The sequence below is a fragment of the Carassius carassius genome, chromosome 15 (assembly GCF_963082965.1).
Source record: "Carassius carassius chromosome 15, fCarCar2.1, whole genome shotgun sequence".
In the NCBI taxonomy this organism is placed as follows: domain Eukaryota; kingdom Metazoa; phylum Chordata; class Actinopteri; order Cypriniformes; family Cyprinidae; genus Carassius; species Carassius carassius.
The window spans coordinates 16,710,622-16,941,881 of NC_081769.1; the positions used below are offsets into that span (position 1 = coordinate 16,710,622).

At 38.2% G+C, this 231,260-nt stretch overlaps 15 protein-coding genes, 1 long non-coding RNA gene, 5 other non-coding genes and 1 pseudogene across 34 annotated transcripts; 19 read left to right on the forward strand and 3 right to left on the reverse strand.

Moving 5' to 3' along the window:
• The first annotated feature begins 25,730 nt into the window (after nucleotides 1–25,730).
• leng8 (leukocyte receptor cluster (LRC) member 8) lies at nucleotides 25,731–43,687 on the forward strand. The gene is made up of 15 exons (XM_059567619.1): nucleotides 25,731–26,013; nucleotides 26,706–26,844; nucleotides 26,942–27,070; nucleotides 30,538–30,612; nucleotides 30,717–31,137; nucleotides 32,353–32,530; nucleotides 32,680–32,850; nucleotides 32,967–33,194; nucleotides 35,545–35,709; nucleotides 40,078–40,372; nucleotides 40,549–40,650; nucleotides 40,735–40,803; nucleotides 40,880–41,009; nucleotides 41,116–41,323; nucleotides 41,443–43,687. Exons 1-15 carry the CDS (start codon nucleotides 25,973–25,975, stop codon nucleotides 41,603–41,605), a joined length of 2,514 nt encoding a protein of 837 aa, XP_059423602.1. The 5' UTR covers nucleotides 25,731–25,972; the 3' UTR covers nucleotides 41,606–43,687.
• Nucleotides 43,688–48,912: 5,225 nt separating this feature from the next.
• On the forward strand, nucleotides 48,913–50,465 carry LOC132157732 (uncharacterized). Of its 4 annotated transcripts, none has more exons than XM_059567033.1 (5): nucleotides 48,913–49,154; nucleotides 49,245–49,416; nucleotides 49,830–49,887; nucleotides 49,945–49,978; nucleotides 50,150–50,465. In XM_059567033.1, the coding sequence occupies exons 1-5, from the start codon at nucleotides 48,938–48,940 to the stop codon at nucleotides 50,377–50,379; spliced, it is 711 nt and encodes a 236-aa protein (XP_059423016.1). In that variant the 5' UTR covers nucleotides 48,913–48,937; the 3' UTR covers nucleotides 50,380–50,465. The 4 variants fall into 4 exon arrangements, with proteins under 4 accessions (XP_059423016.1, XP_059423017.1, XP_059423014.1 ...); XM_059567034.1 differs by having other exon boundaries at nucleotides 50,189–50,465; XM_059567031.1 differs by having other exon boundaries at nucleotides 49,830–49,978.
• Nucleotides 50,466–61,028: 10,563 nt separating this feature from the next.
• Nucleotides 61,029–68,979, reverse strand: LOC132158310 (triosephosphate isomerase B-like). Its single transcript, XM_059567671.1, has 7 exons — nucleotides 68,802–68,979; nucleotides 67,480–67,603; nucleotides 67,235–67,319; nucleotides 65,814–65,946; nucleotides 65,639–65,724; nucleotides 65,459–65,546; nucleotides 61,029–61,638 (listed from the first exon to the last, which is right to left on the reverse strand). The coding sequence occupies exons 1-7, from the start codon at nucleotides 68,911–68,913 to the stop codon at nucleotides 61,520–61,522; spliced, it is 747 nt and encodes a 248-aa protein (XP_059423654.1). The 5' UTR covers nucleotides 68,914–68,979; the 3' UTR covers nucleotides 61,029–61,519.
• On the forward strand, nucleotides 61,923–61,978 carry LOC132159018 (U7 small nuclear RNA). The gene has a single exon (XR_009437733.1). It is a non-coding gene; the product is annotated as a U7 small nuclear RNA (small nuclear RNA).
• Nucleotides 63,477–63,530, forward strand: LOC132159019 (U7 small nuclear RNA). Its single transcript, XR_009437734.1, has one exon. It is a non-coding gene; the product is annotated as a U7 small nuclear RNA (small nuclear RNA).
• Nucleotides 64,568–64,622, forward strand: LOC132159017 (U7 small nuclear RNA). The gene has a single exon (XR_009437732.1). It is a non-coding gene; the product is annotated as a U7 small nuclear RNA (small nuclear RNA).
• Nucleotides 66,790–66,845, forward strand: LOC132159020 (U7 small nuclear RNA). The gene has a single exon (XR_009437735.1). It is a non-coding gene; the product is annotated as a U7 small nuclear RNA (small nuclear RNA).
• Nucleotides 68,980–69,857: 878 nt separating the features above from the next.
• On the forward strand, nucleotides 69,858–69,911 carry LOC132159016 (U7 small nuclear RNA). Its single transcript, XR_009437731.1, has one exon. It is a non-coding gene; the product is annotated as a U7 small nuclear RNA (small nuclear RNA).
• A 593-nt stretch (nucleotides 69,912–70,504) lies between these two features.
• On the forward strand, nucleotides 70,505–92,344 carry lpcat3 (lysophosphatidylcholine acyltransferase 3). 2 transcript variants are annotated; one of them, XM_059567621.1, is made up of 13 exons: nucleotides 70,505–70,711; nucleotides 72,402–72,509; nucleotides 74,656–74,765; nucleotides 79,527–79,620; nucleotides 80,631–80,668; nucleotides 82,001–82,179; nucleotides 82,939–83,047; nucleotides 85,721–85,807; nucleotides 87,230–87,396; nucleotides 87,756–87,903; nucleotides 89,591–89,746; nucleotides 89,873–90,000; nucleotides 91,083–92,344. In XM_059567621.1, exons 1-12 carry the CDS (start codon nucleotides 70,627–70,629, stop codon nucleotides 89,990–89,992), a joined length of 1,401 nt encoding a protein of 466 aa, XP_059423604.1. In that variant the 5' UTR covers nucleotides 70,505–70,626; the 3' UTR covers nucleotides 89,993–90,000; nucleotides 91,083–92,344. The 2 variants fall into 2 exon arrangements, with proteins under 2 accessions (XP_059423604.1, XP_059423605.1); XM_059567622.1 differs by having other exon boundaries at nucleotides 70,508–70,711; nucleotides 74,659–74,765.
• A 560-nt stretch (nucleotides 92,345–92,904) lies between these two features.
• Nucleotides 92,905–109,070, forward strand: clstn3 (calsyntenin 3). Its single transcript, XM_059567620.1, has 19 exons — nucleotides 92,905–93,194; nucleotides 94,000–94,066; nucleotides 96,648–96,770; nucleotides 97,891–98,101; nucleotides 98,206–98,414; nucleotides 100,026–100,175; nucleotides 100,428–100,613; nucleotides 100,946–101,233; nucleotides 101,866–101,978; nucleotides 102,146–102,305; nucleotides 103,121–103,180; nucleotides 103,346–103,494; nucleotides 103,673–103,821; nucleotides 104,998–105,224; nucleotides 105,715–105,876; nucleotides 106,604–106,749; nucleotides 106,872–107,007; nucleotides 107,214–107,398; nucleotides 107,509–109,070. The coding sequence occupies exons 2-19, from the start codon at nucleotides 94,000–94,002 to the stop codon at nucleotides 107,656–107,658; spliced, it is 2,871 nt and encodes a 956-aa protein (XP_059423603.1). The 5' UTR covers nucleotides 92,905–93,194; the 3' UTR covers nucleotides 107,659–109,070.
• Nucleotides 109,071–110,589: 1,519 nt separating this feature from the next.
• On the forward strand, nucleotides 110,590–123,868 carry pex5 (peroxisomal biogenesis factor 5). Of its 5 annotated transcripts, XM_059567625.1 has the most exons (18): nucleotides 111,117–111,134; nucleotides 111,367–111,496; nucleotides 111,922–112,079; nucleotides 112,437–112,475; nucleotides 112,590–112,707; nucleotides 112,785–112,928; nucleotides 113,131–113,221; nucleotides 113,540–113,630; nucleotides 115,214–115,336; nucleotides 116,692–116,802; nucleotides 117,335–117,418; nucleotides 117,513–117,632; nucleotides 118,649–118,792; nucleotides 118,919–118,989; nucleotides 119,105–119,326; nucleotides 121,975–122,140; nucleotides 122,657–122,814; nucleotides 122,904–123,868. In XM_059567625.1, exons 3-18 carry the CDS (start codon nucleotides 111,966–111,968, stop codon nucleotides 123,142–123,144), a joined length of 2,037 nt encoding a protein of 678 aa, XP_059423608.1. In that variant the 5' UTR covers nucleotides 111,117–111,134; nucleotides 111,367–111,496; nucleotides 111,922–111,965; the 3' UTR covers nucleotides 123,145–123,868. The 5 variants fall into 5 exon arrangements, with proteins under 5 accessions (XP_059423606.1, XP_059423609.1, XP_059423610.1 ...); XM_059567623.1 differs by lacking the exons at nucleotides 111,117–111,134; nucleotides 111,367–111,496 and adding an exon at nucleotides 110,590–110,870; XM_059567624.1 differs by lacking the exon at nucleotides 111,117–111,134 and having other exon boundaries at nucleotides 111,314–111,496.
• A 424-nt stretch (nucleotides 123,869–124,292) lies between these two features.
• On the forward strand, nucleotides 124,293–128,316 carry LOC132158280 (cell division cycle-associated protein 3-like). The gene is made up of 7 exons (XM_059567628.1): nucleotides 124,293–124,473; nucleotides 124,698–124,848; nucleotides 125,003–125,102; nucleotides 125,922–126,520; nucleotides 127,285–127,624; nucleotides 127,867–127,946; nucleotides 128,064–128,316. Exons 2-7 carry the CDS (start codon nucleotides 124,711–124,713, stop codon nucleotides 128,151–128,153), a joined length of 1,347 nt encoding a protein of 448 aa, XP_059423611.1. The 5' UTR covers nucleotides 124,293–124,473; nucleotides 124,698–124,710; the 3' UTR covers nucleotides 128,154–128,316.
• Nucleotides 128,317–129,047: 731 nt separating this feature from the next.
• On the reverse strand, nucleotides 129,048–136,428 carry gnb3a (guanine nucleotide binding protein (G protein), beta polypeptide 3a). Of its 2 annotated transcripts, none has more exons than XM_059567630.1 (9): nucleotides 136,165–136,428; nucleotides 134,304–134,446; nucleotides 134,033–134,175; nucleotides 133,120–133,183; nucleotides 132,040–132,202; nucleotides 131,887–131,953; nucleotides 131,594–131,795; nucleotides 129,965–130,181; nucleotides 129,048–129,842 (listed from the first exon to the last, which is right to left on the reverse strand). In XM_059567630.1, exons 2-9 carry the CDS (start codon nucleotides 134,358–134,360, stop codon nucleotides 129,736–129,738), a joined length of 1,020 nt encoding a protein of 339 aa, XP_059423613.1. In that variant the 5' UTR covers nucleotides 134,361–134,446; nucleotides 136,165–136,428; the 3' UTR covers nucleotides 129,048–129,735. The 2 variants fall into 2 exon arrangements, with proteins under 2 accessions (XP_059423613.1, XP_059423612.1); XM_059567629.1 differs by having other exon boundaries at nucleotides 136,161–136,428.
• Nucleotides 136,429–139,312: 2,884 nt separating this feature from the next.
• Nucleotides 139,313–148,980, reverse strand: p3h3 (prolyl 3-hydroxylase 3). Its single transcript, XM_059567633.1, has 16 exons — nucleotides 148,617–148,980; nucleotides 148,186–148,370; nucleotides 147,908–148,066; nucleotides 146,809–146,995; nucleotides 146,469–146,600; nucleotides 143,645–143,787; nucleotides 143,379–143,468; nucleotides 143,213–143,265; nucleotides 143,047–143,126; nucleotides 141,646–141,773; nucleotides 141,420–141,515; nucleotides 141,196–141,346; nucleotides 140,976–141,093; nucleotides 140,470–140,545; nucleotides 139,789–139,929; nucleotides 139,313–139,714 (listed from the first exon to the last, which is right to left on the reverse strand). Exons 1-16 carry the CDS (start codon nucleotides 148,903–148,905, stop codon nucleotides 139,547–139,549), a joined length of 2,196 nt encoding a protein of 731 aa, XP_059423616.1. The 5' UTR covers nucleotides 148,906–148,980; the 3' UTR covers nucleotides 139,313–139,546.
• Nucleotides 148,981–150,173: 1,193 nt separating this feature from the next.
• usp5 (ubiquitin specific peptidase 5 (isopeptidase T)) lies at nucleotides 150,174–165,111 on the forward strand. 2 transcript variants are annotated; one of them, XM_059567631.1, is made up of 20 exons: nucleotides 150,174–150,464; nucleotides 150,921–151,049; nucleotides 155,334–155,400; nucleotides 155,498–155,625; nucleotides 155,760–155,905; nucleotides 156,045–156,229; nucleotides 156,336–156,430; nucleotides 156,507–156,700; nucleotides 160,312–160,383; nucleotides 160,960–161,050; nucleotides 161,208–161,333; nucleotides 161,420–161,573; nucleotides 161,654–161,828; nucleotides 161,914–162,002; nucleotides 162,139–162,324; nucleotides 163,330–163,473; nucleotides 163,565–163,707; nucleotides 164,117–164,267; nucleotides 164,366–164,450; nucleotides 164,568–165,111. In XM_059567631.1, exons 1-20 carry the CDS (start codon nucleotides 150,357–150,359, stop codon nucleotides 164,659–164,661), a joined length of 2,562 nt encoding a protein of 853 aa, XP_059423614.1. In that variant the 5' UTR covers nucleotides 150,174–150,356; the 3' UTR covers nucleotides 164,662–165,111. The 2 variants fall into 2 exon arrangements, with proteins under 2 accessions (XP_059423614.1, XP_059423615.1); XM_059567632.1 differs by having other exon boundaries at nucleotides 150,175–150,464; nucleotides 162,139–162,267.
• Nucleotides 165,112–165,768: 657 nt separating this feature from the next.
• Nucleotides 165,769–168,343, forward strand: LOC132158288 (neuronal cell adhesion molecule-like). Its single transcript, XM_059567638.1, has 7 exons — nucleotides 165,769–165,911; nucleotides 166,757–166,803; nucleotides 166,949–167,107; nucleotides 167,196–167,327; nucleotides 167,429–167,659; nucleotides 167,767–168,011; nucleotides 168,119–168,343. The coding sequence occupies exons 2-7, from the start codon at nucleotides 166,770–166,772 to the stop codon at nucleotides 168,251–168,253; spliced, it is 936 nt and encodes a 311-aa protein (XP_059423621.1). The 5' UTR covers nucleotides 165,769–165,911; nucleotides 166,757–166,769; the 3' UTR covers nucleotides 168,254–168,343.
• Nucleotides 168,344–170,698: 2,355 nt separating this feature from the next.
• On the forward strand, nucleotides 170,699–175,078 carry LOC132157908 (ubiquitin carboxyl-terminal hydrolase 5-like; the record flags this gene model as incomplete). The annotated part of the gene is made up of 12 exons (XM_059567169.1): nucleotides 170,699–170,882; nucleotides 170,989–171,083; nucleotides 171,158–171,351; nucleotides 171,939–172,010; nucleotides 172,587–172,677; nucleotides 172,836–172,961; nucleotides 173,048–173,201; nucleotides 173,264–173,434; nucleotides 173,526–173,668; nucleotides 174,078–174,228; nucleotides 174,327–174,411; nucleotides 174,529–175,078. Coding segments are annotated over 12 exons (1,560 nt in total), but the record flags the coding sequence as incomplete, so codon positions are not given.
• Nucleotides 175,079–175,475: 397 nt separating this feature from the next.
• LOC132158287 (neuronal cell adhesion molecule-like) lies at nucleotides 175,476–178,312 on the forward strand. Of its 2 annotated transcripts, XM_059567637.1 has the most exons (8): nucleotides 175,476–175,491; nucleotides 175,769–175,880; nucleotides 176,726–176,772; nucleotides 176,918–177,076; nucleotides 177,165–177,296; nucleotides 177,398–177,628; nucleotides 177,736–177,980; nucleotides 178,088–178,312. In XM_059567637.1, the coding sequence occupies exons 3-8, from the start codon at nucleotides 176,739–176,741 to the stop codon at nucleotides 178,220–178,222; spliced, it is 936 nt and encodes a 311-aa protein (XP_059423620.1). In that variant the 5' UTR covers nucleotides 175,476–175,491; nucleotides 175,769–175,880; nucleotides 176,726–176,738; the 3' UTR covers nucleotides 178,223–178,312. The 2 variants fall into 2 exon arrangements, with proteins under 2 accessions (XP_059423620.1, XP_059423619.1); XM_059567636.1 differs by lacking the exon at nucleotides 175,476–175,491 and having other exon boundaries at nucleotides 175,731–175,880.
• Nucleotides 178,313–180,318: 2,006 nt separating this feature from the next.
• On the forward strand, nucleotides 180,319–189,465 carry LOC132158285 (ubiquitin carboxyl-terminal hydrolase 5-like; annotated as a pseudogene).
• A 35-nt stretch (nucleotides 189,466–189,500) lies between these two features.
• On the forward strand, nucleotides 189,501–190,214 carry LOC132158290 (uncharacterized). The gene is made up of 2 exons (XR_009437679.1): nucleotides 189,501–189,585; nucleotides 189,703–190,214. It is a non-coding gene; the product is annotated as an uncharacterized LOC132158290 (long non-coding RNA).
• A 3,038-nt stretch (nucleotides 190,215–193,252) lies between these two features.
• On the forward strand, nucleotides 193,253–199,924 carry LOC132158286 (titin-like). 2 transcript variants are annotated; one of them, XM_059567635.1, is made up of 11 exons: nucleotides 193,253–193,271; nucleotides 194,733–194,844; nucleotides 195,738–195,784; nucleotides 195,929–196,087; nucleotides 196,176–196,307; nucleotides 196,406–196,636; nucleotides 196,744–196,988; nucleotides 197,096–197,201; nucleotides 197,632–197,807; nucleotides 197,877–197,944; nucleotides 199,553–199,924. In XM_059567635.1, exons 3-11 carry the CDS (start codon nucleotides 195,751–195,753, stop codon nucleotides 199,656–199,658), a joined length of 1,257 nt encoding a protein of 418 aa, XP_059423618.1. In that variant the 5' UTR covers nucleotides 193,253–193,271; nucleotides 194,733–194,844; nucleotides 195,738–195,750; the 3' UTR covers nucleotides 199,659–199,924. The 2 variants fall into 2 exon arrangements, with proteins under 2 accessions (XP_059423618.1, XP_059423617.1); XM_059567634.1 differs by lacking the exon at nucleotides 193,253–193,271 and adding an exon at nucleotides 194,313–194,446.
• Nucleotides 199,925–204,149: 4,225 nt separating this feature from the next.
• cd4-1 (CD4-1 molecule) lies at nucleotides 204,150–230,738 on the forward strand. Of its 2 annotated transcripts, XR_009437600.1 has the most exons (12): nucleotides 204,150–204,221; nucleotides 211,536–211,651; nucleotides 214,582–214,675; nucleotides 214,777–214,932; nucleotides 215,031–215,174; nucleotides 215,952–216,200; nucleotides 216,973–217,356; nucleotides 218,072–218,326; nucleotides 218,415–218,521; nucleotides 218,640–218,686; nucleotides 219,157–219,288; nucleotides 230,709–230,738. XR_009437600.1 is itself a non-coding variant. In XM_059567035.1 (11 exons), the coding sequence occupies exons 3-11, from the start codon at nucleotides 214,621–214,623 to the stop codon at nucleotides 219,191–219,193; spliced, it is 1,434 nt and encodes a 477-aa protein (XP_059423018.1). In that variant the 5' UTR covers nucleotides 204,150–204,221; nucleotides 211,536–211,651; nucleotides 214,582–214,620; the 3' UTR covers nucleotides 219,194–219,298. The 2 variants fall into 2 exon arrangements, 1 of the variants encoding a protein (XP_059423018.1); XM_059567035.1 differs by lacking the exon at nucleotides 230,709–230,738 and having other exon boundaries at nucleotides 219,157–219,298.
• The last annotated feature ends 522 nt before the right edge of the window (nucleotides 230,739–231,260 follow it).

Here is a 231,260-nt window from a genome sequence, read left to right on the forward strand (position 1 = left end):
AATTGAACCTTGCGCACTCTCCCATCAACACTTGGAAAGACTTTGGACACAAGAGCCATAGGCCACTTATTACGAAGGCTCTGGTTGTCCTTAAGAAGTACGAGATCTCCTTCTTGGATGTCAGGTTGAGAACTATTCCACTTCCGACGATTTTGAAGTGTTGGGAGATATTCACGTCTCCAGTGGTACCAAAAATTGTCAGCAAGATTTTGCACCTGCTTCCACTGTTGTCTGAACATTCCATCACCTAAGAAGCTCCCCGGAGATGGAGGAACACCAACCTTTTGGGTCAAAAGCATGGCAGGGGTCAGCATAAGAGGGGAGTCAGGGTCTGAGGAGATTGGAACTAAGGGCCTTGCATTAATTATTGCAGAAATTTCTGTCATGAATGTGCTTAGTACCTCATGTGAGAGACGATGAGAACCATGCTGCATCAACATTGAATCCAGGATCCTCCTCACTACTCCTATCAAACGCTCCCAAGCTCCTCCCATGTGCGAAGCATGAGGTGGATTGAATTCCCATGAGCAAGAGCAGCTCGTGAGGTATTCTTGCATTTCTGGGTCTTTCCCCACTTTGGAGAACCCCAGTTCTTTGCTTGCCGCTACAAAGTTAGTTCCACAGTCCGATCGGAATTGTTTAACGAGCCCTCTAATGGCAAAAAATCTCCGAATTGCGTTTATACAGCTGGAAGTGTCGAGAGATTCAGTTAGCTCTATGTGAACAGCACATGTTGACATACAAGTGAAGAGAATTCCCCAACGTTTGCTCTCTGCATAACCTCCTCTTGTGTGTCGAGCTGAGACTGAAAAAGGACCAAACACATCCAGACCAACATAAGTGAAAGGTGGGGATGGACTGAGACGCTCCTCTGGAAGATCAGCCATTTTTTGATTTTCTGTATTTCCACGCAGCTTCCTACATACAACACACTTATGTATGACACTGCTTATGGATCTTTTTCTATTGATTAACCAGAATCCCCCAGTGCGTAGGGCCCCTTCTGTGAACAGACGGCCCTGATGCTTCACTTGTTCATGGAAGTAACGAATTAGTAAGGTGGAGATATGATGTCGTCCAGGTAAAACAATGGGATTCCTCTCATCACTAGTCACGGGTGCGTGTGTTAGATGGCCACCAACTCTGATTAGTCCATCTTCGCCCAGAACAGGATTCAACTTTATTAATGGACTGCTCTGAGAGATTTCGACATGTCTCTTGAGTTCAAGTTTTTTTCAATTCAAGTTTATTTGTATAGCGCTTTTTACAATACAAATCGTTACAAAGCAACTTTACAGAAAATTATGTTTCTACAATATTTAGTAGTAGCTAGTAGTTTGTGCACGTTTGACAGGATTTTAGAAAAATAAAAATAATAATAATAATACAAGACGTAGTCAGCTAGATGATGAACTATCAATATTATTAATTAATAGTAATTATATGATGCAGTCACACATGTAGCAATAATTGTTAGTTCTGTTTGTTGATTCAAGGTTAGGATCATCTGGGGTCCTCTGAGGGTCAGCATCATCTCTTCTCAGGTGTTCTGGATCCAGACTGGAGCTTGTGTAAATCCTAGTTACCACGGGATGTAAATCCCGTGGCAAAACATAGAAACAAGATAGAGACATCATTAGCATAGCTGCTGATCCAACAAAGTAAAATTAGTTTAACCCAAGCTAAAGAATAAAAATGCAGATGCAACTACACTCACAATTTAAGAGATACATTATTCGAATGCTTGGCGAAAGAGATGCGTTTTTAATCTAGATTTAAACAGAGAGAGTGTGTCTGAACCCCGAACATTATCAGGAAGGCTATTCCAGAGTTTGGGAGCCAAATGTGAGAAAGCTCTACCTCCTTTAGTGGACTTTGCTATCCTAGGAACTACCAAAAGTCCAGCGTTTTGTGACCTTAGGGTGCGTGATGGGTTGTAGCGTGGTAGAAGGCTAGTTAGGTACGCAGGAGCTAAACCATTTAGGGCCTTATAGGTAAGTAATGATAATTTGTAACAGATACGGAACTTAATAGGTAGCCAGTGCAGAGACTGTAAAATTGGGGTAATATGATCATATTTTCTTGACCTGGTAAGGACTCTAGCTGCTGCATTTTGGACTACCTGTAGCTTGTTTATTGACGAAGCAGGACAACCACCTAGAAGTGCATTACAATAGTCCAGTCTAGAGGTCATGAATGCATGAACTAGCTTTTCTGCATCAGAAACAGATAACATGTTTCGTAGCTTGGCAATGTTTCTAAGATGGAAGAATGCAGTTTTTGTAACATTGGAAATATGATTTTCAAAAGACAAATTGCTGTCTAATATAACACCCAGATTTCTGACTGTAGAGGAAGTAACAGTACATCCGTCTAGTTGCAGATTGTAATCTACAAGATTCTGTGTGGTGTTTTTTGGTCCAATAATTAATATCTCTGTCTTATCCGAATTTAATTGGAGAAAATTATTTGTCATCCAATCTTTTACATTTTTAACACACTCTGTTAGCTTAGATAATTGGGAAGTTTCATCTGGTCTCGTTGAAATATATAGCTGAGTATCATCAGCATAACAGTGGAAGCTTATTCCGTATTTTCTAATAATATTACCAAGGGGCAACATGTATATTGAAAATAGAAGGGGACCTAGGACGGATCCTTGTGGCACTCCATATTTTACTGATGATAAATGAGATGACACCCCATTTAAGTAAACAAAATGGTAGCGATCGGACAGGTAGGATCTAAACCATCTTAGAGCCTGCCCTTGAATACCTGTATAGTTTTGTAATCGATCTATGAGTATGTCATGATCTATGGTGTCGAACGCAGCACTAAGATCAAGTAAGACTAGAAATGAGATGCAGCCTTGATCTGACGCAAGAAGCAGGTCATTTGTAATTTTAACAAGTGCAGTTTCTGTGCTATGGTGGGGCCTAAAACCTGACTGAAATTCTTCATACAGATCATTTTTATGCAGGAAGGTGCTCAATTGAGCAGACACAACTTTTTCTAAAATTTTAGACATAAATGGAAGATTTGAAATAGGCCTATAATTTGCCAGTACACTAGGATCTAGTTTTGGTTTCTTAATAAGAGGCTTGAAAACCGCCAGCTTGAATGGTTTTGGGACGTGACCTAAAGATAACGACGAGTTAATGATATTGAGAAGCGGTTCTTCGGCTACAGGTAACAGCTCTTTTAGTAATTTAGTGGGTACAGGATCTAATAAACATGTTGTTGGTTTAGATACAGTGATAAGTTTATTTAGCTCTTCCTGTCCTATATTTGTAAAGCACTGCAGTTTATCTTTGGGTGCGATGGATGAAACTGAAGTGTTAGACGCTGTAGAATCTACATTCGCTATTGTATTTCTAATGTTATCTATTTTATCAGTGAAGAAATTCATAAAGTCATTACTATTTAACGTTGGTGGAATATTTGAATCAGGTGGCGTCTGGTAATTTGTTAATTTAGCCACTGTGCTAAATAAAAACCTTGGATTGTTTTGGTTATTTTCAATGAGTTTGTGGATATGCTCTGCCCTAGCAGTTTTTAGAGCCTGTCTATAGCTGGACATACTGTTTTTCCATGCAATTTTAAAAACTTCCAAGTTATTTTTTCTCCATTTGCGTTCAAGACTACGAGTTACTTTCTTGAGAGAGTGAGTATTACTGTTATACCATGGCACAGTACGTTTTTCTCTAACCTTTTTCAATTTGATGGGGGCAACAGCTTCTTATGTATTAGAGAAAATAGTGCCCATGTTGTCAGTAATTTCGTCTAATTCATGTGTATTTTTGGGTACAAATAGCAGTTGAGATAGATCAGGCAGGTTATTTGCGAATCTGTCTTTGGTGGCTGGAACAATAGTTCTGCCCAGACGGTAACGCTGAGACATATAGTTAATATCAGTTATACGCAGCATGCACGATACAAGGAAATGGTCTGTAATATCATCACATTGGGGTACAATATCTATAGCAGTAAGATCGATTCCATGTGATATAATTAGATCTAGTGTATGATTAAAACGATGAGTGGGCCCGGTGACATTTTGCTTGACTCCAAAGGAGTTTATTAGGTCAGTAAACGCAAGTCCTAATGTATCATTTGCATTATCAACGTGAATATTAAAATCTCCCATGATTAGCGCCTTATCAACTGTAACTAGAAGGTCTGAGAGGAAATCTGCAAATTCTTTTAGGAATTCTGTATACTTCTGTATAATTGTATAATTCTGAATTCTGTATTCTTGAGTGCACTATACTCCTCAGGAAAAACAGACTTTTGGACTGAAAGAAGGATGACCTTTTTGGCTTGGACCAACTCATTCAGGCGGTCGGATTGATTACATCTATGCCAGCCTATATGTTTACATGTCTGCCCTTTAGTCACAGAATGAAAGGAGCGTGCAATATGGATCAAGCACGTCACTGCTCTCAACAGAGATTTCCATGTAGAAAAACGTTCAAACCGTTTGGGGTTGAGTGGTTTCTCAGTTACACTTGTGGCAGCAGTGCTCACATGTGGTAAAGGACGAACCTCAGAATCTGTCTCTGGATTTACCAGCTCAAAGGTCTCTTGCAAAGTGAAAGTACTTGCTGAAGGTTTATAAAGAAATTCAGGTCCTGTCAGCCACATGGAGTTTGCAAGAAGAGAGGCTGGAACAGACCTTGAGGCACAGTCAGCTGGATTGTGCTCGGTAGGCACGTAATGCCATTGCTCAGCATTTGATGACTGCCTTATTCTCTGGACACCATTGTGAACATAAACATAGAACCTCCTACTTTCATTGTGTATTTAACCCAGTAGGACCTTGCTGTCGCAGAAAAACTTTACAGAGTCTGGTGTAAAATCAATCTCATCCAAGATTAAATCTGAGATCTCGACAGCCAATACAGCAGCGCAAAGCTCTAACCTAGGGATAGTAGGTTCATCTGGTGGAGTTAGTTTAGCTTTACCCAGAATGAAACCAACATTAATCTTTCCATCTTCATGGGTAGTCTTGAGGTATGCTACTGCTCCAATGGCCTTGAAAGAGGCATCTGAAAATATTGCCAGCTCTGTAGATTTTGCTTTTGAGAGTGACTTCAGGCTGTATGTCCTCTGAACATGAATTCTTTCCAAGTCTTGCAGTGAATTTCTCCACATTTCCCACTCTCTGCATTTCTCTTCAGGGAGGGGTTCATCCCAGTCATCTGTTCCTTTTGACAATTGTCTCAACAGGAATCTTCCATGGATCGTGACAGGGGCTGCAAAGCCTAAAGGGTCATATAAGCTGTTAACAGTGGAGAGAATGCCACGTCGAGTCAGAGGTTTGCTATTATCTGGTGAATGGAATGTAAAGGTGTCTGTTGATATTTCCCAGCTCAAGCCAAGACTGCGTTGAGCAGGGATGGTATCATCTTCGAAATCAAGATCTTTGACACCTTTTACACAGTCTTCAGATGGAAAGGCTGCCAACACCTCCGGGCTGTTTGACATTATCTTGTGAAGCCTTAAATTTGATTCTGCAAGAGACGCTTATGTTCGTTGAAGTAGATCAATAGCTTCAAAAGTCGTTGGAAATGATCTCAGACCATCGTCCACATAAAAATCTCTCCTCACAAAGTTGTAGGTTTCAGTTCCATGCACAAGCTCTCCTTCTTTGGCAGCCCGACGAAGTCCGTAAATCGCCACTGCTGGGGAAGGGCTATTTCCAAATACATGGACTTTCATCCTGCATTCAATTACATCCTTGTCGAGATCATTGTCACGGAACCATAAGAACCTCAAATAATCTCTGTGTTCTTCCTTCACTGTGAAACAGTGGATCATCTGCTGTATATCAACAGTCACAGCAACTGGCTCCTTTCTGAATCGAATCAGGACACCTAACAAGCTATTGTTTAAATCTGGTCCAGTCAAAAGGATGCTGTTTAGTGAGAGACCCTTATATTGTGCACTGGAGTCAAACACCACTCTAATTTGGTTGGGTTTTTTAGGATGATAAACCCCAAAGAATGGCAAATACCAACGTTCCTGGTCATCACTTAAGAGAGGAGCATACTCAGCATGATCATTTTCAAACAACTTTTGCATAAAGTCTGTGAATTGCTATTTCATCTCTGTTCTCTTGAGCAGAGTGCGACGGAGAGAGTAGAGCCAAGAGACAGCATGCCCTCTGTTATCGGGAAGTAGTGGCCTTGGGCATCTGAAAGGAAGAGGACCCACCCAGCTATTGTCACTATCTCTGAAAAAGTCGTTGTCCATGATCTCCAGGAAAAGATGATCCTCAACAGAAAGAGCAGACTTGTTGTCATCCTTTGTGCGCTTGAACACAAAACAGCCAAGGTGATTTCCTTTGTTTGTACATGCACCCTTGTAGATATGAGGGATTCCTTGTACTTCAGGCGTGAGACTGAAACTATCCTTCATGTTGATGTGACTTTGACATGGGGAAAAATATGAGGTTCTACCATTGTCCAGCACATGTGTCTTGTAACTCAACACAGTTGGTTTGTGAGAATCACCCAAACATACGTCTCCAACTATCAGCCAGCCTAGATCGGTTTTAATTGCAAAAGGGGCATTATGAGGCCCATTTATCTGGCGTCTCACTTTATGGACTCTCAGAGCATCACGACCCAACAGCATGAGGATCTGGGCATTGTCATCCATTTCTGGAATCTCAGAAGCTATTCTTTTAAGATGAAGATGATTTCGAGCAACCTCTGGAGTAGGTATTTCTACCCTGTTATCCGGAATATCATTGCACTCAATTAGAGTAGGTAGTGTCAAGCTAATATCACCGATAACAGGCTCTATCTTAAATCCATCAGCTCTCCTTCCAGAAGCTTCAATAGTTCCAGCACAGGTTTTCAAAAGATATGGAGAAGCCTGACTATTTATGCAAAAAAGCTCAAAAAACTCTGACCTCACTAGAGACCTGTTACTCTGGTCATCGAGCATTGCATACATCTTAACAGTGGCTTCTGGACTGCCCTTGGGATACACTCTAACTAGGCATATCTCAGAACAAGATTTGGCTGGTGAACCTTCACCACATATCTTGGTACATGCGCTGTTCACGGGAGGTGATGGACATTCTTCCTCCCCGCCATGCTCTGAAGAGGAAATGGAAGGCTTTGAGACCCATGGTGCTGGTCCTGGGTGGAGGGCAGCAGTGTGATCTTCACTGTCACATTCTGTACACTTGACTACAGTTTTGCAATTACGTGCAATGTGAGAAGAAGACCCACAACATCGAAAACCGATTCCATTCTCCTTTAGGTAGGCCTTACGTACCTCCAATGGCTTCATCCGGAAACTGCGACATTTTCTCAGTGGTTGAGGTTTCTTATGTACCGGGCAGTTCTTTGAGCTTTCATCACTGATGCCAAAGTCCTTACTAGGGTAGGACTTTTGCGAAACATCGGTTTTATGAACAGAAATGGGTGTTCGTTTGCTCAAGAATTTCTCTCCTTTAGGAAAACTAGCAATTGAGAAGCTTGGATCATTTCTGGCTTTTGCCTCGGAACAGACAAAGCTAAAAAAAATACCAGAATGGAGGAAAATAGGCATTGTACATTTCTTTGTATTTCATGCCGTGTAAAAGCCATTTCTCTTGAAGAAAGTGTGGTAGCTTTTCAACTATGGGATTTACTCCTCTAGCGGTGTCAAGATATGTTAGGCCAGGGAGATAGCCATCTTGTTTAGCCACCTGTAGTTCTGTCAAAAGATCGCCTAACTCTCTTAATTTGACATAATCCTTGCTAAGAATCTTAAGAAATTTTCTAGCCTTTGCAGGAGTGCATTTTCAATTAACTCAGGAGCACCATAACATTCTGTTAATCTCTCCCAGGCCACGTTTAGAGCTGCCTCAGGATCACTGACATGGGCTAATCGTAATCTTTTCACATGGTCAGATGATTCTTTGCAGAGCCACCTAATAAGCAGGTCCAACTTTTCACCAGCAGTCAGGCCTAGGTCCTCTGTGGCTCCAACAAAGACTGATTTCCATGCTCTAAAACTCTCAGGTCGGTCATCAAACTTGACTAGACTTGTATTTACAAGCTCACGACGTGCTAGAAATTTAGCAAAATCCAACATACCCGAGGCTGCATTCTGATAAATTGGTGTTGACTGTGGACATACCATGACAGGTTCCCTCTGAGAGAGACATGAAGTACATGGGTCATATATTTTCTGCTTAACCTCATTTTTGACTGACTGATCAGTACTGAAGTGGCTGAGATGGCAGTTCGGTGAACACATCCTGTACACAATTCATCGTAGAAAGATGGTGAGCAGAACTGATAATGTCCGAGTCTTCAGGATACAAATTGTTACTGAAATTTGAATTCTGCATGTCTTTTTCTTTTGGCTTATCTAAGTCCACTCGTGTTTGAGTCTCAACATAGTCTTTAGTGCGCTCCACTCTGGTATGTGAAGACACAGTGAAGCTAGCACTGGAAATACAATCATCAATCGCTTCCACAGCTGCTTCCAGCACTTCTGCCTGGGTCAGCGCAGCAGCTTGTTCCTTTTCATGTTGGAGCACTTCCAAATCTGCCTCCATTTTAGCTTTGTCCAGTTTATGGGTCATTTCTAATTTAATTTTGTCCAGTTTAATTGCATTCTCTTTCTTTACAAACTGTACACAAGTTCGTGCTGCTTCTGCTTGAGCCCTTGCAGTGGCCGCAGCAATGCTAGCCGAAATCCTTGATGACCGCGTTGATCTAGAGGACTGTGATGTTTGTGATGAACGGGAGCGTTTTGAGCCTGCTTCAGAAGCTCGGTCTACGATACTCATGGTTTCCTTTGCATTTCCCTCCGCAGAGGCTGTAAGCTTCTCATCGTGATTCATAGAGCAAATGTGACTGCAATCTTTTGCCATGTAACTTGATTTGCTTGTAGGATTCTCATCTTTTTACTGTACTGTTCTTCTCGCATGTGCGAATGCAATTTAACAGTCAGCCAAACTCCATCCATAAAGTACAGAAGAGTCAGGATTCATCTTAGTCTTTGTCATTTTAATAAGATGCCATTGAGGTGTACATTATGAATTAGGAGTAAAACTGTAAAAACAGTAAACAAACAATAATCAGAATTATTATACAACAACCAAAGAATATGCATACAAGCAGCTCTGACTTATATCTGAAAAAAGGCTCAATTGTTATCAATGTACTCATTTTACTTAATGAGATGACCAGATAACCAAAAATAGCAGCAAATACAAATACTAACTGGTATTGCGAACTTATTTTAGCAAAGTAGAATGAAATCAACACATTGAGTGGCATATCAAATAAAGGCTAGGCTAACAGCTAGAGGCTACCACTAAAATCACATCAAATCAAAGCTCCGAAAGCATTCCACCACAAACATGCGCAAATATATATAATCAAGCATTATATAAAGAATAATTAACTTACAGATGATGCTTTTTACAAACACAAATCAAAGGATGGCATCCAAAGATTGAGGAGAAACTGACTGTATGAGAAATGTGCTGTACTCTGAACTCACTTTGCATAGAACTACCACTAGGTGGCGTCAAACCTATTAAAGTGACAAACTTGGAGCAGAACAGTCTTGTTATAGCAAGAAAGCTTGTTAAGCTTGTTAAAACGCTTATATATGTGTGTGTGTGTGTGTGTGTGTGTGTGTGTGTGTGTGTGTGTGTGTGTGTGTGTGTGTGTGTGTGTAGTTGACAACTGGCAAAGAAAAAGTACTTTTTTTGGAAAACATAACTTTTAAAGAAAAAATACATATATTTGTGGAGTATGAAAACTGCCGTTTCAGAAAATAGTAGTGGTCACTCATTTTTTATCAATGACTTCACATATTTTGTTCACGTTTTCACTCAGCAGTACTGTAAATGTGTCCTATGGTGTGACATATAAAAAGTACTAAGAAATTATATTAAATAACATAAAAAAAATACTTGAGACAGAATTGGTCACATTATGAAAACATTATTTTCTTAAAATTATATTTATTTTACATGAAAGTACTAATTGGAATAATTTTCACTATGAATAGATGAAGTTGATAAACTTTTCCCTACGAATGGCAATAAAACGTTTTCACCAACCTTACATAACTGTTTGAAATTGTACCTATCTAAGAGGAGATATTATTGTAACTGCCCTAATGCCAAACTTGACTCTTTTTTTAAAAGATATTTTAAAATAAGTATATTTTCCTGTTGTTTTATGTTTGTCACACCATAGGACAAAACGTCACACCAAGGGACAAAGATAGTCATTGAAGTGAAGTGAAAGTGACATACAGCCAAGTATGGTGACCCATACTCAGAATTCGTGCTCTGCATTTAACCCATCCAAATTGCACACAAACAGCAGTGAACAGACAGACACCGTGAACACATACCCAGAGCAGTGGGCATCATTTATGCTGCGGCGCCCGGGGAGCAGTTTCGGGGTTCAGTGCCTTGCTCAAGGGCACCTAAGGGTGTACTCACACTAGCCAGTTTGAACCGTGCCCGAGTGCGTTTGACCAACAAAGCGCGGTTCGTTTGACTAGTGTGAGTGCTCTGAACCGTGCCCGGGCGCGGCTCGATTAGCCGGCCCTGGCCCGGTTGGAAGAGGTGGGCCAGAGCACGGTTCAGTTGGACTCGGGCGCGGTTCGCATGAAGTGTGAGCGCTAACCGTGCTGGAGCACGGAACAGGACGTGTGGCGTCACGGTTTTGCGACGCTCCAAAAGTGCAGCTGCAAAGTCCTTGCTGCACTTCAGCTGGTACCTTGCAAACCTCCTCATACGAGCAGCACGATTACGTGAAAATTTTCGCGCCACTAAGGCGACACATCTGTTTAACAACAGGCTGTGAGAGGGCTGTGGACCAAACGACACAAAATTATCCACAAAGAAAACAGAGCGATGGACTCCATTGTGTTCAGAGAGCGCCGCTCTTCCTGTTTATCCCGAAACCGTCGCACACCATAATGACGTAAGCGTGCTCCGGCACGAATGCTGAAACCCTCCTATGTGAGTGCAGGCCAGAGGGGGAGTGGGGAGGGGGGACAATCGTACTCGGGCCCGGTTCATGGCAACCGTGCCTAGTGTGAGTACATGACTTACATGGTATTGCCATGAAAATAAAATCCCTAAAAACATTGCATAACATTCATGAACACCATTCCATCTAAAACATATTCTTTTTGTTTTATTTAAGTTTATCTCTTCCTTCCTAGTGCTTTAATATTGAATGGAATGGATCCAATTCCCTGAGAACCTTCGTTTCATGATATCAGTATGAAATAATGATAGAATGTAGATGAATGGATCAACAGAGAAATTAATGTAATGTGTACTTAATTATGAACTCATGACCTACTGTGTCTTCCCTACAAATGTAACCCCTTATCAATTTCTTATAAAACACAATATAGATTATTATTCTGTAATAACAAGCTTATTATGTAACTATTGTTGAACCTGAACCTCACACAGGTCTATTCTGATACTAAATAATAAGCAGTAGATCACTGACAAGCTACGCAATATCGCTTTCATTATACCAGATGAATCGCCTTCGATAATGAACACGATATTGCATAGCTTGTCAGTGATCTACGGCTCCGTCTATTAAATGCCACTCCATTTGAAAGCAGGGGATGGCGATTTAGCGCTAAACACGGAACCTGATGAACTGACTAGATGAGCATGATCATATCGTTATATATCGCCCAGCCCTACACTCAGCAAGATCCCTGAATTATTTTTAGATGTATATGGCAACATTTCAGTTCGATTTACTTTCTCTGTCGTTCTCTTAGGATTGCCTCCTTTCTCTGTGGATCCTTTTTAATTTGCTCCCTATACTGTCTAGTCCTCTCTTTTGCACTCATCTCTCCCTCAGTTCTTTCTGTTCTAAAAAAAAAGTTGACCCTCTGGAGTCGATTAACGCGGATACGCGTTTTGAGTCATTTTCTCCTGATAACCCCGAAAAGAACTTAAATTACACTTTCAGTTTTAATCGTACAGATAAGAGCAATACATCAATCGAATCTGTAAAGGGTCTACTTTTTTTGGATACAGACATAATAACAACAAAACTTTGTGCACTTATAAAATAAAGATAACAAACAAGGTGTGCTGTCTGCAGCCTTTTGTGGCAGTTAATAACAATGCTAATACTAGCTGAATTGTCATTAGCAATTAGCAAGATACATTTGCATAATAGTACATAGTCATGCTGTTAAATATAAAAATTTGAATTAAAAACTGAAATTTAGGGGTGTCACACCAAAGGACTTAACAACTTCAGTGGTCTGAAAACATAGTTAAATATTTGAACAATTCTGAGATAAATACTTTCCATGTGCACTGCTCATGGCCTTCATAGGGGTCTTCAGTCACATGACCTTGAAAGGGGGCTTTCAACTAAATGTAGTTGTCCATGATATTGCCCAACTTAATATCAGGTTTTTGCATAACACCAAAGGACATTTTTTTCTGTGACAAACTTTATAAAATTCCTACACTACACAGAAATGTATGTATAGGAAAATTATAGATAGATAGATAGATAAATTATGTATAGGAAGATTTTTTTCAACACTATTTTATTTATTTATAAAAGTTAATATTTATGAAATAATGTTGTCTACCATCACACCATAGGACGATTTTGAGATTTGGCTCAAAGTTGTAAAATATTTTAAAATAACTCTGGTATTAAAACAACAAATTAATGTAAAACAAGAAAATGTTTAACCATTTACAGTATTCTAAATGAAATAATTTTTTATCTCCTGTGACGGTGAAAAAGCCACGTCACGTCAACTACCCATATATATATACTTATTAGATCTTTTTTTGTCTGTTCTTTCATTTACATCAAGCTTATGTTATGAGTACACTATATGTTAGACCAGGGGTTTTCAAACTGTGGGTCGCGACCCACTCGTGGGTCACGGAATGGAACAAGGTGGGTCGCACAAAGTCACTTGGCTGCAGCTAATTTTGCGTTTCAATGACACACAGACACTAACACAGTTCAGTCTAGGGCTGCACGAATGTGACGAGTGGGGCGGGGCCTAGTGCCATGGGAACAGAGCTAGGCCGGTGGAGTGATTGGGAAATGAGCAACACTCACCGGTCTCAAGAACCACGGAGGAGATCGGAAAGATACAAAAGAGGAGCGATGACAGTGAAGGACGAGAGAGGACCAGGCCTGGGTTTTATTTTGTGTTTGTTTTTTATTTGTGCACGGCAGTCATCCGAGAGGGGCTGTCGCGCTGTTTTGTGTTTATTTGGTTATTAAAACTTTGTTTGATTGTCCGCCGGTTCCCACCTCTTTCCACGAAGGAGTCATCGAGGCAGTGGGCTGGAGTGAGTTCGCCCCCCCCCCCCCCCCCCCCCCGGCAACTCACTCCAGCCCACCACATCGAGCACCCTCGGCGGCAGACTCCTTCGCCCTGCTCGATGGCACTGCGGATTCACCCCAGCGGCGAAGGATCTTCGGCAGCGCGCCCCTCCTTCCTCCCTGGCTTCGGCACCAGTGTAAAACATTAAAATCTTCACAATCACAGGAAGAAGGAGGCGGGAACTGGGAACCCACTCATCACAACGATATAGCCCACCAACATTAATAATGAACTGCAATATCCTTAGTGTGATTTTCAAATTGCAATTAAGTCCGTGTGCGTTGCGTGTTTTGAAGGTCTCAGAGCAATGTCATTAAAAGGTTCAATCGGTCTTTTTTTACCTATTTCACAATTATTTTAATCTCCAAACTGTTTTAGATAGTTCTGCTTTGCTTCTTATGCTTTTCTAAAAAAGTGTTGGATTGTGCTCCGTTCTCGCCGACACACACGGAAGGATCATGAATGCAACAAAACACAGCAGCGCAGATCACACTTCACTGGAGTGAGCCTGCTTCACGTTTTTATGGACACTACATATTTTAACGCCAGTAAACAAAAATTAAAACTTGTAAATTTGTAGTGAAATTTTCAGTTGTACTCTAAAATAAAATGGTTATTTTTCTTAAATACTTAATTTCTGTCATAAAAATTTTAAGTAAGATTAGGTTTAAAGTAATTTCACTCGTTGTTTTTTTTTTTTTTTTAATATTTTGGTGGGTCGTGAAATATATTACACTTGTCTAGGTGGGTCGTGGAATGGAAAAGTTTGGGAACCACTGTGTTAGACTATATTGTGTTCATATAATAATTGCCATGTAGCAACAATAACGGTCATTGTGTTCAAATTACAACCCCCTGACCAGCACAGGTTAACGAGGTCACAGACTCACCAAATTTATTTTTTCATCACATCATGTCATGGAGGATGTGTGCTCGAAAGCATTTGATTGTAGCTTCAACAGGACAGGTTTACATGGGGTGGGTATAATTTTCACAGCCTTGTGATACAGGAGTCGACCTTCTTGCGATTTTCATTTTGAAGTTGACCAACCCTTAAATATTATAAAACAAACAAACATTTTTTTAGATCAATGAAAATATGGGGAAAAAAAGTGTCTGTGGAGAAACTTACTTTACAATTGTTGCATTAGAGGGAAAGAGTGCTGACCTCCAGACCAAAATGGATATGTACAAAAGGTAAACACTGACCATTTGAGGCTCTTTTGTGAAGACAGCCCAAAGGTCTTGAGCTGTCTCCACCTTGCAGCCTCTTTCCGTGTTCAGTGGGCTCCCCAACACTGTCTCCACTTCGCAGCCTCTCTCCGTGGCCAGTGGGCTCCCCAGCACTGTCTCCACCTCACAGCCTCTCTCCGTGGCCAGTGGGCTCCCCAGCACTGTCTCCACCTCACAGCCTCTCTCCGTGTCCAGTGGGCTCCCTTGAGCTATCTCCACCTCGCAGCCTCTCTCCGTGGCCAGTGGGCCCCCAGCAATGTCTCCACTTCGCAGCCTCTTTCCGTGTCCAGTGGGCTCCCCAGCACTGTCTCCACTTCGCAGCCTCTTTCCGTGTCCAGTGGGCTCCCCAGCACTGTCTCCACTTCGCAGCCTCTCTCCATGTTCAGTGGGCTCCCTTGAGCTGTCTCCACCTCGCAGCCTCTCTCCGTGGCCAGTGGGCCTCCAGCAATGTCTCCACCTCACAGCCTCTCTCCGTGTCCAGTGGGCTCCCTTGAGCTGTCTCCACCTCGCAGCCTCTCTCCGTGTTCAGTTGGCTCCCTTGAGCTGTCTCCACCTCGCAGCCTCTCTCCGTGTTCAGTGGGCTCCCCAGCGCTGTCTCCACCTCGCAGCCTCTCTCCATGTTCAGTGGGCTCCCTTGGGCTGTCTCCACCTCGCAGCCTCTCTCCGTGTTCAGTGGGCTCCCCAGCACTTTCTCCACTTCGCAGCCTCTCTCCGTGGCCAGTGGGCTCCCCAGCACTGTCTCCACTTCGCAGCCTCTCTCCATGTTCAGTGGGCTCCCTTGAGCTGTCTCCACCTCGCAGCCTTTATCCGTGGCCAGTGGGCCCCCAGCAATGTCTCCACCCCGCAGCCTCTCTCCGTGTCCAGTGGGCTCCCTTGAGCTGTCTCCACCTCACAGCCTCTCTCTGTATCCAGTGGGCTCTGCGCCTCGAACAACTCAGCTCTGATACCTTACAAATTGCGGCGATACCCAAAATGCACTTTGATTCTCATGAGTGTGACATCACCTGACCGATATAATACACATCGGATATATTCTCAACTGTTTACTTTAACTTAAGACATAACCAACAGTTTTTTTTCAAACATACATTCCAAGACAGGTATTTTGACATATGTTGTACGTAGACTTGTGCCGGTATTCGGTAAAGCGATATATTGCGGTGATTAATATGCACAATATTGTTATCATGGGCACTTCAAAATACCTTGAGTCGAGTCAGGTTCCCGTTGACCCTCCAGAGTCGAGTCAGGTTCCCATTGACCCTCCAGAGTCAGGTCAGGTCACCTTTGACACTCCAGAGTCAGGTCAGGTCACCGTTGACACTCCAGAGTCAGGTCAGGTCACCGTTGACACTCCAGAGTCAGGGCAAGTCACCATTGACACTCCAGAGTCAGGGCAAGTCAACGTTTACACTCCAGAGTCAAGTCAAGTCACCGGTCATCTTCATGGGCAAAGTAAAGTCACCAGTGTTCTTCATGGGCAAAGTCAAGTCACCAGTGTTCTTCATGAGCAGAGTCAAGTCACCATTGATTTTCCTGAATCCAGTCTAAACACCACAGAATTACCAGAGTCTCTCCACGTCTCTGCGGAACTACCAGAGTCTCTCCACGTCTCTGCTGAACTACTAGAGACTCTCCACGTCTCGGCTGAACTACCAGAGCCTCTCCTCGTCTCTGCGGAACTTCCAGAGCCTTGTCACGTTTCAGCCGAACTCTCTGAGCACTCGACTGATCCTGTTGTGGCCACGGAGGCCACCCTTAACTTGTTCATGTTCTCTGTTTCAGACTTGCCTAACCAGACTTGCTCTACTGTGTCATCGATCCCACTATGGTGGTCTTCTGCGCTGCCCGGGAGGTGGGCTTCTGTCTCGACCGCACGGATGTGGTGGTCTTCTGCGCCACCCTGGTGGGCTTCTGTCTCAACCGCACGGATGTGGTGGTCTTCTGCGCCCTGGTGGGCTTCTGTCTCGACCGCATTGATGTGGTGGTCCTATGCACCGCCCTGGTGAGCTTCTGTCTCGACTGCACGGATGCGGTGGTCTTCTGCGCCGCCCTGGGGGGCTTCTGTCTCGACTGCATGGCTCCAATTACACCTTGCTCCTCTCTGGATTCCTGCCCTGTCGGTTCGGCCCTGGGCCATGGAACATTATGTTCCTTCCTGGACTTGTGTTTTGTTGTTGTTTTGTTTTAGTTTTTTGCTCTTCTTCTCTCTGTTTTCCTCTATGGACCTGGCCCTCCGTCCCTCCCCCTTGATCGTCTCCTGTGTTTCTCTGGGTTCCGATCGTAACAGAAATTCCCAAGGGGACCTTTTAACCTCTGGTCTCCACAGAACATCTTTGTCAGAGAATGCCACAAGAACTGTCTTTTATAGATTTAGATGCACCAAAATGAACTCAGAAGGACTTATAAATGAATATCAGTCCATTGCTTAACTCCATATTCATTTATATGTAACCCATAAATTTGACTATCATATTTATAATCACTTATTGTGTATGTCTTTTAATAACTATTGGATAGCTTAAGGATTCATATTCATGTTTAGTATGTGTGTGTTTGAATCTGGTTGTTTGAAACGTTTCTGACCATCAGTTATTTGTCAAATGTATCATATTCTTGTTATAAGAATCATGTCCAAATTATACCCTGCAAAAGCAGGAAAATTCAGACCACGTGCTTGATAAGATAACATATGATTTATGATACCCCGAGCAAAGGCAATATCTAATTGGTCAAAACAACATTTGAGATGTGGCCAAAAGGCCAGTTCAAATACTCAGGATACCATGAAATTTTGCTCTTAGCTTGCTTTTAGCTTTTAGCTGGCTTTTAGCGTTTGCTTTTCAGCTGCTGCTTTTAGTCGTGACTTTTAGCGTTCTTTGAGCGCAGTTCCAGCGTGCTTCGGCCTGCACGCCTGCTGCTACTTAGCCATGATGAGAAGAAACCAGTCTCGTCAAACTTTATTTCTGTTCTTTTACTTTAGTTTCTTTTCTTTTCCGTTGAGAGTTTCGTGTTCTGAGTTAAGTTTTGTAACGCCATGTCTCCGAGTCTGACCTCGAGTGCCTGTTCAACTTCTACCAGCCCACATGTCCGCATCGTCAGCCAACGCCCAACCATGGGCTTCTCAAGACGTCACTTTAAGACTACTGAACTTCCAGCCAATCAGCGCCCTCTCGTGGCAGGTCCTAGAACCTTGACTTTTAAAGGTCCCGTTCTTCGTGATCCCATGTTTTAAACTTTAGTTAGTGTGTAATGTTGTTGTTAGAGTATAAATAATATCTGTTAAATTCTAAAGTTCAATGCCAAGCAAGATATTTTATTTAACAGATTCACCTACAACGAACGACCCATTTGGACTACATCCCTCTAGTTCCTGCAGTAATGCATCACTAAAACAGTTTTTTGACTAACCTCCGCCCACAGGAATACACAAAAAGGTGGTCTTGTTGCGCTCACACGGAGAAGGAGGAAGAGTTGTGTTTGTGTTTGTTGCCATGTCGTCGAAACGCTGTTATTTTCATCTCAGAGTCCAATCACCTTTGTCTGGTCTTCCCAGGGACGCTGTACTTAGAGATCAATGGTTACAATTTATGTTTAACTCGGTTCCCGAAAATTATAATCCACATGTAAAACTATGTGCAGCACATTTTGCTGAGGACAGCTTCCTCAATCTCAATCAGTTTAATGCCGGATTCGCACAAAGATTATTCTTGAAAGATGGAGCAGTTCCCTCTTTGTCTGGATAAGGCGTTGTTTATGGACCACAACTGGTAAGTGTATTTTATTATTTAAGGTGGTGCATTTAACAGTTTCTGTAACTTATTACACAAAGGGCAACGCTGTTTAGCTTTGTTAACTAGATGGTAGGGCTGTGCAAAAAAATCGAATGCGATTTTCATGCGCATCTCGTCAGTAAAAACGCTCCTGTGATTATAAGTACATCTCCAGCACGTGCGTTCAGATCAGGATTGCCATGTTTTCAAAACAAATCCAGGCCACCTGCTTCTCAAAACTAGTCCAAAACTAGCCCAATCGCGTTTCCAGGACGACAGTGTGCTCTAAGCTGGTGTCGAATCACAACACAGGAACCGCTGACACAATCAGAACTAGTTACATATTTCTGAAGGAGGGACTTCATAGAACAAGGAAGTTATCAGCCCGTTTTTATGACAGTGAAAACAGCGGTATACAGATAGGTCAATTGTGTGAAAAATACTGTGTTTTTTTACACGCGAAACATGAACACTGTCACATACCTGGACTCATTTTGTGTGTTTTTGCCCCTGTGACCCAGTTTCTGTCTTCCGTGTGTGGTTTGATTAGTTCCCAGGTGTGTCTATTCATTTCTCCATGTGTTCTATTTCCCGGTTAATTTAGTGATTCCATCCACCTGTGTTTCCCCATTATCCCTTGTACAAAAGCCTTGTCCTTTCAGTTCTGTTTGGTCGGGTCTACTTGCCACTTGTTACTTGTTACTTGTTACTTGTTACTTGTTACTTGTTACTTGTTACTTGCCACCAGTTACCAGTTACTTGCTACTTACCTGTGTCTTCCTCTGTGATCCATGTTTGGATAATGCCTATGTTGGATATAATAAAGCCTTGTTTCGTTTATCCTTCGGTTCCGTGTTCCTTCCAGCAGCCTAAGCCGTGACAGAAGACCCGACCCAAAAAATTTAAAAACTGCGTGTTTTCCCTCCGTTTTGTTTTCCGTTTTTTCCCAGTCTTTTTCTTTCCGTAGTGTCATGGATCCCCTCTATCACCCCGAATTCCTCCTTCTCCTGCTGAAGCAGGAGGAACTTTCTCTCGAGGACCATACCAGACGGTTTTTACTGCTAGCTAATGCCACCAGCTACCCGGACAGCGCGCTCTGCTGCTTCTATCACGCCAGCCTGAACTCCAAGTGCAGAGCGTTGTCGAACGAAGATGGTCCTCGGGAGGACTTCGCCGCGTTTGTAGAGTGGAATCTGGTGAGAAATGGGTCACCTCTCACGGTCTGCCCAATGGAGGATCTCGCCAGGTCCACTCTGGACCCAGAGCCCAGCCTACAATCTCCCCACGGTACGGGGCATAAGCCCGAGCCCACCGATGACAGAGAGCCAGAGAGCAACCCGTCAGACCAGGTGCGAGAGCCGGCGACACTGCCCACCACGAGGGAGCAAAATGTGGAGCGCCAAATGGGTCAAAATGAGGGGGTTTTCAATTCACCGATGCCTGATCCTCCGTTAAGCCCAGGACGGGCTCCTGATCCTCCATTAAGCCCAGGACGGGCTCCTGATCCCCGTTAAGCCCAGGACGGGCTCCTGATCCTCCTTTAAGCCCAGGACGGGCTCCTGATCCTCCGTTAAGCCCAGGACGGGCTCCTGATCTTCCGTTAAGCCCAGGACGGGCTCCTGATCCTCCGTTAAGCCCAGGACGGGCTCCTGATCCTCCGTTGAGCGCAGGACGGGCTCCTGATCCTCCGTTGATCCCCCGTTAAGCCCAGGACGGGCTCCTGATCCCCCGTTAAGCCCAGGACGGGCTCCTGATCCCCCGTTAGGCCCAGGACGGGCTCCTGATCCCCCGTTAAGCCCAGGACGGGCTCCTGATCCCCCGTTAAGCCCAGGACGGGCTCCTGACCCCCCGTTAAGCCCAGGACGGGCTCCTGATCCTCCGTTAAGCCCAGGACGGGCTCCTGATCCCCCATTAAGCCCAGGACAGGCTCCTGATCCCCCGTTAAGCCCGGGTTGGGCTCCTGATCCCCCGTTAAGCCCAGGACAGGCTCCTGAACCCCAGTTAAGCCCAGGAAGGGCTCCAGCCCCAGAGCTCACTCCAGTGCCTGCTCCTCCGAAATTACCACCCTCCCACCCACTCCTGCCTCCTCCTCCACTGTCATCTGGCAGCCCCTCTGCTCGCCCTCAGCCTACCATCATTGTGGTGCGATCTCAGCGGGACCGCCATCCTCCAGCGACGCCTTGGTCGGCGTCTCCCTCACCTCCGCCTCCAGACTCTGAGGCCTGGACTCCGCCTCAGCCCGTTGACCCGTCGGCTCCACCATGGCTCCTAGCTCCTTCCTCTCAGCCGTGGCCCGGCAGTCCACATGCTCTGCCTGGCTCCCTCGTCCCTCCGGCTCCGCCTTGGTCTGGCGTCGTCCATCCTATGCTTCAGGACTCCACTCCTCCGGCTTCGCCTCATCCCTCCGTCCCTCCGGCTCCGTCAGGCTCCTTCATCCCCTCGGCTACACCTCAGTCCTCGGTCACTATGGCCTCACCGCGGCCTTCCGGATCCACATCGCCGCGTCAGTCACCAGAGCCATCAGTTCCGCCTAGGACCTCCGGCTCCTCCCCGTCACCCTGGCTCTTCGGCTCTCCGTCTCCGCCTCGGGCTCCTCCTCCACTTGCTCCGTTGCCGTGGGTCGAGTCCCTGGAGTCGGCGACCATTCCTCCTCCATGGCTCCTTCCACCGTCGGCCCCACCTTGGGCCGTTATGGCTGTGGCCTGGGCCCTGCTGGGTGCCTCCTGCTTCAGATCCCTCCTGTCTCCTCCCTGGCTCCTCCTTCCGTGGTCCCTGTCTGCTGGCGCCATCCTGGGAGGCTGTCCTCCACCGGAACCTCCTCCCAAGTTCCCACCCACGCCTCCCTTTGTTGTTTCTACGGTGCGAGGACGCACCTACCGGGAGGGGGGAGTACTGTCACATACCTGGACTCATTTTGTGTGTTTTTGCCCCTGTGACCCAGTTTCTGTCTTCCGTGTGTGGTTTGATTAGTTCCCAGGTGTGTCTATTCATTTCTCCATGTGTTCTATTTCCCGGTTAATTTAGTGATTCCATCCACCTGTGTTTCCCCATTATCCCTTGTACAAAAGCCTTGTCCTTTCAGTTCTGTTTGGTCGGGTCTACTTGCCACTTGTTACTTGTTACTTGTTACTTGTTACTTGCCAACTTCCCAACTCTCTTGAGGGAAGATAAAGCCACAAGAAGAACTGTCTTTAGAGTCAGGATTTTATCCGGTATAGTTTCCAAGGGCTCAAACGGATGCCCTGATAAACCTTGCAACACAATGGATAAATCCCATGAAGGAACTCGCACAGGGCGGAAAGGCCTCAGCCGTCGCACACCCTGTATAAAATGAGAAACCAGCGGATGAAGGCCCACTGAAGCACCATCTATATATACGTGGTTAGCTGAAATGGCTGCCATGTAAACTTTCAGAGTGGCTGGTGTTACTCCATCAGAGAAACGGTCCTGAAGGAACTCCAGTACTGAAGCCACTGGGCAGTAAACTGGATCCATATTACGAATTCCACACCAGGTCGTAAACAGTTTCCATTTGAAAGCATATAAGCGTCTCGTAGAAGCTGTTCTAGAATTCATTATAGTCTCGGTGGTTTCAACAGAAAGACCGGGACATACTTACTCACTCCACTCAGAGGCCACGCCCACAGCTTCCATAGATCTGGCCTTGGGTGCCAAATCATTCCCTGTGCTTGCGATAATAAATCCTGTCTGAGGGGAATCTCCCATGGAGAGCCCGCTAACAGACTGACCAGATCCGCAAACCACAGCTGTGTGGGCCACCACGGAGCCAGCAGCAGCTGCTCCACTCTGTCCAGCCGTATCCTGGATAACACCGCTGGAATTAGACGAATCGGGGGAAAAGCATACATGCTGGTTCTGGGCCAATTGTGAGCTAATGCATCCAAGCCCAGGGGCGATGGAGGGCATAAAGAGAACCACAGCGGGCAATGCATAGTCATGCTTGACGCGAATAAGTCCACTCTTGCTTCTCCAAAAATCTGCCATAAGAGGCTCACCGTTTGGGGGTGCAACTTCCATTCCCCCTGCTCCAGAGTCTGTCTGGATAGCAAATCCGCTCCGAAGTTCAAACATGCGGGGACATGAACCACTCGGATCAAAGGGAAGAACGGGGTATTGATACGCTTTTCCCTCTAAAGCGAATCTGAGGAACTTCCTGTGTCTCTTGATGATCTGAATATGAAAATATGCTTCCTTCAGATCGATCGTGACAAACCAGTTGTTTGGTTGATTCTGAGACAAAATAGACTTTACCGTTAACATCTTGAATTTGCTCGTCCTGAGTGCAAGATTCAAACAGCGTAAATCCAAAATGGGTCGCAACCTGCCGTATTTTTTTGGCACAACAAAATAGTGGCTGTAAAAACCTGACTCCATCTGAAACTCCATCCTGACTCCATCCTCTATAGCCCCTTTGCTCAGCAGAGCTGACATCTCCTGTCGCAGCACCGCTATTTCCTTTGGCTTCACAACCGTGGGAAGAATTCCGCGGAAAGGAGGCGGGCCTTTTCGAAACTGAATGGTGTATCCGTGACGAATTGTGCGTAACAGCCATTGTGAAATGCCGGGCAAGCGTTCCCACGCGGCCCGAAACAGCATTACCGGTTTCAAGATTTCCGCTTTCTGCGACGTTTTCATACGCGTTAAAATGTCCGTGCACAAAAAGCTTGCGGCGTTCATAAGCAGGGGAAGCGCATGCGTCAAAGTCGTTGCGTCTCGTTGTGTTTAATCCTGAAGCGTGTCCACGGCAGGAATTAATCCAACAAGATGAACAACGGGCTCTGCTGCTAGCGAAAAAGCAGCGGCTGTGTGAGCCGTCATAAACGGGCCGTCTTTGCCAGACCCTTGAATCGTCTGAACCCTTGAGTTTCTGAGGGAACGATTGGCATGATAACTCGATCCAATGCTGCTCGAAGCACCCTTTGCGGCGAGACAGTCAATGTTTGAGTGTGGGGACTACAGCGAGAGGATTGGATGCGCAAAAGCGGTCCAACAGCACTCTCTAGTGGAGGGCACAGTCCCTGGCAAGCAGCGAGAGTATCAGGAGCTGCTATTAGGGGCCCAAGAACGAGAGGCATTAGCCGTCGAGCTCAGGTCTAACCTATTTCATTGTCGCTGGCAAGCCGATGGAAAAACATTAGGACCCCAATCCTTACGAGGGGGCGCCATAGGTGAAGGCTCTTCTCGTGAGGCAACTCGTTGGCGGTGAGAGGAGGTTGAGCAAGAACGCGCGGGCGCCTGCCGGCATTCAATCTCCCTGGCCCTGCGAGGAATCAGCTGGCGGAAGGCGGCTGATTGCTGTTTTGCTGCCCTAAATTTATCCACCACCGAAGTGACCGCCTCTCCAAACAAACCATTCTTAGAAACAGGGGCGTCCATAAGAAAAGATTTGTCCTTTTCCTTGATATCGGTGAGATTAAGCCAGAGGTGGCGCTCGTGCGGTGCCTCGGAAGCCGCAGAAGTGACACGGCGGGGGTTAGACGCGACCTTAGAAAACACTTCTACCCTCGAGCGCAGTACTCTAAGCCGCAGGCCATCACAGTGAGGGCAAGAAGAAAGGCCGCTAAGTGCTGCCTGTGCGTGATGTAAACCAAGCACACTACGCACCTTTCATGAGAGTCTCCCTTCGTGATGAACCTGGTACACGGTTCCTTACACTTCCGAAAATTCATCGCGTCCGCGAAGTGGAGTTAACAAGATAATTCCTAGGGCACAGATGATTCGCTTTCCTGAAGGAAATGAAATCTGAGCGAAATAGCGCGCGGCACCCAGGTATACGATGCGTACGCATGCGTGGGGCAGTGCCAAGCGCTATTTGGCCAATAGGATTGGCGGGATGGTATAGGGCTTCAGACATTCGTCACACCGAGAGGTGTTCCCATACGGTGACGTCACAGCAGCATCGAAGTGACCTATGAAAGGGAAATAGTAGTACAGGCAGATGGTATCATAATTTTGAAAAATCAGTAAGGAAACAGTTTTATGGAAGACATAGGAAGAAGTTATGATATAAAGATTAAGGTTTGGACATACAGGATTAAATTCAACACTTGCAATAATGGGGAAGCATGAAAATGGTATGTATTAGAAACAATAGAGCATGTGTTTTTTAAGTGTAATAAATATCATGATGAGCGTAATAGTCTTTTCAGCAGCATAAATGTAGTAATGCTTTCATCCATCTCAGAGAGTGAGTAGCCTACTGTGGAAGCTGGAGGAGCTGAACACGCAACAAAATATGTTGACCTAGGAACACATCTAACTCAGAAAAATCAGGACGTGCATTATACAGATACATCACCCATGCAAGTAAATAAGTTATACAGTAGGTGGCGGTAATACTTCAAAGGAGTGAATGGCCATATAACAACTAGAAGAAGAAGAAGATGAAGATCAGCCATTTCGTTTGAGGTGTTGACTAGTGATGGGATTTATGGCTCTTTGAGGAGATCCGGATCTTCGCGATCCGTTCCTTTCAAAGAGCCGTTCAAAAGAACAATTTTTTTGTTCTTAAATATTTAGTCAGTTTTAAGAAGCCAGCTTGGGGGCATCTCAGTTTATCCTGGAAATAATCACTGGGAGGAATGATGAGGTGAGATTTGTAGTCAAATAATTAAAACTCAGATATCACACACCAATATCTGAGTTTGAATTATTCTAACATATTGATTATTACCTCATTTGTCATGTGTGGACTATATTCCATAGGGTTGCACAAATCCCTCTGCTTAGACAGTGACATCACTATTTTGGATTTACCTTTAGTACAAAGTGTGTGTGTGTGTGTAAAGCTACGTTGACTTATGTTATTCATACAATACCTACTCAAATAAACATCAAAAACAAAGCCGGCTGCAATGAATTTCTGTGCAAAACAGCTTTTACTACAAACACTTTCACACAAGAACATTGTTATCACACAAGAACATTTTGATAGAAAACAAAAAATATTTAAAGTAGATAAAATTAGAATAAATAAAATGGAAATGTCTACATACTATTACTACTGTAAACTTTGCAAATAGGACATCAGCCCCTTCAAGTCAATGAACAATAACAAAGTGGGCAGCAATGAACATGCACAACTAATAACTAATATCATCACGCTATAAAGGGTTGGCCTGTGCTGGGTGCGCCCCTCCCCCTATAACTGTTCTGTCTCGCGGAGGAGCTCATTTGTGTGCATCTGTGTGAAATACGCATAGGAAAAAAGAAAGACAGAAAGAACGGCTCCCCTCCAGCCGCGACTCGGCTCCCATCGTTCATGTTTATGAGCCGTTCAAAAGAATCGGTTCGTTCGCGAACGTCACAACTCTAGTGTTGACATTTAACCGCAGAGTTCGGCGAACTAACGTCGTTGATATGTGCTCCGTTATGTTTCTAATATCAACTGGAATTTGGTTTGTTTAAGATATTCGATATAAACCCCAGTTAATGAGATTTTGTACGTGATTTCCTACGAAACATTCTATATTAAACGCCAGAGCTGTTGTTTTACACATATTTGCGTAGAATTGTCGGACGAGCTAACAAGTAACATTAGCTAATACGTTAGCTCTGGCAAAATGGCGGCGAATGCGGCACAGCAAGCTCCGACACCAAAATGGTAAGATTTCTCAGTTTATAAATCCTTCTAATCGTAACTTATGTCTTTGGCTACATCTTTTTAATGTTGAACGACTGATGCCATTACCAAACATGTATGATGTAAAAGTTTAACGTTATGTCTATTGGTTTTTAGCGTTCGCTAACGTTCGTTTGAATATATGCAGAGCATGATTCTACAGCGCTTCAGTCGTTTTTATAACAACTTTGATAATTCGTTAAAAAAAAACAATTTAGATTGAAGGCGTCGCTGTTAACATGAACATTGTAGATCAAATGACCTTTGAAAAGTTATTCCGCTTTGGAATTTGCGTTTGGCCTGTTTATGAAAGGCCTGATTACTGGGTAGATTTATCTTTACGTTTACGTAAACGTTTGTTTACTTAATTTACGTTTGGCTATTAATTAATTTTTAACCGTTATGGCAGTTAATCAACGTTATTTTAGTCCATTAATTATCTAAGCAAGTCACGGTATGTCTAATAACTATGTGCGAAACTTAATATAAAACTAACTTGAGGATTTTAAAATGTACGAGTATTATTACGTTATTTACTGGCTTAAGTTGTAGTCAGTTTAACTTGAATGAGAGCTGTGTTTTATGTGGACCAGGAGCTTATGTAGGTGCCCTGTACAGAAAGGTTCTAGAAAATATGGCGTAATCTAAAATCACATTCCCCCTGTTATCCACAGGCCGTATGGGAATAATTCAAGTGCTGAAAGCCAAGTCCATGAGAACCCAGAATGGGAAAAGGCCCGACAGGCTCTAGCCTCCATTAGTAAAAGTCAGAACTCTACCAAGACTTCACCAACCAATCACACGACCCAACAGGTTAGTGTTTTTTATGAATAGAGGTGTTTTCTAATTGCATTGCTTGAATATGCACGTTTTGTATGGGTAAATGTTTTAATGTTTTGTTTTTTGTTAGACTGGACCTTATCAGGCAACAGACCCTTCTGCAATGCAGCAGCAATACTACCAGCAGTGGTATCAACAGAACCAACAACCGTATGCTGGTTACCCATATCCATATAACTACTACTACCCCATGCCTCCGGTAAAGAGCCAAATATGCTACTACATATTCTTATAGCATAAACCTACAGTTGAATCAAAATTAATTCAGACACCTTTAACATTTCACATTCTCTCATAGTTTGTTAGCTATATTTTAGAAAATGGTAATAAAATATGCAAAGAACTCCGTTATACTGTGTCAGAACAAATTCATCTTGTCAGATAACTTTGATAGAAAGGTATGTTATGGATTACAATCAGCTATAAATAATTCAGCTGTCAAATTGAAGTACACACTTGCCCAAGACCTCCATTCATCTTCAGAACACAAATTAAGATGTTTTTGATGAGAGCTCTCTGACCCTTCTATAGAAAGCAAGGATACTACCATGGTCAAGGCACAGAAACGTAGCAAGTACATCAGTGAAATAGTCCATATGACATCAGTATTTCAACCGTCATTTTACAAAGTTACGAGATACTTTTTGTGCTCAAAGAAAACAAAAATAACAACATTATTCAACAATTTGTCTCCTCTGGGTCACCCTGGCCCCATTTTGGAGCGTATCCACTCAATGTAAACAAAGTATGCTGTTCTGTGTCAGCTGCGGCACGCAGATTATTCAGATCAAAGTAGGACTATAGGGATGATTCAGGCTTGATTAGCCTGTGACACTACTTTTTGCTTACTTCAAAACTCAGTAGCATCTCTACAAAAATTAGTTTGATAGGGAGCTTTAATTGGACACTTTTAATTATAGCCTATAAATACAACAATCTTTGGCAGTATTCGGCACCATATGAATGCTCCGATACACAGGGTGCGTTTGCTGTAGCAGGGCAGACACACTGGAAGTGTTCACTCGGCTGGGAGCACAAAACAGTGCAAAAATGACTGAAACAGATCGCTGCTGCTTGAGACAGGTAGTAACCATTCAAAAACATGCCGCATTAAAAACGTGAAGCTGACAGTCGCAACGAAAATAGTGTGCGTGTTTATGATTATTAAGGTAATCTCAGGGCTTAAAGTATTCCGGCACCGTGCCGGATCTCCGGCGTGTGGCCATGAGGGAAAAAAAAATTATAATAATATTTGAGAGCCTGCGCATGCAGTTTAATATTTTCGATCCAATTTATTTCACCTACCAATCATATGAGAGGAACGCAGCTTTAACTAACGTTACAAGCCTAACAGAAGCAGAGAAGGGCGTGTCCTTGCAACACAGTATGATTGACGCCCATACGTCAATGTCACGTTAGCGTTGTCGGAGAAAAAAAAAATGGAGGGCAAGTTTATGCAGCCTGGGGATGATGTCCTAGACTCCTAGCAATAGATAAAGGACTCAAAAATAAATGGCGCTTTTTGGCAGTTGGTGCTAGAAACTGAGAGAGCCCGCTTGTTTCTGCCTGATTTGCTCGAGGAAGCTACTGTAACGTTATGCCAGCAGCGGTAAGAAAGTACTGGCTCGTTATGATTTATGTCGCGTTCCAGGCAACCCTTGTTTTTCCAACCTTAAACCCGTGAAAGTGCACTGGAACGGCAGTCAAACCCGTGACTTCCCACCCGTGAACTCCGAGGTCACACAGCACGCGAAACAACAGTGACAGCCCCTACGGATAACACTGCCTACGGATGCAGTGTTTATGCAAGTGGTACACGTTGAAAAATAGATTTTAGGTCAATGTAACGTTGCAATAAAATTAATAATCTAGCTACATTTCCTTGCGCTCAGAAAGTTTGGCATGACTTGCCTGGAACGGTACAAAGTTGTTAGTCGTGGTTTGAAATAGTGACTTACGAGCTCAAAAACCTGCCTGGAACGCAGCACCAGACTCTGGTCATAGAGCCGCTGCCCGTGCACTCAAACTTACCACGACGTTGCCTGGAGTAGAGAGGATTTTTCCTTCCTTCCCGCTCCCGCAAAAATGTTATTTTCTCCCGCTCCCGCCCGCAAACAATCAAGTTTCGTCCAGCCCGCAAAATCAGTATAGTTTTCTTTTTTTTAATACATTGCATATTCTGCCTGCTACTCTTTTATTTTTTTCACTTGCTCCCCTGTTGAATATAAATTTAAAAAAGAAACTGAAAATAAACAAATGTTTCGTTTTATTTGCGTTTAATTAAAAGTATGAAGATGAACAAGGATCTTAGAACATAGAAATACAGTAAAAAAGAAATGTAAATAAAAATATATACCTATAATAATTAGGCTATATAGCCTAATAAATTATATAATAATAATAATAAACCTGGATTTATTTCATGTTCAAAGGAAAAGTAGTTTATGGGGCCTGAGCAATTCATTCAAACATTTAACGAAAAATATCCTTATTCCTCAATAACAAAATAGACCAATTTTAAACATTTAGCTAAATAAATAAATAAAAAAAACTGAATTGACTAAAAAAAAAAAAAAACTGTATGACTACTTAATGTGCCAATGCAGGAATATCATGTCGTGTTGAGAGCTTCAGTTTAATCCGTCTCTGCTCCAGTATGCGACCGCAAATACTGAAAGCCCTCTCCGATGGTGCGCTAGCTGGAATGCAAAGTACATGGCGTGTTACTTTGCTTAATCTCGGAAATTCGTCTTTTCCACCTGTGGAGGACATCTTCCGGTCTGTGTGCTTCTAATCCATCCAACTTGGCATTTAAATATATCGCCATTTCGGAATCGAATTACACGTCGCTGTCTATGGTATCATCCGCATCCTCCCATTCCGCAAAGTCTATTTTATTTTATTATAAATAAAGGTCTATTTGTTTGTAGTTATTGTGTTTTGTTACATATTTCCACTTTGCAGGAGTCCCGCAAATAATTTTATTTTCCCACAACCCGTACACAGTAATATCTTGCCGCCCGCGTCCGCATTCACCCATCAAATATTGTCCCGCGCCGCACTCGGTGGGTGTGCAGGATTGCAGGTCTCTAGCCGGGAGCAACTATTAGCTGACACACCATTGTCACTCTGTTTACCATTTTTTTTAAGCACTTTAAGCTCTTGTTACTGTATTTTTGTTATTATCGTCAATATTTGAATTAAGTCTGCCTGTGGAGTTTCTCTCCAACACCCCCCCCCCCCAAAAAAAGTTCAGGCTCAGGATTTTTTTTTCCACTTTAACCCCTGTAATCTGCAGGAGGCACAAAAAGACAAAGTGTGAGTTAATCAGTGCGTCATGTATTAACTCCGATAAAGATGTTCTTAAGAATATGTTTGAGAACGTGAGAATTTTTCAAGAATTGCACTTAAGAACATTCTTAACCATAATGTAATGCCATTCTTAACGTCTATCGTACCATATGCAGTGAAAAAGCGCCATTAGTCCATGATGTCTAGTTTTTCTCTGTGATTTAAAAAATACTGTAATTAGTAGTAAACCATTTATGCTGCCTAGTTTTTTAAAATCTCTTTAATAAAAAGCTAGTACCACTTAACACAACCATTACAGCTGTCCTATTTTGTACGGTTTTAATATTGATTTTGTTTTTATATTTATTAATCCAGTATGGAGGACCATATCCTCCTGGACAGTATGGTGTTCCAGGGGGCTACCAGACACCCACTACACCCACTGGACAGGTATAGACCTCTTAATATCATTTTTAATTAGTGCTGGCCATGTGTGACACCTAGTTTTGTAAGTTTGAAGTATTTCATTGATTATCCCTACCTCTCTTTTTCAGGCCCCTGCTATGACCATGATGGAAGATCAGTCCTCCAGCTATTCCTCCCAGCCCCCTCCACCTGCAACCCCTCAGCCTCCCCCTCAGAGTCCTACATCCACTGACCAGCCCCCACCCCCTCCTCCACCCCCCATACCTCCCCCACCTAATGCCCAGTACCCCCCTCCACCATCCCAGAACACCTACAGCCCTAATGGTACCCTGCCATACAGCCCCACTGATTCAAACACTATGATGCAGGGCTACAATTCAGGACAGATTCGGCCAGGGTACCAGGGTTACCAAACTCCAGCATATCAGCCCCCTCAGCAGCAGGGTCCAGGTCAGGGCCTGTATGGAGGCCCAGGCAGGGTGGATGCAAAGAAACCTAACAATAGCAATATGAACAAAGGCGGCCAGCAGCTGTGGCAACGCATGAAACGTATGTGTCTCTATGCTTATGTACAACTTGTGCTTTTAATTATATCCTCCTAATTAGGGTTGTGCGATATGATGATTTTTGATCGTGGACTATAAAAATGTCTTCATGATCGGCTTTTGAAGAAATATCGTAGTGTCCTGATACAACGCACATTTTATCATCTGCAGTTCTGGCGCCTCCTCAATATAACGTTACTGTACAATGCCACATACCTTCACATCATTGTTAACTCAGCGGTAGAGTTACTCTCATGGGACACTGCACTTATTCGCAATCACAAAGGGACATTATTTGCATGTGCTTTAAAGCCTTGCCGGTTAAATGTTTTATTCACACGTTGGTCTGATGTGCGCTTTTATTTTTGTGAGCATACACCTGAAGTGCGCGCACTAAAAAGCCTTTCAAAATGCACCTGATTACTGAACTAAGTTATCTTTAGTGCTAATATTGTAATAATACCTGTATTAATTTCTTTCTAGTGCTCAGTACAAAAGATATTTTGGAGAATGCAGTTACCAAACAGTTGCTGGTCTACATTGAATTTGATGGTAGGAAAAAAAAATACTATAGAAGCCAATGGGGACTAGAAACTGTTTGGTTTTCCACGTTCTTCAAAATAGCATTTATGTTCAGCAGAAGAAAGAAACTCGTTCAGGTTTAAAATAACTTTTGATGGTAATGATGGTATAAAAATAAAAATGTAAAGTTTGGATAAAAAAAATAAAATAAAACAGAATGACAGAATTGACAGACCGATGACACAATTTTTAATTTTGTGTGAACTATTCCTTTAACACTAAAACTACAAAACACAGAGGATCAGTCAATGTGGTGTTGTATTTTTATGTTTGTTCTTTTAATTTCTTGAATGCTCCTGCTAAATACCTCCATTGTACCTGAAAATAAAGCTCTGTTTGTTTTATTTGTATATTATGTGGAGTTGTAATGTCTATCTTTGTAATGTCTTTAATAACCGTTAAAATAATGTCAAAACATGTTATCTTCGCCCACTTATCCTAAATATCTGCCTATTTAAATACCTTGAAAGGGTTTGTCTTTATAATAAGGCAAATTAGTTTGGCTGTACTACTCAGAGAAATAAGTGAAAAAATTAGTAAAACCAACATGACAAAGAAACATGAAAAAAATAAATATATATTTATTTTTTCCGTATCACCCACTACTACTCCTAATGTTCTTTTTCTTCCCTAACAGAGGCTCCTGGAACTGGTGCTGTCAAATTCAATCTACAAAAACGCCCATATGTCATGGCCAGTCAGAACTTTCCTTCAGGTGAGCAGGCCCCTGGATTGGCTTCCGCCACTGCGACAAACCCATCGCCTGGGTCTGTAGCTGCAACCTCTACTACTTCCACAGGAGCCGCCCAAACTCGGTAAGCGTCCTGGGAGATATTTTAAGTCGAGGTAATTCATTAGATCTGTGCTAATTTAAATGCAAGGTATCATCACCCATATTAACTAATTGTTTTTTTTTAATGTAATTTGAAAAATCTATGAAAACTATTTTTTGTTTTTTTTGTAGGCCTCAGGACTGGCCACAGGCTATGAAAGAGTATGTACAACGCTGCTTCACAGCCTGCGAATCTGAAGAGGATAAGGACCGAACAGAAAAAGTCCTGAAAGATCTTCTGCAGTCTAGACTACAGGATGGCTCTGCTTACACTATTGACTGGACCAGAGAACCTCTGCCAGAGTGAGTTCATTACTTTACACCCTTGGTTTAGTTCTGCATTGTTTCTTTATTCAGCTTGAGATCTGTTTTTTTCAAACGATTAACTACTGGCACTAAATGACCACTTGCTTTATCAGTTTGAAGCCAAAGCAGTCTCGCTGGGAGGCAGTTCCTCAGCGTTCTCAAGAAAATGCTATTGGGAGAGGTGGAGCCACCCGTGGCAGACTTGGGGCCAGGTTGGGTAACTACAGAAATGTCTTTTCTCAAAGAAGCCCCTCTTCAAGCTCCTCCCACTCATCCCGCTCCTCGTCACGATCCCCGTCACCTCACAGCCGACACAGGGATCGGAGTAGACAACATCGCAGGTAATGTGTAGGGCACTAATGTGCTTGATTTAATAATCTAATACAATCACTTTTTAATATAAATATGGAAGGAAATGGAGATCATTCGGGCTTGGTATCGAAGCCATATTGGCACCCAGGGGGGTGAACATCCGAGGAGCTCATGAATGCAGTATTTTAAACTTGCTCTGATGCCAGCAGGTCTGCTGTTAGCTAGCTCAGCTAAACGTGCTAAAATTAAATAAAAAAAAATGAATGCTGATTCCTTGACAATTTTTAAGCGACAGCTGAAAATTAATCTGTTGTCACTATTTGACCTCATCCTGAAAAAACCCTTAGTTTTCTCCTTTCTTTAATCTTTCCCTGTCTAGCTTGTATTTATTTGAACAATGCTTGAAACTTGGTATTACGAGCACTTACTGTGTGTTAAGCCCTATTCGTACGGGACTAGTTTTACAGGGAGTCGTTAGAGAAATCTGTGTTTTACAGACATACTTGGTGATTTTAATCCCGTCCGAATCTGCAACATCTGTGTTTTTCTCAAACAACCTCTATGATAATTCCAGAGCAAATTACCTACTGTTTTTCAGCAAACTCAGTGATCCTCTGAGAAAACTAATCCCATGCGAATGTCTGTGATTGCCAGCAATATTTTATTTCACAACGCGTTTCCTTGTGTGTTTTGGCCAAAGTGAATTAGATGCTCTTAACGCCCACGTTTGATATATTTGCTTCCCGGCATAGAAATAATAATAAAAAGAAAAAATCATGAGCCAGATTACGTAAACTGTTAATACTGAATATTGTAATATCAGCATCAGGTAAGATTACTTGAGTTCATTTATGTACTCAGTTACATAATGTTTTAATTACAGATGTACCTTTATGAAAATTAAACATGGGTTTAGCCTACTACAAAAAAAGAAAAGAAAACAAGTTAAACTAAAGAAACCACACATTAACATGGTTATTTATTGTGTAATTATACTTATGGTAATCAATCCGAATGACTATATGCAATGCACACATACAGAGCGCGTGATCTCTGTGACACCTAGATGCACAAAACAGACCCTCCCACCTCTGTAATAAACACGGAGATGTTAGTACCTTCCAAATTGGTACATGAAAATCGCAGACGTCAGGTGGTAAGAATCGAAACTCAAACGTAGTTTAGAAAACTGGTCCCGTCCGAATAGGGATTTATTCTGTGTCTTTTAACATGCTTCTATGAATTAAGAAAACAAACATGATGCGCTAGGGGCGTTAAAAAAAATTTAAGCCCATTGGGCCGGTCTGAAATGCAAGGCTCTTCTTTGTTTTATAATTTAAAACAATTATATCTTCTGTTTACTAAGTTACAGAGATAGCAATGCCTTTGTCGATATAAGAGAGACCCTAGAGTAGGGCTGGACGATTATGGCCTAAAATCAAAACCTCGATTAATTGAACATATTACCTCGATTACGATTAATGAACGATTATTTTGGTTTTGTTTTTTTTTGCCTTCATAGTTCACTGACAAGGTTTGTACTGTAAATATGATTGACTATCAGCAGTTATTTTATCTATGTTCGTAACATTTCTTACTAGGGTTGGGTATCGTTTGAATTTTATCGATTCCGATTCTTATCGATTCCTAGTTTCGTTTCCAATAAGATAAAAAATCCAATATAAAAAAAATTAAGTCAAACATTTTTACCAAGCATTCTGTTGCAGCTGAATAACATGAGCAAAAATAAGCAGCCTACAAAACACTGCAAGAGGAATTTTGCCTGTGATTTATAAAAAAAAAATACCATAGCAAAGACTAGATTAATATAAATTTCAAATATTAAAGTGTTAAAGACAAGTAATAAGATCAGTAATAAGAAAGGAACAAACAAATCAATTAGCAATATCATAAATAAACACAACTAAACTAAATTGCAGGTACAGAAACTGTAATTAAAACTTTAAAAACACTGCATAGTTTTCTTTTTATAAATAAAATAAAGATTAATCAAGTAAAGTTATTAAATATATTCTGTCAAGATCAGTGAATGATTTTCTTTTGTTCTTTGATTAACATAATTAGAGGGTACTCCAGGACAAGGTTTGATAACCACTACCCTAGAGTGTCAAATTCTGTTACTTCTGTGATGCATATGTTGAGTTTCTGCACAAGGTTTCCCTCTGGTGTCCATAATAAAAGAAAGAGATTACATGTGTTTATAACGCTATTGCAATTCCTATTTTGGGAAAGAAAAAAAATATAAGTATCAGTTTAGGCACCAGTACAGTTTTCAAAATATCAATTTGGCATCTGTATCGGAAAAAACAAAATCGATACCCAACTCTGATTTGGCAGATGACTGTGTTTGTCCTTTAGTGACTCTGGCTCTCAGTCAGACAGCAGCATGTCAAGTGATCCTCGACTTCCACTGTCCCGGCGGCAACAGAAGGGTGGCCGAGGCCGTGGGGCAGAAAGGGAGCGAGGTAGAGGAGCTGTGGGAGAGAGAGGGAGAGGAAGAGGCAAAGCAAACAGAGGGCGGAGGTGAGATATCATTGTTTGTACAAAGAAATTAAATTGCATTAACGCATTTTAACCCTAAAACAGGCAAGAGGGGAAAATGATCAAAAAATCATGTCACTTTTTATATCATCTGGACTTAAGTAAAAATCATTCAAAATAATCTTTTGTAATATTTGATATATTTTGGAATTTATGCGTTGTATCTCCAAGGATATGGTACCCTTTTAGGGTATAAAAAACAGCCCAAATCATCAATTATTTGATGCAAATATGGAATATTCAAAATAAGCTGCATGTATGAAATGTATAAGTGTCCTAAAATTAAGGGAATAAACATTTTTTTTTTTTTTTTTAAATATTTTAACGGTCTCATCTTTATTCTCGGGGGTGGGCAATCCCAACCCTTGAGGTCCACCGTCCTACATGGTTTAGCGCCATCTCTAAACAATCATATAATGTAATGTATGTAATCCTGAAGACTTTTGTCAGATTTTTCAGATGTTTGTTTAGGGTTGGAGCTAAACACTGCAGGATGGTGGCCCTCTAGGAGCAGGGTTGGACTCCCCTGTTTTACCATAAAATGAGCTGTGTGAAACCCTGCAAGAGAAAAATATAGTTAAAAATGCAAAGATGTAGTCAACTAAATGTAGTTTTATCCGCTTTACATGCTATATTAGCATATGCACAATTTTTTCTCAAAATAAATAGAAGGGGGACCGTGTACGTACAGGGCATGGAATGCGATTTCTAATAAGGGGGATCTGCTCTCTTTGATGTGATTTATAATCAGGGGTGCACATTAGTGGTCTGCATTAGGGATCGTTTTTTGATTTTATATGTATCGGCATAGCACCGATACGTGGCTGCTGCGTTCGCCGATAGTTTTTCCCGGCATTATTTACAGACAGGCGTCTCAGGCAGCTCTGTGTTGCTGGAGACGCTGCAGTACACACTGCCCGTCCCCCACTAGCAGAGTGCTGCAAGCCTGCTCTGGTAAGTTTTAAACTTTCAAAGCATAGTTTAACTCTTTGACTTAGCTGAAATATTGCCATACTCTTTAAAAGTGGAAACACGTTGCTCTATATGTGGGTGTCACTATAGCTATGAAAGTTTGTGGGTCAAAATGGAAAATGTGAATGCCGAATGCCTCGTCTATAAAACTGCTTGCCATTGTATTTAGGGAGCTGCAAATAGCTAAGTTATAGGCTATCCGTATGCATATGGCAGCTGTTACGAACACTGGTCATAGGATTAAATAACTCCGAGTTGCCGACGTTGTTCTGTCATTCCGTGGTATTTGTAGAGTTTTATTCAGTGACCACCTGGCTGAGGTTTGGACGCGTGCTCTTAAAAGAAGCGATGCGGTGTCGACTTGAATGCGGTGCGCTCGCTCGTTTGTCCAGGCGCGCACTTATGCCGTGGTGAGATGTTGTTAACATCTCAACTTTTTAGAATGCCGCAAGCGAGCGCAGGTCATGTGACCAAAAACAACAGACCTTTCCATGACAACATCGAAAGCTCAGCCAAACAGCTGATCGTAGCCGGACAGGGCAGGATTTAATTTCTCATCTCCATAAATGTATGTATTTTAACATAATGTAGTAGTAAAGGGCTAGAAATCCTTTGCTGATACTTCCTCGTCATTGTGGAGAGCGCAGTTCATGGTTGCATAGCAACGACAGACGCCACGGATGCGCAAGCACTTGTGAAAAGGAGAAAGCATTTTTAGACGCGATATGTGAACGTCCCCAAATTCATAATAAGCTGAGAATCTATTTGGTTTAAAATCGTTTTTGTTTTGTTTAAAATGGAGATCACAATTACATGTATCAGACTACTAGACAGAATAACATGTTCCAGTCTATTTAAAAAAAAAAAAATACTCATTTGAATCATTAATTCAAACACTTTTAAAATTAATTCGGTCTCATTCATAAATTCCTGTTTAATTAATGAATGATTCAGTTTTTTTTGATGATTCTCTTGAGTCTTCTTGAATAAATGAATTAATGAAAAAAATAAGTATTTTTGCCACCTACTGGAATAATGTAATCAACACAATCTTTATTTGAAGAGACTCCTTTCACGCCATTTTATTGGTTATTCCTTAAAATTGGCAAGAATAAAATAAATATTCTTCAAGTATTTGCCTTCCTCCCAAAAAAAATATTTATTATTAAAATAAATAATATTGATTAAAAATAACGATACCCAACCCTACTTAGACATGCTCATTTTATTTTATGTAGAAAAACATTAATAAATTACAAATCAAGCACTTTATTTCAATGGCTACTTTTCAGGTTTATTGTTTTCTTAAATTATTTAAATGTGTTGACAGTCAGGACATTTTGTGATGACCTGATTATATCTGTCTTATAATATGTCAGCAAGCAATAATTCATCATCAAGGCTGTGTTGTAGATGCTGATGAAAGCCTTTTACACTTGCACAATTAAACATATGCAGTACACCCATCCATATTAAGTTCAATAAATGTTCCTTTTTTAAATTGAGACTTGTTAACATTTGGTATCATCGTGTCATTTTTATGATGTAAAATGAGTGAGAAAAAGCAGTATTGGCTCAAGAAAATCTGCAGCCCGTATCGATCATCGGTATCAGCACAAAAAAAAAAAAAAAAAAAAATCCATGTCGGTCCCTAGTCCGCATACGTGACCAAAATAAAAAATGCACTATATAAATATGTTCTGACAGCGCATTTGTCTACAGACATGGTTGACAGCTGTTAATACACAATTACCATTTTAGATCACAAACTGTATTACCGTAATTCCTCAAATAAAAACCGGTAGTCAAATAAACGCCAGGCCTCTTATAGTGGCCGTGAGCGTGGTCAACACGGACAAATAAAGGCGGAGGGAAAATTTGTGCAGCAGAGCCAGATAACGAACGTACACGCCCACTGCTGGAGCGTTTCTCGTTCTCGAGTCAAGAACCGGTTGCATCGGTTTTCGGATCACCAGTCCACTGAACCGAGAACTGTTTCTGTCGGACATGTCCGATTCGAGATCCGAGGAGCTGATGAAACTGCGCATGTGTGATTCAGCGTGAAGCAGACTGACACCAAGCGTGTCTGGACTGAACTGGTTCTTTTGGTGATTGATTCTGAACTGATTCTGTGCTAATGTTATGATCTCTGTCCACTGGAACGCTATCACTTTTAATTTAAAACGGGTTATTTAAAACAATTACTTATCAAACAGATGGAATTAGAAATAAAGGCCTGCCTCTAATAAAAGCCTGCTTCCAATAAAAGCCTGTTACCTTCTGCAGTTCAGGTAAATAAAGGCCCTGGCTTTTATTTGAGGAATTACGGTATATAAGTTTTTTTTCAACCTGAAAGCATAAATCTAGGCTATGCCATGCCGTTTTCAAAGCACAATGCAAAACTGTGACATTCATCCACTGACGCTCTTTAATCAGCAGCGCTAAATCCAGAAGCGCCTACACTTACTTGCCGGCATCCTGCCAAAATAAAAGCCTGCTGATTTTAAGTTTGAAAAGATGAAAACGCATTTATTTATTTATTTATTTCTAGACTCTTTTATCCAAAGCGACTTAAAAATGGCGAATAAAGCGATTCTTCTTAAAGAGGCAAACAAAGAAAGTAGTAGTAAATATTAGCATATTATTTTTAAGTTTACTATAAAATAAATGTACTTGTATTTAATACTAGGACTGCCTTTTATTTTTAATAATATAATCACACACTAATTTAGTTTATTTACTATTATTGTATTTTTTTAAACTAAATAAAGTGCAATAATATTATAACTATTAATTATTTTTTTAATAGTTATATTTAATGGGTCACGCTTTATGCAATGTGAGGACCAAACCAAATCTCTGTTCTCTTATGAGAACCAGGCTGAAAAAAATGTGCACCCCTGTTTATAACCCCATCCAAGGATAATCCTTTTTTTATACCCTTATCTCAGGAGATACACATTTCAAAATGCGGGGAAAAAAAATTCAACAAAAAAAAATGACTTAATGTTTTTTTCAACATCTCAAGACAATGTTCACATTTAATACTAATGGTTTTATTGCATTTATTTCCTGAAAATTTTCTATATTTTCTGAATGTCCAGGCCCATGGATTTTGGGTCAAACTGACAAAACAAGCACAGAATATTGTGATTTGACCCCATACTCCAAACAACCTCAACTATTATAATGATAACAGTATTGAATGAAAAATTCTTCCTTGTGCCTCCTACAACAGACTAAAGAATATGTATCTTGTGTACATGTTGCCAGTTTTAGGGTTAAGGAATGTTTATCACATCTTGGTCAGTATGACAATGTAACCACTTTGAAACATTCGTCTTGACCTCATTAACCTTATTTTCTGACTTCCATCAGGAATATGGAAGACCTCTCTGGTGGTATTGGTAAAAAGCGGAAAGGTGGTAATGCAGGGCTTGACTTTCACGACCCAAATCGTGAAGCAAAGAAGCAGAGCCGGGCAGCACGCTTCCACACTAAACTACGCACTGAGCCCCTGGTGTTAAACATTAATGTTTTTGACCTCCCCAATGGCACACAAGAGGGACTGAGCTGGGATGAATGCCCCATAGTTGGCACCTGCCAGGACATTACCAAAAACTACCTGCGCCTGACCTGTGCCCCTGACCCTGCAACTGTGAGGCCCGTATCTGTGAGTGTTTCTCAAAGTGTTGATTCTCTTTAGAGATCGGTTTACTGGTTGTAGTTGTGTGGTCCGCACTGGATGCTGTGTGGGTTGTTTGTGGGTTGTACTCAAAAAGTGGTATGTATTTGGTATATGAAGCAGTTTACTTGAAGATTTGTATTGAATCTTCTGTTGTATTTTAGGTGTTGAGAAAGTCCCTGATTGCAGTTAAAACTCATTGGAAGTCCAATCAGGATTACTTGTACGCATGTGAACAAATGAAGTCAATACGACAGGATCTCACTGTGAGTAATTTTTACTAGTACTGCTTACCTGCCTCACATTTTTATAGTTTAGTGTCTTATTTTTGAATTTTTGTGTCATTCAAGGTTCAAGGTGTGCGTACAGACTTCACTGTGGAGGTGTATGAAACGCATGCTCGCATCGCTTTGGAAAAGGTATGTGCATGTAATGGTAGCTTTGATTGAAAGGGGCTTTTTTCTTTTGTACTAAACCCACATTTCGTCTTATCAGGGTGACCATGAGGAGTTCAACCAGTGCCAAACCCAGCTAAAGGCACTGTATAAAGACTGCTCATCGGATAACGTGGGAGAATTCACTGCCTACAGACTTATCTACTATATCTTTACTAAGAATTCTGGAGGTATAAAAAGCCTTTTTTGTAGAATAAACAGTTTTTCAGTCCATTTCATATATTCTCAATCTCACATTAAGTCATTAATGCCTTTTGCTAAAAATATTTTTTATAGACCTGACAACCGAGCTTGTGTACCTGACCCCTGAGCTCCGTGCTGATCCGTGTGTAGCTCATGCTCTTGAGCTCCGTACTGCCTGGGCACTTGGAAACTTCCACCGGTTCTTCAAACTCTATCGGAATGCTCCACGTATGGCTGCTTACCTTATCGATAAGTTTTTGGAGCGTGAAAGACATCTAGCGCTGAGGGCTATTCTTAAAACGTGAGTGCAGGTGCCATCCAGAATGCTTACTTAAATTATGCTTTTGATGGTTTGAAGTCTAAAGTTTTCTCTCTTTTTTTTTTTTTTTTTTTTTTTTTCTTTTCTTTTCTCTGTTATAGATTCAGGCCCTCTGTGCCGGTGGAGTATGTGCAGTCCAGCTTGGCCTTCTTAGATTTAGACTCATGTTTAGCATTTCTAACAGGGCTTGGGGTTACATTCACCCCCTCTGACCCCAGCAGAATAGACTGTAAAGTTAGCTCAGCCATTCTTACAACTTCGTAGTATGGGAAAAGGGTGGGGGTTGACCAGAGAATTGGCTTTTATAGAGCTTAAAAAGACAAAACTGTGGATAAGGGACCAGATATCTACACAACAGACAGACACACTCAGTCTTGAGTTGATCATATTAATGAAAGATATCTCAGATTTTTTTTTAAACTCTTGTAGAGTGATGGACTTTCTGACAGATGACACATTCACATACAGGGACTAGGTGCCATATTCAAGACCCAGTATAGCCTATTCACACAGCCCATTTAATTAAGTATTAGACAACCAGTTTACTTGCACACTATCCCTTACACCTTAGTTAAAGGAAAAAGAGGCAAAGATCTGATGGGGTTGGGTCAGCAGGTCATGTCAGGTCCCACATCACAAAAAAGCTCAAAAAAAGCATTTTAACAGTGTTGTGTGTTCTCATGTTTCTCTCCCCTCAAGCAAACAGCTGCAAAGTTCAAGACCTGAAAACATCATGGTTAACCAAGAATATAATGTGGGCCAGTTGCCACCAACAGTGTACCAGCTCATCAAGTCTGTGTGAAGCCAAAGGATCCTTCTGCAAGGTTTTGGTCATCTTTAATGGACTTTAAAGCAAAGTGAGCTTCAGTGCAATCCTTCAATCAAGAAGAGGATGGTTTGTATTTCCCATCTTTCTCTTTGCCTGAGATGTCTTCAGTGGGTCACTGGTGGAGGTGCTCTGTTAGATCTCTTGGCTCCCTTCATCTCCAGGATCCTAATGCTGATAATGCATAATATTTGGACTGAGCTATAACAAGACAACCACCATAAAAAAAAATGCAGATTAGGCCCTGTTCTGCATCATGAATTCTGCGCCCTTCCCACACAGTCTTCTCTCCCTCTCCTGCATGTCATCAACTTTTTAAGAAGCACAAATCAGAGACTCCAAACCTTTCACTTACACCCCAGCTGTGATCTGAATAGGGCCGACCATTCTAAAAATCATCCGACTCCACTTAGGGCATTCATTCACCACTAGGTTTGACCAGCAGCTTCTGAAGAACAAAGTCTCTTACAAGGCACCCCCCAGCATAGAAGGTCCCTAAGCCTAACCTGCAGTCAGCCTGAAAAGGAAAAGTAATTCAGAAGGAAAAGCAAGCTCTGATTTCCTTCACAGCAAGTTGGTGGGCTCTCTCGTCTCCTCTTCAGATGGTGATCTCCACTAGTCACCTCACAAGGACATCCACTGTCCTGCTGGGGTTTGGAAACGCATGGGTTTGTATGGCTCCTTAAGCTTTGGCCACGTCTACTGTTAATGGCTGGTAAGAAGGACTTGATATTTTGAAAGCGTGGTGAATCTTCGTTCCTCTTGGGTTGAGGTGTTACCACTGTTGAACAGCGTGCTTGGCTTGGTATCTGTTAACCCTTCTGGCAGGTAGTGAATTTATTTCTCATTTAAGAATGGGCCTAATACTGAACCCTGATGCACTTATCTGCAAGATTGATACCAATAGATCCATAAAAAAATCTAAAGGGTCTGCTCATTTTACATGGATATGACTATGATATGTGATTTATAGTGAAAATCCAGAGTTTGATATGGTATCATGGTCTTAATATAGCCAGTGATTGAAGTATGAACACATTGTAGTAAAAACGTTGTACCTATTCAAAGTATTACAAAGTTAACTGACTTCTAATGGACTGATTTTAAAATTGGAGTTACTACTTAATTTTATTGTAAATGAACGAGGAGCATGTGCACCAGCATTTGCTTTTTGACGTAATTAGGTTTATTTAATGTTAAGATCTAGCATGGATAATGCTTGGGTCTGAAATATGTGTGCTTTTGCAAGATGTGCTCAGGGCCACTATGAGCAGAAAGCATCCCTTACACCTCGATGGTGAAATTTGTACATATGTGCTCACGTAAATAATGTGAGAATGGAGTTTTTTTTTTTTTTTTATATATATGGCTACTTTGATTTCATAGATTGTTTGTACAGTGGTAAGTGTCGTTTTGAACTATACATTTATTTTGCTGTCTGTTTTAAAAGTTTACATATAATATTTTGAGTGGTGAGCATGTGCGTATACTGATATGCAGTTTAGTGCAAATAATTGAGATTTTCGGATTCAAGTTATTCTAAAGTTTCTTTTTCTCCCTAGACATTTAATACGTTAGGAATTAAAACAACCAGTCCACACTCATGAAGGAGTCATGAATTAATATGCCAGATCTTTCCCTTGTTGATCATTACTTAATATTTCCAAGGAATTTTTGTCATATTTCTTTCCTTTGTTTCTTAAATCATCCTAGCTTTGTGACACAAAACAATGATAGAAAGATTTGGTTTAAGTACAAGTTGTTTTGTTGTTGTTTTCCCAATGTACTTAAGTTGGGAAATGGTTATAATCAAATATTTCTAGCTCATTTTGTTTTTGGTTGTACATTGTAAATGAATTCTTTGCTGATGCTGCTGGTTGCCACACTGACTTTGCTCTCCTCTCCTCCTCAACCCCTCCTACCCCTTGTTCTCCTCTCTCCTCCTGCGCTCCATTACCAGATTCTCTCTCTCTTCTTGCAGTCATGCACATTTGGAGCAAAGCAAGAGATGAAAAGATGAGGGCAAAGCTAATCCAGAGGCACACTGGAAAATGGGCATCAAGACATCCAGACATCAGCCAAATGAGATTCTTCATTGTGCCTGTTGTTGTCTAATGCATTTGTCATTTTGAGGAGAGCCTGGTTATTTCAGTTTGCAATGTTTTTCTTGATGCCAATCTCAAAACCTTTATGAAACCATGACAAATCCACCATGTCAGTCTGAAGATGATGTATGGGTATTATTTTAGGAATTGCCTCATTCAGTGTTCAGTAGAATTGCCGCTGTATGTTCAGGTGTGTCTTCTCTTATCTTTGCTTTTTTTTTTGCCCCCCTCTAAATGTATTAAAAGGTGTGTTTTGACTGCCCTTTTTTTTTTTTTTTTTTTTTTTTTTTTGCATTTGCTGTATACTGCTGTATTTTGTGTTCTGTAGATAGACTGGGTTTTCTGACGTCTAACTTTTGGGTTTAATATAAGCTGTTAATTTGCAAACTGGACATACCTGGACATACAGATGGTTAGACATTTTCAAGAAATCCATACATTAATGTCTCTCAGGTGTTAAAAGCTCACTGCAGTTTTTAATGGTAATGTTGATTGGCTGCCCATAATGCTTATTACTTAAGGATTGTCCAAAGCAATGTTGATTGTCTCAAATGATACCAGTTTATTTAAAAAAAAAAAAAAAAAATAATGGATTGTATTTTTAGCCCTTGCTTTTGTTGTGTAATATTTTCACAGCGGTATTACTAACAGTCTCATCCCCTCTCTTCAAATGTTGCCTGTCCTCTTGCACTTCTAATTTCTTTAACATCTTTCCTCTGCATCAGCTCTTTGCTTTTCATTCAGTTCATATTGTTTTAGATTTGCATCTAATTGTTACATCATTTCAACTTGAGCCATTGACTCTCTTTGCATTCTCATCTTTAATATTTTTTTCAGCAATCTTCTTTCTGCATGTTCCTCTCGTCTCCCTCTTCTTTCCTATATTGTGTTTTGTAATGCAATGTTGTGATGGGTTTATATGTAGTCAGTGCTTGGCAGTAAGTATTTCGACAGGACTGTACTTGCATCTGTTTTTTCTTTTACAGCTCAACCTCTCAAAGTCCTAGTATCTCTGCCCTATCTAGAGCTCCGTGTTCATAAACAGTGGAGTTCTTAAAGAAAATACTGCCGTTTGTAGATGCTGATTTGTACATAATGTACCTACCTTCTTATCTTGAGAGAAAAATAAAGAATTAAATCTGACTTTTTTTGTTGTTGCTACTTGAAACTTAAGTCTGCAAGTTGCAAAGGTTTTATTTGTATTTGCACCCTATCGCCTTGAGGTGCAAAACAAGAATTTTGTCCAGTACAAATATTCCATGACTTTTTTTTTTTTATTATTCAAAATAGCTGTATATAAATACAGAAAATAAGATCCTTGTAGTTCGGAAGCAAGTAATCTGTAGGTTATTTTGTGTACATGTTGATATAACAGTGATTTATGCATTATAGATTACATTACTGTTCAAAATGGGTAAATACTTAAAAGGTTTAATTGTGAAAAAATATTTAAATGCGTGTGTGTGTGTGTGTGTGTATATATATATTTACAAAATATATACAGAAGATATTCTGAAGGATCATGGGACAATGGAGTAATAGTTGCTGAAAATTTAGTTTTCTCTCAAAGGAATAAATATTTTAAAATAGAAAAGTTGATTTAATTCAACATTTGTAACAGTTTGGGTTTTTTACAATTTACCGTAACTGTCTAGTTATTTTTTTTTTAAAGTGACATTTAAAAAAGGAAGGAAACAAAAACTCCAGTACACTTTAAAGGGGTGATAAAACACGATTTCACTTTTCTAACTTTAGCTAGTGTGTAATGTTCCTGTTTGAGCATAAACAACATCTGCAAAGTTACAACGTTCAAAGTTTTAAGCAAAGGGAGATATTTGCTTTTAAAGAAATCCATTTCTAAGGACTACAGCAAACGGCCGGTAGGGACTACACGACATTCCTCCAGGGTTGCTGACATCACTAAGCCCAAAACCCCTCCTCCGAGAATAATAAATTAGGGGTGGCGGGGTGGGGAGCGAGGCCATTTTATATTGCTGTGGAGATTGAGAAGAGTTGTTGTATGCTGGAGTGTCATTGCCGCGATGCCGACGAAAAGCTATTATTTTCATCCGGATTGCAGGTCCACTTTGTTCAGCCTTCCTAGGGACGGGGAAGTTAGGGATCAATGGTTAAAATTTATTTTTAACTCGGTCCCTCAAAATTATTACCCAAATCTCGCTCTCTGTGCTGCTCATTTTACGGAGGAAAGCTTCCACAATCTTCGCGAGTTCAATGCAGGATTCGCCCAACGGCTTGTCCTGAAAGATGGAGCAGTTCCAACTTTAAAAACAGAAGCTGTTTACGGGCCACAACCTGTAAGTATGACTTATTTTTCGTCGATGTGTTTTACTGTAATAGTTTGTATTGCTTATTGTACATTGTATCAAGGAAGTGAACAAATAACAACGCTGTTTGGCTCAGCAAACCAGTTTGTTAAATGCTCATTCATGCATTCGACAAACCCCTAATGTTAACGTTACAAACTTTTTTTCTTAATCTCAACAGCGAACTTGGAATTAGTGTATATCATTATTTGATTAGAGCGTTTATGTATTGTTTATCTACATGTTTGTTTATCTGCAGGCATGCTAAACATGGTTCTGTGTTTGATTTGGCTACTATAGTAAATCCAATGTTTAGTGTTCGTTTTGGGTTAATAGTTATAGCGACAGATATTTGGCTATAAGCGTTCTAAAAATACAAAAGTAACGATTCCATTCAGTACCGATCTTCACTCTTTAATAAAAAAAAATCCCTTTGAGGACTAATATAATTTGTTAGAACAATTATATGAAATTCTTGCTTATGAAGCTTATTTTTTGTGGTCCAATGATTATTATCCAGTAATTAATTTTTTCCTACTATTTTACATGACAAATGTATGTTTTAAGCTGTAATTTGATCATTGATTACATATTGTCATTATTTCTTACAGACATTATTTCTCAGCAGGGTTCGAGTTCCCAAGAGCTCCACACTTATCATATGCAGTTCTAGTACATATTGTCTTTTTTTATTATAATTGTTATACCGGCTACTGAAACTTATGTGTATTAGAAAGTGGCTTATGTTTCTCACTGTAAAAAAATTGTAATAGCATGACAGATGGTTATGAGTAATTGTATTTTTTACTTTTTGTACTTGTAGGCATTCAGGCAACATATTATGGTCATGATGTGGGCACCCAAACAACTGACATGTTTCCTGATGTGCAGCTGTCTTCAACACCAGTAAGGGGCTCAGTCTTGAGGCCCAGTAAGAGACCTCGTCTGGTGTTAGATGAGGAAGAAGAATCAGAATTAAATGTCGAACCCACCGATTCCACATATAACCCAGATTCTGTTGTTACTGAAGAATCAGAATTGGCGTAAGATATAAATACATATTTACACACTTTTTTACCAATACATTTGTGTTTAAAAAAATATATAAAACATGAAAGCAACTTCCCAATATTTATTCTTTTTATATTGCCTTAAGATAGATCCACAGCCTGACCACAGCAATAACAAATACATTGTTTTTGAAAGCTGTCTTCGAGAGCTGTTTGTGTCCTGTCCAATTTGTAAGACAAAGTGTGTTGTCCAGAGCAGACGAAGGGGGACTTTTGTTGCATTCACCCAGCTTTGTGAAAAGTGTAACTACTACAGACAGTGGCAGAGCCAGCCCATTGTAGGGAGTACCCCACTTGGAAACCTGCTATTGTCTGCTGCAACGTATTTTACCGGTGGATCTTTTAAACAACTAGAGAAGGTATTACAATTACAATAAAATTCACAAAAAAATACTGTGTTGTTTCATTATGTATGTACTGTATGATTTCTATGTTAATAGATTTTCAAGGCCATGAAGCTCCAGATGATGCATTTCGTAACTTTTAGGATTCATGCCAGGAATTTCATTGAGCCTACCATAATACACAAGTGGAAGCAAGATCAACTGAATCTTATAAGACAGCTGCAAGAGGGAGGAAATGTTGCTGTGGCTGGAGATATGCGTGCTGACACGCCAGGTACGTTTACAGTATATTTAAAAAAATCACGCCGTTTATTTTGTAGTCTTTGAGTTTTCCTAAAATATTATGATACTGATGTTCTCAGTAATGTTCTATATATGATTATGATGTTTACAATAGGACACTCAGCAAAATTTGGCAGCTACACCATTATGCACATGGAAACCAACAAAATTCTGGATCTTCAACTAGTTCAGGTTAGTAATTAAGCATTTAAAAAAATTATTTACATTTTCTTTTATCTGTTATTGTTTATACTCTACTCTGTTTATACATTTGAAATGTTGTGTACCCAACAACAGAGCAACGAGGTTGGTGGAAGTTATCATATGGAAAAGGAGGGATTGAAGCGTTGTCTCGATAAGCTCGAGTCTAATGGTTTAGCTGTTGACTACATCGTTACCGATCGCCATCCGCAGATTCAGAAGTACCTGAGGGACCGCAATATCACTCAGTTCTATGACGTGTGGCACTTTGAGAAAGGTAATTATTTATCTTTGTATTATTAATTGATTCTTATTCAGTTAATTGTTCAACCTAACATGTACATTTTTATTTTTGTGGTAATTTGATTATCTTGAAATAATGATTGTACAACCAAGCTTTTACTTTGTACAGGTTTATCTAAGAAACTTGTCAAACTTTCAAAAATGAAGGACTGTGAGGTGCTGAAAAAATGGTTGCACAGCATCAAAAACCATGTTTACTGGAGTGCGATTTCCTCTGAGTCTGGGCCAGAAAAGGTGGCGAAGTGGAATTCACTGCAGAACCACATCCAAAATGTACATGTTCATGAGAACCACCTCTTCCCCAAGTGTGAACACCCAGACAAAGTTTCCAGGGATCCAAAAAAATGGATCCAACCAGGTATGACTGTATAGAGAGACAAATGACAATAAAATGACAGTAAACTAGTAAAATTTTGAGATTTTCTTCATATTTTCTGTTTGGTTACAGGATCAATAGCGCTCCATAAAGTGGAAAAGCTATTATACAACAAGAGAGTTCTCAAGGATATAGAAAAGCTCAGCCACAACTTTCAGACGTCATCACTGGAGGCTTTCCACAGTCTGATTTTGCGTTTTGCCCCAAAGAACGTGATTTTCCCTTTCATAGGAATGTTGTGCAGGTAATAATCTTTGACATATTCAGTAATATTTATAAGCATTGTTTCTAACAATTGTTATGGAAATGTTTTTTTTATTCATTATTTTATTAATATTAATGATATTTCCCTATAATAAATAATGTTTTTTCCTAATAAGGAAGAAAAAGGTTAAATAGGTTAGGAGCCTTGCCTGTGGCCCTACAGTATGTTATCTATGTTATGAGTAGCAGAGATATAAAGAGCTATTAAGCCTCCCATCTTGGCCAGAACTCTCACATTCTCTTGACTGACTGTGCGACTGTGAGCCTTTCTTGCAAGAAAGAAACCATTATAATCATTGATTGAACATTTGTCTCTTATTCTGAATTGTTTGTTTATTTGTCACAACACAGTCTACTAATCTTCATATTTTATGGATTGTGCACTGATTACAGGCTGTATCTTGCAGCAATGCACTATAATGAAAATGCTAACCGTGAGCAGGCAACAACAACTGAAGGACAGGCTGTGTATAAGATCGTTTTTCCAAAGTCCAAAAAAGGGGAATGCACAGCAAAGCCAGTGAAAATAGAACCAACATACAGTAAGTTTGTTTTATTAACAATAATATATAAAAAAAGCTATAATAAAATAAATATAAGCTTACAAAAAATATTTATAAATATTACACAAATGTTAATTATAAAACAAAGGTAGATTATTTATCAGTAATTATGTAAAACCATAGAGTGACTCAGTATTCTGTTTTTTACAGACTATGTGGATGACCTTATGAGCCTTCTGTTACATAAAGTCTTTGTGGACCCCAAGCCATATGCGGAAGAGCTGCATGCAATCCCCATTCCACCTCCTCTGTCATCACAGTATGAAAAACCTTCCAAAGAAGAGGTGATTGCCCAGCGTGTGTCACAATTCAGTCGAGGGGTGGCCGGAACCCAACATACTGTCCCGCTGGATCAGGAAACTGTAGACGGATCCGGTTAACAACACATGAGGGGATGACAACCCTCACACTACGTCCTAGGTAGCCCCAGCACCAGCTGACAAAGCTGCGATAGGCCAGATAACGGAAATGCCTATGACAGGAATAGAAAACCTCAATATTGTGTATAAAACCAGTGGTATATTGGAAACATGTATATGTGATGTGAAAATATGTTTGATAAAAATGTATATTTTGATTAGTTTTTGTCTTTGAATAACTATATAGTAAATATAACTGTGTAAATATATATATTTTGTATCTATTGTCTTTTATTTATGTTCTTTTACACAACATAATTTCATAAAATTTAATAAATACTTACTCCTCTTCATTTCTGCGTCTCACTGGTCCATAGTCGGCTCTGTAAATATTATTGATATTTTGCAAAGTATACGGATTTAAGCAGTTTGGTTCAAAACCTGGATGCTCAACCATACATTTAGGAGGGTCTGGAACCTCCATCATTCGTTTTACAACCTAAACGGTAATGTAAGACAATGAGAACATACTGTACAATTAACCTATGTTCATCTTTTAAATATGAAAAAAGAATAATACAGAACTATTAACACGTTATGCATAATTTTGGTAATAGCTTATTACACTACCTTCTGTATTTCTTTGCAGCAGATGTTTTCCTCTTCAATTGGCATTTTTTCACAGTTATTACATGTACACCTAATAAAATATATATATATATTTTAAATAAAAAAGGTTCTTGAATACACTTTTGTTAATAGACAAACACTTATTATTGTTATAAATTAAACCAACTATTATAATTAGTACAATTAAATTACAGCGTATCTAAAAAAGTATTAGATATCAACAACAAAAAAACATACCATTCTGAAACGTCATTTAAACGCCGTTCTTGAACAGGTTCTGCTCGTTCATCTTCATTAAATTTTCTGGGTCCGATTCGGGCTCAAATTGGTATGGTTTTATTGACGCCATTGTTTCTAATACCACCAAAGCACAGACGACTGGTAAAGGTAAGGGGCGTGACGTTACTGAAAAACGTGCTCTAGGCGGTTAGCGAATCACAACACACTGGGCCAGCTAACCAATCTGAGCCCATTGCTATTTTTGTGGGACTGGCTTCATAGAACCCGGAAACCATCAGACCGTTTTACAAGGAGGGACAGAGCAGTGTAGAGTAAAGGTAAAATATATGAAAAATAATGCGATTTTTAAAAAAACAAAGCATGAACACATGTTACAGTGCACCCCACAAACACAATCAAGCCTTCGAAAAACCGCGTTTTACCACCCCTTTAAAACTCCACTATATAGGGCTGGGTTACATGAGCAAAAAATCATATCTCGTTATTTTTTTTGGCTGATTTGCTGTATGCGGTAGGCTAAATATTTCGGTATTTTGTATTAGGATTAAACAAAGTGAATGTATGAATGTAGGCATATATTATGTGCAAAAAGGGTTAAATCACATTACAATGTAACATTGCAATCTAAAAACTCAAATAATACAAGGCACAGACTTAAAATTCTACATGTCACATTTATTGTCCAACAAATATTTCAGCAAAATGTATATTTTAGTCGGTTATTGCGCTCCTGTTTCATTGAGCGCGGTCTGAGGAGTTTAGCGGAGAATCGCAAAGCAAAAGCTCATGCACTTCTGGAAGAAAAATGTAAATATTACCATGGCTTTTTTTTAACCTTTACAGATGGACAGATGGATAATTTACCTGTGAATTGCAATTTATGCATTAAGGAAAACAGCGGATCTCAAACACTTTAAACAGCGCGTCTCTGTTGACCCTCTGTTGAATTATACAGTCCTGCAGGATTTTTCACTTGTGTTGCATGTTTCTGTTGTACTGAAGGGTTCATTCTAGAACATGTAGGAATGTCCTACACATACTGCTGCACATACTGCGCAGTACAGCACAAGTGAAAAATCATACAGGAATTTAAAAAAAAAAATTCTGCAGGACTGCCGTGCACCTCACGCAGAAACAAAATGTTTGCTTACAGGAGTTTTCCCTGTAAATGAAAAATAAGTAAAAAAATAAATATAAAAAAACCCTAAAGGTTTTGGATTCCGGATAGGTTATGTCTACACTAGAGAATAAAACTCTGATAGTTGCTGTAGTTTTATTCATACAATTTTTATTTAATTAGATTCAAGTACATTTCATGGAACTATATATTATGCTCTGGCTGTTGGCAGCAATGAGACAAAACAATGAGTCTTAACAAGTAAATAAAAAAAATTAAGAGTAAGAATAAATAGGCAATTATATAAAAAAAAACATTTCTCTAAATCATTTCAAAATTATACATTTCTGCAAACATCAATGACATGTCAACATTCAAGAGATATGAGTCTGTATACTGTACATTTTTACCTTTTATAACATGAAGATGCAGCTATTTTGTTTTTAATCCAACTCCCATCTATTTGGTTGGATGCAAAAAAAATTATTTGCAAGACCTGGTAGGTCCTCGAGGTAGACACAGGTTGAATGTATGTCTGTGCATTTGATAAGTTCAACTGAGTCAATCCCTCTTTCTTTTAAAATGCTTGTTGCTGTTATCCCTGATTCTCTGTCTTTGCTGATGTCATTACTTGTTGTTTTCATAACATCAATGAAGGCATGACCCTCTCCTTGCGCATTGCCTACGTCTATAAATGATCTTACTAATGCTATAGACCCATGTTTGGTTTGAACTACATGGTTGATTCTTTTAGATAAAGATTTAGCTCCTTTTGAATGAATTCGCTTGCCATTAACCACAGCCCTAGAATAAAAACTGAAAGCTTTATTTGCACTAAAAGACTCTTGAAGGATATGAGACTCTCTTGGGGTTGGCTGTCGTACATGTGGGCATCCAAGAAACATCACGTTAGAACTACCAATACACTTTGTCACAATATTAGTGCCTCCCAACATTTTTTCAACAAAGCTTTTGCTTTGCTGTGTTTGTTCATCATTGAATACAGCAGCAATGAGTCGTGGAACATGTTGGTAAAGGTTAAACATGTTAACAATTTGTTCTGCTACAGCTTGTGTGCCATGAAAGAGTTTCTGAAGGTGTCCATTCTGGGACTCATATAAGAGTGCACTGTGACTCCATAAAGGACCCCAATTTTTCACAGATGCTGCTGCATGTACAAGTATGTGGACATTATAAGACACATGAAACTTTCCATAATGAGACTCAAAACGGCCCACAAATGCTTTTAAAAGGCCATCAGCTTTGTCAATGTCGTGGGGGGAAATTGAATCTTGAAGGAGAATGTATGTAGCCTGTACTAGAAGTAGTAAATGGTCAAGATATTGTCTGGGTAAAATGCCGAACAAACAGGGAAGGCTGTAAAATAAGAGAAAGTGTCTGTATTCCGAAGCTTTCCAATATTTACGCAAAGAAATTGAACGGGGTGGTCTTGTTATACTTGTAGGTGGTTTAATGGCAAGTAACCTTCTTTCAATCTGCTCGATTTCTCTTCCAATGTACCAATGCTCTGTATGGTATTTGGAGTCAAACCATAGGGTAGTCAGCTGGCGACAAACACCAAGTAATATGCCATGCATGTAATCATATGCAAATCCAGAAACCATATTAAAAAACATCAGCAGCATTAGAGGAGATGGACCTTTTACACCATTTATGCATGTTCCAGAACCAACAGCTTGCTGAGCATCTTTAGTGTGTTTTCTGTGTGATCTCAGCTCTGGCCCTGTTGATTGCAAAGGATACACCCTTGTAAACCCATTACCCTTTTCTACAACTTCACCCTTTTGATAACACCAGTTACAACCATGCTCTCCATTAAATTGCTTGACATTCTGTACAGCACAACGAGCCACTGAATCACAAATGCAAAGCAAACTGTATACATGGACTACTGCTTTTTCACCTTTCCACTGACAAGGTAACCCTTGGTTTTCAAGACTACGCAATTCATCAACAAATGATTGCAGAAACGAGTTCATTTCTGGCTTTTTTGGCCCAAACCACAAACCACCAAGAATGACATGCTTTGCCCTCAGATTAGGGGGGAGCTCGTTAAATGTGACTTGAAGAGGCCAGATATGAAAAGGAGAAGATTGGAAAATTGGAACACCATCAACATTCCAGGACACTGAAATATTCGCCAATTTTGGGTCATTTAGTGCATCAATCAATTTGTACATAGTGCCATCAAATATGTCTTCAACATTTTGTGAGTTGCGCTTTGTCCTTGACCATTTGTAATTCAAAGACTGACAAAAACCTGTATCTTGAAATTTACCTCTTAATTGATCTGAAATAGATAACTTCATAAAGACAGAGCCAGATTTGATTAAGTTTTCCATGTCCCCTGGGGTACCATTGCATGAAGCACAATGGGTGGGGATTTCACTACCAAAGAAATATTGGCAGGATGGGCAAATATACTGGACTTCAAAAGTGTCACAGTGAAAGGATTTCATGAACTTGTATAAGCTATCTGGAACACCATTGGTTGAATCAGGACAATGGAGATTGATAAGATCTAACAAGTCACTCAAAGCCACTTTGGATGTTGTATGCCTGAGGCTGTAGGCAAGTATGCACAGCAGAGATTCTTCATTAGTGATTTTGGCATTTGGATATATTTTTTCCTCACTGGCACACTCCTCTCTTTCTTCTGTGCTTCCCTCACAAACTGCACTGTGGTTTCTGACAATCTAGAAAGTAAATATTGCACTAATTACAAGCTGACACATAAAGAAGTGTGAGCTTTGAAAAAAAGCATGAGGCTATAGACTAGATACATATTCTAAACTTTATTCTCACATGAGTCTGTGGAAAGTTCTCATCAGCTGTGCTAAAAACATCACCCTCGTCATCAGCAGAAAAGCCTTCCTGTCAGAAATCGTGCATTTATTGCACATTAAAACAAAATCCATATGAACACCGATATTTACAAATGTATGCAAAAAGCATTGGATTAAAAAAAATATCAGAAATTCATTCTCACATCAGCATCTGAAAAGTTTCCATCAGCATCACTGACGACCTCATTCTCTTCATCAGTAGAAAAGTTTCCCTGTGAGACATGTACAGGTACTTGGACCACTAGTTTTATGCATGTACTTAAATTTTGTAAATGTTCTGGCTGATAAAGGATCAAAGAATTGCCAACATTACAACAAGGAAGCACAATTCTAAAGAAGATTAACTTTGAAAAATAAAAATAAAAAAGCCTATTCTCACATGAGCATCAGGGCAGTTCCTGTCAGATTTGCTGATATTGTCACCACTGTCATCATTGGAAATGTTTTCCTATAAGTATGAAATTATCAACATACAGGAGCATGTTAGACATGGTTTCTTGAATACAACAAATGGCCATGAATATATCACTGAAAATGTTTTTTAGGCCAACATTAAAACCTGAATTACTTCAACTATATCGGGAATAAGCCATGTCTTGTATGATCTTCTCTTTTTTGCTCCTTAAGAAGAAAAAAGAGCAGATTTCTTGCTTATTTGATTAATGTAAGTCAATATGTAATTGTACAATAATAAACAAATTGCCTAAAATACAGTTATTTGCATTCAGCAACCTATTATATTCTGTGTCCATCGCCTTTTTGTAGCTGCGGGAACAGGTGCCTCTTTATTTAAGTACACTTTATACTCCATGTCCTTCAAAAAGAAACACGTTAGTGTTATTTCTTTGTAAATATAATAAAGAATATATGTTTTGCATTACCCGAATAGCTTAATCCAAATGAGAACATTTCCTAAAAATGACTACAATAAAAAGAATCTGGGTAACTTTATTTGACAAAATTGACTTATTTTATTTTAGAAGACTATTTTTTTAAAAGAAAAGAAAAGTTTGGTCGTAAAAGTCTTAGTGTTGTCTTTCACCCTGAAAAAGAAGCTCGTGTAATTTACAAAAAAAAACGGTAAATTAATCTTTTCACTGAGGTGACGTGTTTCATTGACGCCGCCCACTTGCTTCGCGTAGCCGATTCACGTGACATCATTGCACGTCATTCATCAACTGTCACTTTGTATCCTGAAGGTAAGTCCGCCTTTTATTTTATAATTATATCGTTATAATGCTTTAAATTACTGTTTTTTTTATAAATTTCTAAAATAATGTGTATTTGTAACACTAAAACATATGAAGATGTTTTTCTTTTCTTTCTTTTTTTTTTGCTGTCGATGATACATTATAGGACCATGTATTATATTATTCTCTTGGTCGGCGTTACGTCACAAATCATGTGACCTGCATAGCAACAAGCCGCCGCCGTGTTTGAAGGGTAAAACAAACCGAAGGCAATCAAGGCAAAGCCCGAGGAAAATCAAAAAGGTATCTATTCACATAAATTTTGTTGTGGATTATGTCAGTTATGGATACTAACGGACTACTTTGTATTAATGATGAATGATATCTGTGTATGCGAATGTATGTCGGTGGTGAGAAGTGAAGTGAATGTAATAAAACACTCATGTAAAGCGCTTTGTGACTAACGTTAGCTAAAGTTACATGTATGTGAAAGGCGCTAGCAGCTATACAAATACAGATCTTCTTTCTTCTATTAAAGAATGTCTTATCAATATATAGAAAGTCTACTTGCGCCTGCATTGACCAGGTACCACAGAAAGCTGTCGCTTGTAGGTTTAACGTTACAATCTTGTCCCTATCGACATCCAGCTGAGTCCTGGGAGAACAACCCAAAGGCATGGCCCAGGCTCGAGTATCCAGACATATACAATTACCTCATCAAATCCCCTGGTATGAACACCATGTGTACATACCATGTGTCCTACACTTGCAGTCATGTTTAAATACCCATCAAGCATCGATTACATTAACTGTTCATTTAGAAAAAAAAAGATGTTTATTCAAAGCACTGTGTTACACAATGGCTGTAATGAGCTCAGTCTGTCAGTAACACAGCTGGAGCCATTTCTCTCTCCTTTCTGGCTCAGTTGCCTTGCTAGGTATCATATAAAATGAGAGGTCACTCCTCTTTACGCTGTTGTTTGTGCAACTAACAACACAACAGTTTTTAGGCATGATTCTCGGCAGTTTTCTCGACAGCTCTGCGCTCGTTTGTCTTCCGCTTGGTGTTGCTTAATGGCGAGCGCTTGTTTGTTTTACCCTTCGCCGCGGTTGCTATGCGCGTGCAGTGCATTATGGGAGTAAAAGTCCCGGATGTCCGACCTCGAGAATAGCCTATAACTACCATATACAGCCTATATCAAAACTTTTTTTAATAAATGACTAAAAAAAGTAAGCCTTAACTATTGCTAACAAAAAACATTACTTTTTTTGCTAATACTTGATATCACTGTACCGTTTTGTTACCTTAGATTAGAAATAAATTATCTGCAGCGGACTAGACCGTGAGTCGCTGGCTGGCCTGGTTGCGTTAAAGGTAACACTGTTGTCATGGATACAATCAGCTGAAGGCAACAGATGGATGTGAATGATGAGACTTTAGAGTTTTGTACACCTTTGAATTAATAATTATATATATATATATATATATATATATATATATATATATATATATATATATATATATATATATATATATATATATATATGAATGTGTGTATGTATGTATGTATATGTATATATATATATATATATATATATATATATATATATATATATTATTCATGAATAAATGTATTCATGTTCGTTCAATTGTATGTATGTAAATATGTATGCATGTAATTATTTATTTATTTATTTAGACAATGAGCAAAACATGGGTTCTGGTGGAATGGAGGGAGGAGCCTCCCACCTATGATATTGTCCCTAAAAAGGACATACTAAAAAAAAAGTTTGAACCTGGAGATGTTGTGGATGTGGCTTATGAAGAGGAAAGTTCCCCAGCCACAGTTATAGATATTGATGGTAAAAGTTCAGCAAACAAGACTTAATCATGATATAGAAGATATGTATTTCCTACTTTATTTTTGTCCCTTCAGAAAGCAAAGATACCCTCAGGAGGAGGATGTTTAGGCTAGAGGGGAAAAGAAAAAATCAGCCATGTTTGCAAAATGATGCAAAAAGAATAGCAAAGAAAAAAAAACGTACACTCCAACTCAGTCCCCATCTCACTCCAAAACGTCCTCATCATCTGATCAAGAGCCTCCAGTCAAACATCAAGTAATACCTACATCTTTTAAATGGCTACTCTTATTTTTCATTATGCTTATTTAAATCACAAATATTAATGACACCTATATGACACTAATATTGTGTGTCCATCTTTAGGTCATCCACCGAAAGGACAGTATGTTAATGCAAGAGATTAACAGCATGGAGAGTCAAGCTGGAGGGCATTCAGGCAGAGAAACTCAACTTGAGAGAGAAATTCTCAAATTAAAAAAAGAAAATGAGAATCTAAGAGCACTTAATATAGCTCTGCAACAAGGTATTCTTTTTTTCTTCATGTATTTCTGTCTATCCATCTATATATTAATTTATCAGTCAGTGTGGTTGTCTGTTAGTAATCATTTATTTTGTATTTTTTTAAGAAATTCTTCCAATGCTCAAGTGCAGCATGAACCAGGACACTCTTGTTGCTCAACAACCACAAGATTCAAGTCAGAAGAATCCCCCTGAAAAGGTGAATACAAATATATTAGTTTGTTTATATAGCCTATATTCACGTAAAGTGTTGTGCAGAAGTCGTAGAAGGCATGTTAACTTCTTCATGTTTCATTTTACTTTTGTAACAAAATACACATTTGGTATGATCACCCCCTTGACTATAAAACAGCTGGCACACTAAACCAAAATATATCACTTTTTTGTTGAAGAATCTAACAAGCCTAACACTTTTGCACAGTATGTAGTCAAAGTTATATGCTTTTAGATACAGTGTCCCTAACTTTTTTTCTTGACAGACACAGGGGCTAGGAATTAGTTCAGCTGTCCTGACAAGTTGTGGATGGGGGGGCACATCATGTTGTGCCATGGTGAAAGATCTGGCAGTGGCAGTGTTTGGGAGAGAGACACTGGCCACACATGGGCTGTCTGGAAGGGCTGGCAATGCTAACACAGGCGCTATGGCAAAGCCAGCTCTGGACCAGGACACGGGAAGTCGTGGCCTAATGGTTAGAGAGTCGGACTCCCAATCGAAAGGTTGTGAGTTCGAGTCCCGGGCCGGCAGGAATTGTGGGTGGGGGGAGTGCATGTACAGTTCTCTCTCCACCTTCAATACCACGACTTAGGTGCCCTTGAGCAAGGCATCAAACCCCCAACTGCTCCCTGGGCGCCGCAGCATAAATGGCTGCCCACTGCTCCGGGTGTGTGCTCACAGTGTGTGTGTGTGTTCACTGCTCTGTGTGTGTGCACTTCGGATGGGTTAAATGCAGAGCACAAATTCTGAGTATGGGTCACCATACTTGGCTAAATGTCACTAAATGTCACTTCACTTCACTCACTTCACTTAAGTTGTGCTGATCCTAGGTGAGAAAAATGTCCTGCTTTTTTTCTTTACGCAAACATGATGTTGCAGTTATAGTGCAAAATTGTAATAATGTTATCACATATGATAAGTGGAATTGCATTTACAGACACAGTACAAAAAAAGTTCCCTGAGGTTCCAAAAAAGTTCATCAGGGCAGCACTAAGAGAAAAGTTAAATGATGAGCACAAGTTACGAGTAAGGTAATAATTTGTCATACACACAAGCACATACTCATGCTCTCCCTCTCTCTCTGTCACACACACGCTCATGCTCTTTCTCTCTCTCTCTCTCTATCTCACACACACACGTTAATGATCTCTCTTTCTCTATCTCTCACACACACACACACACACACAAACATGCTCATGCTCTCTCTCACACACACACACAAACACGCTCATGCTCTCTCTCTCACACACACACACACACACACACACACGCACGCTCATGCTCTCTCTCTCTCTCTCTCTCTCTCTCTCTCTCTCTCACACACACACACACAAATTTAAAAATTTCTGTTTTTTTCTTGTTTTTCAGGAAAACAGTGTAGAGGCTTCATTTAACGGATCAGAGTAACATTTGGCTGTGAATTGGTCTCTGCTTCGCTCTGCTCTTACAGTTTCAATAAATACAATAAATAATTTGTGAAAATACATTATTTGTTGTGAAGTTATTCCCCCTGCATTAATCCTACAGAAGACATAAGAAGACCTGTATAATTGCATATATATCCACAACAGTCCTGCAGGAACTTTGAATATTATATTTTAAAACCCTGCAGGGATATAACTCCTGCAGGTATTCCTTCATAAAATTCCTGCAGGTATTCCTTCAGGAAAATGAGCAGAAAATCCTGTAGGAAATCTGCATAATATTCCTGCAGGATTCCTGTAGGTTATTTTTGTAAGGGGAGCCTCACACGCAGCCTTTCTGTCAGTACATAAGAGAGAAATAAAAAGCAGAAATTATTTAAATGAAAAAAAATGTTTTGATTTTGATTGGTTGACCTCTTCATCTTTTGCTTGTTTGGAGTACCGGGCGTGGACATAGGCGTCACTAGATTTTTGCGTAGTTTAGAGTGACAAATCGTACTTTGAAGTCAAAATGCTAGCCTTTATGCAAAATGCGTACAGGTTGGCAGGTCTGGACAGATTGTTAGTTTGTGTGTAGAAGTACAATAACTTGAGACAACAGTAAAATTAGGTCTATACTTCTGAAACATTTATTAGAATATTTTTATCCTTTATACCAAAAGACATTAGTTATTTCATATGAGCACCTTCAGGATAGGCCACTCAGAGAAACACTCTTTGAGGGACAGGAAAACATCAGGACAGCCACATTCATGGAAAGTACTTTCGCTTGAATTAAAAAGACACTGAGGTTGATTGACTTTTTGATTGATTTTTGACACTGTATATACGAGAATGTTGGTTAATATTATTCAAGTAAGGGTGTGGGCTCTAAGCCCCATGATGGTTCTCACTACAGTCCTGTAGTTCACTAAGCTAGTTGGAGGGCTAATAATAACACACTCAGCTGAGTGTTCAGTATGTGTCAAACTGTCCCTTTGTAATAACAAAAAAAATGAAGCAACAGTAACAAAACCACAATAACACTTTCTAAAGAAGAGCAGGGTTTGGGAGCAGACCTAAGCCTTAGGGTTTAGGTAGATGATGGCTTTATCTCCCTATGCTTTTGCATTAATAATGTCAATAAACTCTGCTTTCAAGGAAGCGCCGCCCACCAGGAAGCCATCCACATCTTTCTGAGAAGCAAGCTCCTTGCAGGTCCCTCCAGTGACGGATCCTGAAATGTTGGACAATAAAAAGGGTGACATTTTGACCAATCTTTATTTAGAAGATATTATAAGAGCAGAACACACCAAATAATTGTATTGTTGATGGTATTTGATAGCAGTGTACTATAATACCAGGAATGCATGTACTTTGATTGAAGGCATAGCACCATCCAAATTAGATACCTAATTTGCATACCAATAATGCCTTTCATGTTTATGGGCATTGTTTCAGTCACCACCAATGAGGTACCCATTCAAACTCATAGGAGATGTTGACTTAACAATTACTAGTTAGAACTTGTCTCTTTTAGTATTTGTCCAGTAGGTTTTCTTTAAATGAAAACCCTTTAAATACTGTTAAAAACAGATAGACTTTCATCGAAATATAATTTTAATTAGTTTTAGGCCACATTTACAGTGGGGAAAATATTTATTTGATCCTTCATAAAGAAATATAGGCTTTGCAACTTTTATGGTAAGTTTATTTAAATGGATAGAGATAGGATAGCAACAAAAAATAAAACAGAAAAAATACATTTGTATGGAAGTTATTAATTGATTTGCATTTCAGTTAGTGAAAGTATTTGGTCCCCTACCAACCAGCAAGAATTCTGGCTCCAACAGACTGGTTATGTGCTCATGTGGCCCACACGGTCACTTTAAGAAGTTACTGCTAATGTCAGCTGGTTAGGTTTATAAAAAAAGACACCCATCCACACAGTCTGTATCTTCCATTCCAACACTCCCTCCACCACGGGCAAGACCAAAGAGCTGTCACAGGGTGTCAGAGACAAGATTGTAGATCTACACCAGGATGAATCTGGCTACAAGGCCATCAACAAGAAGCTTGTTAAGAAGAAAACAACTGTTGGTGTGATTAATCAGAAATGGACAAAATTCGAAACAGCCTTCAATTGACCTCTGTTTGGACTGCAGTGTAAGATCCTGCCTCATGGGGTAAGGATGATCAAGAAAAAAAGTGAAGGATCAGTCCCCGAAACTACATGGGAGAAGCTTGTTAATGATCTTAAGACAGTTGGGGCCACAGTCACCAAGCAAAACGTTGGTAACACACTACACCACAATGGACTGAAATTCTGCAGCACCCTGCTCAAGAAGGCACATGTACAGGCCTGTTTAAAATTTGCCAAAGAACACCTGACTATGCGGACTATGATCCCAAGAACACAATCCCTACAGTCAAGCACAGAGACTTTGGGGCTGTTTTTCTGCTAAGGGAGCAGGACGACTTCACAGCACTGAGGGGCAAATGGACGGGGCCATGTACTGTAAAATCTTGTATGATAACCTTCCCTCGGCCAGAACACTGAAGATGGGTCATGGATGGGTCTTCCAGCTTGACAATGACCCAAAACATACCGCCAAGGCAACAAATGTGTGGCTCAAGAAGCAGCACATTAAGGTCATGGAGTGGCCTCGCCAGTCTCCAGAACTCAATCCTATAGAACCTACCATAAAAATGACAAACCCTTCATTTCTTTTTAAGTGGGCAAACTTACAAAATCAGCAGGGGATCAAATAAATATTTTCCTCACTGTATGTATTGTTGAGTTCTAAATCTACTTGCCTGTCTGGCTTGCTATTTTCTTATCTTTCATGTCACACCTCAGTCTCACGCTCCATTTTTATACAAACAGTTGCTGCGAGCATGTCTTCATTATTGATTGTGAAAAAAAAAATAAAGACCTTAGACCTTCATGCTGCAATACTGTTGCAGTGTTTTGGCTGATAGTTTTGAATAGAATCAAAATAATTGCTTCAGTCACCATGAATGAGACACTCACTTACATGATGGGATGGGAGTTTTTCTATACAATAACTAGACAACAATTTGCTCTTTAGTATTTGTCCAGTGGGTTTCCTTTAAAGGGAAACCTTTTCAAAGCAGTTAAAAAAAATACCATGGATTATTTAAAAAGCATAATCTTAACATTTTATAGCATAATAATATTAGCTCTTTACAAGTGGTTACTTTATTCTGTTGCTTTTGTGCCATCACAGTATGCCGGATTAGTGAGTGACATCACTAAGGGTGTGTTTGAATTAGCATAATAATGCATCTCACGTTTAACTTCTATTCACATTGTGATGGGATAGAGTCATTACAATATAATTAGTCAGAATATTACTTCAGTTTATGTCCAGTAAGTTTCATTGAAAGAAAGCTCCTTTATAAACTAAATAACAACATTTTAGCAACAATAAAACATACATTAATGCATGTTTTTATAAACTACAATAATTATTGTTTGAAGAAAACCGTGATGGGAGTTTTGAAGCTTACACAATCATCAGATTGAAAGTGTTACTAAACTGCTAGTCACATGATAAACATGACTTTGTTACGTCATTACGGTTTCAAAATGTCCATGGTAGACCAATAGGTTTCTGTGAACACATGAACCAGTGTTTATAGTTTTTAACAAATCTTGGATGAGTTTTATTAATTTGCAGACATTTGAATTATATGTATAATAAAAACAATTAGTAGTAGTTAATGGTTTTTTATAGTCCCGTTTAGCCAAACCCTTCATAAAACAAGTCACACAAAGTAATAAATAACATTATTATACATGCATCTATCCATCACTCATAGGCAGCAACAAATAGTATTTAAATATGCATACCCACAATGCCTTTCAATTTAAATGGTTGTTGTCAAGTGTTAATATAGATATATGTTGAATGGAAAACTATGTCACTACTTCTTTACTGAATACAGCGCGTTGTGCTGCCTACAATGGTTTTAAAATAAGATGTGAATCAGTACGCTTTATTCCATGATTCACATATGAAACAGCAGTATGCTACATTGCTGTCAAATGATTGCAACCACAACCTCTTTAAATTCTTCAGTCACCATGAGCGAGGAAGCTGCTTTCAGGGATGGGGGACGATCACGCCACAATAACTATTTAAAACTTTCTCTTTTAGTATTTGTCCAGTAGGTTTCCTTTAAAGGGAAGCCATGCCATAATAGTTTAAAATAGATCTGTTTCATACAGTATACATGTTTAGAGTTAAGTGTAGTAGCTAAAATATTATAAACATATTTTATGTAAATAGACATAATTCTAATCATAAGCAACTCAGTGTTATTACTTCATGCTGTGAACTTGAGAACTGAGTACAGAACAGATAGTTTGATGTGTGTTTATGTAGTTGTGTTGTATGACTGTATTAAATCTTGACATAATTGTGTTTACATAAATATACTGTAGCCAATATAGACAAGCATGAACTATAAATCTTCCCAAAGCAACTATAAAGTAGCCACTTGCATACCAGAGCTTACAGTAACAACACTTACACTGTCAGTATGTATACGCATCAAACATTCACCGCGCAGTCCACCTTATTCTCTCTCTCTTTACATTTTTACACCTTGTTTCTTGATTTTATGAGCAGCAGGTGGGGAGTGACAACATAAAATGTGATGTGTCTTAATTTGCTTACAGAAAATGGTTTTCAAAAAGGTTTATTTGATTTGGAATTTGAGTATTTGTTTAACCAATATATAAATGTTATTAAACAAAGCAAAAGTTTGTTTAAGTTACAAACATGTTAACTTTGCTGTAGTCTCCATGACTGATGTACCTATTCAAAATGATCAGAGTTTTACTGGAGTTATGCCATAAGAAATTTGCCATTTTATTTTATTTTTTTACTTTTTGAACAGTAGTATTTGTAGGTTTTCTTCAAGAGAAAGTTCTTCTAGAAGTACAAAATGAAAAATATACAGCACAATTGTCACGTGTGCTTTTTAAAGAAAAAAAAAATCAACGAGTGGAAATCAGAGAGACTGACCTCCATAAATGATCCTGACCGAGTTGGCAACAGCCTCTGAGACATTGGCCTTCATCCACTGCCTGAGCTTGTCATGCACCTCCTGAGCCTGTAAAAACAGCAGAGAGAGACTGAGTCACTGAGGTCAATGAAACGCATTTAAAAAGCCTCCATGTTCTGATTCAAACAGCTTGTCTCTACCTGCTGGGGTGAAGCAGTTTTGCCAGTGCCAATGGCCCACACAGGCTCATAAGCAAGGACCACTTTACTCCAGTCCTTCACGTTATCTAAAAGAGATGATATAGTCACATATATATATATTACAAGGAATGTCTTCTAATATTATAGACATGTGCTTCACTAAATTGAAAGGTACCTGCGATGAACTTTGTCTGGCCAAAAACAACTTTCTCTGTGATTCCGGCCTCCCTCTCATCCAGCTTCTCACCGATGCAGGCGATCACACCCAAACCATTCTCAAGAGCATGAGCCACCTTCTGCCCAATCAACTATCAGGAAAAATAAATCAAGAGAGAGAATGAGATCAGAGAATGCATATGATAATTTATTTGATAATAAATTATGACTGATTAGCACTGATTATGTGAGAGTGTTACACTTACCAAAACATACAATTTATTTTTGAGCTTGACAATTTGCATACGCCTAATTGTCTTTATTTTATTTTATTTTAAAGTTCTTGTAATTTTACTGTTCAAAATAAAATTAATACAATAAATATTCTAAAAACAAATCAACCTCAAACAAGTGCTACTTTTATCTCATTTATGACCAGAGACAATATGAAGTGTTTGGGCAAATTTGCATACCTATAATGCCTTCTTCCAGTCGGGTCAAATGCTGCTGTACTTATGAAAGACTGAGTCACCATCAGTGAAGTACTCATTCAAAATAATGGGATAGGTTCACTTCAGGATTGGTAGTCAGAAAATTAATCTCTTAGTTTTTGACCAGTAGGCTTACTTTAAAAGACTTTGAATGGAATTTGTTATAATTACAAGTTAATGTGTGATAAATTATTTTATTGATGAAAATACATTTCTTTAGAAACAGTAATGCACAATTGGTATGTAGTAAATGTGTGTATATTTGTATTGATGGAAAATGCGTGTATTAAGTGTACTACAGCTTCTGGTATAGTCTATGAAAACAAATTTCCTCTTCTGGAGACAATGAAGAATGAATCTAAATAGGAATCTGACATTACTGGTGATGTGGTCAAATATTGCATGCATTACACATTAAACTTCTATGCGCCTTAGTTTACTTAGTTACCATGAGTGAGATACTCGTTCAAAACGATCATTCGGATTCACTGTAGAAAGACGGAGTAGAAATATGCTCTTTTAGTATTTGTCCAGTAGTTTTTTCTTTAAAAAGAAACCCTTAAATACAATTTCGAATTTGTTTTTGTAAGGTGTTACCAAAAAGTAACAGTTGGATGACGTAGGCATAACTAAACACTCAGAAGGGGTTTGATAATTCGCATGCACAGAACAGTGCATCTGCTATACATCAATCTACACACTAGGGGGCAGTAAAATACATGGTTTCAGTGTAGCTCATCCAAAGTCAACATATTATACTGACATCAAATACACTTAAAATAATTACTGCATCTCAAAAGAATCATTAAAAAAATTATTTTATCTTAAATAATGTTTAAATAAACAAAAATAAATATATTGCTCATGAACTTCATAAAACACATGGAGGACTATATTCACTCCACAACAGCTAATAAGATTTCATATGCGTAAAGGTATATTGAGATACCTCATCACTCTCTCCAAACACATGGCGTCTCTCAGAGTGTCCCAGAATAACCCATTTTACTCCACAGTCCTTGATCATCGCAGGGCTAGAAGAATCAGACAAAATGATTTGCACTGGCAATTTTGAGTGAGGATAGAAAAAAGGACCAAAAATATAAATAAACTGAAATAAATATATTTTAATTACATTTTTGTGTGCGTGTATATATGACCATTTTTCTGGACTGTAAATTAGTTGACATGTACCTGATCTCTCCGGTAAAGGCTCCCTTTGCAACTTTGTAGCAGTTCTGTGCTGCGACATCAATGTTAGGATTCAGCTTGGACCTTGCGTAGCCCAGGTAGATGGATGGAGCACCACACACAACATCTGTGGAACAAAAAAAACAAACATGTTAAATCACCACTGCAAAAAAACCATTGTGATTCGTAATAATTGCTTCTTTAGCGTGACAGACCACCAAAGCAGAGCCCTGATTGCATGTCACTAACAAACAGAAGATATTTAACCATTCAGATTGCTGACAGGACATCTTGATTAAGATGTCAGTCAGTATGATACAAAACAAGGTTCAATAAGTGGTTTCATATAAAACACGCCTGACTATTGTAATTATTTTTATTTTAGGGTTAAAAAACGTCTGTTTTGCCGTATTTTCATAAGATGTGGCATTTATACTGTAAAATTATCTTGGGTCAGACTAAATTAAACTCACTGTAAAGGGCACACATATCTGGAACTTATCTCCCTGGATAAAAAGGTCAAAGGAAAGGTTTCTCATATGACAGCATACTACAGAGGGCATGAAGTATAGCAAAAAGGGCAAAAGCTGACCCATGACCTTTGCATGTTTAGCGCTTCTCTCGGGTTTCAGCACTTGAACGAAGCAGCGTGACTTTTGGACTTCACCGATTCAAGTCCACTGCTGTTCTATTGACAGATCAGCCCAGTCTGGATTCTCAAATGAAGCCAACAGAAAACGTGGACAGTGATGCAGATTTACGTCACAGTGAATTGTTAGCGGAAACGCGGAACGCAAGCCCTCAAAATGCGTTTTTGTAGCTACTATAGTTCGTTTTAAATGTTACCTTATAAAGAAACAGCACAAGCTAATATAGCACGGTTTTGTTGATAAACCGAACATATTGATCGTCCTGTCAGTTTATTTGACAGACCTTGAACATGCACACTGTGGCTACGTGCTGGAAATCACACACCATTTCAAGATTTAACCCTTGAATCACGAGACACGATGAGCATCCTTCATTCATTCATTCGTTCATTCACAAAACCTGACGGGCAATCGAAAATTGCTTTATAGCCTCTGAATTTATCAAATAAACTGGTATAAATGTTAGGAAACAGTTTATACAGGACAATTCTGTCTGGTTACTGCTTAATCTAGATTATTACGAGCTACAGACTGGTTTATACTGTAGAAAACTGATATTATAAGTACAAAAGAGAAAGAGCCTCTAAATAATATGATGCGACCTGTCAAAAGTCCCGCGTGAATGTCATCTCACGGTCAATGCAGTGTTCTGCACAAGCTGAATGAGATACGCACCGGTCGCTGCGTTGAGTTTGGCGTTATTCAGTGTATTGGCGAGCTCTTCTATGCTCTTTTTGTCCCCGTTCATTTTCCAGTTGCCTCCGACGAAAAACTTCCTGCCAGTCATGACTGAAAAGTGTTGCGTTCACCAGAAAATACTTAAGAGTAGAAATATCAGCCAACCTTTGGTTGAAGAGACAGCGAGGAAATACAGTCCGATCGAGTTTATACAGGGCTGAATAATGAGCCCCGCCTCCCGGCGCTGGCGATTGGCTCAACAGCATGCCTGGGAAAATAAACGTCATTTCATCAGAGTGTAGGAATCAATGTCCATTGATCAATGCCCAATGTTAATTACTGTTAACTTTTTAACGTTTTTTTGTTTTATAACGTTAACGTTTTGAAAATTTTACATTTTCTTTTCATTTATGGAATCATGCTACTTCTAATATCTAAACTTTGTAATGTAAATAAAATGCAGCATAAATGTAGAAAAACAATATGAAATTAGAAAAGAAAGCTGTAAAATGTGTTAAAATGTTAGTCTCTCTCGCTTTTTTTTCTACTTTATATGGTTATTTATATCTTTTTATTTATTTATTATATGTTTATCATGATGTAACTCCTGTGGTAAATGAGGTAAAATACATATATTCCTCTGTTTTCTGTAATATTTTTTATTTCATAATTGCAATTCTATTATTACTATTCATCTACTTTTGAAACACCGAGCCCTACTTGGAGTGAAACTGCAAAAACAAATCTACCATATTTAACAGAGGCCGATGGAGGGCGACTGGTCTTCAGGTCTTGGAGGTGGGACTACATGTGCATACCCACAATGCTTTTCGTAAATGTCAAATATATAAAGATGTTTTTCATCATTTCTTTAAGGTATTTAAAAAAAGAATGCTGCTTAAAATTTACGAATATTTATAAATGGAACAATTGTTTCACTTTAAATTGGTCTTCTGATTTTTTTGTAACTTATTTTGATTCAAATAATGTAGTCACCGTGATCGATATACCTGTCGAAAACACAAAGAACGTTTCATGGACTGAAATCCTTTGGAAATTTGCTCATTTAGTATTTGTCTAGAAGGTTTCCTTTAAAAGGAAGCCCACACCTCTTGGTCTAAATTAGAAACAATATATAAGTATTCTGCTATTTCTTTGCGAAAGCAGAACAATTGCTTAATGATAATAAGGGATGATGTTCGATTATTGTGTACGTGTAAGTGCAGACACATGGGTGTATATTATTTGAGGCTAATCATTGCTTAACCCATGCATTGTTTATTGTCAGTTGCTGTAGAGATTGAAATACAAATAAAGTAATTATTAGATGCAAACATATAGAGAAATGCAAAACCTTGAGCTGGAAACAAAAAAAATCCCTAGCAGCATACGGAGCAAAAGAGACAGGGTTAGTGAAGCCAAAAATTACGATTCCTGTTTGCTTTAACAAACACTAGAGGACAGTAATGTGACGCTGATTTATATTTATTTCATGACGATCTTCATTTTAAAAATTAGTAATCAGGACTTCAGTTTATTATATGCATATCATCCTTAGCATTTGATGTGTGTGTCACTGATTAATAACGTTTCCATGATTCTGAGTGAACTATTTCAACCCCATTTCATTTAGGTTCTTTGAACCGAAATGGCACAAATATTGCGCAAGGCGTTTGCGAAAGATGAAAGTAAAGGCTGACTGAATGGTGTGAGAGGTGGCGAGAGGAGGAGTAGCTGGACGGAGTTAAAGGGCGCGTGGAGATCTCACGAGCTCCACACACTCACTGAAGCCCAACCGCAGATACTTCCGCCCACACTAAAGATGGCGGCTCCCTTCATGGAGAAATTAGCCGAATATTTACGTTCACCCGAACCGGCGGTTCGATTGATTCTGTCAATCTTATTAGGTAAGTGAACGGCGCACAAGAGAGATTATTTAGACCCTGCTGTGTGTTTATAATGCGTGTCGTTAGGAGTCATTATAAAAAGTGGACAGTTATGTAGTTGTACTAGAAGTGTGCTTAAGTCACACAGCTGTCCACGTTGTTCCCATCAGAACTAAAAACACTCCTACTGCAACAACAACTCTCCATTCACACCAGTCAAAATCAAAGGTCGACAAGGGTGACCTACAAGCCAGGCGAGATTTCATGGTTAACTGCACACAACTGCCAGGAATGCTCGGACAAAAAGTGTTTCCAGTCTCGTGAGAGCTTCGTCTGACAGCTGTCTTTATATTTTGCTACTGAATTGTGGTTGTTTGACCAACAGTTAGTTGTAACCTTTCAATGCAAATGAAGTTGTGTTTCCTGCTATCAGGTTACAGGTTGATAAGAATAGGAGTGTGAGAACAGATAGCAGGAAGATTTTTACTTTGTTCAGGTGCATTGCAGTGGACTGCTTAACCACTTCAACCAGATGAATGAGATCTGGGGCAGCTAGACTCTGTTTGACCATATGCATGATTTCAGTACAAAGACTGTTACTTTACTATGTGTTAAATGTGTCTATAATGTGTAAAGTGTCTATGAAATTGTAACAGTTTGTATCTAGCATCAGAATGATGCCTATTAAATCTTTGCAGATTTTCCAGGGCTTTTTTTGCTTTATACCTTTGAGTAAATTTCTATTGTAAATCTGTACTGAATGAAATACTGAATTGTTTTAATATTTATGCATGTATGGCAAAACTGAAATGCAGAACTATGTCAGAGAATGAAGACTTCCTATAGTTAAAAGGCATCAGAGAACGCTGAAAAATGAGAATAGCATAATACACTAAGAAAAAAATGAACAGCCATAGAGTTTCAAATATTTTAACCTTTACCCGGGATGCACAATGTATATTTCCATTTAGATTACCATCTAATGCAAACTTAAAACAGAGTTGTTATTGTTGAATAAAACTACAACTGTTAAAAACATAAAAAAATTCAATTAAATTAAAAATGAATTGGAAACTAATTGAAATAAAACCAGTTGGTTGAAGTGCTGCACAATTACTAATAAAACTAAAATAAATAGAGCTAAAATAGAGCTAAATAGAAATATTAAAAATAAGAAAAACACAAAATGACAACATAAACAAACAAAAGCTAATTTATGTTAAATGTATTTTTTTACATAACGAGAATATTCCTCTTATCATACTGTACATTATAATACTGTGAAGCCTAACTTTACCTGTTGTATTTAACCATATTTCTAGCATTTTTGTATTGTTTGTCATTTTCAGACAAAATATTATAGAATCTTAATATCGGTCACGCAATGCTCCCAATAACATAAGAATATAATCATCAACTTGTCAGTGTCATTCATCATTTTAATACTGGCACATCCTTAATTTTTAACTTTTCAGTTGAGCTTTCAGAAATCCTCTTTTCATATTCTCACTTAAGTTTTAACTGGTCACACCCTTTCACATTCCAGTCCGTCAAATGCTATGTTAAAGCTTTCTCTGTTGTGTCGCGCCCTCAGAAGACAATTGTTTTGTGCCACGATGCATGCTGACTTGACTGTTAGGGTGCAGGCAGCATTTGTCTACAGCTGCATCACATCTTGTGCCTAATCTGTTTCTTTCTGTTTTCCCTGTAGGTTATCCCTTTGCACTGGTGTACCGGTGGTTTTTCTTTCATCAATCTGCAACAGTTGTTCATCTCTTCCACACATTCTCCGGGTTGGCACTGGCCACGTTTAATTTTGGTGAGAGAGAGAAAGAAGCAGGGAAAGAGTGAAGAACTGAAAGATCTGATAACTAGTGTCCTCACAACTGTAACACATTTAAGATAGACCTAATAGGTTTTTTTTTAGCAGCACACTACTGGTCATGATTACACTGATGTCAGTCTTATGATCTATGGCCGGGCTCGTCGACTAGCAGTTAGTGGCTGTTGGTCCATATTTAGACTGGAGCGGTTTTACTGTAGTTCAGGTTCCCCTGCTTTCCCTAATCCTGAACTTGCTCTGTTCACACACATTTGATTCTTATCTTATATGACACACTTAAGGCTTGAGCAATCTCAAAACTGAACAACATCACAGCGGGTTCTTTTTTCGCCGCAATCATCTTCTCAGATACAATCTGCTAATTTGTACAAAAGTTCAAATCATTCTCACTGAATAGGAGTTTTAAAAGGGAAGATTAATTATGTAATATCATAGTTCTGTTTCAGACCCCCCCCCCATGCGGTTGATTGTGTCAAAAATATGATCTTAAGCGGATATTTTTCAATATTTCCTGACTTGAAAATGTTTCTAAAATTTAAACCGTATTGCTACTGTTTAAAAGTTTTGGGCTTTTAATGTTTTTTGTTATGTTTTTTGAAAGAAGTCTTATATTCATCAAGGCTGAATTTATTTGATCAGGATTCTTTAATGAATATATAATGTTCAAAAAGAACAGCATTTTATATGAAACTTGATATTTTTGTAGCAATGTAAAAGTCTTGCTAGATGTCCGAAGATGAAGTGGCTTTGTCCCCTGCCGGATTTCCTCTTGATTTAACTGAATTTGTCACTTTCTTGAATACTGAAGGTAGAGCTCTGCTCTGTAAAGTTACTGACTCTTTAGTCCTTGAGAATAATGGAGGCAAAATGAAGGGTATCCTGACTAACTGCTCTGCAGTCTGTGGTAATGATTTCCTGGTGACTGTGGCTTTGACATAAAGAAGATTGTGACACAGTGCCATGAGGTTTTGTTGCCATGGCGATAACCTCTGGTGGTCAGAATGTAGTTAATGAGAATATGAGTGGCAGGTTAAAAAAGCAAGCTAACGAAAACCGATGAGTGTTGTGTTGGGAAATGTGAAAATTAACTTGTGCTTGTACTCTGTGTATTTGATTTCTTTGTGCTGCATTCGGATCTAACAGCAGGTCTGTCTTTACCTGAGATCTTTCACTTTGTGTTTTCTCTCTGACTTGTTTAAAATAATTCTCTCTTTATGTCAATTTTTTGAAGGGATAGTTCAGACAAAAATGACAGTTTTCTCTTTCTCAGCGTCATTCACTTACAGTCATGTTGTTACAAACTCATAAGATTTTTCTTCAAAAGAACGCAAAAGAAAGTTTTTTGAAGAATGTCAAAGCATCGTTTTACTTTTCTTCCATATAATGAATGTGAATGGAAAACTGGGCCTCACAGTCTTCAAAATGTAATAAATAAATAAGTATCCTGAATGTAGTCCATACAGCTTGTGCACTATATTTCAGTCTGAGTTTAGGACTGCATGGCGAGCTCATGATTTCATGATCTCATTTTTGCGCGATAAATGCCAAACATTGTGTAGTTTTTAACTGATGATCTTCCCCTCAATTTTCATTGATCTACAATGTTTAAAAAAAGTCATTGAGTCTTTGAAAATATTACATTAAAGACCATTCTCGCGTGTCTCATGAACAAATCTCATTACTGTCAAAGTTGCCGTATTTTATTTGTCAGTGAATAAATAAAACATTTTGGTCTGTATCTTGTGTAATATTTCCGAAAATGTAGAATAGTGCACTTTCATAGACATAGAAAATATCACTTTTCTTATACTTTTAATAGCGTTTTTGGTATTTTGGAGTTTGACGTATGTACACTTTCAATTTCATATATGGAAAACGGAGAGACCTTCATAAAGGTCATCACCCGTTAAATAAATACATCAACTTTTTCTGTTCCACAGAAGAAAGAAAAATCATACTGGTTTGAAATGACATAAGGTTGAGTAAATGTTAACAGAACTGTCATTTTGGATGAAGTATTCGGTTTCATTTTGATTCTTCATAATGCTGATAAAGTGTTTCATTGTTATCTCATGGTCAGGTAGCACTGGAATGCAATAACACCATCTCTATGTCCTTCTCTCAGGGTCTCAGGTCTGTCACTCCTTCTTATGCATAGTCATTCAGTTCTTGTTGCTGAGGATGATGGGAAGGACAGTCACATGCGTTTTGAGTAGCTTTATCTTTCAGATGGTGAGACCACACACACACACACACACACACACACACACACACACACATATCTCTTTATCTGTTCTTGCGCTCATGACATGATCTCATGCATGAAATGTTGCAAACTTATCAGTGCCCTTTTGGACCATTTATCAAATATGTGCCAACTGAGTTCTGATTAGGTCAGAACAACCTAAAAGAATGTGAAGAGAAAATAAGAGCTTAATTATAAAAGTTAAAGGTGCTGTATGTAAGTTTTTGACTAAAGCATAAAAGTACCATAATATGTTTGCATATATTTAAGAAACAAGTTAACATACTTGTTTATCTGAAAACAATGCTACAGTCAGTTATTCTCCTTTGAAAATGTGTTCCGGGCCGGAATGTCGGTCTCTGTTTTGGTTTGTGAAACCCGTCCACTGCCAGTTTACCGAATTGTATTTCATCATCCCGGGTTGCCATTTGGCAGAAAACACAACGCATTTTATTTAATTGATTGTCAAGGGCGCTCATTCCTTTTGGTTTAGTCAATCTGGCAACGTGCAAGTGTGAGGAGGAGAGAGTATGGGGAATGAAACCTGCAAAAACGATAAATAAATATGCTAATAAATAAATAAATGTGTGTAAACTTTAAATACATGTATTCTTGTTTAAATGCAAATATAAATAATTAAACGTGTGATGAAAGTTGCCAAATAAATTAAATAAATTGGTGGGCAAATGTTTAAAGGTCCCGTTTTTCATGCTTTTTTTGAAGCTTTGATTGTGTTTACAGTGTGCAATATAACGTGTTCATGTTTCATATGTAAAAAAAAACAGTATTTTTCACACAATTCACCTATCTGTATACCGCTGTTTTCACTGTCATAAAAACGGGCTGATGTCTTCCTTGTTCTATGAAGTCCCTCCTTCAGAAATACGTAACGAGTTCTGATTGTGCCAGCGGTGCCTGTGTTGTGATTCGACAGCAGCTGAGCGCACGCGGCCCTCCTGGAAACGCGATTGGGCTAGTTTTGGAGTAGTTTTGAGAAGCAAGTGGGCAGGAGCATGTGCTGGAGATGTACTTATAATCACAGGAGCGTTTTTACTGACGAGATGCGCATGAAAATCACATTTGATTTTTTGCACAGCCCTAACATCTAGTTAACAAAGCTAAACAGCGTTGCCCTTTGTGTAATAAGTTACAGAAACTGTTAAACGCACCAACTTAAATAATAAAATGCACTTACCGGTTGTGGTCCATAAACAACGCCTTCTCCAGACAAAGAGGGAACTACTCCATCTTTCAAGAATAATCTTTGTGCGAATCCAGCATTTAACTGATTGAGAATGACGAAGCTGTCCTCAGCAAAATGTGCTGCACATAGTTTTACATGTGGATTATAATTTTTCGGGAACCGAGTTAAACATAAATTGTAACCATTAATCTCGAAGTACAGCGTCCCTGGGAAGCCCAAACAAAGATGATGGGACTCCGGGATGAAAATAACAGCGTTTCGACGAAATGCCGACAAACACACTCTTCAAACGCAACTCTTCCTCCGTGAAAGCGCAACAAGACCACGCCCCCTTTTTTGTGTGTTCCTGTGGGCGGAGGTTAATCAAAAAAACGGTTCTAGTGACGTCATTACTGCAGGAAGTAGAGGGATGTAGTCCAAATGGGCCATTCGATGTAGGTGAATTCTGTTAAATAAAATATCTCGCGTGGCATTGAACTTTGAGCTTTATCATAAGTTTATAGCTTTTTACAGATATTATTTATACTCTAACAACAACATTACACACTAACTAAAGTTTAAAACATGGGATCACGAAGAACGGGACCTTTAAGGAAATGCTAAATTCATTCGAACTCTTTTCTTTTAATCGCTCATTTACTTCTAAATGTAGTTTCACATTTATTTTCCCTCTGTGTAATATGCTAATGATAGGGTGTCAACCATGGACTTGATCAGTCGTGTCATAGCTGGGGGCGTGGCTTTCCCTCTGACAGGAAATGCAAGTAAATCCAGTATAGCCTACGTAAAGTCACTTTTGCTAGAGACAGAGCAGAGCAAGATACATAGAAAAACTGAGCTGTATTGTCCGTACAGTATCTGTGACTTTACAAGCGACCCAACGGAACGGCCAGATGTTGTATCCTGACATTCGACATTCACAAGGGACCGTCTCTAAAGTTACATACAACATTGGTATACACTTTTCTCACTTCAATAGCATTTGAGGAGGATGACTTAAAGTAACACAAACAACTGTAAAGTGTTCATATAGGTCTTAATTATAATGCACACTTTATAGATTTTTATTATTTATTCTAATAAACTATCAAATTATATATAAATATGCTTTATTTCACTACCGAATGGGCTCAAGCACAAAATATATCATAATTTAAAGCTCAATAGAATTTGAGGAGAATTACTCCTAATCACAAAACCAACTATAAAGTGTTCATGTTATTGTCAAATATATTGCACACCTTTTAGATTTTTTTATTAAAATATACAATACGGCTCAGTTTTTCTATGTATCTTCCTCTGCTCTGTCTCTCAGCAAAAGTGACTTTACGTAGGCAATACTGGATTTACTTGCATTTCCTGTCAGAGGGAAAGCCATTCCCCCAGCTATGACACGACCGATCAAGTCCATGGTTGACACCCTCCCATAAGCATGTTGTACAGAGGGTTTGATAAATGTGAAACTACATTCAGAAGTAAATGAGCAGTTAAAAGAATAGAGTTAGGATGAGTTTGTAATTTCCTTAAGCATTTCCCATTTGCCCACCAATTTATTTAATTTATTTGGCTAATTTCATCACATTTATTTATATATTTATTTAAACAAGAATAAGTGTATTTATACCCACATTTATTGAGAAGGGTAAAACTGCAGCCTGGAGATCCAAGTGGGTATAACTGCAGACCAGAGATCTCCAAAAAGGGGCGTGAACTCCAAAAGTGGGTAGAACCTCGAAAATTGGGCGGGGTCTCCTTTCGCAAAGACTTTCACCACTGGCTGTGGCTTCAGCCAGTTGTTACTGACTTACATTTCAAAATAAAACTTTATTAATTAAACATTGTTTCTAGTTCATCTAAAATAAAATATGCAATATAAATAAATATTTTCCAATAGTGCAGAGCCCAAAGCCTGTGGCCAGTGGTGTTTGGACCCAAGTCCGAACCTCTGCTTCATGATGTAAACGGGAATCACTCAGGAGCTGTCCCATTGGAGGGTAAAGATTTTACTCTATCGTTTTTTATCCAAGCAACGGGGCCGTCCCGGGGCACGAAATCCGCAGGCTAGGAGGGGGTAGTGATGCTGGGTGTAACTAAAAAATTGCCATTGTCTGGTGAGTCTCATACCGCTTGATCTTATTAACTGTTTATGTCATGAACTGCAACTTTCTTTTCCAAGCTATTCAGCGCCAATCCCGCCATTCAGTCAATTTCACCGGTTAAGGTAAGGTGTGGGGTAGGTTTAGGGGTTAGCATTTTTTGTTGCATATTTCAAGAAACACTTTAACTGACACAACCAATAAAAACTTCAGAATCAGCTGTGGGGCGGAGTTTGCACTGAAGTGGATTGGGGGAAGATTGTGCATTTGTGTCATGCACCTGTCTGTCAATGGGAAGAAGCCACGCCCTATTTTGGAGCTCCCGCCCCGTTTTGGAGTTCCCGCCCCTATTTGGAGGTCTCCGGTCTGCAGATATACCATTCTCTGGAGATCTCCAAATAGGGGCGGGCGGGAGCTCCAAAATAGGGTGTGGCTTCCTCCCATTCCTCGACAGACAGGCGCATGACACGAATGCCAATTTTTCCCCCAATCCACTTCAGTGCAAACTCCGCCCCACAGCTGATTCTGAAATTTTTATTGGTTGTGTCAGTTAAAGTGTTTCCTTCACTATGCAAAAAAAATGCTAACCCCTAAACCTACCCCACACCTTACCTTAACCGGTGAAATTGACTAAATGGCGGGATTGACGCTGAATAGCTTGGTAAAGAAAGTTGCAGTTCAGGAGATAAACAGTAATTTACAAGATTATGCAATATGCGACTCACCGGACAATGGCACTAATTTTTAGTTACACCCAGCATCACTACCCCCTCCTAGCCTGCGGATTTCCTTCCCCCGGGACGGCCCCGTTGCTTGGATTAAAACGATAGAGTAAAATCTTTACCCTCCACTGGGACAGCTCCTGAGTGATTCCCGTTTACATCATGAAGCAGAGGTTCGGACTTGGGTCCAAACACCACTGGCCACAGGCTTTGGGCTTTGCACTCATGGAGAGTATTTATTTATATAACATATTTTATTTTAGATAAACTAGAAACAATGTTTAACTTATAAAGTTTTATTTTGAACTGTAAGTCAGTAACAATTGGCTGAAGCCACAGCCAATGGTTAAAGTCTTTGCGAAAGGAGACCCCAACCCAATTTGGAGGTTCTGTCCACTTTTGGAGTTCACACCCAATTTTGGAGATCTCCGGTCTGCAGTTATACCCACTTGGATTTATTTATTGTTTATGCAGGTCTCATCCTCCATAGAGGAGGGGCTGGGTGACAAAAAAACATCCCTAATATTTTGAATTTGGACTGCAATACCTATTTCAACCATTCAATGTCAATTCTACATACAGCACCTTTAACATGTATATATTTTGCGTAGCTTTGACCCCAGACATTAAACATTAAAGTCAATCTCAATAGATCCTGAGGGTGTTTTTTGTTTTTTTGTTTGTTTGTTTTTTTTTTTTTTGTTTTTGTTTTTTTTTGTGTGGCAGATATATCTGTTGATGGGTTATTACTTCACAGCTACAGAGGAGTATGATATTAAATGGACCATGCCTCACTGTGTCCTCACGCTCAAACTCATCGGTATGATACCTGCTTTTAATCTTCCTTATCTGTTACTCCTCAGAACTGATATATTTCCAAATTGATTCTTTTTAACTATTTATCACAAGACACAGAAAGGTGAATCCACATATGGTTACAAACACTTACAAAATATATTGATACAATAATATAGTATGAATAATTGTTACTTTAAGTAACTGTTAGATAACGGAAAGGAAATGTAAAATGGAGGAAGAAGATACAAACATGCCAAAAAAATATCCACCCAAAAAATAAATCAAAAATATATTGGCAGATAACCCTAGGGAAAAATAAGTATGCTAAAATGTATTGGAAATACATTTATTTTATTCTAAGTATACTACAAAGACATTTGCATATTTATGTACTTAATAAAATACCCTGCAGTTGTACTTTTAGTATACTAAACTGGTATACTTAAAGTCTGCTAAATTCTAACAACTAATTTTGCTAATTTTGCAGATGTAGTGCTGAAGTCCAACTAAAGATATATTTGATTGTGCTGAAGTGAAACTATTGCAAGTATACTTCAGATACACTTATGCAAATATTTAGCATTTAAAGACTGATATTATTCAAAGCTCATAAATCTTCATCAGTAGTGACATTAAAACACATTTTAGACTTAATAGTGTGCATTGTGCACATGTAGTACTCCAAATAAAGTTTAATTATAATTTTTTATTGAGCTATGTCAGTAAATATGTTAATAGATTTGAACTAAATATAGTATTTATTCATGTATTTTAAATATATTACTTTTTACTATTTTACTATTACTTTTTCTTTTTTGTTAGTGTGCTCTTGTAATTACCATTTTTGTTATTTTTATTTATTTTTTTGTCACTTACATAGTGTAATTTTCCATTATTTAAAAGATGTATTACCACTAATATGTGATCAGCAACACCTTTTGTTTTTTCTTAACAGCTGATCGTCTCTGTCAGTGGTAGAGCTCGTGTTATGCCAGCGATGATGATGATGATGATTTCATTTTCTCATTGCAGGTTTAGCGCTTGATTATTATGATGGTGGAAAAGAACAAGTGAGTGTGACTTTATGAGCTGCTGTTAACTTCCACACATCGTCTTCCTATCATTATCTCACTCCTTTTCCTCTTCCTGCATCAATCTTTGCATGTTTATGCACGATTTGAGCACGAGGAACTGGTGGGGAATCCCAAAGTATCTTCTTCAGTTGTGTAGCAGCCGTTCAGCTAAATGACCATAATGGATAAGTGTAATGATGCCTGGCAAGGTGAAGTGTAGTGAAAGTTCCCCAAGATTTAATTGTGTCATCTGTTAGTTCTGTACTGCAGTCAACTCATCTGTGGCTCAGATTAAACACCTCTGTCTATAATAGCTGTGGCTCAACACAGTTGGCTTCTTCTTGTGATGGTGTGTAAGTGGTTATATCTCTGTTGATCTCTTCCTCTGTGCCAATTACTGTAGCCACCCAAGAAAGCTGTTTCTTACTCCACTTAAAGCAATGTTTTATTGAGGGTGTAAAGATCACTGGATGACCGATAATAAACCCTGGTTACACCTATTATTAACATCCATCACAGGTAATCCAGTGACAAATGATCAGACAGATGGTAGAGTCACATTTGGTCAAATGAGACACATGATATCACATGAGTTCATACACTCTGCTTTGTTCACTAGCGTGACTATAGCACATTCAAAATTGAAAGCATTTTGCCTGTAATGAATCCCTTATTTTTGCATAAGTAGTTCTGGAGAACAGTCTGTCTGAATTACACTGCTGTACTGTTTTTTTACACTACTGTACAACGATAAAAAAAAAGAAAAGAAAATAGTACCACCCAAAAAATTCAATTCTGTCATTAATTACTCACCCTCATGTCATTCCAAACCCGCAAGACCTTCGTTCATCTTGAGGACACAAATTAAGATATTTTAGATGAAATCCAAGAGCTTTCTGACCCTCCATAGACAGCAACACAACTGACACATTCAAGGCCCAGAAATGTAGTAAGGGCATCTTTAAAATAGTCCATGTGACATCAGTGGTTCATCAGTCATGATACTCTTGTGAACACATATTGAAGATTGACAGAAAAAAAGAAATTGTTGTTATTTTTGTTTTCTTTGTGCTCAAAAAGTATTATTGTAGCTTCATAATATTACAGTTGAACCACTGATGTCACATGGACTATTTTGACAATGTCCAACAGTTTTTACTGTTTTGATAGAAATTAATGTTGCCTTAATGAGCATAAGAAACTTCTTTCAAAACCAAAACAAAACAATCTTACCAACCCCAGAGTTTTAAATGTTAGTGTATATCTGTTATCTTCTAATTTCCCAGCCCCTCTCTTTTAATACACTGACTCATTTTCTTTATCTAACAGTCTCAGCTGAGTGCAGACCAGAAGAAGTCAGCCCTCAACTCTACACCGTCTTTGTTGGAGGTTTTTGGTTTCTCATACTTCTATGGAGGCTTCCTGGTAGGGCCTCAGTTTACACTGCAAAACTACCATCATCTGGTGTCTCGAGAGATGTCTGATGTTCCTGGACAACCACCCAATAGGTGAATGCACAAAATTTTACTAACAATCCCAGCTCAACCAGATTCTGTCAAACCAATGATTTTACCTCCTTTAAACCATTGTTTATAAGCTTCTTTTAGTGGACACTTTTAATCCGAAATTATTTGCAGGATTCATTTGTTCATTACAAGGACAGTTCCTGTCTTGTGACTTTTACTTGCCTGATCTATTGTATCTCTGTCCATTAAGCTATAGACATTCATATAGACACTGGATGCTCTTTCGTGCAAATAAATTAGTTTTCTTTTTTGCTGAAAATGAACATTCTGTATTTTGTTGTATGTATATGATATGGAGCAGTGTATAATGCCTCATATCATGAGAAAAATAAATGATTATCAGTGCATGAAAAGTCAGTCAAAATGCACTTTTTGTATGTAAGCAGATAGGAAAACAGAGGACAGTAAAACTCACAGTAACATTATGCAGAAAAATATCCATCTTTGCTCCAATTGGCACCACATAGCGTCTCTAATCTTAACATAAAGTTAAGCTTTTCTCAAATTTGTTGAATTGTCAGCACACACGTATCATGACTCCCAATTGTCACTGTTGTTGGAAATTGAAAATGAATTATATGTTTGGTCACAAATGCAAGTTATTGTCAGGGTGAACAAGGTTTAGGCAACACTGTTAACTTAACCAGTACTGTTAAGGCCCATTATAAATAGTTATTTCCATTATTATAGTCCTCTGTTAAATAAAAAATTTAATCTAACAAATGTTTCCTGCTCTTGCAGTGTGGTTCCAGCAATGAAGCGATTCGGTTTAGGTCTGGTCACCCTATCAGTCTTTGCAATAGGTGGGCCACACTACTCAGATAGCTACTACTTAACAGATGAGTTTGAGGTAAGTGAATACACAGAGTCACAAAATCAACAGGATTGTACATGAATCTTGTAAGCTGTCACTTGTTCTTGTTCTGGGATCTTTTCAGTGTTGTCCTGATGTCACAAACTCTCAGTCTGAATGAGAGCGCTCAAAGTCTAACAGTTACAGTCTTGGCATATACTCTTGAAAATAGAAAACAGTTGCTGCAAGTCAAATAGTTGCATTTTGACTTCTGTGGAGGAGGGAGTTAAAATGAGCTCACACACAGAGTGGAAAATGTTGAAAATGAGTCAGTGGTATTAATTTAATCTGTTTAGCTTATCAAATGTCACTTAATACATTTCAGCAACCATTCAGACAGTGAACCTAAAAAACATTTATTGATTTAACACTGCTATAATACTCAGTAGAAAACCAATGCTGTGAATTCTAAACAATGTTAATGTCTTCCAAATTATATTAAATAATTTATTTTTGCGTTTGTACAATAAGAATATCATTATATTTAATTGCTAATTTAATCATTTGTTATTCTGAGTGTCAAACAACTCTTTGAAATCCTTATTCATTTTCAATATTCAAACCCCTTTTTTACAGACACTCAAAGAAATTATTTGCTTACTGATCAGGAGCCAGATTCATGCAACAGTACTGCTATTTGCCTTTTGCTTCTTATTTCCTTACTTAAGAGAATAACTTTCACAAAAAATATTTTTTAACTATTTCTTAAGTTTTTAGTTCTTGAAAAGAATCATCTTTAAAAAAGTTAAAATAACATCTTAAAGGGGCTTGCTCAAGGGCAGCTAAGTCATGGTGTTGTCGGCCCGAGACTTGAACCCACAACCTTAGGGTTAGGAGTCAAACTCTCTAACCACTAGGCCTCGACTTCCCCCAGATATGATTGTTTAGGGTCTTAATGAAAAGTCTATGACATACTTTGGTTAAAATTTCTCAATGGTAGTGAAAAACAGCACCCTTTTTACCCTGTCAAAAACAGATCTGTTCACAGAGACCTGTTTCAGTCCATGTCCCCTTTAAATGATAATGAGCTCTGCTTACCCCACCCCTCTCTTCCGTGGGTCCCGAGTAGTTTTCATGAGACTGATATCTTTAGCCTCATTCAGCCGTGGAACTTGCCTAACTAGCACATTATTAGGAAAGGCAAATTCCAAAAGATTTATTAAATACCTTGTACTTCTGGAAGTGAGGCTGGATCACGAGTGATTCATGCGAACATAGACGCATTTATGTAGAACGGGGGCCGCAATTCCTTCAAAAACTAACTTAATCCACTGCATCTTCAGTGGCTCAGATGTCGGGAGTAAATGATGACTGTTGCACTATGAATTTTGCATCCGATGACCCCTTTCATTTTATAATTACAACTACATAACTTTCAACATCATCATTCAGCACCAATGAGAGTGCCCACACACAGGACACGTTCACTCTAGCAGCTCGCACACGTACACATAGATAAAGGACACAATAGAAATGAGCTGTAGGGGTCATATGATGTTGCTAAAAAGAACATTTTTTTTGTGTGTATTTGGTGTAATGAAATGTGTTTATGTGGTTTAAGGATAAAAAAATACATTATTTTCCACATACTGTACATTATTGTTTCTCCTCTGTGCCCCGTCTTTCAGAAACGCATCGATTTTTACAAAGCTTATTGGTCAGAAAAGTGATTGGCCAGCTATCTAGTGTGTTGTGATTGGCCGAATATCTCAAGCATGTGACAGAAATGTTATGGCCCTTACCATAGTGTGATGCCATATGTCCCGGCGTGATGAGGTATAACCAATAAAACGTTACAAACGAGGCATTTTTTGCATCCAGTGGGGACATAATTACTGATTGTAATGACTTATACTGTCTTTTTACGCATTCCGTATCAAGCTGCGTAAATATAAAAGCATGTCTGCATTTGTGATCAGACAAACGACAAACAACAAGCGCTACTCTACACTGCTCAAAACTCACATTTGAATCATCAGTGGCAAATTCTTTAAATATAAAAATGTACTTACAGTCTGTGAGTGCTAGACTGTTGGAATTGCCCCAGTCTTCCCACATCGTGACATAGACATGTGGGGGCATTTTTGAACGAGCTGTTTTAGTGGGGCGTGGACAAGTCTTAACTTTCATAAAGAATATCTCTTTGGGTTTGAGACTTTAGTCTTTGCATCTTTAGGGATATCTATTCACAAACAGCTTGTAACACTTCAAAGAGAAAGGAAAAACTTGAAATTGTATCATATGATGACCCCTTTAAAAGTAACAATTCAGAATACATGGTAAATTAGAATAACGCAACACTGAGTGAAGAAATCTCATCGAGTCAGTAACTTATGATTATAAAGTTTTCGGTAATAACCACCATACATTCAGATAAAACTGAAAGACTCAAAGACTGTTATTGTCCTCTTAAGAAATAAAGATTCTTAAGTAAATATTTGAAAAGTTTAAGACTTCATCCAAATCTGCACTTGGAATGTATCTTATGAAGTTAATTCTTAAGATTTTTGTGAATCCGGCCTGTATGGACGTAAATTAAATTGAAAAAAAATTTTTTTTAATGTTTTTGTGGGGCAAAAATCATGTTCAAAATGAAATAAGCCTCGACCTTTTATAATTCATCAGAAGTGATAAATTTAATCTCATTCTTTGTTTTAATCTGTGATTCAGGCACATCCATTCTGGTACAAGTGTGTGTACATGCTACTGTGGATGAAAATAAACCTGTATAAGTACATCAGCTGCTGGCTAATCACGGTGAGTAAACAATGCAACCACGATCCCGGAATAAGAGCAGACCTGTGGTAATTGAGTCATTACAATTCAAGCTGTGAACCCTGTCAATATATCTTTATTATCTTCTTGGAGAAGTGTTAGCTGTATAAAAGGACAATTTTAAACAAGACGTGGCCCTCTTTTTCTAGTTAATAACGTGCATCTGACTACTAGAAGTGCTAATCTAGTCACACACGTTCAGCTTGAAGGGATGTAGAGCAGGTTTTCAGGCTTAAAACTGTCTAGAGATTGTGATGAGTATGCCTTAGTCCTTTCTAGAATTGGTCTTTGATAATAGTGACCCAAACAAGTCAAACAAAAAAATGTCTGTATGTCATTATTATGTATGACTGTACAATATGTCATAACCATGGGGCCCTATGAAATCCATTAAATATTTGCCAAATTCGGTTTAATTTTTTCTGGATTCAATTTTTTTCAATTTAAATTTTTCTGGACTCCTTATTAATGGTTAAATTGAATTTCTAACCAATTAAAATCATGAAACTTACATAATTTCACATCAGTTTATTAAAAGTTTAACAAAATTTATGTTTAGGGCCCTGTTTTATTTTTTAGTCACTGTATGTTTTATTGTTACCAAATTCTGCCAAATTCAAAATTTACCATTCTGTGCATGTATGATATAAGGATATTTTTTACTCCGATGAAACAAAAAATGCCCAGGAAGTGACTCTTAGAGCAGTTGGAGATGTTGTTCATGTATTTATGTCCTCATTTATAGAGACGGTGGAGATGCTGAAATCACAGCGAGCATCACACGTGCTTCAGTGTGTGTGTAGTAAACTGAACCGCGCGTCTGCACCATTCGTTCACAGATAGACGCAGAACATACAGGATTCATATTTAAACTGTCGTTTTGCGGCTTAATATATACAGATACTAGCCCATATCACAATTTTATTTAAGTGTAATCACCTACTTTTGATTAATTCATTCACAATTTGACAAATTCCGTTTTTTTTTTATATATCTGGATTCCACAATTCCGCTTCGCATAAATAATACGGCCCTAAATATGTGGCACTTCATTGACCAAAATCACTAACTGCATCCAAAATGACGCACTATACACTATGCGCTTATACACTGTGCTTATGTACTAAACCATGTGGTGTATGAATTTTACACGGTTAATTTGTCATTCATAATCCGAGTCTTATAGCCCCTCCCTCTTTGCAACTTAATTAAAGCTTAATTAAACATTCCACACTTCATTTTTTGGTTAAGTGCACTTTTTCCTTTTGGAATTTTCAGTGTGAACGCACTACTCTCACTCTTTACACTAGAAAGCATCATAGAATAGTGCAGAAGTACGAGATTTGGGATGCACCTACTGAATGCAGATTTCTTTCATATTTATATTGATCTATTTATACTTAGGAAGGTGTTTGTATACTCTCTGGGCTGGGTTATAATGGGAAGAACGAAAAAGGGGAGCACCAATGGGATGCCTGTGCAAATGTGAGGCTGTGGCTATTTGAGACCACACCGCTCTTCACAGGAACCATCAATTCCTTCAACATCAACACAAATGCTTGGGTTGCCAGGTATGAACATGCTTTTAGACATTTGACATTACATCCCCTTGGAATTATAAGGTTCTATCTGCATTCCGAGTAGTTTTAAGATATTGAGCTTCAAAGTTTTTGCATTCCATTCGACTGTGTAGATAGAACCTTATTGTTTTTTAAATAAAAATCCCATAATGTATACAACATAAAAAAAAATCTATCAAATAATGTAAATAAGTTGTCACAGAATAACAGTATGGGAATAACTACATTTTGACAAATGTCAGATAGAACCTTATAATTTCAAGGGGATGATTAGAATTTTTTTTTAATGTATGTGTCAATTGATTTTATCTTAATTTCTCTTTTCTTTCCACCCTTGTTCTTCAATACAGGCACGTGTTTAAGAGGCTGAGGTTTTTGGGTAACAAGTTGTTATCTCAGATGTTCACATTGTTATTCCTGGCGATCTGGCACGGCTTGCACTCAGGGTACCTCATCTGCTTCTCCTTGGAGTTCATCATTGTCAATGTGGAGAGACAGGTAACCATGGCAACCTTGCTGTACCAGGCGTGACGTTTTTTAAGAGTCAAGAAGACTGAAGTCTTTGAGTCACATACTTTCATGCCAAACAAAGGTAGATCTGAAAGTTTACAGCTCTGAAGATTAGTAACTCTCTTAAGAATTTAAGGATTTATAAGGATTTATATTAAGGATTTTTATAAGGAAAAGCTGAATTTTCAGCATCATTACTTCAGTCTTCAGTGTCACATGATCCTTCCATCTTTATTTGACCCTCTTAACACTCACTATTCTAATTCTATCCGTTCTAATCTTTTTGTATTCTATTTTCTTTTCATTTATTATGCAATTGTATGTGTGTGTGTGTGTGTGTGTGTGTGTGTAGGTGTAAAGATCTCTAACACTAGCTTGCTCTATTCTTTTTTTATTCTATCTGTTTTCTTTTTATTTATATTATTTAAAATCCCATGCTACATGTACTGTGTTAACCTAACTGAGACTTGTTATAGCGCTTATATATCATTGCTCTTTTTGTTGTTTTTGATTGCTTCCACTGTCCTCATCTGTAAGTCGCTTCGGATAAAAGCGTCTGCTAAATGAGTAAATGATCCTTCAGAAATGATTCTAATATGCTGACTTGCTGCTCAAGAAACATTTATTATTTTTAATGTTGAAGACGGTTGTGCTGATTAATATTTCTGTGGAAACCATGACACATTTTTATTCAGGATTCTTCGTTGAACAACATGCATTTAAAATGGTAATAATTTGTAGCATTATAAGTGTCTTTACTGTCACTTTACTGATCAATTTTATGCATTTTTTCCTGAATAAAAGTGTTAATTTCAATTCTTTTTTTATCATATTGACACCAGTTGAGATTGTGATTGAGGTACTAAACTTCATTTTTGAATATAGAAACAGATGGTGAGATTCAGCTGGCAATGACAGTATGGTACTTACGAATGGCTGTTGCAGTTGTTGCATGTAGTTTGCTTGTAAAACGCAATCTTACAGGTTGCAGACAGCTGTGAGTTTAAGAGGAAGCATCTCACCCCTGTAGTCTGGTTTTGAAAATAATAAATTTTGCTTGCGTCAGAAAATGTGAGACATCAGTAGACATTAAATGAAAGTCGATGGAATATTTACAAATGACATTTCCTGTCTGAGACAAAACACATTTTTTTATGAATGCTGATGGTAGAGCTCGATCATTTACCTTCTCAGGAGAAAAAGAAAACAAGTTGAAATGTAATATTGTTCAGTGAACTCTGGCTCTAGGTGAAATTGAAACATTGTGATTGTTTACTTGTGGTATGTGTCCACCGGTGCAGAGTGAGTAGAGCGAAGTGTTTTCACTTCATTTTTATGGGAACTGAGTGACAGGCTCATACAGGGAAATTAACAGAGGAGTAAAGCAAGCAACATTTATTAATCTATGTAGGTTAATGTTAATGGACCATTTTCACAGACAGTGATGTGTTTCAGCATTGTAAATCTAGCAGCTTTTTTATATTTTCATTTTAAATAAAAGTAATGTAAATTTTGAACACTATAGTTTGTGTTTTCCTTTACTATTGGGGCAAATGAGAACACCAAAAAAAATAAAATAATAAATAATAATAAAAAAATATATATATACTGTATATATATATATATATAGAAAGTGACTAAAAGTAATAAAACTGTTTTGTAAATATTTTTGCAGGCTGAGTCACTGGTGCGGGACAGTCCTTTGCTGACATCTATTGCTCAGAGTCATCTGTATCCAGTTGTATATGTAGTACAGCAGTTAATTCACTGGCTGTTTATGGGATACCCTCTGGTGCCATTCAGCCTCTTCACTTACGACAAGTGGCTCAAGGTTTGTTTCTTATTCCTCAGCATCATGAATCTGATGTTGAAAGTGGGACGATTATGATCTTTACCTCCTGTATCCATCCAAGTGTATGCTAGTGTCATTTACATTTGAAATGTTTTTGTTTTCCAGGTTTACTCCTCTATATATTTCTGTGGTCACATCTTTTTCTTCATTGCCTTTCTCATCCTGCCATACCTCCGCAAGGTGTTTGTGCCTCGAAAAAGAGGCAATGAGAAAAAGGAGGATTAATTAAAATGGTAAATTTAGCAGCTCTCTCTTTGTACCACCTGTCTGTTCTCACCGAGTGTCACATCTTTTCTTTCCTGTGGAATCTAATGCTGGCATGTCAGAACTTATATGAACACCTTCACAGTTACGTAATTAGAAGTTGGAAACTCAAAATATTCTTTGCCCAGTTTATATGGTATTTATTGAATATGATCCTAAAGATTGCAGAAATCATTCTTATGTGCTGATTTGGTGCTCATGAAACATTTATTATTGTTAATGTTGAAAACATATTTGTGTCAAAACTATTGTTTTTTTTTTTCTTCAGGAGTCATTGATCAATTTAAAAGCATTTATTTGGCATTGATTATTATTTATAAATGACCCCAAACTTTTTAATGGTAATGAACATCACTTTATCTATGTTACTGCATGTTGATAGTGCATAAAGTCATAACTTGTCATTTTAAAAAAATGTAAACGAAAGCATAAACAATTCTTCCAAACCTTGCAAATATTCTTGAACTTCTATCCAACCTCAAATGCAATGTTTAATCAAAAATACAATTATGTTTGTGCATATTTTGTGTAGTTTGGATGAAGTTAAGATAAAATTAAATATCTAAAAGAGCAAGACAATCATGTACATAATGCACATATTTCATTCTTTCTTTAATTCCATTAGCACAAAAAAAAGGGAAATAAGCAGTTGCCGTGTGCTATTTTTTTCTGATGCAAATCACTTGAACCCGTGCCCCACATCTTAATAATGGCTTTCGAACATGTATCTTCCCAGAAGGACTTATAATCAGCATAATCATACTTCATTTGATCATGACTGATGATTCAGTTAGGATCTGTGTGATCATTAGCAGTTTAAGTCCAGTAGGATAAGTGTATCATCCCTCTGTCTCACAAAGCATTTTTCACTGGCTCTGCTGCAGTGTTTCATTCATCCAGGTCTTTGTAGAACATCTGTTTATCTGTTTGCGCCACTTTTTGGGGGGGATTTGAGAAGCAGATACTTTAGTAGTCTCTTACTGAAAGTGCTTTAGATGTGACTGTGCGAAGATGTTAAATGATCAGTTTTTTTCCTCTTTCTCTCACACAGGTTTGACTGAAGTGAACTGTGACTTTTAAAGAACGCCTGAAGAGGACAAATTTTAAGGCCTTTAGTAATATATTTCTATTTACATACAGCACTGAAGTGTGTGTAAAAATGTTAGTCCGTTGGAAAGTTTTTTGCATTCTTTGGGTGTACTGTAATGAAAAAGGTTAAAAGCTGCAGAAATACAAGCATTTTTGAGGTTCAATATTTGTGAATATTTGGTGGATAACTATATTTATACTGTGTCTGCTCATACCATTGCACTCGATTCTTCGTAATGATCTCATTTCCTGTTTCCTGTCTAATCAGAGAACTGGCTTTGGCTGTTGCTGAGGCCATGTGTGCACTTTTAGAAGGGAAGCAAAGCACGCATTTGAAAGATGGAAACAAATTAGATGTTTTATTTTCCTTTGCTAGGAATATTTCAACCTCATTTACCCTAAAAAGACAATGAAATGTTAAAAAAAAATGCAGTGACTGAGCATCGCCTGGCATTACAAATGAATGTTTTTCATTTTTATAACCATTTCTTCTTGTGACCAGACAACTTCGATGGGGACTCTTCTTTTTTTAAGAATGGGTTTTATGGTAACTACATTTTGTATAGCTTTTTTGAAACTATCATAAAAGGATCATCATTCTGTCATCTCATCCTCTCACTCCATTTAACCCTTTCTGTCCATCCATCTGACCTTTTCTCATTCACTCAATTTTTCTAAAAACATTTTTTTTTCCAGTGTATGAGCACAAACTATTAGCTAGAATCATGAATATGGTGGTAAATCTGTGTCAGTATTATTAAGAGCAGAGTATTTAAATTATAAGTATTTTAGTAAATTGTGCACACCAGTGGCACTATTAGAAATTGCTGTGTTAAATCCTTAAAAAGTGTTTGTGCATATTTCTCATCACACATCAGGATCTGCTCTCAATAATTCCTGTGCATATTTGCCTTCGTATCAATTTTGTATAACTTGACATATTGAAGATCCTTGGCACAAATGTACATGACTCTTCAGTGAGGGCTAAAACCCGCACCTTGATTCAATTCAAGGAAGCAGAGGCTCACTGTAGCATAAAAGTTGTTTTATAATATTTATACATGTGGTTGCAAATTTTATGGATGTAAAAATTGTTTTTTGGAAACAACTACTGCATTACTGCTACCAAATGTAAAAAAAAGTGCGAGAGAAAGAGAGAGAAACAACTACTTTTAAACAAAACCGTTTTTGTAATACTCATTAAAAATGCTGGATTTGAACAAAGTCTGCTCTGGTGTGTTCCGGTGTTTTTGAAGTGTTGGGTCAGGGCTTTATATCTGTCTGCAATGGGAGCCGATATGACGTCATCTTGCAGTCTGGGCCCTAGAGCTGAGGCACAGATTTTGAGAGAAAGGAGTTAAAACGCATTCACAAATGACATTCATTACAAACTCGAAGTGGGAAGTAAATGTGTGGTTTGACGATGAGTGGTACACCACAGCCTCCAGATGCTTCCCTCCAAGCCCAGATGTATCACATAGCCAGCCATTTCGCTGACTTTAGAGACTGCTAAGCGGAGGAACAAATATGTTTTCTACTATGAACAATGCTTATCTTATTAATATGAAGTAGATTATGTTAATCTCGCTTGCGACGATTTGGTTGTTGCATATTATTTATTCATTATGTAATTACGCAATTGTTCTCCAAAGATCACTGCCTGTGTGATGAATATTAATTAGCTGCGTCATTACCTTCCAATGGCAGAGAGTTGGCTAATGAATATTAATTAGCAAGCCCTTTTCGCAGTAGGATTTGTAAATTCGCGTTTCACCGTTTAACCGGGGGTGAGTCCGGAGAGCGAGAGAGACGCAGTGTGGGCGGGTTAAGAGACTGCGAGAGGGAGGAGATTTTCTCTCTCTCACGGCATCCACCGAAAACGGGGGCATTGGTTTCTCCGTATCTAATCTTCAAATTCCAGTTTGGCTCCTTTCCGCAGTTCGAGTCGTCTCGGGAGGCACCGGAGGCTCCAGCCGTTGCGGTCGGTGTGTCGGCGGGCATCGGGCTGTCATAGGTGTGAGTGTGTGACGGATGCTTAGAGGAGACTGAGCGGGGTACCATCTCACACCTCACGGTAACGGACATTTGATGCCAAAATATTATTTATAATTAATTTCTTGCGCGTGACACAGGTGTTATATCATCTAAAATTACCATCTAGATAAGTGTTATATCATTTTTGGATCGCTTGAATTAATTTACAGGCTTAAAAATCGATTCGTGTTTGTCGCATATATGTATGAGTGAGCTATAACACCGGTCGTTTTAATAACGCGCTGTAAACACCAGTAGGTTATACCACGGATCTGTCCGTCACCCAATTTGGAAGATATTAATCTTTATATTTATAAAAATAAAAAAGACTAATTTAAGTAAATGACATAGCCTATATAAATCTTTTCAGAGCAGATGTTATTCGAGGACAAGCGTTCGATATTCTGTTAACAAACCTGCCTATGTGCTACATCCGCGAGGATACACCTGCACGCGCGTGTGAGCGAGGATGCGCAGACTTCTCAATTTCACGTGCACTCAATTCGCTTAATACCAAGGTTTTATTGAGCGTTGATTGTCACTAGTAAACACAGCAGGCTATATAATAGTCTGTATCTCAGATGGAAGCCAGACCTCCTCGGCCATACTAGGCCACGAAAATGATGTCAAGGGTATTGCATATCATATTCACATATACCTAATGCGGAGTATTTAATGTCTTAATGTTTACGGGTAAGGAAATGCAGGTAAGGAAATATGTCTGTCTGTCTCTCTGTCTCTGTCTTTGCGCTTATCTGTTTCTCCTCTGTCCTCTATCTTAAACTGCTCCATAGCAGGTTAATGCATGTTATTTCCCTCTGTCCTTCCCCTCCTTCCTCCCTCAGATGGCCAGAATGAGTTTTCTCTCCTTTCTCCTCTTTTGCTTGACTTCGGTTGCCCATGGCAACAAAGGTCAGTCTCCTCCATCCTTTTGATTGTTGATACTGAGCATTGTGTTGATGATTAAGTGCGAATGAGTGTATTAACATTTCTGTTTGCATCTCTGGCACATGCACTTCATTTAAACCAGAGAACTCAATCCGTTTTGGTGTTGAGTGTGAAATCATTTCAGTTAATAAATGTGTGCCTTCTTTATGAATGACAACAGTAGATTTTGTAGAGTTCACAAAGGGTAGGCCGCATCTCAAGGTGACATGGGAAGAGACAACATGATGAAGAAAGTGATGGAATGACATGAGATGATGATGGTGGGTGGGACAGCAAAATTTGGAGAAGGACAGAAAGGATGCTGATATATATACTGTGGGATCTCTGTGAGAAAGAGAAGGGGAGTGGGAGGTCAACTCTTGTCCTTGAAGAAAAGGGTGAAAGCTTATCCATTCTTTGTCTCTGCTATTTTTAGACGTGGGAAACCAGAGATGCTATATTTCTTCATTTATGGCTAACATTTCTCACAGACATGCATTGATCTTTCTATCAATCCTCTGTCACAGCTGTTGACGGAGTCGTTCAAAATGCAAAATGCCGTGTTGGAAAGCGGCACGTGGTGTGATAAATGGAGTGAGATGCACAGCGTTGTCACTCGGTCCGTAATCCGAGGAGTAATCCCGTGGTCTGATGCTCAGATTAATGTTATATGGCTGAGTGAGGGATGAGAGGGAGGAACGCGGGCGTGGGTGGGTGGGTTTGAGAGAGAGATAGAGGGATACGTGGATAAATGGTCGAAAAAAGACAGATTGACTTAAAATATGAGAGCGTGGACGGCATGTGGCCACACATGAAAAAGACTGGTGCATTGAGTTAGTGGTCAGCATACTGTCTAGTAGTATAGTAGGCTGTCATATGACAAGAGATTTCAATCATTTTTATGAAACAGGCCTCAGTAATAAGGATTAGAAATTAGGATTTTTACCCACCTTGCCAACGTTTTAACTGGCACCAGGGCAAAAGAATGATTGATTTTTATTTGTTTGCTATTATGTATTTTTCTAAAAATATTTATAGGTTTTTCATATTAGTTGTTTAAATAAATTGATGTTTTTTACATTCATACTGATATTTAATATATAAATATACACTATTCAAATGTATGGGGTCCGAAATTTTTTATTTTAATGTTTATGAAAGAAGTATGTTATGCTCACCAAAGCTGCATTTTTTCCAAATATACAGTAAAAACAGTAAGCATTTTTCTATTTTAATATATTTTCAAATGTCATTTATTTCCTGTGATGGCAAACTGTAGTCTTCAGTGTAACATATTTCTTCAGAAATCTTTAAAAGCTTATTTTTGTTGTCGAAAAATATATATTTTTCTAAAGTTAATTTGATGTTGCTCAATATAAAGTTTAAAACAGTAGCATTTATTTAAAAAAAAAAAAAAAAAAAAAAAAATATATATATATATATATATATATATATATATATATATATATATATATACCGTATATATATATACCGTATATATATATACCGTATATATATATATATATATATATATATATATATTTTCGAATGTACTGTAGATGCCTTTACTGTCACTTTGACTCAGCTTAATGTGTCTGTGCTGAATAAAATCCTACCAGTAATTATTATTATTATTTTTTTTTTATTATTTTTTTTTTTTACTGACCCCAGACATTTGAACAGTATATATTACAAAGAACAAAAAAAATTCTTGATATTAAACACACTTGCAAACATTTGGCATACAAATCACACCAGCACATACTTATGTTTTTAAGACTATCAGAAGGAATTTTTCACAAATTTGACAAAGCCTCCTCTAAGTTTCGCTAGATAACATGATCTCAGTGACAAATCAAAACAATTTGTTACAACAATGCAAAAATACATCACAGAAAACCAATGTTTAAGTTGCAAGGCATAAAAATGGAATGTACAATCTAATGAATGTAAAAAATATTGTGGCAATGCAGCACCAGTCAGAACGACCCGGGCCAGTAGGCCAGCATTATTGCTGAAGATTTCTCATTTTAAGGGTGTTTAATGTTGGTTTGCGTGGTTCCGTCTTGTCTCCAAGCATTCTAAGAGAAGCTATCTGTCTGTTTTTGAGTGATAGGCACAATATACCTCACGGTGTGCGATCAGACCAAACATCTCTACATCTAATTACTCTGCAAAGCAGCGAGGCGTGGCGTGCTGTGTGTGTGTGTGTGTGTGTGTGTTGTGTTGTGTGTGTGTGTGTGCCCACCACACAGTTTCAGTCGATCCCCATATGGGTATGTTTGTAACTTAATGTGCAAGTGTAATGCATATGTACAGCTGGTCGAACCATTGCACCATCTGCCACTAATGTATTTTAGCACAACTTTTTTTTATTTGTTGCAAATTCTTTTGGCTTGGACTGCTTATGTTCATCTTTGAACCTCTGCTCACTCACCTTCATAACGCTGTGTTATAAATAGTCTTGTAAACAAAAAGAAAAGAAAAGAAGCTGTTTGTTCCGAGTAGTAGATTGTTCCGGTGGCTCTCACGCCTGTCCCTTGCTTTTGTGATTGTTCTTTCTCAGCCAATAAACACAAGCCATGGATCGAAACAGAGTACCAAGGGATCGTCATGGAAAACGACAACACTGTCCTCCTCAACCCCCCTCTGTTCGCCCTGGATAAAGACGCACCGCTGCACTATGCAGGTAAAGATGCTGATAATGTCACACCTTTATGTGTTTTACTCACCCTCAAAGCATCCTTGGTGTTAAAAAAACACCTGCCTACTCCCATTCTAAAGCTTGGAAGAGCAAGGATTATTTTTAATATAACTTCCATTGGATTCGTCTGAAAGGGGAAAGTAATATACACCTAGGATGCCTTGAGGGTGAACTAACCCTTTAAGATTATATTCATTTTAAATTAACAAAGTTTCATGGGCAAAAAAGGTCTTGAAATCATGCGGGGAAACCTTTTGGCCTTAGGCCAGATTCCCGTTTGCATGGATTCTTATTAAAAATGCATTAATTTTGCCAGTGAAATTTACCAAACAACCACACCTTAAGTCAGTAAATATAACCCCTACACCTCAGCTTTGAAAAGGAAACACTAATTGTGCATTTAATATTAGTAAGGTATTTACGGTTTTTTATATTATGCATTACAGTCATGCTGTGTTGAGTTCAGGTCAATAGTGTATGAAGCACAGCTCAAACAGAAAACACTTTCAAACAAAGCAGCTTTCTGTTGGCTAATGCAGATAACATATTTCGCCCTCATGATAATTTTTGCATTGCATAGATTGAAATGACTAGTGAACATTCGCTGAACAGCAATAAATGTAACCGCACCTTTCATCAGTAAATATAACCTCTTATGCCTCAAGTGTGAAAAGGACACTTAATATTTCTAGTGTACTTCTAATTGACAGGGTCTAGTCAAGGGTTTGGTGTAAGGGTTATTTTGACGGAGAGGGGGCATCTTTGGAGCTTGTAACAGCTAGTTTAGTCCTGCGGTAAATAATTACATGTTATGTTTATAACAAATTACACAGAGATTAAGGCTGACAGACCTCCCCTCTTGGCAGACTGAGCTAAAATTCAAAGTGCCGTGTCATGTGTGACAGCACTTTCTTAACACAGACAAGTGTTTACTTCCAGAAGAGCACTCAGCAGCCCTTTTCACATCATTTCAAACATCAATGTTTTTTTTTTACTTGTGTAGTAAGTGGCACTTTAAATTAGGATTTGTACAAAGGTTGTCAGTCACACACAAAATATGTTTTATTCAAATGTAGTCAGTGCAGATGTATTTTTCTCTTTTCAGGGGAGATCTGTGGGTTTAGGGTTCATAACGGACCAGGTGGTTTTGGTTCGGCACAGTTTGAGGCAGTGGTGCTGGATCGCTCCACTGGAGAAGGTCTGGTTCGGTCAAAGGAGCCTCTGGACTGTGAAAGCCAGAAGGAGCACAGCTTCACCATCCAGGCGTATGACTGCGGTGAAGGTCCTGACGGAACCAACAACAAGAAGTCTCACAAGTAAGAGATTTCTCCTGTTCAGATGGAATTTTCCTAAAGATCTGGTTTCTGCAAGTTTATGTCAGAACCATTGCATTCTTACACTCTTAACACACTCTTCCCAGGGCCACCGTTCACGTTCGTGTAAATGACGTGAATGAGTTCTCTCCTGTCTTTGTGGAGCGTCGGTACGAGGCATCGGTGCCCGAGGGTCGTCTGTTTGATCGTATTGTGCGAGTGGAAGCCGTTGATGCCGACTGCTCGCCTCAGTACAGCCAGATCTGCTTCTATGACATCATCACACCCAACGTCCCTTTCACCATTGACAACGATGGTAAGATCTACAACTGCCAGCATTGATACACTTTTTATCTCATGTAGGGGTGACAGATCAAGACGTCTCATAAAAATAGTGATTTTTTTTATTATTTATTTTTTATTATTATTATTTAGATGCTTACCCCTGCCAGCAGCTTCCATAAAATATTTAATAAAGACACTGATCTGTTTGGTAAACAGGATTCTTCAAAATATCTTCTTTTGTGTTCTTCAGAATGTTCTGTCATAAATGATGATTTTTTTTGGGGGGGGGGGGGGGGGGGGGGGTTGAGCTATCCCACATGCAAGTCCCCATATAAAGGTATATATTACTTTGAGATGTGCTTTTGTTTAAGACACAGTGAATTAATATACTTTACTTTTAGGTCTTTAAACTGGCCCAAAACTTCTGTTACATTCATACCCATAATATTATTATCGTAATATATGCTATTCTACTTGTGAAGATCAGCATTGCTTTAATCAGTGTTTCAAATAATTCAAAAATGAGGTGGCATGTTAATGTTAATGTGTTTTTTGGGCAGTTCAGTTCTCTGAACAGCCCAGTTGCTGCAGTGAGATGGAGGGATAGTCACCCATCCTGATCATTCAATGCAGATCACAGCACCCACTGATAGACGAAAGCAATCAATAGCCGACATTTTGTAACATGACAAATGCTGACGAAGAAGGAACTGGCCATTGGAAAGAAACCAAAACAAGAGAGAAAGCTACAATAAGCAAGGCACACAAGGGAGAGAGATCCTCTTTTTAGCCATGACTATGCAGATTTTCCTGCTGTAGTGTGTGTGGTTTACTTTCGTAATTTGGGTCAGGCTGAACCAGACACCGCTGTGTGAATATCCTTTTATTTATTGTGCCTCTTCAATAGCGTTCTTTTACTCTCTCTCTCTCCTTCAGTCCACAGTTGGCCTTCACCCGTCCCTGTCATCTTTTATTGCATTGTTTGTTTTTGCTCACATTTCTCATTTTGAGCTGCTTTTGATGCTTCTGGTTTATTTGTCTCATTCTCAGTGTCCCTGGCAGAATTAAATCTGCTTTATTATTTCCAATCTGAGTCTGTTTTACCAAAGCTTCTGGCTTTCAAATCTTTTAGTGATATCTGTGTTTATTTAGCTCGATATTCACCCACCGGCCTCTTTGCTAGTGTCGAGTTAGACCCCCTTTTGTCTTCAGGACTGACTTAATTTTGTATGGCATAGATTGAGCAAGGTGCTAAAAACATCCTGAGAAGTTTTGGTCTGTATTGACATGTTAGCATCATGCGGATCCACTGCACATCCAAGATGCAAATCTCCCATTTCATCACAGTAGAAAATAAATTCCAGTAGATCACCAGTTTCTGAAATAATCAGACAAACCCTTTTGGCACCAAAAAACATTCCACGTTTAATGTCACTTAAATCACCTTTCTTCCCCATTCTGATGCTTGGCTTGAACTTAAGCAGACTGTTTTGACCACATCTACATGCCTAAATGCATTGAGTTGCTGTCATGTGATTGGTTGATTAAATTTTTGCATTAATGAACAGTTGAACACAAGTTGAACATGAATTAATAAAGTGGCCTGTGACTGTGTTAACTACTCTATCTCTTACAAATTCAGGGAACATAAAGAACACTGAGCCACTGGACTCTAAACGCCAGCGTGTCCACAGTTTCTGGGTGACAGCGTTTGACTGTGGGAAGAATCGAGCTCAGGCCGATGCTCAGGTCATAGTCACAGTAAAACCTTCCTGCAAGCCAGGCTGGATTGGTAAATATTTTTTTTACCATTTATTACTGCTATTTTCATTTTATTTATTAAATTGTATTATTATTATTTATTGAATTCAATTAATTTAGTGATTAAATTGTACTTATTCATTCTTATGAAAAAACAATTCTTTGCATTTTATAAAAAATGTGACTGAATTCAGCAAAATTGAAAACTGACATTATGTGTGTGTGTGTGTGTGTGTGTGTGTGTGTGTGTGTGTGTGTGTGTGTGTGTGTGTGTGAATAACAGGATGGACAAAGCGCATCGAGTACACTCCTGGTTCTGGCAGTATCCCTCTCTTCCCGAACCTGCACTTGGAAGCGTGTGAGGAGACGGTCTGGAACATCCAGGCTACTGTTGAGCTTCAAACGGGTCATATTGGGAAGGGCTGTGACAGGGACAGCTACTCAGATCGATCTGTGCGCAGACTCTGTGGTACGTTTGATTAAGTTATTTCCTGAATTTTTTATTTCTTCGATAAATTGTCTACGGTTTGAATTTGATGATGACAGATCCTCATTCATTAGGATTAGAGATGATTAGCGAACAGAAGATTGAGGACTTGGAGTTTATCTATTACGGACTCTGTTGCCCAACTGTTTATCTCATTTAGAGCAGATGGGAAAATGTCCCAATTCACTCCATTCTTTTTAGATTAGCTGCAGGATGAAAATCCCTTCAAATTAGGGTGTTCTCAATAATTCTGTAGTTCTGTAGACACAGCCCTGTTTTTAAATCAATAATGTGTAGGCTTTTGATGTTTTCAGGTGCTGTGAGGGGTGAAGTCGACCTCCTTCCACCTCCATCTCCTGCAACCAATTGGACTGCAGCGCTGCCGACTCTTCCATCTTCTGATTCATCCCTGGTCTTCTCCTTCAATGGCTCCACCCATGTTGCTGTAGTACCTGATTCAGTTGCTTCAGCAGTATCCGGTGACCACTTCACCCTGCAGCTGTGGATGCGAAGAGGAGGCGCCAGCACTCAGCCACCGGCCAATCAGGCGAGGGGAACCCGTAAAGAGGAGGAGACTATTATCTGCAGCACTGTAAAGAATGGTCAGTCTGTGCTGGTGTTATCACCATTCTGAAATTTCAGTAACATTTCAGTACCAATGCCAGGAAAATTTAATACAAATAAAGTTGTAGACCACACTCTTCTATTTAAACAGTTACTCGCATTCAAAAGTTAGTGGTTGGTATGATTTTTCTGAGCCTGTCATGCTCCCCAAATTTATATGAATCATTTTGTGGAACAGTAACACATTTTTTAAAGATTGTTTGATGAATACAAAGTTAAAAATAAATGCATGTATTTGAAATATCAATCTTTTGTAACATTATACTTACGTTTTTGTTTAATTTAATGCATCCTTACTGAAAGTATTAATTTAACTTACTAACCCCAAGCTTCTGAACAGAAGTGTATGTATTAATAAAAATATGAATAAATTAAATTGAAACAATGGAATATAGTCTTCAAGTAAATAAGCAAAGTAATTATTTATGCAAAAATAATACAAACAATATATTCTAAAGTATTTCTAATGCACAAATCTGATATTTTGACAAAACACACCTTGCCAAGGTTAGCTTTTTTGACCATGAAACCTAGTATCAAAGTGCCAGACATCCCTGGTCAGAACTCAAATTTGAGCTGCTCTGCTAAACTTTTGTGATCTCATTTTCAGATGACTCGTACTCTCACTACTCCTTATCAGTTCATGGCTGTCGTCTCTCTCTCTTCTATTGGCCGGATGTTTCTGCTGCAAGACCTGTCAAATTCCTTTGGAAACTGGAACAGGTAAACTAACCGTGACAGCCAATCTTGGTTACTTTAATCCTGTCACACAGACTGTCACAGGAACTATGTGAGACGTGTTGTTTTGAATCCTATAAATATAATACATTTGCATTTGTGTACACGTTGTTGTTAGAGCTTAGCTGACATTTGACCTCTGACCTTGACAGGTGTGTGACAGTGAGTGGCATCACCTGTCCCTTAGTGTGCAGTTCCCCTCTGTCACACTCTATGTGGATGGCGTGACCTTTGACCCCGCACTCATCCATGACAACGGAGCCATCCCCAACCCAGCACCACACCAGCGGCTGGTCATCGGAGCATGCTGGGGTAATTTAACGATTAGTCATAAGTGATAAATCTTAAGAGGCTGGTGTGAAGATATCAGCAGTAGGTGGAGCAGAAATCCATAGTCATGTTCTTTTCTGAGACTATATGTTTTTCTGCTATTAATAGACTCATGTATTATTCAACTAAACAGAATCATTCTTGCACACTGTGGCACTCGTTTAGAGTGTGTGTGTGGTAGAAAGATGCCCGAGCTTTCCGTCTCCTGCTGTTCTTCTAACTGGGTCACCTAGTCTGCGTTAATGACCTCCTATAATGATGTTTTGACACTGTGAAGAGGCTTTAAGTAATAGTTCAATAATGACAGTTCTGCCATTATTTACTCTCCTTCAAACTGTATGCTGTTATTTCTTAGCTTGTTACTGTTACACAGCTTTTGCCATATAACACCATTTCATATTGACCAGGGAATAGAATTATTGAAGTTTTCTAAAATAATAAATATTGAAGTAACTATACACTGATAATCTTCACCTCCACCAAAATCTTGTATCTAGCTGGCATTCTGAGAAACAAATGGAAATATTGAGTAATTTTGACAAATTCCAGTTTGTCCCTCACACAGAGCTATCATATAGCTTCAGGAGTGATATGAATAACTTGAATACAAAATACACCAATACAAAATAACAGAACATACACTATACCTTTTAAATGTTTTGAGTCAGTAAGATTTTAATACTTTAATTTAGCAAAGATGTGTTGAATTGATGCATCAAACTTTGATGCAACTTAGCAAAGATGCATTAAAGCATTTATCCATTTCCCTTCACTTCTCACTTTTTTCCTTCCTGTAGAGCCAGAAGAGAAACCGAGAGACATTGTGAACAACACCATGCAAGAGAGTAAAGAGACAGGTAAGGTGCACACCAGGACAATGTTTGGGTGTGCATGTTGGTGTGTTATTCATAAGCTATCTGAGATCAATAGAGATACTCAGTTAAGTGCCGGTGTGAGTTTAACGTCTTTAAAAAAGTCTGTATTGATTCATATTTATATATAAATATCATTTTGGCTCATAGGGAAGTTTGTCAGTGGTTACAAAGGGCTTTTGTCAGGAGTGACTGTGCGTCCAGGAAATGTGGAGCCCCACAGTGTGGTGGAGTGTCTGTATGCCTGTCGAGAAGGGCTTGATTTCGGAGACCTTGAGACTTTAGGCTCTGGCATGAAGGTACATTAACACTATGAATTATTTTAAATTTTTACCTGTTATATAGCCCATAGTTCTTCTTAGAAAACTGTTGGGCGTTACTATAATGGTTTTGCTTTGTCTTTTGTCTAACTCTATTCTGTCAATAGTGTTTAAGTCACATTTAACCAAGCATGTTCCTGTAATGTCCCTTCCTCAGGTACATGTGAACCCTAGCCAGTCCGTGCTGGTGTTAGAAGGAGACGACATTGAAAGTTTCAACCGTGCTGTTCAGCAGGTGACATACAGGAACTCTCTACGATTTGCCACACCTGGTGTCCGTCCGCTCAAACTGACCACCTCTCTCAGGTAGACAACTGTACACACACCCAAATAATGGTCTTTCTTCAGCATTTCAACTTACCCAACATATCTAAAGTCTTATGAAATTGGTCAGAAAATGAATTTACTGCAGTGACCAACAGTAGGTTAGTTTCAATTACCAAACTATATCAAAATATTGTTTTGATATTGTTTCAGAAATATTGTTTCAGAAAAAAGAAAAGGCTTTCAAGTAAAGCACACTGAAGAGAAGGAGATGAAAAAAATCGACTGATAAGTGCAGAGGAAGGAAATCCATTTTGGTTGAAAACAACTCCCTCTGTTTATTGGCAAGCATGTAGATTTTAGGGCTTTACTTTACTGTCATCAGATATCAGGCCAATGGGTTGTAGTGACCAGCTGTAGTATCAGCTGTCAGATTCATTTAACCAGCTGCTCACAGATTTATTGGCATACATTCACATAAACATATGAACACACATTTATGCAGAGTTGCAAACAGTCACGTGAATATAATACTCTGATTAATTCATCAGATTAATCACAATTAATCATATAATTAAAATGTTTGGGGTCAGTTAACTAAAAACTGGGAATCCGTTTTTAAAATATATGAATATTTTTATAAGGCAAAGATGCATTAAATTAATCAGAGGTGACAGTCATTTTTTAAATAATGATTTCTATTTCACATAAATGCTTTTCTTTTGAATGTCTGTTCATCAAAGGCTCCTGAAAAAAAATATATTTTTTTCACAAAAATATTAAGCATCACTGTTTTCAACACTGATAATATAAAAAAAAATTCTTGAGCAGCAAATCAGCATATTCAAATGATTTCTGAATGATCATGTGACACTGAAAATTGGAGTAATGGCTGATGAAAATTCAGCTTTGCATCATTAAATTGTGATAATATTTCATAATACTGCTGCTTTTCATGTATTTTTAATAAAATAAATGCATCCTTGATAAGCATAAGAGGCTTCTTTTTCAAACCATTAAAAATCTTACCCACGTGTAAAAATAAAAATCCATTGTTGTGGAAGAACATTTGACCTGCAGCATTATTAAATAAGTAAATGTGACACATTGTTATCATAAACCATTGCAGCAAAATGACAAAAAAATATCAAGATATGTTTTTCTCAAGTATCTAGGTTTTCTTCTTTAATCGTCATAATTCTCTTTGTACTTATGTAGGTGTTTCAGTGAAGAGAGCTGTCTCTCTCTCAGACAGCTGGAGGGTTACCTGGTCGTGCTCCAGCCTGACGCCCCTCAGATCTCTCTCTCTGGGGTGGGACCCCACCTGGCCCGGCCAGCCGCTGAGTTTGAGGGCCCTCAAGGGGTTCCCCTGTTTCCTGAGCTCCGTATCGTCTGCTCCTTGTCTCATGCTGTGAACACAGCTGCTCAGGGCATGGAAGGAGGCGGTAAGCTTTGAACATCTCACCTAAAACAGTAATCTTTGAACCCACCACTTGATTGATGACCCCTATAAGGGCTTATTTATCCAAATGGATTCTATTCGTTTATCCTTGGAAAATGATCTACACATCAGACCCTGTAACAGCCCAGAGGCTCGACTTGATGAATAACTATAAACGAAATATCTGTGGTCTAAGAGCTTGTTTTAGATTTGTCCAGAGGCGAAGCAGCAGAGAGGCTTTCTAATAAAGAAGTCAAGGTCAAGGCATTATCAGATTATTTGAAAGTTAGTATGCAAGTATTATCTCTCGATAGAAAGTGAGAGCAAAACAAGCAATAGAGTTACTTATTCGCCCACAAGGTAACCTGTACTCACTCTGTTATCTGTGACTTTAGGCTTGTGCAATGCAGCGGACAGACCTTTGCTCTTCTCTCACTTCAGTGTTGTGACCAAAGAGTAGAGAATTATTCAGTCTTTTTCTGTCTCTTTATCAGCACTGATGTCAGATGCTGTGGCTCATACTCTGGATGGGTGTGAAGTCCAGCCCTTGGGGGAGGAGCTAAACCCAGAAAGGGAGGAGCTTCTGATTGACATGGAGTCATTAAAGGAGAGGGGACTGGACATCATTAACACAACAGCCTACATTGCCATTACTGGTAATTTTATGTTATTTAATGTTAACTTTAAGGCTTAGATTGCCTTCACTGGTAAAAACAGTGGGAAAGCAATGTGTAAAGTGGCTACAAAATATATTTGGGCACTTATTTGTAGTCTTAACGATGGAAAAGTGTCACTGTTACCAGAAAGTATCCAAATATAATATTTTTGTCTTAATTTATAACAAAATATACAGTGTTTTAGAAATGTAAACATTATTACTTGTTATGCTACTTCAAAATAAATGTCACTTGATTTAATATTTTATTAAATAATGTAAAACATTTGTCCATGTTTAAGTTTTGCTATTTGGGGCTGTAAATGCAAATCATGTACATGGTCAGTAAGAAGCTTAATTTTGCTGAATAAGCTGAATTTTCAGCAGCCATTACTCCAGTCTTCAGTGTCACATGATCCTTCAGAGATCATTCTAATTTGATGCTCAATTTTTTTATTTTATTTACAATAATATTATAAAATAGAAAAAATATATTTATTTTAACTTCATTGATATTTAATATAATGGTGCACAGTCACTTTGGATCACTTTAATGCATCCTTGCTGAATAAAGTATTATTTTCTAAAAAAACAAAAAAACTAAAACATCTTACCGACCTCACTGAAGTAAAAAGCTAAATTATTTTAGCATAAACACTTAATGAACACATTCTCATTTATTTAACAAGAAATAGAAAACCTGCAACACTTTAATCCTTCTCTTTCAGGAGCGGAGTCTATCTCTGTGTACGAGGATGTGTTGCGCTCTATTCATTATCGCTTAGCAAAGGGCTCTGCTCGTTTTGAAAGAAGGTTCCGTCTGTCGTGCTCTGAAATGAACGGGCGGTACACCAGCAACGAGCTCACGTTGGAGGTAATGAACACCACTGAACACATGACACTGATGTGGACACACACATCACTTAATTAACACACACACACACACACACACACACACACACACACACTCTGTCTGTCTGGTTTTCTCCTGCTCAGGTGAACTTCCTGCACTCTCTGGACAGTCTGTACCATCCGTCTCACCTGCTGGCGTCCCAGCAGCAGTTCCTCCACCCATCCCATCACACTGGGGAACTGAGTGGACACACACTCCCCAACCCACACCGCAACTCAGGTACATTGGTATATCAATTTTTTTCCTATTTATAATGTTTACTAAATGGTCTTTTTTACTGCAGAGAAAGTTTTGAGTTCTGAACGGAGTAGATTTAAATAGTATAATAACATTACATCTTTTTATTTTATTTCTCATGATATGAACCTTTAAAATGATCAAATATAAAGAATAAACAAAGTCTCTCTCTTTCTTTGTGTGTACAGTTGTTCCAGGAGCCGCAACTGTCATCATCATGGTGTGCGTGGGTTTCTTGGTTGTCATGGTGATTCTTGGTGTCTTTCGCATCCGTTCCATCCATCGCCGTGGTGAAGGAGCAAGAGGCGGAGGCGATGAAGGCAGTAACCAATGGGACGATTCGGCCCTTACCATCATTGTGAACCCAATGGAGGTATGAATGCAAAAGTAGTACTGTCTCCAAACTTTTGAATGGTAGTTTATCAGCATTATTACTGATCTGTGTACTATCTTACGCATCTCTCTTTATATTCTCTCTCTTAGACATATGAGAACCGCATGGGAATTGCAACAGACATGGAAGGAGAGTGTGACAATGAGGAAGAGGTAGTGGATTCGCCCGGCGATACCAGTGACGACCAACGAATCATCATCAAGAAAGAGGGAAGAGACTCCGCCCCCAGACGCTACTGAGCCAATTAGCCACACCCACAAACTAAAGCACCACCCACTCATTTAAAACACAGGAATATACGAATGCACACAGATGCACCATCAAAGAACATGCAAAGTGTCTAACACACCAGTGACACAATAATAGGATCTCAGCCTCTGTGAATGCAATGCTTCTCTCTGGAATGTATGCTCCCACAGTGCACAACGCATTCCCTCTTTGCCACTCTCAACCCAGACCCTAATATGTAATAATGGCACAATTAAAATCATTCATCAACCATTCCAATTGATGTGCTCACAACACTTTATCGAACATAATGAAAAGACTAATTGTCAACTCATATCAGCTAATTGACTCCGAATGTTTCAGATTGCAGCCTATTGTAATTAATATGACGTCTAGTGCCCAGTACACCGAGTACAAAACCACTTCAGAAGCTGTATTTCCTCTGCACAATCTGTCTCTTGATACATTCCTTGAACAAATTCACATGTACAGATATAGAGGACTAGTCAGTAAAGGTGTTTCGTAATAGTGATAGACTCCAGCTAGGTATGCAAGTGCTTTCTTTTAAGCATCCCAATGCACGCACACACACACACACACACACACACACACACACACACGCACAAATGTGTGCACCTCTTCTAACAACCTCATGAAAAACACAGTACAGTGCAATGCCCTCTGCTGTATCAGAATGTTAGCTCTACCTGGGCAGTTTTGATTGTACTTAAATGTATGTAAATACAAATGACTACTACTATTATTCTCATTTTTGGTTGTCAGTTCCATTATTTTTGTTCATTCTTGGTCTTTGCACTTTCAGATAGGCTAGGTATTTTTTTCTAATATCTCTATTGGTAATATCCAGTGATAATGACAATAATAGTATTAGTAATAAGAGCGGTAATGATTGGCTTGATGAATGTCTATTTATTTGTGTGTTCAATTGTGTAATTTAAAAACTTGTTAATATCTGATTCACAGTGGAACAGAAAGGCACATTATTGTTATGCCTTGAACACTTTTCACCTCTGCCATCATCCTCCCTCTCTCTTTTCTTTCCCATCCTTTCTCTATCCGTACACTCTTTAGATACTGCCACTGCTTTTTCAGTTTCTGAATGTACAACTGTGCCACCTTTCCTCCTTCCAGCTCGCACTCCTCCTCGCCTTTTCCCGTGACTATTTCTCTGTCTGTGTTAGTATACAGTGGAAACCTGTCAGTAAATAACGGCCTGTTGTTTTTGCAGTGTGATATTAAGAATGGATAAATTTGCATTAATAAGCTACATTATTACAATGGTTACCATTGGGACAATTAACTATACTTATAGACACAATGACATGGATTATATGGATTGATTGTGATTGATAACCGTCTGAAGAAATAATCTGTTCATAATAAAAACACACGGATGACGTTAGCAGATGGTCAGTGTTTTAATTTTTTTTATTGTCTTAGATGAAAGTTGCTGATTAAAATATTTTAAATGTAAAATATTTCTAAAACAAACATTACGTATTAACATATTACACACAGATGATCATAATGTGATTATTTATAGAGCCGCGAATGGAATATGAAATGTTTTAGAATATAAATAATGAACTGCCTATGAATCCTTCCTGTTGGGCAGGACGTGATCTCCTGGATGGATTATTCAACCTGCAGTTTTGAAAGATTTAAATCATATTTATTCATAACAATATCACAATTAATTTAACATATGGGTGAATTCTGTAGAAATAAACCAACTACTGTAGTAGTAAGTTGGTTTTCTTGTGTTTACAGTATTACTTTACATCCTTTATATTAAATCAAAACATGAATACATCAGAATAGCATAAATGGTCAATTTACCACAAGACACTAACATTTCATTGAATCCATGGAAAATTACAAGGAATCTATCTTTATATATATATATATATATATATATATATATATATATATATATATATATATATATATATATATATATACACACAAACTATACACTATACACACTTGCATACATACAATGTAAGAAATATAATAATAAAAACTATGCTGCAGTAGTAGGAATATAGACTATGAAAATAGAAATATAGACTATATGTGCAAAAAAACAATAGTGCAGTAACGTGCAAACTGAGTGCAACTGCATGATAACAATAGCAGCAGTAACAGTAGCAGATGTGCAAATTGAGATGAGGCTACATGAGTAATATTAACAAATATACAATGGTAGTAACAACAGCTATAACATTACAAATGTTCAAATGAGATGAAACAATTCGAACCGATTGTTCTCTGAGATAGATAAATCCATTAGCTAGCTACCTGTTTAAGAGTCTAATAGCTGAGGGGGAGAAGGGGTTCCTTAATCTGGAAGTCCTGCAATTTACACCTCCGTCCTGAGGTTAGGTGTGGGATGGGTGGGGTCTTTAATGATGGATGCAGCTGTTCTGTGGACTCTGTGATGGTGAATGGTCTGCAGAGAGGGCAGTGGAGTCCTGATGATCTTCTCAGCAGTCTTCATCACTCTCTGCAGACGTTTAGGGTCCCTTACAATAGCCATACCAAACAGTGATGCAGCTGGTCAAGACGCTCTCAACTACACCGCTGTAGAAGTTGTTGAGGATCTTAGACTGTTTGCTAAAGATGAATAAAGTTTAAGTCCATGACCCTGAACAGAGCATTTCTGTTTCGGTACACGTTTATAGCAATACACCCCTAAATTACACATGCATATTCATTAAAAAAATTACAGAGCTAAAAAGATACTGCACAACAGAATTTGAAATAACTGTTCATTATACAAAATCCTTTCCCTGAATCTTGAAACAATAGCTTATCAACCTGTCACTCAAAGCATGCGCTATCACTTTAGGAATTTTACGTAACTTCAGCGTAAATCTCGCTCCATCTGTCGTGATGCTCAGCGCAGTTCAAAATTGATCTTTACGCAAATCGCGTTTGTGAATAGCCGGAGCGTAGCGTGTAGGGTTTGTGTGGCTGGTTCGCTCCTGTTTCAGTCGGCCACACGGTGAAGGTAAATAAAGACAGGACGGCCACCAGCGCCACATTTACCCGTCAGGTAACGACAACCACAGGGCCGTTAACCTCAGCTGTGTCTTTAGGGCCTGGTACGCTCGGTCGTGTTGTCTTTGTCTAAACTCCATTACTCTCTGGATAAAAGGAGAAAGAGAGGAAAAGAGAGGTGACAACGTCGCCTGTGCAGGTGAGATTAGTTCATTTAGCTTGTAAGCTAACTGTCTGCAGCATATTTGACTTGGTTGACCTGCTAGCTTCATTGTTATGATTCAAGCCTGCTGCACAAAAACAGCTGTGAATAGCCAACGTTAAACGGTTAACGTTACTGTCTGTTACGCTACGCTGGGATGTGCAACTAACGTTTACATTTGAGGAAAGTCACACTTGCGTTTAATGTTCCTGTGCTGAAGCCAGAATGACAGCAGACAAGAGTCAGACTCGGAGCAGAAGTGTACAGTATGTCTAACATGCAGTTTTTGTGCTAGAATTTGAGTTATCTGATAACCAATTCAACCGGCGGTCATTCATAGAACAAAACCTCTTGTTTGTCTCATTGATTTTTCAAAAGAAAAGATTATAGCAAAACGACAGCAAGGTAAACCAGGGGTGCTTGTTCACATGCAATCTTGGTTTATTGTTAATAGCTGTTTTTAGGAACAATGTAATCTGTGTAATCCTTCCAGTCTGGGTAAGCTGCTGGAACATATGTTTATGCCAGTGGAGAGGTAGCTCAGTCTGCAGGATTTATCTCAAGCCGATGATTCATTGTCTTTCAGTCCCTGTTCAGGCAGGAGATGCTTTTGTTTGTGGCAGGTATGGTAACATAGGACTCAAGATATTCATCCAAACCACTGCCAGAGATGAAATTGTTTACAATAATTGTTATAGGCTGTTTATATGTTATGATTTCTATTGGTATAAATAGACTAAGATGTGTAAAAGAAGCCACGGATGTGGAAGCACCCTATAACCTGGACGCTTCTGACGGTAGCTGCAGTGATGCATTGACTTTAACGATTAGCGATTGGCTCTTTAATTCAGAAGGTGGGGCTTCCTGCAATTGAGCGGCCATATTGAGCGTTGCATTTTTCCCCATTCAAAACTATACGATCGACATGTCTTGGGTATTCTGTAGTCTTCGATGAGGGGGCTCGACAGATTAAGAACCCTTAACCACTTCACTGCTGTCAATTTTATAATTACATACCATTCAATGATGATATTATGTTTATTTGTAGATATCTCAAGGTGTTCGTTTGATCCAGCTTGACGGTGTTTTGCCATGGCAATGCGGGAGTTAGTGGAGGCGGAATGTGGGGGAGCCAATCCCCTCATGAAACTGACAGGTCACATGACTCAAGAGGGTGGGGCTTGGAGACACAGATCAACACCCACTGTAAGTTCCTGGACGTTTTCTTTGTTGTTACCATGACAAAATAATTACATGTCATTGTCTGTAATGCAAATACAGAGATTTGTGTGGAATGTGATCACACTGTTCTTCAAAGTGATGGTTAGCATTTATTAATAAGTTAACTAAATAGAGTCGACAAATCAGGAAAAAAAAAACTATAGAATTAATTGGAATAAAATAATATTTATATAAATAATCGAATTAACTAATACTAATACAATACTTATACTAACTAACTAATAAAAACTAAATAAATAAATAGATAAATAGTTGTTAGTTTGACCCTAAAATATTTAAAATACAATCAAATGAATAATAAAAAGCTTATTTTCCCCACAGATTCCTCCTACTCCAATTGAAATAGCCACTGAAGAGGAGGTATGTGGTCTTTTGGACATTTCATTATTTTATAGACCTGATGAGTCTGCCAAATAGTCTGTGATCATGTTATCTGTTCTTACTGTAATGACGTCCTGTTGTTTTGAAATGCAGCTGGTCAGTGAGTTTCTACAGGCCCCACAACGACCTCCTCAGAGTTTTGATATGGGTCAACTGCTGGAGGAAATGCAGCAGATAGATCAACAGAGCTACAGACAGGCTCCACAGAGAGGTAGAATGCACAAACACACATAAAGTCAGATTTGAACACTCTTCTGTGTGTTATGACCATACGTTTTCGTTCCCCAGCTCCTGACGTGGCTGCTCTGGCGCTGTCTGGAGATTGGGCGGCAGAGTTCCTGTCTACTGCTGATGCCGCCTCTTCTTCTGGACAAGCTGGTCTGGACCCGGCTGATGCTGATTGGACCAGAGAATTCATCAATGAAGTGGCAGGTTAATATTTATTAATATATGTTATTTTAGCCCTGATTTTATCCTTTTTATTTTTGGATGCCATAAGGTTTATTATAATGTCGTTAGAAGCCATTTGATGTCATTAGGTGGAGCGGACGATTCTTCACTTGTCTTTGTCAAGCCATCCTTTCTGTCATCTGTTGAACCTCCACTATTCAGTTGCCTTCCTCATGTCTAATAGACCCTGGCCGCTGGGCAGAGGAGTACCTGGAGCAATCAGAGGAGAAGTTATGGCTGGGAGATTTGGGAGAAAGAGAACGGGACAAAGAATGGTATTTTATGTATCTTAGAAGAATAATATAGAGAGACTTGTCATAATAGCAATAGACACTACTGTTTGGGGTAGTGACTTCAGTAACTTGGTATTATTAGTGCTTTTGAAGTCTCTTGTGCTCAGCAAAACTGCATTTATTTGATTAAAATTACAGTAAAGGGAAAAGCTAGAACTTCATTGACAAAGATTGGAGTGTTATTGCTGTAATTTTTTGTTCCACAATTTGAAGATGCAGTGAAAGATATGACATGTTAAAACAATTTGGTACAGTCACTATATCCTTGCTTTAATATATATATATTTTTTATCCTATTAGGGCACAAGAATACCAGTCAGGTGAAGAACTACGGCAAACAGCAAATGAACTCCTTGCCAAAGTGGATGACCCTAAACTACAGAACACAGAGGTGAGAGTAAGAGGAGGGGTTAAGGGTTTAACTGTACTTTGAGCTGCCCCCGAAACACTTCAGTCAAAGTCACCATATGCAGTGATACAGTAAACAAGCATACAGATATTGCACCTAAAACGCAAATTGTAAACCGATAGTTCAGCTTCTAAATTAATACTTGGTTTTACAATGAATAGTCCTTTCTATGTTTTGTGCCAGTTTGCTATGCTGCTTGTCCACCTGCAAACGGGTATAATGAAAACGGTCATTCTGTAACTCTCTTTGATCGTAGAGCTGTTACTTCGATTCTTATAAAAGCAGCAAGCTACTTAAATCTAAGAGTTGCAGGTTTTTGACCGTCCACATTTGTAAAATCACTATAAAACATGGCCTCTCATGACATATTGCTGTATTAAATGCAGCAACACTGAGACTGTAATGTAATTTTATAAAAATATGTTTTGACTAAAGTTTGCTCTGCTTTCACCAATGCCACATCACAGAATTGATCTGTCACAAGGTATCACTTAAAGTTCACCCAAAAATGAAAATTTGCTGACAATTTACTCACCTTTTGGCCTTCTGAAATGTAGCCGAGATTGGGACAGATTTGGGATATTTAGCATGGGTGCAGTGAATGGGTGATGTCAGAATGGGAATCCAAACAGCTGACAAGAACATCACAATGATCCACAATTATGTGTGTATGTAAAAAAAATGTTCATGCCCTTTTGTCCTCTCATCAAAATCCACTTTTTTGGACTGATTATGTTTGTAAACGGTGCTTGATCTATGCATGTTTCTTTGCTGATTCAGACAACGTGACTTTTTCACTGGAGAAAGCAATATTATAAATGTATTTTAGCAGTAAACAGTGGTTTGAAGTTTAATATTGTCATAATGATCAGATTTTCACTTCATAAGATGTTAAATGATGGACTGGAGTCATGTTGATGTTCACTGTAATGTTTTTCACATGTTCTGGATCCCTGTAATGTTTTTATCAGCTGTTTGGACTCTCATTCTGACGGCACCCATTCTGTGCTGAGGATCAATTGGTAAGCGAGTGATGTAATGCTAAATTTCTTAAAATCTTTACTGATAAAGAAACAAAATCCTCTAATCTTGGATGGTGTAAGGATAAGTAAATTGCGCAAATTATCATTTTTGGGTGAACTGTTCCTTTAAGAGATGCTAAAACTGTTAATGTTGTCTCAAGGGATCTTTTTACATCCCAGTACGCACTTCTGGCTTACTTTTAGAAAGGTTAAAGTAATACATTAACCTGTTTAGGTTCACTTTTGACTTGTGGTAGATAATAAAGTGACGTGACATTGATCTTGTTTTCATGGGCTTTTTCATACTTCCTCATATTTCTCTCTCTTTCATTTAACTCTGCTCATGCTTCATCATATAATTTGGGATACATTATGCCATTGGCCGTTATTCCTTCCTCCTTGTGGTCTACTTGTGTCTGACCATAACTGTCAAGAAGAAACCACTACTGGACTTAAGTGTGTGTGTGTGTGTTCATCGCCAATGTGTTTCCTGTTAGCAGTAGATGTGTAATAGCTGTTGTTGTTGTTGTTGTTATTGTGTAGTTCCTGCGGTTCATTAGGCAGATTGGCGAGGGCAGTGTGACTGTGGAGGACAGAGCAGGAAAAGAGAACACTGATAAAGCACAGGCCAAGGAGGCACAGCACTGGGCCTCCAGCATTAACCAGGTACGAGCCCTTCCCAGCTCCTGCCGCAGAGGAAACACTGTGAAGGGTGACACTGCAGCCTCTTGGCAGACATCTTGGCTCTTCTCAAGCTGATTGGCAAAATTTGCCATAACTATACAGTATACTGTCAATCCTTGCACTGTGCGCTGCTGGGTTTTAAATAATTACTCATGAGAAATACAGTTTTTATTTGTTGTAGAGACTTTGTGTATATATAGTGGGGTCTGAAAGCATAGTCTGAGATCTATTATATTATATTATATGGGTGAACTGTTAATTTGGTTAATATAAATAAATAAGAAATTCACCAAAGATTCATTAAATTTATCAAATGTTACAATATATTTTTATAATGTTGCAAAAGATTTTTTATGCTGTTCCTTTGATCTTTCTATACAGCGAAAAGTCCTGAAAAAAAAAACCACTATTTCCACAAAAATATTAGTCAGCCAAACTGTTTTCAATATTATTATATTATATATCAATATTCTTGAGCAGCAAAGCAATATATTAGAATGATTTCTGAAGGATCATGTGACACTGAAGTAATGTCTGCTGAAAATTCAGCTTTGTCACCACTGGGATAAATTACAATTATAGTGCATTTATTTATTATAAAATTTATTTATGAGTGTTATTTTCACTTGTAATAATATTTCACAAAATTCCTGTTTTTACTGTATTTATGATTAAATAATTGCAGCCTTGTTGAGCATATAAGAAAACCATATAAAAAACCACTGACCCCAAACTTTTGAACTGGAGTATAATTTGAAAAACCTCAGTCGATTTAATTATTTTTATTATATATATGTTTTATATTTTTATAAACATTTTTAAACAGACAATTCAACAGAGTTAAATTATTACAGTTTACATAGTTTAATGCAAAGCATTATGATGTAAAATGATTAAAAAATATTGTAGATTCTGCACATTTTTCGAAGTCATAGAGCGTTTGCACAAACGTTACCCTGTTCATGTAAATAATTATTAAAATTTGCTACTGGTCTCAGACTTTTAGACCCCACTGTAGGTCGAGCCAAGTTTTTTGAAAGGAAAAATCACAATTCTCCAGGACTAGGTCTTAACAATGGTTGAAAACTGGCCACTTTCTAAAAAAACTAATTATTATTATTATTATTATTTTAATCTTATGGTTCAAACAGGCAGTAGTTTAATTGTGATATTTCTTTCTTCTTTTTGTCATGGCTGGTCATCATGAAATCTTTTAATCCCATCTTGATACCTTTTAACCTCCATCCATACCTAAATTTCCCTACTATCCTTAATAATCTCACACCAAACACATAAATACCCCTCCCTGTACCCTCTGTCCCATACGGGCTGCCCAGTTCCTGGAATCAGGGGAAGAGACTGTGCAAGTGGAAACTCGAGAGGGCAAAAAGAAGAATGACAAAATGAAAGCTAAACAGGCAGAGCAATGGGCTACTATTGTCAGGCAGGTAGGACCCTGATCATCTGGCAACAGTGATGCAGTAGACCTGCGATTTCTGTTCTGTCTGTGATTTTAGGCTTGTCATTTTCATTATGTTAACTAGCCCCTGCTGACCAAACCTTTTTTTGCCTTAAAGACAGCAAACTGTTGCATTCATTTAATAGTGCTTTTAACGTTATTAACGCTGCAAGACTCCAGTCCTGTAGAGCTAAAGCCCTGCTCACACTGCTTTTCATTTGTGCCCAGCCACTGAAACCACTTTGACTTCCTGCAGTACTGAAGGTACACTGAGCATTGCTTGCTATTTTTAAAGTAGAGAGGAAAGGAAAGATGGATGAATGAGGGTGAGATTTTTTTCTTCTTCTGTCGGTTTCCCAAACCCTCTTTTTCATTTTCCATTACCTCCTTACTTTATTCCCCCACTCTCATTCATCAGTGTGTGTTTTTTCCCCTTCAGCTGAGAAGTGTTGAAGCATTGTCAGGCTGTGTGATGTGTTCTTGTGGCTGTTAACAGCCTGGCGTGTCTCTGTGCTCGTTAGGTTTCGGCAGAGTCTGCAGAATCTTGGGTAGATGAATTCACTGCGTACGGGCCAGACTTCCAGCAGGCCAAAGCGGCGGTCGAAGTGAGACAGACTAAACACTTGCACATGTTTACATGAACTTCAGTGTGATACTGTTGCATTCACTGATACTTGTGTGTTGTGTGTGTGAGTTCAGAGTGATGTTGATTTCTGGGAGAAACTCCAGCAGGAGTGGGAGGAAATGGAGAAGAGGGATGCTGAAGCTCACCCTTGGCTCTCAGATTTCGACCAGATGCTCAGCAGCTCTTATGACAAGGTATCTGAATATTGTACATCTGTGCCCATTTACAGCATGGACACTTCCACTTAATTAAAAGGCTCTAGTCTGTACTTTATTAAAGTTTTATAACCGTTAGTTCCGGACTTTGATTCTGCTTTGGCTTCACTTGGAGCTTGGCGGAATAAAAATAAAACAAAAACGACTAATTTACTGAATTGTTGTTTAAACATCACACTCACAAATAATGATGTTACCTGTGGACGATATTCAGAAGAACATGTTAAATGTTGCATGCTATATAACCACTCTTTCCATACTTTAATTTGAATGTTTACAGTTTCTGCCCAGAAACATTTTCGACAAATTTTATTTTCCTTATGTATTTTTTTTTTTATTGTTTAGAGTCCAAAAACTGCTGTTTAAAGGTTTTTTTATGTTTATGAAAGATGTCTCATTGCTTACCAAGGTGCAATTATTTGATCAAAAATACATTAAAAACAGTAATATTGTGAAATATTATTATACATTAAAATAACTCTATTTTTCAATTTTATTATATTTACACATTTTCTGTGATGTGTCAAATCTGAATTTACACCAGCAGTCCCTCCAGTCCTCAGTGTCATGTGTTTTTTAATTTATTTAAATAAATCATTTTTATATGCTAATTCGGTGCTCAAGAAACTTTCTTTATTATTATCAATGTTGAAAACAGTTGTTCTGGTTAATATTTTTGCGTTTTTTTTTTATATTATTTTAATAAATAGCTGAGTCAAAATAACAGCATTTATTTAAAATCTAAATCTTTTGAAACATTATAAATGCCTTTACTGTCACTCTTGATCAATTGAAAGCAACCTTGCTGAATAAAACTCCTTTTTTTCTCTCTCCAAAGAAAAAATCTTACAAAACTTTTGAATGGTAGTTTAACTAATCTACAGGTATATAACATTTTTCATAAATATAAAAAATAAAAAAGGTTGGTGAACATTTACTTTAATGTTTTATATACCATAAAACTTACTGTGAATATGACTTTTCTTTTCTCCTAGGGATATCAGTTTGAAGAAGACAACCCCTACCTGTCCCATGATGATCCGTTTGCTGAGGGCGTGAAGAGGATGGAGGCGGGGGACATTCCTGGAGCCGTCCGTCTCTTTGAGAGCGCGGTCCAGAGAGAGCCAGAAAACCAGCTGGTCAGAGCTTCATACATATAATCCCCACATCCAAAAACTGATGATACATTTTGTCTCAAGGGATTCTAACTGTGTTCTTCTTTCTTGTTTGTCTTTGTGAACTGCTGACTGTGTGTACTCCTGAAGGCTTGGCAATATCTGGGCACCTGCCAGGCAGAGAACGAGCAAGAGTTTGCAGCTATCAGCGCCCTCCGCAGGTTAGATGTATAGCCACAACCTCACTGGACACTGCAATTCAGTTCTCTGTGAAAAATCTGATTTAGGAAAATACCCCTTCCATCTTTTTTAAATTCAAGTCTCAATTGTTTTTAGATGTATTGAGCTGAAAAAGGACAATCTGACGGCTCTCATGGCTTTAGCTGTGAGCTTCACCAATGAGTCACTGCACAGACAGGCCTGCGAGACGCTCCGTGATTGGTTGAGGCACAACCCTAAATACCGGCATATCCTCGAGCAGCATGAACGAGAGAAGGAACGGGAGAGTGTGAGGGAGAGGGAGAAAGAGAGGGAAAGATTTGGATCCCTTCTGCCAGAGTAAGAGGTTTCCTCAATGCTGTGGAAAAAAAAAAAGTACACTGCATGATGAGTGACACTACATTTTGTTGGTCACACTAGACACACCACATAGGATTGGAGTCATTTTGGACTCATTAAGATATATTTTTTAAGACATTAAAACTTTTTTTCCAGCAAGGTTCCAATTAACTACATAAAATGATTGAAAGATTTGTTTCAAATAATTGCTGTTCTTTTGAACTTTCCATTCATTGAAGAATCCAAAAAAAATTATCACATTTTCACAAAAAATATATTATGCCGCACAACTGTTTTCAACATTGATAAAAGTTTCTTGAACACTCAATCAACATATTAGAATGATTTCTGAAGGATCATGTGACACTGAAGACTGGAGTGATGATGCTGAAATTTAAGCTTTACCATTACAGGATTAAATTTTTGTATTTTCCTGAACACATTTATGTGGAACTCGAAAAATATTGGATATTATATGACAAAGAATAGGGAGAATCATAAAAACTGCATCATGGAAATTATGAAAATAGAAGGCAACGTCTTTGCATTTAGTGTGGGTGCACAAATGGTTAGGACACCGCGTAAGTGTCACTGTAACATTGAGAGACGAGCCAATTGTTTTACCAAAAATGTTAACTTGTATTGAACCCATAATTCCTTTTTAAACCTTTTTCATGATTGTGCAACACTGTGAGCTGATCAGACGTAGAAACAACCACAGCAGCCTGTTTTTAATGCCTGTTTTACATTAATGTGAGACAAGTATAAGTGACTGGACAGGGCATTGTAACCAAGCAAAAGATTCACATTTGTCACCAATTATAAGTGGGCAGTGCTCTTAAAATACTCACGCAAACACAGGTGTAGAGTTCAATCCGCAGACAGCATTGTGAGTAGCTGCATATACTCTGTTTTAATCAGTTGAGAGTGCAGATATTAAAATACATTTTTGTATGACTCAGGAATGATTAGGAATACTTATAAAGTCTTTAATGATTTATGATCAAGTCTTTCTTTTATTAAAAAAATATTTTCCAAAATAAATTCTTCTCACCATTTCATTCAAAAACAACATGATTTGTTTTTAGTTTTCTGTGGAGCACAAAAGAAGAATTTTTGAAGAATTGCCTTGCTGCTCTGCTCCAAGTACTTTAAGTGAATAAACGCCCCGATATACTTCAAACGATATCGAAGAATGATCTGATATGATGTAATTTTGAACAAAATCAGGCCGAAACAAAGTTATTTTTAAGCTTGTTTCAGCAGTTCGAAACAGCTGACCAAAGCGAACTTTCTGAGGGAGTTCGCTTTGGCTCCTAAAGGCCCGGAAATACTTCACATGAAGTTTGTTTTCGTTCTTCATTTGGGGGCATAAAGAAGTTTGAAAAGGCTGAGCAACAGTATACTGTTTTCAAACATTCCAACACCCCTGCGCTGTTGGAGGCGGGGTGTAGATTAATGTAAACATGACTCGTGATGCTCACGCATATACCCTAAACACAACAACGATGAAATGATGAAATGTAGGCAATCTAGGTGTGAGACGGGGCCCAGTGGTCAGAATATTATAGACAAAAGAATAATGATTAGCAGCAGTTCAGAGTCAAGTATCATGTTTGCAATAAAAAAAATAACCTTTCCATTTCCATAATCCGTCCTTTATGGAAAGTGTGAATGTCTCATAGTCTGAAAACTTTAGCATGATGTGGAAAAACAATATTGGAGTATATATTTATATATATATCCTCGCCTGTACGATCGCTCGCAGACAGACTTTAAAGATTCAGAGAAAGCATTTAATTCCTAGAAAGCAGCTTAGTGTCGATGACCTGGAGTTATGCAAAAAGCGACGCAAGTTTTTCATGAAAATAATTAAAGGAAAAGATTCAATTTAAAAGATAGCAAGTACCAAATACATGTGTTTCAAATAAATGTTACACCATACTGCTGCTGCTGCTGTTCTTTGTGTGTATTTAAAGGGTATACAATAAAGGAAATGCCAAATGAATATACATTAATAAACATTTGTTTTTATCAAAAGTAAATCATGACATAAAATCATCACATAAAATATAAAAAGGCGTAAAAATTTATCCAGTTTAATAAAATAAATGAACACTAATAAAATAAAGTAAAAAACTGATTCCGATATTTTTTTTTCCACATCATGCTAAAGTTTTACAGACTATGAGACACTTACACTTAAGTAAACTGATTATGGAAATTGAATGGTTCTTTTGTATTGCAAACATGATACTTGACTGAACTGCTGCTAATCATTATTCTTTTGTCTATAATATTCTGACCATTGGTGCCCGTCTCACACCTTGCCTACACTTCATCATTTCATCGTTGTTGTGTTAAGGTTCAGATGCGCAAGCGTCGCAACTCATTTACATTAATCTACGCCACATCTCCAGTAGCATGGGGGTGTTGGAAAGTTTGTAAACAGTATACCGTCACTCTGCCTTTTCTAACTTATTTTTGCCCCCAAACGAAGAACAAAAATGAACTTTGTTTGAAGTAATATTGGGGCCTTAAGGATATGGTCCATAATGATCAATAATGACAAAAGAAGTGTCCTGAAATTGTCCCTTTCCATTTTAAGTAACAGGCTTATCCATTCGTTCACTTGTTCTTCCTCCTAGGGCACTGTTTAATGAAGTGCAGACGTTGTTTTTGAGTGCAGCGGCCGCTGAGCCCACACAGGTGGACCCTGAGCTGCAGTGTGGTCTGGGCGTCCTCTTCAACCTGAGCCGAGAGTATGACAAGGCTGTGGACTGCTTCTCTGCCGCCCTGTCTGTAACGCCACAGGTTGGTTCTTTCACACTTAACACTGACACACCAAGCAGGGTGTTTTCAGAGCCTGCTGTTTAGGAACACAGTTCTGGGAGTTAATTATAATGAAGCAGTTTTGACGAGACTTTGCTCGAACATTTTAGGATGACAAAATTGTCATTTCATATGCTGTGCAGTGAGGTTGGTCCATTTGTTGGTCCAGTTTTATGCGTTCTCATCACAAAGTCACATCTTTTTTGATGCACATTAAGGAATTTATTCGGTGAAAGTGTTTCCATCATAGTTTATGCACGTTTTCTTCCCCGACAATAAATGCATCCTACTTAGTTGAGCGCATATGTTTTTTATTAGCATATTTAGAATTTACACGCATCTTGGCATTTTCATCCAGTGTTTTTTTTTTTTTTTTGGTGCGATATCCCAAAATGCAAAATAAAAATAGGAGGATGGAAACATAGCTACTGTTATATCCTGCATATTGTAAATCAATATTTTTGTTCACACTCTTTCTTCTCTTAACCCTACATGAAGGATTATCTGCTGTGGAACAAGCTGGGAGCAACTCTTGCTAACGGGAACCGATCAGAGGAGGCAGTTGCTGCTTACAGACATGCGCTGGAGTTACAGCCTGGATTTGTACGTAGCCGATATAACCTGGGCATCAGCTGTGTCAATCTGGGTGTGCACAGGTGAGTAAAAGGTTTAACTAGGGTACACATGCCAGAAAGAGCAAAAATGCTACAATAAATGCCATCATTTTTTGTTTGATCTCTTTCAGGGAGGCAGTAGAGCACTTCCTAGAGGCCCTTTCTCTGCAGCGACAGGCCGCAGGTGCTGGAGAGGGGGGTGCGGGTCGAGGACCAGGTGCAGCAGCCACTGTGATGTCAGACAACATCTGGTCCACATTACGCATGGCACTGAGCATGATGGGAGAAAGCTCGCTTTACTCAGCCGCCGACCGGCGAGATCTGGACACACTGCTGACGCACTTCTGCCAAAAAGATGGAGAGACAGAATGAAGGATGGAGGAAATGACGGGGCACAGGAAGATAGAATGCGAGTGTGGTGAAGGCTGTTTGGGAGAGAAAAGAGTAAGATTGGAAGAGTACATTTCAACAGAGGCCATGTCTTTTGATGGTGCTAAAATGTGAGAACAAAAAGAGTGTGAAACATCCATTTAGCTCCAGCACTATGTTAACGGACAGATGGATGAACTGATGACTGTCCATAAGATAAAGATGTTAATAAGTCCATGGTACAAGCTTGTAAGGTTTTTGTCACAAGTTTACACTTACAGAGAATCCGTTTTAATTTTGTTAATCTTGAAGATTACAGTTTTTTTTCATTGTCCTTATCAAAATTACTCTTAATATTTCTCAAATGGGGGCAAATAAGGTTCCTTCACTGTGAGCTCAAAGTACTTGCCTCTGTTTGACACAGAGACGAGAATGTGGAGAAATAGCTGTTCTACATCACTACGGATTCCAAACAAACTAACAAAGGTGATTTACAAGCCTTTAAATTATATTGCCAACTTTATTTGTGAGTGACCGAAGGGTGTAAGACATGTCTGTAAGCACTCTTTCTTATCAGATATTTCATTTTGCTGTAAATTAATTTGCTTAATTGTAAATTCTACATGCCATATTGTGTACTGTATCATAATTATTAATGTTTTGCATATAGCCAATTCAAATTGCTATTATGATCGATGTAATTCAAGCAATAAAGCTTTGACAAATGCTTGGTAACAAAAAAAAATTATTAACAAAAACAAAATCGAAGAAAAATAAATGTAATATTTCTAAACATGAGTATTAAAATATGAAAAAATATTGCATACCTTTTAAATTTATTCAGCTTGCTGTTATTAAAAACCTAAATAGTAAAACTTTCAAATATGTACAACATGCTTTCTATAATTGTCGAATATGAATTCCTTAACTAATTGGTTAACAAACGTATTTTTGGTAACAGAAGTGCGATTGTGTGCTTTGACTATCTCAATATATTAAACTAAAGACGTCATCAATACGCGGCTGCATTTCAAATCGCTGGGACACGCCCAATAAAAATGTATTTGTAGTCTCAGCCAATCAGAGGCGCCGAGGGAGGAACTTTGCGTTCAGCTATTGGTCTGTTTAAAAGTCGCCACAAACACCGAACTCCCCATTTAAATGCTTCGCTGGACTCTGGAGCCACGCACGGAGTTTGGATTGGAAGACGACTGAGGCATTTAATTGCTGATATCTTTTTTTGTAATATAGGTGAATAAATCCTAACATAAAGTTGATTTGATACAGCTTGAGAGATTAAAAGGAACGTAGAAATCTTGAGCTTTAAAGTGAGTTTAAGTTTATTTATTGTACAATAACTTGTATTGTTGCCAAAAACGCGACACGGTAAGAATTGCTAACGTTACTTCTTTATTCAACGTTAACGTTAATTGAATTCAAGTTTAACGCACATGAATTTTAGCAATGTTCTAGCAAGTCAGCAGGAGTCAGTGCATTAGGGCTGTATCTGCTGGTTTACCATACATGTTTTCATAAAGCGTGCTGTTTTTCAGTAGCAAACAGTGTGAAATGGGTGCCGGTGAAAGCAAACTGTCTGTGGCATCAACCCCGAAGCCAGAGGCGAGCCAGCGGCCGAGAGCAGCGCGAGTCGCGAGACTCTCAGACCCGCGTTCACCGTCCTGCGCTGTCGACCGCACACCTATACAGGTACACACACACACAGACAACACTGTTTAAGAGTCTCTACAGTAAAAGACTATATTAATTTATCGATTAGCCAGACTGAGCTGAATTATGCAATTTTCAAATCCCGTGTGGGCAATGGGCATACCAAGAGTTTATTGATTGTATTTTCCTGTAGGTGGGCGTGACTTACTCTCCTCTTCCTGTGACGGAGTCAGTCGGGCCTGTGTTTGACCCCCGCTCACCCACACCTGGCGTCACTCGAACCCCATTAAAGGGTAAGCGAAGTGTATCACATGTGGACTGTTTATGCTTTTTTTTTCTAATTCAAAATATTTAAACTTGGCGAAAAGAGCTCAAGCTGAAAGCTAATTAATTTTCATAAGCTCAGCCCTTTTTGTAAAGTGTTCACTTTTCTCAGTTTCCATGGTTGTGGAAGTATTTTCCCCGATAAGGAAAAGTCTCTCTGTTAAAGAGTTAAGCCACGAACCAAATCTACCAGCTACAAGATGAATAACACTACGACGACCACGACTTTGCAGTTAAAGGAATAGTTCACCCCAAAATTACAACTGTCATTTGCTCACCGTCCAGGCCTGTATGAGTTTATGTTGAGCATCAAAGAACATTGAGAAATGCTGTTAATCAAACAGTTTTTATGTTCCCTATTGACTTCCACAGTATTTCTTTCCCTACTGAGGTGTTCTTTCTTTGCAGAATCATGAATAAAACCCTCTTAAACAGTTTTCTCAAAACACAAGTTGAAATAATGCAGGCTGATGACTTAAGCAAATGCATATAACTTTGAGTAACAACGAATTAATATACTTTTAATGGTTTATCATTCAAAATCAATTTCCTGAAGGAGGAAATTTCTTCAGTCCTCCTATTTTAAATTCACTACAAAACAGGAGTAGTGACAGCCTTCTGTATTGACACATCCAAGTCTAACCGTTAATCAAAAAAGAAGAATGTAGGGTGGGATTATTGATCAAAGATTATAAGGTTTAAGATTTATAATAGTTTTTATGAAACCCATGTATGAATCATTGTCAATCATAATTCTTTAAGCTAAAACTACTTTGCCTCCTTTACAGTGAGTGTCACGTCTCTTGCTCGGCGGTTGAGCACCTTCTTTCTCAATGACGTCAAGTCTGGAAGCGACTCCATTTCTCCCCTTCCTCCGGTCTCCAAATACCCCCACCTGCCCAATGTGGATCTGCAAAATGAAGCAGGCCCCAGAGATCCTCTGCTCCCTCTGGAAAAAGGCCAGAGCTCATCCACCCTCAGCGGACACACAGATGCAGTGTCCACCCCTGTGCGGTCTTCTCCTTCAGAGGGCTACGGCTCCATATGCAGCAGCCCGTTTGTGTTGATCGGAGACACACAGGTGGAGGTGGAGGTGGATGCTGAGGCCTCGCTGGAAGAGGCCGAGGAGGCTCTGCTGCTCGGTGCTTCACCATTAAGGAAAGAGCTGAGTTTGAGTCTTCTTGCTTGTCGTGAAGGTGTTTACTCCTCTTCTCTTGAGGAACGTCCTCTGACTCCTCTTCCTCCTGCCAAGAGGCAAGCGAATGAAGATCACTCCTACGCGCTCTTCTCAATCCCACCACAATCCACAGAGCATGAAACGCCTGTTGATGAAGCGGTCATGACCTCGGAGGCAGATGAGGTCCTGACACAGACCTCTGAGGAACAGGTATGTTTTTGAGATTCATCAGTAGTTCATCGTTGATCTGCATGCATTTATACTACTTCCATTGAAAAGCTTGTGGGCAGCAATGATGCCTTAAATTGATCAAAAGTGACAGCAGAAACTTTTGTTTAAAATTTCCATTTCAAATAATTGCTGTTACCGTATATTGAAATGTCTATTTCTCAAAGAATCCTGAAAAAATACGAATTGTTAGTTAATTGTTTAATTTATAATTGTTTCTGGAGGAGCAAATCCGAATATTAAAATGATTTTTGAAGGACCATGTCACACCGAAGAAGTAATACTTCTCAATTTTTTTCCAATTTAATACAGGCTTTGTGAGCATAATAGGCTTCTTTTAAATCAATTAAATTGCTAAAGATCATTGAATTGCAATAATTCTGTATTTGTGAAATTATTTTTATTTATTTTTTACTTTTATACCTACGCATATAATTTTTATATTTGGATTTGTCTTTTAAATATTCTAAATTAATATTAATTTCCAAGTTATTACAAAATTTGTTAAAGTATAAATTACAGTTTGTATCTGTGGAAAAAATTTAAATTTTTAACATTCCAAAAAATATGAAATGTTACAAACAATTTGTTTTAAGTTTAACAGTTAAAGTTAAACAGATGTTTTTCTTTGTTTTGGGACCACTGGAAATATCAGTACAGGTAGGAATCTAAACTATTGGCTTGATTTAGCAAGCAAAAAAAAAAAATACTTAGCGGAACTGACTTATGTGTCTTTCCTCCGTCAGGTGACTTCTGCACTTCCAGAGTCGAGCCATGAGCAGCAGGAGGAGAGCAGGCCTCCCACACCTCAATCTGCCGTCTCCTCCAGCAAATCCAGCCCGGTGACCGGCACCCAGGTTGAAACGGTCCAGTCCGGCATCCGTTGTCTGAAGTTTGACACCCGCAGCCCCAGTCAGGCCATTTTTAAGCCCCAGTGGTTGGGTGTGGGCTTCGGGAGCACTGGAGTCAGAGCGAGAGGGGTACAGGCACGTGGAAAAACATCCGTGTCCTCACCGCTCTCCACCAAAAACACGGCCACAAATGAGAATAACAACATGGTTGTGCGTGCCAAACAGAGACCGAGAGGTGAGTGTGTGTGTCTGTTCACCGTACAGCTAAAATAAGTGAAAGCGGATGACACCATAAGCTTTTTGTAAATCTGTCAGTCTACACCTGCTTTTACATTAAAAGGTGGATAGAGGACTACCAAAACGAAGCTGTAGTGTACACTAGAATGTACTAGTGTAGAATTTAATTTTTTCCTAGCACACTCTTTCTCAGTGGTTAAAATCTACCAGACTGAGGTATTTGCTTGTTTAATTTTACAGAAAAAGTTCTGATTGGTGAGGGCAGATCGCCTCTGCAGATCCTGAGGGAGGCTAATTCACCCAGAGACCGCAACTCCCAGGTGATTGCAGTTATTATTAGTCACTAGTTATTATTTTTAAACCTCTGTGCTTATTCAACTGTAGACTTGTATTAGGTAGTCACTTACATAACAAATCTTCTTCATGTCTGTCTTCAGATGAAGTTGAAAGTGTCCACCCCTGAAAAACAGAGATTCAGCCAGATGGACAGGAGGGCCCTGATTCTTTCGCTCAAGGAGAACGAGTGAGATGAACGGAGCGGACCGGGAGAAATCCAGCCAACACTATGTATATACTACAGTTTTAAGCCTTATACTACATGATCATTTTTTCCACCCTATTCTTTACTGTTTCTTTGTGTGTTTGTAAATAAGCACTGTTTTAATGTAAATAAAATATCATTTGATTTTAGATATTGTTTCTTTTTTTTTTCTGATCTTATCAACTTGGCGTTCACAAAGCATTTATTCCGCAGTATGCCACTACTTTCAGCCCTGCAATTATTGAAAAATAATTCAAACTGTCAGCCGATCAACATTCTTCAGATATGTTTAACTCTGATGCCCACATTTATAAAAAAAAAAAGCATTGTTACTAATTTATATGAACTATTTTGTAACATCAGAACAGTTCTCCAATATCGGTTTGCTTCCGTTCAGAAGTCTATGGGTTGTTTGTATTTGAAAGAAGTCTCTTGTGCTTGCTGAGGCTGCATTTATTTTATAGAAAAAAACCGTAAAAGCAGTGAAATATTACAATTTAAAATTACTGTTTTCGAAATGAAGAGATCCTAAAATTTAATTTAATTGTGAAGAGTAAAGCTGAATTTTCAGCATCATTACACCAGCATTTAGTGTCACTCAATACTCTAATGTATGTGGAAAACTGCTTTTTTTTTTTTGTGGTAACTTTTTTCCAGAATTGTTTTATGAATGGAAAGTTAAATATAATGGCATTTATTTAATAATAAAATTATTTTTTATTTTTTAAATAATGCTTTCTTGCTAAATAAAACAAATTATTACCTTTTGGGGGTAAACTGACCCCAAGCTTTAGAATGGTGGTGTGTATGTACATTGAAGAAAAATCACATTTTTTTTCAATTTCATAAGAGATGAGAGATGGAAAAAAAATCCGCCAGCTTTGTTTTTTTTGTTTTGTTTTTTATTGGCCTGTATAAGCAGAAAAAAACATGACACTATCAAGACACTATCAGTGCTCTATCAAAAAAAAAAAAAAAGTATCTTAACACTAAACTTAAAAAGAAGCTTCAATCAGACAGTCTCACTAAAACTTGTTTAATCTACCTATAATTTGTAAACCACATTTTATAAAAGTGAAAATATTCCGTGAAGTCATTATATTCGATCTTGCGCAACTATTTTGGCAACCTCTGTCATATAGGTAGCATGATAGCACAGGATGCATTTAGATTTCAGTAAGCTTAATCCAACTAGTGTTGAAAGTCTTATTTCATATGCTATTATTGATAATATGCTGTGACACCGATGTGTTAAAGACCCTATCCAAAAATTATCTCACAAATCACCAAATAGGAAATGGCTTTGTAAATGCCCACGTTTGCAGTTAGCAGTCCCTGAAAAACAGGTTTTCTGGTATTGCATGATTTCTTTGACAAGATTATTCTACAGGTCAGCCCATCTCTAAATGAGGTTTTCTTATTCACAATCCTTCTGGTTGTGGCGGCACAACAAACATATCGCTTTCCCTCCCTACTTATCCAACTATATCCCACAGTTTCAATTGTCCCCTTTATATTTTACCCTGTCTTTGACATATTCTATGTTTGCCTCTGTTTGAGAAAGAGCCTTAGTTCCAGATCTTCAGAAAGCTATCCCATGATCCTGTGCAGCAGGCCATCCCATCAGGTGTCACGCCAATACAGCTAACTCTGTTGTCATGACCGGACAACACTCCTGTAAAAGACAAACACTATTTTATTATAGTAAATACACAGATATTTTTGCATCTAATATGCTTTATAGTTCTCCTGAGGTTGACATCCATCCTTGCATCTCTTTCTGGTAATGTGACGTACCGACTCTCTCCGCCTTCAGCGAGTCCCAGATGTTGCAGTTGAAGTCGTCGTACCCAGCAAGGATGAGTCTTCCAGAGAGGGAGGGAGCGAGGGAGGTCACGCCACACATGATGCCGGAGTCCTGGTACGTGATGAGCTCCTGGTCTGAACGCAGGTCGTACAGCTTGCAGGAAGCATCATCTGAACCTGTGATCACTGCATTGCCATTGGGGAAAAACTGAAAGGTGACACAGAGAGAGAAATGCATGCATTTATTATAATGCAGTTGAAGTCAAAGGTTCACATGTACCATGCAGAATCTGTAAAATGTCAATTATTCACTTAAAAGATGTTTACATATAGTCCACAAGAGAGTTGAATTTAATTTGCGGATAGTGTAATTTAGAAAAATGACCCGTTTAAAAGTTTACTTACTTTAGATTTTTTTTTGTTTAGTGGTAGTTGTTCATGAGTCCAGTTCGCACAACAGGTCCCACAAATTCTTTGGTTTTCCAGTATTTTTGTGTATTTTAACCCTTTCTAACAATGACTGTATGATTTCGAGATCCATCTTTTCACACTGAATACAACTGAGTGACTCGTATGCAACCATTACTGAAGGTTCAAGCACTCACCGATGCTTCAGAAGGAAAAACCATGCATTAAGAGCTGGGGGGGGGGGAACTTTTGATCAGAATGAAGATGTGTACATTATTCTTATTTGCCTGAATATCATTTTTTTATTTAATTTAGTACTGCACTTCAGAAGCTACAGAAGAAACTAACATCTCTGATCATCAAATTCAAAAGGTTTTAACCCCCCGGGGGTTTTCATCCAGGGCCGGGGCTCACTAGAGGACCTCGTAAAACTTTCAATGGGGCTTCAAAATAACGTAAAAAGTGTAAAGATAAAAAAAAGACTAAAACAACTAAAAATCACCATTTCGAAAAAAAAAAATTCTTTATAGAACCAGTTATGTAAAGTAAAAAAATTACATTCATTTTATAATAAACTAATACAAATGTATAACTGAAACTATTAAAAGTATTAAATTATTAAAACTAATAAAAAATGAATAATTAAAACTAATAAAAACTAATTCTGAAATAAAATACAAAACAAACGTTAACTGAAATAAAAAAAAATTTTTTTAATACATTAAAATGACAAACTAAAAGAAAAAGCTAAATAGACATATTTAATATCTAGTAAAAATGACAAAAGCGCATAACAATATTAGTAAAACAAATATATATTAAAAACTTACAAATTTAAAAAACGAATTGAAAAAAATAAATATTATAAAAGGTGTATTAATAATCCTCAACAACAGTGCTCTGTGGGCATTTTTATAATTTATATACATCCTTCTAGTTTTGCCAAATGTTAAAATATTTTAGTAGTAAGAAATGCTTAGAATTTTTTTTTTTAAACGGTTTAATTCTTGTGGTCTTGAAATATTGTTGCAGACAATGAGGAGGTGTGGGGAGGGGGTAAAATATTCCAAAAAAGGTAAGAACCATTGGCTTAGGATTTCAAATCCTGATGAACAAATAATAGTATATTAAAGTCTTAGCAAGCCCCATTCATTAAAAAAGTAAGTAATCAATATTTCTGGGGTTATGGATTTAAAAACTGATCATTCTTACCCCTATGGCATTAATGTCACTCTCATGGCCTCCAAAGGTCTGTCTGCACTGGCCATCACGGATGTCCCACAGTTTGGCTGTGAAGTCACAGGCCCCTGAGATGAAGGTGTTGAAGTCAGGGGCCACACCCAGAGACATACAGTCACCCAGATGTCCCGCAAACACGGTCTTCTGCGATCCTGTCTCAATGTCCCACAGAACACTGGAAACAGGTCAGAGGTTACGTTGTTATAACTGCTACATTTTCTTTGCTATTTTAGTCTATAGCTATTAGAAGTCTAAAGCGAATGTACCAGGTGCAGTCTCCAGAGCTGGTGATGATCTCATTGTCATTCAGGAAGCGGCAGCAGGACAGGTAACCTGATCAGCACAAGACCCCCATACACAGTCAAAACAGAGCTGCAGCTAGCTGATGTGAAATCTTTCATTGGTTCCCATACGCTTACCTGTGTGTGCTGCGAGCTCACGCATGACCTTTACGTTGCCATCTTTGCCCTTCAGGTTATAGATGGAGCACATGTTGTCAAGTCCTCCACACGCCACCATGTTTCCTGAAGGTGCGTACGCACATGTCATCACCCACGAGGACTTCAGTGGGATCGCGTGCACCTAGACCACAATCAGAGAGGATGGCTAATTAATATTCTACAGATTGAGGTTTATTAGCGAATGGTAATATATACATTGAGCCTTATTCGTGAATAAGCTTTAGTAAATATGAATAATTGGTGTGTAAAATGGACCTTTTCCTTTGTCTGCAATGAAAAGGAAAGTGTAGCTGTTTTAAATCACGTTTGTTCATGAATTAAACACATTTTCTCATTGTTAATTAACTGGTTAACTCATTAATTCTGTTATTATGCTAAATAGTGCTATCAGAATGCAATATCATCCGTTTGCCTTATAGAACACATAACGTTTGGATGTTTTACACACCGTTTACATGTTTTTCAGAGCAGGTGTACAAGTTTTTTCATTTCAAATAACATTTGGAAAATATGAACACTTTCATGAACAGTAAAATAATTAAAGAAAATGTATTTATTTGATTTACTTCTAATACTTGTGGGAATTGTCTTATTGCACGATTATGTGCCTTATAAAGTGAGATATGAAATCACAAATGAAAGATTATAAAGTTAGCTAGATAGCTAACAAATAGTCAATTGTTAGATATAGTCGCAAAAGCACTAAATAAAATCAAATTGACCTTGGTTTATGATTAAATATGTGGCATTAAGCAGCTTCTATAACCTATGAGAGCTGAAACTGTCTCAGTCCTGCTTTCGTGCTTCATGTCATTTAAATACGTCTCCTCTCTCCTGCACACAATGTGACCACTGGCAGGTACTGATTTTCTTAATAGCATTCACCAGAAACGATTTGCATTTAAATGTGCGTGGCAGCAGCTCCAAGTTAAAGCATCAGATTCTGTCATTTGTCATTTGTAACAATAGATAACAATAGGCTCAATGATTTCTGGCCTTTTTTTTGTAGCAAAGGACTAAGACCAGACTTTTCTGTACCTTGTTGGTGGTGTAGCTGTCCCATACAATCAGTTTACCGTCCTGAGATGCACTGACACACAGTCTGAGAGAAATATCAAAAAAGAAACATCAGGTTAGAAAATAAATGTTCTGCATTTCAGTATTCTTTAAATACTGTAATACTATTTCTTAACATTTTGAATTAGAATTTATTTTATATTTCCAGTTTTTATTTTAATTTTAGTATTTTTATCATTTTTATCAGTTTTTTCAATATTTATATTTTTATTTCAGTTTAGTAATTTTACTTAGTACTAAAATTGTATTACAAGTTTTCAAAGTTGAACTGTAACTTAAAATCTAATATTTACATTTTATTTGAATGCCTAAAACTAGTGAAGAACGTTTCTAACATCACCAAGGTTACAGGTTTGCATTTTAAAAGGACGTATGAATACTAAAATCGTAGGATTTTACAAGCTATATATTAAATATATATCACTTAACTATTATACTTATTAATACTTATGACTTGGACCAAATGTGAAAATAAAGGTACAAGGTAAAAGGAAAATACTTTTTTAAGTGGTTAATCCAGTGTTCGTCTCAAGTGAATTTACTTCAACACGCACACACACACACACACACACACACACACACACACACACACACACACACACACTCACTCACTCAAAACACTTATGCAAAACATCTAATCCCTTTCCAACCTCCTTTCATTAAACTGAAAGTTTTTTTGGTGCAGAAACCAAATTTCTTAATCACATTCAGACTTGCATCATTAATACAGCTTACTATTGTATCCATGTACAAATATCTGTTTACATAATCATTCATTTCACTTATCTTTGCCCAAATACAGTGCATTGTGTGTATTTGTATATGCTTGCAGAACAGAATGTATTGCTTTTATTTGCATATAGATATAGTTTACTTTGAGTCCCCCCAGTGCACGGCATAGATTTTGGACAGATGTCCTCTCAATGTCTTCCTGGTCTTTAGCTGGACACGTCCCACAACAGCTGTCCCGGCCACATGATCCTGCAGCGTGAGGTCCTGCACTGCTTTACGAGCCGCCTGTAGAGCACAAAACATACACAAAACTGAAATTACAGTGGATCTAGGACTGAGAATCAGTCGGTGATATTCTGTAACATCTTCAGAGATGTTTGTGAAGGTGTATCAGACATGTTCTTGACACTAACAGTAATCTCATCCTTCAGACTCTCCGCCTCCTTTCGCAGTTGTTCCATTTCACCCATGGCAACGGTAGTCAGGCACGGTCACCCACAGATACAGACAGGAAGTGAGGTCAGTAGAGCCAAGAGAATGCTGGGGGAAAACTCTCCTGAAAATGAATATACATTCCATTGTTACATCAATCATGATGGTGCAATTTCCTTTACTGCTTGTGGCATGAGCTCATTGTTGTTGCTTTCACTGTAATGTATATTCAGTTCCGTCGCTCAACATCTATTTGCAATTCAAACTCCCTTCAACCTGGTTTGCAAATCCTTACAAATTAGGATGCATGCAAAATTTCACTCATACCACCACCACAAACATACAAGTGCATAATGAGTCAGAGTCACACTAGAAACTACTTTATCAAATGCCATGTAATCAGATATTACATACATAGATGGTTTAGTTCATAAATACTTTAGGTTTTGGGTACTGCTCCAAGAATAATGATTATTGTGACTATTTACAGCGGCTTTCATAGAAACAATAAGCAAAACAAAGTAATTCGATTTTCTGTTAAAAACATTCCTGATATTATTGATGAGGCTTGACTTTCTCAATACAGTCATCTATAGTAATTTTGCCCTTCGTTATGGATGGTTCACCCCAGTTTGCTTGAATAATTAGAGTGCTGTCGTTTGCCATAACGAAAAGCTTTTTTAAAGTAAATATTGAGTTATTCTTAAGTCTGAATATCATGTCTTACCTTACAAAGGAAGATTAATGTAGGCTATTTCCTTTTGTTGAATTGTTTACTGAATCTTTGTGTCTCTCCAGAGCTCTCATGACCAAATGACTTTTGCCTAAAATTTGTGTGAGAGGAGAAAGCGAGAGAGCAAAGGGTGTGGATGGGAGAGAGGTGGACCAGTGGGAGGTCCTGTAATGGGCATCGAAAATAGCCCTGTTCAGGAACTCAAGGTGACCGTCATACCTGGAATTTTTGTATTTGTCATCAGTGTGAGTTAAAGGGCAAGATAATGTTATAGTCAACAAGACCGTGAGCACTCAACGCCATAACCAGAACGAGACTAATGAGAGAGAGAAAGAGAGAGAGAGAGAGAAACGGGGATGCAGGAGAGAGTGAGTTTAAATCCTCAACACTGCTGAGATTTTAAGGGAGGCCTTTTGAATCAAATCTGCTCTCATCCGATTATTGACTGCTCTTTGCATCTGGATAAGAGCTAGAGTAGAGATGGGGAGGGGGATAGGGGGATAGAAACGGAGAGAGGGAGAGATGGGAATGGGTGTGAAAGTGTGGCCTATAGCCATCGTTTGAATCAGAGTTTTCGGCAAATGACTTTGTTTAAAGAACAGTCTGCCATAGTATCATCAAGTCATTTCCAAACCTTTTATGGTTAAAAAGTCCTATAACTATTTATTTAGAACCTAAAAATAATTCACTATAATCGGATAATAATTAGGACATTTATAATAATACAAATATATATGTGCACCTCTTTAAACATTAATCAAAATGTAGAGAAACACTACACAATGCATTTTTTATCCAATATCTTGCATCTTCTGATATATTGAAAGCCTTTATTCTGCCTAAAATAAAAAGTAAAGTGTTGCCACAGCTCCAAAACGAACCAATTTTTTTTTTTTTACAGATTTAAGTCATAAAACTGATTGACATATATGTGATGGTGCGGTTCTGGTTTAAAGTGAAGTAGTTTATTATCATAATCTTTACTTTGCCATGTTTGTAAGTAAGAACTAAATCGATAGCAATGTATAAAAGGACTTAAAAACGTCATCACTTCTTGACCATGTTCTATTCTGCAATAAAAAAATAATCACAAAACCGTCTTCACTTACCTGTTCCTCTGGGACGTTTCTCCACTCTATTTGTATTTCTTATTCCTTATCCCTTTCCAACTCTCTGTCCACTTGCCTTTTTCTCGGGACAATGTTCATTCAGGTTTTCTGCTTTACGCACCTTCTGATCCCTCTCTCTCTCTCTCTCTCTCTCTGTAAACTCTGTGATGCTTTTGTGATGGGCAGATGAGGATTGGAGGGGATGAAGTGAGATCAGGGCTGAAAGGATAAAGCCTGGGATGGAGAAAGCGAGAGGGAGGGAAATCTGTTAGGAGAGGAGAGAACAGAGAGTAAACGACAAGAGAACTAAATAGTGGAGAGAATCAGGTCATGGGGTCACGTGACAGAAAGACAGGTGTGAAGGGCCAGGTGAGGGAGAAGACAGGACACATTTCATTTTATATATATAAAAAAAATTCCAAGATGATGCCTATCCATCCATTTTCCCTTGAAATAATAAACAAAATGAAAATGTTGGCTAAAAGTAGAAGTGTTCTATGAATAGTGCTCATTTGGATGGTTTAAGGCTCTTTTATGGACTGAAAAACATAGATTGACAAAGTTTTTGAACTACATTTCCTAAGCCTGATCCTAACGATCTGCACTGATGATACATCCATAAACTTTAAACGTAGATGTCCTTGAAAACCTAAACTTTTTAAGAAGCCACCAGACAAGGGTCATATTAGTCATGAATGAGCAGGCAGAACATCCACAAGATTCTGGAGGAAAGCTGAAAACAGTAAATAATGGACTGGAGACACATTTCTATGTAAGGAATGATGAGCGGTTTCAGATCACTGGGAGCTGGTGTTGCGAATCTCGGAAACTTTCAAAATGAGCAATATTTATACTTTGAGATGAGTGGAAGGCTTTGTGATTCAGCTACAGTATGATACACACAAGGACCGCTAAGTTTTATTCTTAAAGAGTGTGAACACTGTTGTAACAAAACATAACACATCATTCAGGAACAGAAATGTGTGAGGACCAGGAGGGAATTTTGTGCAACAAAAGAGCATAAAAGCCTGTGAACATTTAAGGCTTCGCTTAAATCAGTTTTAGTGTCCTGATTTAGAACTGACAAACTATCATTATCATAAATATAACTCGTCCTCCCCCACCGCGCCGAACCAGACAAAACAGCATGGTGGATAAAATCATCACCCGATTTAGCAAGAAGGGGGAACAACGCGACCCATGGGTGAAAAGGATTATATTCTATTAGAACAAAAGGGAGTGGTTTACTTTTGCATGGATGAACACTGAGGAAAGGTTCAGTGTCATGTAAAAAGCCCTTTATTGTAATGTATAGTTAAGATGTGTGCATTTATATAGGATTGTCTATGTGTGTGAGGGTGGATCAGGTTTTGCCTGTGTTATGGGAAGCAATAGTATGGAAATGTTTAGTACACAGATCCAATATCACTTTTCTTTTCCCCTCTCTATGAATGTATGTTTCACTCTGTCACACTGTGATTGACGTTGACTTGATCTGTTATAAAAACATTATCACACTGGCAATGGCAAATCATGCACATTTATTATTCAGCTACACGAGTATTCATTTATTCATGTACATTTAAATAAAATGCCATTGTTCAATGGTTTAAAAACAATCAGAGCATGAAAGCATCCTAGAGCACTGGCTAAAAATGGACACACTGTGAAAAACCTGCTGCAGTGTGATCACATTGAGAAATCCAGGTTAAAAAAACGCTTCACTCTAAAGAAGCCATGCTAAAATGTATGAGAGCGGACCATCGACTGCTACATTATCACTATTAATATCCACACTCTTCAGCACTGGACAAAATCCTGCGCACAACATGTGTCGTGTAATGTTATGTTACCATGAGGGAGAAAGAGATTATTCAGTGATAGTCAAACATTGATGGAAACAGGTCAGAAGGGTCTTAGTCATTTACCTAAGAGGTACAGTACATCCATACATCTGCTCTGCTCTTAAACTGTTTTCCAGGCCTGCTGAGTATCAAATGCATAGGATGGTATTAACACCTTATGAACCATTAGCCATTATATCCTCTATTTTACAGCGCAATGTAGATTAATTCAAGTACAGAGGATCAATGGCCAGTGTAAGACAGACAGGAGTCCGATTTTTGGTGCATTAGAGGAGGGTCAGTGGTGTTAGGGTTTGGGTTTAATGGAAGGGGTGTCGTGTTGAGATGGGCAGTCGAGGTATGAATGATTACACGATTTCTTGCTTGGATTATTATTCCATACTCTAAATGGGAGATTTGTAAGCTTCATAAACAAATGCACTCATTTATGAGGGATTATCTGTAATCTCGCTCTCCATCTCTTTCCCTCCCGCCCTCTTTTTCTCTCTTTTCCATCAGTGCTAATGTACCGCAGGACGTCAACACCTCCCCTCCTCCCTCTGTCCTCTCACTTGTTGTCTAGATGTATTAAACACTTGCACCTTCTGTCTTTTTTGTTGCAGTTTTGATTCTGAGAAACAGTAATTAATGAATGATAAATTAAAGGTGCGCAGCACCTTGCTGATCGTTTTGAGAGTGGTCTTGGATCTATATTGACACCTAGTGGTGAGGATGCAGTATGAAAAAAAGAGAGGCATGCATTAATGCAAATGATACTGATTTTAAGGTTACTGATCTTATGTGAATGTGAAAAGTCGCCACACTTCAGTTTGTTGTTTCTTCATTGGATCAGATTTGAAAAAAAAAAGTGGTATGATATCATTTACTCATCAGTGGATCCCCTGCAGTGAATGGGTGGGTCCACACAGCTGATAAAAACATCACAGCAGAAGCAATGAAACATCTTAATGATTCATCTATTACCAACACGTTTTGTGATGTTTTTATCAGCTTTATAAACTCTCATTCTGACGGCACCCATTTATGCTAAAATTTCCAAATTTATTCAATGAAGAAACTCCTCTAAATCCCCTACGGCCTTAGTAAATTGTCAGCAAATAATTTTCTTTTTTTGTGGGGTGAACTCTGTCTTTATGGGACAACATTTATTTAATGTAAAAAATGTATTTAAAAAATGTATTTTCAATATGCAAAAAAAATTTAATAATTTAATGAAGGAAATTTTTCGATAATAAATGCTAATTAAAAAATTAAAAGAATAAATAATTCCTTGAACTACAAAATTTGCCCATTCACTGCTTCTTTATTTATTTTTGAATTATATTTAACCAAAACAAAAACAGACATACTGAAACAAAGGCACAAATACATGCACACACTCTCATACTTATAGAGACATGACCATGTGAAACAGTCTTGGATAAATATAAACTAGTGTCCATGAAGAGTCAGTGAATAATCAGGCATGTGATGTCCATGGATGTCTCTTTGCTGATTGGCTCATTCATCTGTCTTTCTTACAGTTCATCCCGCCTGCCTGTCACTCTTTCTCTCTCTTTGCTCCTTTCTTTGCCTTGGCTTCTTCCACTGCGGGCAGTTTTTACAGCACTCTCGCCATCACCCTTCTCCTCTTTTACTACACTCTTTCCATTGGCGGCCCATAATTCTTCAGCTTCCTCACGTTCCTAAGATGAAGTTAAACATACGAGTTAGAGCACATACATACACCACTTTTAAAGTTTCCATAACAGTTTCTCACCATATCTCTGTGGTGCTTTTCAGTGGTGAGCCAGAGAGCCAATGCACATCGTCGACCCGCCGTGACTGCAGTAACACCATGGGGATTGACAGGTCCTGATGTAAATCCAACCAGTCGCCCGCATTTTGGCTTAACACTTGCCTGGAAGAGAAAAAAAAGAGAGATACTGAGATATTGGGTCTCTATTACGAATCATGCATTTGCATTGAGTATAGCAAATCATGGTTCAACAATAACATTTGTATTAAAATTCATTCTAAATGCAAAAACAAAACAAAAACATGCAAAAACTATACTCTGGGTGGCCTTGGTGTTAAAATTAAATTTTATACATACAGTAGATATTTTATATTTCAATGGCAATAAAAGGATAGAAGCTGTGCAGAAATGGCTAACCTCAGGCATAGTTTAGGATATTTATTAATATTACTCCAGATTGATTAATATAATATATTATATATAAGTCTAAATTCATAAAATATTAGAATGCTGTGACTAAGGCAAAAAGAAAATCTCTTTCAAATAAGAAAAAAATCCATTCAGTTACTAGCGAGAGTATTGTTATTCAGGAGACTTTATTACATCCTTTTGTATTCTATTAGAAATAGCTTATGAGAAACCTATAAACAGGGATCTAAATGAATGAAAAACATTTAGTGAATAGTGGGACATGAATCTTACAGTGACTGTTTTGGCATCTCGATCAGTGAAAAAGAATTCACCTCCTTCAAAATCATCATTCAGGTAAAGAACTGCACTGCAAAGGCAACAGGATACAGATAATCACAGTGTGTTCATAACAGAAAAAACACGTCATTTACGTCAGTCATTTGTAGGATTTTACAGATAAACATGTCTCCTTTCTATTCAAATGAGGCTCACTGTAGAATATGCTGGATCCACAAAAATCAGCACCTCATATTATCAATGTTGCATAATTATTCCCAACAGAATTAATTTTTAAAAGTAGTATTTGCACACACTTTATAGTGAATATTTCCAGCAGAGATTGACGCCAATTTTTTACCTGTGTGATGTTTACTAATTTTGTAAGAAGTCCTATCCTGAATTTTACCACACATCATCTGAATCTTGAATCTTATGAATCAAACGAGGAAAAAAAATCAGAAAGCCTATTTATTCCTAGTGAATATTCTTTGTGTTTTGCCTACAGCTATCATGTGCACCTGAGATCTCGATGAGTGAAAGCAGGAGCTTCTCTCCAGCACTGCCTGGTTTCTGGCTCCAGGATGCAGTTATCCACATGAACTGGGTGAGAAAGGTCCGAACGCCCCTCCTGATGTCCTTCATACACAGAGTCATATATGCACAAAGTAAACCGTTAACCCTCTTAATAATGTGTGTTTATGTGTGAATGACTGTTCCTGTTAGAGCACTAATGTGTACCTGGGATGGCGGAGCGGCACACTAAGTGTGTGTAAGCAAAGTAGAGAACCGAGTGACTTCTGAAGTACGAGTCCATCAGAACTTTAACAGTCTCCCCGATCTCATGCAACAGCCTGGCATCTGATTGGTTAACCAGCCCATCTTGAGCCAACTGGAAAAAATATATTTTCTAGTGTATTATCTAGCGTATATGTAGTGAACATGTCTTTAATTTTTAACTTTACCTTAAGTGCTCTGAGAACAGTCAAACCCTCAAACTTCTCATGCGGCGTGTGAGGAGAGCGTCGACCCCGGTAACCATCGCCCACTGATGCTGCAACCTATCATCAACACATGCAGGATGTGATTTGAGATTCCTGCAGCTGCTCTCTGTTTGTAGGCTGATGGCATTGCACTTATAGCAACAGGAATTCAAACGGCAGATATTCGGATGATTATTGAAAAGCTCACGGTAGCAAGCTGCATCACGCGATCACATTCAGACTGCGATAAAACTCCATCCAGAACCACACGGTTGGTGCCATTCAGCCCCTGATCATCCATAGTGATTGTTACACCAACCACAGGAAAAGGACCACCTGAGTCAAAGAGACAGGGAGTGGAAAAGACATAAATGCATGATGAAGAAGAGAAGAAGATTATACATATAAAAGCTTTTTGTAAGTCTGTATACCGTATTTTTCGGACTATAAATCGCACCCAAGTATAAGTCGCATCAGTCCAAAAATACATACCGGTATATAAGTCGCACTGGACTATAAATCGCATTTATTTACAACCAAGAGAAAACATTACCGTCTACAGCCGCGAGAGGGCGCTCTATGTTTTCAGTGTAGACTACAGGAGCACTGAGCAGCATAGAGCGCCCTCTGGCAGCTGTAGACGGTAATGTTTTCTATTGGTTCATTTCTCTTGGGTTCATGTCAAATTAATTTTGATAAGTCGCACCTGACTATAAGTCGCAGGACCAGCCAAACTATGAAAAAAAGTACGGACTTATAGTCCGTAAAATACAGTATAAATATATAGTAAGATAAGATATATATGCAGCAAGATTTGTAATGTTTTTTTTTTAAGAATTCTCTTCTGCTCGCCAAGCTTGCATTTATTCTTTCCAAGCAATAGCAGTAATATTGTGAAATATTTTTACTATATAAAATAACTGCATTTGAATATATTTTAAAATGTAATTTATTCCTGTGGTCAAAGCTAAATTTTCAACATCATTACCCCAGTGTTTAGTGCGACAATATCCTTCTGAAATCATTCTAATATTCTGGTTTGCTGTTCAAGAAACATTTTTATAATTACTATTATCAGTATTTAAAACTGTTCAACACTACACATTTTTTAGGTTTCTTTGTTGAATAGAAAGATCCAAAATCAGCATTTATCTGCAATAAAAAGCTTTTGTAACATTATACACTTTACCATTTGAAAGCTTAGAGTCAGTATAATTGATTTAAAGACATTTAAAATGTTACAAAAGATTTCTATGAAAGATAAATGCTGTTCTTCTGAACGTTCTTTTCAACAAAGAAACCTGAAAAAAATATACTCTGCTGTTTTATAATATTACATTTATAATAAAACATAATAATAATATTAATAATCAATATTTCTGAGCAGCAAATCAGAATATTAGAATGATTCTGAGGGATTGTGTGACTAGAGTAATAATGCTAAAAATAAATTAAATAAATGAAGGCATGTTGAGCAGAAGAGACTTCTTTAAAAAAACATAAAAATTCATACTGTTCAAAGACTTTTGACTGGTAGTGTATGTATATACTGTACTGGTATATTAACACACACATTAGAGGACTGGATGGACAGAAACAGTGCTCGTACCTGCATAAAATCCACTCTCATCCACTTCTTCCACTTTCTCACCCTGCTTCAGTTTCTCAAGAAGTTTTTCTTTCTCTACTCTGAGAAGAAGAAAAGTTTGAATCTGCCAGGAAAAGCATTTCACCAATCCCTTTCTATATTGTTTTTATCTATTTTCCTGTCTCACCTCCAGTTTTCTCGCAGAGATTCGGGGACAACGTCCTCAGGAGTCCACAGATCCTGATGGGGACAGACAGTGAGACTGAGGCCTTTTTTGGCAAGTTTCAGAAAGGGGAACAAAAGGTGAGAGGTGAAAGACAAAAAAAACTCAAAAACAACATAGAGGTATATACCGGGTCACTGAATTTAAAGTCCAAGTTTGCCATCCCAAAGTACAGTAGTCTCTTCTCTTGCAAAGCTCTGCTGATATACTTGGCAATTTCCTTTGAGAAAAAAAGATTAAGTGGTCATTTATAGTCTGTATTGATCTGGATCATTGACTCATCTATTCATCCATCCATCTAACAGACAGACTCATCTATAAATGCAAACAGTATTCTTTCTACCCATCTCCTATGTGTCATAGTTACTCTACCAGTCAGTGCATCATATACTGTACCTGCATGGGGCCTGTTTCCTGTGCCTCTGTGTCGCCCTCTAGAGTCTGAGTGTAGAGCTCCAGATTACTGAGGAAGTCTGAATCTGTGGGGTAGAAGAGCAGCAAGGAACGCAGGGTCTCCACCGCCCCCTTCAGGTCACCAGCTGCAGGACACCAAAGACGAGTAACAATAAATAAAGAAATAATAATAATAATAAAAACAAAACAAAACATTATATATTTTGGATGAAAAGCTTAATCTTAAAAAATAATAATAATGAAAACCACAAATGTTACCTTACTGAACTAACTGAAAAAATACAAAGTCTGAAGTACTAAAATTACTAAAAGCAACACAGAAATAATATTAATTCAAAGCTAAACAGAAATAATAATAAAAACATTTATAAAAATAACAAACACATAAAAACTAAAATTCTAAATATTATTAAAGTCCCCTCCCCCCACCAGTCAAAATTTTGGCCCTTAAAACGTCTTTGATCATCAAATTTACATATTTAAATGTTTTTTTTTTCACTTGTGAAAATAATATGAATAAAAATAGCTTTAATGCAACTATACACCCTTGCTTCATTTACTATACACAGATCTATGAAAACACAAATTATAAGAAGAAAAACTGAGGATGAAGGAACCTCAGATACTTTGATCTCCTGAGAAACAGACAATACAAACATACACCGGCATCTTCGAGACACCCCACAGAGTGGAGGTGTAGGAAACGCCCCTCTCACATATGTATCAGTTCCTTCTCATCCCCTTCTGTACCCATCCTCCCTCCACTCAGTTCACTGGTCAATAGTATAAATGTTCTACATGTTCTACAGTCATGTCTGGTATCATTTGAATTGTCTCAGGGCGACTGGTACAACGGTCTCAGTCTTACAAAAGTACACTAAAAGATAATACAGATCCAAAGAGTTAAGAGATATTTTGTTTACTGTAATGAGAGTGCCTTTTTCCAGGTTCTTCCATGTAAATTACCTTCTGTTCCTTTTGAGGTGTAAACTACCCCTGTCTGGGACCTGAGTTCATGCAAATTCTAATTGTTTGTACATGCCTCCATTTGGGGGATGTTTCATCTTGGTGTTGTATTTAAAGTTTGCAGCAAAAGGGTCAGGTCGCTTCTGTAGCCAGATGAGCCTAGAGTATGAAGTGTGTCCACACTCTCTATACTATGTATTTTTCTAAAAGTCAAGTATGCATCTTAAGCCCCTTTCACACTGCCATTCCGGCAAATACACGGGTAAAGTGTTCCGGCAATTGTTCCCGGGTTGCTAGATTTTGCACTTTCACACTGCCAGTGATTACCTGGGATATGTGTGTGCTTTCACACACAACACGTAAAGATCCCGTAAAGACACGTGACATCAGGGCGTGACGTGTAATGTACAGTACGAGTCGAAAACATTAGGCACGTTATACTTTCACTGAAGCAAGCGAACGATCTCGGCGTCAGAGTGGAAAGTGAGGAACTAACTGATCTCTGCTTCATTACAGTTTCCACATATTTTTTCGTCACTAAAGTTGATCTTCCTTCAAAACAGCCGGTAAAAGAGTCGCGCGATAACGTGCATCATCACTTCAACACGGCATTAGATCTGGCTTTTGTTCACACAGCGCTCATCCCGGGTTGAACCCGGCAATGTTACTAGGTCCCCGACCTGGGTTCAATGCCGGAATCAATCCCGGGACGTGGTTGCTTTCACACAGAAGGCAACCCGGCAATGTTCCGGCAATATGCCGGGTCCGACGTGCAGTGTGAAAGGGGCTATACTCTTAGATTAATCTTTGAGAATTTTAATTGTCTTGTATTGATTTGATATCTTTGGGAGACTGTGTAATTGGCATAATACATATTTACCTGACTGATAATAAATTGTTACATTTGATTTTATTCTGTTTTTATTTTGTTGTATCATTGTTACCACATTTCCTGTGTCAGGTTAGTAATGGAGTTAAATTCAGTTGATATGGAGCATAGGGCAGACCAACTGCATCTTCAGAGATACGGCTAACACTTGGTATTAGTTCAAGTGTACTTAGATTGTAAGGGCTTAAAAGGAATTTCCGTTTATGTCAACTGGATGTTGTTCGACCAACCTAAATAGGTTTAGCCTAACCTCTGTTTATTGTAATATTATTCTAGTGTGCCTGGCGAAGCCATGGCATGACCATACCAAAGCTTCTATCAGGGAAAGTAATGCTGGTCAGCTTATATCTATAGTTGTGGTCCTGACCTCTGACTAGAAATAACGTTGCTTTATTCAAGTGTGCACAAATCTATGGGGGCTAATTAAAAGTACTTTTTGAATGAGCACACATAGGAGTGGCCATCTAAAGTATTAGCCAATTACCTCTGTCTAATAACCAAGACTGACGAAAATGTGAGCGCAATATACGCTAAGGCCAAAGCGATATTTTTGAGCGACATGAGCACCCGAATGAACGAGTACAATAATATTAAAGAATAAATAGAATAATCAAATTTCAGAATAATAATAAGAAATGTTCAAGCAACCAATTCATATGAAAACCTAAATTTGAGGTCATATTAAAATGGAGTCAGATTAGATTTAAACTTAAATTGAATAACTTTGCGAGCAGAAAAGACTGAACACGCATGAAACCTTCAGCCATCATGGGCCAAGTGCGTGGACCTTACACAGGTATGGCTGTGAAATGGGGTTAGGCTGAGGAAAAGTTTTCAGTCAAAAGATTTTTATTTTTATGCTTTAACCCCTGAAATCATTTATAAATATTCCAAATCATTTGTGACTAAACACTGTTAGGGAACATCAGTACAGTCTCAATGACATCTGACCTTTGAACTGTGCTATATGTAGGTGCTCGAGTTGTAAGGGCAGGAAGTCCTCCAGAGCAGAAACTCTTCCAGGTCGCGTTGACACTAAGGTCACACACATCTGTTTGCATGACAGCAAGGAGAGAGAGAGGTCTGAAACAGAAACAGAGAAAGACTCAATTCACTGAACTGTTATATAATTGCCAAAATATGCCATTAAAGGTGCAACAAGCTATTTAAACTGTTTATAAACGAGTTAATTATTTGCATATTTTACTATTTCTTGAAATAACATGATGTTGTACTACTAATAGAAACTGACATAACTTGATAGAGTTGGTAAATAAACATCCCTTTTCACCTGCAGCTCTCTCATAAACGCCTTGAACGGTGTCTGGCTCCTCCGGAATGACCCGGGACGCCATCACACATTGAGCTCTGCAATCTTCTGTCTGCTTGAGCGTCTCATTCACACACTCCTTCCACCTCTTCACTGCCTTCACCCAATCAGATGAGCTCTCAGCCAGAACGGCTGCATCATACTTCTCCTATAAAATGATAAACAATGATACAAAATGATGTGAAGATGGCAGAGTAACTAAGAACAGCGGTAAACAGGACAACTAATGCAGTTCATTTCAAAAGGAGTGAGAAAAAGAGACGAGTGAGGATGGTGAGGTGTAGAGCAAGTATGCAATTCACAAAAGTTGACATTATCCAGACATTTATCTTAAAGACATAAGACAGCTCGGTCAGTGTGGGAAGAATCGCCAAAATAATACTCTAAACAACAAAATCTAAATAACTATTATGATTCACAACAATGCAATTACACTGCCAGCAGACATCAGTTTGCACACTGAGCACATGGATTCAGCTTACTCATTCTATCTTGTAGTGACATTTGCAACAGTGTTATTTTTATTATTATGTATCATCATCTGTATCAAGATTTATTTTTATCCTCATACACAATTTTTCTTACATACAAATAGGTAATGTTACATATCAACCGAAAATGTGTAGGCTGAAGCTTTATCTTATTTTTCCTACTTGTTTCATTATAATTCTTATAAGCATCACTTCTGCTCATTTTAATATATACCAGATGCAAACACAGTTAATTAAGCCTGTCATAAATAACTGAAAGTTACATTTTTCATTCATTCTTTACATATACAAATTATTCAAATTATTGTGTACCTCATATTCATTTTTATACTATTTTGAACTAGCGTTGATTTTAAATTTCAAAATGTTTAATTCTCATTTTTATTTGTTTCAATTTTAATAATCACAATTTTGTAATTTTTGTATTACTTTTTTATATTTCTTTTAAATGTATTTTTATTTTAGTTTTGTTCATTTCAGTACTTTAACTTATTTATTTCAGTTAGTTGTTTTAGCTAACAGTAAAAATGCTGATCTGCAGACTGCAGATTCCCTTCTGTCGAACTCACCCAGTGTAGCTCCTGCTCTCTCTCTCTGTCCAGGAAGGATTCTTCTTTCACTCCTAACAGTCTCCTGTACTTCTCAATGTTGTTCCTCATTTCCAGGTGACTCGGATTGGCAACAAAGAATGTGTGAGCAGCTGAAGCTGCTTTGGCCATTTTATCCAACTGTATAACAGAGGAAAAGGGAGCTTTAACTCACAAAACAAACTAGGGTATGTTTACTCAGACATCTTCCAGGTGTGTTGCCTGATTTCATGTTTAAACACTGTGATTGGTCATTTTACCTTGTAGTAGGTGACTTGCAGGTAGTTATAAGGGTTGCGTGTTCCAAATTCATACTCAATGTCTGAAGATACTGGGAGCAGAACAGCAGGAGAGATGCTTCGACCCATACAGAACCTCACACACTCAGCTCGCACCTGGATCCAGTCTAGTATCCCCAGGTCCCAGAGAGTGAAATCCTCTTTGTCTACAGACACACACACACATTAACATTCATTAAAGTGTATTAACATGCACTAAACTTGATAAGTAATGGAAAATTTCAGTTTCTAGTTTACAATGCATGTTTTGTATTGTTGCATTAGTTGGACAAAGTAATGTACTATTACTGTAAATGAATGAGTTACTCCAGGTCACTGAAACACACACACACGGAGATGGAAATTGCGCAAACACACTTTTTTTTGCAGCTGCACAAGACGTTGGCAGTTACCTAGTTTGGAGATTTTGTCATCTCCTGCTGTTAAACAGTCGTCGTGACATTTTCGTCTGGTCTGAAGGAGCTTGTCTCGCGTGGAAATGGATTTCTCCAGGAACTCCGCTGCGCGCTCCCAATCCTCCCTAAAATATGCCCGAACCCCGCGGTAATAGAGCTCATCGTACGGAGCTGAGAGTCCAGAGGAGCTCTCTACAGATACTCCGCTGCCTGCAGTCATAAAGACATAGTTGAGCACGAAGAGGAACGCCACGTATACAGAGCTTGTGTTTGAGTGTAGCGCCATAACGCAGGACCGTAGGGACTGTAGCTGGGATGTGAGGAGAAGAGAAGAGAAGAGGGAGGACGTCACACACACAGGAATGAGGGAATACGTGCCTGGCAGCGAGACACAGCACGACAGAGGAAAACTAATGTGTCTGTTCGAGCACAAATTTGCTCGTACATCAAGTGAATGCACCATGCATTATTATTTTGTAGTATTTTCTTACTTACTATATAATTAATTAGTTACTAAAACAAGATTTAATTCATATGGTTAGAGACTTTGGGTTAATCTATAGTAATTCACCTACATAAATAAATTAAAATATAATTGGAAGTATTCATTTTAATAACTAGATTTAAAAAAAAATTATCATTAACTAGTGCTTTTATGTTTAACTAATTTGAAATTATTTTAAATCAAAAATTTCATTTAAAATTCACACCAAGGAAGGTAACTATAACCAGTTTTAATGATCGTTCTTCTAATTCTATGAGAATACACGACGATTTTATTGGAATTACTTTTAGAACGATTTGCTTCCAGCTGATAAACAACAAAATCACTTGCAGCCAATCAGAATCCACCAGACTTTAAAGAGCTCGAGCATTTAAAGCGGCAGGCTTTTAATGAACAAACGACGTTTTTGGTGTGAACAGGTTTTTTTTAGGGTTTGTATTAGCTAGTTGTAATTAGTTTATATAAAAATAAGATAATATGATATCTCCTCATTTAGTTAGAAGTGACGTTTGTGTTACTAGGAATATTTCAAGTATTAGAATTACTTCAATTGTTTTGTTTATATTGTAAGATATAGGCTAAATCTATTAGGATAAATCCAATTACAGGATAACCAGTAATCATCTAAACTTAACCCAAAAGCAACAAAATCCATATATTTGATACATCACATTTATTATAGATGCAAACTGTCGCAAAACTTTTTGCGCACATTTACACTCCCAGCCGCATGAGGCCAGTGTTGTTATTTGCTTGAGGTAAAATTTCCGCTTTCTCATTTTGACAACTGTCATGGCTTCCATTTTACCGTAATACAGAAAAAAAATGAGAATCAATAAAGGTTTATTTCTTTTCAGTTGTGAACTGTTAAAGAAAGTATTTGTTATGCCGTGATTGCTATACTGCATTAAACGATAATTTAACTCTTGCATGGAAGGCATTACGCTAAGGCTCATAATAGTATTTTATGTTTAAATTAAATAGAATTTGTAGAAATCCAATGCGCGCTTTTTTGTCGCTTTACGGACAAACACTTGCTGCTGTGATGCGTGCGGTGAGAGTGTGAGCAGCACCCCTGGCCTCGAATGAAACACACTCGACCAGCAGCAGCTTTTCATTGAGGGCGAACTGGGAGAAAGAAGGAGGCTGTCAAACACTTCAAGCGGACTGTATCTCAGGAGCGGGGGCTTAAAAACTCAAGCGTGTGAAGGCCAATCGTGTTTAGCCAGATAATGACGGAGGTTAGCGAGATATTGATGTCGGTTCTGTCTACGATTCGGGTTCCGAGGCCCGGAGATCGTGTTCACAAAGACGAGTGCGCCTTCTCATTCTCCAGCCCGGTGAGTTCAGCTGTAGCATGCGACTGCACAGTCATCACGCACTTTCGGGATTTATTTTTATGATTTTTATTTGCGTAAGGTGGCTGTTTTGCTTTCGCCTTGTCAGGAGCTGCGATATTTGCTAACTAGCGCTCAATGAGTGCACAAGTTTGCACTATTTTCCTTCATAATGTCAAGCCGAGTCATCATCGTAATGTTGACTCTGCACTCTTTGGTCACATCTTGACTAAACCACTAAATTCCTTTGATTTATAAGTTACCAGCTTATGTATACTACTTTAACTAGCTGTGAGCTAGTTTTAACGCTAACATGCGCTTGTAGCTGCAGTTTCTTTCCTGGATGAGTCTGTGTGCATCAGTAACTCTTATCATGCGCGTGAGACGGCCACAGCCTCACTGAACCCATGGTGCTGACCAACAGTATTTCGTTCATAAAATTCTTTCCTTTTGTTTCAGGAGAGTGAGGGAGGCTTGTATGTCTGCATGAACAGCTTTCTCGGCTTTGGAAGCAAGTATGTCGAAAGGCACTACGCCAAAACCGGTCAGAGAGCTTACCTGCACATCACCCGGACCCTGAAAACACAGGTAAGCTCGTGACATATCATTTTGTGCATTTATAAATAATAATAATGCATGGTTTAGGTAAACATTCGTAGTGATTTTTAGTTTTCATTCAGAAAAAATGATGGGCGTCTAACAGGTTTCCTGGACACTCTGTGTCTTTCATTGGACAGACATACAGATAATCCCATTGCTTCAGCCTGTCTAGCCTTGCTGTGTCAGGTTGGGTGGGACAAACAGCAATGTTTAAGTTCAACAGTTGGGTACTGGAACTAAAAATCCCATTTATTTTCTCTATAGGGGAATTGTTTTTTTAAAAAAAACATTAAAGCCTGACCTTTTTGTGAGCAAAAATGTTATTAATCGTTATATGCTTTTGTTGAAGTGATCAGCCCAGACTATTTCAACTGATATTTTAAAGGGGTCAAAAATTATGTGTTGAAATAACACGTCATTTTTCAAATACTGTTTGTAGTTTATACATAATACATTATTGTAGGTCCTCTATGCTCCGCCTCTCTCAAACCGTCGTTTTCTACAAAGTCCCTCCTTCCGACAGGCGCAGTCTGCTCTGATTGGCCAACTGACCCAGTGCATTGTGATTGGCCGAACACCGCAAGCACTCGTTGGAAATGTAACGCCCTTTCCATAATTGCCAGCTTCATTTTTCAAAATAAATTTAAAGACAGTTAATAATGTCCTTAGTTTTACCATCAGTTCAAGCCTGAAAGGGAAACATATGTGTGTGCAGTACACAAGCCACATTTAAAGCCTGGCTCACACTACAATATTTTTAGCCCCGATTTCCCCCTCCCGAGAATCGGAGCAAACCTTGTCGAGCACCTCAAGCTGTCCCGATGTTCGGTGCAGATTATCTGGTAATGTGCGGCATTCACCGATCGAATCTCGCACCTACCGATCTGCTCGCATACAAATCGGGGCAGCCCCGATTATTACCAAACATTTTTGATATTTAGGATTTAAATCGGGATGATGATGGCAATATGATTACGTCAGTACTTTCACAGCCAATGCGCAAAACTGCAAAGCAGCTGATGTGCGGCTTCATTGGATAGTGGAGACAGAGGAAACTGTTTCTTGACATTTTGTAGTAGTAGTGATGGTAATGACGTAGGTATGAATTTAAACCAATTAGCATATCGTGACGTCACTGACTGGGTCTTCAACATGGCTGTGTTTACGATTAGAAATGTCAACAACAACAAAAAAAATGCATAGGCGTTTCTAGGGCTGTCAAAAAAAAATCGAATTTCGAATATTTGTCGAATTTAAAATAAAAATCCACATTCGAATGCAAAAACGCTGCATTCCAATTTTAGGTGTGCATTAAGGAAGCTGCCTTATGAGCCCCAGTACGTGTTCCATTCCATCTCGCCGCGCGCACAGCTGTGTCTACACAACTTTCAAAGGCGGACGAGCTCTACACGCAGTAGCTGCTGTCTCATCTTTCACCTCGTGTACGCGCACCGTCTGTGCGGTCTCAAAAAATGCCCGCACACGGATGACGAAAAGTACATAATGCAGACAGTGTGCGGACGGCCGAAGTATAATTGATCTTAATCAGTGGCGCACGAGATGCGATGACGATGTATGTGGCATTGCATTATAAGGTTATGTTAGCCTATCCAGTTGAAGCCACTACAAAAAAAAAAAAAGAGAACATCAATGTGGAGAAGATCTTGTTCACATCAAAACTGAAACCAAGCCGTTCACACAGAACGCATATTTCGCGCATTTTCTAGAGGGACACCTTTGGACAACTCGCACAAGATTTAGAAATGTTTAGAAAGACATGTAAAATTAATGTATTTAATTTAATTTTCTAAAAATATCTCAAGACTTTATGTTGGGTTTTTGTTCCCCATCCCACTGCATCTCATGTTTTTAAATGAAAAAAAATTGATTCTGTGTGACTGGTTTTACGCCCTTTTATTTATTTAACAATGCATGCATACATGACGCTGTTTTGTTTATAGTTCTTTAAGCAACTTAATTAATAATAATTGGTTCATAAAAATTATTTTAAATATGTTGTTTTTTCACAGTCATGTATTCTAATGCTTTGAACAAACGTGCAGTAATATTTTGCTTGATGCGCTATCTTGAGGCCTCAGAAGAGAAGCAAAAAGCTTTTCTTCACCCTAACTGAAATTATGCATTTTAAATTAGATTTTTTGACAGCCCTAGGCGATTCTAGCCCGAATCTGTATCTGTATGCATGAGACTGTCTGAATACCAGCAGAATTCACATTTCTGTTGTAAAAAGATAAACACTGTGCAGAAGTATTATTTGCTGTTATGTGTGTCTGTCCGAAGCTGCAGTTGCTGTGTGACGCGTGTTCCAAAAAAAAAAAAAAAACTGGACGCGCTCCAAAAAAAAACAAACCCTGGACCCGATCCGAGAGAAGGTTGTTAAAATAAATTTCCTATTTTCATTTTCGAAACTTGTGTTGGTTGGTCCAGTCGATTCGTGCAATAGATTTTCAAACATAAAGTGACAGCGACACGGTCACGGTTTTAGACTAGACAGGAGAAGGGATGGGAAAAGATCTGGGCAGTTTTTCCAGAACTTCGTGCCAAGTTAAAGCTGTGTCGAGCTGTTTTAATGCATTTTTTAGATGTATTATGGTGCCCGAACCCGTATGACTTTGAACAGAGACCGCGAACATTTTGTTTACTGCAGCCGCTGCCATCATTACCAAGCGCGAACCATTGACTCTGACAATGAATGAGACGAAGCGAACGCACAGGCCATAGTGTGACATCCGTTAACCAATGGTGTAAACATAGATGACGTCACAGGTTTTTTTTTTATTAAGGAAGATAGCCTTCGTTTGTATGTAGGCCTAGTAAATTTATATATTTACAATACTTAAATATAATTAATATTATTTAATTGCTTTTGTATTAGTTGTTTGAAGAGTATAAAAAATTGGTCGGTCTTAACGCAAATTTACAATCGGCAAGTCGGTCGGACTAAAAGCACAAAAAATATAAATCGGTCCTAAATAGACAGGGTCGGTCAGGTTACGGCAAACAAGAATATTTTTAAGGATGGCCTTAAATTTTTTTTTTAAATAATTGAATAAATTCAGTGACGATCTGCTGCGTGAGATCACGTGAAGTGCTTCCTCTGGCATGATAATCTTAATAATATCTTGCAGTGTGTGATATGACACGATGTTCAAATCTCGTAGTGTATGCATGTTTAATATTTGAGGGAAGATAATCTGCAAAGATTCTCCTCGTGTGTGTGCTGCAACCAGATTTCAAAATCGGTTATGATTTTAAAACTCATGTAGTGTGTGCCCGGCTTAAGACAGCTGACTCCACTGTGTGACCGTCTCTCTCTCTCTCACGCAAGCACACACAAAACACACACACACACACACACACGATGTACAAAACAACTCTGCATTTGAACAGTCAATAGCAAATACTTAAACTAATAACAAAACATGCAGTAGCTGATTCAGAAGCACCAGATTGTTGTAACAAAGTCAGAATTACCTCCTGTCCTAGGTGCACGAAACGGTCATCAATAAAATGCGTTGCTGATCTGTTGTGAGGAATCTTAAAGATTCCTAAATGCATCTTCTTTCGGAAGGATAAACAAAGTGCTTTTGCTTTCACCCAGACACACACAGCATCTCCCTGACACGGCTGCTTCAACACTAACTGCGTTTACTGAAACCACGCCTTCTTTCTTTGGGTGAACATTTGGGTGGCATTACACAAAAATTTCCACATAGTGACTTAGAGATGTGGAGGTGTGTGTTTGAATGAGCCGTTTGGGGAGTCTTAACTTTGATAAAGAATATCTCTTTGGATATGAGACTTTAGTCTTTGCAACTTTACAGATCTTCTTTATGCACCAAGAGCTCATAACTCTCCAAAGAGAAAGGAAAAATTGAAATTGCATCATATTACCCCTTTAAAATAAGCATGTTTAACATTGGAATTCCTGGTTAAAAATAACATTACCCATGATTCTCCAAAGAAACCAATTTGAGAATCACAACCAGTAAAACATGCCAAAAGAGTTCAAAAGGTCCAAACTCTCTGGCACTCTATTGCATTTTTAGACTCTTTGTGCAAATCAGTATACACATGGTTTATTTATGTCTTTGCAGACTAATATGATCTAAAAGAAAATGCTTGAACCTTAGAAGAAATGTTACATATGGTATTAAAGAAAATATTGTAACATATTACCTCATGTAATTTCACTGCATTTAAGATGCTGATTCATGGCAAATATATAGACTAACCTTGTCTGTGTATCAGAAGGAGGATGAAAACAATTCTGGATCAGGTGACCCTCCGAAAAAGAAGCCCACAAGACTAGCCATTGGTAAACACCTGCATACATTTTAGATTTCTCAGTTTTGTGTTGTGTGTTTATTTTATAAAATGTAAAAGGCTGAAAAGTTTGCATGTGTTTCTTGCAGGGATCGAGGGAGGGTTTGATGTTGAGCAGGAGCAGTATGAGGAAGAGGTCAAGGTGGTTCTGTTCCCAGACCAACAGGAAGTGACATCAGAAGATCTAGCCTCCATGCCAGATGTTGTTCGGGAACGGGTGAGTCATGTTTTTTTATTTTATTTTTCTAAAAATTATTTACCCGTTATAACATAGTCATAATTGAGTGCTTTGTACTTTTTAACAGAGCATACTTTGATTGATTGGCTGTGCTGTTTTGGTGTTTTTGGCAGGTGTCTCTGTCGATGGCGGGGCTGCAGGCAGCAGACTCAGTGTCCCACACTTTGCAGGTGCAGCAGTGGGACGGAGAAGTGCGACAGGAGTCAAAACACGCAGCTGACCTTAAACAACTCGACAATGGGGTCAAAATCCCTCCGAGGTGCATACATGTGTAAATGGTGTAGACACATTTGATATGTACAGCTGAGCTCAGGAGAAAGTTTGAGTAAGTGATTCTTTACATTTACCCACTTGTCTTTCTTTCTTTCTTTCTTTCTTTCTTTCTTTCTTTCTTTCAGTGGCTGGAAGTGTGAGGTCTGTGACCTACAGGAAAACCTGTGGATGAATCTGACAGACGGAAAGATTTTTTGTGGGCGGAGATATTTTGATGGCTCAGGGGGGAATAACCATGCCCTCCTGTACTACCAGCAGAGTGGATACCCATTGGCTGTCAAACTCGGCACAATAACACCTGACGGAGCAGGTGGAATTGTCACACAAAATCGAATTAAATCATGCTGACATTGAATATTTTCTGATAACTAGGGCTATATTCATGTTTACCCTGTTTGATGTATTCGTCTCTGCAGATGTCTATTCATATGACGAAGATGATATGGTTTTAGACCCTAAGCTTCCAGAACACCTTTCTCACTTTGGCATTGATATGATGACTATGGAAAAGGTACGGTCATCTGAAAAACCTCTTCTTTAACTGCTGAAGATGCTGTTTTTTTTTAGTCTTTCTCTCTCTTTGTTAGACGGAGAGAACCATGACTGAGCTGGAGATCGCAGTGAACCAGCGTGTGGGAGAGTGGGAGGTGATTCAGGAGTCAGGTACCACTCTGAGGCCCCTGTGGGGCCCGGGGCTCACCGGGATGAAGAACCTGGGAAACAGCTGCTACCTCAACTCCGTCATGCAAGTGCTCTTCACCATCCCAGACTTCCAGACCAAGTCAGTGCCTCTCACAATCTTTGTCAGCCTTTGTGTGGGTCTAGAGTTTTTTGTTATGATGATTTAGCAATAATGCTTCCCGTGGGCTCACCACCTACAGGAGGGACCGTAAGGGGCCGGTGCTTAGACAATCGGGTGGCAGTCGAAGGCGGGGGCCTCGACAGCCCGATCCCTGGACACGGAAACTAGCTCTAGGGACGTGGAACGTCACCTCACTGGCGGGGAAGGAGCCCGAGATAGCGATAGTCGGACTCACCTCTACGCACAGCTTGGGCTCTGGTACCACACTCCTCGAGAGAGGATGGACTCTTCACCACTCTGGAGTTGCCCAAGGTGAGAGGCGGCGGGCTGGTGTGGGTTTGCTTATAGCCCCCCAGCTCAGCTGCCATGTGTTGGAGTTTACCCCGGTGAACGAGAGGGTCGCTTCCCTGCGCCTTCGGGTCGGGGATAGGTCTCTCACTGTCGTTTGTGCCTACGGGCCGAACGGCAATGCAGAGTACCCAGCCTTCTTGGAGTCTCTGGGAGGGGTGCTGGAAAGTGCTTCGACTGGGGACTCCGTCGTTTTACTGGGGGACTTCAACGCCCACGTGGGCAACGACAGTGACACCTGGAGGGGCGTGATTGGGAGGAACGGCCCCCCTGATCTGAACCCGAGCGGTGTTCAGTTATTGGACTTCTGTGCTAGTTACAGCTTGTCCATAACGAACACCATGTTCAAGCATAAGGGTGTCCATCAGTACACGTGGCACCAGGACACCCTAGGCCGTAGGTCGATGATCGACTTTGTGGTCGTTTCATCCGACCTCCGGCCGTATGTCTTGGACACTCGGGTGAAGAGAGGGGCGGAGCTGTCAACCGATCACCACCTGGTGGTGAGTTGGATCCGATGGCGGGGGAGGAAGCTGGACAGACTCGGCAGACCCAAACGTACTGTGAGGGTCTGCTGGGAACGTTTGGCCGAGTCTCCTGTCAGAGAGATCTTCAACTCCCACCTCCGGCAGAGCTTCGACCGGATCCCGAGGGAGGCTGGAGATATTGAGTCCGAGTGGACCATGTTCTCCACCTCCATTGTCGAAGCGGCCGCTCGGAGCTGTGGCCGTAAGGTTTCCGGTGCCTGTCGAGGCGGCAATCCCCGAACCCGGTGGTGGACACCGGAAGTAAGGGATGCCGTCAAGCTGAAGAAGGAGTCCTATCGGGCCTGGTTGGCTTGTGGGACTCCAGAGGCAGCTGACAGGTACCGGCAGGCCAAGCGGACTACAGCCCGGGTGGTTGTGGAGGCAAAAACTCGGGCCTGGGAGGAGTTCGGTGAGGCCATGGAGAAGGACTATCGGTCAGCCTCGAAGAGATTCTGGCAAACCGTCCGGCGCCTCAGGAGAGGGAAGCAGTGCCCTACCAACGCTGTTTACAGTAGAGGTGGGGAGCTGTTGACCTCAACTGGGGATGTCGTTGGACGGTGGAAGGAATACTTCGAGGATCTCCTCAATCCCGCTGTCACGTCTTCCATTGAGGAAGCAGAGGCTGAGGGCTCAGATGTGGACTCGTCCATAACCCAAGCTGAAGTCACCGAGGTAGTCAAGAAACTCCTCGGTGGCAAGGCACCGGGGGTGGATGAGATCCGCCCTGAGTACCTCAAGTCTCTGGATGTTGTGGGGCTGTCTTGGCTGACACGCCTCTGCAGCATCGCGTGGCAGTCGGGGACGGTGCCTCTGGGATGGCAGACCGGGGTGGTGGTCCCTCTTTTTAAGAAGGGGGACCGGAGGGTGTGTTCCAACTACAGGGGGATCACACTTCTCAGCCTCCCTGGGAAAGTCTATGCCAGGGTACTGGAGAGGAGAATCCGGCCGATAGTAGAACCTCGGATTCAGGAGGAACAGTGTGGTTTTCGTCCAGGCCGTGGAACACTGGACCAGCTCTATACCCTCTACAGGGTGCTGGAGGGTTCATGGGAGTATGCCCAACCAGTCCACATGTACTTTGTGGATTTGGAGAAGGCATTCGACTGTGTCCCTCGCGGCGGCCTGTGGAGGGTTCTCCGGGAGTATGGCGTCCGGGGCCCTTTGCTAAGGGCTATCCGGTCCCTGTACGAACGGAGCAGGAGCTTGGTTCGTATTGCCAGCTGTAAGTCAGACTTGTTCCCGGTGCGTGTTGGACTCCGGCAGGGCTGCCCTTTGTCGCCGGTTCTGTTCATGATTTTTATGGACAGAATTTCTAGGCGCAGCCAGGGGCCGGAGGGGGTCAGGTTTGGTGACAACACGATTTCGTCTCTGCTCTTTGCGGATGATGTTGTCGTGTTGGCCTCATCAGGCCAGGACCTTCAGCATGCACTGGGACGGTTTGCAGCCGAGTGTGAAGCGGCTGGGATGAGAATCAGCACCTCCAAATCCGAGGCCATGGTCCTCAGTCGGAAAAGGGTGGCTTGCCCACTTCAGGTTGGTGGAGAGTTCCTGCCTCAAGTGGAGGAGTTTAAGTATCTTGGGGTCTTGTTCACGAGTGAGGGAAGGATGGAACGGGAGATTGACAGACGGATCGGTGCAGCTTCTGCAGTAATGCGGTCGATGTACCGGTCTGTCGTGGTGAAGAAAGAGCTGAGCCGCAAGGCGAAGCTCTCGATTTACCGGTCAATCTACGTTCCTACTCTCACCTATGGTCATGAGCTTTGGGTCATGACCGAAAGGACAAGATCCCGGATACAGGCGGCCGAAATGTGCTTTCTCCGCAGGGTGGCTGGGCGATCCCTTAGAGACAGGGTGAGAAGTTCAGTCACCCGGGAGGAGCTCAGAGTAGAGCCGCTGCTCCTCCACATCGAGAGGGGTCAGCTGAGGTGGCTCGGGCATCTGTTCCGGATGCCTCCTGGACGCCTTCCCGGGAAGGTGTTCCGGGCACATCCCACTGGGAGGAGACCCCGGGGGAGACCTAGGACACGCTGGAGAGACTATGTCTCCCGGCTGGCCTGGGAACGCCTCGGTGTCCCCCCAGAAGAGCTGGAGGAAGTGTCTAGGGAGAGGGAAGTCTGGGGTTCTCTGCTTAGACTGCTGCCCCCGCGACCCGGCCCCGGATAAGCGGTAGAAGATGGATGGATGGATGGATTTAGCAATATTTCAGCCATGGATATAAAAACATATCTATAATAACTATAGATCAGAGATGTTTTTTTTTTTTTATAAATTATTCAGAATTAAATTAGTCTAAAGGGAAAATGTTAGACAAGATTTCTGCTTCAAATAAATGCTTTTTTTTTTTGGTTTTGCTTTTTATTTATTGAAGGGAATTAATAAAAAATAAATATTAACCAGAACATAAGAATAAATGTTTCTTGAGCACCAAATCAGCACATTAGAATAATTTCTGAACGATCACGTGACACTGACTTGAGCAATGGCTGCTGAACATTCAAATTAGTTGTAATATTTCATAATATTATTTTATTCAGATAAATGCAGCCTAAGTGAGCATAAGAGACTTTCAATAACATTAAAAATCAAATTTGTTTGAATGGTGTTGTACGTGTGTATGGATGTTTTGTGTATTTTTATGTTTATAAAGAACTATTGCTGCTGAAATAAATTCTCTAAATGCATCATTTCCTCCCTCTCTCTCTCATTGATACTCAGATACGTTTCCAACATTGAAAAGATCTTTAATGAGGCGCCCAGTGACCCTACCCAGGATTTTAAGACTCAAGTGTGAGTACCTGTCCCAGAAACTCTAGTACACTTTAGTCTAAAAGAGATTGTTCACCCCTGAAATGTTGCTCTCTTCAGTAGCTTTCAAATCACACTTCCATGTATTGCAAGTTTGGACAGTCATTTTGGTTAAATAATACATGGGTCATTTCTAATCACTGGTGTCAAATACATCTTGATGCCCTGTTTAAATATACAAAAATGATGGTTTGTTTCTCCCCTTGCATGACTTATGAAAACCTGGAATATATAGAGTAGTACAAGCCTTATGAAACACTTTTCAGTGTTCATGGACAGTGTCATGTTTCACAGAAGAAAGAGTCTCATACCGGTTTAAAACAACATGAGAGTGACAAAATGAAGACAGTTTTTTTCATTTCAGGCTGAACTTTTTAGTCCTCATGTAACTACAGGGGCTTCAATAATATCATATATCCAGCAGGGGTCACCATACATCAATTCTCCCGGTTACCTGAAAGAAACCTGATTATCTGCTTTGATTTGAATCATAGAGCTCAAACACTATAATGATTTTATAAAGTAACCAAAATTTTCATTTCGACTCTTTGAAACCAGAGCAAAGCTGGGTTATGGCCTTCTTTCTGGAGAGTACTGTAAGCCGGCCCCTGACCCCGGGGATGACCCCAGTACCTCCACTGAACCCAGGGTATGTACTCACACACTGGGTCTTATACTTGAAATTTGTGTTTAAATCATTCATTAATAGATTTTGTACAGAATGTGACATTTTTTGCAAGAAAATCCAGAAATGCATTCTGCTTGTTCAGGAAAAGCCATTTATAAATATGACTTTCTTTGTACAGGGAGACCAGGTTGGCATAGCACCTCGCATGTTCAAAGCTCTGGTGGGACGAGGCCACCCTGAGTTCTCTACCAATCGGCAACAGGATGCGCAGGAGTTTCTTCTTCACTTTATAAATATGGTGGAGGTAATGATGATGATTTTGATGCTGTCTCTGTTTTACACTACTTACTTTTGCCTTCATTCATTTTGAGTTTTATTTATGTTGCCCAGAGGAACTGTCGTTCAGGCATGAATCCCTCAGAAGCTTTCCGCTTCCTAGTGGAGGAGAAGATCGTATGCCAGCAGTCACAAAAGGCCAAATATACCCAGCGAGTGGACTACATGGTCCAGCTGCCTGTTCCCATGGACCAGGCAACTAATATGGGTTAGACACTCATAGCATGCTTCTCTGTATCCAATCCGTTTTATCCTTCTCATTTATCATCTTCTCTTTCTGTTTATCAGAGGAGCTACAAGAAGCAGAGCGTTGCAGAGAGGAGGCGGAGTCATCTGGAGCCCCTCCCCCTGCCGCACCACGTGCTCAGATCCCATTTGCTGTCTGTTTGGCTGCTCTTAGCGAACCGGAAACTCTCACAGATTTCTGGAGCTCTGCAGTACAAGCCAAAACCACTGCCACAAAGTAATAATAATATTCATTTAATTCTTAGTTAGTCTTTGGTTTCCTTCTGTGTGTAATAGTGTCTTTATATCTCTTTGTCTCTTAGGATCACTCGCTTTGCTTCATTTCCTGACCATCTTGTCATCCAAATTAAGAAATTCACCTTTGGCCTGGATTGGGTTCCTAAAAAACTAGGTGAATTAAATATTTTTGGCTGTTTGAGAATGTGGTGTTCCTTTTGCACAGATAATTACATCCTTTTAAACTGATTTGTTAATGGATTGACAGCCCTTGTCTGAATATTAACATACTCTTGGAATGATTTCAAAAGATGTGAGCATTGACGTTCCTGACACACTGGATCTGAGCTCGCTCCGTGCTATGGGACAGCAGCCAGGGGAGGAGCTTCTGCCAGAGGTGGCTCCACCTCCTCTCATGACCCCTGATGTGGAGGTTAAAGGTATCCTGGGTTCCCACGGCAACGAGGAGGACGACTCCCTCTACTCCCCACTGCTGTGTCAGTCTGTCTTTTCTCCTCTTTCCCACGGCATCTGTCTGTCACTTAAGCTCGTCTTTCATTCTTTCTTTTTCCTTTGCTTTCTTCTTTGTTTACAGTGTCTATTTAAATTGTATTAATCAAGTTTAAAATCTTTGTTTGCTCGCTATACAAATATGTCATACAGCCTTAGTTAGTCTTAATATTTAGTTTTCAGTTGAATGTTATTTATTTTGGATTTAAAGGATAGTTGACCTAAAAATGATCAGATGAAGAAGGGAAGAAGGGAAATTCAGCTTTACAACACTTGCTCACCGGTGGATCCTCTGCAGTGAAAGGGTGCCGTCAGAGTGACAGTTCAAACATCTGATAAAAACATCACAATAATCCACACAACTCCAGTCTATCAATTAACATTTTATGGTGTGAAAAGCTGCATGTTTGTAAGAAAAAAGACCTTCATTAATGCATTAATTTAATTTTAAAACAAATAGATTTCCATAATCCATAATGAAGCTTTCTCCAGTGAAAAATCATTTGCCAGCATAGTTTGTTAGAACTGTTTTTAACCGTTTTCACTTTTAAATGGTGCTTGTCTTGTGGATATTTCTCTCCTGATTCAGATGAGATTACTTTTCACTGAAGAAAATGTCTTAACTTTTCACTTTATAAGATGGTAATTGATGGACTGAAGTCACGTTGTGGATTATTGTAGTGTTTTTATCAACTGTTTGAACTCATTTACTGCAGAGGATCCATCGGTGGGCAAGTGATGTAAAGCTCAACTTCTCCAAATCAGTTCTGATGAAGAAATAAAATCCTCTTCATCCTGGGTGAGCTGGGAGAGAGAATTTTCAGAAAATGTAAATTTTTGGGTTACCTCTTCCTTTAAGGATGGTTTTAATTTTTAATTATTAATTTTCATTAATAGTATTCATTCTAGTAATTCATTCTAGTAATAATTACTAGAAATGTTGGTATCAAAACATGTCTGTACAGCACTCTGTCTCTCTGTATGTCTCTCAGCTCCAGTGTTGGATGACTCCACAGTGTCTCAGCTGTGTGAGATGGGTTTTCCTCTGGAGGCCTGCAGGAAGGCTGTGTACTACACAGGCAACACTGGCATCGATGCTGCTATGAACTGGGTGATGGGACACATGGAAGACCCTGGTAAATTCACTCTTCAATGAGTGTCAGCTGTGAAGAGGAATTAAAGTAGAATGCAGATTTCCAGTAATATTCTCTCTGTGAACTTCTGCAGATTTCTCGGCACCTTTAGTGTATCCTGGATCAAGTTCTGCTCCTGGCACCACTCCCACAGAGAGTCTACCTGAGGAGCATCTAGCAACTATTATTTCTATGGGATTCAGCCGAGACCATGCCACTCGCGCTCTCAGAGCTACGGTGAGACACGGCAACTGTCTCTCTCAACCCACGGGATACAAAATGTTTTATTGATCCATAGACCTGATACTAAAAGTGTATTCTCTCCCATTCTGCATGTAACCCAGCTGCTACAATAAATACCTTTCACCTCAGTATGAAAAAAAATCATCATTTATTTAAAAATTGTGACCAAGAAGTGGCATCACTGAGATTCTCTGGTTAAAGCATTAAAGTCACACAAATCATGGTCCTGAATTATGGTAAAAGGTAGTAAAAATGTTAAACTTTGTCTAATAAAGAGTGAAACATGTTATGGTTGATGATCTGTATGTTACAACTGCTTTGTGCTTTCTTTCACGGGCCGTTTTGTTAATTGATGACTTCTTTAAGAGGTTAAAATCCTATCTGTCAATTTCTGTATTTGTAGAATAATGTTCTGGAGCGAGCCGTGGACTGGATCTTCTCTCATCTGGATGATCTGGAGTCCATGGATGTGTCTGAGGGTGGACGCTCAGAAGGAGGAAGTGAAGCCAGTCGGGAACCTCCTCCAGGACCGCGTGTCCGTGACGGACCAGGAAGTATGTGTTTCTGTGGTATTTATTAAATGGTGATTTTTGTAAACTGAATCATAAATATTTTGCTCTCTTCCCATCTTTCCCATTCTTTTTACCTAAAGAGTATGAGCTTTTTGCGTTCATCAGTCACATGGGAACGAGCACAATGTGTGGTCATTATGTCTGCCACATCAAGAAGGACCAACAGTGAGTGAAGTTCTCTATCCATGTCTCTCTCTATCATTATTCATATGCAGCTCTTGTACAGCAATATACATTTTTCTTAGTATTAATGTATTCATTGTCTCACTTTGCTTCTTTCAGGTGGGTAATCTTTAATGATCAGAAAGTTTGTGCCTCTGAGAAACCACCTAAGGACCTTGGCTACCTGTACTTTTACAGAAGAGTGGTTGAATAGAGTAAACTAGAATAGCATTTCCCTCACACACACACACACACACACACACACACACTCCTCTGTATCTGATCTACTGAAACAGTAGGGCCAGACTCCTGCTTCTAAACTGACACACCATTTCAAAGCACTTCTCAGTCTTTGAGAAGTCAAAGCACTTCTCAGTCAAATATATTCACTACCAAGAGAACTGTAATGAAGACAGAAGGGGAAAAAATGAGATGTAAAATGTGAAGATTAGTGTTCTTACCCAAAACGCCTTGTTGTACAACGCCTTACCACACACACACACACACACACACACACTCTCTAGTCTCTTTTGTGCCTCCCCCTGATTGGATAGTGGCTATTGTGACATCATCGCTTTTAGAGCTAAGCTCCTCCTTCCTTTGTGTTTCAGAATGTTCTTGCAAATGTTTAATGGCAAGTAAATGTCACTAAATCACAAAAAAACGGTCAAACGTTATAAATTGGAATTTTAAATGTAAAAAAAATGAATGCAAAAGGTGTTGTGCAGTTTCACTTTTTCCCTTGTTTTGTTCTTTTTTGGGGGGGGGGGGGATAATTCCTTTTGTTCTTTTTGCTTTAAAATAATAAAAAAGTGTCTTCGCTGCTTCTGACTCTGTGTATTAATTATGTGTGTGCATTAAGTAACTTTCTGCCTAATGCAGTGTCAGCATTAATAAACATGTTTATTACAGAGAGTAACGTGAATGCACTGGCAATACTGAAAGTGGAAAGAGTATTAATAAATGTAAAAGCATGAAACTCTTCTAGGTGTATAAAGAACACGGATGAGATTTGGTCACTTATGTGGTAAACAGCGTGAGGTTAAAGCGTCATGATGTTTGACTGCTGATAAGATTTGGTGAGTGAATTTGTTTAGTGGCCAAAGTCCTGTGGGTTTTATAAATTTGTATTAATGTGCAAATGCTGACATCGATTAATTATTTTTATTAATTTATTTGTATTATTCGTTATTGTGACCCTATTTATAAACTTAATTCTCAAATCTAACTCTATTTGATGGATTTCCCAGAGTGAAGTGCATGTGAGAGGCGTTTTCTGCCCTACATTGGTTGTTTCCAAACAACAGTTTTTGCTTTCTTCCGCTCTCAGCTCATTTCAGTTTCTTGTGCAGGTTCAGGTTTTTGTGTTGACTGGTTTCCCGCACACGATAGTTTTTACCAGTTGGACTAAATACGCAGAACTTGCCTCAAACTTTATCAACAAACATAAAACAGCATCCAAACGTGAGTATGAAAAGAAGAGCGTTCAGCTGTGAAAATGACTAACTTGCATAAGCGATTGTTTCTTAAATAAACGCACAGAAAATCGAGATAGAAATATGAGTACCAGCAGAATGATTGATTTTTGCTGCTCGAGGTACTCTAACAACCAAAAGAAGAAGTTCTTTAATGATCAATCTGAAGGCATGATACTCATGTTTTATATTTTCGTTAACTTTATTGCCTTCTAAATATTAAATATGTGGGCTAATAATTTATCTATTGACTGACTTGCATTTTCTTTTTCAAATTTACAATTGAGTTAGTAAGTAACAATTTTTTTATTATTAGCATATAATCACATGACTTTTGCTTAATAAAATAGAAAAAATATGTAATATTGTTGCATATTGAAATAGAAATGTTCATTTACACAACAAATACTAAGGGAAACATTCGTATATTACCTATAGGCCTACATTATAAATTACAGTAAACATTTTCATTGTTTTTTAAGAATCTGTAGCCTGAATTCTGGAGGCATTCTATATTTTGCTTGTAGTTTGTTTATCTTAAAAGTAATTTACATTTTTCATTTATTTCAGATTATTCGAATTCAATCAGTTGAAATGATGAATATTTCTAGACCAAACGAAACGAATGAAAACGAAACAAAATTACTTAAGCGAGTTGCGTTTGTGGCTCATAGTCACATGTTTTTTCCTGTTTGTTCTTTTTCTTTGTAAAAGCATGAGCCTCTTATTAAGTACAAAAATTAATTTGTTAGGGTTTTCTCACCGAAAATAAATCTTAACTCCAGGCTTTTTATTTAAAAAGAAACTAATTTTCATGGACTATATTTTTTTTAGAAAAAGGAGCAGAATGGCAATTTTCAAGATCCTCTTTTTACTTCTTGGTAAGCATAAATTCATAAAGTGCATTGTATTATTCTAAGCTGTAATATACATTTTATTTGAAGCAGTCTATGATTACTTCACCTGTACAGCTTTCTTCGTCTTGCTGTGTTTAACCCTCCTTCTCTCCATCCTTCTCTTCATCAGCGCTGTGTATATGGTGTGGGAAATGTGATGTGTTTTATAAGCGAGTTGGGGATGATGTTTCCATGAAGTGTGGAGTGAATTCAAACAGTGATATGGATTGGACATTTAACGGCGAGCTCATCTTAAGCATTAATGGAAAACGTGGGACTAAACGGAAGGGTATCAGTTCTTCTCCTTTCAATCCAAAAATGATTTGAACGTGAAATTGTGTGAGTAGTCACACTGTAAATGATTTTTATTTTTAAAGGTACTTCCCATATTGCGGATAAAGCAAATCCATATGGGGACACTTTGAAGGTTCCTAAACTGGAGACAAGAGACTCTGGAGACTATTTCTGCAAGCAGTCAGGGAAACAACACAAAGTGCATGTTGTGTCAGGTGAGGGACGAAAGTAGTGCTCGTCATTTTTTTTATGTTTGCATTTATTTATTTTTATAATCATGGTATATTTTTCATATTTTCTCCCATTTCTCGTTCAGTCTTTGTTAAACCAGGCCCAGTGCTGGTGAAATCTAGTGATGCAGAGCTGCACTGTCACATTGCAGGAGACCCAAATATTAAAGTACAGTGGCTGAGATCCCCTAGTGATGAAGAATATAAAGAAAAAAATCAAGTAATTCAACTGAAGCCTGTGACTTCAAAAGAGGAAGGCCTGTGGACGTGTAAAGTCAATGATGACTTGAAGCTCAGTGTAACATTGACTGTTGTTGGTTAGTGTCCCTCAGTAGTTGTTCATCAGAATGAGTGTTTTTTTATTAGTACTATAATGCTTCACACATTTCATGCTGTCAGTGACATTTGTCTGGGTCTCCAACAGATCTCCAGAGCACAGCTGTTAATGCCTCTACTGGGGACGACATAGAGCTGCCCTGTTCTCTTCCTCAGAGTGTATCTCAGCATGTTGTGGGTGGGGGATGGAAGGCTGACCACCTCAAAGAAGTCACTTTCCCAACCCTGACGAACACAGCAAACGCAGGCTTACACTGGGATAGCAAGGATTCATCAAGGGTCAACTTTACTACTGGGCAGCTCAGCACCAACTTTGATGTCACTTTGAAAAATGTGAATACTTTACACTGTTTTTAATAATCTAAAGAATGATTTTCCTGTTTAATAATATATATATATATTTTTAATGTTGACAGTAATTTCCCCTCATATTCTCTTAGGTGCAGAAGAGTGATGAAGGGTTGTTTGTGTGTACAGTGGAGTTTGAGGGTGGAGCGTTTCTAAGAGCTGAGATGAATTTGATGGTTGTCGAAAAAAAACTTTCAGGTAAAACAAAACAACTCTGCACAGCCTAACAAAATCAGTCTCGGGATGCACACTTTTGATCAGAACCATATCATTTATAGGCAGATGTTAGAGATTAGTCAGTACTGTATATATACATATTGATATTGGACATTTTATATTTGCTGCCTTTAAAAGAATTTTAAAGATTTTATCTGCATTCTGATTCTGATTTTGAGATATTGAGCTTCAAATATTTTCCATTCCATAAAGCAAAAGTGATATGGGGAACAACACATGAAAATGACAACAGACCCTAAATGTATTCTAAATGCACAATATCAAAATCCTCTCAAATTTGTAAACATTGTGACAAATGTGATGCTATTTAATTAATTTAGGTGATGAATCACAGCATTCTAAATTGCACTCACAGTTGCAGACAATTAAAATGGATTAAAAAAGGAAACCAAACTGGTCCAGAAATCTTCTAGTGCAGTCAGTCATTAAATGGAAAGCGGTGATAAGAGGAAAATTCAGCAGGGGATTGTGAGAAAAGGTGGAAATGTTTTGGCAACAGCACGCAAAGGAAATTGCAGCATACAAAGTTTCATTTAGTCGTGGCCTAATGGTTAGAGAGTCGGACTCCCAATCGAAGGGTTGTGAGTTCGAGTCCCGGGCCGGCAGGAATTGTGGGTGGGGGGAGTGCATGTACAGTTCTCTCTCCACCTTCAATACCACGACTTAGGTGCCCTTGAGCAAGGCATCGAACCCCCAACTGCTCCCCGGGCGCCGCAGCATAAATGGCTGCCCACTGCTCCGGGTGTGTGCTCACAGTGTGTGTGTGTGTTCACTGCTCTGTGTGTGTGCACTTCGGATGGGTTAAATGCAGAGCACAAATTCTGAGTATGGGTCACCATACTTGGCTGAATGTCACTTCACTCTCAAAGAAAGCAAGCCACTAGTTCCTTTTTTTTAGGCTTATAAAACCCATTTTTATATTAAATGACTGTTTTAATGTGGTCAGCAGCTGAGTTCTTGTCAAATAGGTGGAGGCCTTTCATATAATCCTCAGTCTGAAGTCGCTAAGCTAGTAGAGGAGATACTGGGAATGCCCAGTTCTTCCATTTGTGGCATTGCAGATGCTTTAGAACCTGCACTACTCAAACTGAAGGAGTTAAAGCGATGGTAAGAAGGAAATTATACATTTAATGTATTAGCCTTTTTTGTAACTTTACATTAGTTACTTTAATTTATGGACATGGAAAAAAAATACACATCTGATTCAATAAACATGTTTGCACTCTTTAATATTTTCTGCATGTGAATATAGTGTGGATGATGCTGGAGCCAGTCCATCTGTCGCATCTTCTCCTGTATCATCTCAGGACATCTCCCTGTGTCCTCAAGATAAGCCTTGTCCCTCACAAGACACAGGATTTGCAGAAAGTGTAGCCCCTGAGGACGACATTGAATCTCTTGAAAAAAAAAAGCTTTATTTGCAAATAAAGTTGCTGGAAAATCTAAATGAATATTATGCACTAAAACTGAAAAAAATTAAGAACAGTCAATGATTGTCAGTGTTGTGGAGTAACTATTTACATGTAACGGAATTATGTAATTGAATTACGTATTTGGGTTTAAGCATATGCTTTTTTTTAAGATTAACTATTAGATGCCTGAGTTTCCTGTCATAGCTATGCAAAGATTTGATTTCATTCAACAATATCATATCTATTAAAACATTTCTGGTCATGGTTTTAAATCTCAGAATGATGTCAAAATAAAAAAGTACTAAAGTCTGTTTTTGTGAAAAATAAATTACAAAAAATATTATAATCCTATTTTAAATGATGTAGAATTCTGAAAGTCTGATAGTAATAGTTGTTGAGTACAACTGTTAGGTTGAGCCTGCCTAATAAAATTAAAATGATTATCAGTTGAAAACATTCATTAGAAATGTAGAAAACTAATCAAAAAGTAATCAAATGTAATCAGTTACATTAAAGTAGTGAAATAGCTACATGTTACATTTTAAATAGGGTAACTTTAAATGTGTTAGCTATAACATTTCCAAAGTCACCTTCCGAACACTGATGATTGTACATGTTTTTGCAAATAAAATGGTGTGATGACAAATTTGTGTGTTACTTGTCTACAAGTTTTGCTTACCCAAAATGTAAGTTAGCAATGCAGTCTCTCATTGACTCTCTCCCTGAAACACTTTGTAAAGTTTGCTCAGTGGTAGTGAAAAATGCACTCATTGAAGTAAATTGGTGTCTTGTCTACAGTTCAGTCAAGTACAGTACCTGTTATAATTAAGATGCTGTTCTCCCTGTGGTCTTCTTTAAGAGCTGTAAGGATGAAAGAACCTGAGATACTTTGATCTCCTGAGAAACAGACAATACAAACATACACAGGCATCTTTCTTTCTTTCTTTCTTTCTTTCTTTCTTTCTTTCTTTCTTTCCTTCTTTCTTACTTTCTTTCTTTCTTTCTTACTTTCTTTCTTTCAGTTGGTTGAAGTGTGAGGTCTGTGACCTACAGGAAAACCTGTGGATGAATCTGACAGACGGAAAGATTTTTTGTGGGCGGAGATATTTTGATGGCTCAGGGGGGAATAACCATGCCCTCCTGTACTACCAGCAGAGTGGATACCCATTGGCTGTCAAACTCGGCACAATAACACCTGACGGAGCAGGTGGAATTGTCACACAAAATCGAATTAAATCATGCTGACATTGAATATTTTCTGATAACTAGGGCTATATTCATGATTACCCTGTTTGATGTATTCGTCTCTGCAGATGTCTATTCATATGACGAAGATGATATGGTTTTAGACCCTAAGCTTCCAGAACACCTTTCTCACTTTGGCATTGATATGATGACTATGGAAAAGGTACGGTCATCTGAAAAACCTCTTCTTTAACTGCTGAAGATGCTGTTTTTTTAGTCTTTCTCTCTCTTTGTTAGACGGAGAGAACCATGACTGAGCTGGAGATCGCAGTGAACCAGCGTGTGGGAGAGTGGGAGGTGATTCAGGAGTCAGGTACCACTCTGAGGCCCCTGTGGGGCCCGGGGCTCACCGGGATGAAGAACCTGGGAAACAGCTGCTACCTCAACTCCGTCATGCAAGTGCTCTTCACCATCCCAGACTTCCAGACCAAGTCAGTGCCTCTCACAATCTTTGTCAGCCTTTGTGTGGGTCTAGAGTTTTTTGTTATGATGATTTAGCAATATTTCAGCCATGGATATAAAAACATATCTATAATAACTATAGATCAGAGATGTTTTTTTTTTTTTAATCAATTATTCAGAATTAAATTAGTCTAAAGGGAAAATGTTAGACAAGATTTTTGCTTCAAATAAATGCTTTTTTTTTGTTTTGCTTTTTATTTATTGAAGGGAATTAATAAAAAATAAATATTAACCAGAACATAAGAATAAATGTTTCTTGAGCACCAAATCAGCACATTAGAATAATTTCTGAACGATCACGTGACACTGACTTGAGCAATGGCTGCTGAACATTCAAATTAGTTGTAATATGTCATAATATTATTTTATTCAGATAAATGCAGCCTAAGTGAGCATAAGAGACTTTCAATAACATTAAAAATCAAATTTGTTTGAATGGTGTTGTACGTGTGTATGGATGTTTTGTGTATTTTTATGTTTATAAAGAACTATTGCTGCTGAAATAAATTCTCTAAATGCATCATTTCCTCCCTCTCTCTCTCTCATTGATACTCAGATACGTTTCCAACATTGAAAAGATCTTTAATGAGGCGCCCAGTGACCCTACCCAGGATTTTAAGACTCAAGTGTGAGTACCTGTCCCAGAAACTCTAGTACACTTTAGTCTAAAAGAGATTGTTCACCCCTGAAATGTTGCTCTCTTCAGTAGCTTTCAAATCACACTTCCATGTATTGCAAGTTTGGACAGTCATTTTGGTTAAATAATACATGGGTCATTTCTAATCACTGGTGTCAAATACATCTTGATGCCCTGTTTAAATATACAAAAATGATGGTTTGTTTCTCCCCTTGCATGACTTATGAAAACCTGGAATATATAGAGTAGTACAAGCCTTATGAAACACTTTTCAGTGTTCATGGACAGTGTCATGTTTCACAGAAGAAAGAGTCTCATACCGGTTTAAAACAACATGAGAGTGACAAAATGAAGACAGTTTTTTTCATTTCAGGCTGAACTTTTTAGTCCTCATGTAACTACAGGGGCTTCAATAATATCATATATCCAGCAGGGGTCACCATACATCAATTCTCCCGGTTACCTGAAAGAAACCTGATTATCTGCTTTGATTTGAATCATAGAGCTCAAACACTATAATGATTTTATAAAGTAACCAAAATTTTCATTTCGACTCTTTGAAACCAGAGCAAAGCTGGGTTATGGCCTTCTTTCTGGAGAGTACTGTAAGCCGGCCCCTGACCCCTGGGATGACCCCAGTACCTCCACTGAACCCAGGGTATGTACTCACACACTGGGTCTTATACTTGAAATTTGTGTTTAAATCATTCATTAATAGATTTTGTACAGAATGTGACATTTTTTTGCAAGAAAATCCAGAAATGCATTCTGCTTGTTCAGGAAAAGCCATTTATAAATATGACTTTCTTTGTACAGGGAGACCAGGTTGGCATAGCACCTCGCATGTTCAAAGCTCTGGTGGGACGAGGCCACCCTGAGTTCTCTACCAATCGGCAACAGGATGCGCAGGAGTTTCTTCTTCACTTTATAAATATGGTGGAGGTAATGATGATGATTTTGATGCTGTCTCTGTTTTACACTACTTACTTTTGCCTTCACTCATTTTAAATTTTATTTATGTTGCCCAGAGGAACTGTCGTTCAGGCATGAATCCCTCAGAAGCTTTCCGCTTCCTAGTGGAGGAGAAGATCGTATGCCAGCAGTCACAAAAGGCCAAATATACCCAGCGAGTGGACTACATGGTCCAGCTGCCTGTTCCCATGGACCAGGCAACTAATATGGGTTAGACACTCATAGCATGCTTTCTCTACTAGAAATGTTGGTATCAAAACATGTCTGTACAGCACTCTGTCTCTCTGTATGTCTCTCAGCTCCAGTGTTGGATGACTCCACAGTGTCTCAGCTGTGTGAGATGGGTTTTCCTCTGGAGGCCTGCAGGAAGGCTGTGTACTACACAGGCAACACTGGCATCGATGCTGCTATGAACTGGGTGATGGGACACATGGAAGACCCTGGTAAATTCACTCTTCAATGAGTGTCAGCTGTGAAGAGGAATTAAAGTAGAATGCAGATTTCCAGTAATATTCTCTCTGTGAACTTCTGCAGATTTCTCGGCACCTTTAGTGTATCCTGGATCAAGTTCTGCTCCTGGCACCACTCCCACAGAGAGTCTACCTGAGGAGCATCTAGCAACTATTATTTCTATGGGATTCAGCCGAGACCATGCCACTCGCGCTCTCAGAGCTACGGTGAGACACGGCAACTGTCTCTCTCAACCCACGGGATACAAAATGTTTTATTGATCCATAGACCTGATACTAAAAGTGTATTCTCTCCCATTCTGCATGTAACCCAGCTGCTACAATAAATACCTTTCACCTCAGTATGAAAAAAAATCATCATTTATTTAAAAATTGTGACCAAGAAGTGGCATCACTGAGATTCTCTGGTTAAAGCATTAAAGTCACACAAATCATGGTCCTGAATTATGGTAAAAGGTAGTAAAAATGTTAAACTTTGTCTAATAAAGAGTGAAACATGTTATGGTTGATGATCTGTATGTTACAACTGCTTTGTGCTTTCTTTCACGGGCCGTTTTGTTAATTGATGACTTCTTTAAGAGGTTAAAATCCTATCTGTCAATTTCTGTATTTGTAGAATAATGTTCTGGAGCGAGCCGTGGACTGGATCTTCTCTCATCTGGATGATCTGGAGTCCATGGATGTGTCTGAGGGTGGACGCTCAGAAGGAGGAAGTGAAGCCAGTCGGGAACCTCCTCCAGGACCGCGTGTCCGTGACGGACCAGGAAGTATGTGTTTCTGTGGTATTTATTAAATGGTGATTTTTGTAAACTGAATCATAAATATTTTGCTCTCTTCCCATCTTTCCCATTCTTTTTACCTAAAGAGTATGAGCTTTTTGCGTTCATCAGTCACATGGGAACGAGCACAATGTGTGGTCATTATGTCTGCCACATCAAGAAGGACCAACAGTGAGTGAAGTTCTCTATCCATGTCTCTCTCTATCATTATTCATATGCAGCTCTTGTACAGCAATATACATTTTTCTTAGTATTAATGTATTCATTGTCTCACTTTGCTTCTTTCAGGTGGGTAATCTTTAATGATCAGAAAGTTTGTGCCTCTGAGAAACCACCTAAGGACCTTGGCTACCTGTACTTTTACAGAAGAGTGGTTGAATAGAGTAAACTAGAATAGCATTTCCCTCACACACACACACACACACACACACACACACTCCTCTGTATCTGATCTACTGAAACAGTAGGGCCAGACTCCTGCTTCTAAACTGACACACCATTTCAAAGCACTTCTCAGTCTTTGAGAAGTCAAAGCACTTCTCAGTCAAATATATTCACTACCAAGAGAACTGTAATGAAGACAGAAGGGGAAAAAATGAGATGTAAAATGTGAAGATTAGTGTTCTTACCCAAAACGCCTTGTTGTACAACGCCTTACCACACACACACACACACACACACACACACACACTCTCTAGTCTCTTTTGTGCCTCCCCCTGATTGGATAGTGGCTATTGTGACATCATCGCTTTTAGAGCTAAGCTCCTCCTTCCTTTGTGTTTCAGAATGTTCTAGCAAATGTTTAATGGCAAGTAAATGTCACTAAATCACAAAAAAACGGTCAAACGTTATAAATTGGAATTTTAAATGTAAAAAAAATGAATGCAAAAGGTGTTGTGCAGTTTCACTTTTTCCCTTGTTTTGTTCTTTTTTGGGGGGGGGGGATAATTCCTTTTGTTCTTTTTGCTTTAAAATAATAAAAAAGTGTCTTCGCTGCTTCTGACTCTGTGTATTAATTATGTGTGTGCATTAAGTAACTTTCTGCCAAATGCAGTGTCAGCATTAATAAACATGTTTATTACAGAGAGTAACGTGAATGCACTGGCAATACTGAAAGTGGAAAGAGTATTAATAAATGTAAAAGCATGAAACTCTTCTAGGTGTATAAAGAACACGGATGAGATTTGGTCACTTATGTGGTAAACAGCGTGAGGTTAAAGCGTCATGATGTTTGACTGCTGATAAGATTTGGTGAGTGAATTTGTTTAGTGGCCAAAGTCCTGTGGGTTTTATAAATGTGTATTAATGTGCAAATGCTGACATCGATTAATTATTTTTATTAATTTATTTGTATTATTCGTTATTGTGACCCTATTTATAAACTTAATTCTCAAATCTAACTCTATTTGATGGATTTCCCAGAGTGAAGTGCATGTGAGAGGCGTTTTCTGCCCTACATTGGTTGTTTCACTCCAAACAACAGTTTTTGCTTTCTTCCGCTCTCAGCTCATTTCAGTTTCTTGTGCAGGTTCAGGTTTTTGTGTTGACTGGTTTCCCGCACACGATAGTTTTTACCAGTTGGACTAAATACGCAGAACTTGCCTCAAACTTTATCAACAAACATAAAACAGCATCCAAACGTGAGTATGAAAAGAAGAGCGTTCAGCTGTGAAAATGACTAACTTGCATAAGCGATTGTTTCTTAAATAAACGCACAGAAAATCGAGATAGAAATATGAGTACCAGCAGAATGATTGATTTTTGCTGCTCGAGGTACTCTAACAACCAAAAGAAGAAGTTCTTTAATGATCAATCTGAAGGCATGATACTCATGTTTTATATTTTCGTTAACTTTATTGCCTTCTAAATATTAAATATGTGGGCTAATAATTTATCTATTGACTGACTTGCATTTTCTTTTTCAAATTTACAATTGAGTTAGTAAGTAACAATTTTTTTATTATTAGCATATAATCACATGATTTTTGCTTAATAAAATAGAAAAAATATGTAATATTGTTGCATATTGAAATAGAAATGTTCATTTACACAACAAATACTAAGGGAAACATTCGTATATTACCTATAGGCCTACATTATAAATTACAGTAAACATTTTCATTGTTTTTTAAGAATCTGTAGCCTGAATTCTGGAGGCATTCTATATTTTGCTTGTAGTTTGTTTATCTTAAAAGTAATTTACATTTTTCATTTATTTCAGATTATTCGAATTCAATCAGTTGAAATGATGAATATTTCTAGACCAAACGAAACGAATGAAAACGAAACAAAATTACTTAAGCGAGTTGCGTTTGTGGCTCATAGTCACATGTTTTTTCCTGTTTGTTCTTTTTCTTTGTAAAAGCATGAGCCTCTTATTAAGTACAAAAATTAATTTGTTAGGGTTTTCTCACCGAAAATAAATCTTAACTCCAGGCTTTTTATTTAAAAAGAAACTAATTTTCATGGACTATATTTTTTTTAGAAAAAGGAGCAGAATGGCAATTTTCAAGATCCTCTTTTTACTTCTTGGTAAGCATAAATTCATAAAGTGCATTGTATTATTCTAAGCTGTAATATACATTTTATTTGAAGCAGTCTATGATTACTTCACCTGTACAGCTTTCTTCGTCTTGCTGTGTTTAACCCTCCTTCTCTCCATCCTTCTCTTCATCAGCGCTGTGTATATGGTGTGGGAAATGTGATGTGTTTTATAAGCGAGTTGGGGATGATGTTTCCATGAAGTGTGGAGTGAATTCAAACAGTGATATGGATTGGACATTTAACGGCGAGCTCATCTTAAGCATTAATGGAAAACGTGGGACTAAACGGAAGGGTATCAGTTCTTCTCCTTTCAATCCAAAAATGATTTGAACGTGAAATTGTGTGAGTAGTCACACTGTAAATGATTTTTATTTTTAAAGGTACTTCCCATATTGCGGATAAAGCAAATCCATATGGGGACACTTTGAAGGTTCCTAAACTGGAGACAAGAGACTCTGGAGACTATTTCTGCAAGCAGTCAGGGAAACAACACAAAGTGCATGTTGTGTCAGGTGAGGGACGAAAGTAGTGCTCGTCATTTTTTTTATGTTTGCATTTATTTATTTTTATAATCATGGTATATTTTTCATATTTTCTCCCATTTCTCGTTCAGTCTTTGTTAAACCAGGCCCAGTGCTGGTGAAATCTAGTGATGCAGAGCTGCACTGTCACATTGCAGGAGACCCAAATATTAAAGTACAGTGGCTGAGATCCCCTAGTGATGAAGAATATAAAGAAAAAAATCAAGTAATTCAACTGAAGCCTGTGACTTCAAAAGAGGAAGGCCTGTGGACGTGTAAAGTCAATGATGACTTGAAGCTCAGTGTAACATTGACTGTTGTTGGTTAGTGTCCCTCAGTAGTTGTTCATCAGAATGAGTGTTTTTTTATTAGTACTATAATGCTTCACACATTTCATGCTGTCAGTGACATTTGTCTGGGTCTCCAACAGATCTCCAGAGCACAGCTGTTAATGCCTCTACTGGGGACGACATAGAGCTGCCCTGTTCTCTTCCTCAGAGTGTATCTCAGCATGTTGTGGGTGGGGGATGGAAGGCTGACCACCTCAAAGAAGTCACTTTCCCAACCCTGACGAACACAGCAAACGCAGGCTTACACTGGGATAGCAAGGATTCATCAAGGGTCAACTTTACTACTGGGCAGCTCAGCACCAACTTTGATGTCACTTTGAAAAATGTGAATACTTTACACTGTTTTTAATAATCTAAAGAATGATTTTCCTGTTTAATAATATATATATATATTTTTAATGTTGACAGTAATTTCCCCTCATATTCTCTTAGGTGCAGAAGAGTGATGAAGGGTTGTTTGTGTGTACAGTGGAGTTTGAGGGTGGAGCGTTTCTAAGAGCTGAGATGAATTTGATGGTTGTCGAAAAAAAACTTTCAGGTAAAACAAAACAACTCTGCACAGCCTAACAAAATCAGTCTCGGGATGCACACTTTTGATCAGAACCATATCATTTATAGGCAGATGTTAGAGATTAGTCAGTACTGTATATATACATATTGATATTGGACATTTTATATTTGCTGCCTTTAAAAGAATTTTAAAGATTTTATCTGCATTCTGATTCTGATTTTGAGATATTGAGCTTCAAATATTTTCCATTCCATAAAGCAAAAGTGATATGGGGAACAACACATGAAAATGACAACAGACCCTAAATGTATTCTAAATGCACAATATCAAAATCCTCTCAAATTTGTAAACATTGTGACAAATGTGATGCTATTTAATTAATTTAGGTGATGAATCACAGCATTCTAAATTGCACTCACAGTTGCAGACAATTAAAATGGATTAAAAAAGGAAACCAAACTGGTCCAGAAATCTTCTAGTGCAGTCAGTCATTAAATGGAAAGCGGTGATAAGAGGAAAATTCAGCAGGGGATTGTGAGAAAAGGTGGAAATGTTTTGGCAACAGCACGCAAAAGAAAATTGCAGCATACAAAGAAAGCAAGCCACTAGTTCCTTTTTTTTAGGCTTATAAAACCCATTTTTATATTAAATGACTGTTTTAATGTGGTCAGCAGCTGAGTTCTTGTCAAATAGGTGGAGGCCTTTCATATAATCCTCAGTCTGAAGTCGCTAAGCTAGTAGAGGAGATACTGGGAATGCCCAGTTCTTCCATTTGTGGCATTGCAGATGCTTTAGAACCTGCACTACTCAAACTGAAGGAGTTAAAGCGATGGTAAGAAGGAAATTATACATTTAATGTATTAGCCTTTTTTGTAACTTTACATTAGTTACTTTAATTTATGGACATGGAAAAAAAATACACATCTGATTCAATAAACATGTTTGCACTCTTTAATATTTTCTGCATGTGAATATAGTGTGGATGATGCTGGAGCCAGTCCATCTGTCGCATCTTCTCCTGTATCATCTCAGGACATCTCCCTGTGTCCTCAAGATAAGCCTTGTCCCTCACAAGACACAGGATTTGCAGAAAGTGTAGCCCCTGAGGACGACATTGAATCTCTTGGAAAAAAAAAAGCTTTATTTGCAAATAAAGTTGCTGGAAAATCTAAATGAATATTATGCACTAAAACTGAAAAAGATTAAGAACAGTCAATGATTGTCAGTGTTGTGGAGTAACTATTTACATGTAACGGAATTATGTAATTGAATTACGTATTTGGGTTTAAGCATATGCTTTTTTTTAAGATTAACTATTAGATGCCTGAGTTTCCTGTCATAGCTATGCAAAGATTTGATTTCATTCAACAATATCATATCTATTAAAACATTTCTGGTCATGGTTTTAAATCTCAGAATGATGTCAAAATAAAAAAGTACTAAAGTCTGTTTTTGTGAAAAATAAATTACAAAAAATATTATAATCCTATTTTAAATGATGTAGAATTCTGAAAGTCTGATAGTAATAGTTGTTGAGTACAACTGTTAGGTTGAGCCTGCCTAATAAAATTAAAATGATTATCAGTTGAAAACATTCATTAGAAATGTAGAAAACTAATCAAAAAGTAATCAAATGTAATCAGTTACATTAAAGTAGTGAAATAGCTACATGTTACATTTTAAATAGGGTAACTTTAAATGTGTTAGCTATAACATTTCCAAAGTCCCCTTCCGGACACTGATGATTGTACATGTTTTTGCAAATAAAATGGTGTGATGACAAATTTGTGTTACTTGTCTACAAGTTTTGCTTACCCAAAATGTAAGTTAGCAATGCAGTCTCTCATTGACTCTCTCCCTGAAACACTCTGTAAAGTTTGCTCAGTGGTAGTGAAAAATGCACTCATTGAAGTAAATTGGTGTCTTGTCTACAGTTCAGTCAAGTACAGTACCTGTTATAATTAAGATGCTGTTCTCCCTGTGGTCTTCTTTAAGAGCTGTAAGGATGAAAGAACCTGAGATACTTTGATCTCCTGAGAAACAGACAATACAAACATACACAGGCATCTTTCTTTCTTTCTTTCTTTCTTTCTTTCCTTCTTTCTTACTTTCTTTCTTTCTTTCTTACTTTCTTTCTTTCAGTTGGTTGAAGTGTGAGGTCTGTGACCTACAGGAAAACCTGTGGATGAATCTGACAGACGGAAAGATTTTTTGTGGGCGGAGATATTTTGATGGCTCAGGGGGGAATAACCATGCCCTCCTGTACTACCAGCAGAGTGGATACCCATTGGCTGTCAAACTCGGCACAATAACACCTGACGGAGCAGGTGGAATTGTCACACAAAATCGAATTAAATCATGCTGACATTGAATATTTTCTGATAACTAGGGCTATATTCATGATTACCCTGTTTGATGTATTCGTCTCTGCAGATGTCTATTCATATGACGAAGATGATATGGTTTTAGACCCTAAGCTTCCAGAACACCTTTCTCACTTTGGCATTGATATGATGACTATGGAAAAGGTACGGTCATCTGAAAAACCTCTTCTTTAACTGCTGAAGATGCTGTTTTTTTAGTCTTTCTCTCTCTTTGTTAGACGGAGAGAACCATGACTGAGCTGGAGATCGCAGTGAACCAGCGTGTGGGAGAGTGGGAGGTGATTCAGGAGTCAGGTACCACTCTGAGGCCCCTGTGGGGCCCGGGGCTCACCGGGATGAAGAACCTGGGAAACAGCTGCTACCTCAACTCCGTCATGCAAGTGCTCTTCACCATCCCAGACTTCCAGACCAAGTCAGTGCCTCTCACAATCTTTGTCAGCCTTTGTGTGGGTCTAGAGTTTTTTGTTATGATGATTTAGCAATATTTCAGCCATGGATATAAAAACATATCTATAATAACTATAGATCAGAGATGTTTTTTTTTTTTATAAATTATTCAGAATTAAATTAGTCTAAAGGGAAAATGTTAGACAAGATTTCTGCTTCAAATAAATGCTTTTTTTTTTTTGGTTTTGCTTTTTATTTATTGAAGGGAATTAATAAAAAATAAATATTAACCAGAACATAAGAATAAATGTTTCTTGAGCACCAAATCAGCATATTAGAATAATTTCTGAACAATCACGTGACACTGACTTGAGCAATGGCTGCTGAACATTCAAATTAGTTGTAATATGTCATAATATTATTATGTCGGTTCACAAAGACGTTTGTGGGTGCACGACATTATACGGGGAAGAAAACTGTATGGTGCTTACAACAATTTAGTCCAGGAGCTCCGGTTGGATGATGCACGGTTTGTGGCATATTTTAGACTACACAAAAGTCAGTTTGAAGACCTGCTACAAATCATTGCACCATCGATTGCAAAAACGCAGACAAAATTCAGGGAGACCATCAGCACGGAGGAACGTCTCTGCATTTGTTTAAGGTGATCGCCTGACTTTTTTTTTATCCCTCTTTTAACAGGTGGTACTAGCTACATAACGTTCGTTACTTAGTAAAATGTGAAATGCTAGGTTTACATGAAATGACATTAAATATATACTTATGTATACTTATATAAGGATGTGTGTATGTATGTATGTGTGTGTGTGTGTGTGTGCACATATATATATATATATATATATATATATATATATATATATATATATATATGTGTGTATGTGAGTATATGTATATATGCTGTGCGTCTTGTAGTCTCTGTAAATGATAGAATGTTCTAGTTGACAAATAAGATGGATAAATATTAACGTAAGACCATGTTTATAATAGTTTTAAATAAAATCTCTCATCTGTTTTAAAGGTATTTGGCAACAGGCGATTCTTTCCGGTCTATTGCCTTTGGCTTCAGGGTAGGTTCCAGTACCGTGGCTGGAATAGTGAGCCAGGTGTGTGAGGCAATCTGGAACTGTCTACTGTCTGATTGCATGCCTGTGCCTGATGCAGCAGAGTGGAGAGGGATAGCTGCTGAGTTCCAACATCTTTTGGCTTTCTCCAACTGCCTTGGAGCAATGGATGGGAAGCATGTAGTCATCGAAGCCCCTCCATCCAGCGGGTCCCTATACTACAACTACAAAGGGACATTTTCAATAGTTCTCCTTGCAGTTGTTGATGCCAGGTATCGCTTCAGGCTTGTAGACATCGGCGCTTATGGTAGAAACAGTGATGGAGGAACACTGGCTGCCTCTGCCTTTGGATCTGCCCTACGCCAGAGCAGCCTGAGGATACCTGAAGACTCTCCCCTCCCTGGAGCAGAGCATCTTGGAGCCATGCCATATGTATTCCTCGCAGATGAAGCATTCCCACTGTGCCGTAACATCCTCCGCCCTTACCCTGGACACAACACTGGAGAAAGGAAAGTTTTTAATTTTCGTCTTTCCCATGCTCGAAGAATGGTGGAGTGTACATTTGGCATACTTGCAGCACAATGGAGAGTATATCGCAGGGTACTGGGAGTGTCTCCGGAGGTGGCTGAGAAGATTGTGAAGGCCACCTGTATTCTTCACAATTTCTTGAGGAGAGATGTGCTCACAGCTCCTGCTCTAACTTTGACCACAGAGCCATCTTTAGGAATGCAGGATGCACCCCGGCTTGGCACCAATAATGCCAGCAGATATGCTGTAGCTGTGAGGGAAAGGTTTGTGGAGTACTTCATGTCTCCAGTTGGTCAAGTTCCCTGGCAAGACCGCTACTGATGAAGCATACAGCTCTTTAAAGAGCTACCCAAAATATCTACTTTTAACAAACTCAATTCTATAGCTATTAAAAACAAAACACACTTTACACAATGTATTGTTGTTGTATTGCAGACTGTTTCAAGTATCAGTTTTTTTAGTATCTGTATGTTTATGTATTTATGTTTATGTATGTTACTTACAAAATACTCCCTTCCCATGTTGCTAATTTGTGCATACATGGAGTCTACCTTTGCATTCTTTGCCACCATCCCATTCTACAATTGATGTCATTGCAATAAATCAGTATTTACCTCAAAATGGTTCATATAATTATTACAACAAATTAAGCAGCAGTATCTGTGGCATGGGCAATGCTTTTAGATGTTTACAAAACCTCTTCCATAACTTAAAGAACAAAATGAAACACATAACAGATTTTTAGTAATTTTAATAAGTTTATTACCATTGTGCTTTTACTGAAAACAAAAATTTAATATTTGTAAATTATTATTATAGTTAATAGTAATGCTATAGCCATAACACTATGGACAACTGATAATCTAAGACGTTTCCCCAAATTCCAAGTCAAAGAACAGTGTTTGCATTCTCAGCCTCGCCATAGCCTGCTTGCGAGGCTCAAGCCTTCTTAATGCTGGTGCAAAACTAAGCAGAAAGTGCTCATGCTCATCTACAGCTTGCTGTATAGACTGCAGCACTTGTTGTTGGTACGGGGTGAGACCTGGGGCTACCTCCCTCCTTTTTCCCCTTGATGCTGGAGAAGGATTTGGCTGAGGTCGAACTGGAGTAGATTCCTGTGTTGGTGGTGGTGGTGCTGGCTGGTGTCCACCAGGGCCTAGTGGATCGCTGACCACTGAGTCACCCACTGGGGGGGGGGGGGGCTGGGGGGGAGAGAAGACAACACACCAATAAATACACTACCAGTCAAACGATTATGGACAGTAATGTTTTTTTTAACAAAGTCTGTTCTGTTCACTATTTATTTGATCCAAATTACAGCAAAAACAGTACATTTTTGAAATATTTTTACTACTTAAAAAAGATGTTTTCTTATTTGAATATATTTTAAAATGTAATTTATCCCTGTAATCAAAGCTAAATTTTCAGAACCATTTACTCCAGTCTTCACTGTCACATGATCCTTCAGAAATTATCCTAATATTCTGATTTGCTCTTCACAAAACATTTTATTATAATTATTATTATTGTCATCAACATTTAAAACAGTACATTTTTTTTATTCTTTGTATATATTTATTTATATATATATTTTTTATTATTCTTTGAATAGAAAGATCCAAAGATCAGCATTTATCTGAAATAAAAATCTTTTGTAACATCATAAACTATATCATGCAAAAGCTTGGAGTCTATATATACACATATAGGTATATATATTATTAATTATATTATATTATTTTTGGGGGAATTATATTTGGGGGATTATAGAAATTGTATTTTAGCAAGGATGTTTTAAATTGATCGAAAGTGATGATAAAGACAGTTATAATGTTACAAAAGATTTCTATTTCAGATAAATGCTGTTCTTCAGGATTCTACTAATTCTACTTTTTACATAATAATAATAATAACTGGTTTTTGAGCAGCAAATCAGCATATTATTATATTACAATAGGCTTACACTAGTACATGTCATAGACTACATAGCTTGTTACCTCACTCTCTTCTCCTGCACTTTCACACATTACATTTAAAATGCTTTCTGGTGTTTCAAAATTTGTAGATGTCGGCCTATCCTGAACATGGGGATCCAGGAACGACATGACCCCCATAAACTTCCATTGCCGTTTAAAGCCTCCCTCAGAACCACTTCTCCTGTCTTTCTCATTTCTCCTTTCGCGCTTGTACTTATCTCTCAAGTACTTCCATTTCCGACGGCAAGCATCGCCTAAAAGGTTACAGTTGTTGACGGCTGCTGTTACCAGCTGGTTACAGTATTGATAACTATTGCTGAGCGAACATTAATGCTAGCTAATAGCTAGGTGATAATTTTAACGACAAGTAGTAGATGATAACCTTACCTGAATAACCAAGGATCCGTCCAATCTGTGCCCACACAGCCTCTTTGTGATGTATGTTATGATAGAGTTGTGTACTCATATCAAACAGCTCCTTGTGCTCCGAAACAAGGACGATTAGTTTATCAACCGGCACAGTCTCCATTTTTTCTTGTTGTTATGGAAACGACAGGTCTCGCTACTCGCTTGTCATTGGTCAGCTGTCAAAAAGGCGCTTGACGTAGGGCGTTCTTTTCAGAAAAGTTAAACTTTTTTCAACTTAAAAAGACGCTCTGAGCTGCAGAAAAAGACGCCGGCGGTGGCGTCTAAAAAGGCGCTCAGGACTTTTTTGAAAAAACGGTTTACTCCATAGGGTTATAATGTAGAACAGACGCTGGCAGTTTGAAAAAAGACGTTAAGTGTGAACATAGCCTAAGTGAGCATAAGAGACTTTCAATAACATTAAAAATCAAATTTGTTTGAATAGTGTTGTACGTGTGTATGGATGTTTTGTGTATTTTTATGTTTATAAAGAACTATTGCTGCTGAAATAAATTCTCTAAATGCATCATTTCCTCCCTCTCTCTCTCATTGATACTCAGATACGTTTCCAACATTGAAAAGATCTTTAATGAGGCGCCCAGTGACCCTACCCAGGATTTTAAGACTCAAGTGTGAGTACCTGTCCCAGAAACTCTAGTACACTTTAGTCTAAAAGAGATTGTTCACCCCTGAAATGTTGCTCTCTTCAGTAGCTTTCAAATCACACTTCCATGTATTGCAAGTTTGGACAGTCATTTTGGTTAAATAATACATGGGTCATTTCTAATCACTGGTGTCAAATACATCTTGATGCCCTGTTTAAATATACAAAAATGATGGTTTGTTTCTCACAAAACCCTTGCATGACTTATGAAAACCTGGAATATATAGAGTAGTACAAGCTTTATGAAACACTTTTCAGTGTTCATGAACAGTGTCATGTTTCACAGAAGAAAGAGTCTCATACCGGTTTAAAACAACATGAGAGTGACAAAATGAAGACAGTTTTTTTCATTTCAGGCTGAACTTTTTAGTCCTCATGTAACTACAGGGGCTTCAATAATATCATATATCCAGCAGGGGTCACCATACATCAATTCTCCCGGTTACCTGAAAGAAACCTGATTATCTGCTTTGATTTGAATCATAGAGCTCAAACACTATAATGATTTTATAAAGTAACCAAAATTTTCATTTCGACTCTTTGAAACCAGAGCAAAGCTGGGTTATGGCCTTCTTTCTGGAGAGTACTGTAAGCCGGCCCCTGACCCCGGGGATGACCCCAGTACCTCCACTGAACCCAGGGTTTGTACTCACACACTGGGTCTTATACATGACATTTGTGTTTAAATCATTCATTAATAGATTTTGTACAGAATGTGACATTTTTTTGCAAGAAAATCCAGAAATGCATTCTGCTTGTTCAGGAAAAGCCATTTATAAATATGACTTTCTTTGTACAGGGAGACCAGGTTGGCATAGCACCTCGCATGTTCAAAGCTCTGGTGGGACGAGGCCACCCTGAGTTCTCTACCAATCGGCAACAGGATGCGCAGGAGTTTCTTCTTCACTTTATAAATATGGTGGAGGTAATGATGATGATTTTGATGCTGTCTCTGTTTTACACTACTTACTTTTGCCTTCACACATTTTAAATTTTATTTATGTTGCCCAGAGGAACTGTCGTTCAGGCATGAATCCCTCAGAAGCTTTCCGCTTCCTAGTGGAGGAGAAGATCGTATGCCAGCAGTCACAAAAGGCCAAATATACCCAGCGAGTGGACTACATGGTCCAGCCGCCTGTTCCCATGGACCAGGCAACTAATATGGGTTAGACACTCATAGCATGCTTCTGTGTATCCAATCCGTTTTATCCTTCTTCTCATTTATCATATTCTCTTTCTGTTTGTCAGAGGAGCTACAAGAAGCAGAGCAGAGAGGAGGCGGAGTCATCTGGAGCCCCTCCCCCTGCCGCACCACGTGCTCAGATCCCATTTGCTGTCTGTTTGGCTGCTCTTAGCGAACCGGAAACTCTCACAGATTTCTGGAGCTCTGCAGTACAAGCCAAAACCACTGCCACAAAGTAATAATAATATTCATTTAATTCTTAGTTAGTCTTTGGTTTCCTTCTGTGTGTAATAGTGTCTTTATATCTCTTTGTCTCTTAGGATCACTCGCTTTGCTTCATTTCCTGACCATCTTGTCATCCAAATTAAGAAATTCACCTTTGGCCTGGATTGGGTTCCTAAAAAACTAGGTGAATTAAATATTTTTGGCTGTTTGAGAATGTGGTGTTCCTTTTGCACAGATAATTACATCCTTTTAAACTGATTTGTTAATGGGTTGACAGCCCTTGTCTGAATATTAACATACTCTTGGAATGATTTCAAAAGATGTGAGCATTGACGTTCCTGACACACTGGATCTGAGCTCGCTCCGTGCTATGGGACAGCAGCCAGGGGAGGAGCTTCTGCCAGAGGTGGCTCCACCTCCTCTCATGACCCCTGATGTGGAGGTTAAAGGTATCCTGGGTTCCCACGGCAACGAGGAGGACGACTCCCTCTACTCCCCACTGCTGTGTCAGTCTGTCTTTTCTCCTCTTTCCCACTGCATCTGTCTGTCACTTAAGCTCGTCTTTCATTCTTTCTTTTTCCTTTGCTTTCTTCTTTGTTTACAGTGTCTATTTAAATTGTATTAATCAATTTTAAAATCTTTGTTTGCTCGCTATATAAATATGTCATACAGCCTTAGTTAGTCTTAATATTTAGTTTTCAGTTGAATGTTATTTATTTTGGATTTAAAGGAATAGTTGACCTAAAAATGATCAGATGAAGAAGGGAAGAAGGGAAATTCAGCTTTACAACACTTGCTCACCGGTGGATCCTCTGCAGTGAATGGGTGCCGTCAGAGTGACAGTTCAAACATCTGATAAAAACATCACAATAATCCACACAACTCCAGTCTATCAATTAACATTTTATGGCGTGAAAAGCTGCATGTTTGTAAGAAAAAAGACCTTCATTAAGGCATTAATTTAATTTTAAAACAAATAGATTTCCATAATCCATAATGAAGGTTTTTTCCAGTGAAAAATCATTTGCCAGCATAGTTTGTTAGAACTGTTTTTAACCGTTTTCACTTTTAAATGGTGCTTGTCTTGTGGATATTTCTCTCCTGATTCAAATGAGATTACTTTTCACTGAAGAAAATGTCTTAACTTTTCACTTTATAAGATGGTAATTGATGGACTGAAGTCACGTTGTGGATTATTGTAGTGTTTTTATCAACTGTTTGAACTCATTTACTGCAGAGGATCCATCGGTGGGCAAGTGATGTAAAGCTCAACTTCTCCAAATCAGTTCTGATGAAGAAATAAAATCCTCTTCATCCTGGGTGAACTGAGAGTGAGAATTTTCAGAAAATGTAAATTTTTGTGTTAACTCTTCCTTTAAGGATGGTTTTAATTTTTAGTTATTAATTTTCATTATTCATTCAGTGTAATAATTACTAGAAATGTTGGTATCAAAACATGTCTGTACAGCACTCTGTCTCTCTGTATGTCTCTCAGCTCCAGTGTTGGATGACTCCACAGTGTCTCAGCTGTGTGAGATGGGTTTTCCTCTGGAGGCCTGCAGGAAGGCCGTGTACTACACAGGCAACACTGGCATCGATGCTGCTATGAACTGGGTGATGGGACACATGGAAGACCCTGGTAAATTCACTCTTCAATGAGTGTCAGCTGTGAAGAGGAATTAAAGTAGAATGCAGATTTCCAGTAATATTCTCTCTGTGAACTTCTGCAGATTTCTCGGCACCTTTAGTGTATCCTGGATCAAGTTCTGCTCCTGGCACCACTCCCACAGAGAGTCTACCTGAGGAGCATCTAGCAACTATTATTTCTATGGGATTCAGCCGAGACCATGCCACTCGCGCTCTCAGAGCTACGGTGAGACACGGCAACTGTCTCTCTCAACCCACGGGATACAAAATGTTTTATTGATCCATAGACCTGATACTAAAAGTGTATTCTCTCTCAATCTGCATGTAACCCAGCTGCTACATTGAATACATTTACATTACCTCAGTATAAAAAAAATGCAACATTTATTTTAAAATTGTGACCAAGAAGTGGCATCACTGAGATTTTCTGGTTAAAGTATTAAAGTCACACAAATCATGGTCCTGAATTGTTGTACAAAAAAACTTTGTAAAATAAAGAGTGAAACATGTTATGGTTGATGATCTGTATGTTACAACTGCTTTGTGCTTTCTTTCACGGGCCGTTTTGTTAATTGATGACTTCTTTAAGAGGTTAAAATCCTATCTGTCAATTTCTGTATTTGTAGAATAATGTTCTGGAGCGAGCCGTGGACTGGATCTTCTCTCATCTGGATGATCTGGAGTCCATGGATGTGTCTGAGGGTGGACGCTCAGAAGGAGGAAGTGAAGCCAGTCGGGAACCTCCTCCAGGACCGCGTGTCCGTGACGGACCAGGAAGTATGTGTTTCTGTGGTATTTATTAAATGGTGATTTTTGTAAACTGAATCATAAATATTTTGCTCTCTTCCCATCTTTCCCATTCTTTTTGCGTTCATCAGTCACATGGGAACGAGCACAATGTGTGGTCATTATGTCTGCCACATCAAGAAGGACCAACAGTGAGTGAAGTTCTCTATCCATGTCTCTCTCTATCATTAGTCATATGCAGCTCTTGTACAGCAATATAAATTTTTCTCAGTATTAATGTATTCATTGTCTCACTTTGCTTCTTTCAGGTGGGTAATCTTTAATGATCAGAAAGTTTGTGCCTCTGAGAAACCACCTAAGGACCTTGGCTACCTGTACTTTTACAGAAGAGTGGTTGAATAGAGTAAACTAGAATAGCATTTCCCTCACACACACACACACACACACACACACACACTCCTCTGTATCTGATCTACTGAAACAGTAGGGCCAGACTCCTGCTTCTAAACTGACACACCATTTCAAAGCACTTCTCAGTCAAATATATTCACTACCAAGAGAACTGTAATGAAGACAGAAGGGGAAAAAATGAGATGTAAAATGTGAAGATTAGTGTTCTTACTCAAAACGCCTTGTTGTACAACGCCTTACCACACACACACACACACACACACACTCTCTAGTCTCTTTTGTGCCTCCCCCTGATTGGATAGTGGCTATTGTGACATCATCGCTTTTAGAGCTAAGCTCCTCCTTCCTTTGTTTCAGAATGTTCTTGCAAATGTTTAATGGCAAGTAAATGTCACTAAATCACAAAAAACGGTCAAACGTTATAAATTGGAATTTTAAATGTAAAAAAAATGAATGCAAAAGGTGTTGTGCAGTTTCACTTTTTCCCTTGTTTTGTTCTTTTTGGGGGGGGAGGAAATAATTCCTTTTGTTCTTTTTGCTTTAAAATAATAAAAAAGTGTCTTCGCTGCTTCTGACTCTGTGTATTAATTATGTGTGTGCATTAAGGAACTTTCTGCCTAATGCAGTGTCAGCATTAATAAACATGTTTATTACAGAGAGTAACGTGAATGCACTGGCAATACTGAAAGTGGAAAGAGTATTAATAAATGTAAAAGCATGAAACTCTTCTAGGTGTATAAAGAACACGGATGAGATTTGGTCACTTATGTGGTAAACAGCGTGAGGTTAAAGCGTCATGATGTTTGACTGCTGATAAGATTTGGTGAGTGAATTTGTTTAGTGGCCAAAGTCCTGTGGGTTTTATAAATGTGTATTAATGTGCAAATGCTGACATCGATTAGTTATTTTTATTAATTTATTTGTATTAATCGTTATTGTGACCCTATTTATAAACTTAATTCTCAAATCTAACTCTATTTGATGGATTTCCTGGAGTGAAGTGCACGTGAGAGGCGTTTTCTGCCCTACATTGGTTGTTTCTCTCCAAACAACAGTTTTTGCTTTCTTCCGCTCTCAGCTCATTTCAGTTTCTTGTGCAGGTTCAGGTTTTTGTGTTGACTGGTTTCCCGCACACGATAGTTTTTACCAGTTGGACTAAATACGCAGAACTTGCCTCAAACTTTGTCAACAAACGTAAAACAGCATCCAAACGTGAGTATGAAAAGAAGAGCGTTCAGCTGTGAAAATGACTAACTTGCATAAGCGATTGTTTCTTAAATAAAAACAGAGAAAATCGAGATATGAGTTCCAGCAGAATGATTGATTTTTGTTTCTCGGGGTATTTAACAACCAAAAGAAGATTTTCTTTATTAATCCATCTGAAGCCATGATATCCATGTTTTATTTTTTCGTTATTTTTATTGCCTTCTAAATATTAAATATGTGGGCTATGTTACGTTAACATTTGTGGGGTGACAAATGGAGCTAATGACGAGTAGCTCGCTGGATTTTCTTTAACATTAACAATGTCATAATTTGAATTTTTCTTGACCATCAGTTTTCGTCATGTTCATCAAGGCAAGAAGAAATTTGTAAAACTGCACAGCGATAGTACGTTCCAAGACTTTCTCACTGAAGGTAAGCAGAAATGTATTTAGACAGATAGGACCTATGCTTGAGGCATAGGGATTGTGTGTGTTACTACTTTACAATAAGGTCTCATTTGTTAACATTAATGTGCAAACTAACAATGACTAACTTTAGTATTAGTTAATAAAAGTATAACTGTTCATTTTAGTACATATTGCATTCATGTTAACAGATACAACTTTTGATTTGTATAATGTATAAGGAAATGTTAAGATTAACATTAACTAAGATTATTAAATGCTGTAAAAGTATTGTGCATTCTTAGTCAATGTTAACTAATGAAACCTTATTGTAAAGCACCAGAAGTCAGCTTGTTTATTTTGTCTGTCACATGACATAAATACATGGGTAAGACTTAGGTGCACAGATGTAAGAAATACACACAGCTGTATCAATTGGTGTAGAAAACAATATTAAGTTTAACATTAATTGTATTATTATTCTTTTTTTTTTTTTACATTTGAGGATCCCCACCCACAAACAGTTATGCCTTGGCCATTATTTCTCTCTATCCTAGCCTGAGGGGGACCTGTTTTCAACAAAGGGCTATGTAAGAATCTTTTGTTTAGATGTACTTGTAATGCAATGTAGTTGAACATGAAGTTTTGTGATCCCTTTTTGTGGCATAATTATTATGGTCGACTCATTTGCACATTCATGATGTCTTAGTCCTAAAACAACACACTATCCATTTTGGTGGTAAAGGATGAAAAAGTAACCTTAGAAATCTTGTAATATGCTTCGTCATTATATAAATCAGGACTTTGCTTTGCTGTCCAATGCTGAAACATCAAAAAAGCTTTTTGAGAGGTGAGAGACTGCGTTCAAGCACACGATCTTCAATGAAGCCCAGTCTCTTACTTCAACAGCAGAAATGTCTTCTCAATGCAGCAGGTACACAAGGATCTGAAACTGGTTGGCATGATTTGTGAGGATGTCAAAATGTCATATTTGCTCTGGTTACTTGTTATTGTGAGCACTAATTGTTTGTTTTTTGTTTTCCTAAATTGCCCACCACCCCCTAAACATCTACTCATTCAGATTGGGACAGTGATATCATATGTCCAGCTGCAGTTGCATCTCCTGCAGATCAGTCCAACAGAGGCTGTTGAGAGACTTGTGCATTTCCATAAAGTAAAACTAACAATACTGTTGCAAAGTCATTGTGAATTATTAAATGCAGTAGTTTTCAATCATATGGTCCTTGGGATTCAACCCTTTCCATATTTTTCTAGACACTGGCTTAATGTGTCTAAATGTTCCTTTTGGACTCTAACTGATTCCATGTATTCACTTGCATTACATTGACCTACAGCTCTCGGATGTGCATGTACAACACTGTGTTCTAATGAAGTCAGTCAGTCACATAGCTTGGTTTGGCTGAGGGTGTATCAGCAAATTTAATAAAAAAATAAATAAAAAAATTGGTAGGGGGTGGTGAAGAAATGTATTTAATGACATTACTTTCACTGTAATACACAAAGGGTGATACAGTATATACTGGGGTTTTGGGCACGTATTGGGTTAATTATTTTATTATTTTATTATGCATTTATCATTTCAAATTGTAATTATTATTTTTTTGCTAATTTTATTTAATCTAATTGCTTTGTGCTTTTTTTCAGTCCTGCAACAGTATTGAAGGCCATCTCAGTGGAAGGGAGGGCCACCAGCCATTCCTGCATGAGTGCCTTTGAACTCTTTCAAGTGATATAAGTCTTCAATCTGTCCTACGTGGAAGCCCTGGTGTCAAAAGCCTACAGCTTGAAGTTCTACAGTTCTTTTGATCTACAGTGTTTATATGGATCAGATGATGGTGAATATATTGTACCTTTTGTGTTGGTGTAATTGTTAAATGCGTGTTGAACTTTTTTTTATTTTTTTATTTTATTTTTTTTTAGACCATGCACACAGTTTAGGTCAAAAACAGATAACACTTAATTTCCTTAATCAGGGTTTGTATGAACACTATATTAGTGTGGAAATAAGGCTCTTGATGTTAAGATTATTGACACAACTAGTAGTTTTATCACTAACTTGGTGTAAATGAGGGGTAGGGAAAACACTAATGGTGTTAATGGTGAACACTTAACAGTGTTGTTTTTACTCTATGCAAGTATAAAAATAATTAACACTATTTAAAGTGTTAGTTTAACTCTATTTAGTGTGGACCTATATAAACCCCGAAAAAGAGTTAATTTTCTCTCTGTAAGTTTTACTTTAACACTTTCAAAATTGCTGCATGGTCTACTGAAACAGTAGCACAGACTCCTGCTTCTAAACTGATGCACCCTTTATTAAGTCAAATATTGCCATATTCACTACTAAGAGAACACAGATGTAGTAATGACAGAAGGAAAAAAATGATGTGTAAGATGTGAGGATTAGACGCACACACACACACACACACACACACACTAATGTCCTTCGTGCCTCCCCCTGATTGGATAGTGGCTATTATGACATCATCGCTTTTAGAGCTAAGCTCCTCCTTCCTTCCTTTATGTGTTTCAGAATGTTCCTGCAGATGTTTAATAGCAAGTAAATGTCACTAAATCACAAAAAACAGCTAAATATTATATTTTGGAATATTAAATAAATGAATGCAAAAGGTATCGTGCAGTTTCACCTTTTTCATTAGGCTATGTTTTGTCCTTGTTGGGGGTACGAAATAGTTCCTTTTGTTCTTTTTGCTTTAAAATAATAAAAAAATGTCTCTTTGCTGCTTCTGACTCTGTGTATTAGCTACTTATTGGTGTGTATTAAGGAGTTTTCTGCCAAATGCAGTGTCAGCAATAATAAACATTTTATGTTTATTATAGAAAATAACATGTGAATGCACTGGCAATACTGCAAGTGGAAAAAGTATTGATAAATGTAAAAGCATGAAACTCTTCTAAGTGTATAAAGAACACGGATGAGATTTGGTCATTTATCTGGAAAACAGCGTGAGGTTAAAGCGTCATGATGTTTGACTGCTGATAAGATTTGGTGAGTGAATTTGTTTAGTGGCCAAATTCTGTTGGTTTTATAAATGTGTATTAATGTGCAAATGCTGACATCGATTAGTTATTTTTATTAATTTTATTTTTATTAATTTATTTGTATTATTCGTTATTGTGACCCTATTTATAAACTTAATTCTAAAATCTAACCCTAAGGATTTCCTGGAGTGAAGTGCATGTGAGAGGCGTTTTCTGCCCTACATTGGTTGTTTCTCTCCAAACAACAGTTTTTGCTTTCTTCCGCTCTCAGCTCATTTCAGTTTCTTGTGCAGGTTCAGGTTTTTGTGTTGACTGGTTTCCCGCACACGATAGTTTTTACCAGTTGGACTAAATACGCAGAACTTGCCTCAAACTTTATCAACAAACATAAAACAGCATCCAAACGTGAGTATGAAAAGAAGAGCGTTCAGCTGTGAAAATGACTAACTTGCATAAGCGATTGTTTCTTAAATAAAAACAGAGAAAATCGAGATAGAAATATGAGTACCAGCAGAATGATTGATTTTTGCTTCTCGAGGTATTTAACAACCAAAAGAAGAAGATCTTTAATGATCGACCTAAAGCCATGATACACGTTTTATCTTTTCGTTAACTTTATTGCCTTCTAAATATTAAATAGGCCTATGTATGCTAATCATATATCTATCGATTTTTTATTTATTTAAAATGGCTATTGTTAAGAGTTGGAAGTAAACGACAAATACATATTTTTAGATTATAATACTTTATAATCACATGATATTTGTAGGATTTATGAAAATGTAATGTGTCATCCTTTAATGACTGTAATATGTATATTATTGCATATTCAAATAGAAATGTTCATTTTCACTACAAATAGGGAATCTTGCGTATATATACATTAGAGGTAGCCTACATTAAAGCTTTGATTAAAAATTACAGTTAAACATTTTCATTGTTTTTTAAGAATCTGTAGACTGCAATTTGGAGGTATTCTATATTTTGGTAGTTTTTTTTATCTTAAAAGTCATTTAAATTTTTCATTTATTTCAGATTATTCGAATTCAATCAGTTGAAATGATGAATATTTCTAGACCAAACGAAACGAATGAAAACGAAACAAAATTACTTAAGCGAGTTGCGTTTGTGGCTCATAGTCACATGTTTTTTCCTGTTTGCTCTTTTTTCTTTGTAAAAGCATGAGCCTCTTTTTATGTACAAAAATAAAATTGTTAGGATTTTCTCACCGAAAATAAATCTTAACTCCAGGCTTTTTATTTAAAAAGAAACTAATTTTCATGGACTATATTTTTTAGAAAAAGGAGCAGAATGGCAATTTTCAAGATCCTCTTTTTTCTTCTTGGTAAGTAAAATTCATAAAGTGCATTGTATTATTCTAAGCTGTAATATACATTTTATTTGAAGCAGTCTATGATTACTTCACCTGTACAGCTTTCTTCGTCTTGCTGTGTTTAACCCTCCTTCTCCCCATCCTTCTCTTCATCAGCGCTGTGTATATGGTGTGGGAAATGTGATGTGTTTTATAAGCGAGTTGGGGATGATGTTTCCATGAAGTGTGGAGTGAATTCAAACAGTGATATGGATTGGACATTTAACGGCGAGCTCATCTTAAGCATTAATGGAAAACGTGGGACTAAACGGAAGGGTATCAGTTCTTCTCCTTTCAATCCAAAAATGATTTGAACGTGAAATTGTGTGAGTAGTCACACTGTAAATGATTTTTATTTTTAAAGGTACTTCCCATATTGCGGATAAAGCAAATCCATATGGGGACACTTTGAAGGTTCCTAAACTGGAGACAAGAGACTCTGGAGACTATTTCTGCAAGCAGTCAGGGAAACAACACAAAGTGCATGTTGTGTCAGGTGAGGGACGAAAGTAGTGCTCGTCATTTCTTTATGTTTGTATTTATTTATTTTTATAATTGTGGTGTTTTTCATATTTTCTCACATTTCTCGTTCAGTCTTTGTTAAACCAGGCCCAGTGCTGGTGAAATCTAGTGATGCAGAGCTGCACTGTCACATTGCAGGAGACCCAAATATTAAAGTACAGTGGCTGAGATCCCCTAGTGATGAAGAATATAAAGAAAAAAATCAAGTAATTCAACTGAAGCCTGTGACTTCAAAAGAGGAAGGCCTGTGGACGTGTAAAGTCAATGATGACTTGAAGCTCAGTGTAACATTGACTGTTGTTGGTTAGTGTCCCTCAGTAGTTGTTCATCAGAATGAGTGTTTTTTTATTAGTACTATAATGCTTCACACATTTCATGCTGTCAGTGACATTTGTCTGGGTCTCCAACAGATCTCCAGAGCACAGCTGTTAATGCCTCTACTGGGGACGACATAGAGCTGCCCTGTTCTCTTCCTCAGAGTGTATCTCAGCATGTTGTGGGTGGGGGATGGAAGGCTGACCACCTCAAAGAAGTCACTTTCCCAACCCTGACGAACAGAGCAAACGCAGGCTTACACTGGGATAGCAAGGATTCATCAAGGGTCAACTTTACTACTGGGCAGCTCAGCACCAACTTTGATGTCACTTTGAAAAATGTGAATACTTTACACTGTTTTTAATAATCTAAAGAATGATTTTCCTGTTTAATAATATATATATATATTTTTAATGTTGACAGTAATTTCCCCTCATATTTTCTCAGGTGCAGAAGAGTGATGAAGGGTTGTTTGTGTGTACAGTGGAGTTTGAGGGTGGAGCGTTTCTAAGAGCTGAGATGAATTTGATGGTTGTCGAAAAAAAACTTTCAGGTAAAACAAAACAACTCTGCACAGCCTAACAAGATCAGTCTCAGGATGCACACTTTTTTATCAGAATCATTTATTGGCAGATGTTAGAAATTAGTCAGTACTGTATCTATACATATTGATATTGAGCATTGTGTATTCTCATTTACCTTATATTTACATTACATTTAAATTATGTTAGCTGTCATCTAACTCTCACTTAAAGATAATATTTAAAATAATAAATATATTTTTTCATACTTTACATTAACATATTATATGCCTAAATTGTTATAAGTTAAACTATTTATTAGATCTTTTGTGCCATTTTTAATTTGACAAAATAGACATTTATCAGTTATCAGCCATAACATGAAAACAAGAAATGGTATCTGTCAGAATTTTATTATCACTAAACCCAGATTCAGTCTCTGTTATAATGATTTCTGAACAGTTGGAAAGGGGTCCACTGAAAGGAAAGAGAAACGACCTCCAATTATGGAATCCTTGAGCAAGAAAGTGTATGGTCTAAAGCTGTGGATCTGGATTGCTGTAGGAGCCAGTTCTCTGACTCTGATCGTACTTATCGTCGTGATTGGAGTTGTTCAAAGAAGGAACAAACGGATGAAGGTGAGCGAAAGCAAGCAAGCAAGTGAGAAAGGAAGTGGCTCGTTTAATTGTTGTTGTTTTTTTACATAGAAGAGGGTGAGGAAGCTGAGATCCATGCGGCAGCCTCTTACAGAAAATAACTACTGTCAGTGCAACAGGTACTTCCTCCAATTCCATTCCTCTGTGTAATACAGTGATACTAGTTGCAGTCAGTCTGAAATTTGTACAAAAAAAATCTAAATCTTAAACCAAAATAAGGTATCTAATGTTGTATTTGCATTATATATTCTATTATAATTAATATAGATAAAGATATTTATAAATAAAGATATTTAATTCATAAGTTATGCTATGTCCTTAGTTGAGGACATCAGGACTCAATTTCTTTAAAAAAGTAAAAATACATGAATGAACATGTATAGGCAAAAACAATAGATTTTTTTAAATCACCAATATATTTTTAGTTTTTAAGATTTTTTTTATTAGGTTTTTTTTTTTTTTACCAAACTGTGTATAAAGATGATTATCAACTATGTTATAACTGAAAGATTCAATATACACATTTTTTTTCTGCAAAATGTGTGCTAAATGACCATAAACTGGTTTTCTCATTACATACAGTGTATCTATAAACTAAATCTAATTTGCATATCAATGTATTTTGGGGACAATATGTAATGAAAAAAGAAGTGTAATAATGGGAGTAATAATTGACAAGATTTTCATGATAATATATCATATTTCGGTAACACTTTAGAAGAATGGTCCATTAGTTCATGTTACTTAACTACTTTAGTTAATACGATCTAAGCAAGAACAATCCTTCTACAGCATTTATTAATCTTAGTTGATGTTCATTTCAACATTTACTAATGCATTATTCAAATCAAAAGTCGTTAACATTAGTTAATGCACTGTGAATTAGCATGAACTAACAATGAATAACTGTATTTTCATTAACTTACATTAACAAAGATAGAATAAATACAGTAATAAATGTATTGTTCATTGTTTGTTCGTTAATTAATGAATTATCTAACATTAACTAATGGACCATTATTCTAAAGGGTTACCAATATTTCTTACACTACTGAGTATATAATTCCTTTTCCTATTCATTTGTCTCCCAAAATGCTTAATAAACATGCTTTTAGTCCCGGTGTCCTCATATGAGGACATGCATGAAATCAACGTCCTGTTTCGTAACAGAAAGTTATATTTTGATTTTAAACCATTTCCCTGATATGTTGATTTATCACAATTAAAATATTTGACATTTAAATGATAATTACAAAATATTATCAAATTTCCAATAGAGTGTCACTAAATTAATTTCAGACATTTTTAAAGACCAAGGAGAGGGAGTGGTTATGGTGAAACCATGCTGAAATTTTTCAGTATTGGTCAGTGTTGAATATTGAAATATTTGTGGTTGTTTCCGTATTTTTATGCCTTTGCCTTTTTAATACTGTACATTGGAATGCAGCATTGCATTTTTTGAGTTGTAAGATATGCCATTTATCAGTTTTAGACAGAATACAGGTGTTTGCAACATATTGTACTGTATATTTACTGGTAATGTCAAAATGGATACAGCTTGGGATGTTATATTTACACAGTCCATATTTCTTATGTATTCTGAGGGCACAACTTTTTTTATTTCCTAATTGGTAGTTAACAGTTCACATAAATTGAAGTATAAAGCATAAATGCACTACAGTAACTGCTACTGTTTCACAGAAGTCTTACAGCATTTGTTTTTGTAGAGCTGAGAAAGAAGTGGAGTTTGGAGTGCAAGCGAGGCCACTTCCAGTTCCCAGGCAACACCGCAACCCACGTACACGTACAGCAGGCCCAAAGCATACCAGCTGAGAGGAGCAGAGCGCAAGACAACAACAAAAAAACCTTGCCATGCTGACCTGTGGTTTCAAATGTGCTTCTTGCTTAATGATGTCAAATAAGACATGCACTTATCAAGATTTGTTTTAGAAATGGGCAATGATTATCTAGTGTTTACTGTACATTTAAAACAAAATTTGTCACAGAGTCTATAAAATGTTTTCACAATTGTACTATTTGAATGACAAGAATGTTGAATGTTTTTTTTCTTTTTAAATAAAATGTTTATATTCATTTAACATGCTCCTGCATGTGTGGCTGCTGTGTGTGTGTGGATTTCCCCACATTTTAATGAGCAGAAACTGGTGCAGCTGGAATTGTTGTAGTTCACAGGTGTCCATACGAGCACAGCTGTTCAGAGACATTAAACCAAACAGAAAAAAATGCATGTTTATTTTTTCATGTGCAGCAGTTTGAAAGAATACTATCTTATCAAAAGCTTTAATCAGATTTTGACAATAAAAAATAATTCTTCTTTTACAATGCTCTCACTAGGTTGGTACTCTTAAGGTACAAAAGCTGAAAGGTACATCTTTGTATCTTATTTTACCCTTAAATTTTACATATTAGGACCGTAAATATACATATTTATACTTTAAAAGTACATATTAGTACCTAAACTGTATATATTAAAGGGTTCACACAAAAATGAACACTTTGTGATTAATTACCCTCCCTCTATTATTATTACCCTCATGTCATCCCTAACTTTTAAGACCTTTGTTCATCTTTGGAATACAAATGAAGAAATGAAGATTTTGGTGAAATCCGAGAGCTTTTTTGACACTGCACGGACAGCAACGCAACCAAAACTTTCAAACGGCCCAGAAAGGTAGTAAGGACATTGCTTAAATAGTCCATGTGACATTCAACTGTAAGTGTGAAGCTACAAGAATACTATTTGTGTCCAAGAAATCATCATTTAATCAACAATCAGTCTCAGCATGCGTGTGGTAGTGTTGTCGCTGGTGTTCTAATGTAGAACCCAGATGTGTTTATGCAGTTTAAGGTACAAAAAAAAACCACATTATTTTCAATACAATATACATTATTGTTTCTCCTTTATGCCCGGCCATCTGAAACGCGTAGTTTTACAAAGCTCATCATCTTGAAAAAGCGAGGTGTGCTCTGATTTGCCAGCTATCCAGTGCCTTGTGATTGGCTGAATGCATCAAGCGTGTGACGGAAATGTTACTACCCTTAACATACTATGCCGTCTCCCAGGCCAGCAGCACGATACTTAGCCCAGCTGCTCTGCTCGTGCACATCCCATCATCGGTTCTCTTTTAGCAGTTCAATCAATGTACTGTTAAGGGTAACTGAATATAAACTTAATTAAGTAACTTAAGTAATTTGTGGATTAGTGCGAACTGGAGACGCGGACCGTTTCAAACGATTCAGTTCGATTTGGTGGACTGGTTCGGCCGGTTCACTAAGAAGATCCGGTTAAATGGAAAGATTTGTTCGCGATCCGGACATCACTAAACGAGACAAAACCAGTAAAACCCATTACAAACGAGGCATGTGTTGCATATAGTGGGCACATAATTACTGATTATCTGAATATTTGGGTTGGACTGTTCTGAAATTCAAATCAACTGATTTCTAGTCTTGTCCTCTTTTTGAAAGGCCAAACAAAGAAGTTTCGCTTCACCAGGGCCGTGCACAGACATTTTGGGGTAGTGGCCCAAACCAAAAAAAGGGGCACAAGGAGGGTGGGTGCTCGTAAATAAAAATTATCCAGTTGTCACAAATATACAATTAAAAGAGAAGATAGCACACTCTGTAATAATTTCAGACTTTATTGTAGATGTTTTGATAAGAGTGGGCTCTTCCTCACTCTCAGAGCCTGCTTCTGTCTCATCTTCAATGGAAGTAGGGGAGAGTGGGGTAAGTTGATCCACCCCCTGCATCTTGTCAACTGTACACTTTTACTGTCATGTTACCATGTATTTTGGAACCATGCATCATTTCTGCCAGACTGTGAAAAGGAGAAACACTTGGGGAAATGGAAGGCACCACGGCCATAGCCAGGGTTTGTAAATTAGTGAAGTCTGGGTGGGAATTGTGCTATAATAACCCCACTGATTATATACACTAAACACTTTAAAAAGAGACAGATATGTAGATGTTTGTGAAAGATGTTTTCTCTGTTTTGTAGGAATGAGCATTGTTAAATGATATCATATTGCACCATTACTTTAGGTTAGTATCATTTTATCAGTTTTTTAATTCAGCAATACATAGGCCTATTACGGTTATAGTTTTCATTAATAACCATTGTTATGTAGATGATAATTTTGTCTAGGGCCCTTATGAATGTTGTTGGCATGACTTATTACTACTAATATTACTATGAAATAGCAGACGGAACATACTACAGATCTTTGCACTAGTGTTATGTGCTACTGTTTTGATGGTGTTATTAACATTTCTGACAGATAATATCATGATGTTATCCGAATGTGGTATCTGACAGGATATCTGACAGCAATAGCATGTCTGTGGGCTCTGGCAGGGTTGCCAGATATTGCTATGAGAACATATATATATATCTTTATACCTATATATATCTTTCCACCTGAAGTTACTAATGGCTAAAAAACTCTCTGTTTAGTCTGTTTTTAGGAAGGCTACAACTTTGGTGTCTAACATATTGTTTCAGAGATGCAAACAATTAAATATTGAAATTTAAACTTCATTTGGTTGGTTTTATGTTGTTAAAGTTAACTTTAAGAAAATAAATATGACTGTCTGTTAAAGTACATTTTTTAAATAAGTTTTTAAACGGTATTTTTTTTCACATTGGTTTGAAACAGATTTGGTCAGATGGTTATTTTACACCCAGATAGTGCATCTTACCCACTAACTCGACTCGGGTCAACTTACCCCAAACTTACCCGGGCAAACTGAGCCATGGGAACTATTTAATTTTTTAATGAAAAGTAATATTTTTAGAACCCTTTGTCATTCTGATCATTTAAAATGATAGGAATACTTTCATTCGGATAGGATAGATACTTTCTTTGCACTTCCCCTTATCTTGAGAACCACATTAGTAAAAAGTGGCTAATCTTACCCCTCTCTCCCCTATAAATATTAGACATTCAATTTCATATTTTACAGCATAAACCTAGATTATATACTAATAAACATCTAACTTAGAACATTTTTACTATATTATTAACCATTTATAGGACTACTATTAATGTGGTTTTAATAAAATATTAAATATTAAATAGAATACTAAATAGAATTAAAGTGTGACAAACTGCTAAATATACTATATGATGATTAACCTGCTGGCTTGCTGGAGATTTGTATTTATGTTTGCAATCCTGAACTGCCTTTAGCAGCCTCCCTTCACTCTCTCTCTCTCTCTCTCTCTCTCTCTCTCTCTCTCTCTCTCTCTCTCTGTCATTTATTTATTTATTTATTTATTTTGGTCTACAAAGTGTGCCAACAACAGCAAATTTGGTGTTATATAAATATGATCTGATCAGGTACAATAATTTGATTAGACATTCTAATTCTAAGAACATGGATATTTTGCAATATTTTTTAAAAACAAAAACAATCAAACTACCAACTAATTAGGCTACTAATTCAGTGGATCGACCACTGACTAATCTGGATCGTAATGCATCTACCTCGGCTGATGAGGGCAAAGGGACCACCCACCTGTGCATGGCCCTGGCTTTCACAAGGAAACACACAGCATTATGCAAATGTATGTGTTGCGCACAAAAAAAAACCAAACACAAAATAAAATCCAGGCCTGGTCCTTTCTCGTCCTTCACTGTCGTCGCTCCTCTTTTGTATCCTTTCAATCTCCTCCGTGGGACTCAAAACTGGTGAGTGTCACAGGTGTCGTTCATTTCCAATCACTCCACCGGCCTCGCTCATTCCCACGGCTCTCGTCCCCACCCCTCGTCACAGTATGCAAATCTTCCCACATCGTGATGTAGAGATGTAGGGGTGTGCTAGGACGAGCCGTTTTAGGGGGGTTTGGACGAGCCTTAACTTTTTTATAAAGAATATCTATTGGATTTGAGATTTTAGTCTTTGCAACTTTGCAGATCTTCTTTATACACCAAGAGCTTGAAGCACTCCAAAGAGAAAGGAAAAATTTAAATTGCATCATATCACCCCTTTAATGCAAGAGGAAGGAGCTTTAAGAAAAGCCATCTGATGCAGACGGAAGGCCGTTAGTCTGATAAATCATGTGTGATACTGATAGGCTATAGAAGTGGATACTTAATTGACAGAGTAAAAACAAAGGCTATCTGATGCAGACGGAAGGCTGTTATGTGATAAATCATGTGTGACACTGATAGGATATAGAAGTAAATAGTACTTAACTGTAAGAGTTAAAAAAAAGACATACGATACCACAAACACATGAGCGCAGAGCTACGCAAATCACGTTACAGTTTCCTGTCTTGTGTGTGTGTGACAGTGTGTGTTTGGAAGAAAATGTCAGTGTAGCTCTGAGACCCTGAACAGAACACACACTCTTCTCATCACATCACAACTGTAAGTATTGTTCTGTTATTATGACAAACACAAACCATACTGCTTTTCATTATTGGCCAAACTGAAAGTCGTTGATTTCTCATATAGTGTTCTGTAAAGTGTTTTGTCTACATCTAAATGTCTGACACAAATAGTGAGCTATAAAACATCGATGTGTTTGTAAGTTTGTGTGATGGTAACAAACAGCTTGTTTTGATCAGTATAATCATATGGTCCTATATACATTTTTAATACTCCATTGTATTGTGAAGTTTCGACCATCTGTTTCAGATGCCGAACTGACGTTTCTGATGTGCTGTTTGTAGTAATAATGGTATTGAATGATAAAAAGTTTAATTGCTAATAAAATAAATAACCATTGGAAAGGAGATTTTTAGGTCTACTGGTATATTTTCTTTACATTTAAATATTTGGGATTGCTTTTAAGATATGTTAATGCGAAATTGTCTCCTTATAATGTTTTTGCGTTTGGTAATAAGTGTTTGTAGATTATGATTTATTACTCTTATTGTTAGCCCTCTTAATGCATAATATTACCATACAGCCTATTAGATGTTTTATTATTGTGTTTAAATCTATCTGGTCTGTAGGCCAAGGCCTCAATGTGGACCGTTAATTGAATATTTAAAATGATTTGTTGTAAACGAGATAGACCCTTGAAAACTAAATGAAGTTTAATTCAAAGACTGTATGTACTGTTCAATTTTAGTGTAGTTTTCTGTGACAAGCAGAATATTTTTGAAGTTTTAACAGCTCTGTGATACATTAAACGTTTACACGATTACAGTGGATCAGTCAAATTGGATACTTTTTGTAAATGCCTTTTTGCATTTGCGACATTGAATTCAATTCATATGAGGTTCCTGAGATACCATAACATTTACGTAAGTAACGTAAACAAGCAGCAATTTTATTAACCTACATAAAACATAATTCACAAAATTAGATGATTTTACTTTCATATTATAAGTATTTTTATGTACAATTTTTTGCATGATGAATTGGCCTAAATTGAAAAATAAATTGCAGGTACTGAATGCCGATATTTCTCTATCATTAGTTTGATACTGTCTGTACAGGAAACAAAAACTGAGGACAACTTATGCGCAAAACAGCAATTAATTATATATTTTAACAGACAGCATCCATCCATATTAATAGCAGTTTATCCCAATTCTTTTTCTATACATTGGGAACAAAAGTCTAATGTAAAAAAAAAAACTAATGTCATTGCATTAGATATAATAACAAATATAACATCAGAATATAAACGCAAGTGGCATATGCGAACAAAATACTGCTAGAGCTTTGCCCTTATCTTTTCTGATTCCTATTGCTAAAACAGTGTTAGCGATGGCAAGGTTATAGGATTCATTCCCAGGGGATGCAAGAACCTGATAAAATGTACTCGAATGTAGTCTATGTTGATTTGTCTGCAAAATGTATACCCTGGCTTTAAAATGCTATTGAGAGGCTGCATGAAGAAATTTCCCTTTAAGGTTACACAGGTGTCTTAGCAGATGAAACCACAGGTGTAGCTTATCACATTAACTCGTCTGACAACCTAAAAGCATTTAAATACTTCTATTCTTCATTTGAACAGTAAATCTATTATATTATTATTTAATATAACTCATCAGATAGTTGAAAATAGATCTATTGAAAAAACATTAATGCAATTTAATGTAATATTTTGTTATCTAATCCAATGATTTTCATATGTTTGGCTTAAGTGTTTAAATGCATTCGGAAAAATAAGGTAGAATAGAAATACAAACGGATGCCCGATGAAAAACAACAACCGTGCGTCATTGTCAGACATCGCTGTCTTCTGTTGAAAAATCACTAACAAATCATGGAAGAGATACTTCGCAAGCACATTAATTTAAGTTTTTTTTTTTCAGGAGTCCAACATTGTAACACAAGTGAATTAAACATGCAATCATGCTGAAGATGTCATGTAGGCATTCTATTCATCAGCGTATACTATTGTAATCGCAAATGTCTGGATATGGACTAACTTTACAGAAGTCTACTGACCAAGCAACAACTAAAATACAGTGTTTTGAACAAGTAGTGTTCAGAGAAACATGTAGTAGACACAATTGTCTCGTTCTGTCATGTCATGAAAGACCATTTAAAAAAAGGATAAAACATAAACATGCAAGTCATCACTTTTTAATCTCAGCTGCAGTTAACGCCACACAGTGAAGCCATTAATATATGTTTTTAATCATCACCTTGGGTTACATTTTATATTTAGGTGACATTATTACAATGTTTTTACACAAGCAAGTACTGAGTAACATTAATTAACTACATATACTTACTATATAGAGTTAGGGTTGAGGTTTGGCTTGAGGTAATTATGCATAATTTACTATAGCATGTATATGTAATGAGGGTTTTATCATCATCTTAAAATAAAGTGTTCCTCATCTTATGTTTTTAGTTACTGTAGATAAAGCAGTATTAATGATGAAAGTGTAAAACAAAAGATTATAACAGCGGATTATGTCTCTAGCCGTTTGCTCTCTAATTCAGCAGATGGTAGATGTGGAACGGCTCAAAAAAACACTTGTAGGTCAGACACAAAATGCTTCTAGACATACACTGACATAATAATAATAATAATAATAATATTAATAAAAAATCTGGATCAAAATGATTTAATGAGCGCAATCATGAAATGTAATCTCAGATGTTTAGATACACCTTGCGTATACCAAATACCTTACAATGGGTAATTATGCACAAGACTCACGCAAGGAATTGTTTGGTCATCTTCGAGATCATTTACTATCATGTTTTTCTGCCTATATGACTGATGACATAAAATTATGCTAATACATTGTAACTGTAATACATTAAAATTAGGATTATCCGTATGCGCAGGAACAGAAATTACAGCATGTTGTAAAAAATTATATACAATAAGCCATAAGCCAAATACATACATACAGATAAAAATATGCAAAAAGTTCAATGGTGCATAAATGCATTTATGTCAAATTATGTAAGAAGTTTGAATGACGTGTATATGCAGCCATACATGTACAATAATCTTTAATATAGCAGCAGTCCTACATTAACGTGACGGTCGTTAGATGTTTACACTAAAAAATTAAGGAAAGAAGAAGGAAGATGTGGAACATGGGTGTAACATGTTTAGAGTATTAATTTAGTTCAAATTTACACAACTTTGAATTAATGCCTTCTTTGTTATTTCAGTAGCTGAAATTTTTGTTATTTTGTGTTATCAAATGAAAGTCCTAACAGTATTTTTTGTACTCCTAAATAAAGTCACAGGACAACAGCATGGTCTCTTGATCGTCTGAGAATTCTGTCAGGCAAAAAACATCCTCTTCTGACTGTAAATGAGGAAAAATAAGCCAGCAATTGTCTTGAAATCAAGAGAATCCGATATAAACAGCAAACCAAGTGAGAAAACGAAAAGCAGAATTTATTGCATTGTCAAGCACAGAACGCGTGTTTCACAGATTCTGCATCACTGCATGTAAGAAATATTATAAGTGTGTTTTAACAGAAAATGGGTGACCCTTTATTGTCATTAATGCAGTACTTGACACATATTGTGAAACAGTGACTTTAACAAGTCTGAAAACAGAGTGCACCTGTGTTTTTTTCTGGTCTTTGTGTGCTGCTGTTTTGAAGGAGGGGGTGATTTTCAAAATGAGAGCAGGATTCCCTCTTTCACAGTGTGTCATATAGACATTTTTCTCTATTTCTCATCCTTTCACTTCAGCTTTGTCTCACACACACATACCACACGTTTTGTCAGAGGGTTTTCCTACCTGACCCTTAGTCTTATTATGGAACAGAACATGCAATTCATTAGAAAGAAATTAGCATGTGGCTTTATGGGTGGTCTGGGACTACTGTAATGGGTGAGGCATTCAACAAGTTCTAGTTAGTACGTTTCTGAATGCATGTGTCTCAGTTTGACACACTCAGGATGTCTAGTGATTTGTTCAGCTCAGTATAGTAAACAACCATCATCATATCCAAATGTTAATTATAAAAATCGTATTTTTAATGTTTAGCTACTCTGCATTCAGAGAAAAAAACTCCACGTGAGAATGAAAACAAGATCACATAAATATAGGAAATGACACAGCAGATGGCAGATTCCTGAAAATGAGGGTGACCTTTTTATAAGCATTTCTCTGAAAATACTTCAGTAATAATATCAATGATCTGCAGACTTCAGCAGAAAATGCAATACAATGACATGAAAACTATTACGTAATGGAACAGAATCGCGGTCTGTACGGTGAGGAGGTCGAATTTTGAGGTCTAAAATATGATCCAATCTGTAAATTCATCTAAAAATACCCATTTTCGTAAGCATCAGGCCAGATGTCAGTAATCTCTCATTCTCTCGACATCTCTTTCCACTGACATTTAGCCATGCTTGCATTTCAAACCTACAGGACTTCATTAAATGGAGGAGGTTAACTGAAAACTCGAGAGCGAAAGAGACCAATGCAATTTGTCTTTCTATGTAATTTCCATTCACTTTTCCAAAACAGTTTGTCTACCATGTGAAACTATTACTGTAGAAAACCAAAAGCAATGGCGTCCGTCTTAGTCCTCTTCAGTGCTCAGTCTGCACACCTCAGACTTCTTCAACATTTCCGACGGCCCACAGTCTAAGCAGATGTGTGTGAATCACTGAAAGTTTCTGACGATTCAGATCTGTTAGAGGGATCCCCTCTTAGTCACAGAACCATGGTGAATCTCTTACAATATATGCATAAAATTCTCACTCATTTTAGCTGACCACACAAAGACTGTAGATAAAATGGCGACAAAGAAGAAAGCTGCAGATTGTTCGCCCCAAAAATACCTTGACACAAGTTACATGTGTGGGAGACGAAGACAATATCAGTCTTCGGTTCTTTAGTCGAAAACACAAAGAAATGACTTGCTGAAGGGGAAACACGTAATGAAAACCTGTATGGGACATATTGAAATAAATCGCCCACTTTTCCTGCTTTCTTTCTTTTTTTCTTTCTCTCTTTCGGTAATGATTATGTTGGTGTCTCAACACCTTTTCAGTCTATGTGAGTAATGAGGGATCCCTCTAAAATGGGTCTTTCCTTTCAGCTCTGAGAGAAAAGAGATAGATACATTAATAGAGAGATAGAGGTCAACAATGATATAAAGAACTGTGTATAGCTAAAGGTGCTTTATTTTTTGAAGAAGATGAACAGAGCATGGCAGGAAGAGAGAATGACAGAGGGGTGAAACCTCAGACACAGATGTGAGGCAGGCAACGTGTTTGTTTCAACCTTCATGTGGTTCCCCTTAGCAAACCACTCCTGTCCTACAGCGCTGAAATATGCTCTATAGTACCTGTAGCTCTCTCGCGCTTTTCTTTAACGTACTTATTCTTCTACAGCAGGATGCTTTATTCAACCTTAAATATGTTACTGTTTTAAATACTGATGCCACTGGAGAATGTCTGGTCTTATATAAAAAAACAGACAAAATCAATGAACTGGTGCTTAAACCTGCATAACTGATGTAGTTTCTTAATTTCCAAAGAATATGGCCAAAAAAATGAAGATAAACCTTACAGTGTTGGTTCTTGTTAAGAATGGCGTTCTTTGCCGAGCACAAACAAATGACTGAAGTATCTTCATTTTTAAGAGTGTAGTTTGTTTAGATAAGTGTGTATGAAGACTTGTGAATCGCTTATCCTCTGTAATACAAATGCAACAACAATCATGAGACTTATAAAACGATAAATCAGTGCTTCTCTTTTTACTAAAAATGACTTTTTTGACTACTTCCATAAGCTTTCATTTCAGTCTTTATTTCATTTGTGTTCCTCTATGGAACCGCATTGGTTTAAATCAGCAAATCTTATAGCAGAAGTGAAACATACAATTAAAGTTTAAAAAAACAGCAAAGTTAACATATGAGCTTTTAAGAGGAAGTTGAGTTGAGTTAAGCATTTGAATAATATCAGATACAATAATCATCAGCTTGTCCATGACATCGCTTCATTAAAAGGTACGATCTATATATTAATGCATTTAATCATTATTTGCCTCATAATATCTTATTACACAAGTATGCATTGAATGATAGATGGATTCAAAGAATTTACACTAAACAAGTTGCATTTAAACTCCTATATATTAAAAAAATATATTGTTTTCTGCGCATTTTTTAAATGCTCTGAAAAATAATATAGATTTTGAAAATCTTTGTTGTAATTTACAGTACTGGGCATTTTTGAATATTATTTGAACTCTCTTTTAAATCCAGTTATCCATTTTGAAGTCTGGATGTGGTGTTTTATGCTGATTTGGCAATAAATAAGATTGTTTGTAAAGGTTACAATAATTCGAGTTCTTACAAAATTACACAAAATGATCTGTTCATAGTGCAGTTGTTATACGCTGTAACATTCCACCCATATATGATCAGGCCGTATACGCACTCGGGGATTCAGATGAAGGCTGATATTAGAATAAAGGATCTCTTTGAATATCTTTAAACAAATAATAGATTGAAAGAATGCACAAATGTTAGGACAACGGAACAACTCAAAAAACTAAACATAACAAACAAAACTCCAGAGGAATAGAAAGAAAATGTTTATTCTGCTGGGCTTGGAGTGTCAGCACTAATAAAGAATTTTATTCATATTAAAAAGTGTTTTTAAATGGAGTAGATTAGAGTATTATTACAACGTATCAATAGCTCAGCAATGCTCATGATTACTGACATTTAAAAAAAACTGTATACAGATAAAGTCAATTATACAATAACTTGGCAAACAAACTAAACAAAACACACAGACAGACAAACTAAACATGAAACTACATAAAACCTAGCAGTTCAAAAATAAAATAAAAGTAAAAAAGTAAAATCAGAGAATGTTATTCTTTATATGATAATCAAACACATTCGTTGCGCAGACCAGAAAAAACCTACTTGGAACAAAATCTTGTTTTAAGTGTAACACAGCGATGTCAAATTTTAAGTATTGTGAGAAAACTTAGAAAAAATATCTATTTTATCAAATCCTTTTTTTTCATGATTAAACTTTTCCCACATGGATCTGACTATACATTTCTGTATTATTCTAAATGTATTATAAAATTTTATATTAGTATATAATATTTTGGAGGGAGAAAAAATATGGTTTATCATACACATTTGACAACTCGTTTGACAAGATGGAAGTGGAAAAAATGTTAAACATTTTTTTTTATATAAAACAAATGAATTCAACAGCCTCATGTCAATAACCGGACGTCTTCTTTTACCTCTCAGGCCAATCAGACGGAGGGGAGGCGTCAACGAAGGTTAAATAGAAATATTTTGGCCTGTAAGTGAACACATCCGCTGCACGACTTTGAAGAGGAACAAAAAAGAAGTTTGCTCATAAGGTGAGTATATTTGCACATAAATGTTTATTTAAATATACACTGTTATCTACACATGGCTTCTTTTTAATTATTTTTTATTATGGATGATTTCATTTAATCTATATTTATGTCTTCTCAAGATTAGAATATGGAATAAAATCCTTTTTAGTGTTGATTTTTTAAAGCCTTTTATGTTCTTTTTAATGAATCTGCATTTTTTTTTTACTGTGAATGAAGTCTGGAATACAGTAGAAATTAATGGACAAATTTGCACTTACATATTTCCTGTTCAAAAACAGCAATATGCTGTACATTGATTAAAAAAAAGGTTAATTTCAAAGTTTCAAACAGAAACATGAAAACCTTCGAATACACAACAGACATCAAATGTACGGATGTAAAACAGAAGTATATTCTGCTACTGTATGCGATGCGGCTGTGAAAATGAACAGAAGGACCGTCTTCCGCTCTATTATAACATGAACAATTAATCATATAAAGGATATTAGTATCAATGCTTATAGTTCCACTGTGTTTAGTTTTAAATAAAAACTGTCCATTAAAATAGCTTGGAATTCCATCAGAAAAATGTGTCGTAATCTCTAAGATTCATTAAAAAAGCACACATTAATGAAAATCAACAGGCTTAATCCATTAAGTCCATTCCTTTTTTTCTAAATGTTTTGTCAGGCATTCAGAAATTGCAGTTTTTGGTCTTTGGTTCCCCTCCCTTCTCCTCCATCTCTGTGTGTCTGTTTGCTGTTTAACCTCCATCCTGACCACAGCTCTGATCATCTGTCTTTCTGGGTTACTTGTTCAGGTGCAGTCTCTGGCTGTCTTTATCTCTTCATCTATCGTTTGTGTGTCTTTGCGTGCGTCTCCTTCCTCTGTTTCTGTTTCTCAATCTTCACAAACCTTTCCCTCATTTCTCACACATTTCTGTGCTCCACTGGAGACTTAAAACTTAAAACTCACAAGGTTACAATTTTCCCATTAGACATTTTTTTTAAATGTAAAAAGCAGCATAATCAAGGCAAATTTTAATTCTAAATCTGAGCAAAAAAAAATAAAAAATTTGACCTCACATAAAAGTGACTGAAACTATATAAATGTATGTCTCAACTAATGTTTTTACATTTGCATTTATTCATTTAGCAGGCGTTTTTATCCAAAGCGGCTTACATTCCCGGGAGTCAACCATTGCTCATTGGGTGATGCTGATTTAATTTAGCCGCTGATAACAGAATGTGTCTGAAAATGGCACTTTTTCACATTGAAATTCACCACTTTAAATTCAGCCAAATCATAGATGCATGAATAGCCTGTACTATGAGGCCCATGTGAATATTTAGCACCCCACTAAATATGAATGTATATTCCCTATAGCTAATTGCGCATTATTGTGGATTATATGTTTTGGGATTTTTAGTACTAAACTGGCATGAACAGAAAGTCACAAACTGCTCTATGCAGTATACTTTTGCATGCTTTACTGCTGCAAATTATGCTGAAGAATTTATATTTATTAAACTTATTTACTATAAGAAAACACATTTGTCACAAGAAAGTGCTGCTTTATTCGTCAATATAGTGCGCGTAGAACAACATAGCTTTATCTTGTTTTATTTTACATATAAATTCAATTATTTGTCCTATAAATATTGAGCCACGTTTTCATTAGTGGTTCTCAGTGGTGGACAGGCAAAAAAACATTTTTTTTAATAATAATAAAATAAAATTACACCAAAATCACAAATTGTTTAAATTGGAAGTGGAGGAATATTGCCTGTATATGATTATTTGCCTATTTTTGATTATTTCCAATGATTTTCCTAAGTGTGCATTTATGTTTGAGTTTCCATAATTTCCATTTATTTATGCATTTGGCAGATGATTTATCCAAAGCGACTTGTGAAGAAAACTGTAAATTAACATAAAAATAAACGATAACACTTTAGAATAATGGTCCATTAGTTAATGTTAATTAATTCATTAATTAACATGAACAAACAATGAACAATATTACACTTATTACTGTATTTATTAATCTTTTTTAATGTTAGTTAATGAAAATAGAGTTATTCATTGTTAGTTAGTGCTAATTCACAGTGCATTAACTAATGTTAATGAGCACAACTTTTGATTTGAATAATGCATTAGGAAATGTTGAAATTCATAATAATAATCAACTAAGATTAATAAATGCTGTAGAATGATTGTTTTTGCTTAGGTCATGTTAACTAAAGTATTTAACTAACATTAACTAATGGACCATTATTCTAAAGTGTTACCAAATAAACAAATAAAACGGCTAACAGAGTGTAGTCGCAATGATACTGCATATATTCTGTATAAAACATTGTCACAAATAAATTAGGTGTCTGCATTTTTTTTTTGATTGAAGTGTCAATCTCTTCAAAAGAAGTAAAGAGTGAGATTTGTATGAAAAAAAAACAAATTACACAAAAAGAGAAAAAGGCAAGATCAGATGGAGCAGGCATAACACACACCGCACTCCAAGCACAGCCACACCACCAGCAGCGCCATGTGGTGTTCTTTCTTCTGTGTGTAAGCGTGGAGAGATCCGCCTTTCGTGGAACAAGGGAGGAAGAGAGGGGGTGTTATGGAGGAGGAGGTGAAGAGGTGAAAACGAGAGGGATAAGAATCTACTCCCGGTACAATCTCAGCCCACCACAGACACACCTCCCTGCGTTTTTTTCTCGCTGTCTTTCTAGCTGTTGATCTTTCATGTTTCTTCACTGACACTCGTCTTCCTTTATGTCTGTAACCCATAGCCCACCACAAAGCTTCTGTCTCCCCCTCACTATCCTATGACTGTTTTTCTCAATCACTCAAGAAAAAAAAAAGAATCTGAGCCCACCACAAGCCCCTTCCTTCCTCTATATTGTTATGATCTTTGTGATGCATTTCTCTATGGCTATGTCTTACAGATCATCCTTCATCTTCTCTGGCTCTGCCCTGAGGACAGAATGATGTTGTGTTGGATACTCATATCACTGTTTGTTGGATTTCTTGATGCACAAGGTAAGTCGCAAATATCTTGATAGTTGTTATATGACGAAGGGTGTGAAATGCAGTCTGTATAAGCATTCTTTTTTATGTCCAATCTGTTCCTCTTTCATCAGAAAAACCCATCGTAATTTATGCTCAAATAGGAGGGACTGTTACCCTACAGAGAGTGAAGTTAGAAGGAAATGAAAATAATATTTATGTGAACTGGTACCGTGGGTCAGAAAGTACCCCAACTATCATGAAGAATCCTCAGAGTGGGATCCAAAGGGGTGAGATGAATGTTTTTGAGTTCATGTATTTTCACTCTACAGTAATAATCAGGCTTTCATGTTTGATATAACCGCATATGTACGTTTTTCTTTTGTAGCGAAAGAAATGAAGACACATGCTGAACTGTTGTCAGATTTCTCTCTCCAAATCTCACCAGTACAATATTCAGATTATGAAATTTGGCGCTGTGTGCAACATTTTTTGACACAAACTTCAGAAAAGACCTACAAACTGTACAATGGTAAGAAAGAGTGTGTGTTTGAGAAACAAGTAGTAGAAAAAAGACAAATTATTTAATCAAATAATAAGAATATATTTTAAAGAATGTTTTTGTCTATACAGTGAAAGTCTAAAGGTGAAGGTCCAAAAACAGCATTGGAACCCATTGAGTTTCACTGTATGGGAAAAGAGAAAGAAAAAAAAACATAAAAAATATTTCAAAGTATCTTTCTATGTTCCATAGAAGAAAGAGTGAAAGAAGAGTAGTTTGAATAAATGAAAAGGGAATTTTGTAGGGCTGACCTATCATGTTAAGTGTTAAATTTAATTAAAAAAAAACACAGATTAATTTTTTTTTTAATTCTAATACATTATTCAAATATGTGGAAATGACACTACGCGTACTGTTGAGCTTGTTTTAGCATGTGAACACAGAAGGAAATTCCTCCCCTTTCTCATTCATCCGAGCTGCAATTAAATAAATAAAAATAATGCATCCCACCTTTATCTATTAATTTCAACTATTCATCTTTCTCCATATATTACACACATGAATGAATGAATTAAGCATGTGTAATATGACCACTAGAATTATATTAAACTAAATTCTGTACACCATTTTTGGCAGTATGAAATAAATCGGTTACTCCAGTTACATACACACTATATAATCAGTTACACACACAAACTTTGAAATTATTGACATTTTGTAGGCTATTAACTTTACACGTTACATGAGGAGATTCTTCTTACATTATTATATTACACCTTTCAACATTTTTCTTCTTCTCTGTTTCAGTCACTATACCCAAAGTGCCGGCTGTGGTGGCTGGTGAACCTCTGACTCTGCAATGTCAAATAGACTATAGTCCACTTACACCCAAAGTAACATGGATTCCACCTCAAAACTCAGGTTGTGTTCTAAGCCAATATAACACAAAGACAGTTACCATCAGTGATGTGTCTAGGTGTCATAGTGGTGTTTGGACGTGCAAGTTGGTGTATGATAAGAGAGAAACTGAAGCAAAAACAACTGTTTTTGTAATAGGTGAGACTATTGTATTAATAAACTCTCTCTCTCTCTCTCTTTCTCTCTCTCTCTCTCTCTCTCTCTCTCACACACACACACACACACACACACACACAAACACACACACACACAGTATATCTATCAATTTACTTGAGTTTGCTCATTCTCGAAACAATAAAGAATATAGGTTTACATACACAAGACAGATACACTCTAAAAATGAAGGAGCTAAAAAGGTTCTTCACAGCAATGCCATAGAAGAACAATTTTTGGTTCCACAAAGAATCATTCAGTCACTTTCTTACCTTTTTATAATCTGAAGAACCTTCTTTCACCACAGAGAACCTTTTGGGAAAAAGAAAGATTCTTCAGATGTTAACAGTTTTTTATAGAACCGTTCAGATAAAAAGGTTCTTCTATGGCATCGTGAAGCACCTTTTATTTTTAAGAGTGTAATCTATGAGTCCAGTCAGGATCTATAAGCAGAAGAAGGGATGTAGTGGATTAATGAGAGAGCACTCTCCCAATTATAACCCCAGCCTAAATATAAATATATAATATGCTAACATAATTGCTGCAATTTATATAGGCTAGACTACTTTATTAAATAGTTCAAATGAATATCATTTTTTTAAAAGTGACAAAGTTAGATTGAATTAACTCAATTTAGATATCTCTTCTATAATATAAATAAATCATAAAGAAATACAAAAAATTATAATAATTATATACAACAATAATAATAATTGTAATAATAATGTTTTCTTTATTTTTGTTTATTTTCCTCCAGAGTTCTCCAATGTTACAAGTACTGTTTATACCTCGTCCCCGTTCTCGTCCGCTACAGTTGACATTCCTTGTTCCTTGTCTTCTAACATTCCCTGGTCGATCTTGAAAGAATCTGGCCTCAGGAGTGGCAGCTGGAGCTTCACTCCTCTCAGCGGCGCAAAGTCAACACAATCTCTCCTGGACCTCAGATTGGATCCAGTGGTCAGTTGGCGCATCCCACAGGGCGCAAATAATACGGTCAAGGCTGAGGAAAGAAAGTTGAAAGACCAGGATCTATCCATTGGTAATCTGCCTGTATCAGAGAACGTCAGGGGGGTTTACACATGCAATCTAAAAATTAAGACCAAGACCCTTAGCAGCAGAGTCAAGCTGGAGGTTCTGAAGGGTAAGTGAAATGACAAGTCTTGAGGGTTTAGTAACTAATGACCAAACTACTAACTAAGCTACTTTCAGTCAGTAGTGTGACAGAACTTATATAATAATGTAGTCTTCACAATAGCGTGCTATGTTTTGCAACAAGTAGCCTACAAAATGTTTGTTACACTGGTACTCATGCTGTTCCGTGGCCTCCTAGCAGTATTCACTGAATGGATCTCTCACATGTAATATCATGTGGTTTAGTACTGTTAAGCTTTAGTAGTTTTCCCCACAACATCTACATTGCTTTCTGTTGTTGTTTCAGTCATGAAAACATATTAGAGTGGGGGACTTTTTATTTTATTTTTTATAATCAAATATTTTATTATATGCAGGGACAATAACTCCTACATGCATTAAAGTTTTGTTCTTGTAATCTGTTAAAATTTAATGACAAACCAAGCTCTCCCACCAGGTGTACTAGAAAAACTAGTAAAAAAAAAATTAAATACCACTATCCTATATAAAACAAAGATTTTATTAGGTTATTAATATAACGGGTGTCACCTCAGAGTATTATTAAATGTTATTCCATTAAATTATGAGTAACTTTGGAATAAAGGATTGATGTGCATTAACTCTTGAAACAGAGAATGTTTGTTTTTGACACTTTTCGTATTGCACTTACAGTGCAAATATATCTTGCCTTATTTAATCTAAACTCTCTAAATTTCTCCTGTTAGTTTCCTCTTCTGGAGGACCTCGAGTATTTGAAGGCCAAACTGTGAATCTGACATGCACACTAGGACGTCAACATAGCCCTGACCTCGAGGTGAAATGGAGCTGCTCGTCTTGCTCCTTTGTTTCCAGTCTCAAGTCTCCTCATCCAACTTTTCTGTCCATCCCTGAAGTGAAATTGAAGGACGGCGGGAAATGGACATGTGAACTCTTGGGAAATGGGACGAAGCTGACATCTGCTGTGCTTTCATTAAGGATTGGTAAGAGAAGTGAAAGAAAGAGGGAAAGATTGATACATGTGCAATAAAAAGTGTGTGACACTTCTGCTGTCAATGAAATGTTTTACAGTGAAAGCTCCCGTGGACATCTGGCTTTGTGTTGCCATCAGCGGTGGAGTGGTGGGCTTCATCTTGCTCCTTGTGATCATCATTATATGCATTCGCAGACACAGACAGGTTAATGTTCACTTTGATAGTGGTTTTATTCAGCTCAGCACACTAGGATGTCATTTGTTAAGTGTCTGAACGGTTAAAATCAAATACCTTATAGATTTTCTTTCATTCCTCTTAACAGATGATGATGTACAGACGACGCAAAACCAAATTCTGCTGCTGCAATAAGTGAGTTTGGTGGTTGTCAGATATGCTGCTTTCAAAATAACATGTTGCCCAAAGATGTATTTAAGCCATATATATATATATATATATATATATATATATATAAGTCATTGGTACTCAACTTACTTTTAATTTTTTATTTATTTAGCACAAATACACCGGTTTCAGGAATAAAACATATCACACAACACTGTTTTAAATGATAAACTACAGATATACTGTCAAGATATATATCCAATATTTGGACACATTTCAGCTGACATGTTTATTGTGGTTACTGTGATAGGAAATCTGTTTGAACTGACTTCATATAAGTTGGTTGAAAAAAATATTTAGCAATCACACATTTTGCTAACTAATGCAATCACTTTTACGTACAATTTTAAGTGTCGAATACATTTAGTTGTTACTGAATATATGAACATATATCGTTCTTAAAATCATGTTTGTTTGTCTGTCTATCTCTGTCTCAGTCCCCAGCAGAATCAAAAGGGATTCTACAAGACGTGAGGATCCTCTCTTGCCAGAACTGACTGTCATCATTTTGCAGATGATGCTGGAATTTCTTTATAATTGTGTCAAATACTTTCATAGCCACTTTATTCTTGAACATGCTTGATCTCTTTAAGTGTATTTAACATGATGTCTTTTGCTTCAAGGATATGTGTTAACAGGATAAAACTCAGTGGCTATTGCAATTGCAATTGCAATTGCACAGTCATTATATCTGTACATTTTTATTACAATTGCCCAAAGTTGCTCTTTATATTGTTCGTATGTTTTTATTCACTCCTGCTTACTTACCTGATCTTTTGAATGCTCTTTAGCATTTGTAAATTAACATTTTTGTTTGTTTGTTTTTTTCTTAATTTCAGAAAACAGCACCTGAAATTATTGATGTAAAATAAATTAGATGAAATAAAACTGTCTGATCATTCTCACACCAATATGTCATCTAAACCCCTGATAATAATAATAGCAATACAAAATCAAACAATCAAAAGCTTGTTCTGATTTGATACACTAATATCTGCAGTCTCATCTGGATTAATCATGAAGCTACAGTAAACACAGTTTTATACATGATGAGGTAGATTTGTCTCCACTAGATGGCAGTCAATAAAACACATGTCATTGCTGATGTTTGGAGAGAAATGCTAGCACAAACTGGAACCAAAGAGTCACCATTTATAGAAACTGCAGCCTTGCTGCTTATTTTTTATTTTAATTTTATTTATTTTTAAGGATGTTATAACCATCAAAATCACCTTGCGAGCATTGCAGAGCACTTGTGTTTTTAGGGGGCACACATTTATCTTAACCTGTTTTCAAGATTAATGGAAGTAACTTTGCAAGGTCATGCATCACATTTAGTAGACACTTTTTTTAAATCTTCCATTTATGTCTAAAATTCTTTTTAAAGTTGTGTCTGCTCAAATGTGCTCCTTTCTGCAAAAAAATTATCTGTATGAAGAATTTCAGTTAGGTTCAGGCAATGCCATAGCACAGAAATTCCACTACAAATGACCTGCTTCTTGCATCAGACCAAGGCTGCATCTCATTGTTAGATTTACTTGATCTTAGTGCAGCGTTCGACACCATAAATCATGACATACTCATAGACTGTTTGCAAAACTATACAGCTATTCAAGGCAGGCTCTAAGATGGTTTAGATCCTACATGTCTAGTTGCTACAACTTTGTTTATTTAAATAGGGAGTCATCTCATTTATCAATAGTAAAGTATGGAGTGTCACAAGGATCTGTCCTAAGTCCTCTGCTATTTTCAATATACATGTTGCCCCTTGGTAATATTATTAGAAAATACAGGATTAGTTTTCATTGTTATGCTGATGATACTTAACTATTTATCTAAACGAGACCATGATGAAACTTCTAAATTATACAGAGTGTGTTAAAAAAAATTTAAGATTGGATGACCAATAATTTTCTCCTATTAAATTTGGATAAGATAGAAACATTACTTATTGGACTACACAGTACACAGAATCTCATAGACTACAATTTGCAATTAGAAGGATGTACTGTTACTTTCTCTACACTCAAAAATCTGGGTGTTATATTACAGTAACTTGTCTTTTGAAAAGCATATTTCCCCGTTACAAAAACAGCATTTTTCCATCTTCGAAACATTGCCAATTAAGCTACGAAACATGTTACCTGTTTCTGCTGCAGAAAAGCTAGTTCATGCATTCATGACCTCTATACTGGACTATTGTAATGCACTGCTATGGGGTTGTCCTGCATCTTCAATAAACAAGCTACAGGTAGTCCAAAATGTCAAACAGGTTTGGAAAGATATGCAATAGGATTTTTTACTAGTCTGTTGGTGGTTTCTGCCACCTGTTCAGCAGTCTTAGGATATTAAAGGACAAATATAGAAATTAACAAATTGAATACAAATTGTTTTTTAAATCTTTTTTACGCTCTCATTTTTTATTCATCCCCTTTCTCTGTATTGTGAGCAGAGGTGGGTAGACTACCCAAAAACTGTACTCAAGTAAAAGTAAAAGTAATTCTAGAAATATTTACTCAAGTAAAAGTAAAAGTACTAGTCTTGAATAGTTACTTGAGTAAGAGTAAAAGAGTATCGGATAAAAAAATCTACTCAAGTAGTTACTAGTTACTTTGGGTCATATATACTGAGCCTATTTTTATTTAGATATATAGATAAAATGTATGTAATGTATGTGTGCGTGTATAAATGTATATATTTCATCAGCCTCCAATTTATGTAATTTATTATAAAACCCTGTCTGTTTACTTAAGTAACAGATATAGGTGTCATGCCATAACATATTTTTTATACAACTGACTTTATATTAAATGTGAATTTAACATTGAAAGTTATTGTGATATAAATATTGCTACTAATCTTTCATTGTTCAGAAAGAGAGCAAATAACATTTACATTACTAAAGATCATTTTCACTGACAGTCTAGATTTCAATCACTCTCAGAAACTCCCATTAAAATCACTGAAACTGTTAACACTGTGAAATCGATATCTTAATTATAGATTCGTACACACATCTGCACTTTGTTGTTTCTGACGAGAGAATTCGCCAGAAAGAGGTCTCCAGTCAGGAGCGAGTGAAGGAAGCACCAGTATTTCAGCGATGACTCATCTGAACGCCTCTGATTGGCCAATGCTTTAATAAGCTCAACAGAATCGTGTGTGATTGGTTATAATGCGCAGTGCTGCAAAAACACATCTATCTCTGGGTCAGCGCCAGCAAGCGATCACAGATCTAAATTTAGCAGCTGATATGACTTGTTGAACGTACTTGCACCGGTGTGATTGTATTAAAATTAATAAAATCTTAATCGGCTATTTTTTGTCTTTTGGAAGCTGCATTCAACCTCACTCCCCTCTGTTATAAGCCACACACGTACAACAAACTAATGTCACAGTGGTATCGTGTACTGTAATCGAATGTAGCCCGAGTTATTACCTGTTGAACAGTAGACAGCACACGCGGTGTTCATCTAATAAGGATCTCCATCGCTAGCAAATAATATCCTTTGCAGATTTGCTTTCAATTCAGTGCAGTTCCAGCCACGTTTTCAACGCTCTTTCTGTTCTTAAACGTTACAACTCTGAGTGAACCGCTTCAGAGATGCTCAGCGCGTGCGGCAGGGAACTGAACGACTCATTCAAACTGATTCATGAACCAATTCACTCGTTTGCCAATTGGTTTGATCAAGCCTTTGAACAGAATTGACTCAAAAGAATGAATCATTCGCGAATGGGCATCGCTCATTGCCCAGAGAAAAGTAGACGGCGCGTTTGGAATAACCTGAAGCATTTATAACATTTATTGCATTAAGATAAAGTAACGAGAGGAGCGTCGCCCACAGTAACGAAGTAAAAGTACAGATTTTTCCCCAAAAAATTACTCAAGTAAGTACCCATCTTTAAATATACTCCGAAAAGTATTAGTTACCCCAAAATATTACTCAAGTAAATGTAACGAAGTAAATGTAACTCGTTACTACCCACCTCTGATTGTGAGACTATTTGTGATCAATTTTGTTTATTGTTACGAATCCCCACAACATCCTATGTCATGCAGATTGTGCCAAAATCGGGCTAAAATAAATGTCTGAACCTGCTTAACAGATCCTCTCTGGCTCTGCTCTGAGGACAGAGTAATGTTGTGTTTGATAACCTACTAATATTGCTGTATTTTCAATTTCTCAGAACACAAGCTAAGTTGCCAACATCTTAGGCTTGTATATTAAAGAACATGAAAAACAGAAAGTAGGATATACTTAGTCCCAAATTTGTGAAGAGTCAAACTGATTTAAATAAACTATGACAAAATGTAAATTTTTGGGTGAACAATTCTGCTCTTGTTTAAATTCCAAAACCATTTTATATTTTAGGCCTAATTAGTTTTTGAAATAGATGAGGAAATTACACGCCACCTACTGTTGAGCTCGATTTCTACAGTCTTTGGCTCGATTCAGGACATAAACACATCAGAAGAAGTAAATCGCCCTTTTGTGTTATACGACCAAACTGCAAAAAAGGTGGTTGGGGGGGGGGGGGGGGGGGGGGGGTGTACTGTCCCAGGTGCACAAAAATATATAAATAAATAAAACAAAATGAAATAAATAAAACTTTCGTTTAATATTAATATTAACATATAAACAGGGCTGCTGCTGGCCAAATGAGTGCCCTATGTTCCAGATTTTCTGAATCTTTGGATGTCATTATGCACTGCAGATGATGATAACTTCAAACTTTTTGCAAATTTTCTCTGAGAAACTCCTTTCTGATATTGCTCCACTATGTTTTTGCTGCAGAATTGGGGAATTGGTGATCCTCTGCCCATCTTGACTTCTGAGAGACACTGCCACACTGAGAGGCTCTTTTTGTCACGTACGTTGATACAAGAAACGAGGAGAGATCCAAATGCAGGTATGAGATTTATTTAAAGGGCAAATCCAAAGGGGTAAACAGTCCAGGCAGGGTCCAAACCAGAAAATCCAATAACACGAACACAAAACAAGAACACACGGAAAGAGCAGACTATGAACTGTATCTCACATACAACAAGGACTCCGTGACAAAGACTCAGGCCAGTTTTAAATACACAAAAGGATAATGGGGAAACAGGAGACAGGTGGGGAACAATCAATTAACTAAACAAGGAGGAAGGTGACCAAATAAGGAGACAGGAAGTGATAATATGATAAACTCCGTGGGAACTGAGGACACCTAGTGGAAACCCAGGGAACACAACCCAGACACTGTGACAGTACCCCCCCTCTATGGAGCGGCTCCCAGACGCTCCAAGACAGACACAAAACAGAGACCAGGAGGGAGGCGGACAGGTGGAGGCTCAGGGGGAGGGATAGAGGGCCAGACTAACAGAGGGGAACAGGGACAGAAGTGAACACATAAAACAAAAAACAAAAACAACAACATGAAGCCCCCCAGGGCGGAGCGGAAGACCACCACAACCGTGTAGTCCGAGCGAGAGCCCCCCAGGGCGGAGCAGAAGACCACCATGTCCTCGTGGTCGATGCCGGAGTCCAACAGGGCCGAGCAGCAGCCCACCCAGTGACTTGACTTGACTCTGAACGTTCAACGGTGACCCGCCTTGTCTCTGGAAGGTCCCCGGTGACTGGCCCTGACTCTGGAAGGTCCCCGGTGACTGGCCCTGACTCTGGAAGGTCCCCGGTGACTGGCCCTGACTCTGGAAGGTCCCCGGTGACTGGCCCTGACTCTGGAAGGTCCCCGGTGGCTGGCCCAGACTCTGGAAGGTCCCCGGTGACTGGCCCAGACTCTGGAAGGTCGTCGGTGACTGGCCCAGACTCTGGAGAGTCCACTGGGACCTGACTCGACTCTGGAGGGTCCACTGGGACCTGACTCGACTCTGGAGGGTCCACTGGGACCTGACTCGACTCTGGAGGGTCCACTGGCACCTGACTCGACTCTGGAGGGTCAACTGGCACCTGACTCGACTCTGGAGGGTCAACTGGCACCTGACTCGACTCTGGAGGGTCAACTGGCACCTGACTCGACTCTGGAGGGTCAACTGGCACCTGACTCGACTCTGGAGGGTCAACTGGCACCTGACTCGACTCTGGAGGGTCAACTGGCACCTGACTCGACTCTGGAGGGTCAACTGGCACCTGACTCGACTCTGGAGGGTCAACTGGCACCTGACTCGACTCTGGAAGGTCCACAGGAACTAGCCCTGACTCTAGATGGTCGACGGTGACTAACCCTGACTCAGGAGGGTCCATGAACACCTGACTCGAATTTGGACTGCCTGTGGAGACGTGAGATGCCTCGGCCTCCGGAACGGCCTCGGCCTCCGGAACGGCATCGGGCACCGCCTCGGCATCGGTTACCGCCTCGGCCTCCGGAACAGCATCGGTCACCGCCTCGGCCTCCGGAACAGCATTGGTCACCGCCTCGGCCTCCGGAACAGCATTGGTCACCGCCTCGGCCTCCGGAACAGCATTGGTCACCGCCTCGGCCTCCGGAACAGCATCGGTCACCGCCTCGGCATCTGGCACCGCCTCGGCCTCCGGAACAGCGTTGAGCACCGCCTCGCCCTCCGGAACCACCTCGGCCTCCTGGACGGCAGCGGCCCGCTCGGGAACATCCTCCTGGACGGCAGCGGTCCGCTCGGGAACGTTCTCCAGGCTTTGAGGAACGGTAGGCGCCTGTCTCCTCCTCCTCCGCCCTCTATGATGGCGAGTCGGTGGCACCTTGTCCGTAAACTCAGGCGTTGAGTCGGCCATCTTGTGCTGTGGCGCTGGGCTGGCGGCCATCTTGTGCTGTGGCTCTAAGCTAGCGGCCATCTTGTGCTGTGGCGCTGGGCTGGTGGCCATCTTGTGCTGTGGCTCTGGGCTGGCGGCCATTTTGTGCTGTGGCGCTGGGCTGGCGGCCATCTTGTGCTGAGGCGCTGACTCAGCAGCCATGACGTGAACCGTCTTGGGAACCTCTAGGATCCTTGATAATATCTCGAAGTACTCGAGAAAGGTGTCAGCGGCCATCTTGGGCGTTGGTGCTGAGCTGGCAGCCATCTTGCACTGTGGTGTGAGGCTGGCTTCCATCTTGCCCCGTGGTGCGGGGTTGCTGGCCATGCACCGCAGCGGCGCTGGGTTGGCGGCCATCTTGTGCTGTGGTGCTGGACCCGCGGTCATCATGGGCAGTGTCGCTGGCTTTCTCCTTCTACCCTGGTGAGATGGCGGCTCTGGTCCCTCCCACGTGAGCCCAGAGTCAAAGGGTGGCCATAGTGGAGAGCGATGCTGGGCTTCCTCTCGCCCACCTCCTCCTCGGCGCCCTCCCCTGGTCCCGCGAAACACGACCAGGCGGGTTCCCTCAAATTGAATGCTTCTCTCCCGCTCGGTGGCTGGGGAAGAAGCGTAAATCGTCATACCGCTGGATCTCAAGGTGACGGAGTCCTTCTGTCATGTACGTTGATACAAGAAACGAGGAGAGATCCAAATGCAGGTATGAGATTTATTTAAAGGGCAAATCCAAAGGGGTAAACAGTCCAGGCAGGGTCCAAACCAGAAAATCCAATAACACGAACACAAAACAAGAACACACGGAAAGAGCAGACTATGAACTGTATCTCACATACAACAAGGACTCCGTGACAAAGACTCAGACAGACCAGGTATAAATACACAAAAGGATAATGGGGAAACAGGAGACAGGTGGGGAACAATCAATTAACTAAACAAGGAGGAAGGTGACCAAATAAGGAGACAGGAAGTGATAATATGATAAACTCCGTGGGAACTGAGGACACCTAGTGGAAACCCAGGGAACACAACCCAGACACTGTGACACTTTTATACCCAATCATGTTGCTGATTGACCTAATAAGTTGCAAATTGGTCCTCCAGCTGTTCCTTATATGTACATTTAACTATTCCGGCCTCTTATTGCTACCTGTCCCAACTTTTTTAGAATGTGTAGCTCTCATGAAATCCAATATTTGGCATGACATTTCAAAATGTCTCACTTTCAACATTTGATATGTTATCTATATTCTATTATGAATAAAAAATAAGTTTATGAGATTTGTAAATTATTCCTATCCATTTTTACTTACAATTTGTACAGTGTCCCAACTTTTTTGGAATCAGGTTTGTACATTATAAGGTGTGCATTGTAGTTGATACTGAAATAAACATATTAGAGTTGTTTTTATGACTGTAAATCGTTCTCTTCAAATGCTATTGAGCTTTACATTTGCGTTTGAGCCCATTCGGCTTTGAAAAAGTAGCATAATTTACAAATGATGTACAGTATATTTTGAGAAATATAAAAAATTTAAAAGTTGTGCATTATAGTTGACTCCTAGATGAACAGTTTACATTTGTTTTTATGACTGTAAGAAAAGTGTACACCAACTGGGATGGTGCCCCCTTGCGCAAACTGCGTAGGCTACTCTGCATGTAGGGAAATAAAAATAGAAATCGAAACATTAACATTAGCGCAGTCCGGCGCAGATAAATGGAAAAGAAAAAAGCCCAAGATGAAGCCCGTGCATCATTTTCAGACTGTTGTTGACGTTAGTAAGTGTAATAATTTCACCACCACTAACAACGCATCTGACTTAATATTCTAGTTTTCATGACTTAAAAATGTATTATATATACAAACAAAGATGGAATACTGATTGTTTAAGTAATAATATTCATAAGGTTTTATTGAATAACACTGTTAAAATATAATTTAATACAAAATAAACAATTTGCATTATTACAAATACCTGCAAAGGGCACCAATTTTGCATTTTTGGCCACCATTTTGCTATAGAAATGCTACAGCCTTTTTAATGTCTTCAACAAAAACATGTGGACATTACAACCCTTACCTAAATTAACCATGGTTTTATCGTAGTAAAACTGCTTAATTTTATTTTGTGGGATTTCTGAATGCTTGAGACTATAAACTGTATTAATAAAATCATAGCCATAGATAACTGTCTAGAGCTACAATTGTGGGCTAATTTATAAATAATATGATTTAAATACAATTTATCTATTTACTTTTATATCTTATTAAAGGTCTATTTTCGAGCACTTATGGTAGGTTTTCTTCTTCTTCTTTTGTTTTTTTTTTTGTTGTTTTTTTTGAAGGAGGGGGCACAACAATATTATTCTGCTTAGGGTTCCCGTTTGAATGTGAAAAAAAGTGAAAGGAACATGACATACAGCCAAGAATGGTAACCCATACTCAGAACTGATGCTCTGCATTTAACCCATCCAAAGTGCACGTACCCTGTAAACAGTGTTGGGAAGGTTACTTTGGAAATGTAATAGGTTACAGATTACAAGTTACCCTGTTTAAAATGTAATAGTAGTGTAACTTTTTCAATTACTTTATTAAAGTAATGTAACTAATTACTTTTGAGTACTTTTTGATTACTTTTCTAAATTTGTGAAAATTAAAGAATAATAAATAAAAGCATATACATCAACTTAAATACAGTTATCTAATAAGCATGTGATGTATTCTGTGTAATAAACTCCTAAACATTGGTGGTTTTTTGAAACTGCTGTCTCCGTATATGATGATAGTTTTCTCAAAATAAGTAAAATGCACATGAAGTGACACAAAGCATTTCTAGAAATTATGTTTATGTGCTCGTGTACTCCTATATTGAGGCAGCAGAGGTTGAAAACACTGCGAGCTTCAGTAGGCATGTGTAGTAAATAAAACAATGTCTTTGCCATTAATTTACAGGAGGGGCGGACTGGGAAAAAAATTCAGAGTGGAAAATTCAAACTCATACAAACAAATTCATGAACAAAACTATTTTTTGTATGGACCTGACATAAAAAAGGTTTAAATCTTTAATTTGGGGACATGCAAAATAATTAAAAGTTCTCTCCTGAACTGCACCTTCACTTCCATTTTTCTCTTCAGTCTCTTTATTTTGCCCCGTTATCCATCTCTCTCGTGACTTTAATACTCAAGATTGAACAAAACTATACTTTACAATACAATACTCTACAATACCACAATATCTTTATAGAAAAATCCTAATACTGTACACGAGTCATGTTTTTCCCTTACAAAAAATTACCATGCTTTTATTAGCCTATATAAAAGTAAAATAACCTTTTTTTTTTTTGCAAATGGATTTGTATTTATTTTTAAATAAATACATTTGTAAAATAATTTTACATTTTTGGTTATCACAGTTAAACAATAGTAACCATTTTCTCTGGATTTATAGTTAAATATTAAAATGTTAATTTTCGTAAGGGTTGTGTTGTTGTCTATCGTAGCTCCCCCTAAACCTATAAAAAAAAATCTGATTATTTTTCAGCTAAATTACTACTGTAACATTACAACAGATAATAATGATGTCCTTTATATAGTATTTTGAGTGATGACTGATGAGCAACGTGCTGCTGCTTGATTAATTAAATAAAAAATAAAGACAAAAAAGCATCTTTACAGATTAAACTGACCTGAAACCCTGAACAGTAGTTCTGCTTCTTTGCTCCAGCACTCCACTCCACTCTATTCTCTCTCTCTCTCTCGCATTGATTACTCTGAGCCTGATCCAAACCGTTTGGCGGAGGCGCGGAGAGCGCGCGAGTCATGGCTTACAATTCATGACTTATTAGAGATTTAATTATCAAATTGCGGATTCGCAAATGATCGCTTTAGTACATTCGGCAGGCAATTATACAATAATTATATTAAATAGTGGGGCAAAATCGGCTGCCAGGCCATCGGGAATTGTCCCGGTTCTCCCGGTGTCCAGTCCGCGCCTGATTTCCACAGACACGCAGAATGTGCAAGTCATATATCGCATTTTTGGGGCTTAATATTCACAGACACTAGTCGATGTCATGTTTTGATTCAAGTGTACTGACCTACTTTTGATTTAGTCATCCAAAATGTGGGATGTTCCGTCCGCGTTAGCCATTCCGTTTTTATGACTGGATTCTACGAACCAGACTGTATTTCCGCATCCCGAAAATTATTAGGGCGGTATGTCTCATAATAGTCAGTGCAATTTGGGAAAGAAATCAGTTAAATCTGTATGTGGATGTGTGTAAATATTCAAATGTAATCCCCTTTGTAATCGTAAAAAATTTCATAAGTAACTGTAATTTAATTACTCATTTTTTCTTAGTAACTGTAACTAATTACAGTTACAATAATTTTGTAATTAAATTACGTAATGCCGTTACATGTAACTAGTTACTCCCCAACACTGCCTGTAAACACACAACTGGAGCAGAGAGCAGCCATTTATGCTGCGGCATCAGGGGAACAGTTGGGGGTTCAGTGCCTTGCTCAAGGGCACCTCAGTTTTGGTATCGCTGGCCTGAGACTTGAACCCACAACCTTAGGGTTAGGAGTCATACTCGAACAAAGATTAGAGTGGGCCACAGTTTGTTTTTTGTTTTCTTTATAATAAAAATATTTGTACACAGTGTAATAAAGAATCACAGTGCATTATTGACAAAATGTAGGCTTTAAACCATGTATTTATGTTTCTGATACTTTTCTAACTGGAATTAAAATGCAATAACTTCTGACCTCGAAGTGAAATTGACTAACCGTCATCCTCTTGCATGTTCATTGTAGTTACTCTGATTGGACACCAGGGGTCAGCATAAACCTAGCCACCATGTTAAGTCTGTGTCTTGAGAACTAGTGTGACCAACTAGCAGTTGTCAGGCCTAATCGGTCTTACTTTTCCTTTACAAATAAAATCAATCTACCTTTTCATTACTGAATTATAAAAGTTATGACCAATCTTGAAGAAAAAAATTAGATGACTGACTTTTAGTCTAAACAGTTTATGCAACAGGCCTCTGTTTGAACTGGCTTTATAGCCTAAACTGGTTTAAAATAATTGCGAATATTGTTTAGAAATGCCTAGTATAGCCTAAATTGTTTGAAAAAAGGGAAACAAGACCGGAGGATACTCTTTTTACATTTTTAGAGTCATATCAATGTACAGTTCATTGTCAAATACATCCATAGGCACTTTTTGAACATGCTTGATCACAAGCAATGTTATGTCATTTAAACAGTATGCTGTATCTCTTTCAGTTTATATATAGTAACATGATATAAATGTATTGATGACCTTCCTCACCACTACATCTGGTTTACATATATATTATTAAATTGTTATAACTTTCACTACTGTTTGTACATCCATATTACTGAACGATTGCATGTATTTTGCTCTTGAGCAATTTGGCCAGGAAGAACAAACAAAAATGTGAATACCAAGATGTACATAGACAGATTTAATAATATTACAAGATAATACAGGCTGATAATAATAATTATAATAATGCAACAAATACAATATAAATTTTCTCCACTAGATGGGAGCCAATAAAACTTATTTCATTGCTGAGGTAGAAACTGTAATTTCAGATATGATATTAAAATTTAGCATTTTAGTTGCATTAATTACAGTACACAAATTTGTTGTTTGTAAATATTTTAACAAAAAGTTTTCATCTCAGTAACATTTCAAGAGTCATTTTGTTGTATGCTTATAGTAGGCCTATAAAGCTGAAGAAAATGT

Excerpts from the sequence above, each read along its gene's own strand:
- leng8 (XM_059567619.1), top strand. The coding sequence starts at position 25,973 with ATGGCGGCGAATGCGGCACAGCAAGCTCCGACACCAAAATG. Across the intron at positions 27,071-30,537 it reads ACTACTACCCCATGCCTCCG|TATGGAGGACCATATCCTCC; the intron begins GTAAAGAGCCAA and ends TTATTAATCCAG. Across the intron at positions 35,710-40,077 it reads AAAGCAAACAGAGGGCGGAG|GAATATGGAAGACCTCTCTG; the intron begins GTGAGATATCAT and ends GACTTCCATCAG.
- LOC132157732 (XM_059567031.1), top strand. The coding sequence starts at position 48,938 with ATGAAGGACTGTGAGGTGCTGAAAAAATGGTTGCACAGCATCAAAAAC. Across the intron at positions 49,155-49,244 it reads AAAAAAATGGATCCAACCAG|GATCAATAGCGCTCCATAAA; the intron begins GTATGACTGTAT and ends GTTTGGTTACAG. Across the intron at positions 49,979-50,149 it reads GAAAATAGAACCAACATACA|ACTATGTGGATGACCTTATG; the intron begins GTAAGTTTGTTT and ends TGTTTTTTACAG.
- LOC132158310 (XM_059567671.1), bottom strand. The coding sequence starts at position 68,913 with ATGACTGGCAGGAAGTTTTTCGTCGGAGGCAACTGGAAAATGAACGGG. Across the intron at positions 65,947-67,234 it reads TGTTTGGAGAGAGTGATGAG|TTGATTGGGCAGAAGGTGGC; the intron begins GTATCTCAATAT and ends TTTTCCTGATAG. Across the intron at positions 61,639-65,458 it reads GGTCAGGATCATTTATGGAG|GATCCGTCACTGGAGGGACC; the intron begins GTCAGTCTCTCT and ends CCAACATTTCAG.
- lpcat3 (XM_059567621.1), top strand. The coding sequence starts at position 70,627 with ATGGCGGCTCCCTTCATGGAGAAATTAGCCGAATATTTACGTTCACCC. Across the intron at positions 70,712-72,401 it reads GATTCTGTCAATCTTATTAG|GTTATCCCTTTGCACTGGTG; the intron begins GTAAGTGAACGG and ends TTTTCCCTGTAG. Across the intron at positions 80,669-82,000 it reads ATGATGGTGGAAAAGAACAA|TCTCAGCTGAGTGCAGACCA; the intron begins GTGAGTGTGACT and ends TTTATCTAACAG.
- clstn3 (XM_059567620.1), top strand. The coding sequence starts at position 94,000 with ATGGCCAGAATGAGTTTTCTCTCCTTTCTCCTCTTTTGCTTGACTTCG. Across the intron at positions 98,415-100,025 it reads TTTCACCATTGACAACGATG|GGAACATAAAGAACACTGAG; the intron begins GTAAGATCTACA and ends TTACAAATTCAG. Across the intron at positions 103,181-103,345 it reads GCAAGAGAGTAAAGAGACAG|GGAAGTTTGTCAGTGGTTAC; the intron begins GTAAGGTGCACA and ends TTTGGCTCATAG.
- pex5 (XM_059567623.1), top strand. The coding sequence starts at position 111,966 with ATGGCAATGCGGGAGTTAGTGGAGGCGGAATGTGGGGGAGCCAATCCC. Across the intron at positions 112,476-112,589 it reads AAATAGCCACTGAAGAGGAG|CTGGTCAGTGAGTTTCTACA; the intron begins GTATGTGGTCTT and ends TTTGAAATGCAG. Across the intron at positions 119,327-121,974 it reads TTTGGATCCCTTCTGCCAGA|GGCACTGTTTAATGAAGTGC; the intron begins GTAAGAGGTTTC and ends TCTTCCTCCTAG.
- LOC132158280 (XM_059567628.1), top strand. The coding sequence starts at position 124,711 with ATGGGTGCCGGTGAAAGCAAACTGTCTGTGGCATCAACCCCGAAGCCA. Across the intron at positions 124,849-125,002 it reads TCGACCGCACACCTATACAG|GTGGGCGTGACTTACTCTCC; the intron begins GTACACACACAC and ends ATTTTCCTGTAG. Across the intron at positions 127,625-127,866 it reads TGCCAAACAGAGACCGAGAG|AAAAAGTTCTGATTGGTGAG; the intron begins GTGAGTGTGTGT and ends TTAATTTTACAG.
- gnb3a (XM_059567630.1), bottom strand. The coding sequence starts at position 134,360 with ATGGGTGAAATGGAACAACTGCGAAAGGAGGCGGAGAGTCTGAAGGAT. Across the intron at positions 131,954-132,039 it reads TGAGCTCGCAGCACACACAG|GTTACCTGTCCTGCTGCCGC; the intron begins GTAAGCGTATGG and ends TGTGCTGATCAG. Across the intron at positions 130,182-131,593 it reads GTGACATTAATGCCATAGGG|TTTTTCCCCAATGGCAATGC; the intron begins GTAAGAATGATC and ends GTCACCTTTCAG.
- p3h3 (XM_059567633.1), bottom strand. The coding sequence starts at position 148,905 with ATGGCGCTACACTCAAACACAAGCTCTGTATACGTGGCGTTCCTCTTC. Across the intron at positions 141,347-141,419 it reads CTGTTCTCAGAGCACTTAAG|TTGGCTCAAGATGGGCTGGT; the intron begins GTAAAGTTAAAA and ends TATTTTTTCCAG. Across the intron at positions 140,546-140,975 it reads TTCACTCATCGAGATCTCAG|TGCAGTTCTTTACCTGAATG; the intron begins GTGCACATGATA and ends TTGCCTTTGCAG.
- usp5 (XM_059567631.1), top strand. The coding sequence starts at position 150,357 with ATGACGGAGGTTAGCGAGATATTGATGTCGGTTCTGTCTACGATTCGG. Across the intron at positions 155,626-155,759 it reads CAGATGTTGTTCGGGAACGG|GTGTCTCTGTCGATGGCGGG; the intron begins GTGAGTCATGTT and ends TGTTTTTGGCAG. Across the intron at positions 156,230-156,335 it reads AATAACACCTGACGGAGCAG|ATGTCTATTCATATGACGAA; the intron begins GTGGAATTGTCA and ends TCGTCTCTGCAG.
- LOC132158288 (XM_059567638.1), top strand. The coding sequence starts at position 166,770 with ATGGCAATTTTCAAGATCCTCTTTTTACTTCTTG. Across the intron at positions 167,660-167,766 it reads TGTAACATTGACTGTTGTTG|ATCTCCAGAGCACAGCTGTT; the intron begins GTTAGTGTCCCT and ends GGTCTCCAACAG. Across the intron at positions 168,012-168,118 it reads TTGATGTCACTTTGAAAAAT|GTGCAGAAGAGTGATGAAGG; the intron begins GTGAATACTTTA and ends ATATTCTCTTAG.
- LOC132158287 (XM_059567637.1), top strand. The coding sequence starts at position 176,739 with ATGGCAATTTTCAAGATCCTCTTTTTACTTCTTG. Across the intron at positions 176,773-176,917 it reads GATCCTCTTTTTACTTCTTG|CGCTGTGTATATGGTGTGGG; the intron begins GTAAGCATAAAT and ends TCTCTTCATCAG. Across the intron at positions 177,629-177,735 it reads TGTAACATTGACTGTTGTTG|ATCTCCAGAGCACAGCTGTT; the intron begins GTTAGTGTCCCT and ends GGTCTCCAACAG.
- LOC132158286 (XM_059567635.1), top strand. The coding sequence starts at position 195,751 with ATGGCAATTTTCAAGATCCTCTTTTTTCTTCTTG. Across the intron at positions 197,202-197,631 it reads TGTCGAAAAAAAACTTTCAG|TTGGAAAGGGGTCCACTGAA; the intron begins GTAAAACAAAAC and ends ATTTCTGAACAG. Across the intron at positions 197,945-199,552 it reads AACTACTGTCAGTGCAACAG|AGCTGAGAAAGAAGTGGAGT; the intron begins GTACTTCCTCCA and ends TTGTTTTTGTAG.
- cd4-1 (XM_059567035.1), top strand. The coding sequence starts at position 214,621 with ATGATGTTGTGTTGGATACTCATATCACTGTTTGTTGGATTTCTTGAT. Across the intron at positions 216,201-216,972 it reads AACAACTGTTTTTGTAATAG|AGTTCTCCAATGTTACAAGT; the intron begins GTGAGACTATTG and ends ATTTTCCTCCAG. Across the intron at positions 217,357-218,071 it reads CAAGCTGGAGGTTCTGAAGG|TTTCCTCTTCTGGAGGACCT; the intron begins GTAAGTGAAATG and ends TTCTCCTGTTAG.